Here is a 237,136-nt window from a genome sequence, read left to right as displayed (position 1 = left end):
GGGGTGTATGGATTTCAACTGGGATAGCCAACTATCCCAGTAAATTCAAGGGATGTGTTTTTCTTCATGATTTTATTGCACATAAATTGTAGCATACACATACGTTTGACTTCATTTGTCAAAATTTCAGCATTGCCAGTATATAGTAGACGTGAGTGAATTGATCTGATCATATTTAGTATCAATTATTAATGTAGATTGCAAATTGAGTGTGCTATGTTAGTTGATGGTGTATCATAATGAAATATGCAGGCAATGCTGAAAATGATATTAGTAGGAAACACCATTGGGCTATTCCAGTTACAATCCACACTACCCCTGTGGAAGATTTTGGGAATATCTTTCACAGGGGGAGTATGAATTTCAAATGGAATGAACAAATTAGGCTACTCCATTTGGATTTCATGTACCCTCTGAGAAAGATTCAACCTGAATCTTCCACAGAGGGAGGGTGAGTTTCAAATCGACTTGGTTAATATGCTGATTCCATTTGAAATTCATACTCCTCCTGTAGAAGATAGTTTTAAAATCTTCCACAGGGGTAGTGTGGATTTTGAATGGAATAGGCCATTGTGGTATTGCAATGTCAAATTCCCAATAAACCTTATTCCAGGGATATTCCCATGTTCGCATTTAACCTTGAGTTTTATGCATTGACCATTTAGGTGTATCCCAGGAGTTTTCAGTTTTAAAACTGAATTTTTTTTTGTCAAAATTTCTGCAACTTTATTTAATTTAAGCCTGTTTTTGGTACTTTTTGCCCAATTTCACATGCATTTTCAGGTTTTTTTAGGAAAGTGCAGTCTCATGCCTGGTATTATGAATGCCTAAATACAAATCAAGCTAAAACAATGTCGTCATAGATTAATAATATACAGACTTTCCACGAACAGGCAAAGTCTCTGTGCTTTGCACTGAGAATTCTCGCATATTCATGAGGGCCAATCGCTCGAACACCTGTGTCTAGTAATTTGTGCCTTCACCATTTGTGGCTATCATAGAGCTGTATTAGGGTTTATTATCAGCTCTATATGGTGTCTATAAGTTTAGGCAACAGATGTCAAGAGTGTGCTTTAAAAAAATATGCAGTAACAGATGCAGAACGGGTGTAACTTTGTGTGTGTGCTACTTTGAGGGATTGGCCCTCATTAATAGATGATGCTGGACTTTGCCTGTTGGTGATTGGTCTGTAAATTATTAGTCTATGCTAATATTAGGTAATAATTTTATATCTTGAATAGTAGAAAGAAGAAAGAAATGGACTATTCCAGTTGAAATCCAGACACCCCCTATGGAAGATGTGACCTTATTCTTCCACACAGGGTGTGTAGATTTCAGATGGATTTGCTCATTCAGGTAACCCCTATTTGAAATTCCCACTCTCTGTGGAAGATTAAGGTTATGTCTTCCATAGGGTGTGTGGATTTCAACTGGAATAGCCCGTTAGGCAGCTATAGGACATGAAGTTGTGCAATCAGTGCAGACTTTAAAAAAACTATGCAGTGAAAAAAAATGCTGGAGTCGGGGAAATATTCTGGACATTTTTTCTCTATTGAAATGTCTTTTTGAAACATAATAGAATATGAAAGTTACAGTAATTCAAAAACCTTTTACTCTGGAAGGATTGGGTTTTTTTTTGTTGAAAAGTTTATTTTATCAACCATGAATCCAATGTCGAAACAGAGGAATCAGTGATAAAAATGTATAAACAAATTTAAATAGCTAGTCCTGCCACACATTTTGTCTCTAAAAGGTTATTAAATAATCTATGAAAAAGGTATGTACTTAGAGCTTCCAGAAAAGATGAGAAAAGACATTTTTTTATGCCAGATATTGCTTATTACCGTATTTAAGGCACAACTCTTACTCTGTCAAGCTCTTACACAAGGTTCTGCTCTTGCACTGCCCTCTGTTTTTCAATCGGAGTATCTGCAATATCACTATGGACCACAATGGCCTCATCCCAACAACCTCGATTAAACACTGGTAGTGAAAAATTAGACGTCAAGTTGCCGAGTATGAGTTTTTGTACTCAATTTTTCAAAAGTCATTCAATGAGTGTACAAGTGTATTGGGGTTAAAGAACTGCCCTGATAGATGAGCATGTTGTGGATCCTAGTGTATACTGTGCAAACTCCTGTTAACAGGGTATCTTGCACAGGAGTGGTGCCTCTCATAATTTTAGTTGAGGATTATGCTTTATGTAACAAGAAGTGTCCTTCCTATTCATGAAAATAGTTGTCATGGCTTTTAAAAACAACGTGAACATGTTTAAAGCAAAACCCATTGTGTAACCTCTTGGCAATTTTGTTTTAAACATGTTCAAGGGCCACAAGGAGGTTTTTCCTGCCCAACGACAATATAAAACGAAGAGGATAATTGAACAATGAATTGATAATGAAACAAAGTAATCAATTTTGTATTTATTTTAATCCCAAGCTTTGTAATCTGTGTACATACATGTATGATAATGATAACAAAGTGATTTAATAGGGTTTTTGTGCTATGGTAATTTATTTCATACAAAGCCATGTTTTTGTACCCCATGGCCTACATCTGAAGTGCTTCTTTGCTATGGAATACTAGTGGTTTTGAGAATTTGAGAAAGTTTTGAATTCCGACAATTATTGATATCATTTGAGTGTCAAGATTTGATTGCGACATATCAATATCAGACAAAGACTCGATGACAGCGCTAGTGAGTACCTACAGGGTACCAGAGAATAAAGGAAGAGTACCCATGGAGTAGCTCACTTGTGATACATGAGCATCATGTACATGTAGGATGCTGGTTGTGTACAGTAATCCAGTGACATGAATTAGTAGAATATTTTAATTTGCATGCTTTGCACTGTTTTCTAGTACAAAGTACGACATAGGTTGTTTTATTGTACACATGCCCCTACACAGTTTACAAAACTCTGCTCTGTTCTCTGATAGTGATGATAGCAAGATCATTATGTATAGATGTACAGAAGATGAAATGAAGAATGTATTTGTTCCATTAACCACTCATGGCACTTATGAAAGTCATTTTGGATCCTGCATTGTGTAGTTGGATCCTACACACAATGATGGAGGATCTTGTAAAGTAAAGTCACTGGGTGGTCGCTTATACTATAGGGGCATGGGCGGTTAATGGAACGAATACAACAAACATCTTTGTCAGTGTGCCCAAGACAGTGTTGGTAAAGACTTCTTAAATCTGTCAAATATCACATGTCCCCAAGTCATAGGTTGTTTTGCTGTGCACATGCACCTACCTACACAGTTTACCAAACTCTGTTCTCTAATAGTGAGGATAGCAAGATTAATGTATAGATGTACAGAAGATGAACTGAAGAATGTATAGTTTTATAATAGTTGCAATGTTGTTACTACTTTTCTGTGAGAGTGGACGGCATGCATGTTGTTTGCATTCACATAGAGATCTTATATGTGGATGGCGTAACAGCATAGAATTACACGCTCAAATGTAATGTCCTAAAATATGCTATTTCACCGCATGTCTACATACACTACCAGGTAGTGGCATAGCGTGGGTTATCATATTAGGGGGGGCGCCGACCATGATTGACAGGGGGTACATGGATTTCATCTGGATAGCCTATTTTACATGTGGTCATGTATCATCTGCTTGTCCTCCAACATGGCTGGTGTTAGTAAACAATGTAGGAGTTACGGGCTGTCTATAACACTTAAACTCTCACAATTACTGAACACTGTTGTACTAATTGAAGGGAAATAGCAATACATTTGATTAATAAAATCATTGATTTTGGCAATTAAATTTATTATGTATGTGCAAGAATTCTAACTATGAGTGAGTGATCGAGAGAATAGGAGAATGTGAGTGTGATGTAGTGATAGGGAAAAGAATGTTAACTAAAAGTATGTTATAATGATGTATATTCATGTAGAAGTAAATGTGAATAGAAAGCTTATTAAACTTGTACCTACCAAAATTTAATACACTCACCGGAGCACTTTGACCAACTTAACTGGCGTCTGCAGCGGATGTTATTGCTCTGAATATAAGTTGTTGCTAGTGATGTTGGGACATCTCAGATGACGTCACAGGTGATGATGTCAGACAAGAAAGACATAAGCTTGAAAATAGGCTAACACTGAACATAAATCCAAAGTGTTCAGTTCCTGATCAGCAATTAAGAAGCATATTGACAGGAGCAGAGGATGCCAGATTGATTGGCAAAGTGTACAGGTGTAGGAGAGGGAGTCCAAGGACCTGGAAGCGGTTCATATAAAACTAGTAAAAGACCCCGACTGAATTGTGACAAAGGGTTTGGCCATACCCTATATAACCTCCTGACCCCCCCCACTAATCAAGGAGGTGCCATGTTGTTTGACGTCATCTACATTTGTGACGTCATCTGAGGTATCCCAACATCACTAGCAACAACATATCTTCCAAGCAATACCATCTGCTGAAGACCTGGTTGCACACGTGAATGCGCTCCGGTGAGTGTATCAAATTTTGGTAGCGCAGAAGTTTAATTTGCTTTCTATTTAAAAGAATGTTAACTATCAGAGTTATAAGAAATAGTTAATGACATGCTTTAAGGGTAGATAATATTTTATTTACAAAAAATGTCCTTATAACAATAATTTTTAGTTGATGATTGACACTATGTTCTAACCCAATGCAGAATTGGTAGAAGTAATTGATGACTTTGTCATTGAACAAAGTTGTACCCTTATAATTTGCTGAAAGTCATAGTGACTATGACATACATGATTGTGTAATTATACGAGTGATTAGAAAAGTTATAATTTATTAGACTCATGCACAAGGCATACTGTACTTGTTATGATGGTCAAAATCATACAAAAATGTAGGACTGACTAACCTGTCCAAAATTTTTGAGTTGTCGAATTTTGATTAAAACACCTTAATCTTAAAGACGTCCAAAATCTTAATATGGAAGGCTCAGTGCAACAAAGCCTTATTCTCCAATAGCTCCACTGGGTGATGATGTGTATAAATGCAATCATGCTTATGAAAGATATTACCCAGGGGGCTTCAGGAGATGAGTCTTTGTTGCACTGAGCCTTTGATATATGTGATGTGATCAAGCAAACTCAGTCAAAACTCGGAAATATTGATTTTGAGATATTGGAAACTCTTTAACTGCTCATATCTTTTGAATTGGTTGTCCAAATTCAATGGTTCTACAAAATATAGCTTTGCAAATGTTGTTTACAATCCTATAAGAAACTGAAAATTGAATATGTCTGACTTCAGACTGGTTTTGCTTGATCACACCACATATATGTTTCTGCTTGTCGACATTGCTTTCGCTAGATTTCATTCAAAATCAGTTGATGTAAGTTATGATAATGTTTTTATAACATTACATGACAGATATTTATGATTGGAAGGTATGGCACATAAAGAATACCAGTGGCATTATGATGGGCTATTATAGTCTTGGGGAATCCATCCACAATCCCTGTCAAAGTTGTTGGAACACTTTAACCCCATGAGAACTACCTGTCGATTGGCCAAAAAGAAGTTTTCATTATCAATTGGACCAATCAGCAACATTGTTAGATTAATTTCACCACACAAAAAAGTGGGGTGAATTATTTGCAAAGCTCTATTCTGATTGGTAATTACAGTTACGATATCATGTAATTGACCAATCAGAGGCAATGTTAGATCGGCAGGTAGTGCTCAGGGGGTTAACATGGGTACTTCAAATATGCCACCCCAATCAGTGTTGGCAATTGTTTTTTGGTCATGCACCCCTAGAGACATCGAACATTAATTGGTGGGCAGGGGGAGGGTTTGTAGTAGTAGGAAACGGTTCAGACTTCACAGCAAAGAAAGCAAAATTTGAGTATATCAAGTATAACGGAAATAAGGTTTGAAACAATCCTACGTTGACACAAATGTTCCAACTACTTATGACTGGGATTACAAGTCACAGCAATGGTCTATTCCATTTAAAATTCACACACCCTTTGTGGAAGATTTCACTGCTTTCTCAATTCCAGTTGCTATCTCAATTCCAGTTGCTTCCTATGATCGTATGTGTCATTGGCCCCTGAACATGCTTACAGCAAAACCTCCTATGTAACTGGTTGGCAGTTTTGTTTTAAACATGTTCAGGGGCCACAAACAATTCATGCCCAATGATGGTTTGCAAATTTTATGTTAAATATTTCTGTTAAAATTTGTTGAAATTTGTAAAATCCAGTTGAATTTGGCATAAAATTTTACAATTTTTGGTTGGAATTCCAAAACCTTCCACACCTTTTTACACTTTTTATGGATGAAAATGGTTGGATCTGGAGTAATTTAAACTGTTGAATTTGGTCGGAATTCCAAAATCTTCCTCAAGTGGGTGTGGATTTTAAATTGAAAAGCCCAAGCTATGAAACTTGGTTATTATCTGATGAGAAGGAAAAATATGGAGACAAATAATTGTTCATTGTATTATTATTATGTATTATTTGTATAAAACTTACAAATGAGATGAATTTTAGCTATAACATGTTTCTTTTCAAATGTTATGTTGTCTGATGATTTTGTTTGAATACTGTAGGGCCGCGTAGAAAATTCCTGAAAAATGGCACTCATCTACGCATATCCAAGACAGGGCAGTGTCTCCAGAAAAAGGGGAGGGGCTTCTATTTTTTGGTCACCATGGCACTCTACTTTGATGTACATGCCTGTCATTAGGGAAGAGTCGAATATACCCGATGACCCTTTCTTTAGGTTCGCCTATCCAGTGATCCCCTTTCTTATGTAGAATTTATCATCAAAATGCCATAACTTAATGTGGAAATGTTCAAATTCTCTTATTTAAGCATATTAGTATTGTTAATTTGACAAATTTGAAACAAACAAAATAGAATTTTACTTCATATTGTTCAAGCAATTGTACCTGATGACCCTTTTTTTTAATTTCATAAAAATTGTATACCCAATGACCCCTTAGTTTCATTTGTTATATCCCCAATGACCCCTGTTTTTAAAAACAACATTAGGCCCCTATATTCCTGTCACTTCTATAAAGTAAGTTGAGTTCCCCCCCACATCTCTACAAGGGTGTGGATTACAAATAGAATGGCCCATTTTTAGTTGGGATTTCCTGCACTGCTTAATAGGACATTCATCATTTAGGTAAAATTCTTGCTTGAAACAAAACCTGTGATGTTACAAATAAATATTGTAAGAGTGAGAATTTGATGCCATAACTACATTTGTTAGATTGTATTGCTTTATAGAAGGCCAAAAAAAATGTGTTGCCCTCAAGTGGGAAAATGGAAAATTGGGTGAGTCGGTCGGTTGATTTTTTTTTTTAATCTCCAGTTTTTGAAAAATCCCCACAAATATTAAATAATGCTTCTTGCATTAGGGACATTTTGTCAATTCTGACTACTGGATACTTGTTAGATAATCAATTTAAGACTAGTCTTTCAATAAAATAATAATTTTAAGTGAAAAACAATGATTCTTTTTAACATATAATTTATGTAAAAAATCAGCTTTAAAAAAAGTTGAGATCAGTCGCTGAGGGCAACACAACTAATTTTTTTGTGCCTAATTTAGGGAGTAAGCCAAGAGATGGATGAATCCTGATGATTTGAAATCCACACTCCCCTTGTGGAAGATTTCGATATAGTCTTCCACAGAGGGTGTATGTGTTTCAAGTGGAACAGACAATTGGATAACTTCCATTTGAAATACTCACTCCAGTTGTGGAAGATATAGGTAAAGCCCTATTTAGGAGAATAATGGCTTCAAAATAATTAAGGGATCTAAAATGGCGTTTATTGCGTTTCGACGAGTATTTTTGTGGGACATGAGAGCCCCTCGGACCTATCGAATTGCATTCTGAATACTGAAGCATGTCTTTCTGATATCAAATAATTTTCATTTTTGAAAATCACAATATAATACAAATTTTATGACAAATTATAAAAATTTGATATTTTTCCAATTTTTGATATATAACAGTCCTCGAGTAAATTATATAAATCTAATGATATATTCTTAAAGTGTATGTAGCAGGGAGGAAAAGCCGACGGTCAATTGAAAATTTTGACCTTTCATATTGAAGATATGGATTTTTTTTTTCCCAAAAAGGCCTAATTTTTTTGGTGTTTTGGGAAAAAATCCATATCTTCAATACTGAAAGGTCAACATTTTCAATTGATCGTCGGCTTTTCATCCCACCTACATACACTTTAAGTATAAATCATCAGATTTATAAAGTTTACTTCAAGTACTGTTAAATATCAAAAATATCAATTTTAATGATTTGCCATAAAATGTGTATTAAATTGTGAATTTCAAAAAATAAAAATTATTTGATATCAGAATGACATTCTTCGTATTCATAATGCAATTCGGTATGTCTGATGTGCTCTGATGTCCCAAAATAAATACTGTCCAAACGTTCATACCCCAGCCCTTAACCTTAGCCAATTAATTACTGAACATGTTCAATTCAATTTGAAAAATTTACTCCCTCTGTGGAAGACTTTTTTTAAATCTTCCACAGGGGGATGACAGATTTCAAATGGAATAGTCCAATGTAACTGGTTTTGTTATAAAATTAATACCCTTGCTCCCTATTTTGTAAGGGAACCAAAAGTGGAGCAAAAATAGCATCAATATTATTATAGAAAATATGAGAAACCTTTTCATCCGCTTCATTTATGTGATCACATGAAAGCGTTGATCCATGGCTTATTATCCCCGCCAAACAAAGTTTGGAAAGGGGACTGGCTGTATGTCTGTATGTAGGGGTGGGGCCGGGAGTGTGTGTGTGCACAAAATGTTAACCTTCTGCAAAAAATGTTAACCCTTGGCTTCTTTTGTTGATTTCTCCCAGATGATTTGATGGACTCAGTGGGACTTGGAGATTTGAACAATTACTCACTTTGTGGTCAATTGTGAAATATTAATGACGTCCATTTGCATTTGTGTTTTTACAAATAATAAGATATGATTGGATCGCATGCATCGCATATATTCATGTAGTCCGTGGTTGCTCAGACTTAGGGATTATCGCTTCATACGGAGTGGAGAAGGCTATATGAATTAAGCTAATATTCATGAGGTTGTGAATAGGTTATCATGACCTGATGGAGTTGGAGACACATGTGACAAAGCTCAACCACTAATATAGGGACCAGCTGCACCTTTACTGTTGGTGTACTGTGATAACCAATGGCATACTATTAGAAATACTATAACTTTTATGAATATCCATCCAGAAAGCCTACTTATTTGCAATGTTATTACTCCAATTAAAGGTAAATGAAAATATTTGAAATTATGAAACATTTCTTGTACAGTTTACTGACCATGTTCACTGAACAGTGTTCAGCCTTTGTTTTTTCGTTTTTGTATAAAACAATAGAGATTAATACATACTGAGAATTTGCCAATTGTTTGACAATAGGACGTTATAACACTTATCTACTAGACTGTCATTATAGCTATCTGTGTGGGAGGCCTAGGCTTCCGTTAATTGGCCAATAGCATGCACAAATGCAATTGGGTTGGTCTATACATAGCTAGATAACTCTTGCTTGATGTATCTTAGAGATGAGGTACTCTGTGGTACCCAGACGACGGACGATTTTATTCAATGTGGTAACAGCCAAAAGCGTAAACAAAACAGACAATATGACGGCAACACTGCCTGCACGTTGGACGCAATTATTTTTTCCCGAGCCAAGATGCGTTTTTAGCTCTATTGGCCCCATTACAGAAAAAAAATGCACAAAATATATTTCCCAGTGCAATGTATACATTTTCACATGAAAATAAATAATTTTAGATTCAAAGAAAAAAGAAGAAGAACATTTTTCAACCATTGCCGGAGGTGGGAATCGATCTCAGGACCCTCTGCGTGGGAGGCGAGACTCTTAACCATTACACCACATAGTCGTATTGTTTACACGTGCGGGAATTTTCAGTATTATATCGTAACATATTGTGCGTTATTCATACAAAAAATTCAAATAAACAGTACTTACAATGAGGTTCACTGGCGAACCTCGACGGATTTAGACTGATAAAATAGTGCTTGAAAACATGCATACACTTTTGAAATTATTTGAGACATTTTTGTGTTAACGTGTAAAACCAATGACGACGTCAAAATTCAGTCAATCTTGACCGGCCCCCCCCCTGGTGGTACCCAATCTTTGGTACCTTAAAAATGCCTACCTGTGTCAGTGCTCCTGCGTGTATACTGTATAGCGGGATAGTTAGTCGACTTTTGTTCTAATTTGAGAATAATTGATGGACAATCATAGGCGTCAATTTGGGGGGGGGGGCACATGGGGGACATGTCCCCTCAGCAAAACGACCCACTTTTTATTCTTTTCAGCCACTTTTCGAAAATTTCGGCCGATTGCCACCCCCACATTTCAAGCTGGATTGGCACTTATGCGGATAATAGTGCTCATGGTGGGATAGGGTAGCAATCGAAGCATGTTTACGAATGAAAAGTAGGAGCTCCCAACAAAACACAAGTGCCCCAATGTTAAAATCTATCAACTTGGCTGTTGAAAACCTGGGGGAAATCTATGTAGCTATAGACGAATCCATCCTACATGAAATGATGCAGCCTTGGCGTGGATTTTTAAACTGCATTCCATCACCCATGTTACTAGACTAAAGAATGACAAATATTTGCAACACAATGTAATATAAGATTGATTTTTAAATGGCTTTTATCCACCCAGTTGGGCAGTCATAACACCAGTCCGGATGGGATCTAGTAATGACCAAATGAATTCTGACCATCACTTGGCTCGTCGGATATAGAGATGCCTTTTTTGGTGACAAGCAAGCTAATTTTGCATCCTCAAATGTGGACCTCCACCATTTCTGGTCAATGTTGTAAGGAACTTGGCTGTGTATAATATGACCCACTGTTTTGGAGATAACCAGATTTCAAATATCAAAAATATAGTATAATGTTACAGGATATCCTTTGTCTTAGTTTGCAAACAAAGAAAGTGACACCCTATATACTGGTATAATGCGATGCCAAATCAGTTGGTGTTAACACACTGTACTTTTCATCATTGATATTGATATTATTATTCTTCCTGTCCAAGATATGATCTTGCTGAAAACAAAGACTTAGATAGTCTATGCTGAAAACAATGAAAATACATTTATTAGGACTTTGAGCTCTCACTTTCTCTTTGTCCTCTTTCACTTTCTGTATTTACTCTTCTCTAATTACTTGTCTATCTTTCTCTCGCTCAGACTTTCTGTCTCCTCTCTCGCTCTCTATTTGCTCTTCTCTTTTTTCCTTGAAAAGTTTCATCTGTAGGATTATTTGTTACAATTATTTTATTTTTGCTAGGCAAATCCAGAGAATAAAACCTAACGTTTCTTAGCTTTCGATAGCAGGGTATGCCATCTTGATCACAGGTGCTTTGCAGACTCACTGCATCTCCCGCGGGAACTGGTAGTCTTGTCCTACGATATGATGTGTGCTGAATCAGTGTTTGCACATCCGCCATCGGCGATGTGCATTCTTTTTACCGCGTTCTTAAGTTAGGCGTGCAGCCTAACTTATTTCTTTCTTGTGCTTTCTTTCTTTAAGTTAGGCGTGCAGCCTAACTTATTTCTTTCTTGTGCTTTCTTTCTTTCTTTCTTTCTTTCTTTCTTCTTTCTCACAATTTGCTTCTTCTGCCACATCCTTGATCGGATTTCGACCAAACTCGGTCACAAGCAGTATTGGGTAGCTGGCTACAAAAGTTATGTGTTGTTTAATGTCAGAGGTCATCCAAGGGGTCACAGGGGAACAAAAAAGGTCATTTTAACCGAAAATGCTCCGATTGAGCTGAAATTTAAATGCAATGATCCTTATGACATTCTAAACATGTTTCAAATATTTTAAAATTTATTTAATATCATTAAGGGGCCCATAAAGGGGTCAAAGGTCAAGTTTATCAAAATGCTCCAATTGAGCTGAAATTTAAATGCAATGATCCTTATGACATTTGAAACATTTAAAAAATATTTTAAAATTCATTTAAGGTCATTAAGGGGTCATAAAGGGGTCAAAGGTCAAGTTTTTTAAAATGCTCCAATTGAGCTGAAATTTCAATGCAATGGTCCTTATGACATTCTTAACATTTAAAAACATTTTAAAATGCATTTAAGGTCATTAAGGGGTCATAAAGGGGTCAAAGGTCAAGTGTTCCAAAATGCTCCAATTGAGCTGAAATTTGAATGCAATGATCCTTATGACATTCTAAACATGTTGAAAATATTTTAAAATTCATTTAAGGTCATTAAGGGGCAATAAAGGGGTCAAAGGTCAAGTTTTCAAAATGCTTCAATTGAGCTGAAATTTAAATGCAATGATCCTTATGACATTCTTAAGATGTTTTAAATATTTTAAAATTCATTTAAGGTCATTAAGGGGGCATACAGAGGTCAAAGGTCAAGTTAATACTATCCAGCACAGTGTTGCTGCTTGATCAGATCGTCACAGTCATCCGCCTAACTTACCTTGTGCCCTTGCAAAGGGCACAGTTGCTCTAGTTACCTAGCCGGGACACCGGCTAGGTCTTGTGATGCTATCGGATCTTTCTTTCTTCTTCTGGCAACAAATTCAAAATGCTTCTTCTCCTACATGTTACATCCTACAATGACGTCATTTGCACATATGCATCGGCTATATCCAGTGTCTATAGGATGTTCACAAATTTGGGGTCAAAGGTCATTAAGGGGTCATTTCCGGTATAAAACCAAATATCTTCAAAATGCATCTTCTCCTACATGTTACATCCTACAATGACGTCACTTGCACATATGCATTGGCTATATCCAGTGCCTATAAATTATTCACAGAATTTGGGTCAAAGGTCATTAAGGGGTCATTTCCGGTCTGAAAGCTAAAAATATTCAAAAAATCACTGTTTTACAAATTACATAGCAGAGTGTTGTCTTTAGCACACATGCATTGCTACCAACCAGGGTCTTTGGGGTGTCTACAGTTTTGGGGTCAAAGGTCATTAAGGGGTCGCTTCCGGTCAAAAACCACAAATCATCAAATATGTTAATTTTTTTTTATCTCAAAACATAACCAGACCAGAGTTGCATTAACTTCATATATGCATTAGTGTTACCTGATGTGTGCACGGTATTTTTATTTTTCTGGTCAAAGGTCATTTAGACGTCATTTCCGGTTTTAAGCTAAATAAGTTCAAGAATTTTTATCTCCATAACTAAGCATAGTAGATTTTTTTTATATAAACTGTAACAACACATTTTCGTGGTGTATATGAGGTTTTTTTGTATTGGGGTCAAAGGTCATTAAGGAGGTCAAAACGTCAAATTTGCAAAAAAATGTTTAAAACTACGGAAAAGTAGCTGTATCTCAGCCTATGGAAGACGGATAAAGCCCCTACATGCTACAGTGATGCACCATTAATGGTATGAGATGTCCATAAACTTTAAGACTGGCATTTCCGGCTCCGGCTAGGTCCAGATCTGTAACCAGATCTAGTTCTTTCTTTCTTTCTTTCTTCTTTCTCACAATTTGCTTCTTCTGCCACATCCTTGATCGGATTTCGACCAAACTCGGTCAAAAGCAGTATTGGGTAGCTGGCTACAAAAGTTATGTGTTGTTTAACGTCAGAGGTCATCCAAGGGGTCACAGGGGTCAATAAAGGTCATTTTAACCGAAAATGCTCCGATTGAGCTGAAATTTAAATGCAATGATCCTTATGACATTCTAAACATGTTTCAAATATTTTAAAATTTATTTAATATCATTAAGGGGCCCATAAAGGGGTCAAAGGTCAAGTTTATCAAAATGCTCCAATTTAGCTGAAATTTAAATGCAATGATCCTTATGACATTTGAAACATTTAAAAAATATTTTAAAATTCATTTAAGGTCATTAAGGGGTCATAAAGGGGTCAAAGGTCAAGTTTTTAAAAATGCTCCAATTGAGCTGAAATTTCAATGCAATGGTCCTTATGACATTCTTAACATTTTAAAAACATTTTAAAATTCATTTAAGGTCATTAAGGGGTCATAAAGGGGTCAAAGGTCAAGTGTTCCAAAATGCTCCAATTGAGCTGAAATTTGAATGCAATGATCCTTATGACATTCTAAACATGTTGAAAATATTTTAAAATTCATTTAAGGTCATTAAGGGGCAATAAAGGGGTCAAAGGTCAAGTTTTCAAAATGCTTCAATTGAGCTGAAATTTAAATGCAATGATCCTTATGACATTCTTAACATGTTTTAAATATTTTAAAATTCATTTAAGATATAGAGGTCAAAGGTCAAGTTTTCAAAATGTCAAAGGTCAAGTTTTCAAAATGCCAGCTTTTTAAAATTAATACTATCCAGCACAGTGTTGCTGCTTGATCAGATCGTCACAGTCATCCGCCTAACTTACCTTGTGCCCTTGCAAAGGGCACAGTTGCTCTAGTTAAGTTAGGCGTGCAGCCTAACTTATTTTTTTCTTAAGTTAGGCGTGCAGCCTAACTTATTTTTTTCTTGCTGTTTGTTTCTTTAAGTTAGGCGTGCAGCCTAACTTATTTTTTTCTTGCTGTTTGTTTCTTTCTTTCTTTCTTTCTTTCTTTCTCACAATTGACTACTAGTGCTACATCCGTGATCGGATGTAGACCAAACGCATAGCCAAGCCGTATTGGGTAAGTGGCTACAAAAGTCTTAAAATGTTTTAATATCGGAGGTCATCCAGGTGGTCACAGGGGTCAAAAATGGTCATTTTTGCCTCATATTTTCTTCTTTTTTCATTATAATTAGGGGCAAAACATGGAGACATCTAGTCTAGTGTTTTGATAAACAAGAGATAACCACAGGCAATGGTTCTGCTGTCTGTGCTTCAAAACGTGTAAAATTTCGTCTGGATTCGTCTACTGCCAGGTGGTGAGTGCCGTGCATTCTCTAAATTCAGTACATTTCCATCGTCAACCGTGTGGAAAATGTCATACGGCCGGGCGGTTTCACAAGTTGCCGGCTCTATCATACCAGTCGCTGCCTGGCTATTGCAGCTGCAATCCATACATCAAAACGTGTAAATTTTGGCTATTCCAACTGCAATCCATACACCCTTCATGCAAGACATGACTGGAATCGTCCACACAGGGAGTGAATATTACAAACGGAGTCACCCATTGAGGTAGGCCCATTCGAAATTCACACGCCCTGTGTGGGAGATTAAGATAATGTCTTCCGGAGAGGTTGTATGAATTTCAACTGGAACAGCCCAGTTGGGGTGTATGAAACCCCAAGTGGGCGATTCACACGAAACAAACTGAGGTATGTTCAGATGCCAATTTTGTTACATATCTTGAGTGTAACTTGTGATGTGATGCCTGTATGCTAGATATAAACAGCTACATCATTTCCACTGATGGCTATAGGGGTGTGGGTGTGTGTGTGTGTGTGGGGGGGGTGATATCTTGGCTAAAACTGCATCACGCCTTCCCATGATGCATTTATGAAAATCAATAATCCCACTATATAGTTTCTACAGATGACGCAATAATGGTGAATAAGGGGGTGAGGGGTAGGCCTAAGTAAAATGTTGAAATATGACCGCATTAAACCACAAAGGTCATGTGAGGTCAAAGGTCAGGTCAAATTTAAAGTTGCTCCGATTGGGCTGTAACTCAGGGAAAATGATCCCTGACACTTGGGGAGTATGAAACCGCAAAGGTCATGTAAGATCAAAGGTCAGGTCAAATTACAAGTTGCTCCGATTGGGCTGTAACTCGGGGAAAATGATCCCTGACACTTAGGGAGTATAAAACCGCAAAGGTCAAGTGAGGTCAAAGGTCAGGTCAAATATGAAGTTGCTCCAATTAGGCTGTAAGTCGGGGAAAATGATCCCTGACACTTTGGGAGTATAAAACCACAAAGGTCATGTGAGGTCAAAGGTCAGGTCAAATTTAAAGTTGCTCCAATTGGGCTGTAAGTCGGGGAAATGATCCCTGACACCTGGGGAGTATAAAACCACAAAGGTCAAGTGAGGCCAAAGGTCAGGTCAAATTTGAAGTTGCTCCAATTAGGCTGTAAGTCGGGGAAAATGATCCCTGACACTTTGGGAGTATAAAACCACAAAGGTCATGTGAGGTCAAAGGTCAGGTCAAATTTGAAGTTGCTCCAATGAGGCTGTAAGTCGGGGAAAATGATCCCTGACACTTAGTGAGTATAAAACCGCAAAGGTCAAGTGAGGTCAAAGGTCAGGTCAAATTTGAAGTTGCTCCAATTAGGCTGTAAGTCGGGGAAAATGATCCCTGACACTTTGGGAGTATAAAACCACAAAGGTCATGTGAGGTCAAAGGTCAGGTCAAATTTAAAGTTGCTCCAATTGGGCTGTAAGTCGGGGGAAATGATCCCTGACACCTGGGGAGTATAAAACCACAAAGGTCAAGTGAGGTCAAAGGTCAGGGCAAATTTGAAGTTGCTCCAATTAGGCTGTAAGTCGGGGAAAATGATCCCTGACACTTTGGGAGTATAAAACCACAAAGGTCATGTGAGGTCAAAGGTCAGGTCAAATTTGAAGTTGCTCCAATGAGGCTGTAAGTCGGGGAAAATGATCCCTGACACTTTGGGAGTATAAAACCACAAAGGTCAAGTGAGGTCAAAGGTTAGGTCAATTTTGAAGTTGCTCCAATTAGGCTGTAAGTCGGGGAAAATGATCCCTGACACTTTGGGAGTATAAAACCACAAAGGTCAAGTGAGGTCAAAGGTCAGGTCAAATTTGAAGTTGCTCCAATTAGGCTGTAAGTCGGGGAAAATGATCCCTGACACTTTGGGAGTATAAAACCACAAAGGTCATGTGAGGTCAAAGGTCAGGCCAAATTAGAAGTTGCTCCGATTGGGCTGTAACTCGGGGAAAATGATCCCTGACACTTGGGGAGTATAAAACCACAAAGGTCAAGTGAGGTCAAAGGTCAGGTCAAATTTGAAGTTGCTCCAATTAGGCTGTAAGTCGGGGAAAATGATCCCTGACACTTGGGGAGTATAAAACCACAAAGGTAATGTGAGGTCAAAGGTCAGGTCAAATTTAAAGTTGCTCCAATTGGGCTGTAAGTCGGGGGAAATGATCCCTGACACTTGGGAAGTATTAAACCGCAAAGGTCATCCGAGGTCAAAGGTCAGGTAAAATTTAAAGTTGCTCTGATTGGGCTGCAATTCGGGGAAAATAATCCCTGACACTTGAGAAGTATGAAACTGGAAAGGTCATCCAAGTTCAAAGGTCAGATCAAATTTAAAGTTGCTCCGATCAGGCTGCAACTTGCGGCAAATGATCCCTAACACTTGGGGAGTGTAAAACCGAAAAGGTCATCCGAGGTCAAATTTAACGTTGCTCAGAATATGAAACCGAAAAGGTCAACCGAAGACAAAGGTCGGGTCAAATTTAACGTTGCACAGTATTGCTGCGTGATGATGTCATCACAGTCATACGCCTAACTTACCTCGTGCCCTTGCAAAGGGCACAGTTGCTCTAGTTTCTTTCTTTCTTTCTTTCTCACAATTGACTACTAGTGCTACATCCGTGATCGGATGTGGACCAAACGCATAGCCAAGCCGTATTGGGTAAGTGGCTACAAAAGTCTTAAAATGTTTTAATATCGGAGGTCATCCAGGGGGTCACAGGGGTCAAAAATGGTCATTTTTGCCTCATATGTGCCGCACCCCCATTATAATTAGGGGCAAAACATGGAGACATCTAGTCTAGTGTTTTGATAAACAAGAGATAACCACAGGCAATGGTTCTGCTGTCTGTGCTTCAAAACGTGTAAAATTTCGTCTGGATTCGTCTATTGCCAGGTGGTGAGTGCCGTGCATTCTCTAAATTCAGTAAATTTCCATCGTCAACCGTGTGGAAAATGTCATACGGCCGGGCGGTTTCACAAGTTGCCGACTCTATCATACCAGTCGCTGCCTGGCTATTGCAGCTGCAATCCATACATCAAAACGTGTAAATTTTGGCTATTCCAACTGCAATCCATACACCCTTCATGCAAGACATGACTGGAATCGTCCACACAGGGAGTGAATATTACAAACGGAGTCACCCATTGAGGTAGGCCCATTCGAAATTCACACGCCCTGTGTGGGAGATTAAGATAATGTCTTCCGGAGAGGTTGTATGAATTTCAACTGGAACAGCCCAGTTAGGGTGTATGAAACCCCAAGTGGGCGATTCACACGAAACAAACTGAGGTATGTTCAGATGCCAATTTCGTTACATATCTTGAGTGTAACTTGTGATGTGATGCCTGTATGCTAGATATAAACAGCTACATCATTTCCACCGATGGCTATAGGGTGTGGGTGTGTGTGTGTGTGTGGGGGGGTGATATCTTGGCTAAAACTGCATCACGCCTTCCCATGATGCATTTATGAAAATCAATAATCCCACTATATAGTTTCTACAGATGACGCAATAATGGTGAATAAGGGGGTGAGGGGTAAGTAAAATGTTGAAATATGACCGCATTAAACCACAAAGGTCATGTGAGGTCATAGGTCAGGTCAAATTTAAAGTTGCTCCGATTGGGCTGTAACTCGGGGAAAATGATCCCTGACACTTGGGGAGTATGAAACCGCAAAGGTCATGTGAGGTCAAAGGTCAGGTCAAATTACAAGTTGCTCCGATTGGGCTGTAACTCGGGGGAAAATGATCCCTGACACTTAGGGAGTATGAAACCGCAAAGGTCAAGTGAGGTCAAAGGTCAGGTAAAATTTGAAGTTGCTCCAATTAGGCTGTAAGTCGGGGAAAATGATCCCTGACACTTTGGGAGTATAAAACCACAAAGGTCATGTGAGGTCAAAGGTCAGGTCAAATTTAAAGTTGCTCCAATTGGGCTGTAAGTCGGGGGGAAATGATCCCTGACACCTGGGGAGTATAAAACCACAAAGGTCAAGTGAGGTCAAAGGTCAGGTCAAATTTGAAGTTGCTCCAATTAGGCTGTAAGTCGGGGAAAATGATCCCTGACACTTTGGGAGTATAAAACCACAAAGGTCATGTGAGGTCAAAGGTCAGGTCAAATTTGAAGTTGCTCCAATTAGGCTGTAAGTCGGGAAAATGATCCCTGACACTTTGGGAGTATAAAACCACAAAGGTCATGTGAGGTCAAAGGTCAGGTCAAATTACAAGTTGCTCCGATTGGGCTGTAACTCGGGGAAATGATCCCTGACACTTGGGGAGTATAAAACCACAAAGGTCAAGTGAGGTCAAAGGTCAGGTCAAATTTGAAGTTGCTCCAATTAGGCTGTAAGTCGGGGAAAATGATCCCTGACACTTGGGGAGTATAAAACCACAAAGGTCATGTGAGGTCAAAGGTCAGGTCAAATTTAAAGTTGCTCCAATTGGGCTGTAAGTCGGGGAAATGATCCCTGACACTTGGGGAGTATAAAACCACAACGGTCATGTGAGGTCAAAGGTCAGGGCAAATTTGAAGTTGCTCCAATTGGGCTGTAAGTCGGGAGAAATGATCCCTGGGAAGTATTAAACCGCAAAGGTCATTCGAGGTCAAAGGTCAGGTCAAATTTAAAGTTGCTCTGATTGGGCTGCAATTCGGGGAAAATGATCCCTGACACTTGGGGAGTATGAAACCGCAAAGGTAATGTGAGGTCAAAGGTCAGGTCAAATTTGAAGTTGGTCCAATTGGGCTGTAAGTCGGGGGAAATGATCCCTGACACTTGGGAAGTATTAAACCGCAAAGGTCATCCGAGGTCAAAGGTCAGGTAAAATTTAAAGTTGCTCTGATTGGGCTGCAATTCTGGGAAAATAATCCCTGACACTTGAGAAGTATGAAACTGGAAAGGTCATCCAAGTTCAAAGGTCAGGTCAAATTTAAAGTTGCTCCGATCAGGCTGCAACTTGCGGCAAATGATCCCTAACACTTGGGGAGTGTAAAACCGAAAAGGTCATCCGAGGTCAAATTTAACGTTGCTCAGAATATGAAACCGAAAAGGTCAACAGAAGACAAAGGTCGGGTCAAATTTAACGTTGCACAGTATTGCTGCGTGATGATGTCATCACAGTCATACGCCTAACTTACCTCGTGCCCTTGCAAAGGGCACAGTTGCTCTAGTTCTTTCTTTCTTTCTTTCTTTCTTTCTCACAATTGACTACTAGTGCTACATCCGTGATCGGATGTGGACCAAACGCATAGCCAAGCCGTATTGGGTAAGTGGCTACAAAAGTCTTAAAATGTTTTAATATCGGAGGTCATCCAGGGGGTCACAGGGGTCAAAAATGGTCATTTTGCCTCATATGTGCCGCACCCCCCATTATAATTAGGGGCAAAACATGGAGACATCTAGTCTAGTGTTTTGATAAACAAGAGATACCCACAGTGACAGGCACTGGTTCTGCTGTCTGTGCTTCACAGCGTGTAAAGTGTCGTCTGGATTCGTCTATTGCCAGGTGGTGAGTGCCGTGCATTCTCTAAATTCAGTAAATTTCCATCGTCAACCGTGTGGAAAATGTCATACGGCCGGGCGGTTTCACAAGTTGCCGGCTCATCATACCAGTCGCTGCCTGGCTATTGCAGCTGCAATCCATACATCAAAACGTGTAAATGTTGGCTATTCCAACTGCAATCCATACACCCTTCATGCAAGACATGACTGGAATCGTCCACACAGGGAGTGAATATTACAAACGGAGTCACCCATTGAGGTAGGCCCATTCGAAATTCACACGCCCTGTGTGGGAGATTAAGATAATGTCTTCCGGAGAGGTTGTATGAATTTCAACTGGAACAGCCCAGTTGGGGTGTATGAAACCCCAAGTGGGCGATTCACACGAAACAAACTGAGGTATGTTCAGATGCCAATTTCGTTACATATCTTGAGTGTAACTTGTGATGTGATGCCTGTATGCTAGATATAAACAGCTACATCATTTCCACTGATGGCTATAGGGTGTGGGTGTGGGGGTGTGTGTGTGTGTGTGTGTGGGGGGGGGTGATATCTTGGCTAAAACTGCATCACGCCTTCCCATGATGCATTTATGAAAATCAATAATCCCACTATATAGTTTCTACAGATGACGCAATAATGGTGAATAAGGGGGTGAGGGGCAAGTAAAATGTTGAAATATGAGCGCATTAAACCACAAAGGTCATGTGAGGTCAAAGGTCAGGTCAAATTTAAAGTTGCTCCGATTGGGCTGTAACTCGGGGAAAATGATCCCTGACACTTGGGGAGTATGAAACCGCAAAGGTCATGTGAGGTCAAAGGTCAGGTCAAATTACAAGTTGCTCCGATTGGGCTGTAACTCGGGGAAAATGATCCCTGACACTTAGGGAGTATGAAACCGCAAAGGTCAAGTGAGGTCAAAGGTCAGGTCAAATTTGAAGTTGCTCCAATTAGGCTGTAAGTCGGGGAAAATGATCCCTGACACTTTGGGAGTATAAAACCACAAAGGTCATGTAAGGTCAAAGGTCAGGTCAAATTTAAAGTTGCTCCAATTGGGCTGTAAGTCGGGGAAAATGATCCCTGACACTTTGGGAGTATAAAACCACAAAGGTCATGTGAGGTCAAAGGTCAGGTCAAATTTGAAGTTGCTCCAATGAGGCTGTAAGTCGGGGAAAATGATCCCTGACACTTTGGGAGTATAAAACCACAAAGGTCAAGTGAGGTCAAAGGTCAGGTCAATTTTGAAGTTGCTCCAATTAGGCTGTAAGTCGGGGAAAATGATCCCTGACACTTTGGGAGTATAAAACCACAAAGGTCATGTGAGGTCAAAGGTCAGGTCAAATTTAAAGTTGCTCCAATTGGGCTGTAAGTCGGGAGAAATGATCCCTGACACCTGCGGAGTATAAAACCACAAAGGTCAAGTGAGGTCAAAGGTCAGGTCAAATTTGAAGTTGCTCCCATTAGGCTGTAAGTCGGGAAGAATGATACATGACACTTTGGGAGTATAAAACCACAAAGGTCATGTGAGGTCAAAGGTCAGGTTAAAACTGAAGTTGCTCCAATGAGGCTGTAAGTTGGGGAAAATGATCCCTGCCACTTTGGGAGTATAAAACCACAAAGGTCAAGTGAGGTCAAAGGTCAGGTCAAATTTGAAGTTGCTCCAATTAGGCTGTAAGTCGGGGAAAATGATCCCTGACACTTTGGGAGTATAAAACCACAAAGGTCATATGAGGTCAAAGGTCAGGTCAAATTACAAGTTGCTGCGATTGGGCTGTAACTCGGGGAAAATGATCCCTGACACTTGGGGAGTATAAAACCACAAAGGTCAAGTGAGGTCAAAGGTCAGGTCAAATTTGAAGTTGCTCCAATTAGGCTGTAAGTCGGGGAAAATGATCCCTGACACTTGGGGAGTATAAAACCACAAAGGTCATGTGAGGTCAAAGGTCAGGTCAAATTTAAAGTTGCTCCAATTGGGCTGTAAGTCGGGGGAAATGATCCCTGACACTTGGGGAGTATAAAACCACAAAGGTCATGTGAGGTCAAAGGTCAGGGCAAATTTGAAGTTGCTCCAATTGGGCTGTAAGTCGGGGGAAATGATCCCTGGGAAGTATTAAACCGCAAAGGTCATTCGAGGTCAAAGGTCAGGTCAAATTTAATGTTGCTCTGATTGGGCTGCAATTCGGGGGAAATGATCCCTGACACTTGGGGAGTATGAAACCGCAAAGGTGATGTGAGGTCAAAGGTCAGGTCAAATTTGACGTTGGTCCAATTGGGCTGTAAGTCGGGGGAAATGATCCCTGACACTTGGGAATTATTAAACCGCAAAGGTCATCCGAGGTCAAAGGTCAGGTAAAATTTAAAGTTGCTCTGATTGGGCTGCAATTCGGGGGAAATAATCCCTGACACTTCAGAAGTATGAAACCGGAAAGGTCATCCAAGTTCAAAGGTCAGGTCAAATTTAAAGTTGCTCCGATCAGGCTGCAACTTGCGGCAAATGATCCCTAACACTTGGGGAGTGTAAAACCGAAAAGGTCATCCGAGGTCAAATTTAACGTTGCTCAGAATATGAAACCGAAAAGGTCAACCGAAGACAAAGGTCGGGTCAAATTTAACGTTGCACAGTATTGCTGCGTGATGATGTCATCACAGTCATACGCCTAACTTACCTCGTGCCCTTGCAAAGGGCACAGTTGCTCTAGTTGCTGTTTGTTTCTTTCTTTCTTTCTTTCTTTCTTTCTCACAATTGACTACTAGTGCTACATCCGTGATCGGATGTGGACCAAACGCATAGCCAAGCCGTATTGGGTAAGTGGCTACAAAAGTCTTAAAAAGTTTTAATATCGGAGGTCATCCAGGTGGTCACAGGGGTCAAAAATTGTCATTTTTGCCTCATATGTGCCGCACCCCATTATAATTAGGGGCAAAACATGGAGACATCTAGTCTAGTGTTTTGATAAACAAGAGATAACCACAGGCAATGGTTCTGCTGTCTGTGCTTCAAAACGTGTAAAATTTCGTCTGGATTCGTCTAGTGCCAGGTGGTGAGTGCCGTGCATTCTCTAAATTCAGTAAATTTCCATCGTCAACCGTGTGGAAAATGTCATACGGCCAGGCGGTTTCACAAGTTGCCGGCTCTATCATACCAGTCGCCACCTGGCTATTGCAGCTGCAATCCATACATCAAAACGTGTAAATTTTGGCTATTCCAACTGCAATCCATACACCCTTCATGCAAGACATGACTGGAATCGTCCACACAGGGAGTGAATAATACAAACGGAGTCACCCATTGAGGTAGGCCCATTCGAAATTCACACGCCCTGTGTGGGAGATTAAGATAATGTCTTCCGGAGAGGTTGTATGAATTTCAACTGGAACAGCCCAGTTGGGGTGTATGAAACCCCAAGTGGGCGATTCACACGAAACAAACTGAGGTATGTTCAGATGCCAATTTTGTTACATATCTTGAGTGTAACTTGTGATGTGATGCCTGTATGCTAGATATAAACAGCTACATCATTTCCACTGATGGCTATAGAGTGTGGGGGGTGTGGGGGTGTGTGTGTGGGGTGATATCTTGGCTAAAACTGCATCACGCCTTCCCATGATGCATTTATGAAAATCAATAATCCCACTATATAGTTTCTACAGATGACGCAATAATGGTGAATAAGGGGTGAGGGGTAAGTAAAATGTTGAAATATGACCGCATTAAACCACAAAGGTCATGTGAGGTCAAAGGTCAGGTCAAATTTAAAGTTGCTCCGATTGGGCTGTAACTGGGGGAAAATGATCCCTGGCACTTGGGAGTATAAAACCACAAAGGTCAAGTGAGGTCAAAGGTCAGGTCAAATTACAAGTTGCTCCGATTGGGCTGTAACTCGGGAAAATGATCCCTGACACTTAGGGAGTATAAAACCGCAAAGGTCAAGTGAGGTCAAAGGTCAGGTCAAATTTGAAGTTGCTCCAATTAGGCTGTAAGTCGGGGAAAATGATCCCTGACACTTTGGGAGTATAAAACCACAAAGGTCATGTGAGGTCAAAGGTCAGGTCAAATTTGAAGTTGCTCCAATTGGGCTGTAAGTCGGGGGAAATGATCCCTGACACTTGGGGAGTATAAAACCACAAAGGTCATGTGAGGTCAAAGGTCAGGTCAAATTTGAAGTTGCTCCAATTAGGCTGTAAGTCGGGGCAAATGATCCCTGACACTTTGGGAGTATAAAAGCACAAAGGTCATGTGAGGTCAAAGGTCAGGTCAAATTTGAAGTTGCTCCAATGAGGCTGTAAGTCGGGGAAAATGATCCCTGACACTTTGGGAGTATAAAACCACAAAGGTCAAGTGAGGTCAAAGGTCAGGTCAATTTTGAAGTTGCTCCAATTAGGCTGTAAGTCGGGGAAATGATCCCTGACACTTTGGGAGTATAAAACCACAAAGGTCATGTGAGGTCAAAGGTCAGGTCAAATTTGAAGTTGCTCCAATTAGGCTGTAAGTCGGGGAAAATGATCCCTGACACTTTGGGAGTATAAAACCACAAAGGTCATGTGAGGTCAAAGGTCAGGTCAAATTACAAGTTGCTCCGATTGGGCTGTAACTCGGGGAAAATGATCCCTGACACTTGGGGAGTATAAAACCACAAAGGTCACGTGAGGTCAAAGGTCAGGTCAAATTTGAAGTTGCTCCAAGTTGCTCTGATTGGGCTGCAATTCGGGGGAAATAATCCCTGACACTTGAGAAGTATGAAACTGGAAAGGTCATCCAAGTTCAAAGGTCAGGTCAAATTTAAAGTTGCTCCGATCAGGCTGCAACTTGCGGCAAATGATCCCTAACACTTGGGGAGTGTAAAACCGAAAAGGTCATCCGAGGTCAAATTTAACGTTGCTCAGAATATGAAACCGAAAAGGTCAACCGAAGACAAAGGTCGGGTCAAATTTAACGTTGCACAGTATTGCTGCGTGATGATGTCATCACAGTCATACGCCTAACTTACCTCGTGCCCTTGCAAAGGGCACAGTTGCTCTAGTTACCTAGCCGGGACACCGGCTAGGTCTTGTGATGCTATCGGATCTTTACCTAGCCGGGACACCGGCGAGGTCTTGTGATGCTATCGGATCTTTCTTCTGCTTCTTTCTGCTTCTTCTTCTGGCAACAAATTTCAAAATGCTTCTTCTCTTACATGTTACATCCTACAATGACGTCACTTGCACATATGCATCGGCTATATCCAGTGTCTATAGGATGTTCACAAATTTGGGGTCAAAGGTCATTAAGGGGTCATTTCCGGTATAAAACCAAATATCTTCAAAATGCTTCTCCTGCCACAAATTACATAGTACAATGATGTCACTTACACATATGCATCGACTATTACAGGTACACAAAAGATATTCTCCGATTTTGGGTCAAAGGTCATTAAAGGGTCATTTCCGGTCTGAAAGCTAAAAATATTCAAAAAATCACTGTTTTTACAAATTACATAGCAGAGTGTTGTCATTAGCACACATGCATTGCTACTAACCAGGGTCTTTGGGGTGTCTACAATTTTGGGGTCAAAGGTCATTAAGGGGTCACTTCCGGTCAAAACCAAAATCATCAAATATGTTAATTTTTTTTATCTCAAAACATAACCAGACGAGAGTGACATAAACTTCATATATGCATTAGTGTTACTCGATGTATGCACAGTATTTTTCTTATTTTGGTCGTTTAGACGTCATTTCCGGTTTGAAGCTAAATAATTTCAAGAATTTTTATCTCCATAACTAAGCATAGTAGATTTTTTTAATTTAAACTGTAACAATACATTTTCTCGGTGTATATGAGGGTTTTTTTTATATTGGGGTCAAAGGTCATTAAGGAAGTCAAAACGTCAAATTTGCAAAAGATGTTTAAAATTACGGAAAAGTAGCTGTATCTCAGCCTATGGAAGACGGATAAACCCCTACATGCTACAGTGATGCACCATTAATGGTGTGAGATGTCCATAATAGCCGGTCAAAGGTCAAACTTTAAGTTAAGACCGGCATTTCCGGCCCCGGCTAGGTCCAGATCTGTAACCAGATCTAGTCTTTACCTAGCCGGGACACCGGCTAGGTCTTGTGATGCTATCGGATCTTTCTTCGTCTTCTTTCTTCTGGCAACAAATTTCAAAATTCTTCTTCTCCTACATGTTACATCCTACAATGACGTCACTTGCACATATGCATCGGCTATATCCAGTGTCTATAGGATATTCACAAATTTGGGGTCAAAGGTCATTAAGGGTTCATTTCCGGTATAAAACCAAATATCTTCAAAATGCTTCTTCTGCCACAAATTACTTAGTACGATAATGTCACTTACACATATGCATCGGCTATTACAGGTACACAAAAGTTATTCTCCGATTTTGGGTCAAAGGACATTAAGGGGGTCATTTACGGTCTGAAAGCTAAAAATATTCAAAAATCACTGTTGTTACAAATTACATAGCAGAGTGTTGTCATTAGCACACATGCATTGTTACTAACCAGGGTCTTTGGGGTGTCTACAGTTTTGGGGTCAAAGGTCATTAAGGGGTCGCTTCCGGTCAAAAACCAAAAATCATCAAATATTTTCATTTTTTTATATCTCAAAACGTAACCAGACCAGAGTGACATAAACTTCATATATGCATTAGTGTTACCCGATGTATGTACGGTATTTTTATTTTTTTGTCAAAGGTCATTTATACGTCATTTCCGGTTTTAAGCTAAATAACTTTAAGAATTTTTATCCCCATAACTAAGCATAGTAGATTTTTTTAATTTAAACTGTAACAATGCATTTTCTTGGTGTATATGAAGTTTTTTTTATATTTAATTTGAAAGGTCATTAAGGAGGTCAAAACGTCAAATTTGCAATTTTTTTTTAAATTACGGAAAAGTAGCTGTATCTCAGCCTATATGGAACACATATAAAGCCCCTACATGCTACAGTGATGCACCATTGGTGTGAGATGTCCATAATAGCCGGTCAAAGGTCAAACTTTAAGTTAAGACTGGCAATTCCGGCCCCGGCTAGGTCCAGATCTGTAACCAGATCTAGTTACCTAGCCGGGACACCGGCTAGGTCTTGTGATGCTATCGGATCTTTCTTCTTTCTTCTTCTGCTTCTTTCTTCTGGCAACAAATTTCAAAATGCTTCTTCTCTTACATGTTACATCCTACAATGGTGTCACTTGCACATATGCATCGGCTATATCCAGTGTCTATAGGATATTCACAAATTTGGGGTCAAAGGTCATTAAGGGGTCATTTCCGGTATAAAACCAAATAACTTCAAAATGCTTCTTCTCCTACATGTTACATCATATAATGACGTCACTTGCACATATGCATCGGCTATATCCAGTGCCTATAAATTATTCACAGAATTTGGGTCAAAGGTCATTAAGGGGTCATTTCCGGTCTGAAAGCTAAAAATATTCAAAAAATCACTGTCTTTACAAATTACACAGCAGAGTGTTGTCATTAGCACACATGCATTGCTACCAACCAGGGTCTTTGGGGTGTCTACAGTTTTGGGGTCAAAGGTCATTAAGGGGTCGCTTCTGGTCAAAAACCAAAAATCATCAAATATGTTCATTTTTTTATATCTCAAAACATAACCAGACCAGAGTGACATTAATTTCATATATGTATTAGTGATACCCGATGTATGCACAGTATTTTTATTTTTTTGGTCAAAGGTCATTTAGACGTCATTTCCGGTTTTAAGCTAAATAACTTCAAGAATTTTTATCTCCATAACTAAGCATAGTAGATTTTTAAATTTAAACTGTAACAATGCATTTTCTCGGTGTATATGAGGTTTTTTTTTATATTGGGGTCAAAGGTCATTAAGGAGGTCAAAACGTCAAATTTGCAAAAAATGTTTAAAATTACGGAAAAGTAGCTGTATCTCAGCCTATGGAAGACGGATAAAGCCCCTACATGCTACAGTGATGCACCATTAATGGTGTGAGATGTCCATAATAGCCGGTCAAATGTCAAGCTTTAAGTTAAGACTGGCATTTCCGGCCCTGGCTAGGTCCAGATCTGTAACCAGATCTAGTTCTTCTTCTGCTTCTTTCTTCTGGCAAAAAATTTCAAAATGCTTCTTCTCTTACATGTTACATCCTACAATGACGTCACTTGCACATATGCATCGGCTATATCCAGTGTCTATAGGATATTCACAAATTTGGGGTCAAAGGTCATTAAGGGGTCATTTCCGGTATAAAACCAAATATCTTCAAAATGCTTCTTCTCCTACATTTTACATCATATAATGACGTCACTTGCACATATGCATCGGCTATATCCAGTGCCTATAAATTATTCACAGAATTTGGGTCAAAGGTCATTAAGGGGTCATTTCCGGTCTGAAAGCTAAAAATATTCAAAAAATCACTGTCTTTACAAATTACACAGCAGAGTGTTGTCATTAGCACACATGCATTGCTACCAACCAGGGTCTTTGGGGTGTCTACAGTTTTGGGGTCAAAGGTCATTAAGGGGTCGCTTACGGACAAAAACCAAAAATCATCAAATATGTTCATTTTTTTATATCTCAAAACATAACCAGACCAGAGTGACATTAATTTCATATATGTATTAGTGATACCCGATGTATGCACGGTATTTTTATTTTTTTGGTCAAAGGTCATTTAGACGTCATTTCCGGTTTTAAGCTAAATAACTTCAAGAATTTTTATCTCCATAACTAAGCATAGTAGATTTTTTAATTTAAACTGTAGCAATGCATTTTCTCGGTGTATATGAGGTTTTTTTATATTGGGGTCAAAGTTCATTAAGGAGGTCAAAACGTCAAATTTGCAAAAAATGTTTAAAATTACGGAAAAGTAGCTGTATCTCAGCCTATGGAAGACGGATAAAGCCCCTACATGCTACAGTGATGCACCATTAATGGTGTGAGATGTCCATAATAGCCGGTCAAATGTCAAGCATTAAGTTAAGACTGGCATTTCCGGCCCCGGCTAGGTCCAGATCTGTAACCAGATCTAGTCTTTACCTAGCCGGGACACCGGCTAGGTCTTGTGATGCTATCGGATCTTTCTTCTTTACCTAGCCGGGACACCGGCTAGGTCTTGTGATGCTATCGGATCTTTCTTCGTCTTCTTTCTTCTGGCAACAAATTTCAAAATGCTTCTTCTCCTACATGTTACATCCTACAATGACGTCACTTGCACATATGCATCGGCTATATCCAGTGTCTATAGGATATTCACAAATTTGGGGTCAAAGGTCATTAAGGGTTCATTTCCGGTATAAAACCAAATATCTTCAAAATGCTTCTTCTGCCACAAATTACATAGTACGATAATGTCACTTACACATATGCATCGGCTATTACAGGTACACAAAAGTTATTCTCCGATTTTGGGTCAAAGGTTATTAAGGGGGTCATTTCCGGTCTGAAAGCTAAAAATATTCAAAAAATCACTGTTGTTACAAATTACATAGCAGAGTGTTGTCATTAGCACACATGCATTGTTACTAACCAGGGTCTTTGGGGTGTTTACAGTTTTGGGGTCAAAGGTCATTAAGGGGTCGCTTCCGGTCAAAAACCAAAAATCATCAAATATTTTCATTTTTTTTTATCTCAAAACGTAACCAGACCAGAGTGACATAAACTTCATATATGCATTAGTGTTACCCGATGTATGTACGGTATTTTATTTTTTTGGTCAAAGGTCATTTAGACGTCATTTCCGGTTTTAAGCTAAATAACTTTAAGAATTTTTATCTCCATAACTAAGCATAGTAGATTTTTTTAATTTAAACTGTAACAATGCATTTTCTTGGTGTATATGAGGTTTTTTATATTGGGGTCAAAGGTCATTAAGGAGGTCAAAACGTCAAATTTGCATTTTTTTTTAAATTACGGAAAAGTAGCTGTATCTCAGCCTATATGGAACACAGATAAAGCCCCTACATGCTACAGTGATGCACCATTGGTGTGAGATGTCCATAATAGCCGGTCAAAGGTCAAACTTTAAGTTAAGACTGGCATTTCCGGCCCTGGCTAGGTCCAGATCTGTAACCAGATCTAGTTACCTAGCCGGGACACCGGCTAGGTCTTGTGATGCTATCGGATCTTTCTTCTTTCTGGCAACACGTGCGTGACTTGCCACGTTTCGCCCTAGCTCTGTTATACTTTGACAGTTTTTGACCATACTTGGTCACAAACACCACTGACCATGTCCCCATATATGACATGACATTGAACTCCATTTGACCTTTGACCTGCTCACAATGGCAAAAATGTGATTTTTACTCTAAAATGCTTCTTCTTCCACAAATAACATGTGATGGTGACATGCTTAGGTCATGTGACTTGACTTTGGTCGGTGTCTATAATTTATTCACAGAATTTGGGTCAAAGGTCATTAAGGGGTCATTTCCGGTCTGAGAGCTAAAAATATTCCAAAAATCACTGTTTTTACAAATTACATAGCAAAGTGCTGTCATTAGCACACATGCATTGCTACTAACCAGGGTCTTTGGGGTGTCTACAGTTTTGGGGTCAAAGGTCATTAAGGGGTCGCTTCCGGTCAAAACCCAAAAATCATCAAATATGTTCATTTTTTTAAATCTCAAAACGTAACCAGACCAGAGTGACATAAACTTCATATATGCATTAGTGTTACCCGATGTATGCACAGTATTTTTATTTTTTTGGTCAAAGGTCATTTAGACGTCATTTCCGGTTTTAAGCTAAATAACTTCAAGAATTTTTATCTCCATAACTAAACATAGTAGATTTTTTAAATTTAAACTGTAACAATGCATTTTCTCGGTGTAAATGAGGTTTTTTTTTATATTTGGGTCAAAGGTCATTAAGGAGGTCAAAACGTCAAATTTGCAAAAAATGTTTAAAATTACGGAAAAGTAGCTGTATCTCAGCATATGGAAAACGGATAAAGCCCCTACATGCTACAGTGATGCACCATTAATGGTGTGAGATGTCCATAATAGCCGGTCAAAGGTCAAACTTTAAGTTAAGACTGGCATTTCCGGCCCTGGCTAGGTCCAGATCTGTAACCAGATCTAGTTCTTCTTCTTACCTAGCCGGGACACCGGCTAGGTCTTGGGATGCTATCGGATCTTTCTTCTTCTGGCAACACGTGACATTTTGCGTGACTTGCCACGTTTCACCCCAGCTCTGTTATGCTTTGACTGATTTTGACCATACTTGGTCACAAACACCACTGACCATGTCCCCACATGTGACATGACATTGGACTCCATTTGACCTTTGACCTGCTCACAATGGCAAAATGCAATTTTACTCTAAAATGCTTCTTCTGCCACAAATTACATAGTACGATGATGTCACTTACACATATGCATCGGCTATATCCAGTGCCTATAACTTATTCACAGAATTTGGGTCAAAGGTCATTAAGGGGGTCATTTTCGGTCCGAAAGCTAAAAATATTTAAAAAATCACTGTTTTTTTACAAATTACATAGCAGAGTGTTGTCATTAGCACACATGCATTGCTACCAACCAGGGTCTTTGGGGTGTCTACAGTTTTGGGGTCAAAGGTCATTAAGGGTCGCTTCCGGTCAAAACCAAAATCATCAAATATGTTCATTTTTTTATATCTCAAAACGTAACCAAACCAGAGTGACATAAACTTCATATATGCATTAGTGTTACCCGATGTATGCACGGTATTTTTATTTTTTGGTCAAAGGTCATTTAGACGTCATTTCCGGTTTTAAGCTAAATAACTTCAAGAATTTTTATCTCCATAACTAAGCACAGTTGATTTTTTTAATTTAAACTGTAACAATGCATTTTCTCGGTGTATATAAGGTTTTTTTTATATTGGGGTCAAAGGTCATTAAGGAGGTCAAAACGTCAAATTTGCAAAAAAAGTTTAAAATTACGGAAAAGTAGCTGTATATCAGCCTATGGAAGACGGATAAAGCCCCTACATGCTACAGTGAAGCTCCATTAACGGTGTTAGATGTCCACAATAGCAGGTCAAAGGTCAAACTTTAAGTTAAGACTGGCATTTCCGGCCCTGGCTAGGTCCAGATCTGTAACCAGATCTAGTTACCTAGCCGGGACACCGGCTAGGTCTTGTGATGCTATCGGATCTTTCTTCTTCTTTCTTTCTTTCTTTCTTCTGGCAACACATTTCAAAATGCTTCTTCTCATACATGTTACATCCTACAATGACGTCACTTGCACATATGCATCGGCTATATCCAGTGTCTATAGGATATTCACAAATTTGGGGTCAAAGGTCATTAAGGGGTCATTTCCGGTATAAAACCAAATATCTTCAAAATGCTTCTTCTCCTACATGTTACATCCTACAATGACGTCACTTGCACATATGCATCGGCTATATCCAGTGCCTATAAATTATTCACAGAATTTGGGTCAAAGGTCATTAAGGGGGTCATTTCCGGTCTGAAAGCTAAAAATATTCAAAAAATCACTGTTTTTACAAATTACATAGCAGAGTATTGTCATTAGCACACATGCATTGCTACCAACCAGGGTCTTTGGGGTGTCTACAGTTTTGGGGTCAAAGGTCATTAAGGGGTCGCTTCCGGTCAAAAACCAAAAATCATCAAATTTGTTCATTTTTTTTTATCTCAAAACGTAACCAGACCAGAGTTGCATAAACTTCATATATGCATTAGTGTTACCCGATGTGTGCACGGTATTTTTATTTTGTTGGTCAAAGGTCATTTAGACGTCATTTCCGGTTTTAAGCTAAATAACTTCAAGAATTTTTATCTCCATAACTAAGCATAATAGATCTTTTTTATTTAAACTGTAACAATGCATTTTCGTGGTGTATATGAGGTTTTTTTTGTATTGGGGTCAAAGGTCATTAAGGAGGTAAAAACGTCAAAATTGCAAAAAAATGTTTAAAATTACGGAAAAGTAGCTATATCTCAGCCTATGGAAGACAGATAAAGCCCCTACTTGCAACAGTGATGCACCATTAATGGTATGACATTTCCATAAACTTTAAGACTGGCATTTCCGGCTCCGGCTAGGTCCAGATCTGTAACCAGATCTAGTTCTTCTTTCTTTACCTAGCCGGGACACCGGCTAGGTCTTGTGATGCTATCGGATCTTTTTTCTTACCTAGCCGGGACACCGGCTAGGTCTTGTGATGCTATCGGATCTTTCTTCTTCTGGCAACATGTGCGTGACTTGCCACGTTTCGCCCTAGCTCTCTTATGCTTTGACCGATTTTGACAATACTTGCTCACAAACACCACTGACCATGTCCCCACATGTGACATGACATTGAACTCCATTTGACCTTTGACCTGCTCACAATGGCAAAAATGCGATTTTTACTCTAAAATGCTTCTTCTTCCACAAATAACATGTGATGGTGACATGCTCAAGTCATGTAACTTGACTTTGGTCGGTGCCTATAGGGTGTTCACAGATAAGGGGTCAAAGGTCATTAAAGGGTTATTTCCGGTCTGAAAGCTAAAAATATTCAAAAATCACTGTTTTTACAAATTACATAGCAGAGTGTTGTCACTAGCACACATGCATTGCTACCAACCAGGGTCTTTGGGGTGTCTACAGTTTCGGGGTCAAAGGTCATTAAGGGTCGCTTCCGGTCAAAAAACAAAAATCATTAAATATGTTCATTTTTTTTTATCTCAAAACGTAACCAGACCAGATTGACATAAACTTCATATATGCATTAGTGTTACCCGATGTATGCACGGTATTTTTATTTTTTTGGTCAAAGGTCATGTAGACGTCATTTCCGGTTTTAAGCTAAATAACTTCAAGAATTTTTATCTCCATAACTAAGCACACTAGATTTTTTTAATTTAAACTGTAACAATGCATTTTCGTGGTGTATATGAGGTTTTTTTATATTGGGGTCAAAGGACATTAAGGAGGTCAAAACGTCAAATTTGCCAAAAAATGTTTAAAATTACGGAAAAGTAGCTGTATCTCAGCGTATGGAAGACGGATAAAGCCCCTACATGCTACAGTGATGCACCATTAATGGTGTGAGATGTCCATAATTTTTAAGACTGGCATTTCCGGCCCGGCTAGGTCCAGATCTGTAACCAGATCTAGTTTCTTCTTTCTTCTGGCAACAAATTTCAAAATGCTTCTTCTCCTACATGTTACATCCTACAATGACGTCACTTGCACATATGCATCGGCTATATCCAGTGTCTATAGGATATTCACAAATTTGGGGTCAAAGGTCATTAAGGTGTCATTTCCGGTATAAAACCAAATATCTTCAAAATGCTTCTTCTGCCACAAATTACATAGTACGATGATGTCACTTACACATATGCATCGGCTATATCCAGTGCCTATAAATTATTCACAGAAATTGGGTCAAAGGTCATTAAGGGGTCATTTCCGGTCTGAAAGCTAAAAATATTCAAAAAATCACTGTTTTTACAAATTACATAGCAGAGTGTTGTCATTAGCACACATGCATTGCTACTATCCAGGGTCTTTGGGGTGTCTACAGTTTTGGGGTCAAAGGTCATTAAGGGGTCGCTTCCGGTCAAAAACCAAAAATCATCAAATATGTTCATTTTTTATAATATCAAAACGTAACCAGAACAGAGGGGCATAAACTTCATATATGCATAAGTGTTACCCGATGTATGCACGGTATTTTTATTTTTTGGTCAAAGGTCATTTAGACGTCATTTCCGGTTTTAAGCTAAATAACTTCAAGAATTTTTATCTCCATAACTAAGCATAGTAGATTTTTTAGTTTAAACTGTAACAATGCATTTTTGCGGTGTGTATGAGGTTTTTTTTATATTGGGGTCAAAGGTCATTAAGGCGGTCAAAACGTCAAATTTGAAAAAAAGTTTAACAATACGGAAAAGTAGCTGTATCTCAGCCTATGGAAGACGGATAAAGCCCTACATGCAACAGTGATGCACCATTAATGCTGTGAGATGTCCATAATATCTGGTCAAAGGTCAAACTTTAAGTTAAGACTGGCATTTCCGGCCCCTGGCTAGGTCCAGATCTGTAACCAGATCTAGTTCTTCTTCTGCTTCTTTCTTCTGGCAACAAATTTCAAAATGCTTCTTCTCTTACATGTTACATCCTACAATGACGTCACTTGCACATATGCATCGGCTATATCCAGTGTCTATAGGATATTCACAAATTTGGGGTCAAAGGTCATTAAGGGTCATTTCCGGTATAAAACCAAATATCTTCAAAATGCTTCTTCTCCTACATGTTACATCATATAATGACGTCACTTTCACATATGCATCGGCTATATCCAGTGCCTATAAATTATTCACAGAATTTGGGTCAAAGGTCATTAAGGGGTCATTTCCGGTCTGAGAGCTAAAATATTCAAAAATCACTGTCTTTACAAATTACATAGCAGAGTGTTGTCATTAGCACACATGCATTGCTACCAACCAGGGTCTTTGGGGTGTCTACAGTTTTGGGGTCAAAGGTCATTAAGGGTCGCTTCCGGTCAAAAACCAAAAATCATCAAATATGTTCATTTTTTATATCTCAAAACGTAACCAGACCAGAGTGACATAAATTTCATATATGTATTAGTGATACCTGATGTATGCACGGTATTTTTATTTTTTTGGTCAAAGGTCATTTAGACGTCATTTCCGGTTTAAGCTAAATAACTTCAAGAATTTTTATCTCCATAACTAAGCATAGTAGATTTTTTTAATTTAAACTGTAACAATGCATTTTCTCGGTGTATATGAGTTTTTTTTATATTGGGGTCAAAGGTCATTAAGGAGGTCAAAATGTCAAATTTGCAAAAAATGTTTAAAATTACGGAAAAGTAGCTGTATCTCAGCCTATGGAAAACGGATAAAGCCCCTACATGCTACAGTGATGCACCATTAATGGTGCGAGATGTCCATAATAGCCGGTCAAAGGTCAAACTTTAAGTTAAGGCTGGCATTTCCGGCCCGGCTAGTTCCAGATCTGTAACCAGATCTAGTTACCTAGCCGGGACACCGGCTAGGTCTTGTGATGCTATCGGATCTTTCTTACCTAGCCGGGACACCGGCTAGGTCTTGTGATGCTATCGGATCTTTCTTCTTCTTTCTTCTTCTGGCAACAAATTTCAAAATGCTTCTTCTCTTACATGTTACATCCTACAATGACGTCACTTGCACATATGCATCGGCTATATCCAGTGTCTATGAGATGTTCACAAATTTAGGGTCAAAGGTCATTAAGGGGTCATTTCCGGTATAAAACCAAATATCTTCAAAATGCTTCTTCTGCCACAAATTACATAGTACGATGATGTCACTTACACATATGCATCAGCTATTACAGGTACACAAAAGTTATTCTCCGATTTTGGGTCAAAGGTCATTAAGGGGTCATTTCCGGTCTGAAAGCTAAAAATATTCAAAAAATCACTGTTTTTACAAAATACATAGCAGAGTGTTGTCATTAGCACACATGCATTGCTACTAACCAGGGTCTTTGGGGTGTCTACAGTTTTGGGGTCAAAGGTCATTAAGGGGTCACTTCCGGTCAAAACCCAAAAATCGTCAAATATGTTCATTTTTTTTTATCTCAAAACGTAACCAGACCAGAGTGACATAAACTTCATATATGCATTAGTGTTACTCGATGTATGCACGGTATTTTTATTATTTTGGTCAAAGGTCATTTAGACGTCATTTCCGGTTTGAAGCTAAATAACTTCAAGAATTTTTATCTCCATAACTAAGCATAGTAGATTTTTTTTATTTAAACTGTAACAATGCATTTTCTCGGTGTATATGAGGTTTTTTTTTATATTGGGATCAAAGGTCATTAAGAAGGTCAAAACATCAAATTTGCACAAAAATGTTTAAAATTACGGAAAAGTAGCTGTATCTCAGCCTATGGAAGACGGATAAAGCCCCTACATGCTACAGTGATGCACCATTAATGGTGTGAGATGTCCATAATAGCCGGTCAAAGGTCAAACTTTAAGACGGGCATTTCCGGCCCCGGCTAGGTCCAGATCTGTAGCCAGATCTAGTTCTTTCTTCTTTCTTTCTGGCAACAATTTCAAAATGCTTCTTCTCCTACATGTTACATCCTACAATGACGTCACTTGCACATATGCATCGGCTATATCCAGTGTCTATAGGATATTCACAAATTTGGGGTCAAAGGTCATTAAGGGGTCATTTCCGGTATAAAACCAAATATCTTCAAAATGCTTCTTCTCCTACATGTTACATCCTACAATGACGTCACTTGCACATATATATCGGCTATATCCAGTGCCTATAAATTATTCACAGAATTTGGGTCAAAGGTCATTAAGGGGGTCATTTCCGGTCTGAAAGCTAAAAATATTCAAAAAATCACTGTTTTTACAAATTACATAGCAGAGTGTTTTCATTAGCACACATGCATTGCTACCAACCAGGGTCTTTGGGGTGTCTACAGTTTTGGGGTCAAAGGTCATTAAGGGGTCGCTTCCGGTCAAAAACCAAAAATCATCAAATATGTTCATTTTTTTTATCTCAAAACGTAAACAGACCAGAGTTGCATAAACTTCATATATGCATTAGTGTTACCCGATGTGTACACAGTATTTTTATTTTTTTGGTCAAAGGTCATTTACACGTCATTTCCGGTTTTAAGCTAAATAACTTCAAGAATTTTTATCTCCATAACTAAGCATAGTAGATTTTTTTAATTTAAACTGTAACAATGCATTTTTGCGGTGTGTATGAGGTTTTTGTTATATTGGGGTCAAAGGTCATTAAGGAGGTCAAAACGTCAAATTTGCAAAAAAATGTGTAAAATTACGGAAAAGTAGCTGTATCTCAGCCTATGGAAGACGGATAAAGCCCCTACATGCTACAGTGATGCACCATTAATGGTGTGAGATGTCAATAATAGCCGGTCAAAGGTCAAACTGTGAGGTAAGGCTGGCGTTTCCGGCCGCGGCTAGGTCCAGATCTGTAACCAGATCTAGTTACCTAGCCGGGACACCGGCTAGGTCTTGTGATGCTATCGGATCTTTCTTCTTCTGGCAACATGTGCGTGACTTGCCACGTTTCGCCCTAGCTCTCTTATGCTTTGACCGATTTTGACAATACTTGCTCACAAACACCACTGACCATGTCCCCACATGTGACATGACATTGAACTCCATTTGACCTTTGACCTGCTCACAATGGCAAAAATGCGATTTTACTCTAAAATGCTTCTTCTTCCACAAATAACATGTGATGGTGACATGCTCAAGTCATGTAACTTGACTTTGGTCGGTGCCTATAGGGTGTTCACAGATAAGGGGTCAAAGGTCATTAAAGGGGTTATTTCCGGTCTGAAAGCTAAAAATATTCAAAAAATCACTGTTTTTACAAATTACATAGCAGAGTGTTGTCATTAGCACACATGCATTGCTACCAACCAGGGTCTTTGGGGTGTCTACAGTTTCGGGGTCAAAGGTCATTAAGGGGTCGCTTCCGGTCAAAAAACAAAAATCATTAAATATGTTCATTTTTTTTATCTCAAAACGTAACCAGACCAGAGTGACATAAACTTCATATATGCATTAGTGTTACCCGATGTATGCACGGTATTTTTATTTTTTTGGGCAAAGGTCATGTAGACGTCATTTCCGGTTTTAAGCTAAATAACTTCAAGAATTTTTATCTCCATAACTAAGCACACTAGATTTTTTAATTTAAACTGTAACAATGCATTTTCGTGGTGTATATGAGGTTTTTTTTTATATTGGGGTCAAAGGACATTAAGGAGGTCAAAACGTCAAATTTGCCAAAAAATGTTTAAAATTACGGAAAAGTAGCTGTATCTCAGCGTATGGAAGACGGATAAAGCCCTACATGCTACAGTGATGCACCATTAATGGTGTGAGATGTCCATAATTTTAAGACTGGCATTTCCGGCCCGGGTTAGGTCCAGATCTGTAACCAGATCTAGTTACCTAGCCGGGACACCGGCTAGGTCTTGTGATGCTATCGGATCTTTCTTCTTCTGGCAACACGTGCGTGACTTGCCACGTTTCGCCCTAATTCTGTTATGCTTTGACCGATTTTGACCATACTTAGTCACAAACACCACTGACCATGTCCCCACATGTGATATGACATTGAACTCCATTTGACCTTTGACCTGCTCACAATGGCAAAAATGTGATTTTTACTCTAAAATGCTTCTTCTTCCACAAATAACATGTGATGGTGACATGCTTAGGTCATGTGACTTGACTTTGGTCGGTGTCTATAGGGTGTTCACAGATAAGGGTCAAAGGTCATTAAGGGGTCATTTCCGGTCTGAAAGCTAAAAATCTTCAAAAAATCACTGTTTTTACAAATTACATAGCAGAGTGTTGTCATTAGCACACATGCATTGCTACTAACCAGGGTCTTTGGGGTGTCTACAGTTTCGGGATCAAAGGTCATTAAGGGGTCGCTTCTGGTCAAAAACCAAAAATCATCAAATATGTTCATTTTTTTTATCTCAAAACATAACCAGACCAGAGTAACATAAACTTCACATATGCATTAGTGTTACCCGATGTATGCACGGTATTTTTATTTTTTGGTCAAAGGTCATTTAGACGTCATTTCCGGTTTTAAGCTAAATAACTTCAAGAATTTTTATCTCCATAACTAAGCTTAGTAGATTTTTTTAATTTAAACTGTAACAATGCATTTTCTCGGTGTATATGAGGATTTTTTTATATTGGGGTCAAAGGTCATTAAGGAGGTCAAAACGTCAAATTTGCAAAAAAAATGTTTAAAATTACGGAAAAGTAGCTGTATCTCAGCCTATGGAAGACGGATAAACAGTGATGCACCATTAACGGTGTGAGATGTCCATAATAACCAATCAAAGGTCAAACTTTAAGTTAAGACTGGCATTTCCGGCCTGGCTAGGTCCAGATCTGTAACCAGATCTAGTTACCTAGCCGGGACACCGGCTAGGTCTTGTGATGCTATCGGATCTTTCTTCTTCTTCTTCTTCTTTCTTCTTCTGGCAACAAATTTCAAAATGCTTCTTCTCCTACATGTTACATCCTACAATGACGTCACTTGCACATATGCACCGGCTATATCCAGTGTCTATAGGATATTCACAAATTTGGGGTCAAAGGTCATTAAGGGTCATTTCCGGTATAAAAGCAAATATCTTCAAAATGCTTCTTCTGCCACAAATTACATAGTACGATGATGTCACTTACACATATGCATCGGCTATTACAGGTACACAAAAGTTATTCTCCGATTTTGGGTCAAAGGTCATTAAGGGGGTCATTTCCGGTCTGTAAGCTAAAAATATTTAAAAAATCACTGTTTTTACAAATTACATAGCAGAGTGTTGTCATTAGCACACATGCATTGCTACCAACCAGGGTCTTTGGGGTGTCTACAGTTTTGGGGTCAAAGGTCATTAAGGGTCGCTTCCGGTCAAAAACCAAAAATCATCAAATATGTTCATTTTTTATATCTTAAAAGGAACCAGACCAGAGTAATATAAACTTCATATATGCATTAGTGTTACCCGATGTATGCACGGTATTTTTATTTTTTTGTTCAAAGGTCATTTAGACGTCATTTCCGGTATTAAGCTAAATAACTTCAAGAATTTTTATCTCCATAACTAAGCATAGTAGATTCTTTTAATTTAAACTGTAACAATGCATTTTCTCAGTGTATATGAGGTTTTTTATATTGGGGTCAAAGGTCATTAAGGAGGTCAAAACTACAAATTTGCAACAACAAAAATTAAATTATGGAAAAGTAGCTGTATCTCAGCCTATGGAAGACGGATAAAGCCCCTACATGCTACAGTGATGCACCATTAATGGTGTGAGATGTCCATATTAGCCGGTCAAAGGTCAAACTTTAAGTTAAGACTGACATTTCCGGCCCCGGCTAGGTCCAGATCTGTAACCAGATCTAGTTCTTCTTTCTTTCTGGCAACAAATTTCAAAATGCTTCTTCTCCTACATGTTACATCCTACAATGACGTCACTTGCACATATGCATCGGCTATATCCAGTGTCTATAGGATATTCACAAATTTGGGGTCAAAGGTCATTAAGGGGTCATTTCCGGTATAAAACCAAATATCTTCAAAATGCTTCTTCTCCTACATGTTACATCCTACAATGACGTCACTTGCACATATATATCGGCTATATCCAGTGCCTATAAATTATTCACAGAATTTGGGTCAAAGGTCATTAAGGGGTCATTTCGGTCTGAAAGCTAAAAATATTCAAAAATCACTGTTTTTACAAATTACATAGCAGAGTGTTGTCATTAGCACACATGCATTGCTACCAACCAGGGTCTTTGGGGTGTCTACAGTTGTGGGGTCAAAGGTCATTAAGGGGTCGCTTCCGGTCAAAAACCAAAAATCATCAAATATGTTCATTTTTTATTATCTCAAAACGTAAACAGACCAGAGTTGCATAAACTTCATATATGCATTAGTGTTACCGATGTGTACACAGTATTTTTTTATTTTTTGGTCAAAGGTCATTTACACGTCATTTCCGGTTTTAAGCTAAATAACTTCAAGAATTTTTATCTCCATAACTAAGCATAGTGGATTTTTTTAATTTAAAATGTAACAATGCATTTTTGCGGTGTGTATGAGGTTTTTTTTATATTGGGGTCAAAGGTCATTAAGGAGGTCAAAACGTCAAATTCGCAAAAAAATGTGTAAAATTACGGAAAAGTAGCTGTATCTCAGCCTATGGAAGACGGATAAAGCCCCTACATGCTACAGTGATGCACCATTAATGGTGTGAGATGTCAATAATAGCCGGTCAAAGGTCAAACTTTAAGTTAAGACTGGCATTTCCGGCCCCGGCTAGGTCCAGATCTGTAACCAGATCTAGTTCTTCTTTCTTTCTTCTTCTTCTTCTTCTGTCAACAATATGATCAGCCATCGTAGCCACATGCTTTCAGGCATGTTGACCATACTTGGTCAGTATAACCGTTTGGTGGTGCCACAGATGTCACATGATCAACTTCCGGTCAAATGTCATCCACTTCCGGTCAATGGCCAAAACTTGGATTTTCACTAAAAATGCTACTCCTCCCACATATTACATAGCACCGTGACGTCACTTACACACATGCATCATCTATAGCCAGTGTCTAAAAGTTATACCACAAAATTGGAATCAAAGGTCATTAAGGGTCACTTCCGGTAAAAGTCTGAAAATTTGTAAAAATATTCAAAAAATCACTGTCTTTACAAATTACATAGCAGAGAGTCGCCATTAGCACACATGCATCGCTATTATCTAGGGTCTTTAGGATGCCTACAGTTTTGGGGTCAAAGGTCATTAAGGGGTTACTTCCGGTCAAAAACCAAAATTATCAAAAAAGTTTAAATTTTTTTATCTCAAAATGTAAACAAACCAGAGTAATATACCCATCATACATGAATTAGTGTTACATGGTGTATGCATGGTATTTTTTATTTTGGGGTCAAAGGTCATTAAGGGTAACTTCCTGTTTTAGCTAAATAACTTCAAGAATTTTTATCTCAACAACTAAACATAGTAGAATTTTTTAATTAAAAGTGGAACAATGCATTTTGTCGTTGTATATAAGGTTTTATTTTCATTGAGGTCAAAGGTCATTAAAGGGGTCAAAAGGTCAATCATAAATTTAAAAAAATCATAATCCATGTATAAGTTCCGATAAAGCTGAAAATTCACCAGGAATATTCCTTATGACATCCTAAGCACTATGTAATATTTTTGCGGGGTCAAAGGTAATTAAGGGATCACTTCCGGTTCTCACAGATTCGGAGTCATAACTCATTTGTCACTGCTGGCTGTGCATCCTCGCGGTCGCAGGCGAACGCAATCAGATCTCGTTTACATTATTGATTTTTATTTAGGGTCCACGGTAATGAGGGGGCACTTCCGGTGTTAAACAAAATACCTTCTAAAATACCTGGCGGTTGTGCATGCTCGCGGTCGCAGGCGACCGCAACCAGATCTAGTTCTCTCTCTTTCTCTCTCTCCCTTTGCTCTTCTCTCTTTCTCCTCCTTTCTCTCCCCATCTTATTCCACCTCTTTCTCCTCTCTTTCTCTCTATTTACTTATTTTCTATTTCTTTCTTTTTCCCCTCTCACTCTCTCTCGACCTCTCTCAACCTCTCTCTGCTCTTTTTTCTCTCTACCCCTTACTCCCCTTTCTTTCTCCCTCTCTTCTCACTCTTTCTCCCTTCTATGTCTCCTCTCTGCAAGGCTCCTGCCACGTCCAAATATAATGGGGTCTAGTTGGACCCCATATCTGCACAATTTGAAAACTATGGGGTTCCAAAGGATAGTTAGGGTATGTGGACACAAATTTGTACACGGTTATCAAGTTTTCATACACTCAAAGCAGCCAATCAGAAAAGCGTTTATAAAAGTATGTGGAGTGCATTGATTGTGTATAATGTGCACTCCATGTACTATGTTCGCGTCGCGTAGGATTGATTCATTTTTCGGGCGGTTTGATGCATTTATATTTGGTTCTATTTGGGGCTTGTGCATTTGACCCATCAACATCGGCGCGCATGCATTATTTTGTCTAATTTCTCTCCCAACAAGTAATATGCATTCATTAACCTATAATTAGTCTCAAGCTATCCAGATGAACCCTATAACCTTTCAAATTTTAAAACATGTACAAAACAAAAGAATCAGTTTATTTTCTCAATGGTTTAAAAAAAACACGGGTATTTTATAATTCTTAGGAAAGCTTGTGTTAAGTCTTGCATGCTTCTATGGTGCACTATTAATCATTGGTATAATTAAATATACTGTATACAGCACTAGCCTGTTAAATAAGATACCTGCTGAAGTCAATTTGCATTTCTTGTAACAGATAGCCCTTGTATTTGCATTAAATTGCAAATTAATTCAGCTCAGTGTGGCTGACATTATTGCGAAGGGGTCAATCGCTCAATTTAGAAAATCACTTGGATAAATGCAGCCAGGGATCTCAATTGGAATATAAATTTTGTTGGAAGAAAGTATTGTAGCAAGAGGCGAGCATCTTCACAGGATTTGGGCCATTGCTGTAGAGAGTTGGTCTGAGGGATTGATGAAAATTCTAAGCCCTGTGTTTGTGTGTTGAAAGTGTGTCGCTTGGCCCAGGCCTGGTGCAAAGAACCTTGCCCCCCCGGCCCAATGCAGAGTTTGGCCCCACAAAAATATATTTGGGATTATGTTTCCATATAGGTATATGGCCCAGGGGGGATACTCAGTACAAAATTAATGTCCAAGCAGGAATATATGCCAATTAACTAAAACCTGTAGTGTGTTTCTTAATATTAAAATGGGTAAAAGGTAGAGAAGACAAAAAGACAGAACAATTTAGAGTAATAAATTTGAGTTGATAGGAAGTTAAGCAGTTTTTTGCTGTTTCAGTGTGCATGTTCTCATCATTGTTGGTTTGTTTGACTGTCGTGAAACATGATGGATGTAAGCGTGATCCTAAAAATGCCTTTCACCCAAACGAATTATAAGACCTCTTCTACATTGGCTTTCCCTTTTAAAGGGAATTTTTATTATAGACCAATTTAGGTATATGGATGGGTCATATTTTCACAAGTTCTCAATTTTTTTTCGGGAAAATAGCCAATTTTGCCACCCTGTAGCCAGAATTTGGAGAAAAGTTGTTAAATTTGGCCGAAAATTGACTTATGGTATGATTGGGCCATTTTCTAATTCTCAGTTGCACATAAAACAAAATAATATTAAAGAGTGCCCCTTTAATAAGTAGACAAAACAATTGATATTTAAACAGCTCAATCAATAAAGGGGAGGATGTTAGGGAGGCCCCTAATAGTGAGAAAGGAAATTCATTTGCTTGTCCAAGAATTGAGCAGGATATGGCAGATGACATTCCCACACAGAGTAAGGTTGACCTGACCATTATTGCTTTTGGTACTAGATAGACGACAAAGCTATTCCATTTAAAATCCGCACTACCTCTGTGGAAGATTTTGGAAATATCTTCCATAGAGGGAGAATGTTTTTAAAATATAATTGATCAGGGTTAATCATTTTGAAACCCATACTCCCCCTGTATTATGGCTTTACCTTTAGCGTCCACAATTGGAGTGAGTATTTAAAATGGAAGTTTCCAAATTGTCTATTGTATTCAAAACTCATACTCCCTCTGTAGAAGACTTAAGCTAAATTCCACAGGGGTAGTGTGGATTTTAAATGGAATGGCCCATATTTCTATAGTGTCATGTCTTGGTTGAAAGAGATGGTTTTAGAGATGTCGTAGAAATTATCATCTTTATCTGATACCATGGCAGATGACATTCCGATATATGTGAAAGTTAAGGCATGTCGGAGATGGTGCTTGTGCTAGCAGTATTTTTGCTCCCGAGTTGTGCTCAAATATTGAGAAAAATAAAACCCACACTCATGGAAAGGTGTGGGTTCGTTGCATGAAATCTATATAGGCTATATGTAATGGGTTTTATATTACCCCCTTGTGCATGATTTTCACCGAGAGGATAGGGAGTAGCAAAAACTTTAGTTTTTACCTATTATTTGCAATAATTATGGCAACTGCAATAATTATGGAGATATAAATTTGACCGGTGGCTTCTTTGACTCATTTCCTAGATCAATGTAATATTAATCTGCAAAAATAAACTGCATTATTTAAGCAAAATAACCAAAACTGGAAAAATATGAGCTGTGGGCTTCCCACTCACCTTAAACTGACCATTATTACTTTTTTTACTAGGCTACAAATCTTTTCTATAAGCTTCTAGTCATGGAAAGTAGGAAAGCTGTCTGAAAGAGATGCATGGTTGCAGATGGATATCAAAGAAATGGGATATTCCAGTTAAAATCCATACACCCCTATGGAAAACATGACCGTAATCTTCCACACAGAGAATGCGCATTTCAAATGGGGTTACTTAAAATGGGTGACTCTGTTTAAAATCAACACTCCCTGTGTGGGAGATTAAGGTTATGGCTTGTATAGGGGGTGTAGGGATTTCAAATGGAATGGAAAAAACACCCTCAAATAGAAAAAATAGACTTACAGCTTTCATGATGTCCGAAACACATCAAGTAGACAAAATCTTTTACTTTTATTTATTTCTTTGATTATTATTATGTGCACTTGACAAAATTATTATCCTTTAATTTGCAAGTTCTCAATCTTTCATATCAGCAGTAAGCTTATCCTATATTTCCCGTTATTGCACACATCACTGGTCCGCCCTATCGTTATCTGGAAAAGCGCTTTGTCGTAATTGGCCCGCAAAAGGAAGTAGTAAATGAATGACCAACACACATGTGAATTGTAGTAGCAATTGGGATAGTCTAACACACACGGTCTATTTTCCTCTGCTTACTTTTACCTTTATATAGCTGCTAGGGAAGACCCTGTCGGGTATAAAAAATGTTCACTATATAAACTGAGTAAGCTGGTGGCAGTGGGTGGCAAAGGAGGTGGCAAAAGGGGTCACCAGGCCAGGGGTGGCAAATAGGGCAGATTCCCCCTAGGAAAAACACATGTCACGGTATACATCCATATCAAAATGATGCACTTGTTGGCTGCTACATGTGTCTGTTTTATCAAAGTAGCTTGGAATAACTACCAGACTCCTCGAGCAGTGGCGTAGCCAGCACTTTTTCAGAGGGTAGGCAAGACAACTTTTAAGGGGCCAAACTTTGATGAAAATGGTCAAAAAATATGAAAAGGCCTAAAAATCTTAAATATCAGGGTGGCCAGCATCCCACAAGGGGCAAGACTTCTCACAGGGGGACAGGCCCGTAAGCAGGGGGGCTGGGGTGGATGCCCCCCTCGAAAAAGTCCTTTTGACCCAAAAAGTCCCACTTGCGAAAGAAAAATAGGATTTTTTTATGCCTTTTTGGTCAAAAAAGGTCTAAATTTTGGAAAAAAAGTCCACTTTTTCAAAAACCTCCCCTTAGTCCAAAAAGGTCAAAATTTTGAAAAAAAAGTCCACTTTTCAAAATCACCCCCCCCCCCCCAAATTAATCCTGGTTATGGGCCTGCTGTCAAACATTCGTTTACCCCTAGCTCGGAATGGCCAGTCTATGTTGTGCACTGAGAACAGTAATGGTACAAGAGTGTGAGGATTTCAAATACTAGTATAAGGACATTTTTTAAGAACAAAAAAGGGTTTGCATCTGAAAAGGTGTAGAAACAGACTTTATGGGGCTTTAAGATTGACATTGTTTGATCATAGTGCCTAATTGGCCTAATAATACATGTATTCTCAAGTTTACCATTTTAGATGCATAGCTTTTGTGCTCATAAAACTGGACATCTTTTTGTGACTCTTGAGGATGGTAAAAGAATATGGCCTAATTAAGTTGGACTAAAATATAGCTGTATGCATGGCAATGTTCATTGTTGGTTGATTTGAAGGTACAAATTATGTAGCATGTTCACTTCATGTTATATTGGACTGTCAGTGTCAGATAAAAATAAATCTTATAATATTTGTCAATATTTTCACAAACTAATGTGATTTTCACCACCATGACCACTTTTATTGAAATTTTTAAAAATGCAATGAAATAAGTAACATGCCAATACTGGTTCAGTTATTTATGACTTTAACATTATTCAACCTAATTAGCACCCAGTCCCCTAATAAGTGCCCCTGCAGATTTTCAAGTGACTTCTGTAACCAAATTGTATCTAAACTGTGTCTAAATGAAAGTATTCAACTAAATTCTAAACCTTCTGCTTAGGATTAGTACTATTTTGACTTGAGATACAATTTTGAATGTTTGTGAGTTTTTGCCCCATCCCCCAGAATGACTGGGTTAAAGGCCCATTCAGTGATTTGCTCATCCGTACGATCGTAAAAATCATCAAAATTCAGATTTTGGTACCTTTGTCATTGTCATAGATGTGTTAACATAGCCTGCTAGTGGTTGAGCCGAAAGTCATGTATTTAAGACAAAATAAGGCGATTTGAGGGTGGGGCATCCACCCCCAGACCTCCCGCCCTGGTTATGGGCCTGTTTTCTTCATTTTTTTGCCAAATTTTTCATTTCAAAAATACCAATGACATTTGAATGACTTATCCTTCACTTTTCAGTCCAAGAGAACGCCAAATATGGATCAGGAGTATTACATAATAATACCCTGCTATGACAATAGCTGCACTAGCTTAATCGTATAATCTCCTTATGGGGTTAGCATGGCTGGGCCAGGAAATCCACAAGGTCAGCCAATGTATGTACATGTATTCGGTACATGTTCCATATCTTTTACAATGGGTGATAAATTTCTGGTTTGTTTTATTTCAAAACGCAACATTCGATATTCTAAAGCTTGGTCCAAATCCAAGAGAAGAACCAACTCTAGTAATTTATGTGGTTTCAAATTATATCGGCCGTTGCCTTTTTGATAGAAATGGTGTTTGTTGATGTGCACAGTTTCCCATTAGATCATAACATGCTGTTGTACATCCAAGGTCAAAGGTCTTTTAATCCATATTTGGCGTTGTTCTGGGACTGCTTTTAAGCAATTTATAAACAATTTAAATGTTTTTACACTTTCGCTGGGATCACTGAATGGGTCTTTAATGATGGAAAATGTAAATCAACTGATGTGTGAAGTATTGAATTAGGGACTGTTCACACTAAATAATATTCAGTAACAAGAGGGTAAAATAATTAGGGATGATCTTAATTAAATTTTGAAAATTATTAAAGAAGATATGCAATTGTAAAAGTGATTCTAATTTTCCAATTTTACATGAGCCCTTGGGCAATGTAGGGAAAAGTGGTGCGCTATTAGGCATGTTCAGCTGGTCATAAAAAATCTTGACTGAGGATCAGCGTGCTTGAGAATTGCAATTCCTAAGTCAACTCAGTGTGGGATTTCGTTGAAGAGAGAAATCTTGTAAGTATTGCGATGTCTGATGATTTCGGTTTTGAAATTGAGTATTGCGAAATACCTTGTTCACACAGCAGTAGCACTTGAGGATGGTGGACCACTTGAGGTTAACTCTGGGAAATTGCAAAATTTCCTAAATTTATGCTTGGGAATATTAAAATTTGGAGATAAACTCAGGGATTGAAATTATCAAGACATTTCACACAGCAGATTAGTCGCTCAACTTGGTGTGGACATGCCTATTGTTTCAATTAAAGAAGCATGTAACGGAACTAATAACTTAATAATATAGGCGTGTCTTTGACTTTCCCCATTTCATAAAAATACAGCACTAAATTTTGGGAATTGAAAAATTTTTATCCCGGTTTACCAAATGAAACATAGCTAAACTGTTATGTGTTATCATTTAGTTCTAACTGGCAATAAAAGTCAGATTTTTAATAATATTTGGCCAATTGTTGGAAAAAAGGGCCAAAAACATGGTTTTCAGGTGTTTTTCTTATGCTGTTGACAATCAAGCCCAAGACTTGTACAAACACTAATTTCAATGTATGCATTCTAATTTTTTAAAACACATTTTCTAATCTTTTTCATAACCACTTATCTAAAATAACATAAAATATTAAAATTATGAGCTAACTGTTATTCTGAATGCTTAGACTTGTGCCAAGTCTTTTCCCTCAAATTGCAAAAATATTAAAATTGTACCTTTTCTGCCAGTTAGAACTTAAGGATTACGATTTGCTGTATTTTTCTGGAATAGGGAGTAGTACTCTCTGTGTGCTAGCCATAATAGGCCTATAGGCTTCTAAAAATATCAAGTGCTATCTCAAGAACCACTGAACCAATACTAGGCTTGTTTGTACTCATTTTAATGCATTTTTCATGCTGATTCCAAATATGGTCATGAAAATTTACAATTCCGAAATTTTTGAATTTGGAATTTTTTTTAACTGGTCGTCTGTTGACACCCTCTTGGAGAGAAAAAAATCAGTGAATTTTCATGAACAGATGCAGCTTAGTTAAAAACTATTAGAGGCAAATAATGATTAATTGATTGAATCATTGGATTTTGTGATGGTGTTATGTTAACATGGGATGCGCTAATTAAAACAGATTCTTATTGTTAGGTTATTAATTAAGATTAGACTTTATTGCATATGTTCTCCTTGGACTGTCATTTGGAGTATTATTTGTTATTAGTATTTTTCTCTGGATTTTTCTTTTTTCGTTCTTCCTTCTTTCCTTGTTATTAGTATTTTTCTTTTTCTTTCATTCTTCCTTCTTTCTTTCCTTCCTTCCTTCCTTTTTTCCTTCTTTCCCTTTTCTTTCTTTCTTTCTTTCTTTCTTCTCCCTCTCTCCCCTCCCTCTCTTTCCCTTCCTTTCTTCATTCATTCCTTTCTTTCCTTTCCTTCTTTACATCACTTTCTTCCTTTCTTTCTTTTTTTTTTCTTTCTTTCTTTCTTTCTTTCTTTCCTTTCCTTTCCTACTTTACTTTCTTTCTTTCTTTCTTTTGAATAAATTTGTGAACCATTTTATTACTACACACAATGTGCTTCTTTATCATGCACTCATTTCATCTCTTCAAGTCGCAAGAGTAATACTAATTTTGTTTGTATTTCTCAAAATCCATGGTTACAGAAAATTGTAAAACCTTTCAATCAGAAAAGATGTGATTGACATTCAACAGTTTGCATAAAACAAATCAACCAACTACACAAGATCTCTTGAATTTGAAAATGTAATCTATTTAATACATATCTTGCAATTGAATTAATGTCATCCAGAAGATATTTTACGCTTCCCACAATACATTTCTTCCATTTTAATTTTCTGTACTGCTTTGGTGTCACTATCTGGGGTTGATAGTGACAAAAAGTACCTCGTAAACCGAGCACATCCGGATCTTGCAAAATATGTTCATTTGTTGACTATCGACCCATATTTAACCTGACTAACATAAGGAATGTCATTTGCTGTAATGAGGTCATGCATCATGTTGCTAAGGATTCTGGGAAGTGTAAGACAACTTCTCTGAATGCTATCCAAGTGCTGTATTTCCATTTCATAAATGCATGTATCAAAAGCATTGTCTATCATCCCTGCATCAAAAATAAAAATATTTGAAATTTGGTAGCTATAGCTTTTAAGGATAAGCTCGTAGAATTTTAATGAGATTTTCTTTTTCAAATTATTTTTTCTCTATCCCTCCCCCATTTTTTTGTGTATCACTAATGTGACACTAATAGTCATATCACCTTCAGAGTTTGTTAGCTTATCTATGCTTACAAACATGCCCATTGAAGTGCAGCAGACTCGAAATAGGATGTAAATTTTCATTATTTTTACCGAAAATAAATTAACCTTTTGTGAATTTTTGTTTCAAAAAAAGGGGGGTAGGAGGCAAAAAATTTTTCGATAATTTCTTTAAAATTATTAACTACTATAACATTAAAAATAGCTCTATTACGTAACAACAGCACAATTTCGTAACACATTAATATTTTATATGACTCTTGCAATTTGCCGACAATCACTAATAGCTTTGACTACATTTGCAGACAATCGCATGGTTTTGACGACAACAGTCAATTTTTGCCGACAAAATTGTGCATGGGGGTGTCACACCCCATACCCCCCCTCTAGCGCCGGCCCTGCATACATCATTTAGTAGGTAGATTAGTATTAAAGTGGCTGGCATTAAATTGGCTGGTGCTGGCTAAACCACTTTAATTTAATTTTTTTAATTTTTGTCTTCTATTAAAACTTGACATCTAAATGTACTTAAAACAATAAATCAAACAAATCTATTTTCATAACTGAGATGTTTGGAATCCCATTTGGAAGATTTTCAAAATATGTGAAAAAAAGTGTTAAGAAAATCATTAGTTTTCCAACTGTACAACAATTTATACGCATGGAAAATATCGGCCCATAATTTGTATAAAGTGGTTCATTCAAAATTCACAGCGTTTAAACATGAATTTTACATTAATGTGATGCCCGTCCCTGTTGAATCAAAAATGACATGCACAATAGAGGCTAGTACAGTATGTTTAATGTACTATTTCAAAATACGTGAAAAAATAAAAGTTACTAATTTTCCAACTGTACAAATCTGGGGGTACTTCCTAATTTTTTAACACATGAAACATATCAGCCTATAATTTGTGCAAGTGGTTCATTCAAAATTTGCATCATTAATACAGGAATTGTAGTTTAATGTGATGCCTTTCCTCTTGAATTGAAAATGACATCCACAGTTTGAAGAATGCCTCTAATAGAAGCTAATAGAATTTGATTGTCTATAAAAAAACACCTTAAGTATAGTGAGCTGATGATAGCAGTAATGGAACATGTCATGTTATAATGTTTTGATAAAGTAAGATTTTTATTTAGACTGAATGTATTCTATTCATCGTAGCAGCCTTTTAGCAGATATAGGTATACTGATATTTTGTACAAAAATGTTAGAATGATGTAAAATTGGTAAGGGGGTGGGAAAAAACCCTCAGTGTTGTACAGGCCGGGTGGCACTCAATCAGTGGAGTAGCATCATAGGGACACAGGGGGATGTGCCCTCCCCCAATCAATATGAAATTGTTTCTTGTATAGACGTTCTGTGTTTTTTCCATTTATATAAAAAATCCACATTAGCCCCCAAAGTTTATTTCAGAAAATAAAAGATTAGATTACCATAAAAACAAAACAGTATTTTTTGGTGGGGTCTAATGTAATTTTTACATTGAATTTTTGCCATCTTTTCAGTCTTCATTTTCTCTAAATTCAAAAAAATATTTTGGGGTATATAACATTAAGATTAAGGGCCTCCTCCTAAATCACATAAACTGTACTACGCTTGGGTATCACAAATCGTTACATATGATGTACAGACTACAGTTGATGTTCATATATTGTTTAAACATAGGATGCTTCTGTTTTGACACAAAAAATATTTCATTGAAAATCCTCCCACTCAGCTATTTCAAAAGGTAACCCAGGCTTCCTTTATAGCATGTGCAATAAAGTAGCATTAAAATTAATATTATTCTATAGGGATTCTAGAAACACTTGGCATATGGTGTCAACTGCTGTGGGTTCCATGAAAAGTCAACTTGATAATCCCTGTGTGGTGCTTTAATGAGTTTGACTTTTTTTGCAAGCACACCAAAATTTGTGCCAATGCCAAATTAGTAATGATACATACATACAGATCAAAGAAAAGGATTGTCCCTTTTAGAGCAGGAATAATATCCGCTTCTGCTTGGTTGCTGTACTCAACGCCCTGTTCCATGTAAACTAAACAAAGCTTGATACAATAATATGTTGTGGTGTAACCACTTCCATGATGTTTGTTGTTTCTTTAATCCCAACCAAAAAAGTGTATCAGTGCCAAAGAACTAATTCACAAAGTCATTCCAATATTAAAGACACATTCAGTGATCCCAGCGCATTTTCTAAAAAATTGCTTAAAAGTGAAGGATGGTCATTCAAATTGTCATTTGGTATTTTTGAAATGAAAAATTTGGCAAAAAAAGAAAACGCGGGCAGTACTGACGAAGTTGAAACCCCATTCAAATACATGTAAATGCTTTATTTTGTCTCAAATACACAGCTTTCGGACTGAGCAACTAACAGGCTATGTTAGCACATCTATGGCAATGACAAAGGTACCAAAATCTGAATTTTAATGATGTTTACGATCGATTGCCCGGATGAGCAAATCACTGAATGGGCCTTTAAGGCCAAGGAAACTCAATTTTGAGTTTCCCGTCACCCGCCCTCACTTCATTTTCTGACCCTCACTTGAATTCATTATTGTGATTTTCCAAAAAATACAGATAAAAACTGGTTATATTTGCAAAAAAAATTATGAATATCCCTTTATTTTTTGTGTAAAAATCAAAATCAAAACATACATTTTGCTGTCAACCTTGCAGACTTTTTAAAATATACTTTTGAATCTCATTTGGGCTAATCATCCATCTTCAAGTGAGTGAGCGGTAAATAACACATTTTACATGCGTGTTGGTCATATAATGAAAGGCAGAAAAATAATGAATAATGAAATAGTTACCTCACTTGTTTTCAGAAATTATGTGACGGGAAACTCAAAATTGACTGTTAGTGGCCTAAAAGGGCACTCATTGACTTGCCAGACAAAAACCAATCAAATGTGATTGAAATTCATATTTAAACACATTTGCAGCATACACTTGTCTTGTACATCAATTTCAAAATTTAATCTAATCAAAAAAACAGTCATTCATAACCAGAATTTAGATTCACCTATAGTCAGGTGTGAAATTGATCTGTTTTGTTACTGTTGTTGTTTGTTTGGTTTTATTTTGGACATGTCTAGTGATGCCAGCCAGCCAGGGGCGTAGCAAGAGCATCAGGGGCCCATGGACAAGGAGCAGTATGGGCCCTTTTAACAAGGGCGGGATTTACCTTTTTGGGGGCCCTGGGCCATGCCAAAATTTGAGATCAACATGAATTTTGCTATATGAATGCGCGGAAAATTTTACAATTATTTTGCCCTATTTTGGCCAAAAAACATGCTGTTATTGGCGTTAAAAGAAAAATGCATAGGGCAAGTTTGGGGGCCCTCGACCCAGGCCCATCTGGCCCAATGGCAAATCCGGCCCTGCTTTTAACATCTCCACTATGAGCCCTTATTTAATTTTCACTTTACTGCTCGGGCCCCTAAACCCTCAGGCCCATGAACTTCGTCCACCCTGTTCCCCGCTTGCTACACCCCTGCAGCCAGCTATCACAGGCGCACATCACTAAATGATATCAAAATACATGTATTGGTGTGATAGCTGGCATCACTAAATCATTGATATCAATACATAACCAGGGCTTTTTCAGAGGGGGTGAGGGGGGGGGGGGCAAGGCAACTTTCAAGGGGGGGGGGGGGAAAATTTGATTTAAAAATATTTAAAATGGGCAACACCATTGCAGTTATTGCATAGTTGAGCAAAGGGAAGTTATTAGTGATTTGCAGTATACCTTTAAGTACAATGGTCCCATAGCCAGGATTTAATTGGGGGATACTGGGGCTAAAAAGTAGACCTTCTGTGCACTTTTCCTTCAAAAAAGGGCTGCTTTCAACATTTTTACCAAAAGAAGCATACAGGGAAGTGTACCTTTATTAGTGAGTTTCCTTCAAAAGAAATTCTTGCCCCCTCCCTAATTTTGCCCTCCCTGGGCTTATAATTTTATAGCCCATTTATGATCAAACCAAATATTTGGCCCTTTAAGCACACCTTTTATATACTTCATGCATGATTAGCAATAGATTAACATGATTAAGAAAAGCCAAGACTGGAATCAGGAGTGCAGATGTTTCCTTCCTGTAATCTTGATTCAAGTAATCGTGCGTTAAGTTTACCATGTAATCCGCATTGTGTGCTTAAACATGGAGGTTAGTTCAATGTCGTCCCATCATGCACTGCTTAACTGAGGACTCTACCCTAGACCCCGTGACCCTAGATCTAAAAGGGGGCAGTCTATGGTTTAAGTCACAAAATCAAGAAAAAATGTGTCAGTTTCAGATACAACATGTACAAAGGGGTTCTCTACATCCTCTATGTTTTGTAGTAATGTGGAAGAGCATGTTGACCTATGTATAAAAGTAAAAGACACTGTGAGGTACAACCTGGGGCAGGTCCACACATATGTCAATATAACCACCTTGCCAGTGGCTGCACCAGGAATTTTTTTTTGGGGGGGGGCAAAGTGAATTTCAGGAGGGAATCAAGAAATTTTGTGCAAAATTGCAGCAAAAAGTGGAAAATTGCATAATTTTGGGTTTTTACTGGGGAGAAAATTGGAGAAAATATTTCCAGTTCAGTTTTTTGTACTGATTAATTTGCTATCTAGTGCAACAGCTTGCAACATGGGTCCACAGTGATGCACCTCAATTAACAGAGCACATGCAGACTCGGCAAATTATGTTTATTTCTTCACTATCAACCCATATTTAGCCAGTCTATTCTCACATGAAAACAAATGGAACCTGTACAAAGTAATGGGAGTGTCATTTGATGAAATGAGGTGATTGTGTTGCAAAGGCTGCTGGGAAGGGTAAAATATCTGATTGGTGCAATGCATTCTGGGATTACATTGACTCAACTTCTGTCTCAAACCACTGTGAAATAACTTAAGTACAGGATGTAATTTTAAGGGTAACGGTCAAGTTGTATAGTACATTAATTCATTAGTCTTGTAAATATTATGAGCCCAATTAATTAGAAGACAGAAGACTATATATAATGGTGTGAGATACGACAATGTGCCTGGCCTCAAACTTGATTTCAAAATAACCTTATTTCAAACCTGAAACTTTTCAGCTTTTAAGTGGACTACAATCCCGGTCATAATTGTTCGAACACTTTACATGGGTACTTCAAATATGCCCCCATTCCCCCCGATCAATGTTGTTAGAAACATCCAACATTGATTGGTGGGGCAGGGGGAGGGTTGTAGTAGTAGGAAATGGTTCAGACTTCATGTCAAAGAAAGCAACATTTTAATATGTCAAGTATATCAGAAATACTGTCTCAAACAGTCCTACATTGACACGAGTGTTTGAACTACTTTTGTCCGGGATTGTATAGCAGTGTCACTAGCAGGACACCCGCTCTTAGCGCTAGTCCCCGCACGCTATAGATGAGTAAATGGGAGCATTCACTAAAACTGGAGGAATCAGTGGCATAGCTAGGGTTGTGGCGCCTAGGGCTAAGGATACATAATGAAGCCCCCCCCCCCCTCCCCGATTCCTGAAACAATTGCACAAATTGGGCCTACCACTAATTAATTTTGGTTATATTGAAGTTGAATATTGGTCTTAAATTTATCTTTCAAATTTTGTGCTGAAATGCGCGCGAAGCTCTTGAAAATTTAGACTTTCATTGTTTAGAGGGGCACAGAATCGATGCTGAATTGGCGCCCCCCTAAAGGTGGCACCCAGGGCACGTGCCCCCACCTGCCCCCCCTCCCCAGTCGCTATGCCACTGGGAGGAATTACTGGAAAGGTAGAATCATTGAAAGGTAAATTGTAGTCACATACGACTTTTCCCTAGTATTAGATTTCTGCTTTTTTTTTTTTTTTTGCTAAAATTTTTGTCTTTTATTTTCAGCCCAATAATTTCAGATGTTTTACCCCAATTTCATGCTGTTTTTCAAATTTTTGAGCATTTTCACAAAAGGTCAGTTTCAGATCTGAAATTTGAAAATTTCACTTGCATAAGAAAATGTTAAAGCTATAAAATAGAGTAGATTCAAGTAATCTGGCCCATTACTAGTTATTTGGTTTTGTTTTCTGACTTAATTCAACTATTCATTTTTATATATGTTTTGACAAATTTGACATTTTGAAAGTTGATATTAGAAGTCCTTAGGGATGATACAAAATTACAAGACAAATAATTAGAAGGTAGAGAAAAAAAACAAGTTAATGTCAAATGGTGGGTGTTATTCCGATGATTGGGAATCAAATCTTCAATGGTTTGCATTTGAGCTGAGTGAGTACTAACTGCCGGGGGAGACCCAGCAAAAACAAAACGTTTTAAAACGTTTTATACAGGTTATATTTTGGGATTTTGGTTTTGGTAAAAACGTTTTAATAACATTAAATGTCGGGTTATATAAAGGTCATGCATTTTAAAATGTTCTGTATGAAAACACACAAGAAAAATATGCAACAATATTTTACGAACATTTTTTGCCAAATATTTTGTCAACACTTAAATAAAATTATGTTAGAATATTTGCAGTAAGTTATCATAAAATGTTTTTGAATGTTACGAAAATGTTTTAAACCCTTTATATACCCTTTATATAACCCGACATTTAAACGTTTTCTGGCAACCTTTTCTAACCTTTTGCAAATGATGTCGCAAACCTTTTGCTGGGGAGGGTACGCAGTACAAATGAAATGACCATACAGGGACATGCCACAAACATGCATGGGTAGCAATTTCAGCCTTTTGCTATATCAATGACCCCCATTTAGGCCAATTTTGATATATGGGTCCTTTTTTCAAAATTTTCTTAATTTTTTCGGGAAATATCCCAATTTTGCCTTAATATAGCCAAAATTTTTGAAATTTCCTCAAAATTTGGGGGAAAATTTTCCTAATTGTTGACAAGCATCTTTTCCAGTGTGCCTCATGGCTAAAGCGTCATGCTAGTATTTAGTTTTACGGAGGTCGCCGGTTCGAATCCGGCCAGATGCACTGGGGGTTTTTTCACCGTTTATTTGCGCTGGCTGATTAAAATGTGTTCATCAAACCAGAGAACTAAGTATAATAATTTTTAACAGCCCTACTGAACCATCCTATTTGAAAATCATCCTTTACTGTGAAAAATTCAGGTTGAATCTTTCTCAGAGGGTGTATGAAATTCAACTGGGGTTGCCTAATGTGATCATTCCATTTGAAATTCATACTCCCCCATGGAAGATATTTCCAAAATCATCCACAGGGGTAGTGTGGATTTTAAATGGAACAGCCATAGCCTAGTACCTGTGAAATTAGGTCAACACGTGCGCGCAAAGAGATGTAAAAGGCAATAAATTATATTTAAATGATGTTGAAATGTTTGAATAAATCTTTCAGTTGAAGGTGATGTTTTTTTCTTGTATGTAAAAAAAGGGCCCATGTGACAAAAAGAAAATTGGGCTATAACATTTCAGATCCTATATAGCCCCTATGGAAGATTATACCTTAATCTCCCACACAGGGGGTGTAGATTTCAAATGGATGTCACCTATTCAGGTAACCCCATTTGAAATTTACACTCCCTGTGTGGGAGATTAAGGTCATGTCTTCCACAGGGGGTGTATGTATTTCAATTGGAATCAACTTACTTGTAAAGTAATTCTGGGAGAGGTTCAGTGCAACATTTTTGCACACTTCAAAAATGTATGAGATTACATTACTTTTGTCAAGTTTATGTATTACATTTACTAAATACACTTTCGATTTTAGATATTATTTTCATCCAACAATAACAAAAGTAAATGGGAGTGGTTTAGTGGCGTGTCTTTGCATAAGGAAGCTTACATATGAATATTACATTACTTTTATCAAAAATGTACCGTATCACATTTTGCTCAAAACACTTTCGATTTTAGATATTATTTTCATCCAACAATAACAAAAGTAAATGGGAGTGGTTTAGTGGCGTGTCTTTGATAAAGAAAGCTTACATATGAATATTACATTACTTTTATCAAAAATGTACCGTATCACATTTTGCTCAAAACACTTTCGATTTAGATATTATTTTCATCCAAAAATAACAAAAGTAATTATGGGAGTGGTTAAGTGGCGCGTCTTTGATTAAATAATCTTACATGCGAATATTACATTACTTTTATCAAGTTATTTATGTATCACATAATGCTAAAAAACACTTTCGATTTTATATATTATTTACACCCAAAAATAACAAAAAACAATGACAAATTTAGAACACTATCGGTAAAGTTGCACAAATCAATACTAAACTCAATTGGGCTATTCCAGAAAATAAGTACACACCCCCTACAGATGAATAACTTTTAAATAGAAGAAATGTCTGGATTTCCAAGTTTGCTTTCTGAAAACGACTTGGGAATTCCAGTTGCCAATGTTACCAGATTAAAGCTTGAGTGTGATTAAATGAATTAAAAATCCTGGAATTGTCAAAAATGAGGATTTTTAATTTTGAACTATTTTTCTTCTTTGGATACTTTGAAAGTCTGGATTCCTAACAATCACGACTGGATAAAATGTCCAGAAATCCGAACTCCTCTCATCAGGGGGCGTGCATCTATTTTCTGGAATAGCTCATTGCATGATTTGATATCAATATCAGAAAGTTTGTGATATCCTGGTTGGAACAAAATCTCTTACAAACAACCCTGAATTGTGTTTCAATTTCAAAACAATTCTATTTTGTGTGATTTTTATTATTTCAAGTTTGGTTACCATGCTTACATAACAATAATAATGCTTCATTAGCACCAACTTTTATCAGTTTAAAAAGGAAATTTTGGAAATTATGAACATTGCCAGGAATCGTGCGTGTTGAGCAATATCACAGCCATAGGTGTAGATCCCGGGAGGGGGAGGGGATAAATCCTCCAATATTTTGATAGGGTGGGATGACCCATACAATCATACCCCAATGTTGACACCCACAGGTTGACACCTGTATGTGGGTTTCTGGCCAAATTAACCTCATATTTGGCCATTTTAGCCTAAAAAGTGCCTAATTTTTGCGCACTTTACATATGTTTATTCCACGTTTGCACCATATTTCACCAGTTTAGCTTCAATATGGCAATTTTTTTACCATAAACTGCCACCAAAAGGTGCTGGATTCACTATACTTCAAGAATTTTCCCAATTAGTCAATTCAGAATTGGTATCCACACACCCTGTCTGTTCCAAAGTCAAGTGCCAACCCCTCCCACCCATGCAGTAGCAGCACAGGGACCATGGGGCGAATGCCCTCCAGTCAGAACACTTTCCCTCCAGTGGCCCGTAACTTGAACCAAAAATGACAAAAGATTTTTCCCCCTCCCCCGAAAAAATTTCTGGCCCAGCCACTGGCCTGTGTCAATGAGGAAGGAAAGCAATATCATTCTCCAATCTTCGTACTGCTAATTTTTAACATTTCTAGTTTTGTGTAAACAGTATACAGGTCTCCAGTTCTGGTATATTTACAACTTTTTGCTCAATTGACCATGCAAGTGGAAAGTAAAGAAACAAAAAAAATAAAAAAAAATAAATGGGATTTATTTCTGTTTTTTCAAATTGCATGAATCATAGTCAATTAAAGTTATCAGTGATCCCAGCGAAAGTATCAATAATTGAAATTGTTTATAAATCACTTAGAAGTGAAGGATAAGTCATTAAAATAATTGTCGTTAGATAGGCCTATTTTTTAAATGTCAAATTTGGGCAAAAAACAAGGAAACTGCATTATAGAAAAAGTTGGAGCCCCATTGAAATATGTGTAGCTGATTTCTGTGGAGAAATTACAGATTCATGTAAAATGTCTTTTTTTTTTACACAGCCTTTGGGTTAACCGCTATTCAATAGCTTTCAATACTGTGTTAGCACATGACACTGACAAAGGTGCCGAAATCTGAATTTTGATAATTTTTACGATCCTCCAGATGAGCAAATCACTGAATGGGCACCTTTCAGTTTAATGCACCACTGCATCTGCAGTAGCTACATAAAGAGTAAGTCCTCAAGAAAGGCCCCATTCTTTACATTATTTGTTATAGGGAAATATGAATGTCAAAATCACCACATATGGTGATCCATTTGTTGCTTCTAGTGACAAAAGTGGTTTGATTGGGCTGTCCCAGTTGAAATCCATACACCCCCTATGGAAGACATGACCTTAATCTCCCACACAGGGAGTGTGAATTTCAAACAGGGCTACCTGAATGGGTGACGCCATTTGAAATCTACACTCCCTGTGTGGAAGATTAAGGTCATGTCTTCCATAGGGGGTGTATGGATTTCAACTGGCACAGCCCATTGGTTTTTGAGTTTATCAATCATGTTTCATGAAATTCATTGCTTCCCATTGATTGCTTCCTTTGCAATTTTTTCTACAGTGGTCTAGAAAACACAATTGTGGAATATTGTAGGAATGAAGAATTCAATTATTTATTACTTTTGGTTTATTTGTTTGCTTGTCAGGTGTGTAGCCGTGCTGTCCGGTTGGTTGTACGGGACAAAAAAAATAGTCAAAAAACGTGTTCATTTGTTCATTTACCATAAATTTAACTTTTTCATCATGACTGCCTGAAAATCATTTCTACAGGATCAGTCGTCTGCAATCTTTAATGCCTTTCTGACAGTGTCATAGTTTTGCTGTTTTCTGCTTGAATTTTTTCTTTTTAAACATTTTTATTCATAGTATTTTCATACTTTGATGTTAGCAATTAAAGAAGAAAACTAATAAATTTGATCTTACTTTTTAAGTTTGAAAAATAATGGTGTGCTCAAAAGCAGTGGTGGGGCATGGGGGAGGGAAATTCCCCCTGGTCAGAACTCTTGCTCCACCCCCCATAAAAAACCCAAAATTACAAAAAAAACCTACTTTTTGCTTAAATTTTGTGCAAAAGTTGTTGATTTTGCCACCACCCCACCCACCCCATTAGTGATCCCAGCAAAAATTAAAGATTGTGTAAAAATTGCTTAAAAGTGAAGGATAAGTCATTAAATTTGTCATTAAGGATTTTTGAAATGAACAATTTGGCAAAAATATACGAAGCTATTTTACAATTTCATGTAAAATGTCCTATTTTGTCTTTAATACATAGCCTTAACCTCAAGCAGGCTATGTTAGCACATCTATGCTACTAACAAAGGTTAAAAAAGCTTAATTTTGATAACTTTTACGTTTCTGACTGAGCAAATCGCTGAATAGGCTGCAATAAACCGCTGATATCTTTCATTTTACCTCGTTATTAATTTCCCGGGGTTATTTCAATTCAAAATTATTTCTTATAGTTAAAATTTAAAAAAATTTAAATTTGGCACAAATTTATTGTGTATTGCATTATTGTATAAAAAATGACAACCATAAAAAGAGTTTACAAAATACTCCTTTATAATGAAATTATCCATGTCTGCAGAGATTTTAAATATCTGCACCGCACTAATGCATTTATTGTGTTTGTGAGAAGGCGGGCTGTTCAATAAAGGTAACAAAGAATTCCAGACACAACCATTTCCAATCCACTTAAAAATCTGAAATAAATTGTCTTGTTTTACATAATTTGATCTAACCCTACTGCAGACGACATGTTTCAATTTTTCTTTTTTCAAAAATTTCAGAAGTGTTTATTTTCATGTCTATATTTGGAATCAGCATGAAACATCCAATAAAATGAGTACAAACAAGCCTAGTATTGGTTCAGTGGTTCTTGATATTTTGAAAAAATATGTTAAAACTTGCAACTTTTTAAGTTGAAGCCTATGGCTAGCACATAGAGCATTATCATGTTAATGTCCACAGAGATGTCTTGTTCGATTTATTATGTTTCAAATATTTAACAGTATGATGTCTGCTGTCATGTTTTATTGTGGAGAAGTTGTGGGAAGATGGGAATTGTCAATTGTGTAATCAGGTGGTGAGCGCCACAAATTCTCTAAATTCAGTACATTTCCGTTGTCAACCGTGTAATGGGGTTATTTTGATATTTTAAAACACTTAAAATATCACAAGTAGGCCTTTAATAAATGATATTATTACAAGCTAAAACCGTTGGGGTTCGATAATGAACCCCCACAAAACTAACCGAGTGTATGGAAAATGCCATTCGGCTGAGCGGTTTTGCCCGTTCTCTTCGACCATCATGCCGCTCGCCGCCTGTGTGTAATACAGACTAGACAACAGTGATTTGATTACCTGAGAGCATGGTGATCTACAGAGAGCATTCAGAGCTTGGAGTAACCTATTAAAATGCCATTAAAGGGATATTATTTTGAAAGCAAAATAGATTGCAATATTGACATATCTTTTAAGCCATTATGTGATTTGCTCACTAGTGACACCCTCAATTTTTCTTGAATTTCTATTTTTGCATGATTGTAGTGCCCGATGCTGTACTAAAATAGCTGCTGTGAAAGACTAAGCCTGACATATTTTAATTACAGTAAAATTTAAGAGTAAGACTTCTCGCTTCCCCCTCTACCCCCCCCCCCCCCCTGTAATGGCTATGCCACAGCAACTTACATACAGGGTATAACAAATATTGATATTGGTGTCCAATTGAAATAACTGTTTTTAAAATTCATTTTACATCATTGTTTCAGCTTCAAATTGATAGAAAATGCCTGAGAAAATATTATTACAAGTAATATTTTTGTCAAATAATAGCAAAATTTGACAGAAATCATAATGTTTCTTCCTTAAAAGTGAGAAACACTTTACCTTTTAGTCACAAATTTGTGAAAAAGAGGTTAACCATTTGATTCTTTGCATTCCTCATTTCTTCTTTCATTTTTGGTCATGGGCACTTTTCTCTTTCGTTTTTTTTGTCAGGGGGCACTCTACTGCTCAGCAGCAACAAGCTTTATATGCAGTAAAAGCAGTGTGTCTTCACTGAATAAAAGCAAGTTCACTATAATTTGTAGAATTAGTTAATGATCCCATCTGAATTAGTTAATGATCCTATTTTGAATAGCGGTACCTGATGATACAAAATAATTGCAATACTTGTAATCCATCATTTCAAACTTGCCCTCATAATGATTGGACCGAACGCAAACACTACAAAGAATTTACACAATAATTCACTATTATACTTTGTTGTGGATATCCGATGTATAAAATTTAGTTTTATGGTTCCTGTGACAGCAGTGTACAAATATTTTGAAATTTGTAGGAATAATTTAAAAGTGTGTACAATTCTCATTGATTTTTTTTTTTTCATTTGGAAATGAAGGGGAAAATATTCTCTGTCGGAACCCCCACCCCCAAACCCCTACCACCCCCCACACACACACACACACCCACATACACTCTTTAGATTCTTGAGCATCCTGGTGAAACAAAATTTTGATCAACAATTCAGTGAAATTGAGACACACATCATTTGTTTAAAAAAAGTACCCTTTGTTTTTGAAACCTGTGCCCTCAACAGGGACTTTCTCTCCCCCCACCACCACAAAAACCCTAACAGTACCACTGGGCCCAAAATGACTTTCACAGGCATTTGGCCAAAGAGCTAAGTTGTCGGTCCTATCTGTGGTCGGTCGGTGCCCCAGGTCGGTGCGTCTTTGCAAATCCCTAATTAATAGCCTCAAATTTCGGCAACAAAGTAGATTCATAAAAGGACAGACAACAATACCGATAGTTAGAGTTATGCAAAGGTTATCAATATAAAATGGTTTAGATAAAATAAACTGGCTGAATAGAATAGAAATAAATCTTTGCCAGGTAAAATAGTTTGAGGGATGTATATATAGAAATGGGAAAATCGTGGTGTAGTTCAATGTTCAGATGCAAGCTGTGCCATTGTGGCTGCCTTGTATCAGTATGGTCATGCAATCAGCAATCTTGCAAAAGTGTCAAAATATTTGATATTTTTTGGAAAGCTTAAAAGTGAATTGTTCAAGTCCTGATGAAGTGTTGATAAGTATTTGAACTGAACAGAAGTGAACGGGCATGAACAGTGACCACCCCAGTTCCCCCGAATGACTATTTTCCCAGACTGATAGGTCTAACTGGGGGCCTGTGCCCCCCCCCCCCCCCCTTTGCGCACACCACTGATCAATCTTGAGTTTCATATCACATATAATTTCTGAAAACAAGTGAGATAACTTTTTCATTATTCATTATTTTTCCTTTTTTTTGCAAATATAACCAGTTTTTATCGTTATTTTTGGAAAATCACAATAAGGAGTGAGGGTCAGAAAATGCAGGTGATGGTAAGCTCAAAATTGACATTCACCAGCCTAACACTGCACCACACAATGCAGGGCCATAGCAAGGTTGAAAAATGTGGGGAAGTTATCAAAATGTGTGGCAGTCAAAATACAAAATATGCGCCATAATTAAAACGATGCATAAAGAAAAAAATTTCTCAAAAAGTGGAGCGGCCATGGCCGCCCACTTGCTACGGCCATTACACAAGGCAGCTATGGACTATCACATTTTACCATCGTATTAAAGTCTTCCACTAGACACACTGCCCAGAGCCCAGTACTTTTCTAGTATAAAATGCATTTGATTGAATTTGGTGTCAAACTGGTTGCATTGTGCTGTCCTTCATTTGCTCAATGTGATCATGATTCCACTGTGGTAGCAGCCAGAGAACTCACGTTTTGGACAAAACAAATTGGTATTTCAGCTAAAAGGTAGTATGTAGAAGACGGTAGCACTACAGCATGCTCATCTATCAGGGCACAGTTCTTTAACCCCAATACATTTGCACATTCATTGAATAACCTTTGAAAATGTGAGTACAAAAACTCATACTCTGCAAGATGAGGTCAAAATTTGCACTATGATTGTTGAATTGATTTGATTGAACTATGCCATTGGGATGAGGCTATTGTGGTCCATATAGGCCTAGGACAGTATTGCGTAAATTATTTCTTGGAAAAATGTGTTGTAAGTGTCCAATACATTCAATTTCAATTCAAGTCCAAAATATAGGCAAAATATTTGGGATTGCAGGGTTTGGCCACTTTTGATCAAGAAACAGTTTGCATTTGAAATATTGTAAAAATTTTTGTTTTATTTAGGTCTTGGCGGTCTTAGGCTTTACTACATTGGCTTTCCAATGGTGGCTTCACAGTAAAATTGACATATATTTTGGTATGGGCAAGTACTGATATGGACCCATCAGATGCCATTGCCTTCCCCCACAATATTGAAAATCGTCCAGAGCCTATATGGTATTAAACTTGTAGGAGCTAAGGCTCCCCCAATGACTTCTTGGAAAAAGAGGACTTAGGCAATAGAAACAAATTAGTTTGATCTTTCGATCGACCATCGGTGCTTTAAATTATCGTCAGCACAGAGTGCTCTAGGAGCACTAACTTTGAGTGTCTGAGCACCTCCCATTACTGCAAATCCACCTTCACCCGCATTTTAATCCTCTCACCTTCAGCAGGTTGTTTCTACTGCTTAATGTATAATGATTCATTAACTCACGTGCAGGGAAGGAGGAAGTCCAGAAAATATTTTCAATGACCTTCAAGGTCAGATTTTGAATGCTCATTCTGTATTGTCACTAACTTCCTGTATCACCCACCAAATCTTCACCTGAACTGTTTCTACTAAGAATGTCACTGTGTGTTCACCACTAATACCTCAAAAGGTGGTACATGGTAGGGTTCACTCGCATCGCCCGTATTCACCCAATCTGTTCTACTGGTGCCGTTACCACATATTCCTCACATCACCCCGCAATTAACTCAAATTCATCCACAACCATTGCTCAGTAGAAACACGCTCTTTGTTGCTGGCTAGGGATTAGGGTAGGGGTTAGTGCTCCAAGAGCACTACATGTTGACAATAACTCTAATTTGCAATTTTATTACATTATACCCACAGTGCATTATACCCATTAGCATAGTGCATGATGGGATAGATAGGGAAAAAGCCTGCAGTGTGTTGATAGAGTCATTGATCTCTTTCCATTTGTGATAACGAATTTCCTCTTGATGAAAGCCAATCAGTTTACAATAGTGACAAGGTGCTCAATTTAAAGTGATAAAAATCAATAGATGCAAATAGATAACAGGCCTATAGCCTACATTTGAAAATATATATATTTCATGTTGCTTAATTTTGGTTTTGCATGCAAAGCCTTTTGAAAGACCATTTCATGTGAACAGTGCCGCTGAGATTGAGCCATTACGGGCCCCGGGGTAAAATGAACGTCAGGGCCACCTGTTTTTTACAGGCCCCCTGAGCTCTCTTTTCTTGTTTTTATGGGCCTATTAGGGTATGTTTTCTTCATTTTACGGGCCCCCCAGGACACCGGGCCCGGGGATAACGCACCCTTTATAATCCACACTCCCCCTGTGGAAGATTTTGGAAATATCTTCCACAGGGGGAGTATGAATTTCAAATGGAATGAGCACATTAGGCAGTTCCATTTGAATTTCATACACCCTCTGTATTTCAAATAGAATGAGCACATTAGGCAGTTCCATTTGAATTTCATACACCCTCTGAGAAAGATTCAACCTGAATCTTCCACAGAGGGAGGGCGAGTTTTGGTTAATGTGCTAATTCCATTTGAAATTCATACTCCCCCTGCAGAATATATTTCCAAAATCTTCCATAGGGGGAGTGTGGATTTTAAACGGCACGGCCCAATTTATGTTCTCTCAACTCTTTTATCGCTTCACATCTTCCTCACAGACTAAATTAACAATGACATGTGACACAAGTATCCAAGTATACATGATGGGTGTTAATTCTGATAGTTGGCTAATCACAAACTCTCATCTAGATTTAAATTGGGTTGCATAGCAACCACAAACCTATCAGATGCCATCTTTACACGAGCATTTCCTCCATGCAGCTGATCGTGACAGGAATTAGTCGAGGGAGTTGTCGTTAAGGTGAGTGGGTGGGCAGGAGCCATATTTTTTTCTAGTTTTAGCTATTTAACTAGAAACCCACAGTATATTCTTAATATACCTGTAAAGTGTGCTGAGACTTGTGGATCAATGTCTAGTTGTTGTGCCTGTGCGTAGCGTACTATAAATCATTGCGCTTTTTTTCTATTACTACTTTGAGCTGATATGAAATGAGTCAAGGAAGCCAATAATTACATTTATATTTCCATAGATCTTGTGGATCTTGAGTTAAGGCCAACACTATTTTAAAACAAAAGTCTTGGTAATTTCTCCCTCCCGAGAAAAATCATGCGCATAGCCCCGGGGCACATAGGGTGGCCATGACACCTGTTATAGCAAATCCTTGGGATCTCCTTCATTGAACCCATATCATTCCTCTTGTGTGTCAGCTTTATTTGTCTCAATATTTGAGAGAAACACAGATCATGATCATCTGCGTTAACATAACGTTAAGCCGTTTTGAACTCCATTATTCAAATTGATACAGACATATAAAAAAACAGTTTGTTTCCTGTTGACTGCAATTTTACCATTTGAGAAATCTTGAAAAATTATATTTTCCAAACAAAAAATGAATGACAAAATTGTTCAAAAGGTTTTTTTCTCTTAATTTTGTTTTGAAAAGTAATATGAAATCAATAAATCATATGAATATCATTCTTTAATTCTTTAACATAATTTTCTTATAATTAACTTGTACTTTGCACTGATTTGACATTAACTTGTAAAATATAGTTTAAATATATTTGTGATTTGACTTTGAGGCATAAATGTTAATACCATGTATTTTGACTATACACTGCATTTTCGTTTTCAGTATACTGGAAACAACTTGTTTTTAGCCTAAATAATGTACATGTTTTTTTAAGTTCCAAGATTTTGAATGTTACATTGGTCCACATTTATGTGACACTTTCACTTTGTAGGTTTTTGTGTTTGTGAAGTGACAGCAGATAAAACTTATGCGACTTCCGCATGTCTCTTATTTTCAATATATTACAGATTTTCGCTCTAAATTATTGCTTGGTTAAGGCTCTTCGAGTATTCAATCTACCGTATACAGTGGCGTACCGTGGCCGCTCCTACCCCGGGGGGCTGAAGAAAATTCAATTTTGCCGCCCCTTCTTCAACAGCCCGAAAAGGTTGACCCAATTTTTTTTTCGGTGGTTACAAAAAAAAAAGAAAAAAAAAAAAAAAGGATTATAGGCGCTGGCGCCCTAAAAGCAACACATTGTACCATTTTTTCACAATTTTTTATACTTGTTCAAATTTTTTCCGCCCTTTTTCTTTACTAATTCTTTTTGCCGCCCCTTCGTTTTTGCCGCCCCCCGCTTTAATCCCGGGGGGCTCACGCCACCAAAATACGCGCATGATATAAGGCCATATTTTCTCATTTGATTTTTTAAAATCTCTCCGAGCCCCTTTAAGTATCATCTTCATATCAAATCCAGACCCTAGAATAATTCTAGGGTTACAATCACTTCATATATAATATCATCTCTCCTGGTCAAGGAATTTAATATAATTGCCTTTAATTGGCCATCCATAATCATCGCTGTTCTGGCAAAACCTTGTAACCCTAATAGCTGCTATGTGTTAAATATGTACCATACAATATATCATATTGCACATATTTAACACATAGCAGCTATTGGAGTTAAAAGGTTTTGTCAGAGCAGCCATGATATCCATATTGGTTATGCTAAATTACATCTCTCTAATGAAGTGCAAGTGCTACGATTCCAGGTCATCTGCAGATCACCATGTATTATAATTTGTCATACACGTAGCAGGGAATTACCATGTTAACTTGGGACTAAAATACAGGGTTTATAATCAGTTGTCATCATGATGCATTTCTATGATATCTACAATGTGCATCTCCCAGGACACAGTAAACACACTCCACATGAGTGCCGACTGCAGATGACATTCCGAATTTTCTGTAAAAACTCATAAATTTTAAAATTGAACATTTGCATGACCATATGTGACCCCTCGGCACAACTGAGCCCGGATGTCGCCAGTGCCACTATTGAGATATGCTCCATCGAACTTAACAATAAACACAAGGAAACAAAGGATTTATTGACTGTTTTATTGATTTTTCACTACTTAAATGTCAAGTACTATAGACATGATATACATCATTTTAAAGCTAATTTCAAGCAGAATATTTTGGTTGAATATCTCAAAAATGATGATTGGCGACTTCAGGGCTCAGTTGTGCCGAGGGCCGGGGGGGGCACTTCTGTGACAGATATGCATCATGTGCCTCAGGATAGACCCCTTTTTCAAACCGGCTTGTACCCAATGACCCCCTTTTTTGTGTTATGGTCCTACCTATTACCCAATGACCCCCTTTAAAAAAAAATCACATACTCAATGACCCCCTTTTTCTATTTCCTTCTATACCCAATGACCCCCCTTCTAACTTTCCCAAATTTAGGTGGTATTTGTGTTCTCCTCCCGAAATAATGTGATTTTTCACATTTCCAAGGTGGCCAAGTTGTTTTTACGCAGTTTGGCACTTATTTATGTGTACTTAATGATACTCTTTTGGCAATCCTGTACTCAATGACTCCCATTTTACTTTTGTTACCCCAATGACCATCCTTTTTCAAAGTTTCATACCGAATGACCCCATTTTTATTCAGGTTGTGTACTGAATGACCCCATATTTTTGTAATTGTACATTTGACCTGAATGCCCCTACTTTTAACATGGCCGAGGCACACCCCTGCCATTTCAGATAGGAGTGCCCCCCAGGCCGAGGGGTCACATATTTGGAATCAGCATGAAAAATGCATTAAAATGAGTACAAACAAGCCTAGTATTGGTTCAGTGGTTCTGTGTATATTGTATATTTGTATATTCACTGAATGACCGTTTGAATGTATTGGGTACAAAAAACTCATACACCACAACTTGAGGTCACATTTTGAGCTATGATTGCTGAATGGGATTAATGAACTCTGCCTTGGAATTGAGATTGATTTGGCTCACAATGCATGACATTTGCAGTCAGCAAGCTACTTACTTTAGTTCAATGACTTATTCAAGATCTTGTTTACTAATGGGGGTGAATTCAGCGGTCAGACAACACACCGATACGGACAAAATCGGTCAATATTTATAGCCATCTGAACTGAAGAGTTTGTTTTACTTTGCTCAAATTTTGAAAGACAAGTTATGAAAATCTGATATGAATTTGTGAAAACGAAACATGATCACCCAGGAAATGTTGAATTTCAGGTTTGCGCAGTGGTGGCACCAGAAAAAATATTCTAGGGGGGGGGGGGATATCAAAACATTTTGAACAAATTGCCACAATTTTCTTAATTTTGATTGTTATTAATGAAAATTCAAATTAGGTTACAAAAATCAAACTCAATTCTGACATTTTATCAATAAAATTGTCAATTGTCAAATGATGATCAACCATGTCAACTGCATAATGCTGTAGTTAATAACAAGCCATTTCTCCCTGGTCTTGTCACTTTGTTTGAGAGATTTTGAGCACAAAATTTCCATGGCAAAAATTGTCCTGGTCAAAATACATGTATAGTAATAAATATTTAAGTAATATTTGAGTAACACCAGTTGTGATATTTTTCACACACGTTTGTTTGTTCATATGGTAAAACTGGAAAAAGGCTTGAACTTTTCCCCTAAAATTCCTATTAAATAGCAAAAAAAACAATGTGCATCTTCTTTTTTAGCCCGAAAAACCATGTTTTGGGCCAAAATAAGGTTAAATTGCAAACTTACAACAGCACATAATTTAAATGGAACTTCTCAGGTTTCAACAGTTTTCTTACTTTCGTCAATCATGTTAAAAATACCTGATGAGACTTATAAATATAATCATGCACTTCAAGTTATTCCTAAAATGTTTAAATATAGACTTATGCGGCTTTTACTAGGATCACTCATGATGCCTTTAAACATTGAGAGCTTCAAGCCCTAGATCACCTGCGCACATCCGTCTTTTTCGCATTCGACCTGTGCTAGAAATCTTTCAGGTTTATAAATAGCGCCATGTGCGATATACTTTGGTCACTTCTAGAGGGTTTCAATTCATACTTATAATTCGCTTATGACGACTGGGAGGAGATGAGATTTCAACCTGGGCTAAACCCTTCTGTTACCGTTGGGGAGTGCAATACGTGATTGATTAAAATCAATAACTCGCAGCTTGCCAATTGATTGTAGATCACTATAAATCGGAGGAGCCTTTTGTAAGCTATTTGACCCCGATCTTATTGTTAGAATACAATAGCTACCTTCTAATTACGTTTCCATATCAGGCCAAAAGGATGTATGCTTTGTGTCAGATGTATGTACTGTACTTCTTTTGTCGTGGTACGAAATTCGAGACCTAAAGTCCCGAAGCTTTATTATAAAAAGTACAGATAAAACACATTCTTCTTTTGGATTTTTGAGACAAGAACTATTTGTGTGCAAAATAACACGGATAGATTTTCTTTTGAGACTTGAAATTCCTTGTAAATCGTCAGTTTTACCGAGGTTTCTTGTAAGTTTTTGTTTCCATGAAAGTGGTCAAGAAAAAGTTCAAAAATATCACATTTTTGGCCGGCAAATTTAAATTTTATTCAGGCTATCTTGCAGCTTCGACTTTAAAGTAAAGATATATATGGGACATTTCATATTTCCTTGAGGTGTTCTCTGAATGTTTATGTCAGAAAGATCATGGTTCAATACAAAATATTCACCAAAAATAGTAACTTGCCAACTTGATATAATTTATTTTAAAGACGGTCCCTGCATGCATGCATACATGGCAGGTATGGTACAATATAGGGACGCACCATTTGATATCAAGGTGGGGGGGGGGCTGAGTCGTGACAATTTTTAGTAGGCCTACCTCGGTGAAGCAATTTTTAGCGTCTTGATGAAGCAAACAGTTTACATTTTGTAGCACCTAAATTTCGCGTAGCACGAAAAACGTTCTTCTTATGTTAAAATGAGTTCATATCAGGAGCGTAGTAAGCTTTCGTGATCAGAGGGGAAAAATAAAGGTTTTGGGGGAAAATACAAAAATAATCATCAATTTGAACCGGTATTATTAATGCGATATGTACATACACTGGGTTTTTTTAGCGAGACTGTAGGGCCTACATATAAACTGTTAAGTTTTCGAGCCTCCAAAAACCGGGCCAAAATGTCTTTATTGAGACAATGCCGCGCGCGCGCGCAAAAATTTGGTATTTTACATTCATTTTGGTGCATGATCAGGGGGTAATTTTGGTGGGAAACAGGCTCCTTGCCCATTTCTTTTCCTATGCCTTCCCGATTTCTTTCATTTTTGTTATGCGGGCACTCTTTTCAGGGAGCACTCTGCCCCCGCTGGTTAGTACCGGTACACGCTTCTGGTTCAAATGGTGAGTTTTAGCATGTTTTTTTCATGAATGTTTTCAAAGGAGATCCATGTCTTGTGATTATTTTCTTCAAAATATAGGTTCATGTGAGGATATCTCACCAAAACCATACTCTGATCCATCCACTGACCCCACATATGGCTCCCATCATCACGTGGCATGGACTCTGGGGAAAATCTTTGAAGTGGAGTGAATCAAGTGTATTCACTCACAGAATAACCTTTCACAAACAAATGCGAACAAAATACTTGCCAGTTTGAAGCTAAAATAAAATTAATATAGGCCTACTTGATGAAAACTGGAGCACCCTTGCCACCAAAATTTTTTTCAGGTCCGAGGTGGTGCAATGTTGTTGTTTTGTTTTTGTTTTTTTGTGTTTTTTTTTGGGGGGGGGGCTCTGAGGTGAAGCAAATTTTTTTTATCAGATGGCGTGACAACTTCTTTTCCAAAATACTACCAATCCCCCCACCTTGATATCTAATGGTGCGTCCCTTATATAGGTTTATACATATACAATACAGTGTTGTATTTTGTTTATTCGACATCGAAGTGATTACATAACTTGGGTCACGGCCGGTCGTTGCATCAATCAAAGAAGTTTAGTCAGACTGATTCGGGGGGACACTCCCACTTTGGAGGTGACGCGTACTAGTATGTAGGGCTGTTAAGACCCCCTTTTCAGCGTCGCTGTCACCCACAGACCCTATATTTTTACGAGCACATGCTCTGTCACCCGAAGACACCCTATTGTTCCATTCGATCTGTCACCACAAGAGTGCCGCACCAAGATGAGGTGCAGGGGAGGGGGTGATGTGATTCAATACTTATCCCAGGGTGTTGAATTATAGGGGGAAGCTTTTTTTGGCGGGACAAGGGGGGAGCCAATATTGGCACAGGTATAGGTATTTGCACCGTTTCGATATTGCGAATGTGATGTAGAAACATGTCAGGATAGGCCTAAATTCAAATGGTAGGCCTATAAAGGGGAATATTTTTGGCATGTCAAAATATTTTGATGTATAGGCCTAGCCATGATAATCTTTACCTAGTATTAAAACCAAAAAGAAACTGTCTTTGGGTCACTATGTTTGAAAAAAATCGTTTTGATTAACAAAAGTTGTAGCTTCGGAAATACTAAAAAAATGCCATTTTGCCGAATTTAATAAAAGTAAATGAGATATGTCAATTTTTCTCTTGAAAACATTAGTCAAGTTACATAAAGTAGTGCAAAATATGGGTTCGAATTTGATTGCAAAGATGGTTTCTAGAAAAGGGTAAATTAATATTGTTGCAAAAGCCCTTACATCCACAAAAGGCACGATATAAACGAAATAATAAAATAAATAGGAAGGCTTGAAAATTGTACCAAACCTGTTCTTTTCGTTTCTATTTATCAACACTTTATTCAAAACCAAAATGAATCAAATCGAACTAGTAATAATTGAACAATTTTGACAAAGCTGTTTTTCTCAAAAAGTCAAAAAGTAGATGTATAAAGGGCTTTTGCAACAAAACTCTTTATATATTAATATCATCTGTATTATTAATATTAGAAAGATTGGCTATTATTTTTGTTGATATATTATAAGTACTGAATTTACTAGTATTACTATCACCAAGTCAATAGTAGGCCTATATTGTTATAATTCAATGTTAATTAAAATGTCAGCAGTAGCCTAGGCACATCAACAATATTTGGTGGGTATGTTCCCTTGAAAGTTTAGGTGGTGGTTCTTTGGGAGATGCGGGCGTACCAGTAAAAGGGGTCTTTTGGAGCTGCGAACAAGTAAAATATGGGGACGTCAAAATCAAGGGTCTTTCTTGGCTTGTTGCTTGAAAATCCCAGAAATATGAGGAATGAACAATTTTGGGGTCTTTTAGAGCTAAATATTTATTTATCAAAATCAAGGGTCTTTCGGAGTTCTATTTTGGTCAAATATAGGGGGTCTTTCGGAGCTGCGAAATCCAAAAAGGGGGTCTTTCCGGGGGAGCATACCCGTATGGTCATTTGTGTTAAGTGCCCTTCCCCCGTGAGTATAATGCATTTGCCACTTCCGAAATTTTTTTACTGATAAGCATAGGAACCGCATAGTCAGAGGCAAGGTTCATTATTGATTGGAGATTCAGTAGGCTATAAAGAGACAAGTGCGGTAATAGCATTTCAAGTGTATACGCGCTTAATTTCGTAATCAATAAGAGCTAATGAACAAAATCATTTCTGACAGAACTGCTAGCGCAGTTGTGTAAGCGCTCGACTTTGAAACCGGAGGTTGTGGGTTCGAACCCCGTCAGAATTTTAATTCAGATAATTTTCTTTTTCTTTCGTGAAGAAGAAATAATAATTGAATCCGTCTTATAAAATTTAACATAGTATAGTAGAATCATGTAGGCCTATGTGTTATCAGATAAGATCTTCTGTAGATTACCATATCAAAAGAATTTCGAAGTTTTGTCAAGCAAGTTTCTAAGTGTGCCCCTAATCGTGGTTTGTATAGAATTGAGGTGATAGCTTTGTTTGATAATAACCAATGACAGAGCCGCTACGATTTTAAATTAAAAACAGGTCACCGCTTGAGGCGCTGCATTTAAGACGCAGCCTAAAAAGTTTATTACGGGACAAAATAGACGTGTGCGCGTCTATATTTATTTTAAGCACATGGTGCCGCTTCAAATTCTTATAAAATATGATAAAGTCTGCGGGTCGTTTAGGGTTCATAATGATAATATTTTATCCTAAGGGAGATTATATTGAAAGACTCAATATTATGATTTCATATGTCAAAATATCACATATTGACTTCATTTGATGGACAGTATGTGTGTGCAATATGACATATGTTTGCCTGATGATAAATGTGGTGTGGAAAATTGAAACAAAATTACATTCATTGTAGAGATAAAGGGAATAATATGGTGAGCCTTTGGACTTTTGTTGCCAACCAAAGATATAAGAATTAAGCCTGATCCTGACTCCACATCAATGCTATAAATACTGTAATCTGAGCCAGGTTTTTACGAGCTCAGCGGCAAAAATTCTCATCGCGCGATGAAAATTTCGGTCTGCGATGAAGTTGGAAAATGTTCAACTCTTTCGCATCGCGCTGTGATATCGCATTCATGCACGCTTCTGATTGGCTGCTGGAAAAACAAGGTCGGCAGAATGACCATAAAAGGAGATGCAGACCCCACATGATTTTAAAACATCGCAGCATCACGCAATGAAATTAAAATGTACATTTTAATTTCATCTCGCGATGTTTTAAAAGCATCGCAGCATCACATTGCGCTGCAATGTGGAGTCAGGATCAGGCTTTAGGGTTCATTTTTTCAGTGGTGGTGGAAGCATTAATGCTCTGTGTGCTAGACATACGCTTTCAACATAAAAAGTTGTGAGATATTTTCTCAAAATATCAAGAGCTATCTTAAGAACCACTGAACCAATACTAGGATTGTTTGTACTCATTTTAATGTATTTTTCATGCTGATTCCAAATGAAAATTTATAATTCTGTAATAATTGAATATTTGTTTTGAAGCTTGTCGTCTGCAGTCGACACCACATCGTGAGGAGGGTTCAAAATAAAGGGAGATGAGCATATTTTGTGCTGGTATTACCGGGACATTTGTGCACAAAACATGATAATCTTTTTCAAAAATTCTGTAATTTCTTTGTCCTGACCGGGGCAAAGAAAAAATGGGGGGGGCCTATGGTGCTGAAACTGCTTATCACTTATCGTATGTATTTTAAGGGAAAAAAAAAGGAATTTACGAACTGTAATATATATAGGCCTACTGACAGTATATAAATTAGCTTCATGTATTTGAATGGGACTTCCAACTTCATCAATTTTACTTATCCTTCACTTTTAAGCAATTTGTAAACAATTTTTTGTACACTTTCGCTGGGATCACTTAATGGGTCTTTAAGTGTACCTCAAACTTGCACACACCCCTCCCCAACACACATGAAAATTCTAACAGTTTTGACACCGTAAGTAAATGCTATAATGCAACCTTGGAAAAAAACATTGCACATGCACAAACAAACACATAGTTTGTCACCTAAAACCTTTCCCTAATGCAAAATTATTGTAAACGCAACCATTAATTTGTCAAATGGAATGTGTTACGTTGTCGTTCCCCTCCAGTTATCATTAAATGGCACTCTAAACTCAGATGTTTCAAAAACAAACAGGAATGGTCGACTAATATTACTGTAAGTCAAGCTTGTATTTTGTAACAGTATCAAAGATATCCGGTGCAAACACTAGAGAACACCATGGCTACCCAGAATGCACTGTTACACATGAAATCTTGATATACTTGAAATACTGTATTCATTCCATTAACTGCCCAGAGCGCTTAACAAAGTCATTTTGAGTGGGCGTACATAATACATAGGCCCACTTGAATTACATTTGGACTGGAGTGTGCCGCTGGAACTCTGATTGACTGAAATCCCTACCCATATTTTGGGATTTTTTAACCTAAAAAAATGGCTGATTTGACAGTTTTTGACAATATTTTTAATTGGTACCCATTTTGACCATTTTTAACCCATGTTTAACAATTTTTTGTCTCAAATTGGGACCCATGTTTATTTTCTTGCAAAAAAACAACCCTCTAGAGCGGCACATCCCGTATCCTTATATATGTGAGTACCCCCTGATTGGATGAAGGAAATACTTGAGGTTTTGACAAAAACCAATCACAGATGCCTACTTTCCACTAGATCTCATACAGCTTTTATGATGCTATGCACTCAACTGCGTAGAGGCTAGACTTGCTGTGCTTGGAAATATCTGTGTATCGAGGTGGAAACTGCTGTGCGTAGATGCATTTATAAGAGATTGGTTTTGTAGCCAAACCTTTTCATAATGAAGGCCTGATGGGTGATGGGAAGACATCATCCCTGCTATGGTGCAAACTTACACCTAAAGTAGCGATGCTTGCAGGTATGGTAACTCTTTGTAGGCCTACTCTGTGTACAAGTCTAGATAACTTCCCTGGGTCTTCACAGGGTTGCCAAAAATGTAGCCCAAATGGTGGGTCAAAATGCTGAATATCCACCCAATTTATTGTATTGCTTAGTACAGTATAAGTTACGAACTTACGATACTACTGAAAATCGCTGTAACCATGTCAAAAATTACCAATCCTCAAATTGTTCTGCATCACCACTTTTTATGGAGTAGATTTGGTCAAAAATTATGATGAAAATCATCAAAAATCACCCAATTGAGCAACAAAATTGCAGTTTTGGCAACACTGTGTCTTCTCAATCAGTTGATGTAATGAAGTATACACAATTTACACAGCACAAGTTCCCAAAAATAGAAAATTCTATTTCGCATACCATTGTGTAATGTAGCCAATTGCATGATCCGTATCCATGGGGGGTGCTTTTTTTGGATGGTTGCCTGGGTCCGCAGGCATTACTTTATTCATGAAGAAAGAAATTGGCTTGGGACAGCTGGTCTCCATGTAGCTTCAAGTTGGATCAGCTGTTACAAGTTGCATTATATAGTCTCTTACACAGTCTCTATTGAAATACTGATTCTTTAAAGTGTTTTAAGGGAGGAAAGTGGATTAAATGTGGGGTATGTAGAAGAGAGCAAGGCTTTTCTTGGATACAAGAATATTTTAAGGCCATATCTCAATCTTCTAAAGCATAAGCAAACAGTATATATTATTTATCTGTACAAATGCAGGATATATGGGATACATGCAGGATATATTCCAAAATCAACACACTCATATTTAAACACATGTATTTTGGTTTTTTGAATAGTTACAGCTTTCCCAAAAATTTGACAAAAGTTGACTTGTGTCCGCCCAGACCGACTGGTTAGAGGTTTCCATCATAACAGGGCACAGTGCCATCGCCCCGATATCTTCATGGCAGAAATCGCCATGGTAGGCTGAATCCACAGCCACGCATGGCCATTTTGTTCCGACCTTTGAGACGCATAATGAGCCAAGGGACATCCGACTAAGGCTACTGACAATAGCCTGGTAATTGACCTCTCTGTGTGTGAGTGAGCATGTATACGCCATGATGAGGTCAATGGTCATCTGCTCAGCTAGCCTACGCTGCGCTATAGTTCGGCACATATAAAATCAGAATATTTTTGTCAGTTTTTGAATTCAAGACGCACGCTTCTCTCTCAAGAAGCTAGCTAACGACTATCATATCCGTTGAACACATATATTCAAGTGCAAGGAACAAAATCTGGCTTCTTTAGACTAAATCAATTACAGGAGATATTCATCATTTTCTACCCCGGTATCCAAAGATTTATCGTCTGAATATCAATCGTGCATATAGCACATTTACGTGTATCGATCCCGGGTATTCATTTCAGTGTCTCTGCTGTATAATGTAATTATTAACCGGGCGATGTCGGTGTGCAGGGGGAACAGGGACAGGGTGTCTTTGAAAAAGTTGTGCTATGTACCCATAGCAATTCTATTGGAAAACACTGGAAACTCAGTTACACTTTGTTATTCCAAAGAACCGTTATTCCGAGGGATCGTTATTCCGAGGGATCGTTATTCCGAAGTGTCATATCTCCAAAGGCTCATTTATTTATTTATTTATTTATTTATTTATTACACTTTATCACTGGCACAGAATTACAAGAAATATATAATATTGCACATAAGTTACATCAAAATTACACAATATTATGAAAGGAACATTTGTTTTAAAAGTCCAGTGAATGGCTGGAGCGAACAGGTGCCAGGCACCTCTAAGACCGCCCCACCAAAACCAAAAAAGAAGGGAAGGGAAAAATAAATTAGAGGGGGAAAATGCAGGTAAGTTACATTTGCCTGCAATTTGAGTATACTCCAAATTTACAACAAGGTTTGTTTATCCGAAGGGTCATTATTTTTAGAGTAATGACCCTTCGGAGTAACAAGCCTTCGGAGTATTGACCCTTCGGAAGTAACAAACCTTGTTGTAATTTTGGAGTATGACTCTTTGGAATAATGACCCTTCGGAATATGGTCCTTTGGAAAAATATTCTGTTCCTGTAAACTCATGTACTGGTACATGTACATGTTGTACATCATCATGTCACTCAATACCTTGTGACTCCTGTTCCACTTCATCTTAAGTCACCGTGTTAACTGTAACAATACCCACCAATTCCTTCGCTATTTTTGTTCAAATGAAATCGGCACAGTGACTATTCCGATCAAATGCCAACTATATATATTTCGGACAGCATGACACCCAATTATATTGTTACAATCAAGCCTCTAGCACTAAATTTGATCTTCACAGTTATAACATTTTATATTAGTAGCAGATACTGACAAGAGAAAGTGAACTTTGACCCTTCAAAGCTATCATCCCAAGCTCAAGCTCAAGTATTTTTACACACATCCACCACTAGGTGTGAGATTCATTCAATTTGGGGAGGTTCATTCAATTTCTGAAGATCCATGTAGAAGAAGCCAAGAAAATGAACGACCTTTGACCCTTATCCTTCAAGCAGGTTTTTGATTCAATTTTGACAAAATATAAACAAAACTGAAACTGATGAGGAGAGTCCAAATTGAATTAGAGTTGATCTCAAATTGACCTCTTAACATCTGACATGCATCCCTTAGTCTTGCAGGCATCTTTTTAAACTATGTGTACTATACTATATGATGATCAACTCGTAATAGGTGAGAATTATTCAGTTTTTGTCAATGCGCAAGAATAAAGTCCCAAATTACGCCCGCGTAAATTCACAAAAGCGCACTTCACATAGGTCACATTCGAGGCTAGAGTCAAAAGCCAGAGCATTGAAATCTAGTAGAAGTCGATGAAGCATGACACTGTGAAGCAATGGAAGTTTGGGAAAAAACAACCCATCGCGACGGGTGATTGCATCAAAAATGGGTTTTTTTTATTTTGTTAAATTGCTCTTCAACTCAATTTTAGACTTCAAAATAAGCAACCTTTCTTCAAACAGTTGACTCATCAAAATAACTATCATCCAAATTTAAACATCAACAGATTTAACATGCATTGCAAAAAAAATGTCAACGCTAATCTATCAAAAAAAACGACTCTAACCTCAAATGCGAAACTATCATGTGCAAATTCAAAGCTAGAGTTCTCAAGTAAACTCGTGCTTGACTATATCAAGGAACCCATTGATTTCTTAGCCAGACAAATAAAAAGAGGGATAGGGAAGTCACATTAATTTAAATGTTCAACATGAGTGACTCATTCATTAAAAACATTTAGTAGTTTAGTTCAAGGTTCATTTTTTTTAATACCTCCAAGGGATAAATGCCCAGGGATAATGCAATAACAAAAAAAACAGACGGAATACTGTGTGGTTGACAATAGACTAAAGTCTGATCAGTGGCGTAACTCCTATGGGCTCTGGGGGGGCGTGCCCCCGGGCACCCGGGCTAAGGGGCACCCAAGCCTGGATAGCCTTTGACACGATAGTGCTTGGTTATAGGAAAGAAGTGGAAGCCTTTACCCACCATGCATTGAATTACTCTTCATTTGGGTGCCCTTCAACACAAAATTTTTCGCAGGCCAGACGCATTGCAACATATAAATTGTCATTTTCAAGACCTAAATTCAACTTGATTAAATACCAAATTAGTGGTATTTATGCACATTTTCGCGCGCCCGCACACAATTGCTTTAGGAAGAGGGGGTATTTTGTATTCTTGCCCTGGCGCCATTTGCTACGTCACTGACGAGTCTCCAAAGTAAAGACATTAGAGAATATGAAAACATTTTGTTTTATTAACATGAACTGCATTGAAACATGATATAAATTTAATCTGAAACACTTAAGTAAGTTATTCGGTAGGTCTATGGCTTTCAATACTAAAATTGATTATTGTTGGTCAGGGGCACCGAACTACTTTCGCCCGGGCACCCTGACCCAAAGTTACGCCACTGAGTCTGATTCAGAATCCACCCCCAAAAAAATGCCAAAGGGCCAAAAAGTCCCCTTTTTGAACTAAAAAGTTCCTTTTGTGAGAGTAGCGAATGAAAAAATAGATGTTTTTTATGCCTTTTTGACCCAAAAAGTCCCATTTGCGAGCGTAGGGAGCGAAAAATAGAGGTTTTTTATGCCTTTTTGGTCCAAAATCCGCCCCCAGTCCAAAAAGGTACAAATTTTGAAAAAAAAAGGTCCACTTTTTCAAAATCATCACCCCCCAAAAAAATAAATCCTGGCTATGGGCCTGGCCTTTGCGGTGGAAATTGCGATGAGAGTTGAACTTTGTTCGACTTTGCATCGCGCTGCGATATCGTGGCTGAGCACGCTTGTGATTGGTTGCTGATGGAAATTCAAGGTCGGCAGAATGACCATAAAAGCGAGATGTAGACCCACATGCTGCTTGCGCGAAAAACTACCCTTTTACGCGTTTTCATTATCGCGGATGGTGTACAGGCCACAATGGGAGTGACCCCGAAATAATCATAGTGCAAAATTTGACCTTAAGTTGCAGAGTATGAGTTTTTGTACCCACATTTTTCAAAGGTCAATTCAATGCAGGGCTGTAGCAAGCGGGGTGGCCGGGGATGCCATGGCCGCCCCACTTTTTTTGAGAAATTTGTTATGTTTTTCTTTATATCTTCATTTCAATTTGGGCATATATTTGTATTTTGCCCGCCCCACATTTGAGATGGCCGCCCCACATTTTTCAACCTTGCTACGGCCCTGATTCAATGAATGTACAAATGTTTTGGGGTTAAAGAACTTTGTCCTGATAGATGAGCATGTTGTGGATCCTAGTGAGTCAACTGAATTATAGAACAAAATCTATTGATATTAGGCGACAGAAAAAAACCTATTCCAAGTTGCACTAGGAGCCACAACATGCTCATTTATCAGAGTGCAGTTCTTTTACCCCAATACATTTGTATATTAATTGAATGACCTTTGACAATTTGGGTACAAAAACTCATACTTTGTAACTTGAGGACAAATTTGCCCTGATTGTTTAATTGAGGTTATTGAACTATGCCATTAGGATGAGGCCATTGTGGTCCATAGTGTAGGCTCCGCCTGGATTTAAATTTTTTTTGGAAGAGGCTAAATGACCCTAAAAAAATCGCAGAAAGCTTGAAAACAATTTTGGCACAGCCAAAGGGTGATTTTTGGCAAACCATTTGAGAATTCACTGCCCCCCCCCCCTACACATAATTACTGCACAGCCCCTGGATAGTGCTTTGAGAATTGACCTTGGCTATCAGGGGAGGGGAGGGCTCAGTGAAGCCTTCAACTTCATAGTTTTGAACATTAGTTAGCCGAGTCATTCCAGAAGGACTACTACAAAGGGGTATCTACACCCTGTGTGCAAGTTTGTGAAATAATGTGGTGGAGGATTGAAAACCACATCCTTGCTTTGAAACCACTTGGACATAGGATCTTCTTTGCCATTTATCTCAAAATGCACTCAATATGACTTAACTCCCCTTTAAGTTTAGAACTATAAATAAAAATGTTGGCATTTATACAGCGCCTTTCACATGTATCAAAGCGCTGTATATTTATTCCGCTATCGTTATAATATGTCAGCTGCCATACATTGCTCAAGGCATGTGCATACCTATGGGCAGCGCTCAATGGACAAATTCATAACAGCTCCCCATTTCACCACTGGGTAGAGAGAGGCAAGTAAGGTAAACTGCCTTGCCCAAGTGCACACCACGATGGCACTGCTGAGGCTGGAACTCACAATCCACTGATTGCAAGGCAGAACCTGTAACGCTGCGCCACCGTGCCCCACGGAGCTTCAAATAGTTTCAGGATATTGTGAAATTGAAAGGCCTACAAAAAAGTCCATGTCTTGACTGAGAATTGGCACATTTCATGTAATAAGAGACAGTTACACCACGATTTCTTTCACAACCAAGCATACCTAGGTACCAAAATGGATCATATAGCAAAGTGCGCAACCAACTTTCAGGATATTGTGAAATTTAAACACCTGCAAAAATCCACATGACAATACAAATGTCCGGACTGAAAATTGGGAAATACCTCCAATGCTGGTTGCCGCTTTTTAGTTGCTATGATTGTTAACAGTTCAATTGAGTTCATATCCTGCATTGGGGCAATCAGTATTGCCAATCAAATGATGTACTTTTAAGGCCCAATCCGTGATCCCAGCGAGAATGTAAAAAAAATTAAACCTGAGTGCAAATTGCTTAAAAGTAAAGGATATAAATTAAAGTCATAAAATTTATCATTTACCAAAAATATGGCAAAAAACCTGGAAAACAGCAGTATCAACAAAGGGTTGTTTTCAAAGACACCAAGCTACAATGTACTTATTTAAAATGATTTTTGTTTCAAACCTGACCTTTTGGTATATTTGTAATGTTAACGCATGTCCTAACTTATATTGGAATCGGCAAATTTGTTGTTTAACAGCCGCGGCTAGCCGGGGACAACAGAGCAATTTTTAATTAACATCTTATTAAGTAACACCACATACAGCTCCACAGTTAAGCAGCCAAAATAGTAAATGGATTTTTATTTAATTTACCTCAATTAAAATGACCAAAAACATTACTGGCATTTGATGCTAATTTCATTTCAGATTAGCAAAGAATACTCAAATTAAAATTTAACAAAAATTGTATGCTATGACTTGGTCCAAAGTTGATCGCGACAGAATTGTGAAAAACATAGTGGAATGCAGGCCTAAATAAGCAAATCAGATGATAATATAATCAATTTTTAAAGGTGACACAAAACGGGAAATAATGTGTAGTATTAATTTTCGATAGTCCAAATATATGTTATTCTGATTTCAATAGCCCCTAAACAATTTTTTCCAATGCTACAAATGCAGCACCAAGATTAAAGTTATTGGGTGCCTTGTTATCATTACACCCATAAGATTTGGGTGACTAATCAGGCAACACTGGCACCGATTTATGCAAAGGACTATGACTTATAAGCAGCAACATGGAAATTGCAATTTCCAGATTACTATCTCATACTCAATCTAGTTTATTTTTATAGAGTATATATATACATGCAGGAGTATAACGTGGCTAGCCGGCCGTCAAACTTACATCATAGTCTGTGAAAAGAACAGTCTATACTCCAGGTTACTCCCACATGTAAACTGTTCCAACAGGCCTTAAAAAGACATCATAGACATTAGACCGTATTTATTTTTTGGTTCTTGTCCGGATGATTTTCATGACTTGACGAGGGCAGCTTTTGTTTTTGTTTTTGTTTTCGCAATATGTGACCGTCCACCACAAATGAGCCCAGAAGTCGGCCCTTCACAAAGTTGAGATTTTTATAGATTTGGAAAGATCATACCTGAAGCTTCAAAATCACACTTCAACCAACCTTGTACAATATCCTGAATTAAAGTTATGTTTCTTCACAATTTACCTTACAACAGAGTGCAACACTGAGAAAACTAAACTTCATACAGTTGTCAAAATTCTATTATTTCTGTTGAAACAAGCTCCATAAAATGTAAATTTTTAATTAGTTTTAGTTTTTGTACAGCTGTGTAACTTTGTATCTGTAATAAGAGAAGTATGAAGTATTTCAAATCTGTTCAAATCTAATTTTTCTCAAAATGTGAAAATTTTGAATATTTTGCACTACAGCTCAAAATCACATTTTCTGACTTCTGGGCTCATTTGTGGTGGATGGTCACATATAAAAGTGACATTCTAGCAGTTGTAATCTTGTACTCAACACACTCAAAGTTCATTTTATGCATGTACATGCCTATTGGAGGTCAAGGACTTTGTACTGGGAGATGAGCATGTTTCTGGTGTTTATAGTGATAAATGCTCAGCTGCACAAGACTTGGGTGTTTATACAGGTTGCCATGGATATACTGAGGCAAGACTATATCGTCAGCCTGCTTCAATAATTGCCCAAGTCATTTTTTGTAATTTTGAGAACAAAGTACAAACTATGGTTCAAGCATGCATTTAAACATTTATATACCAATCTTTGCACAAGAACAAATGATAATGAGACAAATTAAAGGGAATAATCCAAAATAATTAGGTTGATTACGTAACTGATGCATGCTTGAACCATTTTTTGTACTTTGTTTTCAAAATTACAAAATATGACTTTGGCAATTATCGTAGCAGGCTGACGATATGTGGAACAAACTTGCCCTACAAAATACCACATTCACTTTCACATGTCATTTAGTGTTTTATGTAATATCCTTTGGCGTATGATCAACTTGAAAGGCATGAAAGCCAAGTACTTCCACTAAAACTGAGAAAAACAAACAATAGTGTCAATTAGCTGTTTAGCAATCTGCCAGCATTCAGAAACAACAGAAAAACTCTTTCTGGTTGATAAGGTGTCGGAGTCAAATATGCTATGGCATCAGGACAATATCAAAGAAATCATTGAAGTTACAGTGTCCATATTCAGGTGATTGCTATTATAAGAAACTTGATTAGAAGCACAGATCCTGGAATAATTTATAAATAGAACACTTACCAGACAGAAGTTGTGTACAATGTCCAAGCAAGTGACCACTGATGTTGACCATTACTGCCCACAATACTGTTGTCCCGGGACTGTTGTAAGTGACATTCAAGACCCCTACAGACTTTTTAGTGGACGTAGAATATTCCATGTAACATGCCTTCATTATTTAATCTATTCCGGTTTATTTCCGGTAATGTGCAACTTCTAACAAATGTTTGATGATGTTAAATCAATAATATATTCCCACAAGACATTCTACATAACATATCATTCTACATAACATTATCAAACATTCGTTAGAACATTACTGGAGATAGAATGGGAACAGATTCAATAATTAAAGCGATAATGTACGATCTTATAATATGAAATTGGTTAATTTTTTTCAAACCTGATTTTTTTGCATATTTGTAATGTTTACACATGTCCCAACTTGCACCTAAATGGAATCGGCCAAATTTGTTGTCTTTGTAGGTCAACAGAGCAAAGTTCGACATATTATCATAATTCAAAAAATAATGATAATATGTCCTCCCATAGAACTGCATGTTAAATGGCCAAAATAACCAGTGGGGTTTCTTTCACTTTACCTTGTTATTTCAACTTAAAATGGACAGCAACCCTTCCCGGCAGTTATTACTAATATTATTTCAACATTTTGAATAAAGAATAACAAAATTAAAATTTGACGGAAATCGTACATTAAGGCTTTAAGACATGTTACATTGAGTATTCTATGTTGAATACCTCATTTATCAACCAGGACACCATGACATTACTGATGCACCCACCATCTGATATGGCCTACTTTCACATTAAATGGACATACAGAAACAAGTTTTCAGTATTTACTGGGTATCCAAGGAATGAAATCAAAACTCGACAGGCGGTTAACCGCCGGTTCCGTCTGGTTGGAACGCGGTTCAACCGCCGGCCAAGTTTTGATTTCATCCCTAAGGGAACAGCCCAATATAAATGAAAGTGTTTTTGTTAGAAGACTGACCCCCTCCATTCCTGTACCGTACAGTGTACGTAAGGCTGCGATCACATAGAAGTATACGGTATACGAAATATGCTCATTCGATCAGGCTGAGTTCACATAGTATACTCCTATGTGACCTCAGCCTGATCGAATGAGCCTATTTCATATAGCGAATACCGTATACTTCTATGTGACCGCAGCCTAACGCAAGTGTGAAATATTGAAAATTCCAACCACAAAAAATTATTTTACAAATGTAATCTGGTTTTCACCACCTCCCCCAAATAAAAGGACTATCGTTTATAAAACATCAAACTTTTGGATTGTTCCCTAATATACTGCTATAATAATCAGTGTAATTGTCACATCACACAATACAATTCCCAGGTTCGTATTTTTATATCTAGTCTCAAAGTCGAAGTGTGATTTGCTTTGTTCATAGCGCCTCCCTCCCACATGATTCAATCCTCTAATACTGCTATGGTAAGTGCATCACAATCACGTCACTTATCTGCATTTTTCTATTTTAGTTTCGCAAATGTGTTTTTGTTTGCCAACACTTTTACAACATTCACTTTTAAAGGATATGATTCCCATGTGATGCCTGCATTTCCATTTGGTTTTCCCAGGCGGCGAGTGGCATGATAGAGCTGGCAACTTGTGAAACCGCCCGGCCGTATGGCATTTTCCATATACTCGGCTAGTTTTGTGGGGTTCATTATCGAACCCCAACGGTTTTAGCTTGTATTTAAATTATTTATTAACATAGGCCTATTTGTTTGTGATATTTCAAGCGTTTTAAAATTTCAAAATAATCCCCTTCAATTACACGGCTGACGATGGAAATTTACTGAATTTAGAGAATGCACGGCGACCACCACCTGGGTTTCCCAATTTGTTCCAAATAACAATGATGAAATTTCAGATGCTGATGTCCAAGTAATGAATAAACCGTTATGTGCTTGTGGCCCTTGAACATGTTTAAAACAAAACTGTCAATAGGTTACAAAGGAGGTTTTGCTTTAAACACGTTCAGGGGCCAATGACACATAAGGAGGTTTTTCCTGCCCAACGACGAAACAATTTCTTGGAAATCCACTTCAGCCCTACTGACTAATCTTACCACATCCAATTGGTTCAATGCATGATATAAACCTCTTTATAGTCACAAAAATCAAAGACTTGGAACAAGTCTAAGCATTCAAAATCTTGAGTAGATGCCATAATTTTGCTCTAATTCTCACCTTGTCTTACTTTAATTAAATGATTGGTTATAAAAATGAAACATGTCTTTTCCCAAAATTAGAAAGCATATATTAAAAATAGTCTTAGTGCAAGTCTTTGGGCTTGATTGTCACAGCATATGAAAAAAAACCCTGAAAATGAATGTTTTTGGCCCTTATTTCCAAAAATTGGTCAAATATTAAAATTTTACTTTTATTATCAGATAGAACTAACTAAAGGATTTTGATTTAGGTATGTTCGTTTGGCAAAACAGGATACTTTTTCAATCCAAAAAAATGAGTGCTGTATTTTTCTGGAATAGGGAGTTAGACTACACTGCACAGGATGAAAATTGTATACTAAAGACCACATAAAGAACAAAACCATAGGCATCATTTTTGTATAAATGCAAACCTTTTATTTCAAAGCACTGTAATTACATGAAGGAGTCAAGGTTATTATATATTACAATTACATGCCCTTATATGGAGTTATAGTCTGCAAATTCCTCACCCTCTATTTGGTTGGCTTTGAAGTACATTGTAACACAAAAAGATAGCCGCAGGGAGTAAGGAATTTGCGGACATTTGCCTAAGTGTGATTTACAATAGCGCTATAGAGTTCATGGAAAAGATTTAGTTTTATACAGTTTACTATTAACTATTGTAGGGAAAAAAATGTCCTAACATGTTTGTTTGTTTAAATGGTCGCTCCATGTGGAGACACGCTTGGGTCCTGATGGGACCAGGCTCAAACCAAATGCTCAAGCCAGGCTGTTATTAGGTTTATGATATGGGTATACTTATTTCTCAATTTGACAAATCGACAGTACTGCCCAGTACAAGTCCATATATTGTGTGTGTTTTGCCATTGGTGCATAAAATATGCATGAATGCATGGTACAGGTCTTCTCTATACAGTCCCACAGAATGTAGTATGTAGTTAACTTGCACAGGCAGCAAAACACATACAAAATCGCATAAGTGTATATACAAGCACTAACAAAACTTGGTGAAAAATTATCAAAATCACTTATGTTGATTACCTGCGCATATTCACCAAGCTACAAACTTAGGCCTATTATACCTCATACAAAGAGTGGTTTTAATTCTGCTATTCGGATGCAATCCCTGCCTTAAGCTAGGTAGGACATATAATGGCACAGTCGCTATGGTTACATAAAACTAGGTCTGGTCGATGAACTCTCCAGCAACGCTAATCATGCGCATCTCGTTTACAAGTCAAATAGGCTGTTCCAATTGAATTCCATACACCCTCTATGGAAGACATGACCTTCATCTCCCACTTGTGGAGTGTGACTTTCAAATGGGGTTACTTGAATGGGTGACTCCATTTGAAATCTACACCCCCTCTGTGGGAGATTAAGGTCATATGTTCCACAGGGGGGTGTATGGATTTCAACTAGAATAGCCAAATGAAGCAAAAGGAAGTACATGTATCTTGAAATGATGCTGTCACAATAACATACCTGCAAGTCACACAGCATATTTTGGATCTGAACTGATCCAGACTTGATCCGACCAAAGTGGGCCAGTATTATCCATCTTGTATCAACATGAGTAAAACTATGGATTAACTGCTGACCCAGATCCACACTGTACCAATTGTTGCGGACCAAATTGTGTTATATAGCCTGTACGAACATACTTCATCCATAATTTGGACAGATAAGAATTTAAACTGTTTCACAGTTAGCCCTGTGAAAGCTGTTTAGCATTTTCAAGGCAAGATGCATGTTATTGTGCCAACATAATCTAATTACTTCCTTTTGCTTAATAATGAGTCAGTCCAACTTGTGCCAGATTTGTCTTTCACTCGTTCTAATTAACACAAGTTCCTCGACTCCTAAGAGTAACGAGATTATCACATGACTCTGGTGTCGTATCAACTTTGATGACATTCTGGTAAGGGATCTTGTATAGAGCATGCCTGCAATGTAGTAAATACTATTTTTGAGTTACAAAAAAGAACTTGAACTTATAATTATAGCGGCTGGGATATCCGGGTACGTTATCCCCCTAGCAGCAACAGAGTTGGCAATAGGGGACACCAGACTGCGCATAGGAAAACTTGTCAGGCCTGCTTAAAATAAGCCTTGGTGCTTGTCCCTTTTCTGTGACGTCAGCCCGACCACGAGACAATTAATATTTAAGGGAATCTGGTCTGCTCAGTAATGAATTGCAAATTAGGTTGATTTAGATGTGACTTAAAAAATGCAATACCAACCTCACGAGCGAATCAAAAGCAGATTGGTCTAGATCAGATCTGGAATAGGTTACATCAACAATGATCCAGAATGAACTAGAACTAGAAGATTGTACCAGGGATATTACACTTTCTGTCAAGAAAAATGTTAATCTTGCTAGATGGGTTAGATATTGTCCCATCCTGAGGATGTTCTTGATTCTCGCAGGGGAATCCACACAAACCATTTTGATTCTTGATCTACTATGCCAACTTTGAAACTTTACGAGATTCCAATTTGGTGCCAAAATTTCTACCCCTGGTTAAGTCAGTCACTGATTTGCAAAATGTTGAAGCATATAAAATGAGCATAACACCGATTTGAAATAATCCAAATTATTTTTTTTCTTTATTTTCATTTTATATAAATGATTTAAGAGACTCACTATGTACTATACAGCTAGGAGGGGCATGTTTTTTATTCACAGCCATGTAGCTGACATCTATATAAACCGACTAACAGGATGAGCTCGTTATACGGGTGATAACATGTGCGTCAAATCATGTGTATGTACACCCCCAATTTACAACAGATGCAAAACTTGTGTTGTGTATTTGAGGAACTCCAATACACTGAGTATCATTATCCCCTGTATTACCTGGCGTGCAATATCACGTGCGTGTTACCACGCTCGTAGTTGCACATCCGTGGCTCAGAACACGCAGGTTTGTCACTTATTTTAACCCTTTACATCCTAAGTCGGTTAATATCAAATCCAATTGTTACTATTTACTTATATACTGTACAGATGTTTTCCATATAAAAAATTTCTGCAATCTACGAAGAGTGCTAGATACTCTAATCGGTAGCAAACAAGCAATTATTGTCCATTTTTGTACGTCTTTTTAAATAGACCAGGAAAATAAGTGTTATACATTCACTTGCCATGATGACTTCAGCATTATCAAGTGACTCCTCTTTGACCTGCATAAACTGGCAATTCCAGTTAAAACCCATACACCCCCTATGGAGGAAATGACTATAATCTCCCACACAGGGAGTGTGAATTTCAAATGGGGTTACCTGAATGGGTGACTCTATTTGAAATCTACACTCCCTGTGTGGGAGATTAAGGTCATGTGTTCCATAGGGGGTGTATGGATTTCAACTGGAACAGCCTGCTAATTGCTTAATTGGTACCAATTAAAGTATGATTAAGTTAAATGTTGTGATACATGAACGAACACACTATTTATAACAGGCAATAACAACTTATTTGGAGTCATGCTATCAAGTTCCATCTTGCTATCAAGTTGAAATCCAATACACCTGTGGATGACATGACCATAATCTCCCACAAAGGGGGTGTAGATTTCAAATGGAGTCGTCCATTCAGGTAAACCCATTTGAAATTCACCCTCCCTGTGTGGAACATTAAAGTCAAGTCTTCCATAGGGGGTGTAAGGATTTCAACTGGAATGTCCCATCTTGTTAAGCAAAAACTTGCAGCCTAACATGATAAGAACTTGAAAACAGTCATGGGTTTAGTTTGTTTAAAATCCATCCGCTGAAAATATGATGGGGGGGGGGGAAGGATGCACCCCAACCACTATAATACAATTAGTTAGTAGTTTTACATTTTTCATGTTAATTAAAACCACAAACAATAATAATAATAATTTTAAAAAAATTCTCTCAATAAAAACCTCCATTTTGGTCAACTTGTGTTTGTCACAACGATTTAAGACTTTCTGTTACTATGGCTACAGCAAAAAATTCATTGTTTTCATGATGCAATACCTATTGTGCTACAGTATATGTACAGCAGTTATCTGGTTCTCGCTCACTCGAGTTCCATGTAATGATCTTACTCCCTCTGTATTGAAATTCCATGTAATGATCTTACTCCCTCTGTATTGAAATTCCATGTAATGATCTTACTCCCTCTGCACTTGAAATGTCACAAAATGATCTTTGTCTCTACTTCATAAAAAAGTATCAACTTTAAAAGCAGGATGCTTTATATGTTAAAATAAATAATGTAATTTAAAGCAAATTAGTAAAAAAAAAATCAACAGCACTTGCGATAAAAAAAGACCACTTTACATGCCGTAAGTACAACGATTACTTTCAATAATAATTTAAATTGTTGTAAGTTCACTCCATGGAACCCGAGCGAGTAAGCGCACAAGACACTCATTAATAATTAATTAATTAACCCTACTTTACATAATATATGCATGTATGCAAGATACTCCTCTCTATAGTGATGTCATAATAATATTTTTTTCTTAGAAAACAAGACCAGGTTGAATCAACTCCCAAAAGTGAGCTGATTACTTAAAGCAAACATAAAATACATAAAACCTACACGCTACACTTGTATTACGGGTGGTCAAATAATAATAATAATAAAAAAGACTAACATGTACCCCTATACACATCCCTCGCCTAAAATTTACTGACTTTTACACACTTTTTACATGTTTACTTTCAATGTTGAATTCTGTTGAAATGAATGTGAAATTTTTACCTCAAAAATGACAAAAAAGTATGGAATGACAGAAGAAAAACAAGAATTATAAAGCAAAAAGTTTTGAGAGAGAAGTGTCCCATTCCTCTACTGTGAGAGATATCTAATTCCTTTCAGTAATACCGTCATTTCTGTACAAGTATAACTTAAAATGTCACATTTTTTGGAACATTTTGAGCATAAACATACCCGTTTTATACTCGAACACAATCTAGACAGTTATCTTATAGTAAGATACACCTTAATTTTGAGGTTTAAGAGTAAGATACACCTTAATTTTTCTGTTTAAGTATAACTTAAAATGTCACATTTTTTGGAACATGTTTGGGCTTGAACAAATCATACTAGAACACAATCTAGAGACAGATCAACTCGCATTCAGAGTACAAAGCTCACTAATGCATACAGCTTGTATATTACAAAATGACATCACGGATACTATGAGACTACTCTTGCATGTATCACAGATTTTAAAGGAAGGAAATCCCGCAAATTTTGAAACAAAATATACCCTGGCTTCAAACGTTAAATTCAAATTTAAAAACCACTTACACACAAGTAATTGGGAGATGTACTATAAGAAGACATTATACAAGTCACAATAATCAATTACAACATTTTGTCTCAAATATCTTTTTGTAGTTATACACCCAGTGAAAACTTACTCACACCGCCACAGTTTTACAGCAATATAATTTGTAAGCAATGCCTTCGCTAAAATTAAAAACAAAATCAAACTCTTTTCGCAAATCAAAACAAAAGTGAAAATCTTTTAAAACCAGCTTAATACTGTATTTTCTTCTATATTATATACATAAAAATACACAAGGCAAAGTTACCTGTTCACATCCACTATGTGGTGAAACAATAAAAGGATCCTCTCCCTGTGTAGAATGCATTTTATGTTCAATTTGCCCAACACAGCCATTTCTCAACTTTTTGGCTGGGTACGATGGTGGATAAATTCCGTTTACAAAAAAGACAAAGACATGATCGATGTTCAAAACTAAACCCAGCTAAGTACGATTATTACGATTCCGTTCGAGATTCATTGGGAAAACTAAATTCGACTGCTCAATACCAGAAATAGCTGCCATGTGTAGCTGCCATATGGCAGGGTAAAATACACTGTGTGTAAATTGCCTAATGTTCGCAGGCAGCTATTGTATTTACCCACTTCTGGCACTGAGTAGTTGAATTGTAAGATAGAGGCACTCTCTCTTGATCAATTGACTTGCTTGTTATTTATCAATCAAGGTAAGAAGTAGTAGTTGAAAATGAAATGAAAAATAAGTTCACAACAATAGATACATAACTGAATTGATAACGAAGGAAATCTTTGAGAATCAAAAACCAAATGGTGTGACTCGACACAGTCCAGCCACCTGGTCTAAACGAAGTGTTGAGCGTTATTATCATTGGAGTAGCTCATTGGACTAGTTCAGTTGAAATCCCTACACCCCTTATGGAAGACATGATTAATCTCCCAAACAGGAGGTGTAGATTTCAAATGGAGCCACCCATTCAGGTAACCCTATTTGAAATTCACACTCCCTGTGGGGGGGATACGGCTATGTCTTCCATAGGGGTGTATGGATTTCAACCGAATAGCCATTATTCATCAGTTCCGGTTGATATCACCATCTCTAAGTTATCCACAGGGCAAAGAATCTGTTTAACACAGGGGAAAGATTCCTTCCTCCCTACCAACTTGGGACTCATTTGCCCTCACTTCGTATGTATCACAATTTCCATAGAGTATTTACAGTATACATCTATAGAAATGCACCACACCTTCTTAGAACTACGGAAATAAGCTTACAAAACATTTCAAGTAGGATTTATGATCGTAAACACTTCTTGCATACATTTTTTGTTACATTTTTAATAGTTTAATAGTTTAAGTTTAAAGCAAATGATATGGCTATGTGTAAAGCCGATAAAACAAAATAAACAAGTTAATTGTTACAAAAAAAGAAATGAAATATATGTATATATGTATGAGTTACTTAAAAACCTAATATACACATGGACTAAAATATATAATGGTTGGTTTATAACTATTAAGTTATTGCCCACTGAATCATGGTTTCATAAAATCTTTTTAAATTAATAAAAACACTATTTAGCCAAAAATTATTATTTTAAAAGAAAACCATGAAAGTCATGATAAAAACATCACATAGCTCCTCTAAGTAACTTTCATCACAAAATGCTACTGTGAATACAATTTTTTTGGACATTATGAACTCAAATAAGTTTTCCTGTACAGACAAACCATGCCATCAATTTCTACCCTAGCTCATTCATGATCTTCTTTAACCCCATGAGAACTACCTGCCTATTGGTCAAAAGGAGGTTTTCATTATTAATTGGACCAATCAACAACATTGTTACAATAATTTCACCAAACAAAAAAATTGGGATGAATTATTTGCAGAACTCTATTCTGATTGGTGATTAAAATGGAGATATCATGTAATTGACGAATCAGAGGCAATGTTAGATCGGCAGGTAGTGCTCAGGGGGTTAACATGGTGGCCCTGAATCTCTACCTTCACATTGTACTACTATTGCTGTTGATGATAACTCGCATTTCTCATACGCCCCTTTTCATCATTAAGTTCTTGACACTATGCGGGCTATGATAATGTTATGGAGTTATTAATATAGCATTGTACTAACCAACATTTGTTTACCTTATATGTATATTTCTGCTCCAAACAGCAGCTTGCACTGCAAGCCACACCTCACTGTTTCCTGATGTCCAAACGTCACTGCAACAGGCTGTCACAAGTTACACTTGCCCATGCCGAGGCCAGCTGACCGTCCCGAGGCCAGCCAGCCAGCCGGGCCGGTATCCGGCGGTGATAAATATATAGAGGATATTCACAAGCTCAGCAAGTGGAAAGCCACACCCGTCCCCCTTCTTTCCATAATAATCCATCCTAACCCCATGATATACACTGTACAAGTAAAATTCAAGTTCCCTTTGGTAATCTTGAGGGTCGACGGTACATGCTTGGTTGACTCCAAATTATATACATCAATTTTGGCTGATAGTAGGGCTCTGATCTTTTCACCCTTTTAATACGGTGTTAAAAATGCATTTTGTAATGTAACTTTTTCTGCTTTTCAGCCTCTAAATATCACCATTTCTTCTTTTTATCCTCCAAAAGATGACAATTTGAACTTTTCTTCTTTTCATCCTCCAAAACATGACAATTTGAACTTTTCCTCTTCATCCTCCAAACGATGACACAAATGTTGATAAAGAGAAAAAGCAACGCTACAAAAACACACTTTCGCACCCTGTTTGTTTTTTTCCGGACCCTCAAGACCACAAAAGGACAATTATCTTAATAAAATAAACAAAGTCTTATATGGCAAATCAGCAGCACTCTATGGCATTGTCCTATGCATAGAATTCTTTTGTGTCTTTCCAGTACGCCATTGGATCTTTGACTTTGTGGGGTTCGTCCAGCGAGTAGCTGCCTTCGTCTTTCTTTTTGAGCCGGTAGACTATGAACATTAGTAGAAGCACTACAGTGAGAAGAGCGATGACCACAGCACCGACCAAACCTGTAATATAATACAAAATTTATATAAGTTTTCTGAAAACAAAGAGCAAGGTATACTGTAATGTTTTGCTGTAAACCTTTGATGATCGCATACTACCGTGATGTTGCAAAATTGGAACTAATGCCTCACGGCTCAACGCTCATTCATAAATTTCCACTCTGCAACTGCAGATCGCGTCAGTAGCCAATCAGAGACAAGTGTTACTTAAAATAAAGTTACAAATTTTAAGTTTTATTTTCAAAGCTGGATAAAGTTTCCATTTTTATTACTTTTGCTTCTATTGAACTGCTTGCAATGCATATGAATTTAATATGTCCCTAGATGTTCTATAGAAGCAACAGTATTAAAACGGACAACTTGTACCAGCTTTGAAAAAAAAAAACACTTAAAATTTTTTTTTAGGAGCAGTGTTTCTCCAGTCCCATCCAACCTTGAATAACAAGTAATTTAGGGTCTATATCTTTTTTTGTTGTTGCTGAAAAAACGCAATTGTACCAAAAAAATGCAAAATTGCTACTGCAAATACCGCAATTGCATTTTCCTCCCGTGCTTAGGCTATGGCTTTATTAATCTGGCACCTACCTGCTAAGATCAACGGATGTGAGAATAATTTATCCCAGAAGTTCTGCGTTTCTGCTTCAGGATCTCCATCTCGATCCAACGTATTGCCAACCTCATTTGTAGGCTCAGGCTCAGCCACTATGCCATCGTCAATCGTGTCATCAATGGTGATAGGATCAACCTCGTTGCCGAGATCAGGGTTCTTGGGTTTCCCGTTCGATTCTGTCTTGTCGTTTATAGCATTGCTTTGTGTCGTGGGTACCATTGGTGGGTCTGTTTTCTGCAATGGAATATGATTTGGATTACGTTAATATAATTTTGGCGATGATGTGGATTGATATAAGTATAACGCAATAGTGGGATATGTTAATTATCAGAGACTGAATTTAAAAATACTAGTACATGTCCGACGATCAACTCCCCACACCCTGTGATTGTTAGTAGGGCGTACAAGGAAGGTTGATTCATTTGGTGTTTAGTATTTTTAATTCAGTGCCTGATTATAAAACGGGTCACACAATTAGGCATTCAAAATATTACAGACACCTTACAGTGATTCGCTAAATCAGAAAATCTAAAAAATCATCGAAAATCGTTTTTTGCAAAGAGAAGACCCAGCAAGCCCTAACAAGGGTAAAAGATTAAATTGGGCTTGTGATGCTGAAATATGTGCTTTGGTCTTGCTCCTCCTCCAAAGGACAAGGTATTCCTATGGTCCATACCTTAATAAGGTAGCATTTATGTGTAGCAGACATGCGTCTCTTTGCCATTTATTAAAGAGCTGACCATAACTTTCAATAATGCTTTCATCTCAAAAATATTGGTATATAGATATGATTAAAAACAGCTGTCACAACTGTCATAATTTAATGGCAATTTGCGGAGAAAAGGCATAATATTAATAAAATCTGATGTGAAACATGTGCAATGTGTACATACAGTGCATGAATATTTTGCTTGCTAAGTTTACATGAATCAAATAATATGATACTGAGCATGTTGCTTGCTATAGCCGAGTTGCTATCAATCAATGAGGGTTCAAACAATTTAAAAATAAATAATTAATAGATGACTTTATGCAAATAATATTTTAGCAATTGTTGATAATAATTATGAAAATGCATAATTTTTTTAAAAGGCAAGATGTTGTGTATTGATTGTTTCCCACTCAACTGACCCAAGCTTGATTAAGTTGCAATGCGGTGAAGTTTGGGGAGGGGAGGGGAGGGGAGGGTGGGGGTGGGGGGGGAAGGGGAGGGAGGGGCGGGGAGGGCTTTATAGACTTCTCAGAAGATTCTAAGCCAACAGGGGAATACAGATGATAAGCATGAAATCATGCAAAATATAATGTTTTTTGTTTGATTCACATACTTAATTGTGATCTCCTAACAAATGTTCAATATTATATTAGGCAAAAAAAAAAAAGGTTTGTCTCCAAGCTCACAAGTGGTTTGAAAACAGATGCAAAATGCAATTTTTATTTTTTTTATTCCAGACTTTTTTTATGGTATTTTGAGAAGAAAAGTCTGATTTTTGCCGAATTTTTCTGGAAAAAACTATAAAAAAAAAAATTTCTGCATTTCTTTTTTTGTAAAATCGCGCGATTTTACAAATGCGCGCGCAAGCTTTGAGACAAACTTTTTTTTGGCCTTACCCAGTTTGAGCCATTTAGCTTAATTAAAGCCCCAATATACAACGTATCATATTAGAATATGAAATTGGTTAATTCTTGTGTCCCATTAGGTCAACACAATTTTTTTTTATTTGACATTAAGTACCAAATAAGAACTCCACATTAAATGGCCAAAATAGTGGGGTTTCTTTCACTTTACCTTGTTATTTTGGCTTAAAATGAACAGAAACATTTCCTGACAGTTATTACTAACATTATTTCAGCATTTTGAGTAAAAAATAACAAAATTACAAACTGATGGAAATCATACATTATGGCTTTAACGTGGGGCTGCACCAACTTGTCCTCCCACTTGTCCCACATCCCTATCATCATTGGCATGAGGTAGTAGCAGGAATTGGGCCATTCCATTTGAAATCCATACTCCCCCTGTGGAAGATTTAGCTCAAGTATTCCACAGTAATTCAGTGTTTTCAAATGGAAGCCCAGGAAGGGAGGGGGGGGGGTACTCAATACAAATGAACCAAATTTGAGTAACCCCCAACTAAATCTTCCACAGGGGGAGTGTGAATTTCAAATGGACTAGCGCATTGAGTGGAATTTTATCTCTCCCCAATCCTGACCCCTCTCCCCGATTCTGTTTTCTTTGGTAATCTAAGTCTACTTAAATGACAAATAGCTGTATTAGGCATCACTCAGTCATACAAGTGTCTATGCCAACACCTGTGTTTTGTTTGCAAGGTCTTTTACTTTTTTAAGGGACAGTGACCGAGGACGTTGGATTGTTTCGTTACTGTAAATGCATTTTGCTCTTCGACAAAGTTATTTTTCTTTCCCACCAACACATGTAAGCAATTTGCAGTAAGTCAATCAAGTCCAGATATCCTTTGTATTACCACTTTCACAATACAACATGGGTATTTTGAAATTGCAAAAAAGGAGAGAAGATGAACAAAGAATTCACTTCGTACCCCCGGGATTCGAACCTTAAACCTCATGTGCCAACCACAGGATCACCGACCGGTAGCCACGGAGGTCTCCCTGGCTTGGCTAGCGATTCTGTGCCCATATATGACTTAAGGTGATTGCGGATTGAGGGATTTTGTGTAGTATACCAAATAGGGGTGAGTGGGGTTTGTTGCTTCCACCAGGTTTGTTGGGACATCGAGATTTTCAAAGGAGCTATTATTTTTGTGGAATGAAGTTATGACACGGTTATGAATTTTATGAAAAGTGGTGCTAATATCGCCTCGTAGGTGACAGTATTTCATAAAAATTACAAAATTAGCTGTACCGTATCAGAAAGTCTCAACGTTCCAACAAACCTGGTGGGCCAACAAACCCCAATCTCCCCTACAAACAAACAGGGAATTATATACTTAAAACATACATGTATAAGGGTAAAAACATTCATGAATATAAAAGAACTTATGCAGACCCATTATGGTTGTTGTTATCGTATCAACTAAGTGATTCTTCAAGTTTCCCCTTCTCCTTAACAAGGGGCGAGCTTTGTTTATGCACGTGCAATACATGCACTAAATTACACAACAACCAAACACAAACTTGTAAATATCGGGGTAAATATGGGCATGGGAACAAAGTCTTTCTTCAATTACATGATCATGATGATGAAGAATCACTTCATAAGCATTCACAAAATTGCAGCCTGTTTTTGCTGATCTACATTAGAAAGGGGGAATCAGACTGGCTTAGGCCAAAAAAAAATAATGGTTTGTCTCAAAGCTCACGAGTGGTTTGAAAACAAATGTGAAATGCGATTTTTTTATTTATTTTTTTATTCCCAACTTTTTTCATGGTATTTGGAGAAAAATATCTGAATTTCGCCGAAAAAAACAATACAAATTTTTTTTTTTTTTGTAATAAAAAAAAACTTCTGTATTTCTTTTTTTCCAAATCTCACGATTTTACAAATGCGCGCGCGAGCTTTGAGACATTCCTTTTTTTTTTTTTTGGCCTTATCAAACCAGGTCACGATGCAAGTAACCACCATCTTAATGGGCTGTTCCATTTAAAATTTACACTACCCCTGTGGAAGATTTTGGAAATATCCTCCACAGAGGGAGTAAGAATTTCAAATGGAATGAGCACATTAGGCAGCTCCGTTTGAATTTCATACACCCTCTGAGAAAGATTCAATCTGAATCTTTTCTGAATCTTTCCCTGAGGGAGGGTGAGTCTCAAATGGAGCTGCGTAATATGTTAATTCCATTTGAAATTCATACTCCCTCTGTGGAAGATATTTTCAAAATCTTCCACAGGGGTAGTGTGGATTTTAAATGGAATAGCCCAATTTTGGTTGATGAAGCGAAGTTGCATCGTGAGCTGCAGATTTTTACTGTGATAACAGCACACTGACAAGTACAAAAGGTGAGCGAAATGTAATTTATAATGACCGTACAAATGCAGGTCAAGATTGGCTGATGTGATCACAATAGTGAGACCTGGTCTTAATGTAGCGTACCTAACCTTTTTTTACATGCATTAGGGGCATATGCACAGTGGCGGCACCAGGAATTTTTCGGGGCATGGGGGGGGCAAAGTGAATTTCAGGGGGGATCAACAAATTGTGCTCAAAATTGATGCAAAAAGTGGAATTTTTCATAATTTGGGGTTTTACTGGGGGAGCACTGGCGCTGCCACTGCATGTGCGTCAACAATACAACTGCTGAAATGTTGTGTCATAGGGGAAATAAAGGGACACATGCAGAGATTTGCCACATTTTTTTTCACTCGTTCCAACTTTTTTAAACAAGTTAATCATGATTTACTCAAATAATTTCCACTCTGGAATGAACACACTGACAACCCCATGCATTTTGTTGGGTAATGTATTTAGGGTGAACAAATCAAGTTTTATTAAAAAAATCATACATTCTGGGGAATAAAACACACATCAATATTGGTTATATACACAAATACAATAAATACACAACTACTAAAAACACAAGACATAGTTTTTAAGTGAATACATTCACTGGTACAACTCGGCTCTATAAATAAAAAAGGTGAATATATCGGGTGTTAAAAAGCGCAGCTATCAAATATCATACAAAATCAAAACCGGGTGACAATTCACCCGTAGAAAACTCCATTTCCGTTCACATAACTGTAAATCTTATGTGATAAAATTGTTGCTTTTGATGTGAATTCCACCTTCATTCCAGTCAGTCGTTCATTCAAGTCATGTACGCATTGTTCAGCACCATTAGCTCCGCATCTCATCACCACCGACCGATGCGAGAAATTTGCAGCACTACAAAGTTTGCCGTCATCACATTCAATTTTCATTTCATTTTTCCCCTATAAATAATTTACCCTCCTTCTTTTCCATCATGCTGCACTTTCCTTACATAAATAGTAGTAGTGATTATTAACAGGGCATGCAATTGCAATTGCAAAACACACATATCACTATGGACCACAATAGCCTCATCCCAATGGCATAGTTCAATAACCTCAATTAAACAATCATAGTGCAAAATTTGACCTCAAGTTGACGAGTATGAGTTTTTGTACCCAAATTTTCATAGGTCATTCAATGAATGTGTAAAATGCATTGGGGTTAAAGAACTGTGCCCTGATAGATGAGCAAGTTGTGGATCCTAGTATTCAACACTAAATTATATCCAAATTATGTGCTACATTTTGTTATTTTTAAAAGAAAATCCGGTCGGTGTAAACTTCAAACGAGTACTGTTATGAATCAACACAAAAAGAAAAACTAATCAAACGTATATATTTTTGCAGCACATTTTCGGTGCGTGAGTTAGCATAATAATAAATCTCACACCAGCAGCTGAGCTACGTTTTTTGGGGGTGAATAACGATTATATTTACATGACTTCTTTCCGTTTGTTCATTGGTAGAGACACTGGTGGTGATCGAAGTCGTCGAAATCACAGTTGTCTTCTGTGCGCAAGGGAAAATGGGGGGAGTACATGTATGTGAGAAGAAATGGAAATGTAAGAAACAAACTGCTTTTAACAGTATACCATGACAAGTTTTATGGGAATATAAACTCAAAAGTTTCCTTCCAACATTTCTCTTCAATTTCTAATGTATTTCTTTATTTTTGAATCTTAAATTTAGACATCTCAATCAAAAAGATCTTGTTAACATTGTAATTTCATAATAAATCCATAAACACGCGTAGTGATACTGCTACACATTATATTATCATAATCAAACATTTTTAAATATTTTGATCAAAGCAATCTCGTCAATACCCGTTAGTTAATAAAGCATTCATAAACTCAAGTACTGATATTGCCACATGTGACGCAGGCATGTCATGCGTGACACAAGTATTCGTGACATGTCTACATGGTTAACCCCATGACAACTACCTGCCGATTGGCCAAAAAGAAGTTTTCATTATCAATTGGCCCAATCAGCACCATAGTTAGAATAATTTTACCACCCAAAAAATTGGGGTGAATTATTTGCAAAGCTCCATTCTGATTGGTGATTAAAGTGAAGATATCATGTAATTGACCAATCAGAGGCAATGTTAGACCGGTAGGAAGTGCATTCATACACTCAAGTACTGATATTGCCACACGTGACGCAGGCATGTCATGCGTGACAAAAGTATTTGTGACATGTCTACGTGCTTAATTCTGTGGTTAAGTGGGTGTCTTTGTCATAGATGTCGCAAGCATTTGCGGTCAACCATGTTAATTTATCGGAATGTGTAAATGTTGCCTTTTTCTTTGTCAAAATTCATACACTGAAAGAAAGTATTTGGTCAGAGTTTAGATTTCCACTTTTTTTTTCCAGGAACAACAGTCAGGCATGAAGTAACATATGGTTGTTTGCCTTAATGGACGTCGAAAAATATGAGGGTTGGTTGCTGGAACTTGCTGCTGAATTTTTTTAAACTGTAGTAGAAGTTAGAAACCGTTGATACACAATTTCTGCTATTGAACATAACTATGAAGAAAACAGCAGAGGCATGGACAGGTTTTAAAAAGTGGGGTGCCACGGATCTTGATTATCCCAGACTGCTCAAAAATTTGGTAGCCCCATAATTTCCCCCACTAGGTGCATTTCACCTAACTGACTGACAATAGTTGGAGGAAGCCATGACTCCCTTTTTCATGTGCCACTGGAAAATAGCCAAATTACACAAATTTCTTTTTTCTGTGTTTGAAAAATCACAGTCGAGGAGAGAGAAAAAGGGTTTTATTCTCTGAAATTTGAAAGGGAAGAATAATGGGTTGGTAGGTTTTCTTAAGGTAGGCCTGTAACAGCAAACAAACATTTATACCTTATCAAGTTATCACAGCACTGACTCAGCAAAGCCATACAACATAATTATGTATGAGTCAAAATCAACACTATGTGATGTGATCAAGCAGAATCAGTCATTTCTTGCTAAGGTCATTTCTTGAAATACGGCCAAAACCAATTTTGAATTTGCTTATTGTCAAAATACATGTGCTGTATCTGAAAATTTCAGTGGGATAATCATGGGATTTTCAATAGCTAAATTGTAGTTTTGGTACTGTAGCATGTTAAATGGTAAACAAATATTTGGCAGAAACAAAACATGGCCGAGTTCAGAGCTCTCCTTGTCTAACCTCCTTGGTGCAAAATACTTTTACAGACCACGGTGCACTACCCATTAGGTTACGGATATGCACTTTGTGTTAACCAACAATTTATACATAAATGGACTCTTTTTATCCAAGTTGGCTTGGACAAAGCACTAGGTATGGATACATTGTATAGTTTCATCAGCTCGTAATGACCGGGCCTTATAACATCGCAGATTAATATCAATTAATATACCGTAAATGTTCGCCTAATGGCCCTTGACATAACTGGAATTTTAGACACAAACTAAAAGTGCCCTCCCATAAAAATCTACCAACAAATAAGGGCAATTCCCGTCAAATTGATTATGAGCTGATCAAACTATAGCCACATTATCTATGGACATAACATGACCAAAACCTCTAGTATTATTTCTATCATCATCCATTCCATGTTCTCTCGATTGCATGGTCATCTCAAAACGAGGTTCGACATGCAAAATGTGTGCATACACCTATCAAACGCATGCTTTAATTACCGCGCAATCTTTGCAAAATCCTTCTGGCGCGTTGCTAGAAAAGCGCTAGAAACATAAATGCACATTTTGTAGGAAGAACCTTGTTTTGTATGGTAGCAACATGGCGGATCTGTGCAAATGGCAATACCCCCTTTGGAAGACATAACCTTAATGTTCCACACAAGGGGTGTAGATTTCTTAGGGGATTACCTGAATGAGTGACTCCATTAAAATCTATACCCCCTGCATAGGAAACTAAGAACATTCATGACTTCCATAGGGGATGTATGGAGTTCAACTGTATTTTAGGGAGTGTTCATTAATACTTTGGTAGGGGGGGCTGGTCTAACTCAAATTTTTTGCTCGAAAACTTTTTTGACCCCCCCTCGATGGACCGCTAAACTTTTTTGACCCCCCTCTTTTGACAGACAAAACTTTTTGACCCCCCCCCCATTATCGTATAACAAACATTATACTTAATAATGTTGTTTCCAGTGGTGCTTGTATCTGGGTCACATGTCATTGAGGGAGGCAATTGTTTGAAACATTCGGTGGGACAATTGCACATGAAATACAAGCACAATGAAATTTTCATTTTATACTTTGTCCCAAATCAGGGTGTTTATCTGATTTTACAGGGATAAATGAAATAGAGGATTTATTTGGAGGTTCATAGGCACATCAGCATATAATTTGGATCTGTGGCTATTATGATAGTACAAATGCGCGCGAACCGTGCAAAAAAATTGGCCATATTGAAGCTTGAATGGTCAAATATTGTAAAAATTGGAACTAATTTATGCAAAAAGTTAAAATGGACAAATATGAGATTAATTTGGTCACGCAAATGTACACAGGTATCAGTTTTGGCCCCCAAAGACCGTGGCACCTGGGCCTGTGCTCACTCTGTCTTATGGTAAATCTACCCATGGGCCTATGTGTACAAAATAATTTTGCAATGAGAAATAGTGAACTATTTATTTGCAATATTTTCTTGATTTATTTGTATTTTGATCAGATTGGTAGTTGGTACATAATCATGTTTGTAGCCTACTTTGAAGAGATATAAAATTCTATGATAAAAAGTGCCAGTATTTCTTAGACAATCCAGATGTTGCATGTTGCTGATCATCTTTAACATGTTTAATGTTATATTAATTAATAGATATGTGTACACTAAGTGCCATCATTTTTTCAAACAAAAGCACTGAAAACCAAAACTTGCCCATGTTAAAAGTGATATAGAGGGTCTCAATGCGGTTTTGGGTTTTTAAAGGGGAAAACTTTTTTGACCCCCCTTTCCTACCACCTAAAACTTTTTGGTCCCCCTTTTTAAGGTCCAAAACTTTTTGGTCCCCCTCCTTTTTACCAGCCCCCCACCAAAGTATTTCTGAACACTCCCTAATAGCTTATAATGTGTACATGTACTACATTGTACATGTAGTGTGCCGGGCTTGAAAGAAGCAAATGCACTGCTGAATTTGAAAGATGTTTTGATCGTATGCGATTTATAATTCAGTCTTTGAGTGAATTCAATTATGTGTACACCACATTAAGCAGCAGGCACTTGCCTCACAAGGACCCATCAAACATACATCACATTAGTGTAAAAGTGGTAATTTTTGTGTGTGCAATTTTTCGTAGTTTGTCGCATTTTTAACTGCTTCGCTTGTTCTTAAAGTCAAGATTTTGAATTTTCCTGCATACAATTTGTAGACCTATGCATAAAACAATATATTCATTTGAAAAGCATGAAAATAATTAAGTGCAAAAATGTCCACTTAATACTAGTACTGTGGTTAAAGTGGATATTTTTGCACTATATCTATTTTCACGCTTTCCCTATTCCATGCTGCTACCTCAAAAATAACAACGGGTGAATATACCGTATTTCGTCAAATAAACGCCCCCGGGGGAGTTACATTTTCCCAAGGGGGGGGGGGGCGTTTATTCAAGTCAATTTTAGAACGATAATTCCCGTTAAAATCATTAGGTAAAGTAAAAACACACGCTAAAATGACGAACTATGAACTAGAAACACTGACTTCTGGCTCACTTCCGGGTTTCTGATCCAGATTTTCGCCAATTACTGACACTATTATCGACCATGTGCGCAACTTGGTAAGCTTACTACACAAGATAGCATGGAAATATCGGCATTTTTGAAACATCTTGGTTGAAAAAGGTGGTGGGGGCGTTTATTTGAGGGGGGGCGACTATTTGACGAAATACGGTATTCTCTTTTGTTACAGGTCAACATTCAAGGAAGCTTGAAAATCTAAAATTTTAAAAACATGTGAAACGGTTCAAAATTGGCAAAGTACACTAAATTCATCACACAAAAAAATGTGCACTCACTTTAACAGTTCTAAAGTCTGCACAAAAAGTAATGCAGCTGTTATAAATATGCCTATAGCTTCAAAACTAATAATTGTTTTCACAATATTGCAACATAGAAAGAAGGATGATTTATTTACGCGCATTTTGATACCCCATTTGTCTAATGTTGTTCAATATTAACAATACAGTAGTGCTTATAAAGAAAAATACCCGAATTTAGAAGTTGCAACTTACAGTGATCAATGGTTAAGCACTACAGCACGTAAAGGCCGCCATTATCTTCGCGCTTACTCCAAATCAATACAAATAGCTGCAACTTTTAAATTCGGGTACTTTTCTGTCAAAACACTGCTGTATTGTTAATATTGAACAAAATTAGACAAATTGGGTATCAAAATGCGCATAAATAAATCATCATTCTTCTTAAATGTTGAAATATTATGAAAACAATTATTAGTTCTGAAGCTATAGGCGTATCTATAACAGCTGCGTTACTTTTTGTGCAGACTTTACATCCCATCCCATATCAGTATTTGTAACATTTTTTTGCCATTTTCTTTATGCCCTACAAAATATTAAAAACATTTTCACTTAGTTTTACATTTGCTTTTTCTACTTGAGGAAACAGTTTCGCACAATCTTAATTTTACGCAAGCTCAAACGAGCAAGAAAAGTATTAAAATTAGTGTCAAAATGTCTGCTTTAACAGTGGGCCTGTGCACAAGACAGTCCATTCGCTTCATCCTTCATATATGATGTACTATATACAATGCATAATAAAGCGCAATAATGTACAAGTTTCATTCCTCCCATCTCTTAACCGATCTTCATAATTTGATGACATGTTGTGAACGCTCTGTACAACATGCGTACTAAAATAAACACAGTTTCCCTAGATCTTAATACAAGTTCACATAAATACCGGGAGTCCGGGACTGTCTTTTCAAGGAGTGTGAGAGTGATTGCTCTCCTCTAGCTTGGGGTGGTGGCCTATGTGTGTTGGCCACTGTCCTATGTGTTGCATACCATGTGCCCCTAAAGGGTAGGCACTCCTAGTGTTGGAATGTTATTGGATCTTGGTGAATTACTTATAATTGAAGACCGAATTAAAAAGAGTAATTTGCGTCTGACGTCAGGGCAAAGGCGCAGCGTGATTGGTTTTTAACACCATTTTTGGTCTGGTTGACAGGACGTCATACGCAAACTGTTTAATTCTGTCTTCAATTATAGTCTTGGTCAGTGGTCTTTCAATTGTTCAAAGAGTAAACATCTCACAGACCTCTCCAAAACACACCCTCATTTTAAGGGAGTTTCTTGTTTATACAGCTCTCTACCCCTTTTTAAAGACAGTCCCTTTCTCCATAGTCCTATGCAATGATTGATGAAGTGAAAATACAGCATGCACATGTATATCCACATTGGATGAATGAGAGGGCTGAAAAGTGTTTGAAATCTTATCTAATTCTACTACTGTACCACATCGTAATGGATGATGTACACGTATGAATGATATAACATGCAAAACGAGGAGGAAAAATTACATGAATATTTACAAACCTAACAAGCCCCACCCTCAACCACCATGGTGTCCATCCGCTGTGATGATGAATATGAAATAGATTTGCTATGTCGAGTTTGAAATAAGGTTTGCTAGCGGGTTAGGGATAGGTTTAGGGTTAGGATAAAGGGTTGGGGCCAGGGTAACGGTCAGGGTTTGGGTTAAGGTTAGGATTAGATCCGTTATAGAGAACCTTATTTCATATTCGACAAACCAAACTTTATTTTTGACATAGCGAATCTTCAATATTTAACAAACCTTCGACACACCCGGCTGTACCAGGACCATGGCACTAGTATTCAACCCCTGTATAAAAAGTGAAGTCTCTACCAAGCAGTTTGATTGACAGTTGCTAGGATATTTTTGGTACGCATATTAACGCTTAGCCTAAAATTTACGTATGTGTACTCAACAACTTTGTGCGTACTACTTCAATAGTGAAATAGACGTATCTCATATTTTGATTGACATTTGCTGGGCAGTTTGGTACACCAAATTTCTCCAAGACTTTATAAAGATAGAAGTTTAATGTGTAATACTAGTCAGAGACATGTTAATAATATTGGGTTATAAATACAGCTTTTTAACAGGGTGTTCTAACATTATGGCCACTTTGAAGAATATCTCATATGTATTATTTATATATAAAAATAATGAAAAGTATACACTTACTGCTCGTTTTGTTGTTGGAATTGGTCCATCTGTGATGATAACACTTGCAGGTCGAATTGCTGCAATTAAACAAACAAGAAAACAAAATGAAGTTAGTATTTGAGTCCAAATATACAACTTGCCTTACACCAACTCGCTTTTCTTGAACTTGCTTATTTTTAACTTGTTCGCCGAAAGAGTATGTACCGGCGGGGGGGGGCACATCAATAATTTTTGGTGTGTATGTTCCCCCGGAATTTTGAGGTGGTGGGTCTTTGGAGCTGATGGCGTACCGGTAAAAGGGGGTCTTTTGGAACTGCGAACCGGGCTGCGAACAAGTAAAATGGTGTCTTTGGAGCTGCGAACAGTCAAAATCAAGAGTCTTTCTTGGCTTTTTGGTTGAAAATCACCTGAAAAAAAAGCCAGAAATATGAGGAATGAAAAATTTTTGGATCTGAAATTATCAAATCAAGGGTCTTTCGGAGCTCTAGTTTGGTCGAATATAGGGGGTCTTTTGGAGCCGCTGAAATCCAAAAAGGGGGTCTTTCCGGGGAACATACCCGTATGGTCATTTGTGTTGAGTGCCCCAGTATGTACAGAGAGCACAGCTGGATATCTTTCCTCCCACCAAACAATGTCCTATAAGCTCACGAGAATCTCATTCCGGATAGATGGCTGGATGGACAGACAGAAAAGTGGTGATTAGGACCCCGTTGAAACAGGAGAAGTCAACTTGAAGTGTGATATTGAATTAAGATTGTGACTAAGGATTAGCATAAATTATTTCTTGACGTGGTGTTTATATGTTAGTCGACTTCAAAACAAATTGTGAATTCAAATTTTATGCCATCACTTGTTCATGCTTCAAATAACCATTATGAAGTCGACTTTTAATTATGTGTTCGTTCACACTGCAAAAGTCGAGTTTGAAGTCAACTTTGAATTCAACAGATGTTGGTCTGGTCATCATTAGAAGTTGACTTCTTATCTGAGTTCATAATGTGGCGATCCTATTTACACACGAAAGAAGAGTGTTCAAAGTCGATTTAAGTCGACTTCAGGCTCTGTGTAAATGGGGTCTAGGTCACATCATGAACATACAGGTAGTTCATGAAAGATAATAAAATAAAGAAAAAGTTAGGATTTGGTGAAAGTTCTAAATAGGAACCCAATAGCATCAGGATGCTTTAGCTACGTACATTGTAAAATTAGAACATGTCAATGTACAGTATGCAACCCCAGGATGCAACCTGAATTCTTGATTGACTGATTACGATTCAAGATGAGTGCCGTCTAAAGACAGTCAGATATCTCTGGTCAGACAACCTTGCTTTTGGTACACATCCTCTACATGTATGCAACCCTGGGATGCAAACTGAATTGTAGATTGACTGATGACCATTCAAGATGAGTAGTGTACACATCTATACACATCCTCTCAAGCACCTTTTCAATTCACTTAAAAAACTTTGCACTTGACCTTTACATCATATGCATCCCCATTCCGTTTGAGCATCAAAGGACAAAAAGGCTATTCCAGTTGAAATCCATTCCCTTATGAAAGAAATGACCTTAAGGGACCGTTCATTATTAACGCGGGAGGGGGGGTCGGAGGAATGTTGAGCTTTATGGGTGAAAAATACCTGACCCCCCCTATTGCGATGAATCAATTTCACGTAACCCCCCTATTGAATCAAACAAAATCACATAACCCCCCCTCCCTCCCCTTTCAAGCAAACTTTATTAATTCAGTCACAGAGATTGGGATTTTGACATTGGGGATGGGGTTTGAAAAAAAATTCTTAAAATCATAGTAATCCAGGTCTTTTTGGCGACAAGTCTATTGTACAAATGCTTGGCATAAGCGCGTGGAAATTGTGGCAATTTTGAAGCTAAACTGATGAAATATGGTGCAAAAGTGGAATAAATTCATGCAAAAAAAAAAAATTTGCAATTTTAGACTAAAATGGCCATATGTAAGGTTAATTTGGTCAGAAACCTACATAGGCATACAGGCCTCAACATTGGGGGGCAGTGGCGTAACTAGGGGTTGGTAGCGCCCGGGGCAAGAAACTGCAAGAAATTGGTGCCCCTACCCCCCGAGAATATCTTAGACGCGGGCAGTGGCGTAGCTAGGGGTTGTGGCGCCTAACCCAAGGATAATCCCCAAATCTTGAAACAATTTGCGCGGAGCGCTCAAATTTTGGACAAAGGCCTACCACTAATTAATTATGGTTAGGGGAGAGCGGGGAGTGTTCGCCCTAGGGGCAGGTTCGCCCACCCTTTGTTTCTCAGCTCTACGGCTATCAGGGAATTTGGTGATGGCAAAATTAGGTGACATAGGTCATTATAAACTTCTCATATTAGCTACGCGACATATAGGGACGTGTTCATCGAACTGCAGCCAAAACAAAAAAATAACACCAAAACGTAAATTTTTCTTGTATTAATAATGTTGTTTTATCATTGATACATAAATACAGCTGGTTTTAATGGAAATCTGTATTGGGAACATATGGGATTTGTCAAAGATTTAATGCAGTTATAAACTCTTTATTCGATTTGTATTTTGCATACCCTGAAGAAAATACAAAAATGTGCACAAGGGGCGCGTTCGCCCTTTTGAGGATGGGGCATGTTCGCCCTATATCTTCCCCGGGCGGACTTACCCCAAACTGGAGGGCGGACCTGCCCCATCAGCGTATTATGCATAATTTTGATAATTATACCATTAAACAAGGTAAAACTACTGAAAAGCGTGTTTTTTAAAGTTATTTGGTATCAGTATTACTCATACCACCGTTTATGTCCTAATCCATAATCTCCCCGAAATTGTAAACATGATACGTTTAAGCTCACTTTGGACCCCTACATTTTACCCTGGGCCCGACCCCTGCAACAAATTTAGTGACTCCCCCGAAGAGAATGAATGCCCTGTATATTCTTACTAAATGTTTGCATTGAATTTGTTATTGTTATGCAATGTTTTAACTTTTTTTTGTGATTAGGGTGAACTTACCCCACCATATGGGCGAACCAAGTTCGCCACTTTACAAAACTTTTTTGTTTGCTCTATCCTGTTGCTATTGTAAGGCCTATAGTTCTGGGATTGTGGTCGTATATAGCTAAGACATAGGGCTTTCACATGGGCTAATCAGGTCATCCCTAACCTTAAAATTGACATCGCTAGGCTGGTCAGAAAAAAATAGGGCGAACACTCCCCGCTCTCCCCTACTAGAAGTTGAATATCGGTCTTGAAATGTTCTTTCAATTGATTTTGTGCTAAAATGCGCGTGAAGCGCGCATAAATTTTGACTTTCATCGCTTGGAGGGGCACAGAATCGATGCTGAATTGGTCAATTTGGCACCCCCCTAAGGCTGGCGCCTGGTAGGGTGCATCAGATGCCCCTCATGTCAATGGATTCATCTGTCCCTAGTCTTAAAATGTTCCTATTGTCACAAAACTAACATGTGCCAAGTTTGAATTAATTCGGAGGTCGTCCTGGGGGCCACCGAGAGCCTAAAGTTACAATGTGTGTTCCTATGTAGTAAAGTTCGATTTGACCCCTGTACAATTCCAATTAGAAGCCGATCGAACAATTTAAAGTAGCTGCCATATCAAAACCGTTTGGATTTAGAAGCTCAAATCTTGGGAGCTAAGCGTCCTGATAATCATCTTTGAATCTGTGATGAAAATCCATCTCCAAAGAAATGACTGTGTGTTTTATTGTCAAAAGCGCCCCCACAGTCCATATTCTTGGGAAAATCTATAATTTCTGTCTTAACCAAGTGCTATAATACTTTATTTCACACTGAAAGTTGTTAATATGTATTATATATTGATCTAAAGTTCAGAAAATCTGCTTTGTAAAAGTGTAATGACAACCAGGACATCAACATTTGTAAAATTTGAGGTAAAAATTACCACAAAATGCCTATTTCACTGAAATTTTGTATCGAGGGCGCTTGTGCCAATTCCACACATGCTCATTTTGTTGGTGATTAATTTTTATCACCGATTAAAGAAGATGATTATCAGTACTATAAGCATAAAAGATTTGAGCTTCTAAGTCCTAACGGTTTTGATATGGCAGCTACTTTAAATTGTTCGATCGGCTTCTAATTGGAATTGTACAGGGTCAACAAACTTTACTACATAGGAACACACATTGTAACTTTAGGCTCTCGGTGGCCCCCAGGACGACCTCGAATTAATTCAAACTTGGCACATGTTAGTTTTATGACAATAGGAACATTTTAAGACTAGGGACAGATGAATCCATTGACATGAGGGGCATCTGATGCACCCTAGCGCCTGGGGCACGTTGCCCCCCTGCCCCCTAGTTACGCCACTGATTGGAGGGGAATAATTGTATGGACCATCCCCCCTGGCAAAATATTGGGGGATTTACTGCCCCCCACCCATCCCTGGGATCTACGCCTATAGATCTAGGGCTAGGCCTACTTTTGGTGAGAAAATTTATAGGTGTGTGCTTGCAGGTGGGGTGGTCATGTGGTGAGGAGTGAGTTGTTTGTGTGTGTAGCATCTGGCAGTGGCGTAGATTTCTTTTTTGACATTGGGGGATGGGGTAGGAAAAAGAAAAAAATTCTTGAAGTATAGTGAATCCAGCACATTTTGACCGTTGACTATGTATATGGAACAAAAAGCGCACAATTTTTTTGCCCTATTGAAGCTAAAATGGTGAAATATGGTGCAAAATTGGAACAATTTTGTGTGAATAACTGAATAAGTCATTAGACAATTATGTATGGTATGATTGACTATTAAATTTCACATGACCCCCTATCAGGAAAAATAAAATTACATAACCCCCTGTTTGTCAAAGTGAAAATCACATAACCCCCTACATTTCCTCCGCCCCCTCCCACATTAATAATGAGCGGTCCCTAATCTCCCACAATGGAAGTGTGAATTATAAGTTTCCACAGCTTTAAGTTTGGAACCTTTTTAGAACTGACCAAGCGTGATCTTAATGCCTTCCTTGAGACAATAATTGAGATGTTATTTGTTATTGTATCTCTAAACATAATGATGATAAGTACATAAAGGTATACATTTTCAGAAAGGAAATGACACAAGGAATCCAACTATCATAACAGATTCCAGCAAAAATAAGCAGTTTTTGAGAAAATCACAAAATTTGATTTTTACTTTACTGTCTCGAGGAAGGAATACCAACTATAGATGTCATTATCAATATCAAGTCGACTGCATCTTATGCTGTGTAATGCTAGATGTACATGTATGTTAACAACATGTGTACTGTACTGACTAGCGCATCTTCAACTTTCAAGAGTACGAGGTCAGGAAGGTACCTGCTACCACCGATTTTAAAATACTGTAAAAGCGAAACATTTTACAACATGTTTATTTTCACGTTTTTTGGGTTATCAAACTACTGCGAAAATAACAACATGTATGCAAGTATTCCTTTTGTGCAAGGTCAATGTCAGGACTTGAGCTCAGAATTACGAATTTTAACACCTTGAGCACTACCTGCCAATCTAACATTGCCTCTGATTGGTCAGTAACATGATATCTTCATTTTAATCACCAATCAGGATGGAGTTTTGCAAATAATTCACCCCAATTTTTTTTACGTGGTGAAATTATTCTAACAATGTTGCTGATTGGTCCAACTGATAATGAAAACTGCTTTTTGACCAATAGGCAGGTAGTTCTCATTGGGTTAATTTGAAAAAGTTCAAAATTGGCAGAGCGTGAACAAAGGAATGTGCGAAAATGTGCACTTTTACAGTAAGGTAAATAAGAGCATCTTGGATCGGTTTCAGGGCAAGTGTTTTCCTTATAATAGTCTTTGTCAAAGACTGACTCGAGATAGTGTCGGACTCGCGATCAAGTGGGGGGTGAGCGAAGCCGCGATGAGCCGCATGGGTTGGTCGGCTTAATTCGAGCCGCCTGGCGGGCAGTCTGAGCCGCCAGCCGTGAAGCGGCGAATTCGAGCATGTGGTGAGCATGATCGCCAGCCAGCTGAGTTGGCTGGCTGGTAGTCAGTCTTTGTCTTTGCAAGGTTCTGAGTCTCTCACTAGTCACTGTTACTTCAGTATTTAATCCCTCCCTAATAATTAATTGACACAGTTACTAGACATTCCTGATGACAGTCGCCAATTAACAGATCGATTAACTGACTTTTAATTCCAGATAACTCGACATGAGTTAATCTCCCCTCTTGGCCTCAAGCCACACCAGACAGAACATGAGTGTCCAGGGTTCAGTATACTAGTAAACACAGATATTGGAACACATTGAAGCATGTGCCCCAGGAAATATAACACCCTGACCATGATAGTTCTCTGTTTATCCACTATTTAGAACATTATTTAATATTCACACGTTTAAGTTCATTATAATAAAGAATAAATAATTATATACTGAATCAATTATCAATTAGGCCTACATAATTATAAAACTAAAGGTAATGATCCAGGGGTAATGATAATAGACCGATGGTACTTGATTTAGGATTAATAGGTTTATGATGAACGGCTGGCGAAAATAAAACCACGAAAATATCTTCACACTTTAATAGACGAAAGTGAACAATTATACTAATACAATTATTTCTGTTACAATTACAGTTTATTTTTGAATTCAAGAATCTGTTTTGCCCGGGTTGCACTCATATCTTAACCTACCCTCCTCAAGGGTCATCAAACCCCAGGGTTTTTAAAATAGTCGGATGCTTTTCTGCTTAAAATTTTGCCATTTTCCTCACAAATATCGCCAAAAATATGACATTCCTGTACAAAGTAAGTCTTAAAAATTGAGATTGATAAAACAGATTGAAACATTATTATTGAGGATAAAAATAGAAACAAATTAATACATTTTATGTTTGAGAAGAAAATCATGACTAACTGCACTGCATGCCTTTTCAGCCATGATGGATATGGTTAATAAATATTAATGAAGAAGTATAATGAAGTCACATGGTCGGAGATGGTCCAGTCACATCATAGTAAACATGGTAAACAAAATACCCATTCAAAAAAAAAGTTTAGCAAAAGAGAGTCATTGTTCTGACTGACTTGAAAATCTTATTCCCCATTTGGACCTAACACTGGTACAGTGGGGGGAGAGGGGGATTGTCCAAATGTTGATTCTGTTAACTTACATTTTTTCACAAAAATCTCATTCATCTTTTCGAATTTCTTTAAGGCTAACTATAAATCCAGATTTCAAAATCAGTGTAGAAACGTAATAATTAACATTTTTTATCAAATTTTATCAAGTATTAGCAAAAGACAAAATACCCATATCTGTATCACCCCCGTAAGTTAAACTGAATATTCCAACAAACTTTTCATTCACATGTTAATTTAGAAGTAAACAAAACAGTAGTAAACAGTAAACAAGAATTGCTATACGGTATATGATTTGGATCGCTACCAGTGATTTTCAGAACATAATGATGAATAAAAACTAAAATGGCCGCTGCTAGTAGGCCTATAGCCATCGGTGTTCGGCGTGTGGATTTTCTGTAAATATTTGAGAAATATTTGTAAAATTAATTGAGATTATCTGTGACTACTGCCTCTGTGACTACCCTTAGATCCGGTGGATTTTTGTCATGCAGAGTCATTGTTTTGGGGGGGATTTGGCTCAAACTTCAGTCAGATTGAATCAGGAAAATCAGTTTGTGTCGTGTGCATGCATTTACTTGCAGCTGGCAATCGTGAAGGGGCTGTGCAATAATTAAGAGCCATTGGGGAGGGGGTAAAATTGGGGCGTAAGAAAATTTTGGCGAGCGAAGGGGGCAACCAATTTTTGGCAGACGTTCTTGGGGCGCCTTTCAAATAAAAAACGCTCTAAAAGGCTTAGAAAAAACGTCGGAAACGCTTAAATATGCAAAATAATGCAACTTGTATACATGGTATATAGACCATTTAAGGTTTGGAAATTGGGATCCCAAAAATTTGGCATGTCCGAGAGGGGGGGGAAAGCGCTTTTTGGCGAGCCATTTGGAAAATTGGGGGCCCATAATTATTTTGCACAGCCCCTAAACGCTAGAAACTTTGCCATGATGATGAAAATTGCACTTGGATTTCGTTCTGAATTTCGACCTTTCCTTTTTCCCAGGATTTATAAATGACGTTGGCTTAAAATTCCTTTTTAAAATTGTTGATTTGCACCTGATTGTCAAGTATCGAAAGTTGGGGCCTAAATGCTTCCCATTTGAATTTTCTCCTCGATAGCTCTCGATCTCGTCTTCTGATCAACGTCCGACTTCAGTTCTGTGCCGAGACGAGTTCCAACTTTTTAAACATGCTGCATGAGGCCCTACATCAATATATATTTTTATTTATAAAAAAATCAAAAATTCAGATCCGATTTTTTAATTAAAATTTAAATCTGATTTTTAACATTTTTTTTAAATTCTCTCCAATCCCATAACATTCGCAAGAGTCAACCAAAGTATTCGTTGGCAATAATAATAAAAATCAAACAATTTGTCACCGTACATTATTATTGATGTAAAATCTTGAATAAATGAAAATTGGAGATAATACTAGGCAATTTTCAAATTCCAAAAAAAAAAAAAAAAATCATAACTGGTTAATTATGTATGGGTTCTTAAAATGTTTTTTTAAATCATAAAGAACATCAAAAATTACTTAACGCAGACGACTATTTAACCAAAAACATTGAATAATCCATGGTTAATAAAAAATGTAGAAATTTTCAGAAAAAAGGGGGTCATTCGGTGTTGGCAATGTCAAAAATGGGGTGATTTTGCGGTATGGGAGCGCCTAATTTTACAGTACAAAATATACAAAACTCATTTATTTTGCTCAAAAATGCGCGGAGCGCCAGAAATTTCAATTTTGAGGACTATGTTCAAGAAAGCAGTGCCGTAGAGTGAGCCATGAGGGAGGGGGAATCGAGCCTGATATGGGGGGGGGGGTGGCACGGCACAAGCCATTTGTTTGTTGTTTGCAGTTTTCCTAAATATGTTTCGGAGCCACCCCCCCCACCTCCGCCCTAATATGCTTCACCACTGGTTCCACATGAATGGTCAAAGAGTCTGTGGGCATAACTTTTTGACAAAATAGCAATATCCGCCGTCATCAATATAAATAATTAATTTTTTTGTATCTACGAAAATAAGTTTTTGATTTCATTTTATTTGATTTGATTTTGCAATCGGATCATTTGTTGAGATGAAACAAATGACCAGTATTCGATGCATGATAGAATACCGGTATTAGCATACCAGCATAGGAATTGGCCTTAAATTGACAGACCTTTAAAGACCAATTCAGTGATCCCAGCACAAGGCTTGATTTCTGCAATTCCATCTTGACAGGTATCACTGCTGATCAACTTAACCGTCTCCAACGTATTCAAAATTGTGCGGCCCGTCTTATTGTCAAAAAAAGAAAGCATGAGCATATTACACCAATCCTCATCGAGCTTCACTGGCTGCCCGTCGAATTTCGTGATCCAATTTAAACTTGCTATTCTGGCTTTCCGTCATTCGATGGCACTTTACCACCATACCTGTCATCTGCGCTTTGCACTTATCAAACTTCCCGCTCCCTTCGATCATCCTCTGAAAAATTACTCAAAACTCCTCGGGTTAACCTTAAATCAGCCGGTGAACGCTCATTTCATTTTGCTGCTCCAACTGCTTGGAACTCGCTTCCAAACAACCTTCGTAACATCCCCACACTTTCTCAATTTAAACGTCAGCTTAAAACCCATCTCTTTCGGTCAAGCATTTCCAGATTCACAGAATTAATTGCTTCTTTGTTTGTTTGTCTTTTTCATGTGTTTGCGCGCTCTGAGTTCCACGGAAGATTTTGCGCCTTAAAAGAACCATTCATTATTATTATTATTATTATTAAGTGTAAAAAAATTAAAATTGTTTATAAATTGCTTAAAAGTGAAGTAAAAGTCATTCAAATTGTCATTTGGTATTTTTGAAATGACAAATTTGGCACAACACGAAGAAAACAGCAGTAGGCCTACAGACGAAGTTGAAGTCCCATTCAAATACATGTAGCCAGGCCCGTACGCAGGATTTTTTTTGGGGGGGTCCTGATTTTGAAAAAGTGGACTCTTGCTAAAAAATTTCCCAGATTTTTTTGCTCCCATTTCATAAAGTCGCAAATTGTCATATTTTGGGACTTTTTCACATTGGGGGGGTGCTGCTGCATGTAGCTAATTTAGATACTGTCAGTATCTAAATTACAGATTCGATGTATACATAATGTCTTATTTTGTCATACACGGCTATCGGCTGAACTACTCGCAGGCTATGTAAGCACATCTATGACAAATCTGAATTTTTGATGATTTTTACGATCGTCCGGATGAGTAAATCACTGAATGGGCCTTTAATAACATGTTTATTTAATATATGCATCATATTTCATTATAAGGCCTATAAAATTATTGAAAATGAAGGGCTTTGAGGTTACCCTCTGCAACCAACCAAGAGACCAACTATAGGGCCTTAGAAATGCTCAAAGGGGATGTCAAAGGCAGGGCCGTAATACTGTATAGCTACATTTATTTATTATTCAGATGGGGTTTGGTGCGGGAGCTGAGAAGGGGACCTAATTCGTTGTTCAAAAAAAGGGCTACTCGTCGACCTTTTGTAAATTTCCCATCAAAAAGGGACCATAGTAGTTTTTAACGGGTTACTACGCATTGTGTTCAGTGATCCCTTTGCATCACATTTCGGCGAAGATTTAGGGTAAAAAACAGCACTTTATTTAGTCATTTCGTAATTTTTTGTCATTAATTTAACAACAAACTTGAAATAGGTCCGAAATATAGATCTATATAATTTACCCCGAATGTTGGTATACTATAATTGATCTATTTTCCCGTCAAGTTTGTTGTGGGCCGAGATTTTGGGGAATATAATTCCCATGACTCCCAGCCGAAAATCCCGCAGTAATCTAATCTTATATATCGTTTGACTTTCTCCATGAGCAATATATCTAACGGAAATGACAACTTGCAGGATTTGTGACATGCTTTTTATTCCGATTTGCTAAAATGACGGGCTCAGAAACCATGAACGTGTGTCATTGGCGGATTGGCCCGGTCATTGGTATTAAATAAATAGGCCTACTGGTCTACAATGTTATTCAATTTTGACGGAAATCGATATTTTAAATGACAAGACCGTTCTGACATGTTCGAGTGTAAAAAGAAATGAAAGCAATATTAAAAACAGACAAGTAATTTCAGGCTGAGTAATTTGTAGAACTGAAATTTATATAAATCTAACTGTAGTCTGAAAACATCAGTTTTCGTTTATTTTTTATTTTTTCTTTGTTCTTATTTCTTACGATCATTAGCAACCTGTTGTACATGAGAAGGTTTATCCATAGGCTTAATTAATTAAATGATATATGAGTTCTGTAAAATTTAAATTCTAGATTTGAAAACATATAGGTTTATAGGCCTACATGACTGGGCCTAATATTAAAACAACGGACTATATCTCAAAACATTGATTCTCAGTGTCTTTCACAATTGTAAATACTATACTTCTTAAAAACATTAATTCTCAGTAGAATTCTTACCAACAAACACACGGGCAAACACAATACGGTTTGACGACTTGTATGGGTTTTTTTTTTATACCTAAAACATCAATTCATGATCAAAACATGAAATACTGTATTTTTATGAATCTTTGGTCAAGTACTTATCATGCTTATGGCAATTTGACAGCCTTTTGACCTATAGGAATCTGTCGTTGTCATGGTAGCATGCCCATTTTAGACCCAGACAAGTGTCTGCATGAGCAGAAAGAAGTTACCAACATCAAGACACCTGTGGTGATTTGGGGTAATACTTTAATTAGGCCATGGTATCAAATGTCGGCATGGGTGTTTCAACAACTCTCTTCTCCATGCCAATCAGCAGTGATGACCTCATCTACCACTAATCCTATTGGATAATAAAATAGCCACTCCTTCTAGGCTCCTTATATGGAAAGCAAATCTTTCCCTGGCTGAGGGAAAGATTTTGTACAGTGGTCTATGGCATCCGGGTATTTTGAGATAAAATACTTTTCCTAAAGTTCACAGACCGTGTGCCCACTATGGTTTCCGAGAGTGTGTGGTTCCCAGTAGTTTCTCTCCCTATGGATAATATAGGTACACGGTCTGTAACACAGACTACCTTATAATAGATTCATCAGTTTGGTCTAGAGTCAAGCATTTCCACCCGCCATAGTTTATTAGGTCAAGCATTTAGGATACTTGGTGAATAGCAATGTTTGAACTATGCTAGAAATAATTATTGGAAATTCTAAGGCATTTGAAGTAAATATTTAACAAAGTAAAAACCTGCTAGAACAGTACCTTAGAATAGCAAATTACAAAACAAGGAAAATGGTTCAAAATTGGTGAAGTTCATATTAAATAAGTAGCCCTTCTCTCTCTATCTCACAGCCACCTCCCTCATCTCCCTCTCCTGACAAAGACACAAACACGCACACTAGTGTAAAGTAACCGGTAACCCCTAAATTCCACATTTTGCTATTTTTTTTTTCGAATAAAAAAGAAAGATTCTTTCTTTGACAAATTTACAAAAGGCCATTTGGGTGACAATGTGTTTAAGAAGTCCACAAAGGTAAGGTCTATTTTTTGAAAAAGGTCCACTTTTTGGAAGTCTACACATCCCCAACCAAAGCAATCCTGCCTAGATGTGATGTTTTACAGCATAGACCCAAAATAATAAACACAACTGAAAATTCCAGGGAGCAGTAATCAGTTTAAGAGCTAAGTGTTCATTTCAATATGAATTGATTCTAAAAACGGAGCGATCCGTCTGCATTCATTCTAATAATGTCATGAGTCTGCGATAAAACCACTCCGTCTCCTGGAACTAAATCTATTTGTGAAGTCAACATTTTCAAACTGCTGTTTTATTTTGCTAGCTGTATAATTTTGTGAATTTTGCTCCGAGCCAAAATTAGCCATTTCAACTACCTGCAATTTCAAGAGGTTGATATTTGACACGGATTTGTGAAATTAAGTTCCTACTAAACTGATTGTCGAGCTTGCATAATTGAAAAATTGGTACCTGCATAAAGAAGTAAAGCAAATCACACTTCAATTTTTCAGTCATATCCATCTGGATATGTCCATCTGGACATAATTAATATTCACTAATTCCTTTTTTTTTCCAGAGCAAAATTCAGACCAAATTACATTTTAACCACAAAATATTTATTTTGTTTTTTATCTCAAAATAAATGATAAGGGGGAAATTATATGAAAATATCAAAAAGTGAAATTTGCTACGAGTAATGATAAGCATAATGTAGTGAAGGGTGAACAAATATTGAAGGCCATGTACACAATGCAAAAACACTGATGATGATGTTGTTGATAAAAATGTTTTCGTAACTAATGACTGCCGTTGTGGCATACCAAGTGCCTACCCTAGATACTCCAGCATGTGTGTGTTTGAGGGGAGGAGTGTGGGGTGTACATGTTGGTGGTGGGGGGGCAGGTATGTGCAAAATATGCAAATGTGTGAGCATGTATGTACATCAGGGTATATGCTTGCAAGATTGAGGGTGTATGGGAGCATGTACTCATCGTCAATACCCCAGTATGCATATTTAGAATTGCACATACTGGTACATGCACAAAAGCAACAGCTTTGCATCGTGGAAAATATTTGCAAAAATGTTCAATAACAACAAAGAATAACAATCCCTAAATTGAATCTACATGACTACCACCATAATAAGAAAATATATCTTAGCCTCTCAATTCTGTAACACCAAGGATTACACTTAAAAACAATAGCAACAACCAATCCCTCACCCCGAGGACATATTCCAATCACACGTAATCATACATTATGACAGTAAACACGCTAGTAATTCCAAACATGCCAGGTAATGACTCATTTCATTCCGTCAAAACTACCGCGATACATCCAATATTGCTTCCCCACTGGGGAATTATAAGAAATGAAATAGGTAAAAAGAATCTACCGTCGAACAAGACTGCACAAGCAGTCCTGGTCGCAGACTTGCGGAAGTCACCAGACGGAGATTAATCAGATTTTTAACAGAATACCTGGATGTTGAAGTAAGGAGTGCCTATGTAGCGAGCAAACAGAGAGGGCATCTGGTAAATCCGTCATGAAAATTACCCTTAATGCGCTAAACAAAATCTCGCCAATTAGAAATTTAGATATATCGCTTGTAGGTGTTTTGAGGGGCTTAAAAGGTATAAGCGTTAAGGTCATGCGCTAAATGTTGCCACACGCTAGACAGAGATGGTGATTAGTGCATTCATCCTATCAAATTTAATGCTAAATTAGTCAACGGTTAAGAACACAGACAGTTGATTTCAATTAAATGTTTCCAACATCATCGCTCATTCATGGGCATATATGTCGCATCTTGATGGCTCAGATAATGTGCTTTAGAACATTGATGGCTGTGCTTTAGGACAGAAAATGGCGAATGAGATTTGGATTTTATTTGAGGATTGATGGTTGAAGATGTAAAATTAGAAGGCCGAAGAGATATAAGGATGGGGTTATTCCAGTTGAAATCCATACACCCCGCTATGGAAGACATGACCTTAATATTCCACACAGGGAGTGTGAATTTCAAATGGGGTTACCTGAATGGGTGACTAAATTTGAAATCTACACCCCATGCATTGTAGATGAAGGTCTTCAATAGGGAATTAGCACGTTATAAAAAAAATATGATAAAAGACAACAAAAACATCAGAAGTTTTCACATCAAAACAAGTGTATACATATGCATGATTGCAAACCTAAGGTCCTGGCTCCTGGGTTTGAGTTTCCTGTTGTTTCCTTACTGGTAATGGTCACACTACATGTATATCAAACTTTTGAATATTTTACAATTGGTCTCACAAGTTACAATAATACATGTTTGTACAGCCGCTTGTATCACTATTAGTTACTCAACTCAAAATAATGTTTTTGTGGAGGGTGTCTGCCTTTAATTAGAGGTTAATGACTGCGCATCAGTTGTTTTGAGGGTATTGTGAAATATCTAAACATTGTGCTTTGGAACCGAGGAATATCACGAGGGGCGCAGCCCCGAGGGATATTCCGAGGTCCAAAGCACAATGTTTAGATATTTCACAATACCCGAAAAAAACTGATGCAAAGTCATTAACCTCATTCATAACCATCACTTTTTACTTTTGTGATTCAATTAACGTCACATTTTCTTCTTTTAATTTGAAAACAGAACACAATTTGAACTTTATCTGTCGTTTTCCCTGTAAATAGTCGAATAGCCCATTAAGTAAATACCGCTAGCGACCAAACACACTAGCACGCAATCATGCGATGTCCAAATACGGCGGCCAGCGTCCGCGTAAATTGTTCGAACGCGTAACACGTCACGTAACGCGGTCATTGTAGAAGCGTACTTTTAGCTACGTCACGAGACGCGGTCATTATACTTTTTCAATGACCTGCATTTGCGTCCGCGTATTTAAAAGTTATTATCTGTGATTGGATCGCACTTGCTGCGTATATTATTAATGAGGTTATGAATCTCTTTTGTCAACCCCCCCCCCTCATTTAGAGGCATATATATAATGCTTGTAGATGGAATTCTATGGTGTCCCTACGGTCACACACCCACCCACACACCCCCACCCACGGTATCCCTACGGTCAAACACCCTCCCACACAAAGTACTCACTAAAACAACCATGCCAAATATTATACAACAACCTGACCTGCAAATCTCACCCACCAATACATTTCATTTTGCCTCACACCATTTCATATCTTCAATGGGGGTTCTTCTCTATTAACAGTATGTCTGATTGAGTCTGGTCTCAGCTCTCTTGGCACAATGGGCTATTCCATTTAAAATCCACATCCCCCCTGTGGAAGATGTCGGAAACATGTTCCACAGAGGGAGTATGAATTTTAAATTGAATTAGCACATTAGGCAGCTCCATTTGAATTTCATACACTCTTTGAGAAAGATTCAACCTGAATCTTACACAAAGGAGGATGAGTTTCAAATGGAGCTGCTAATGTGTTAATTCCATTTGAAATTCACACTCCCCCTGTGGAAAATATTTCCAGAATCTTCTACAGGGGTAGTGTGGATTTTAAATGGAATAGTCCAGTATGGGCAGATAGCCGAGGGACAGACTAAGATGCCTCATCCAGTAATGAATAGCATCTAAAAGAACGCTTTGAAATTAATAGCGCATTTCATCATACATTTCGTCGTCTGCTTCACCTACTGTCGTACCTCAAAAAAGCTGCCTTGAGTGATTTTTTATTATGTCATCAGGGTTGTCACTACGCCGGACGGGGCCGTCCGGCACTGTCCGGGGCCGTCCGGCACTCACAAAAAAACAAAACAAAAATTATAAAAAAAAATTTAAAAAATTTTTTTTAGTGGGGTGGTACCCTCAAAGCCTATTCCCCAATCCCTAGCGTTCACTAAAAAGACAGTGCGAGGCGTGAGAGCTTCGCTCGCTACGCTTCGCCTTCAATATTTTAACCAGTACTTTTTTGGTCCTGGTGACAACCCTGTATGTCATCTAAAATTTGTGATGTAAAATTAACTTTTTATATCAGTTTTAAGGTATTATCACAATATTACAATCACATGTCCATTCATAAAAGAAAAAACCATGCTGTTAGGCACCAGAAACAAATTTGTTCGATCTTTGGATTGACCGTCGATGCTGTTTCGATGCTTGTTATTTTAAACGAACTAACAACTAATTAATCGGAATTTATATTGTTCAATATCAATATCAATACAGGCAAAGATTCATATGATATCACACTTAGCAATAATCAATTAATTTCATAAATAATAAGGATCGACCAAGGATCGAAAGATCAAGCTAATTTGTTTCTATTGCCGTATAAAATAACAATATGAAATACAGCAATGATAATTAATATCACACAAGGCAGCCTATAGAGGTAAGTCAGTATGTGGTAATGCAGATGATGATATTCTAGATATTCTCTGTTTCATCATGATCCTGTTCGGTTTCAAACATATCATTCACAGTGTTCATAATAGACTTTTATTTTAAGAGAGCATTAAATGACATTATTCTCATTCTGAAATATCAATTTACGGAATAAAAATATGCTCAGGATGGGTCATTTGCCGGAAGTAGGCTAAAAATAGTGAACTGATAATATTGCAGGAGAAAATTATTATATGCTCACACAACCGGGCTTATAACTCCACTAGAAATTATTATGCCAAAAAAGTAAGCAATTTCGTTTAAATACTTTACACTTAAGAAACGAAGGATGAAATTTGAAGAATTTTATTGCATAATTCATGCATTATATGCACATAAAATTGACAATTGCTCATAACCATTGCAGCAAATTTTGTAAGCTGGCCTCTGAGCTGGTACAAAATGAATTTGTCCAGGAAAATTCTCATATACACTGTATAGACGCAACAATTGCTAAAATTAGACCATTTGAGTCATTTTGTCAAAATTAGCATCTTATGATGTCAATTCAGTTCACATGTGGCAGAAGATCAGAAGGGGCACATGAAAGTTTAGGATTAGTTAATTTTGTTCTGATTTTTACAGTCATTTTTACCTGCTCTGTAGTAGAATACTGATTGTGTTTTTCAAGCTCAATACAGCAAACTCCCTACATTTTAAATCATGTGTTCTAAGGATGGGCCCCATATATACAACAGCAGCAAGACAACAGGTTTGATGATGTATACAACTGCAGATAACAAAGTGCCCCAATGGACAGATCTGACAACAAAATATTAGGTCTAAAATCATGTCTAGGTTGTGAAGTGCCCTGGTATAAACAACGTCAGCAAGACACTTGTAAATGACTGACAATGTGTCCAATGATCTGGACAGATAGTTGGTTCTTCAGATGACAAAATATTATTACATCATGATTGTGTGGATGTCAGCAAGACCACAGAACCCGGAAATGGCAAGACAAACCAATTTGATGTACGTACAGTGTAACTCCAGATGCCTCAATAATATAATACATTATTTTGCAAACGGACAGACAATAAAATATTATTGATTCTCATTAACTGACACAATTTTAGGAGAACCAATTTTGATTCATGCAAAACTTGTGTTTTAAAGAAGAATCTGTGAGACTTGAGACTTTGCAGCCCTGTATGATGCGTGCGTAGGTCGCAAAGTGCCCCCTTAACCACGTTAACAACGACAGAAATACAAAAATGTATGACGACATGTACAACACCAGACTGTGCCTCAATAATAATTCAATTATTAATATGGACATGTAGACAACAAAATATTACATCACTAAATATTTATGTGTGGATTGTAAAAGTGTACCCAAACAAACCAACGACAGCACTACAACATTACATGTATCAGATTATGCTTGTACTGGCAGAAGTAACACATTAACATGAAATCCCTACAGATGAAATACATAATCCAGCACTTATTCCATTCGGCCAGTCCCATCTGCTTGTGTAATTTACTTTTCTTTCCTCCATATTTTCATGACGTACTACAATGTCACACTTCTTGGAAACATATAAGTACCTTGTTGCCATAAAATTATATCTGAACAAATAATTTGAATGTACATGTAGAGTGTCATTTTATATAATGTTATGAAACCCCTTGTGAAACAGACAAGAACTGGTGGGTGGAAGCCAAATATATTAAACACAAATTCATGACAGATGAAAATATACATGTGTAGCTTTGAGTGCATGAGAAGTCCCCAGTTCTCATGCAAATACTGGCGACTAATGGCTATGGCTTCAAGTAAAATTCAAATTGCATTTTATTATTTAAAATCAGAGAAAAAAGGAAACAAAAAGGATGCCAGACGGGTCAAAGAAATGACCAGGGGAAAGGATGAATTAAGTAAGGTGCCCATTTGTAGGTAGATTATTATATTACTACCAAAACAAAATTAGTTACTTCTACTGATTAATTAATTTGAGAAAATAAATGGCAATTATCCTAATACTAAGGAAATACTACCAAATCAAAAAGGTCACAGCTACAGGGTGAATAGAATATATTGTATCCTTTCACTCAAATTAACAAGACTATGGACCACAATGGCCTCATCCTAATGGCATAGATCAATAACCTCCTTTAAAGGTGAACCTCATTGAAAATAAAGTTATATATCAATGGAAAGCTTATGATGTCAGGATACTAAAAACAATTTTTTCCGAATTTTTTTGATGGCCAATAAAGCTGAAAAATTAAAAAACAAATGAATTTTTGGTCTTTTTAAGGCGCCCAAAAAGCACCCAAATCAATCGTCTATGACCTTGGGAATGCTCGTGGCGTAAGCTCAGGGTTCGTGATCACGTGATCCTGCTCGGAAACATGTAAACAAGACTTGCTTCCTGTACTTTTGCAAGCTGCCCAGCAAGTCTGATTTTTCCTTATATATTAGAAATAATAGAATTATTGTCAACACGTAAATTTTCCGTAAATTTTTGACAAAATCAGTCATAACTAGCTGGGTATAATTGGGAATTGAGTTTGAATTTCGCGCTGGGATCAATTCCATGCGCAAATGCTTGCTGCTGCCGTTCATGTCATGGACTGAATAAACATGATCGAATAACAAATTAAATAATTTCATGAAAGTTCATCTGTGTTGGTATAAATCATGATTTTGATTTAAACTTTTGATCCAAACACAAGGAATTAATTCCTACCTCGGAAATTTCAGATGGTACTCCATCTTTCATCAGCGAGTGATACAGTCACTCACTCGCTGATGAAAGATGGAGTACCATCTGAAAATTCGAGTAGGAATTAATTCCTTGTGTTTGATCAAAAGTTTAAATCAAAATCAAAATTAAATACTTGTTTGTGACATTCCCTATTCTTGATTCATTTTAAAATATCTGATTAAAAAAATATCGTCTTGCAGTAATCAAAAATTAATAAAAAAAAAGCCGCCCGATTTCATCAAATCCAGCCCATATAAACTTGGTTTTCATATTTAGCGCATTGCGGTAATACATTCTTTCCACACAATCACGATTGAAAGAAACAGATATTTTATTATAAAATAAATACAATTTGGGCTTGATAGACCATTATTTGATGGAATTCTGAAATCTGAATAAAATTAAAATATTGTCACTTGTGTCACGATTCTTTAATGATAGTTAGTACAATCAGTATACGGTACTGAAAAGTGAACCATTCATGTTTTATGGATTACCGCACATGATGTGTAAATTGCTGCTCAAGAAATTGAAGGGACCCGACACTGTGGTTCCAGGGTTTATGCACAAACACAGCGACTGGCTTCGTCCTGCTTGCGTGTGTTTCAGCAGATTTGATCAATCGTTATCTTATATTTGGAACATTTACAGGAATAAATTTTGCTGATGAAGTAGCAATAAGTTGGAAATATCAGAATGTGAATATAAAATCGGTCATTTTGTCTGCAAGTACAGTACAGTCGTGGATATTGAACACTCGGCGCCGGACTCGGCGACTGAGTCTCAGTCAGTCACGCACTGTGTTCATCCCGTATGTATCTCACGAGTTCGCCTATCATACATGACCGGTTGTAAAGCTAAGAAATAATCAAAAAATCCTGTACATGTACCTTATTCTATTCCTTCATTTTCTCATTGTGATAAGTTCATCTCAACTTGGTGTGAAGATCTGAACTGGTAGCACTAGCAGTTATTTTTTGCAATCTGTTTTCATTCCGGTTCTTCGGCGAATGTTTGCTCTTCGTGCTTTGACTGTAATATTCCCTATGCATATCAGTGATATCGTGGATGGCCTGGCCTATCCCAAATCACCCCGGCCAGCACTTTTCCCATTTTTAAATCCACACACTAATCAGGAACTTCATTCTTGATTTGATCATGTTTCCTTCATGTTATTCTTATTTTATTGAAGATATTTTTCATGTAAAGTAAGTTGACAATGACTGAATTCGTGCATTGGCCCGATGCATGCCACAGTAATGCATGGACATTGTGTTTACAATGAAACCGGAAGTAACTGTGTGTCCCGAGCTGGCGTCATCAACTAAAGCGCCCAATTTGAACGATTTCGTTTTGTAATTTAGGGGGTGCCAATATCCAATCTTTGCATGGAGATTATGTCTAGCCTGGTACGTTAGGCAAATAAAAATATTCTTTTCTGCTTCCTGACATCATAAGCTTTCCATTGATATATAACTTTATTTTCAATGAGGTTCACCTTTAAACAATCATAGTGCAAAATTTGACCTCAAGTTGCAGAGTATGAGTTTTAGTACCCAATTTGTCAAAGGTCATTCAATGAATGTACAAATGTACTGGGGTTAAAGAACTGTGCCCCTGATAGATGAGCATGTTGTGGATCTTACATCTAGTGAGGACTAGAACTAGCCCCGTTCCACAAACCGCGACGCCTCTCGAATAGCGAGCGGAGCGAGCACCGAGCGTAGGCTACTATCCTACAGTTGGAAAAGCATCATACAGGTAGAGTAGAGCACAGAAACCAGTGCTAGTGAGGACTAAAAGAAAACACAGCCTTTAAAACTAATCTTCCTTTTCCTAAATTCATATCAGTACATAGACACCAGGGTAGACACCCTGACCATAATTATTCATAATTCATGTTCAAAAGACAATCCTCCAGATTATAATCTAATAACATCAAATATTGAGAATAAATTATCAGATTGCGGCTTCTATTACAAAGTTTCCCATGAATCAGCTGGAGAAGCGAAGGTGACCCACAATGCCCTGGGGCAGCTGGCCATCTCCTTGGTAACCTAAACCAACATTCATTTCAGCTGAGGACCGTGCTCTCACAGCTGATGTGTGTGCCTACAGGGTGAGTTAAAACAATTCCATACATGGAGGATAAATATTGTGAGCACTGAAAATATTCCTGCAAAAGTATCCAACTAGCTGCAAATGGCTGCCAATAAATCCAATTCAGAGATTATCACCTGATATTTGTGGCTCTAGTCTTGTAATGAGCTATTCCAGTTGACATCCATACACCCCCTATGGAAGACATGACCTTAATCTCCCCACACAGGGGGTGTAGATTTTAAATGGCATCACCCATTCAGGAAACCCCCATTTGAAATTCACACTCCCTGTGTGTAAGATTTATGTTATAAAAGCGAGCGAAGCCAGCACCCAGCGTATGGGATCATCATACATGTAGGTATCAGAGTACAGCACAGAGAGTATTGGTGAAATATCTTGGATCATCATACATCATACATGTAGGTATCAGAGTACAGAACAGAGTGGTGCCACTCTCTGCCTCATCAATTCATGAAAATCCTCCAGACAAGAACCAAAAAATACATTTGATGTTGCCAGATTCTCTCATTCATACAGTCCATTTATGTCATCCCTTGAACTTGCAACTTCACTCTCTTGATAAAAACAATATTACCAAAATAAAATCCTCACAACAACTCACTGAGAGCCAATAATACAAAAGAGACCAGCACACTGACACTGCTACCCAAAAAAATCTTTTTAAGTGAAGTGATTGATCAAAATATCCTGAGGTGTATGTATTATATGATCTACCTGTATTTTTTTGGTCTCTGGTAAATAATAGGGGGTTAGGGTAATGATATAATAACAAAGTACTTGCTTCACATTTTGTTTGATTCTGCTATAAAGTGTATCGATATCACATTTTTACTTTTCAAACAAATATTGCAAGATTTGCTGGTAAAGACGACAACCTCAATTTTGTTTTTAAACTCTGATTTTTACACTATTGTGACATACTTTTGTGACTAAAATACCCGGGCAAAAAAGAACGAAAGTATAGGAGGCATCAATTATAGAGAATACAGTAGGCCCCATGTGTTTGAGATTCTAATGTATTTTACTGTTTTGCCTAAATTGCCTTGAAGTCATCTCCCAGGGTCTTCTTCTAAATGCAAATCTATAAGGTATGGAAGCAAAAGATTCATGTATAAACTTAATGTACAGTTCTTAAAACCAAAATACACTTCCACACACATCAAAGGACCCTCAGATGTGCTGGGTTCAAAAACTCATATTCCACAACTTGAGGTCAAATTTTTAGCTATGCTCCTAATGGAGGTTCATGAACAATGCACTGAAAGTAAGATAATTTTAGTTTGTAGCCCATATGGATCCATCATTGATGACATATGAATACAAGTATCTCAATAAAATGGCAGTTAGCAATTTATCATCAAAGTCAAACTTCAAAGGAAGTCATCACTCACCTAAAGACTGCAGTACACACAATCTAAATAAAGTGTGAAACTCGTGAGATAAAATAATATGGATTGAACAAACAAATATTCCAACCAGTGAAAAAAAAACTTGATTTAAATTTTTCATAAATATTCTTGAATCCAAGGGCTCAGAACAAAAATTGTTCACAATTTGATGGAAGTGTCCGGTCTTTTCCTTGCTCTCCTCTTTTTTCAATTAAATTTTCCTTGTTTTCTCTCTCGTATGCTATATGCTTATGGCTTGAGAAATTTGCTTGAGTCTGGTCCCATCAGGATCCAAGTGTGTGTCAGACCGGACTGACTAGTCAAAACAAGATCAGAGGATGTACTGCCGTAGGAAGAAGCAGCATCCACTTGCTTGATGAAGACCTTTTTTTAAAGAGCCTTCCACCAAAAGAGTAAAAAGACCCTAAACCTCAAAACCGATTTTCACATCATCAGATTCATTATGATCATACCAAAATTGCACTGGAAAATGTAATACAATATAATTTAAGCCGCTTTCTTTCTAAGTCATGACTAATGCATGTACATTGTATCTTTTTGAGTCCGATAATGGCGTCCAAAGCTGCTTCAGACTTGTATGACAAATTGATAATCCTATTACATCCCTTGACCTGTTTGTAACATGATGTTGTCATCATTTCTGCATCACTTCATTATTGTCATTATCTTGTTAACCCACTTTTCTATCAATCAGGAAAATCACTCACAATAAGGGCAACACAATTATTTCTAACTGATGTCCAGATTTGTAAATTTCACGATTCACATCACAAGTCGTGTCCACAGTACAGGAAGGCTGGATTATTTACGTACAAACATGTATCAGAGAAGTGTCTTGACCAATTTGGAACCTGATGTTGCCACCATTTCTGCATCACTATTCACTACATAATTTGGGCTATTCCATTTAAAATCCACACTACCCCTGTGGAAGCTTTTGGAAATATCTTCCACAGGGGGAGCATGAACTTCAAATGGAATGAACACATTAGGTGGCTCAATTTGAATTTCATACACCCTCTGAGGAAGATTCAACCTGAATTGTTCACTGAGGGAGGGCGAGTTTCAAATGGAGCTGCTAAAGTGTTCATTCTATTTAAATTTCATACTCCCCCTGTGGAAGGTATTTCCAAAATCTTCCACAGGGGTAGTGTGGATTTTAAACGGAATAGCCAAAATTTGTAATTATCTTGCTTAAAACCTACTTCCAGTAAATCACAAATCCCCGCCAAATGCCAACATAAACTTCAACACAATTATTTCTGTTGATATCCCGATTGATAATTTTCACAATTCACAAATCGTGTCCACATGATTACTAAAAATTTAGGCTATCAGAGAAGCATCTCAGGCCCGTATTTAATGGGGGGGTCAGGGGTGGGTAACCCCCAAAATTGCTAAAGGACAAAAAATTCCCCCCTTTTGACCCGAAAAGACTCATTGCAAGCGTAGCGGGCAAAAAAAGAGGGGTTTTTTTATGTCTTTTCAGTCAAAAAGGGTAAAAATTTTCAAAAAAGCTCCAGTTTTTTTACAAAAAGGTCAAATTTTTCAATATCCGCACCCAATTCCACTTTTTAAAAATTAGCCCCCCCCCCAAAAAATCCTGGTTACGGGCCTGAAGTGTCTTGACCTGATCTAGCACTACTTTCGGACTACTTTTGATAGTATCTCGTGTTCAGTCCAGCCTTTTAGGCTGGCTTTGCCATATGCGCTCACTAAGTCCGTGACAACCACAGACTGCACCTAGACCTGGTGATGTCGCCATACTTTCCAGGTGGTGAATGATGTGCATTCTCTAAATTCAGTAAATTTCCATCGTCAACCGTGTAATTTAATGGGATTATTTTGAAACTTTAAAACGCTTGAAATATCACAAACAAATAGGCCTATGTTTTAAAATAGATAATATAAATACAAGCTAAAACCGTTGGGGTTCGATAATGAACCCCACAAAACTAACCGAGTATATGGAAAATGCCACACGGCCGGGCGGTTTCACAAGTTGCCGGCTCTATCATGACACTCGCCGCCTGATACTTTCTTCATCACTAATCTGTCATTATCTTGTGTAAAAGCTACTTAATGTATTTTCTGTTGATGTCCTGATCCTGATTCGTGACTTTTATGATTCACATGGTAAGCCCTGTGTATGGCGAGGCGGAACTGTCAGGGCAGGGGTAGCCAACCTTTTTTAGACCAGACGCTATGATTTCAAACATGGTTAACATGCTAATTTGTGATGCGATCAAGCAAAATCAGTCTGAACTCGGAAATATTGATTTTGAGATATAGCCAAACAAAGGCAATATTTCCTTTGGTTTCCTCTTGTTTTGGAAACTCGTTAATTGCTTATATCTTTGGAACTGGTTTTCAAATTCAATGGAGTTTTCTGCAAATTGCAGCTTTGCAAATGCTTTTTACGATCCTATAAGAAACTGAAAATTTAATATTTCCGAGTTCCGACTGATTTTGCTTGATCGCATCACATTTGTCATCTACTGAAGATAAGAAATGTATACAAGTACAAACCTATTGTAGTTTTGATCAAACAGTTTTCTTCTCCTATGCATTTTGGGGGCTTTAAATAAATTACCGTTTAAATAATTTAATTAAGTCAAAAATAATATATAAATTTCGGAAAATTTACATCTCAACCTTTCCTTCCCTTTTCCCTTGTCCTCTTCTCTTTCCCATTTTCCTCTTTCATTTGTTTTGTTCCCATTTCCCTATGTTATGGCTCCGGGCAGGCAACTTAGCCCTGGCTATGCTTTGCCAATGTAGGAGGACCTGACCCGTATAAAAAGCGTATTGTACATCAATTCATATTCCCCACATGAAAAAATACCATTCAGAAATATGTAAAATTAAAAAAAGTTAACCCATACCAATTTTTATGCACTTTTGTGCATGTACACTGCACTGTTTACGGCATTACGGACCATACCATACTCGATACAAGTACCACTTGGCTGGCTAGCTCCCAACTAAAATTCATACCTCAATTTCAATCACAAACGCACATTTATATGCTTCAGTCTACACAATAGCATTAGAGCACAGTCACTAAGGTTAAATTCACGCATGCACTTGCACGTTCTATAGAGCTGAAATCATTAAGCTCCCATTTCGCCTGACAGATATTCAGCTATTTTTCTGCTTGTATTTTTTTGACGGCGTGATTGGCGGCACTAGGCTTCACAGGTGAAACCGGCTCATCAGAGAATGGTTGCAGTTACAAAAGATGAAATAAGTTCGTGAGGCCCTGGTTTATAACCCACGGGGATGCTTGGGTTGATGAAACTCTAGTTATAGTTCCATGATTGAAAAGTTACTATTATAAGGTGTTAATATGTAGCAATGATCCTTTGTACAGTATGTGGAACACATGAATGACTAGGATCCACAACAAGCTCATCCATCAGTGCGCAGTTCTTTAACCCCAATACATTTGCACATTTATTGAATGACCTTTGAAAATTTAGGTACAAAAACTCATACTTTGCAACTTAAGGTCGAATTTTGCACTATGATTGTTTAATTGAGGTTATTGAACAATGCCATTGGGATGAGGCCATTGTGGTCCATAGTGTACTCATGTATCAATTTGAATCTCAAGGTGCTATCATGAGATTATAACTTGGAGCCAAATAACGATGCGTTTCTACGTTTATAAAACTTGTTTAGAGTATCATATCTTTTCATCGCTTTGTTACTTCTTGAAATTCCACAACAATCTATCAACCAATAGTTCTAGTTTCTTGTTTGTTAACTATTTTGGCATACATGTATGCATTTTAACAATAAAGGACAGGGGCTTTAGGTTCAAGTTTTGGGGAAATGCTAAAATTTGGGTTACGTACAATTGATTGCAGTTCAAAATAAGATTAGGAAAAAGTTCTTCAAATGTAACTGATGTACATGAAGCATGAATACTGCCTAAAAATTGGGTTTCTGATTGTTATAAAATTGCATCATGAAATGCTAAAAGTTTGGCAACAACAATTAATTGCAGTTCTTTTATCGACCTGGCACAAACACCGCCTACATGTACATGCAGAGGTGGGGGCCTGATTGTAATGTATTTCATGAAATGTTCTTCAGTTTTCTGTTCTCGTTGTACACATTTTGTCTTGCTATAGTACCTGAATTCAACTGAATCACTCCATGAAATGCAAACATTTGAGCTACCACTGATTGCAGATCGAATGATATTAACAACGTTCTTTGGATTTGGTCTTACGACATTATCAAAATTCCTTCAAGAATAAATACTGCCTACATAGAACTGAGTCCTGATTGGCTAGTTTACATGTACGAGTATGTGTCACGGCACATGACCCTGACATGAATCGGCTCTCACAAGAAAATCAGGGTGCGCAAGTCAACAAATGTGCAATTACTTTGCCGAAAATTATTTTGTAATCATTTATCCCGATCCAGTTGTCCAGTTTGTTACTTCAATGAGTATATTACTTAAAATTACTTAATTTACTCAAACTACATGTGGACACTAATCAGAGACGCTCCACTGCTCCATTATAATTCAGTTAAAAAATGGTAATTAAATTTCTATACAACCCAGAAATTTGATTAAATTTTGCAGTGCGCATCATTTACCATGGTAACATAGTATACATCAATAATATTACTGGAAATAGCTAACAGAAATAATGCTCCATGTACATGTACACTATGGCCCACAAGAGCCTCATCCCAATGACATAGTCCAATAACCTCAATTACATAATCATAGTGCAAAATTTGACCTCAAGTTGCAGAATATGAGTTTTTGTACCCAAATCTTCAAAGGTCATTCAATGAATGTTCAAATGTATGGGGGGTTTAAGAACTGTTCCCCTGGTAGATGAGCATGCTGTGGATCCTAGTGGTACCTCCAATTTCAATTTTAGTCAAGTGGTTTATTCTAGATGCCAGCATATACTAAAAGAAGAAGGTAACTTTTATAAGGAAAGGAGGAGGAAGTTGGATGAAATTTAATAGGGCCTAAGTACTCCAAGTCACCCCAGCATGTACTTAACTTAAAGGGGCCCATGTCATGTCAGAATTAGTGGGAATATTAGTTGTGTTCACATTTTGAGTTATACCCGGCGTAAACTTACGCTAACATTGATAAAAATTCCACAAATATTTGCGCTACTCCTACCGCGTGTCCACACCTAGCCTACTCCTAGCACTATGCCGACCAGTTCCACCAAGCATTCACTTTTGGTCGGCGTAAACATCGGCAAACGAGGACACAAAATGAGTAGCCTCTGTACAGTGGTTGGATGCACAGGAACCGTGGATGTCCGCTGTTCCTAATCAGTGTTTCTAGATGTAAAATGCCATGCCATAGAAAATGATTGCAGTTGCAGGTGTTGGGCAAGTCTGCACTTGGATAGTGAAAACACACAGCTATAAAAAATAAAGCTAAAACTGCTCTAAGGTAAAAATATGACCATGTCCAAGGTAAGGCAAAAAAACACCAAACATCACAAATGTGCGTGTCCATGGTTGAATAATATCGCTTGTATCGAAACCCAGAAATCTTGATTAAAATCCCGATTTCCAGGTCACATGCAAGACCTGAATCCCCAAATCAAATATCAGTTAATGAAGCTGGCAATCACACTGGCACACTTCATCTCACAAGACACTATGGACCACAATGACCTCATCCCAATGGCATAGTTCAATAACCTCAATTAAACAATCATAGTGTAAAATTTGACCTCAAGTTGCAGAGTATGAGTTTTTGTACCCAAATTGTCAAAGGTCATTCAATAAATGTACAAATGTATTGGGGTTAAAGAAATGTGCCCTGATAGATGAGTGTGTTGTGGATACTAGTGAGAGATTTAAAATATGGAGGGAACCCCACATCAGGGAAAATGACTTGGTACTACATGTAGGAACCCAATCATACTCATCTATCAGGACACAGTTCTTCAACTCCAATAGACGTCTACATGTATAGAATGCCCTTTGAATGTGTTGGGTACAAAAACTCATACTCCGTGACTTAAGGTCAACTTCTGAGCAATGAGAGTTAATGGGGTTAATGAATTGTCCCCTTGGAAATTAAGGCCATTATTGCTCAGTGTAGATTTTTAAAACAAAAATGTTCTTATGCAAGCCCTCGTCTTTCCAAAGAAAAACAGACTCATGCATTCATTTGAATACTGAATCACATTCATGCATTCTTAATTCACAAAGACCTCAACCACGCAAATCTACCAGTTCTTGGTTCTTTAACCCCTAATAGACTTGTGCATTCACTGACTGACCTGTGAACACACTAGGTACAAAAACTCATATTCCACAACTTCAGGTCAACATCATGTTATCTATTTTGCTCTATAGAGGTCATTGAACTATGCCATCGATTATGAGTCCATTTCAGTCCACCAGGATTTCAAAATATCCTCATCCCTCATGACACATGTCCTTAACCCTAATATGTTTGTACATGCATTGAATGACCTTTGAATAAATTGGGTACACAACCTCATGCTACACAACTTGTGGTCAAATTTTGACACACGTTTATTGAATAGAGGTCGATGAAACTGTCACTAAAAGTGAGACTATTTTGGCGCATAGTGACAGTGTTTTTCATTCCTACAGGGTAAACTCGTATCTATGCGAGTATGTGACCACGACGTATGCACCCTAGAGTTCCGTGTCTAAGCCAATTTGCCTACCGACACTCCTGGAGACGTTTTGCAAGCTATCTAATTTCGGTTCAATTGTATTGCATGTGGAAAAGAAAACAACGTTTATCCTAAGCGTGCAGCAACTTGAGGGGATTAATGGCGGCAATGTAATTGCAATGCATTGTTGGATAATAGTCACAGTTGAACATTATAGTTTTATACCCTGATTTGTTATACAATTTCATGGAAAATAGTTCATAAAATACTTGCCACACACTGGGCAACATAAATAAGGCAAACTGAAAAAAAAAGATTGTTTGCCCTTTCCCAGCCAACCCAAAAATTTTGAAATCACCAGTCTGTTTTGTTGGGGTTGAAAAATGTAATTTAAAGTTGAAAAAATGTATTTGCGAGTTAATTTTACGATTTTCACCTTTCAATAAACCAAATAAATGGCAAAACTACTTGATTAGCCTTCATTTCTTTTTTTAAAATGCCTTCATTTATGATGTATCCTCCCAATCGGATGAGTAGTTTACAATTTAAAACATGGATGTGCACATTTAATATTCAGATTATTTTGAAACATAATAAAGAACCATGACCACCATGGTCTGACATGTCTACAAAAATTTAAATAGAATAACAATCGTCCAACCAATCCTCTTTTTTAAACCCTGTCAATAGACCCCCTTTTTCATCAGCTTACACCCAATGACCCTCCTTTTTAAGAAATTTACACCAAATCTGCAAATTCAACATTTTTGTAGCCATTTTAGCTTCACAATTGCAAAGTTTTACACATTTAGGCACAGAGAGTTACTTTTTTCATGGTCAATGACACCCAATTTTTAGCGTGCCATACTGAATGACCCCCATTTCTTGGAGCCCCCACTGAATGACCCCTTTTTTCAACAAAAATCCCTAACCAAAGACCCCTAGTGTCGTACTCCGATAGGCACAGGTACGTTACGTTACCCTAATACAGCATGAGCTTAAATGAACTCATTCCCGATGGCATAGCTCAATGACCTCCCATTTTACCAAGGAAAGTTTAAATTTTGACACATGTGTTTTTGTACCCAGCACATCCAAAGGTTATTCTTAGATTGAAGAAGCATATTGGGGTTAAGGAACGTTGTCCTAGAGATTGTCATGTATGAGAGGATTGTCATGTTTGTGATCCTAGTGTGTGTAAAGGTCATTCTTTATTTTAAAGCATATTGGGGTTAAGGAACTGTGTCCTAGAGATTGTCATGTTTGATATCCTGGTGATATGTTTCTATATATACATTTGTACATGCACAAAATGACCTTAAAATATCTTTGGTACAAAAATTCAACTCCATGATTTGAGGTCAACTTTTGACCTATGATATAATAGCTACTAGAGGTTAATGAACTGTGTCTTTATAGATGAGACTATTACATGTCTATGCCTCATAGTACAGAGCAAAACCCATTAAAGCGTCTCAGCATAATCTATGAATAAACAAGCGCTTGCTGACAAGCGCTTATCGGCTAGGTTACGCGTGCCGTGAGGGCACTACTCCATGCTGTATGAACGTACGGCAGAAAACGAGTCGTCAATATGACTCCGTCATGACTTTTCTATTCACTCAATATTAAGGCTCTAGATCTGTGCAATGTATTGATACAATGTGTGGAGAGACATTCATGAGGTAGTACGAGTGGATTCCTCCCTCGGGATCTGCTTTCGAGTTCTCCGAGATGGGAATCTTTATGCAACATGGAATATGATTTGTACAAATGATTAGGACAAAAATAAAATATTGTAAGGCATGAAATGTTTGTGTGCATCAACATTTTCGTCTATTTCACAGTGATGTGGATTTAATAGAAAAATATTCATGCTCCTCCGTAAAAATTTCTTTTTCCAACAAGCCTTTTATTGTATAAATTTCCAGAAAATTACACGTCTCATCGTGTAAATTTTATGCTGTGAAAATATTGTGCTTAAGAGTATTTTTATTCATCTCTATAAACTTCCTGTTAGTGCGTTTTGCTTTTCACGCATGTGATTTTATTATCTTTTCACTTTTTGTGTATAGAATTTATAGATAAGGAAGATGTGACATAATCACACATGACATTTGGAACATGATTGACGACATGCCTGCTTCTGAGAGATAAAAGACTTTACGGACTATAAAAAAACAATCATACATTTTTGAACCTGTTTTGTGCGTGTTGGTTGGTTGGTTGTGTGTGTGGAGGGGGGTGTGTGCATTAATTTTCACCGTGAATTGTGGACTTGAGGTCAGTGTATGTAAGCCCAGGGGAGGGGGAAGCCACCCCCTGGCTATTCCCTTGGTCCCAGACATCCTCCTTAGGATCTTAGTTTTATTAGCTAAGGGGTGCAAATTTCAAATGGGGTTAATACCTGAACTCCATTTTAAATCTACACCCCCCGCCACCCCCATGTGGGAAATTAAGGTCATGGCTTCCCTATGGGGGTGTTTGGATTTCACCTGAAATAGCCCAAATATCGATTCATCAATAATTACCTGCTACCCTTTGTTAATCCTCAATCACTATATTAAGAACATTTTTGCTATATTTCTCAAAACTGCATGATAACACTAATATTTTAAGCCTTCACGACAATACTCTCTCGATTTTTTTCTTAAATCAACTCTTGTCAATTTCACGCATCCCGTATCATATTCCAGTATTCATGAGTGGATTATAATCTTACCCTGGAGATACCCATATCCAACCCAGTCTAATTTAATATTCTCAATTTCTCATCTAAAAAAAGTCGCAGCATTTAATAGTCGATTTCATGTTTCTTGTAATATTATTTTCCGGAAGCTTTTGGGTAGTTCTAAATACGGATTCTACCTCCAAGCGGTATGGGGTGCATGTACCGGTACATGTACAGGTATGCACTATGTTACTATGTACCTGTTTTAAAACACATTACACTGATTGCTTGCAATTTGAATTGTTAATGTTTGTATGTGTGTTTGCGGTGTTAGAGTTAAGCTTTCTAAAATATCATTTCTATCAGATATCAATACCATCAAATCTCTCAGATATATATAAATTCTATCAAATCTATAGCAGTTTTTATCAAAACTATTGATCATTTAGATCAAAACTAGATTATTTTTATCACTTCTATCACAAATATCATTTTCTTGCCCCTTTATAGTCCGTTCTTGTGATATGGGACAAAACATCTTGGGAAAAAAAAAAAAATGTAACACATACAACATATATATGTAGGCTACACACACCAATTAATAAATCCGAAAAAATCTGTTCATAAATAATTATATCCAACTAATAGTAAATACAAGAACCAGGAATGTCAATGATTGATGATAGATCCACACAAGGAACAGGAAGAACAAAAATGTGGTTAGCATTGTATTTGTTCCCCATTGTTCCTTTTGTGGGCATTGTTGACTTGTAAATCAAATTCGCAAACACAATGGTTGACCTCATATACTTTCCTGCCATTCTTTTCCACTAACTGTTTAAAAATTAACCTTCTACTACACATCTAAACTTAACCTTGGCAAGCTCTCAAAAATAATCTATACTTTTAATTTATGTATTTTGAAATACCTGTGCAATGCACGCATTCATGCTCATGAAAGGCGTAAATTTTTCATGTGTGGAAAAAAAAGGATCTGCATACATTGTACATACTTGTGTAATTTTATATTTGTGTATTGTGTGTGAAGGGTGTGTAGGGGGAGTGCATGTATGTAAGGGAACGTTCACAAACACTTGTAAGGTGGGGCCTGATGCAAAAAGGGGGCCCTGAAAATTGTTGACCCTCCTAAGGGGGGGGGCCCTGAAAAAAATGACCAAATTTTTCTGGGAAAATTGAGTTTATATGCTTTTCTATGGGGTTGACCGATAATTTTCATGTCAAAAAGGGGGGGCCCTGAAATTTTTAGCAATAAAATTTTTTTGCATCAGCCCCCCCCTTACAAGTGTTTGTGAATGGTCCCTAAGTGCAGTGTACATGTGTGAGTGTGTACCATTGTCCAATGCCCACCCCTTTCTCTAAATAAAACCCTCAAAATCTCAAAACAAAAAACAAAAATTCAATGAAACTGACCAAAATTGCCATCCCAGGGTGTGTTTTTAATATTAGACAATATGGCAATGGGTTCCAGGGTTTTATTTCATTTTTTGGATCATTTCAATTGTGAATTTTTCATTTGAAGGGGAATTGCCCAGAGGATATTTGTTATTTTGATATCCCCCCCCCCCCCCCTGCCCTGAATCTCTCACACAGGGGGTGTGAATTTCAAATGGAATCATCCATTCAGCTAACCCCATTTGAAATTCACACTCCCTGAGTGGAAGATTGTGGTCATGTCTTCCATAGGGGGTGTATGGATTTCAACTGAAATAGCCCATATTTTCAAAGTGACAGCGATGGTGAAAAAGGGTCTTAGGGACGCACCATTAGATTCTCAGGGGGGGCATGGGAGTTTGGGTCAGGCATAATTTTTTTTTTTCGCCTCCAAAGGCAGCAAAAAATTATTTTTTCAATTTTAATACAATTTTTATACAAAGTTGGATGGGGGAAATTTTTGGTTTTTTTACTCATCAGTGAGGTAAATTTTTTTTTTTAGTCTCACTGGTGGGTGAAGTCTAAGGCCCGGCAAAAAACGAGATCTCGCTTTTCACGCCGTTATTCTCGCTATTAACCAATTATCTCGCTTTTTAAGAAAGTTCCCAAGCAGTAATACTTACTATAAAAATGTTGCTTTATGCCATAAAAGTTCGTTGAATTCCATGAAATGAACTTCAACATCGGAAAAGATTGCAGAATTCGACAGCATTGCAACCACATTGCTAGGTGCAAAACCCATGGTTTACTTAATAAAAAATGACATTTCATTGCAAATGAGTTCAAGTTTAGGCCAAATATTGTTATATTTATTGAATTATTGGAATATTTTGACTATAAAACATAATTCAAGGTCAAATTTTTGTCACTTTTTTGCCGTCTGACGACAAGGTAGTAAAGGAAGCACATCCTCATTGTTGTCATTGACCGAATCTGAACAACAGAGGGCTTTTTTATGGAATTATTTATTTATTTATTTTTTTCAGATTTTCGTATTTTCGGGGCGTTTTTAAAGCTTCTTGTATCATTTTCCGGGGGAAATCTCGCTTTTCAAGACTTTGGATCTCGTTTTTTACTTTAAAAAATTGCGTTTTTTGCCGGGGCCTAGTGAAGTCTAATGGTGCGCCCCTTAATAGCCTGGTCTTTGGGCGACAGAGCACGTGCTGGTAATGGGGGTCTTTGGTTGACAGCGATGGTGAAAAGGGGGGTCTCCTACATACTGCGCCACCCCAATTTCAGCACATCACGTCAAAGCTCCCATTGGGCGCCCTATTCCTTTTTTAAAGGAATTTTTATTTCAAATTTGAAATTTGGTGGAAAGGAGGTTGGGGTATGTCTGTGTTTGTGTGTTTGCCATTTGCGAGACATAGAGGTCCAAAAATAGTTGGTATGTACATGTAATGATGTCAGCAAGGATATTAACACAGAGAGCAATGACAGAAATAACGCACCACTGGACGCCAACACAGGTGCACATAATCCCTAATACACGCTTCCCATATGCGAGCCAAATCCCCACCGGACGAGCCTTGCCATTCAGCTCTGATCTGACACATGTACACAGAGATAACCCAAATGATAATAGCTATTATTACGTACGTAGGTCTATCTCTACGTACAACAGCAGACATTAAGTTTATATCATAGGATTTACTTTTTGGCTGCAACTGGGATGACTCAACGACATGTCACGCTAATATAAATAAGCTACAATTATGCAAAACATCAATCACTAGATCTGTCAAACAATCTATAAGTAATCCCCTTTTTACTGCCTTTTTTCAATTATATATCCTCAACAAAGTCTCTGATATAATCATCCAAGTGCAACGCTAGACATATACATTTTAACGATTCAATATTAATCATGCATTAGACCCACTCCAAAGCTGGTGCAGTCCTAGCCAGCTATACTGCGTTTGGTAATAGCCAGCTATACCGCGTTTGGTGATTAATCGGACATGACCCCGATACCAATCAATACATGATATTATTACAAATGTACAAGGTCACTGGGAAGTAACCAATTTTATTGGCAGTGCCGTAAGTTTCCAGTGAGTAATACATAAAGTCAATACGAGCATGTGGTCAGGTCTCGTTATTTTCCCTATATATTACAACATTACTTGCAGCGTAACCTGCAAGGGCACACTTTACCACAAGCATGCAAATGCTGTGAAGCGCTAGTAGAAATTTTTCCTTTCAGAAAAACAAGCAACAAGCCACAGAAAAAATGGTGACGAAACCCAAAGGAAAGCGACTTGATACAAAATCAAAGAATTTAAAGGGCTAAATACGGCAAAATATCCCTCAAGTGCTAGCAAATTTTACCCCTAACTGTTTGGGTGGGGGTGCCCAGCCCTGTGTGTTACATGTACCTGTCCTGAACAGAATCAAAATAATCCTTGTGTATACTTTTTGCCAATAACAAACACTTTTCGTAAAAAGCTCTTCTGTAAAAGTTGGCCCTGTAATGATCTATGATACCACTATGGCATTGTGTATACTTTTTGCCAATAACAAACACTTTTCGTAAAAAAGCTCTTCTGTAAAAGTTGGCCCTGTAATGATGATCTATGATACCACTGTGGCATTTTTCAACTTAATGTGGCAGTGACGTCAGTGCGCTTTCATTAGGTGCAGCTTCAAGTAGAGCTCTAGATTTTTCCTTTCCCCAAGTGTCAAAAATGCATCTAGAGCCAAAATATGTGATTTGCGCTGCAAATAATGCTATTGCAAAATGCATATTTATAGCAGCCCTACATTGAGACCATTGTGGTCCTTAGCAGTCAAGCTAGCTCAATCGCTAAGTCGTTCGACTATGGTGCGAGAGTTTGTGGGTTTGAACCCTGGCAGTGCCTAGTGCGCTCTTGTGGAAAAATTGAGTTAGCTTGTATTTCCCCTGGACAAGGAACTAACTGCTAATTTGTCTCGTTGTAACCCGTACGAAACTCGGGGAGCTGATCCTGGTTGCGAATGTTATTTGTGGAATTCTAGGGTATGCGCTCTTGAAACAGCAAGTACCTGATTTGTTTATGGAATGTTGTGGGGCCGTAGTGGTCAGCGACAACCTGTATAAAGTGTGCTGTGCTGAGGCTTGTGGATCAACGTCTAGGCGTTGTGCCTGTGCGTAGCGCACTATAAATCAGTGCGCTTTTTTTTAGTGTACCTACCTGTGACAAGAGAGACTGACTTAGGGTCCACTTCAAGAGTTCCAAAGTTCTTAGTACTAATAGCATCTTTGAGCGACCTTCTAACTTCGTCGGCTGTGATTGTGCTTTCTGGACTATAGCTGGCTTCATATTCTGTGATGATACTACCGTGTCTAAATGCTAGAATTGAGATGTTCTGAAGACCTTTTCTAGTAGCTCTCTTAGATTCTAATGCTTGCCGAATCTGTAATAATAGTAATAATACATAAATATTTAGAATTGCCAACTTTTTTTTTGCTCCAGTTTCATAACCAATATACGAGAAGCTTTTTTGTCCACAATTTTGAAGGTTAGCATTAAGTTTACACACAAGTTTAGTGGAAGTTGATCAGAGTATTCTTATAGGTTGATAGGGGTATACATGTAGATGAGTTGATTTCTGACGTCAATGCCTGGCAGTATGCGCACGCATCACCACAACATCCATTGTTTTTTGCCTGGCAGTATGCGCCCACATCATATTTTGTTCAGGGCTCCCGTATTTAAAACTCCCGCCACATCACAATAAAGCTATTGAACAGTGTAGTGGTTGCATGGGGTTCACTCAAAAATATCGATATACCAGTCACTTGCCTTTGTTGATAAACATTGAGGTCAACTCATCTATAGATTCCAAATGAAGTTTACCATTCTGGCAACCCCATTTGAAATTGACACTCCCTGTGTGGAAGTCTGAATCAGACTTAACTCCATGAGAACTACCTGCCGATTGGTCAAAAAGAGGTTTTCATTATCAATTGGACCAATCAGCAACATTAACAGAATAATTTCACCACGCAAAAAAATTGGGGTGAATTATTTGCAAAGCTCCATTCTGATTGGTAATTAAAGTAAAGATATCATGTAATTGACCAATCAGAGGCAATGTTAGATCGGCAGGTAGTGCTCAGAGTGTTAATACATACCATTGGAAGTATAATATTTGAAAATTCTGTGTAAGTTTCGGACCGTGGGTTACTGAGATCCTCCATCCAGTCCAGAGTTCCGCCACCAATTCCATTGATTGTGAATTCACCACGGAATTTAATAGAGTTATCTGAAAATGGAAGACAAAAATCAAATCATTTTTTACAATGTAATATTTGAATCTCTATGATACCACAGGAGGATCCCAAACATGCTTAACTGTCAAGGCACGTTTCTCAACCCCAATATGCTATTTTTCTTGTACCTTGACAGGATGACCTTTAACATGTCTTGGGTACAAAACTCATTCTGTGACAACCCAGGTCAAATTTTGAGTAAATATTTTATAGGGGGATACTGAACTTTGCCACTGTAATGAGACCATTGTGACTCAAAGTGATAAACCAATACAAGCTTAAATTGAATTTTTTTTAAACAAGGGCTGGAAAATCATTTCCCAGGAAGATCATAGCCAAATTTATAAATGTTATTCCAAGATCTAGCAACATTTCCCGTAATGTATTTCTTACATCTAAGGGAAATAAAATAGCCCGTCAAATTTCAAAATTTCCCTCCAATTTTGTGGCTATGGTTTCCTGGATTCTATGTTTTTCCAAGTCTGATTTTAATTCGGAGCAAATACAACATCCACTGTGCAGTACAAGTTAGTTTTAAAAATTCTTAAGAAACTGTAGGGCCTACTTTTAAAGTCTGGAGAGAGCAAATATTGTACAATGCACAGATCTACAAGCTGTATCAAAATGACAGATACCCATCAATTGTCATTGATAATGGATGAGTCTGACGCGTAAAATTTCAACATACGATCCAAATAATTTGTAGACTAATTATTGTATAAAAAGCCATAAGCTATACATTCGGGACATTTCAAGAGTACCATATCCAATGTTGCATTTGGAAGAGGCAGGCTTTTCAATAAACATCAACAATTTATTGGTACCAATCATTTTTATACAACCTGTACACATATGAATGAGTGTGTTTGTTTTAAAATTAACAACATGCAACTTGCATCATTACAACATATTTAAATTTAATGCTCTGCGTGCAAGCCATAGGCTTCAACATAAAGTCGTAAGTTTTGAAATATTCTCTCAAAATATCAAGAGCTATCTCAAGAACCACTGAACCAACACTAGGCTTGTTTGTACTCATTTTAATGCATTTTTCATGCTGATTCCAAATATGGTCATGGCAATTTACAATTCTGAAATTTGTGAATTAAAATAAATTGAAACTTAGTCTGCAGTCGGCACCCATGTTATGTGGAGAGATTTAAAGAAGAATTGCGCCTCCTTTCATTCAGGCATAGACAAATATTTTGCATTGGGAAAGTTGTCGCTATCTTTTGACATTTTTTGCAAAGCTATCAACTATCAACTCAGTTAAAGGGTTCTCCAACATGACGAATGGGTACCCTAATTGAAAACTCCAGCACCTTGAAGAATGTTGGAATTATTGTAAATGAGCAACTAACCTACAGTGGCGGCGCCAGGGATTTTTTGTAATTTTGGGTTTTTACTGGGGGGCAAGAGTTTTGACTGGGCATTTTCCCCCATGCCCCCCCTGTGGCTCCACCACTGCTAACCTAACCCCCCTCCCCCTACATTCCAATAGATAATAATATCAACCTTTACAAGAGTACAGGATGTTCATTTTATAACATAAAATTATATAGGCACATTTACATGTCATATAGATGCAGGTATAGTAATACACACGCATGGCTCACCACAAATTTAATAACACTGCTCTAATGGCATATGTACATATGATCTATAATTGCATTACAAATTGATAATCATGTAACATTTTCTCCCGATAGAAATCCATTGGTTGATATTAAAATCCTACGCTTATAGAATATCTGTCAACATATTTACAGACAATGAATTATTCAGATTTTTCCATACATCGTTCAATTTTTTCGACATATATGAAGTTCAGTACCGGTATAGATTTTCTCCCCCAAAACACATACATTTTTTCAGGTTTGGGGGGAAAATATCTATATCTTCAGTATGAAAGGTCAAACTTTTCAATTGATCGGGCGGCTTTTCATCCCAGCTACTTTAAAATAGATTTAGATTTATAAAGTTTACTTTGAGGACTGTTAAATATCAAAAATATAAATTTTTAATCATTTGCTATAGAATGTGTTTATATTGTGAATTTCAAAAAATCTAAATTATTTGATATCAGGACCTTCCTGGTTTTAGAAATTATGCAATTTGATATGTCTGAACATGGTCTGAAGTGCTCTCAGGTCCCCAAAAATATGTGATAAAATTCCTTTAAAAGGAAGGCCAGCCTCAATGCAGAAGAGGTCTTGTAAATAGTTTGGGTCACCGTGAAAGGCATTTTAGGATCACGCTTACATCCATGTTACATGACAGTTCACCAAACCATCAATGGTGAGAACATGCACACTGAAACAGCAAAAAGCATTAACTCCTATAACTCCTGTCAACTCTTTAATTCATTACTCCAAATTGTTCTGTATTTTTGTCTTTACTGCTTTTTACCCACGCTTATAATTAAAATCAAGAAATACACGGCAGTTGTTAGTTAATTCGCTATGTAAACTCAACTTACATGCACATTTTATTTTATAATGATTTTATATTATTTCGCAATGTATAGTTTACTATAAAGTAGATAGTGGCAAGCACATGATAAAGGATTGATCATTCACTACAATCTTCACTGTATTTTTTTGAATGTGTTGATTGTTAGTCCGAAACTCCTGCAAAGCTATGGACATGGCATCTTACCTACTCCAGTCTGTAATAGTCTGCATTGTGTGTTTTCTCAGTCTTCAATCATTTTGTTGAATGTAATTTTATGAATCAAATAAAAAAGATAGAAAGTGGCCTCACTTTAGTTATGCGTCTTTTTACAGTATTTATAATTTATAAAGTAAGACAATAATTTATTTATTTTGTGCATGTCAAAATATGGGATATATTGTTCAATATTATAGCTAGCCCCTAAAAACTTTATTTTCCATCGGATTTTTCCCGTTGAAAAGACAAAACTGATGTTAAAGATAGCAATAATATCATCAATAACATTTTGAGTCAATTTGATCCATAACACGATAGGATAGGATAGATAATTAGGCTACTTTGACTCCAATGTGGTCCATATAATGAAGATTTTGATTCTACAACATTATTAGATCTGTTATCAACATATCAATTATGCACTCACAGGCAACCAAACATCATGCTGTGCTCAGTGGTCCACTGATATTACCTTGTTCCAGTGATCATTCTCTGCTAATTACTAATTGTTGACCATGTCATTTTTTTGATATGCTGATTGCTGAACAAGTTTATGTTTATATGTGTAGGCCTAACCTATGATAACTTTTTTAAGTCATAATTATTTCAAACATAACTTTGGCAATACTCAATCGTTTTCGTTCGTTGAAACGGCAAAACATACTTTCTTTTCCTTGCAAATCAAATTAGCAGACATCAAAAACATTTCCACCACAAGAAGTAAAAAAAATAATTCATACCAATAGAAGAAGGCTATAATCTTAGCTAATCTTTAGTGTACACAAATCCCATCTCAGAATTAGATACCAGCCCTATGGGCTGGCGAAAATGTCCCTATCTGAGCCCTTAAAATGTATAAATTCAAGAAAATGTTCATGTCACAGAAACATTGGTTCTCTTCAAGACATGAAATTTTAATGCCACAAAAATACCACCCTTTACAATATCCACCTTTTTGTTGGCAGGTGAATTACAATAAAATTGACAAGGATCTGTGTTCACTGTTCAAGTCTGTTGACCATGGTGACCAGTGGACCTATCCCACAATGCATAGCAGCTTATACATACCAGAGCATCATCGAAATGTCACATACATGTATAATTGAAGACCGAATTAAAAAGACTAGTTTGCGTCTGACGTCAGGGCAAAGGCGCGACATGATTGGCTGCTGACCTGCACAGTACGGCATATTTTGTTCTGGTTAACAGGACGTCACCCGGTTATATACGCAAACTAGTCTTTTTAATTTGGTCTTCAATTACACAATGTATACAGTAGTGTAGGCCTACATGATGCAATGAAGAAAATCATTGCAAGAATGGATTTTGAGAAACTTGTTCCAGTGGGGAGGAGTTCACTTCTTGAGTGAAATCTGAGAATTTTGCATTTTGTGCCCAGAACTTCAGGAAGTGGATTTTTATGGATCTGTGCCGAGAACTGCAAAACTGTTGAATTTTAATATCTCAGATATCTACTAAATTAAAATTTGAAGTAGGATACCAGTGTCTGCCCCCTAGGGTTAGAATTTGCTCATAATGCTAAGGCTAGATCCCGGGGGGGGCACTCAACTTAAATTTTGGTAGGGGTGTGCGGCGCGGAGCGCCGAACTTTGGGAACTGAGAACTGATTTTCGGGCAAAATAGGGGCTTGAAGAACTGAAATTTGGGCCAAATTATAGACTGTTGAGCTAACAATTTCCAATTTTTTTCCAAATTTGAGCTTAAAGAGCTACAATTGTCAGAGTTTGGGGCTCAAAGAACTGGATTAGATTCAAATGTGGGGCTTAAGGAACTGCGGAGAGCCTGAAAGCGGGACCCTTGACCGCCGACATACCCGTACCACCTTAACATGTGAGTGCCCCGGGGCTAGATGGGAAAAAAACACCTGCAGATTTGGCATAAAACATCCATTTTTGGCCATGGATTGACTTGAAACGTTTCAGATTTTTCTAGCTTTCTAAGATAGGGTCATTTAAGGTTTTGCAACCATACTTGGCAAGTCTGTCTGCACATAAAACAAGATTTTTTTCCACTGCCTAAATGCCAATAATTATACAGTGAATGTTATCTGTTTCGCTTCTCTTGACTTCTCTGAATTGCTAATCGCTTCATATGCCCCTTCCAAGCAGTGTGCTCTAAGCTATTCCAGTAGAAATCCATACACCCCCTATGGAAGACATGACCTTAATATCCCACACAGGGGGTGTAGATTTCAAATGGAGTCACCCATTCAGGTAGCCCCATTTGAAATTCACACTCCCTTTGTGGGAGATTAAGGTCGTGTCTTCCATAGGGGGTGTGTGGATTTCAACTAGAATAGCATATTTTAGGACTGGAATTCACATTAGACATGCAGGCCGATATGGGGTAATGCATTCACACTAATCACTATACTTTGAGTATCTGTGCATTAATCATGATTACATGGTACAAGCATCTTCTCTGGTACAAGGTATTCTTTTCCTCAGTCTTATTACCATTGATGCACTATGCGACAAAATGAATTCATTACCAATAGCAAACGATTAACCGTGGACGGTTTTCTACAGCTGATGGATAAAACCATCATTTTCATCAATCCCTCAAAATTTGACCCTCTGCCCAAGACCTAAAGTACACAGATATAATATCCAATTGAATGTGAGGTACATGTATAAAGGAATAGCCATGATGTGCACTCTGTATACGCGACAATATTGAAATTGACAGATAAATGGCCCCTGTCCCAACTTTATTTCCCAGCCTGGGGTCCGTTTCACTAAACTTTTAACCCTCAAGTAACCATTCGTAAAGTTGCGAATACCCAATACTAGACGTGACTTTATGAAAGGTCCATGTAGTAAATCCCTATTGCTTTATACGAAGGGTAATGTAAGTTTAGTTACAAACGATTTTGAGACTTGCAAACAGTGTTCGAATTTAGGAAAAATAAATGGTTGTCCCACGGACAACCAGATTACAATTTCTGGTTGTCCGTCTAAGTTTTTGGTTGTCCGTAGGCCTACAAATGTGACTTTTGGCTAGATTTATGAGTTGTCTGGCGGACAACCGAATCAGTATTTTTGGTTGTCCGGCGACTTTTTTAGTTGTCCCGGGCAGCCGGACAACCAAAATTTCGAACGCTGCTTGCAAAGCTTCGTAAAGTTAAGGAAATGGACCCACGCTATAAATTGTAAACCCGAAACAATTCTGGGGTCCCAATGATTTGAAAGCTGGCAGGAACTCTGATACAGAGACAAACTGTCTACAACACATTTTTTTAAAGGTATCATAAACTGTGAGCAATGCATTGTGGGATTCTGTTCACCATCCTACACAAGGGACCTTGAGTGCTATCCTTTCAATGTGTTACATTTCATCAAGAATTTCTTCCTCTAAATACCATCCCTGGTGCTTTCATGCTCCATTCAAATGCGACGCTGTACACAATTTGCTGAAAAAAGTTTGTGAGTACCACCGTAGGCTGTTATGTATAAATCCTACCAATAAATATAGAGGCTACCTGGATACTAGATGCTTATAAAATCAACTCATTTTTCAACTCAAGTAAAGCACCCAATCAGTCCAGATCTCCCATTGCTGACTAGTGAACATACATTATATAAAACAAGAACTTAGTGCCAAAAGGACAAATGGTTATTGTTTTGATCATGCAGCAGGGATGCCAAACCCTCAATTTGGTAGCCCAGTGGGACAATTTTCCACTCCGGTTTTGACAATTTTCTGTTCCACAGTATAAAGCAATGGTTACAACAAATAATTTGGCAACTTTTCAACATTCGATTCGCTCTTGCAACTTCCGGTTGTTTCCCGTCCCAAACAAACCAATTGATGATTGTCCTGCAATTCAGGCTTAAAATCTTTGGCAACCCTGTCGCGGAGTACCTTTTTCTGCACCTATTGAGGATTTATTCTTTAGTTTTAAAAACAGCCTCATGGTTTTTGATTGAAGTTGATAAGAAATTTTCTAAAAATGTTGGCAAACGATTTTCAGATTTTTAAGCTTTCAGTGATCTGTAGGAAAAAAATTCCATCGACAGAACCTACTTGGCAAATATGTCCACCCACAGACCAGGCCCCCCCCCCCCCCCCCAAATGAACACTTTTTTTCAAGAGATGCTTGCATAGCATGCTGACAATTATAAATATTTCATTGTTTTCACACAAATTTGCTTTTACATGAGTGAATATTAACAGATTTTTATAGGATCAAGAGCCGAGCCCACAAAGTGCCAACCTTGCACTACTCTCCATCTTGCATTTACTGCAGATTAAGTGGCTTTACAAGCTTAGGTAAGACAGCCACATCAAATGGCATGGAAGACAAATAGACAGGGAACAATGAGAGAGAGAAAAGAAAGGGGGAAAGAAAGATGAGAGGGAAAGATGGGGAGCTCGAGAGGGAGAAGAAAAAAAGATGAGAGAAAGAAAGATGAGATGGAGAGATAGAGTAGGGAGAGAGAGAGAGAGAGAGAGAGGGGGGGGGGGGAAATGAGAGTCGGAAGAGAGGGAGCTAAAAAAAACTGATATTTGAATTTAATAGCTCAAATTGAACTGAAATTAAAAGAATACATGGAAATTTGAGCAACAAAACAGATGAAATCTGCTAAAAAGCTGAAATATTTCAGGACTGAGATGAAAGAAAACGACAGAGAGAAAGATGAGAGAGATATAGGATGGGAGATAAAAAGAGAAAGAGTGAGCGCAAGTCAAGAGAAAGAGATAGAGCCTATAGTTTGATCAGCTCGTAATGGGCGGGAAATGTTAGGTTTTTACCAGTACGCCAAAAAGTATACCCACGTTAAGAGTTCTATTAGTTGACCTGTCTGGTCTGTAGGCCTATTTTGTGTGTTAAAGAAAGTAGCCAAAGTGTAGGACTTGAAATAATAATTCATGATGATTCAAGCGAGATGTCACAAGACAACTCTCGAAACAAAAGATCCTGATAGAGAGATCCAATATGTCCGCCCAGAACAGGTCCCCCTCCCCCCGGCGCCTAATGAACACATTGTTTTCAAGAGATGCTTGCATACATGTAGCATGCTGACGATTATAAAGATGTCACAAGACAACTCTCGAAACAAAAGATGAGATGTGATGTTATAAGGCCCGCTGATTACGAACTGATCAAAGTATAGAGGATACATACAAGAGATGGAGAGGGAACAAGACAGATGAGATCAAGACAGATGAAAGTGAGAAAAAGAGCGAGATGAGAAAAGATGCAAGACATAGCAAGACAGATGACAGATAGAGGGTTAACTCCACATGAGTCAGATCCATATTAAAATGCTTCAATGTGATCTCCCAGGCAGAGCTGCCAACATTTGAATCTTGAAAAAAAGGGAGATTTCCAGTTGCAATCAGGGAGATTTGTCAAAATGTGTACATCTTAATGGACAAAACCATTTCCTTTTCAGGGAGATGACCAAAATTAAGGGTTCTGAAGGTTTAAAAGTAGGGAGTCTCCTGCGAAAAGAGGGAGAGTTGGCAGCTCTGCCCAGGATGCACATCCATAATAGAAAGTGTCTACAAGGCACTCAAATCCATATCCGGGAAACAATTGCGTACAGGTTGTGCGCATGTTTCTTGTACATTGGTTTAGGAACATTTTCAACATTTGGGGGGGGGGGGGGAATTGAATACATTTTGGTGAGCCACCCTGGGGAGGGGGTGCCCAAGGGGGCCCCCCCCCCACGGAGTCAGAAAATTGTGCAAAATATAGGTCACAAACACCCATTTTCCCTCTCTTTAATCATAATTTTTTAACTTCACCTAGGATTATTGGGGGGCTCAAAGGTATTCTAGCCCCCCCCCCCACCCGCACCAAAATTATTGAGGGGGCCAATCCCCCGTGTTCCTAAGCCTATGTTGTAAGTGTGTTACAGTATGTGAGCGTAAGGTGCTCATGATGTAATGCCATATGTGTATAGGGTGCACATACATTGTACACAATGCCGTCTGCACGAACAAGAGGAGGTCACATTGAATGAACCACATCCCAGTAATGCGCTTCAATCCAGATTCAGCCTGCTGTGTCGACTTACCCAGTGAGTGCAAGACAGAGAGCAAGAGAGAAATAGAAAGGGGAGAGAGAAAGCTAGAGAGGGGATTAATGCAAGAGATAGAGAGACTGAGCTAGAGAGAGTACAAGACAGATGAGAGAAAGCCACACAAAAAATGTACGCATCTATTTTTCCTCCTTCATGCAGTCTCAATGATGGATATGCTACTGTAGATAATGTACATGTAGGATGCACAGATGTTGCCAGATGTGACATAAAAGAATGCAATTGGGTGACTTTTGAGTTGAAAACTTAGTCACGGCGCATTATAAATTACGATGATCTACTGATTTTCACAAGAAGGGGTAATCAGTCTTAAAGGCGAGTGGAATGGCATGAGCCACATTTTACGGTTTTAGTCATTTTCCTTCATAAATTGCAGCATACTTTTTTAATATTTTAAAATACACTGATCTAACGAGTCAAGGAAGCAATATAATATTTCCATTTCCATCGTAGTTTGCTCAGGGCACATGCATTTTAAATCGCCCACCACATTTCATATAGTACAAGATAGCCATTGAACAGTGCAGCGGTTCGTTCAAGCATATCAACAGACCAGTCCCTCACCTTTGTTGATAAACAATGTCAAGTGGTCTATAGAGCTGTTTGGAGTTGTTCCAACAGCACACAAATATAAAGAGGGTAATTTGAACTCATCTAATTCATTTTGCTTCAAAAAATACGACTTTTGCTAGTTGAAGCTGCCGACTTAACCTTATCCAGATCCAGATCCAGAAAATGTCCAAATCAGTGGCATTTAAAATCCTACACACATGTAGCATGAAAAAGTGGCAACCGTTAAGTGTCATGCAATGATGTACGCACTCGAGTCGGACTAGATTACTGCTCCTCTCACTTTAACCCCATGAGAACTACCTGCCTATTGGTCAAAAAGAAGTTTTCATTAACAATTGGACCAATCAGCAACATTGTTAGAATAATTTCACCACACAAAAAATTGGGGCAAATTATTTGCAAAGCTCCATTGTGATTGGTGATTAAAATGAAGATATCATGTAATTGACCAATCAGAGGCAATGTTAGATCGGCAGGTAGTGCTCAGGAGGTTAAAACTCTCTTCCTCTTCAAAAAGTCGTCCGATGTACACATATTCAGTGCATCAGCATGACTCGCGGTTTCACATTGGATACAATGTCAAAGCAAATTTCGAACGTACAAATCCAAATACTGTACAGGTGGACATTTTCGCGCTACATTTATTTTCACGCATTTCACATTACAAGCAGCAACTGTAAAAATAAAACCACACAAATATATTCCTACTGTGTGCATAGTTCAATGTTTGGAAACTTAGTTGTGAATTTAAAAACAAGTGAAAAAGTTCAAAATTGACAAAGTATGAACATTTCTATGCGTGAAAATTTCCAATTTTACAGTCGCGGGGTTAAGAGTTGTGGTGACTATTTAGCTTCAGGGCAGAGAAATGAAGAAGAGTAACCCACAACAAATGTACAATTTGGCAGTGAATTGGGTCTACATGTGATGCATAGAGCAAAGCAAGTCCCATGTCAGCGACAAATTTGTTTCAAGACAGCACCAAAACATTTTGTTAATCTGTGGGTGGTTATCATTTTTTCAATTCATTTTTAAATTTTATTAAAAATATCATCACCAACATTTTATCAACATATTTCTCATGGAACAGTATGGGGGAAGTCTTTGTCAGACTACTCATGATTTGAGGGGCACGAGCCCCAAACTATGACACCCTTCGAATGGCAACAGATATGGGGATGAGGTCCCATTTTTTTTGTAACATCTAAATGGAACATATTTCAAGCCTAAAATGTCACTGGGGTTCTATCCTGGGGGTTGGTTCTATGAGAAAAAAAATATGAGCTTTTTTCTGATGCCATTATTTCATTTTGGTTTATAAACTGTGAAATTCAATTTCAGCGGAGCCTCCTTTAAACACTGTTAAAGCGTAATTCTGATGATAAGTTTGATTGAAAGGGGCACACAGCTGCCCCCTCCCCTGCCTATGCCACTAGTATTCTGGCATGTTATCACCACTTTCCCCCACTCAACATGTTTATTTGTTTTTAATGTTTAGGCTTGGGATTTCTAAACCCTTGCAACAAAAAATAACCTAAAAATCCTGTATTTATGATGAAACAGCAAATCTTAGAACAATATGCAAACCATTTTGAACAGAATATCCCGGGGGGGGGGGCACTCAACACAAATGACCATACGGGTATGCTCCCCGAAAGACCCTCCTTTTGGATTTCGCAGCTCCAAAAGACCCCTATATTTGACCAAAATAGAGCTCCGAAAGACTTGATTTTGATAATTTCAGCTCTAAAAGACCCAAAAATTTCTCATTCCTCATATTTCTGTTTTTTTCAACCAAAAAGCTAAGAAAAGACCCCAGTTTACTCGCAGCTCCAAAAGACCTCCTTTTACCGGTACGCTGTCAGCTCCCAAAGACCCACCCCTCAAAATTCTGGGGGAACATACCCACCAAAATTTTTTAAATATCTGAATGTCCCTTTAAACCTTCAAAAGATGGTGACTGTCACACCTGCATTAAAAAATCACCAACACTTCATCAAAATATCTACCACAAGCAGCATGAACAATACCTGGAATTAACATGATTTAAATGTTCTTAATTACAAAAATGTATGCATAAAACACAGACAGGATTGTTGTTGACATTTCTGTGACCTTAGATGACCTTTCTCAGGTCTCTGTGAAAGTACATCAGCACATGCACTCACTAGGATCCATAACATGCTCATCTATCAGGGCACAGTTCTTTTATCCCAATACAGTTGCACATTCATTGAATGACCTTTGAAGATTTGAGTACAAAACTCATACTCTGCAACTTGAGGTCAAATTTTGCACTATGATTATGTAATTGAGGTTATTGGACTATGCCATTGGGATGAGGCTATTAAGTCCATAGTGAGTGGCTTTTATTATTGACTACTGATGAGTGATGAGTTCCTGATGGTACTGTACAAATCATGTTCCATACACCACACCTGCAAATGCTTTTAGGGACTGATCAATAATTAAATGTCAGCACAGGAATTCAAGGGGACTTCACAATTTTTCAGATGAACATTTTTTATAAAATCTTCCTTGCGTTAAACAGTTGCACACTGTACACTCAATATAGGCCCTAGCTATGTGTGTTTTGATGCGCTTACTATTGAAATCATGTTCAATCATGTTCACTACATCTGCAAAATGCTTTCAACTTCCATCATCCTTGTGGCCACCCATCTGGCTCACCCTAAAATTATATCCTCATGGTTTCTACATAAATCTATAACTTTGCCCCCCCCCTTCCCCTGAAACAAATTGTGTTCAAAAAGATTGCCCCTCTAATTCAGGACTATGATCTCCTCCCCTACTATAAATATTGAAACTTTATATTTTTTGGGGGGCGTGCAGATTTTGAAAATATTTTTGAACAAAAAAGCATTTTAAATACAGATTTTTTTTTTTGCTCTTTACTCTTGCAAATTGGGATTTTGGGGACTTTAGGGTGGCCACACCCCCTGTGAATATGGGCCTGCGGGGGCCCTGCGTGCCTCCTTTCTTTATTGGGCAGATTGCTGTATAATTAATTCCACATTTTGACAGATAATGAAACTTTGGGAAAATAATGGAAGTTTTGTTGTTGTTCTGAAAATACTAGGGCACCTGCAGCTGTGAGGGCACTGTAGCTGTATGTGATAGCACCACCAGCATGATGATAGGGATGCTGTTTGACCCCCAATGACCCCATGCGACCTCTGACCCTAGATGACCTTGGCTTGATGACCTTTGATGACCTCAGTTTTATTTGATACATCCCTTTGAAATTTAGAAATCATTTTCAGGGGAAATCAAGTACAAAGGGCCTTGCACTTAAACCTTTTACAGCCTGACAGAATGTGTGAGGTGATAAAGTGCAGATGTGCGGACCAATTTCAGACCTCACATTTAATGAGTTTAAATTGATATCAAGTACACTTTTAATTCAATGTCCTAATTAATGAACAGTTTGAAACAAATTCCTGTTGTACATTTTGCATCAAAATTTGGGGTAAAATGTACATGTAGGCCTACAATGTAGCTGTAGGGCCTTCTAAAAGAAAACTTAAAAGGCTATAACATATTTTGTTCTTGAAGGTATCGCATGAGGTATGATAGCGAACATGAAAATAATTATGTTCTTCTTTATTAGGCCCTTTACAATTAATTCTTAGTTTCCTGTTTCCCTCGCGCGTCCAAAGTAGAGAATTGCAAAATATTTAATTATTTTATTTTTATTTTGGATTTCTCTTTTAAAATAACTTTTAATGACTTCCATTTGCTACTTTCTGACTTTGCTTGTATCAACTATAATGATGAATAAACAAAGAACATAACTGTACCATTACTTATATGTATAAAATCAAACATAGTTGTAAAATAATTAAATGCATGGTCCGACCAAAACAGGTTGATATAGGAAGCGACCACATGTTTTAAAATAAAGAAAATAATAGATAATTAATAATTAATAATTAAAAGTCGCCTCGTCCCTTGTTTTCAACCATGAAACAAGAAACTAAGACTTAATTGTGAAGGGCCTTATTATAGTGGAGTAAAATTTCTCAGGTCTTTAGACATTTTCATATCTAGTTCATATGTCACAGACAGGTTGAACAACTTAAAACATTAGACTAGCTGCATACCACCATAATGTTAATTAACTTTTTCTAATGAACACAATTAGCGGTCATAATTGAAATGCCATACATGTATAGCTGTTGGGCAAAATCATGTGGCACCTTTAGCTTTACAATTTCCATAAAGCATGATATTTTCAAGACATGTGACATTTGTCTTGACACTATGGACCACAATGACCTCATCCCAATGATACAGTTCTCTAACCTCAATTAAACAATATTAGTGCAAAATTTGACCTCAAGTTGCAGAGTATGAGTTTTTGTACCCACATTTTCAAAGGTCATTCAATGAATGTACAAATGTATTGGGGTTAAAGAACTGTGCCCCTGGTAGATGAGCATGTTGTGGATCCTAGTGTGAGCCAGCACCATTCACGAGTGGAAGCGTGAAACTGTGCTATGGAAATATGCACAAAATGTCAAGAGCTTGTTTTAAATTTTCTGACATTAGCTGTTGAAAAGTGTGAACATTTTTGTACTTAAAAAGGGGTAAACTAAAGATCAGTGTTTGCATTAAAGCAGGGTTGCCATTGCCAAAATATTACAGCCCAAATCGTGGGTCAAATAAGTGAAAAGTCGCTCAATTTTTCTCATTGGTTTATAATGGACAGGAAACAAAAGGAAACGGAAGGCACAGGAGCCAATGTTGAAAAGTAGCCCAATTTCTTAACCATGGTTTCTATGGGGCAAGAAATTGTCAAAAGTTACAGCGAAAATTTCCAAAAGTCGCCCAATGAATTAGGCTACCAAATAGTGGGTGCTGGGTGTGGCAATCCTGCGTTAAAAGGGGGGGGGGGTGACCAGATCAACAGCCTCATCCCTCCACTTTAAAATAGACTCTGGCATAGGAAGAGAGCTTATATCTTTCTTTTTTTTGGTTTTGTAGTGTCCCTGGACCTCGACCTAAATGCTAGGATCATTCATGGTTAACCTAAAAAAAAAAAAAATTCCATGATGTTTTGTGTTTTTAATATGAAAATTGATACTTTGTTTTCATGTCATACTCTATGATATCAAAATGCATTCAAATTCAATGCATTTTGATATCATTAATAAAGTATGACATGAAAATAAAGTATCAATTTTCATAATAAAAACACAAAACATCTAGGTCTAGGTCCATGGACACTACAAAACCGAAAAAATAAAAAACTTAAAAAACAAAATTACCCGAAAATGCCAGGCCTAATTATCTCCCTGTACAAGTGCATCAGCAGGGCATTGGTGTTTGACAGCTTGATAACAACACTAGAAATGTGGCACTTTAATAATTCACGCATCACCAACACGCATATATTCCTTAGCAATTTGCAAAATTGCTAAGGTCTGTTTCTGTCAAGTTCTTTGTTTCTTTCTTTCTTTCTGTCAATCTTATAATGAGCCACCGTAGCTATATGCTTTGAGCCATGTTGACCATAGTTGGTCATTAGGACCATTGGGTGGGGGACAAATGAAACATGGTCAACTTCAGGTCAAAGGTCATCCACTTCCGGTCAATGGCCAAAAACGTGATTTCACTAAAAATGCTACTTCTTCCACAAATTATACAGCACGATGATGGCACTTGGGTACATGCATCAGCTATACCCAGTGTCTAAAAGTTGTCCTCAGAGGGTCTTAAGCTACATGCACAATGAGAAAAACACAGCACACAGCGAAATTTGTTACTACCCAATTAACTTATTTTTATTTTGGATTTGCGGAATTAGCTGAAGCAGTCAGCACCACACTGATGCACACACATGTAGGAATATCTACACAAATTTCCCATTGATGGGGAACCAAAAGGTGGGAACGGAGTCTGGACATATTATTTGATGATTTTGATGGTGGATCCCACCTGGGGCACCACACCTCCAAATATTTTCCGGACACGACCATTGAAACACACAAAAAAGAAAAGGTCCAGACCCTGATCCCCCTGAAAAACATGCCGTACCCAGCTGAGCACAAGGCTGCAAGATATCTTGCCAGCCCACCCCCACATCCGGAACGGGGACTGCGCAAAAGACCTGGCCAGCTGCCCCAGACACCACCAGTCGGGGAACGACCCACCAAACCCTCCCCAGCTACAATACTGGGTGGGTTGGGAGGGATTTTCAAACGAACTTGACTGCTTCAGCCGAAAAAGTGAGTAGGGAAGGAACAAACGGCGCGAAAAACCGGACGCTCGCTAACACGAGATCCGATTGGCCTGATGAGCCAGGCCAAGTCGTAAGGCAGCCAATCAAAATCGCTGATGGAAAAATTAATAACCCCCGCCGCAGTTACTACCTCACAAGGGTGACATTACTGATATGGCAGAGGCTGGGACAATTAAGCTAGATGCCTTACTCCCCGAAACAGCAAGAAAAATCCCAGCCAAAAACGAACCCAAAAAGGGGAGACCCCATGAAGCCAAAAACGCTTTTGAATAGACAAGCTATTAAAAACCGCACTTGTCCTCAGAGGGTCTTAAGCTACATGCACAATGAGAAAAACACAGCACACAGCGAAATTTGTTACTACCCAATTAACTTATTTTTATTTTGGATTTGCGGAATTAGCTGAAGCAGTCAGCACCACACTGATGCACACACATGTAGGAATATCTACACAAATTTCCCATTGATGGGGAACCAAAAGGTGGGAACGGAGTCTGGACATATTATTTGATGATTTTGATGGTGGATCCCACCTGGGGCACCACACCTCCAAATATTTTCCGGACACACGACCATTGAAACACACAAAAAGAAAAGGTCCAGACCCTGATCCCCTGAAAAACATGCCACCCAAGGGTTCCATACTGAACCCTTGCCCACCCCCACTTTTTTTTTTTTTTTTTTTTTACTATAAGAAACACGCACTTGATTTGCTTGGCTTTTGATTGCCGACTGGTCAGTAACATAACTGGACCATGTCCCCACGACAAAACGATCTTGGTTTTTGCTTAAAGGAAAAAACACACCGCAAGGACAGCTCCCAGAAGAACCCCACCTGCACGGAGCGCAACAACACAAGCAGCGAAGCCCGTCCCACCAGTCCAAAACCACAGAAACTGAACACCATAACCGATCAGCCTACTATGACACCTGCTGATGATCACCCACCACAAATAGGCATTCAGTTCCTGTACACTAGACCAGAGACAGAACCTGCCACCTGCAGGTTAGACCCCTCAGGGAGCCGCCCACAGGATGTGCTCCCAACAACTGGCATGACGTCCAATTGCTGCCCACATGCCTGAGAAGGCATTAAAGGCATCAATCAAACCACATACAGCAACAACCCTTTCTTTTTGGTTGATTTCCACCAAATGGTGTGAGTGAACCACCTACAACCCAATTTTTTGGTTGAATTTTGTGGAACAAACTAGCTAAATTGCTTATAAAATAATGCCACCCGCTTACAAATGTAAGTGAGTAGTAACGCATTACTTGAACCAACCCAAGCGTGTTTTCTTGAATTTTTGTGAAAGGCTACTTCCAACAACCTTTTCCTTTCTTACACGCACTTGGCTTTGGTTGCCAACTGAATAGTAACATTATAATGTGAACCATGTCTGATGACACACAATTATCAATTCATTTTTCAAAACACAACAGTAATGCTAAGTTAAACCATGTCACCGCAATAACGAAAACCATTTTTGGTTGATTGTACAATGTATATGAAATGCAGCTTGGTTTTAAAATGCCATTTGCGCAGGGCAAGTGAAACCTTACATTGCAACAATTATTGGGATTGCTGTTCCCAAAACACCTGCAAAAACCTTTTTGCAACTAGATTTTATTTGCCCATTGCACTGTAGCCGAAGTGAACCCTAAACAATCAACAACGAAATGAAACCTTTGGCTTGATTTCCAGGAAATGCAGTTTTTAACTCGGTGAAACCAACGCAAACCGCTATCTGGTTGACTTTTACTTGCCCTCGCACAGGAGCATAATACGCTGGATGCAACCATTTTCTGATTAATTGCGCATGAAATTTTGATTTACGTGGAATGCCTTTATTCATCCAATACAAAAACCATTCTGTGGTTTGATTTTTCATGCAAGTGCAACGACACAAAAGAACAAATTTTGGCTGAAACCTAGCCATCTGAACAGTAACGCAAGAAAAAAAACCTTCACAACAACGCAACAACTTTTGGTTTTTTCTGTTGTGCAATGCTTTAAATTATGCAAAATCTTTTTTAGATTTAGAACAAGGCATGCTAACAGCCATGCCACTTACCAACTACTTACTACCTGTAACTGCATACATCAGGCATGGGAATGTTCAGGTGCACAGATTTTTGGCCTTAAAGGGGGGGGGGGCCAAGTCAGGCTGAAAAAAGATAAACAAGCACCAAATAGACAACAAAACTGCCTGAAATCCGGCAAAAGCCTGAAACTTCACATGCCTGGTATAAACATTATCAAAAGAGTTGAGCAGCACTATAAACTATTGTTTTGGCAAGAGAGGAAATTTAAATACACGATTTTACACCTGGCTTTGAAGTGACTCAGTGAAAATTTCACATGACTGACACCCTGACTATGGCCACTCCATTACAAACGCTCCCGAGGGGGGAAGCCGACCAAATCCGGACAAGGCGGGTTAGCACAAAAATACCGGACCCCCTCCCTAAGCTGGTCGCGGAAAATGCGATACCCTTTTGGAGAAAGATGGATACCGTCATTCATCCGGAACGTGGAGTGGTCATGACGAGTGATGGCCTTGTGAAATATGACCCTGTTGTCACCACTTAAGCTCTTGCATTTGTTGTAGGCGTGCCTGTTAATTTCTTCCCGCACCCTCTCCCCAGCGTTCTTTGAGCTCTCGCCGTACCAGAATAGACGTGGCAGTATATTGGCGACCAGACGATTCTACACAAGGGTAACATCTGCCGAAGTTCTTTCAACAATGTTCCGACAGCCTCACATATCTCTTTCTTAGGGGTGTGGAAAATGTCATTGCCCCCAATGTGTATTATCAGCGTACGAGGAGCAGGCCTTCCATTTAATTTTTGGCGTACCCTATCATACAATGTATTTATTCTTGTGCCGCCACGTCCCATCCATGAAACCTGTCCAGCACCGGGGAGAGGCGGGATTTGCTCTCCTGCACAAAACACAATACTGTCCCCCACAATCCACGTCCGGTGACCTAAAATGATAAAAAAGAGGGGAGACAGAAACAGAAAAAGAGAAATATCAGCAGTAATGCAGCTTAATTATAATTATGCTGTGATATGTGTGGATAATACTATACTTCTTAAATCTGAGAGCCAGTGAACATGGCCCCGGGACGCACATATACTTTATATATCCCGCTGCGCCATCTTCCCAGGGACTGAATCTCCTCCGATGAGAAACCGCTTACTGCTGCCGATGTTGCGGCTCCTATGCGGAAACTGTGGGAGCTGAACTTGTGTGAGGGGTACCCCCCGAATTCTAGGGCCTTGCGAAGAATGTGATTTACTTGGTACCTGGTCAAAGGAGATTTGTCCAAGTGCACAAATAAGGGGCCCTCCCCTGTGGGGCGTACCCGAAGAAAACGCACCATGGCCGATACCGGGCAAACAGAGGCCTCGCCAGCATTTCTAATTGTTAGCACTGTAGCATTCCCCCGCTGGTCAGTCTTGGAAAACCGCAGCCGCACTTGCAACGCCGAAAAGTCTCCATGCAGGAAATGTCGTTTAATGCTAACACTCTCTGCTGATGCTGACCGAGACATTGCCGCAAATTCCGCTGACGCCAAGAAAAAATCCAAAAACGCTAGAGAAAAAGCCGCTTGAAAGAGCAATTTTTCATAACTTGAGCTACACGTGCTCGATAGCACTGGGAAGATATTTCTAAGTACCGCCAATGTCACAGGCAGCCTGGGATCTGTTCTATTATTTAACCGTTTACATCCTTCCAATAACTTGGCGACGATAAATGCCTTTGTTGGATCTTGCCAACCCCCTAACTTGTGATAATAAGACACCCCTGCCACGTATGAACTTATTGTGGCAGGAGCCTTGCCTGAAAGAGATTCATTAGAAATGAATGTAACAACTTCCCTCACTGAGGCCGGCCAATCACTCCCCAAGCCGAAATCCATCCTGAAACGCTGGAACATGTCCGCCCCCCTCTGGTAAAGTGCATGTGTATTGTTAGCCATTGAAGCATCCAGCAGCCGCTGTACCTCATTATCTAGATTGACCACACCTCTGCCGGTACCGTGGTTGCCTCTCTGTTCGCCTGAGGGGCCAGACGCCAGAACCGGGCCATCTGAAAACGTGACAGGGAATCAGAAATCTCATTATCAACCCCCGGAATGTGGATTGCCCGAAAGCAGAGATTGACCTTCATGCTGTGTAACACCAAGAACCGCACCAGGCGCATAATCATGGGACACATGGACGACTGTTTATTCAAGATTTCCACCACAGACTGATTGTCGGATCTGAATATCACTCTTTTTCCCCGCCAGTTGGGGCCCCCAAACTACCACTGAAACTACAATCGGAAATAGCTCCATCCATGCAATTGACGGGGACTGGATGCTCACCTCTGCCGGCCACCTACCCTGAAACCATTGACCTTGAAAATATGCTCAAACCCAGCTTGCCGCTCAGCATCAGTGAAAAGTTGGATATCTTCATCCAGGGACCAGAATTGGTCCGGAATGATAGATGACCCATTACAAGTAGACAAAAATGTTGTCCACATCTTTAAATCTTCCCGTGCACCTCTTGACACCCTGACCTTATGCCCTGCCTTACGTAACCCACACGTCAAATTGATAAGGCGTCTCAAGAAAGCCCTCCCAGGTGGAATAGCACGGCAGACAAACGACAATGACCCGATGAGGGACTGGAGTTGGCGAAGGGTGAGTTTTCGAGCTGCAGCTGCATTGATAAGCTTTTTCTCCAGCTGCAGCAGTTTTTCATGAGGTATTCTGACCACTCTCTCGGCAGCATCGATTTCAAGCCCTAAAACACAAGCCTCGGGCCGGCCCCACAGTCTTATTTTTGGCTAATGGAACGCCTAACTGATCGCATATTCCCATAAATGATTCGAGAGCGTGTGCACACGACTGCTTACCGTCACCCAAGGAACCGTAGAAAAAGAAATCATCTGCATAATGTAAAATCCTATCACACTTTGCGCGCCTCCTTGCAGCCCATTCGACAAAAGTGGAGAAAGTTTCGAATAAAGCAGGGGCAGATGCGGCCCCCATGGGTAGGCATTTGTCCACATAATAACACTCATCAAACTTCATCCCTAGAAGGGAAAAATCCCCAGGGCATACAGGAAGCAAACGAAAAGCTGATTGGATGTCGGACTTCGCCATCAGCGTACCTGGACCACTTGCCGCTATCCGGTTGACAGCTTCGTCACAAAACTGGTGTAATGAACTTGACGAAAAAGATTGGCCGATGCCATCGTTGACTGAAAGCTCACCAGGCCAAGAGAGATGATGTATCAGTCGAAACGCACCTGGAGTGGATTTTGGAACCACGCCTATGGGGGAGACCCGCAAATTTTCTAGCGGCGCTGACATATATGGACCTGCAACCCTACCAAGTTGAACCTCTTTTACTAGCTTGTCTGCGACCACTGTTGGGTGGCCCTTAACCGAATGCAAATTCTCTGCTTCCATCTTCACCCTTGCACCCGAAAAACCCAGGCTAAAGCCTTTTGTGAAGCCTGCACGCAACACCCGAGCCGCATTCATATTTGGGTACAAGTGTAATAACGGAAGCAAAGCATCCACCTTAATTGGGGTTGGTGCCAGACAGCATAAGCAGGCGTTGTTCTCTGACAGTAAGTGGCAATTTTTTCCTGGGAGATATCCTGCAAGACAAAGAAATACAGTTTAATATAAACCCTAGATCTCGGATTTTTTTTTTTTTTGTTTTTTTTTTTTTTTTAATTAATTACTTTATCTATGTATTTTAATTTATTTATTTATTTATTTATTTTTTATTTTTTTATAAATGATTCATTCTTTATGATTATTATTATTTATTTAATTTTTTTTTTTTTTTAAAGATTTTTATGTAAATTTTCTTGGAGAGCGCAAGAGGAATGTCCCTCCCCTTACTGAATTTGGACTACCACTTAACTTTTTTCTAACCTTAAATTTTTTTTTTTTTTTATTTTTTTTAAATTATTTTATTTTATTTTATTTTATTTTATTTTATTTTATTTTATTTTATTTTATTTTATTTTATTTTATTTTAAAATTTAAATTTAAATTTAACTTTTTTTTTTTTTAAATTATTTTATTTTATTTTATTTTATTTTATTTTATTTTATTTTATTTTATTTTATTTTATTTTAAAATTTAAATTTAAATTTAACTTTTTGTTTTGCTCTATTTGTTTTCTGACCACGTGGGAAAATTCGCGGGGCCATTATTTATGTTTCTATTTATATCTATCTTGATTTCTCAGCTGCCGGGAGGGTGTGTGGAAAATTTTTACCTTGTCAACACAACCCGAGTGCGGTGATCACGTGGCCCGCCACGTGGGGAAAAAATTTTCCAGGGGCCATACACCTATCCTGTACATGCACGTATCGCGTGTTTTTATTTTATTTTATTTTTTTTTTTTTTGCAAATATAAAGCCAGATTTTTGCTTCTCACTGCCCCGAGGAGCAAATGCCTACTGTCCAACGATAAAACAAAGCCTTTTACGCAAAGATAAAACAAATAACAGATAAACGAAACCTTTATAAATATTAAAACCGGAAAAATCAGCGTTATCGGCGCTCAAATTTGCTGCATGTCAACTCAAAATCACAACCAAACGCAAGCAGCGGCGACTTCCGCCCTGATCTTGTTTACCATTTTTTACCGGGTGGCTCTTCCCAGCCCTGCCTGTCCGCCCCCTGGAACCGTCTTTTCATGCCAGCATGTGCGAGCGCCGTGGTTTTTCTTGCCACAGCTGGAGCATTTGTGCTCGAATTTGCACACTTTTCTGACACACCCTTTGGGCCCGTTAAAATCAAAACAGGCACGTAAGTTGGGTGGGGGCTTTTGCATTGATTCTTGAAAAGCCTGGGGCTGAGACTGAGGTGCCCAGTATGCAGTGGACGCCCTCTGCAAGGTCCGATTACCCCACTGACCGTGTTGCAGATTCCGATTCCCCCATTGACTGCGCTGCAAATTCTGAGACCCCCTTTGGCCCCGCTGCCAGTTCTGAGACCCCCATTGGCCCTTTGACCCCGAGTTTGAGACTACAAACATAAACCACAGCTCAGCGTCAATTGTGGCCCATGAATTTTGCGGGTTTCGCTGGTGACGCATGCGGAAGTGCGAGTCGTACGCGCGCCATCCCATGCTACCAAATCGCAGGGCGGCGGACCTCACAATTTGCATGTATTTTAACATTTCTTGGGTGCGCTGGGGATGAAACTCTAAGTAAATAGAAGCGAACGCTAAAAAGGCGCTGGTCCAAGTTGAAATTGTCAAGATTTTCTGTTTGAGAGGAACCTTCTTAAAGACTGGACGCCCTTCATTATCAAAAGTCAAGGACACATTCCTATATGTCTCCAAGTCGTCACCTTCACCGGGGATGTGGCCCCAGTTTTCCAGGAGCAGGTTCAGATCAACATATTCTTCTCGTCCTATTTTTCCCTAACTTTTTGAGATACCCCCTCCCCCAATGGCGAGCATACTGACGCCAAAGGATTGATCGGAAATGGGTTATCGGACTCAGCTTGCAGCTCACTGGCTGCTACCGTCGCCGACATGACAGGGGGTTTTCGGGAGCGATTACAGAACTACGAAACTGGTTAAACTCACCGGGGGGTGCGTCTTGACTTGGTGCAGATTGTGGGTGAAACACTGCCTGTTGAGGGGCCGGCGCAGCAACTGAGGTGGGGGGCAGCGGCATAGCATTGGCTACATTGACCCCGACCCCGACTTCGGGCGTGGGCGCTGCCCCCGCTGCCGCAGGTACCGCGCCGTCACTGGGCATTCTAGCTGATGACGCCGACCTGGAATTTCTCAACACTGCATTTAAGATGGTGTCGTTCTCTGAATTCCTTGTAGGTCTGCCTCTTTTCGCCGAGTCCGGCTGCTTCACCGGTGCAGTAGTTTTTCTCTTTCTACCCATCAGAAAGGCGCTAGTCCCACGATCTTGACTGTTTATAATTCAGCCAAAAACTTTGACTGAATTCAGCTAAAAAAACGAACTTCAAAGCTTCAGCAAAATTATTTTCAAACGAACTTGACTGCTTCAGCCGAAAAAGTGAGTAGGGAAGGAACAAACGGCGCGAAAAACCGGACGCTCGCTAACACGAGATCCGATTGGCCTGATGAGCCAGGCCAAGTCGTAAGGCAGCCAATCAAAATCGCTGATGGAAAAATTAATAAACCCCGCCGCAGTTACTACCTCACAAGGGTGACATTACTGATATGGCAGAGGCTGGGACAATTAAGCTAGATGCCTTACTCCCCCCGAAACAGCAAGAAAAATCCCAGCCAAAAACGAACCCAAGGGGAGACCCCATGAAGCCAAAAACGCTTTTGAATAGACAAGCTATTAAAAACCGCACTTATTGTCCAGAATTGGGGTCAAAGGTCATTAAGGGGATACTTCCGGTATATGACCAAATACCATAAAATGCTGCTGCTGTCGCAAATATATATGGTACAACAATGTTACTTGGTCATCAGGACCAATAGCTGGTGGCACAAATGTCACGTGACCAACTCAAGGTCAAAGGTTATGGAAAGGTCATTATGGCCGAAAATGTTATTTCCTGTTATTTTTACTAAAACTGCTACTCCTTACACGAATTACACAGCAAGATGATGTCACTTGACACATGCATTAGCCTTGAGGTCAAAGGTCATACGAAGGTCATTATGGCTGATGTGATTTTCTGTTTTGTTACTAAAAATGCTAAGTCATTCCACAAATTATAATATAGTATGATAACATTACACATTGTATTCATCCATTGGGGTCAAAGGTCATTGGGGTCAAAGGTCATGCAGATATTACTTCCGGTATGTAGAAAAATATCTTAGAAAGTCACACTCTAATAGCGCATGACCAAAGTTGCACAGAAATATTTACATGAATATTGAATAATTTTGGTTAACAAAATGATTTCACAACTATGGAAAATAATTATGTAATATAATTAATAATTATAAGGCCAAATAAAAAAATAAACATGTTTCATGTACCCTCCCACTTCCTTTTTTGAGGTTTCTTCAATCATATATTTATTCAGTTATAACTTTAAAAAAGATATATCTAGGAAGCAGAAATATTTCTATAGCCTTGCTAATATACAAGAAACACTTTTGGAAGGTTTTATGAAAATTAGAGGAGCCGGCCTATATCCTCAGAACAAAAATAAAAAGAGGCCTCCTCCTTTTTCCAGGCATTATTGTGTACGCTAAAACAGCTCAAATTATGGGTATTCACACCGATTTTGCCATGAAAATATAAAATAAAAAGCCCCTCTTCCTCCTTTTTTACAAAACCTGTTTTTTATTTTACTTGGCCTAATTATATGATACTACAAACTTCTGTTGTAGTTATACATGTATATTCAATGAATTACACCAAACTGCTGGACCTTTTGAACTCACATATGCTATAGGTGAGCTAACAAATTAACCTTGCTCCCATTGTCCCTATGGTCAATTTCAAATTACAGTGCATTTCAAAAAAGACCTCTCAGTAAAATCAGCATATTATACTACTGCTAGCTGGGCTAATTAGCCATAGGCCTAGTTAATTAGCTATTGCTAAGGTCGCGTATATGTGTATGCGCAATTAGCTCTAGTTTAAACTGTGTTTGCTAGCAGGATGCCTAGCCTGTCAAACTGTATCACACTAGCAGGACCCAATTTCTGATATAGGCCAAAATATATATCAATCACACCACATGGTTATGCAGTTATCGGTGTGTCCTGGTACTACTTCATATGGAGCGATTAAAAGTGGAAAATTGTATCTTATTGTGGTTGGACTACATGTAGTCTCATGTACTTTGTATCTGTCATTTCTACATGCATGAGGGCAATTATTTCATCCCTTCTCTCATCCAGCAGGAAATATGTAGGCCCTATGTACATGTACATGTATGTATGTACATGTATGAGTATGGTTATACTGCGCACCTTGCATTACAATGCTTTTTTATTCCCTTGCATATATTTAATCCTCTCACCGTCAACTGGGTCGCTTCTGCTGCACTGCAAATGCAGGGTGTCACCCACTACGAGGTTGACTTGCATGCATCACTCTGCTCCCCGCATCACCCTTCACACAATATGTTTCTACTGGAACTGTTACGGGGTATTCCTCACATCACCCCACATTACCCATCAACAGTTTTGCTCAATAGAAACACTGTTTGTCCAATTCAACAAATTTGCAACCTTTTCTGACATAATCTGAATGAGTCTTCCTGATGATGACCATTAATTAAATTGCGTTTGACAAAAGAACAAAAGCCATGGTTCTAATCAGATCTCAAATCATGTGTTTTACAAATTCGGCTTGTGACTGCGAGATCAAACAGGGAACTGGCCCAACACAGTTGAGTACAAACACAGTATCTACTTTAATTTGTCTTACAGACAATATCAGACAATACATGTATTTCATATTTTGGGTGGTCAAGCTGCTAGTGCTACACTGCATAGAAAATCATATTTTGATTTCATGCTCTGTACGTGCAGCTAGCCAGCACAGTGATGGTGTAAATTCAGCCTTTATATTATAGATCAAGCCTGTTTCTTATTACCTACACAGTTATGATCACAGCAGCGAGGCAATTTCCACCATACTTGCCATGATTGATGGCACATATTGGGTCTCGTTAAAGGCAAAAAATAACACATCAAAATGCTACCTTAATTTTACACGCCTGATTTGCTTAATGATACAAGACACACGTGTGTGTACATATTTGATAGCATGCATTTTACGCATGCACAGGTACACATACGTGTGCTTGTACCAACTGGCAATCGCACAGCTGAGGTATAGTACTGTCAAATTCAAGGTGCACATTTTTATTTTTGCTTCATTTACATGTATTTCATGCTTTTCATGTGGTCCAATCTGATCCACTCAGGCGAAAGTCTAAAATTTTGAAAATTTGAGTTACTACCATTACTTACTTGCTCAGTACATACAATTACTGATCAGGGCCGTAGCAAGCGGGGCAGCTGGGGATGCCATGGCCGCCCCACTTTTTGAGAAATTTATTATGTTTTTCTTTATATCTTTATTTCAATTTGGGCATATATTTGTAATTTGGCCACCCCACATTTGTTATGGCCGCCCCACATTTTCCAACCTTGCTATGGCCCTGTTACTGATCAATGTTGAATCCCTGGATCTCTTCAATACTCGGTTGTAAAGTTATGAACCTTTTATATGTCCATTTTCTGATGTTTTTTTTACTGTTTTTCTCTTCACCTATTTACCTGTATCTCAAGTTTTATTATTGCCGACTTTAGCCTGATTGGAACAGAACTGGATATTCCTTTTGTGTACAATGTATCTAGTCAAAATGAGAAGTGCATCAACTTTCATTTTTATAGGAATATTTTGCTGATCCAGCAGCAGCAACAACAACCAACATTCCTTCAATTGTTCAAGAAACTTGCATTTGAATAGAAAGGACTAGATTTTCCCCTCATAGATGCGGGATGTGACCTTGTGACATCAATTTCATGTGACTCAGGAGTGTCAATTGATTACAGCGACATCAAATTAACATCACATGATCATATACCACGTCCAATCGTCCATATCCGAAAATCTAATCCCGACTATATCTTCATACATCATGCACAAGAAGAAAGAACATTATTTCAAATCAATCGACCTTTTCGGCAAATCCCAAAAGCCTTTACCTGTGATGTCATTGCACCAATGAGCGATGTGCACGCTTCACCGGTTTGAAATGCACTTAACGATGTTCCGCTAAACTATGTTCACATCGTTGCAAAGGCTTATGGCATGTATCGAAAGAGGTCAATTGGATTCGGAATGCTTCAAGACACAAGCAAGGATAATAAATAAAATATGTACATTTAAATACAAGAAATAGGCCATGTATAGATAGAGTACATATTGAATATTTGAAGTTGGTTATAAATATTATCATGTTATAATAAAGGGCTACATCGTACATGAGTACATTATGTACATGGGCTGCAATAAGCACAATATAGTGACAACTGCATGATATACGGCTGACAAGAATGTACACAATACTTTGTTCACAGGATGAACAGAGGGCCCTGATCCAAAAACCCAGGTTAGTGCTAATAAACAGGGGTACTGGACCCAAAAACCCAGTTAGTACCCATAAATCGGGGGTCCTGTACCCCACAACCCAGGTTAGTGCCCAAAAACATGAGGTCCTGGACCCAAAAACCAAGGTTAGTGCCCATAAACAGGGGGTACTGGACATCAAAACCCAGGTTAGTGCCAACCCTATTGAGCACATGTTTATCTGCAAGTGCTACATGTAAGAGGCCTTGACGAGAACTGTAGATGTACATCTTGTACTAGATACCAGCCCATAGACCCTTTCCAGGGTCTATGACCAGCCTGACCTGAGACTCATGAAAAGCATAAACCTTACAACATGCTCAGATGCATTGTCAAGTTATTTCTACATGGTTTGAAAAAGTTCTAACTTGTACAATGTTTAAATGAACAATCTATACCAAGACATACATTATGTTTATAAATGTTGCTCCCCTCCCCAACTCCTGGAACTGAGACTGTAATATTTTCGCTGCTCTATATTCCGCCACTGAATACTAGTACTACCTCCCCCATGATATACTATTGGCTAACAATAGTACATTTCAGCACATCACAAGCTCCCATTGGGCGCCCCATTCCTTTTTTAAAGGAATTTTTATTGCACAGATACTCTCAGTGATCAATTGCCCATTTTCCAGTTTTTGCCCAAAATAAACATGGTCAGTTTCTGGACAGTACACTCACCTATATCTTGACTGTCCTTGGCACATATCAAGATATTCATACCTCATCAAATTTATACAAACACAAAGAGTGCATAGATTGATAGAATATTGATATTCAAATAATTATTTAATACCTCATCATATTTTATACAAATATAAAGAGTGCATAGAATATTGACAGTGCTATAATATTTCCAGAATGTTTTAACTAGTGATGTGGTCGGCACCGTTTTTTATTGTCGACATGTCGATATAATTCGTATACCGACGTAGACAGTGTCGCCATATAAAAAAAAAAAAAAAAAATTCTAAAAAAATTTTTTTAATTTTCAAAAAATATTTTTGGCCAGAAAATCAAGTTATAGGCCCAAACTGACTTGTTATTCAAGGTTGGAAACCAGAGAAATACTGCTACTCAAAAAAAAAAAAAAAAAGCCAATTTTTTTTTACAAAGTTGAAAAAGTTGTACATTTTAATTACTTTTGTTTCTATTGAACAGCTAGCAATGCATACTAATTCAGTGTGTCCCTGACTGTTCAATAGAAGCAAAGGTAATAAAAATGTACAAGTTCATCCAACTTTGTAAAAAAAAATTGGCATTTTTTTTTTTTTTTAGTAGCAGTATTTCTCTGGTTTACAACCTTGAATAACAAGTCAGTTTGGGCCTATAACTTGCTTTTCTGCCCAAAAATATTTTTTGAAAACTAAAAAAAAAAAAAATTTTTTTTTTGTCGACATGATTTTTTGATGTCGACATGTCGGCATACGTGCCGACGTCGACATTATGTCGACATAAGGCATGTCGACCACATCACTAGTTTTAACAGATTATTTTTATCAGTTATACTTGTACAGCTCTTCATGTACATATGTTGTACAATGTACATGTACCACTACAGCTCACCAAGTCTCTTGTATTTCCTAAAATATAGGGCTGATAAGAATACGCAATTGTGTTATTTGTGCCGCAATTCACATATTTTATTTCCATATGCATTTTTTGACACTTGGGAAATAGTAATAATAATTTTGGCACAATTTTATTTTTTTCCAGGGATTTGGAGAGTTCATTGACCTAAAATTTGGCAAAAAAAAAATTACAAATCGCAAAAGGAAGAAAAAAGCTGATGCATATTTTGACCTCCAATAATACATGTATTATTGCGTATTCTTAGCAGGCCTACATTTAATACTAACATAGTTATTATACATAGATTCTGCACAAAAGACACATTAGAAACAATTCCTCTGGCTTGCTGTCTCACAGTCTGAATCAATGGGTTGATATTCAGCAAGTCAATATTTGGATCCTGTAAAAAGTGGAAATTTCTGTGTGGTAAATTGTTCACACTTGCCAAAGTTTATAAAAAGATGGAAATGCAAAATGCAACAAAAGCTAGAGGAACTCTTTCACAAGACTAAACATTCACAGTCATTCAGTCAACATTGTGTTAGTGGAAGAGATTAACCTTTCAGTAATAAATAAATATCGTAAGGAATACATGGCAGGCCTCGGACAGAAAACAATCCCAAATCATGATGCAAAATCATACAAAATTATGCAAAAAGAATATGTATAAGACCCTGTTTACACTCTAGAAAATAATTCAGTCAAGTCAGTGTAACCATACATTCGCTACCGGTACTTGATTACGACTTTCAAAGTCGACATTTCTTTTGAAGTCAAATTGAACAGAATCTGTGTTTTCATGCATGTCTGCTGAATAGAAGTTCAAATTCAAATTGCCTCAACTGGTAGTATACACACACACTGACTTGAATGGATTTATGGGCCATTTCACCGTTTTGGAGCAAAGGCTGGACATGAGCATGAACTTTTGAGGAAAACCCTGAAAATTATAGAAACACCTGAAAAAACATGTGAAATTGAGCAAAAACACCCCAAAACGGACAAAAAATAAATAAAATTTGTAAATTTTTGTAATTCACTGTTTCTCTCTCTGTCAAAGCAAGCAAGGGAGAAAATTGAGGATAAAAATCATGGAACCAGACGATGATTTTTGTTCCAAAGTGACCTGTCATGCTGTACAACAGATAAACAGAAAATACCAACTGTATCTGAGAAAAAGCAAGCTCATTTTCACTCAAAATTTTGACTTAACCCTAACCCAGCAAACTTTTAATATTTTAATTATAATTAAAAGTTGGTTACTCATGTTGGCAACTTTCGTCCCTACACCATGAAATGGTCCCTCTGTCGCAATTGAGTGACTTTTTTCCATGCGTAAACAGGGTCTATGCAACCTTAGGAGTAAAACAAGGGCAGAGGATTGGAGGCACAGAGGACACCCTTGTTCAAACCTACCTGCTTGGACATTGTTGGAGACGGAATAATCTGTAATAAGGGACAATGGATCAAAAAAAGGAGACGTTTGAGTGGGTGGTATTGTGATGTTTATTCCGTTGTGCCTTGTAATAGTACTTGACCCTTTACATGGAGCCATCTCCTACATGTACAAGAGCTGAGCTCCTCTGTGTAAATGTATATGTGGCTTGTGTAATAGTGCATTTCTGTTTTTTACATAAGCACTAACGCAATGGTTTTACAAAGTGTACAGACTTTTTTAGGTACCATCCTTACAGGCTTTTGAGAAAATAAACCATTTACAGTACATGTTTTTGTTTATAATTTTCTAATATATTTGGGTGATGTTCCTGAACACCCTAAAGGAGTCGAGCCAAGGAAACATGCCAGAGAAACGGTTTTGTGAAATAGCAGGATCCTTAAAATAACCCAGAAAACGTAGTACTTAGTTTAAAACCAACCTTTTTTTCTTGAAAACAGGCGATAAGAACCCTTGGCTTAACCCCATGAGAACTACCTGCCAATTGGCCAAAAAGAAGTTTTCATTATCAATTGGCCCAATCAGCAACATTGTTATAATAAAAAAAAAAAAAAAAAAATTGGGGTGAATTATTTGCAAAGCTCCATTCTTATTGGTGATTAAAGTGAAAATATCATGTAATTGACCAATCAGAGGCAATGTTAGCCAGGTAGTGCTCAGGGGGTACAGTACTTCTCAATTCTTTGTGAAAAAAATATCCAAACTGACACTGGATCTCAAGCATGCCCATCTGTCATGGCAAAGTTCAAACAAGAACTGTCTTTAAAAAAGACATGTACAACACCATGGAAGTTCATGTTTCATAATTTTGCATTGACAAGTACTTGGCACCCAGTATATTTGAACATTAGAGCAGAATGACCTCTGAATGTACTTGGGTACAAAAACTCATACTCCATAACTTGAGGTCAACTGTGAAGCAATTGTCATTACATAGGGGTCATTGGACTATGCCAAAGGCAAGAGGTTATGTCACATGGTAGTAAGATCAATACTAACCTTCACTTGGTGTTATTGACGACTCGGACTCGTAACTACTACTACTACCTGAGCTCTCATATTCCGATCCAACAGAATTTGCAGATTCATATGATGAATACGAAGAATAGTCTTCATCGTCTAAATTTAGACCTCCACCGCCACTGAAATTATCACCGCTGCCTTGTATATCCTCTGCTGCTCTCTTTGCCTAAGAAGGGAAAAAATAGAAATATACATTTATAAAGTTGCTAATTTAATTAATATAAGCACGATGAGATGTGAAATTTTATTTCTTAAGTTACGAAATAGGATCATTGCAAACACCAATTTGGTAAGCTTAGAATCACTCATTTTTGGGCTGAATCAACTTGCGTCCGACCGGACGCAACAGGTTGATGAAATTTGTTGAACATTGCGTCCAGCAATACAATTTTGCATCGGGACACAAGAATTTGCGTCCAGCGGGAGCATTGGGCCTACATGTACATTTGTACAACTTAAACCAGCTTTGAAAACAAATCTCAGAATTTCGAATTTTTTTTTCAAATAGCAGTATTTCTCTGGTTCCAACCTTCAATAACAAGTAATTTAGGGTCTATATATAACTTCTTTTTTTGTGTGGTTTTTTTTCAGGGATATCACAATTTTTTTGCGTTTTTTGGAAAATCGTGGTGTGTTTTGGGGCTTCCAAAATCACATTTTTATCCGGTGCTTACCCTAGTATTAAAGACCAACACATATCTGATGGATCATTATCACATCAGATCATTTTCGCAGTATGTACTATTTTGACAAAATAAACCTTCTCACAACTCTCATATATGGTAATTTATGTTAAATTATGCATGTACCATATCATAATTCATAAGTACGGACATCTTCAGTCGATCAACACTCTTTGTTCGCACAAACAACGCTTCATTTCCAGGTTCTGCAGCCCTATGAAGTACAGATCAAGTAGCATTTGTGTTATTGGTATTCTACAAGTCTACAGCTTTCTGGTGTAATTACAGTTCACAACCATTGTTTGGACAAGGGAAATTTGACACTGGAATGGTAACAACATGGCTGTGACACACAAATATTGATGACAGTCTGGCCGCATCCCATGGGAACTCAATGCCTCAATATATACATATGTACAGGGTACTTTCCTTCCCAGATTGTTTCTGTTAAAGCAGAAACAATGACTCCTGTGACTGTCCGCAGCTTTCTGGCTAAAGCTGACCCTGCGTATTGAAGCTCGTCAGTGAACTGTGAAAACTTCCACTTTTGCAACTCATTTTGCCAAGTTTTCAGGATAAAAACACTCTCATTTTTAGCGATTTCAAAATTATTTCGCCCTTCAACATTGCCCCAGACAATATTTCTAATATATAGGCCTACCCCTGATGGAAACGTGTACTACGTGTAGGCTATGTGTAAGGGCACCTGGGTTGTATGCATCATATAACTAATGTGATGTAATGTGATGTGATGTGATGTGATGTGATGTGATGTGATGTGCTGTGATGTGATGTACTATATGTATGTGTAATGTGCGCCAAACAGAATAATGAAACTGAGATGATTTGTGGATGTGATTCGTAAATGAAGAATATTAACACTACCATGATTTTATACATGTGATTCGTAAATCGAAGATACCCTTTTATACACTACATTCAATGTACATGGTGAGGCAATTTGCTGGTGGCGGTCAAACATATAAAATGTCCCCTCTCCACTGACCAGTCCCTTAGTATCATCACAGACCTTTGGATGGTCTGTGGTATCATTCAACAACATTTACTTTTGTATCACCCTACATCAATATCATGCAGTCAATCATCAACAATGGCCATGAGACTGTCAACAGTCCAGGTATGCATCTACAAGAAGTCATTACCAGTAGTATGTTGCCAGGCATAAAAGTTGACCTTCACTTTGGCACAAAAATCCCTTGCCACATTTTATCCCACATCCTATGAGTTCCATCAGAAGTAGTTTGTACTGGTGACTCGCACACAGAGAAAATATCTTACCCTTCCCAGAATCCTTTGCAACATGATGCATCCCCTCATTTCAACAAATGACACTCCCATTACAGCTTTCCTTTGTTTTCATTTTGAGAATAGACTGGCTGAACATGGGTCACCAGTCAAGAAATAAACATACTTTGCAAGATCTGGCTGTGCTCTGTTCACTGAGACGAAAATACTTTAACACCGAGGTAGGCCTATATTTCATCACCAATGTGGCACAACATAGCAAATCAGTACAGAAAATTGAAATGGAAATGCATTATGGGAAGTGTAAAATATCTTCTCTGACTAGCTCCAGTGGATTTAGGTCTATTTTTATTTCATTATGTTTTAAATTTTCAATATTTGATGTCAACTACATTGTACATATAGCAAACTCAAATTCCTATGAAGTTCTAAAATATTTTATTAAAGCCAGACACTTTTTTTATGAATTTCCCTGATCATTATCATATTGTATTGTAAATTGTGAAAATAAAAGTTCACCAATAAATAAACAATTCAAAGGTATTTGTCTTGTTGGATACAGTCAAGGAAGACCTGAGGGGAGTCTTTAAAATGCTCAAAGAAGGTAAGTCATTCCATGACCTCGGCTGACCTTGTTACCAAGAATGCGCAGCATGGAACATGGTCATGTAATTTAAAGGCATTGGGTATTTGGCGATTTCTGAATTGAATTGGACCAGAGACTGTATAAAACAGTTTATGCTTTGACTTGCTCCTTGCAATTTAAAACCAGAAGTTTTGAAAGAGTCCAAACCTGTCCTACAATCAAAAACAGAACACATGCAGGCCCATACGCAGGGGAGGGTGGAGGAGTGTGCAGGGTGTGCGATATCAGCCTCCCCCACCCACCCCCCACAAGGGTCTGCTTTTTGCTCATTCTTTTTTTTTTCAATAAGAAAGTGCAAGTGTGAGAGAAAATTGACAAAAATTGCTATAAATTTTTAGGGGGGTTAGGTCCACTTTTTACAACAAAACCTGCATAAATTAGCGCAGTTTTCATTCACAAAAAAAAATTCACTTTTAGGAAGTCCTACACCCCAGCCCCCACCCCAAAAATAATCCTGCCTTTTGACTTGAACACATGTGACATTGTGAGTTGTGACATCTGTGAAGAATATCTAGATAAAATATAATGCATTTTGCATATAGTTGTAACATGTATGTTTTTGGGTCAAATTCTATGGTAAATTCATTAAAGTATGATATTATTAACAGCCAGATTATCCTCTGGGAAAAAATGTTTATATGGGTTTTAACTTGTGCACAATGTCATACATGTTTGTAAACATGGTATTATAATACACTTGCAAAATTCTGCCTACATTCCAAACTGCATTTTTTCGATTGCCATTACACTACATGCAAGTACATAGAGTATGAAAGATTCAATTTGTGATGCTTGCACAGCAGAGAACCCGGACTCCATTTATACCGCCACATACAGTCGAGCCGTCAGCTGGGGGAAGTTGGGGGGTATTCGGGCTTTGCCAGTGGTGCACGGACAATCCTTTGTCTTATCTGCAGCGTAATAGGTATTGCGTGCAGGTCGCATCATGGTGTTTCTCAAATGCTATGCAATGTCGCTCTTACATGATAACGATTGACTCAAACTCATTCCGAGTGGAACAGAAAACCAACTTTTGCTCCTTGCAGGTATCAAGATGGCGGTTGAGTCTGGGTTTAGAACTACATTGTAGTTCTAGTTCCTCAAGGGGGGTGGGTGCGCGTGAAGCACGCATGGCCGCAAATCGGCCAACGAGGCACTTGCGCCGGATAGGACTGGTGGTTTTTGTAATGTCAGAGACGGGTTGTCATGTGGTCCCATACAGGCACTGAACAAGTGCTATCTGGGTTCTCTGATTCTTCTTGCAGAAGAGTATCATGAAATCCTTTTTGTACATCAGGGATGCAAGTCCACTTTTGACAAAGAGCCTGAAAAACAGCATGAAAATCAGCATGAAAATGACCAGAATGACCTAAAACGGTCTGAAAATTACGGCAAGAAAAGCAATTCAGGCAAAAGCCTGAAAACTTGCATCCCTGTTAATGTAGCCACCAAGGACAGTGACACTTCCCCCATATTTTTCTCATCATTATATTGTTTCAAAACCAATTATCGCATCATGTTAAGCAAAAATATTAATACATGTGTGCAAGTTTGTTAATACTGTCGATTGTCTAGTACTAGGCCAACACAACTTCATCATTGCATGGCAGTCCAAAATGAAATGCATTTGAAAGCCATTAGCTGCAAAAGAGAGACAGTCAAACCGTATCAAATGACTTCATCATTGACAGGCAGTTGAAATCAATTACTAGACTGCTGTTGTTTTGTCCCCGGCTATCTTATTGAATAATTCTTCCATCTGAGCTATGATCACATAGAGGTCTACCAAGATGTAGTACGGTAACATGGAACTGTCACATCACATTTATGAACACACAAGTACTTGTGCATCTGGGGGATTTCCCTCAGCCCAGTTCCTCTACATTTTGGGTCCTAGTAATATATTTGTAAAACTGTACAACCCCCCCCCTTAATACTTGCTACATCCTACAAGCCTGTGTATATGTACGACTCTTGTCCATACAGGCACTTTAGCGTAAATGTACTTTTAGAGGTTTGGTGTTTAGCCCATAAGCCCAACAGTAACAGTAACTCGACCACTGTCTGAAAATAAGACTGAGATTATTCTCTGACTTAGTGCTGCTAACATTACATTAGCGTAGCTTGGTGTTAGACCGGTAACTCGACCACCGTCTGAACAATCCTACAGAGATAATTCTCAGACAAGACGGATAGTCAACTGATCGCTACACACGCCTGCAATTGCTGCAGGTACATCATAGCAAGGTGGAATGTCATCACTTGTGTAGGCATGGTAGAGATGGTACATGTACAATGATTTTCACACAAGTTAAAGCTATAAAGAGCCGATATTTTTTGGCCAAATCAACCCTGGAGTTTTCGATTGTAAAATTGTAAAATCAACCAGTTCTTGGTTGCAGAATTTGTTTTAAGTACTGTCAGAGATAGAACCAGCATTTCAAGTCAAAACATAGACTGTGGTCAAAAGTATGTTCACTACATGTATTCCCGTGCATGTATTGTCCAGATTGAATGTCACATAAAATTGCACCATCTTTTAGATACAGTAGGCCTACAATAGTGTACATTGTACCATGGAAGTAGTAGATTAAAAGGCAGGAGTTCCAACATTCTTTCAAATGATACACATGTATGTACTAATGAAGATACATAGGACTTCAAACGTATACATCTTGCCACTAAATATTTTAAGCATTGACTGTGAGTTCACACATTAACTAAGTCGAATGTGTTGACCCTTTAATCCTTTCCCAAAGTCATTTGTTCAATGCGTGTGCCATGTACATGTACATGTACCTGTGCTTTTTACATACATACAATTACACATACTATCTTTAAATTCATTTTAGAAATTGGGATAATTTTTTCATAGTATTTTAAGTCAGTATGAGATCAATTAAATGTTGGGCCTCTATTAGATAATTGCAAACAAAATTCCATTAATTATGAGACATTTACATATATGCATATTTTAATGTGTTCTTTCATTCAAACTATGTGGAGACAGACATTATGAAGCTCTCTCTCAGTGCACACCCAAGGAAGACTTCACTCTACCACGTACATTAAAGCTACATTCTACTCCCGGCAAAAGTCCGCGCCAGGATATTGATCGATGTACATTCATTACACCACGGTATTTGGAAGTGTGATGTGATGAAACACCGGAGTCAATGAACTACCATCCCATCATATAGCTATAGCAGCTATTTTTATAACACATGACTGAGCTACATAGGAAATGACCTTTAGGAAGCAACTCTATAGCTGGAATCACAGCTTATTATAGGTCAAGGTCATGACCAAGTTCAATTGAAGATGCTATAGTATGCTGGGAGTGGTATTTCAGTCACACATGTGCATGGATTTGAATGTAAATTTGTAAGGACAGCTCTGGAAGAATTACAACTTCAAGGTCATGATTGAATTTACTAATTTATCAATATCAAGGCATGACACCTTTCTTACTCATCACAACAGCAATGGCTGGTGAATCAAATACACAGACTGTACTACTTACAAGTCATAGCCCTAACATTAACATCCAATATTCCATATTGCAATTGACATGTTTTTAAACAATAAGCCTTGGTGAAATACATTTTGTTTCATGTTGCGATGTTTCATGCATCCAATCACCTCAGTGGGTCATGTCTACATGTAACAAATGTCTGGACTATGGTCCCTATACATGTAGACCACTTGCCATGTGACGTCATTGCCTGGCAGTATGCGCAAAAATTATGGCAATTTCCATTGTTCTTTGCCCTGCAGTGTGCGTACGCATCGTAGTTTGCTCAGGGTACATGCATTTTAAATTGCCCATCACATTTCATATAGTACAAGAAAGCCATTGAACAGTGTAGCGGTTCATTTAAGCATATCGATAGACCACTCCCTCGCCTTTGTTGATAAACAATGAACAATAAACAAGTGGTCTATAAACACTAGGCCATGGTAAAATCTGTTATAAAATCTGTAATTGTTTAATATTTATGCGTGGCCTAAAATAAATGCAATATGAAAGAGTTGGATCAAGTTCTAATCATCTAACAGTGGCGTACCGTGGCCGCCCCAACCCCGGGGGGCTGAAGAAAGTTCAATTTTGCCGCCCCTTCCTGAACAGCCCGAAAAGATTGACCCAATTTTTTTCTCGGCCGTTTGAAAAAGTGAAGAGCAAAAAGGGTTTCAGGCGCTAGGCGCCCTAAAAGCAGCACATTTTCATGTATAGTACCATTTTTTCACAAATTTTTATGCTTTATCAAAATTTTCCGCCCTTTTTATACCCGCATGCAGCGCATGCAGGGTATCTTCTTATCCTTGGGTTTCATCTTCTTCTCCTCCTTCTCCTCCATCAAACACATCATTCTGACAAGGCTAGCGCTAAAACTACAAAGGCCCCAGGGCCCATATGTGGTACACTTATGGGCCCTACCCTGAGATGTGCCTTTTGCCCATCTCAGCCCCAGAGGTCAAAGGTAACGGGCCCCAGGGGCCCAAATGTAAAAACACAAACCATGCCGTTTCTCATCAGATGAAGCAGCCTCAGGGCCGTGAGTTGGTACACTGATAGCCCCAGGGGTACTCTATAAAAACAAGTATACTTGAGCCCATATGTTATATATTATGGGCCCCAGAGCCCCAAATGTTAAAAATAAAGGGCAACAGATTGACAAGGCTAGCTGTAAAGCTATAATGGCACTAGGGCTCATATGTGGCACATGTATAAGCCCTAAATTGTAGATGTGATTTTGGCCCTAGATGTTCAAGGCTAGGGGCCCCAGAGGCCCAAATGTTAAAACAAAGGGCCGGCCGTTTCTCAGCAAATAAAGTAGCTACAGGGTTCAGGTTTGGTACACTAATAGGTCTTAAGCATTATATTGTTATATGTATATATGAGTCCCATGTGTCACACAACATGGGCCCCAGGGCCCCAAACGCTAAAAAATAGGGCCGGCCGTTACTCGGTAAATAAAGCAGCTACAATGCCCAGCTTGAGTCTACTGATAGAACTAGAGAATTATACTTAAACATATATACATGAGCCTCATAAGTCAAAAATTATGGGCCCCAAGGCCCCACATGTTAAAACAAAGGGCCGGCCGTTTCTCATCAAATAAAGCAGCTTTAGGGCTCAGAGTTTGTACACAGATTGCACCTGAGAATTACATTGTTATATGTACATATGAGCCCCACATATTACATAATATGGGCCCCAGGGCCCCAAAGCAGCTAAAACATGGGGCCGGCCATTACTCAGTAAATAAAGCAGCTACAGCGCCCAGCTTGAGTCTACTGATAACACTAGAGAATTATACTTTAACATATATACGTGGGCCTCAGAAGTCAAATATTATGGGCCCCAGGGCCCCAAATGTTAAAACAAAGGGCGGCCGTTTCTCATCAAATAAAGCAGCTTCGGGCTCAGAATTTGTACACAGATAGCACCTGAGAATTATATTGTTACTAACATACACCCACCCACCCCAAACACGTAAGACAGATCCGTATTATAATATTATATGATGGTAATGGAAATACCAGCGTGAAGCGTTAAGGCTGTTCCAGTTAAATTACATACCCATTGGCTGTTCCATTTAATTTACATACTCCCTCTGAAATGGCCCCAGAATAAGCTGTTCCTTTTAATTTACATACTCCCTCTGAAATGGCTGTTCCATTTAAATGACATACTCCTTCCGGAACAGTTTCCACCTAATCATATTGCATAGCTTCACTGTGAATAAGACAGACTGACAACAGCCACCTATGGAGAGTAAGAGAGACGACTCCCCTGCGAGGGGACTTTTTACAATTTCTTTATTGTGCGTGCTACGACAGTGCAACCTACATTCAATTAAAGCTTGTGACTTGGGCTTTCACTTTTTACACATTTTCTGCCCAATTGGGCGAGTTTTACAATTTCTTTATTTTAAGTCCTCAGCAAATAAGGACTGTAAGTTTGGGTACACCGATAACATGCGGGTATAGCCGTATTTGTGTACAAATATATAGCCTTCTAGTTTACTTACTAATTCCTTTTTGCCGCCCCATTCGTTTTTGCCGCCCCTGTTTTTGCCGCCCCTTCTTCTTCCGCCGCCCCTTCATTTTGGCCACCCCTGCTTTACCCCGGGGGGCTGGCACCCCCAAAGCCCCCCCCCCCCCAAAATATGCACCTGTCTAACATCATATAATGAGCTGTACCCTTTGAAATCCCCCCAAACTGTGACGTACATGTACATACATGTACATAGTATGTATGTCTGTAAGTTTGAAATGTGTTTGGCCCTTAGCCCCTTCTGGTCCTCAAACAAATAAAGTTGAAAACCCCTGCTAGGGTTCGTGCCCAGGCTCACCATTGATGAGTGAAACTTCCTATTTTCTTGGCATCAAGTTTGTATTAAATTCGAATACTGCCTGTTGGTTACATTTTAAAATGAGTGAGGCAAACTCATCATCATGCTTTGATCATGGGAAAGCAATAATGTGCAACTTGTGCAAGTGGTTTAGGCCCTATAGTTCAACATTTTAGAAATTAGGCACCTTCCACAAAATACTATTGGCCGCAACTGTTTGTGAAATTTGCCAATTTTTTTCTCTTGTGAATGTTTCAGCCCAATCTACTGAAGTAATCACCAATTCTAATACTAGTTCTTTGTACATTTTTGCTTGTATGTGTTTGTAACTGTCCCATGTGGCTTGATCTGGCTAACATTCATGTGAAAACAAACTTCGCCAAGTTTTCCTTGGCCTACAATACAATGTAATCAGAGTAATCGGATATACATATTTTTGTGGCAAGAAATTTGTTATTATCAGGTCCCTGTGATCGTCAGGAAGTGATGTATACAGCTGATGATGCATCAGTGGTGAATAGATAGCCCCCTTATCAAGTAAGGTTTGTACTGTAGACACAATTGCACAATTGGTAGACTCACAAGCCTAATCAAGAGTATTGCTTCCTTCCCATCTATTGCGCTATATGTACTATTATGTAGGCTCTACACACAATAGTATGATGTGGTACTAGTCTAGAACTAGAATGTAGGCCTAATCATGCTAATTGAATAGGAATAACTGAGGACGACTACCACTGTCAGGTAGTATGGTACATGTATGTCTTTCATTTTGCACTTTCTCAGACGAAAACGTTGGCATTTTCAGGGTCTACTTGTACGGTGCACCAGCACCAACTCCAATTTTTATCTGACCATGTTACTACTGATCTTCATCTCAACTCCTGATCAGGTTTTACTTCTTAAAAATACTTATACATACGTGCGTGTGACAGACTGACAAGCCTACAAATGTACAGTACATTTTTAACTTCTCTTGTTATCTTCCCAATCCCACAGATTTATTGAACTTTATAAGGCAAGGATTCCCCATGGCAAAATCAATCTTCCTGGGATGCAAATTACCATGAAAGGGTTTGCATCAACTGAATAACAACAATAGGCTATATAGCAGAGTTTTATCTATGATGACGTGGTCCCCAATCTTGTAGCCGTAGCCAGTATTTGGCACTCGCAGACTTCTCTGGATAGTATAATGCTCTGCGTGCTAGCTATAACCATCAACATAAAAAAGTCTCAAATTTTGAGATATTTTCTCAAAGAGCTATCTTAAGAACCACTGAACCAATACCAGGCTTGTTTGTACCCATTTTAATGCATTTTTCATGCTGATTCCAAATATAGACATGAGAATTTACAATTCTGAAATATTTTAAATTAAAAATAAAATTTAAACTTGTCGTCTGCAGCCGACACACCTGCGTGGAGAGATCAGAGTCCAAACCTACAATCTGGCAATACAGCTGTATGTTGGTTGTGGTCTCCAGTCCCCTCCATCTTTTCACTATACATGTAGATATGAGCTTGTTCCCCCCCCGTTCAAATGTATTCGACCCACTGACCCCACCCCCACCCGCACCCCCCAAAAAAACAGTTTCCTTAAAATCAAAAGCTAGATCCCATGCATTGATGCATAACATCCAAAATTATATCCTGAGGGGTAGGTCTGGCTTCACCATAAACCTTTGTCCCTTGTCCCCTTCCTGACCCTGTCAATCCTCCTTAAAATGTTGACCCAAAATTCCTCCATGAATGATCAAAACTAGGGATAACAATAGACCCTTGAAGATGGATTTAACCTATGATTTAACATCATCAGGATGTAGGCCTGCCTATTAAAGTCAACATAAAGTCTGAAAACAAAGTGTGTCATACCAATATGGGTGAACTTGTACCCAAAATGTTCACATCACAAAAATGATTTCAGATTTCAGTTTCACAGTGGCATTATAAGTGAGAAAGAAAATGAATTTATGTACTCCAAACTTAAAACATGCACCTGTAAAATGATTTCAAGTTCAAACCATATGCTGCATATGCTTGCCAAATGAACAACTGCCATACTTCTCTCCCATGTTGATCATGTTCACACCATTTTCAGAATTAACTAGCTAGGAGTAATTAGGGCAAGTGCTACAATGACAGTTGACAGCGAACTGTAGTACTGTACTGTCATGTACCACACATGGGTTCTTAACACTAGGACTGAGGAGATTTTAAAAGCGATGAGATTTGATGAAAGAGTGGAAATTTTGTGTTGTCAACCAATGGCTCAACGGTACCTACTTCTGATGTCATTGCCTGGCAGTATGTGCGCTTATCATCACAATTTCCATTGATGTTTGCCTGGCAGTATGCTCCCGCATTATATTTTGTTCAGGGCCCGTGCTTTTAAAACTACCGCCACATCATGACAAATTGACAATAAGGCTAATTTGTGTAGTGTTTGTATGCAGTTCGCTCAAGCATATCAATACACCAGTCCCTTGCCCTTTGTTGATAAACATTGAGGTCAACTCATCAATACATGTTTGGGTTTTGCTCATTTGCTGGCCAATGTAATTTTCTGTCAATGGCATCTGATTATAAAAATGTTTCAATGTCAAATAAATAATCCCAATTCGCCTATTGCAGTGAGAGCCTTGAACTGGCAATGCCAATGACAAGTAGTAACTTTACGCAATGTTATATGACTGGTTCAATTCCCATTCATGCATGGCTTGCATGCTGCCAGATCGAGGCTCTCCTCGCATGGGCATGGCATGACGGAACTGTGTAATGAATGAAACTTTACAAGCTTTGAGAAGCTCCCGGGGGGGGCCACTTACATTACGTGATGGACACCATGCTCATGTATGGACTCTCAAAACGCACCCTAAACAAGTATTACTCAGTGCATGCAAAACATACCCTAAACAAGTATTTTGCCATTTTTTTAACACTAAGAAAGTAAAAATTCATGTTCAGGTTCTTGTTTCTTAGCTTTTCTTAATGTTTTACCCTACGATTTGTTCTGATAGAAGCAAACATAGCCTATTTCACCCTTTTTTATTTTGCCATTAACCCTAAAAATGCCTAAGCAAGTATTTTGCTTGGAAAAGTATACCCTTTTTCCTGATTTTTGGCGTTTTTGACACCCTAAACAGGTACAGCGCTGTACTTGCCCAATGCTGAAAAACAACCCTTTTTACTTGTTTTTTACATGAGCATGGTGTCCACCTTGAAATACAAGTGCCCCCGGAGAAGCTGTTTTCCCAAATTTTCAACGATGACACCTCCGCTTTTTCTGGCCCTAGAATAAATAGAACTCTCTAGAGTCAATCTATTGTTTATAAACTAATCATGACAAAGTTATTTAGTTACACATAAGTTATGTCAACATGAAAATCAATATGATGAAATGGTGAACGACTTGTAAAGATGCAAGCCAGGTGTACATAGGGGCTTTATCAGTCTGTACTTTGAAGTTTAAGTATGTGTACAATTACGTACAATGTGGGTCAAAATTATTTGCTTTTGGTCACTTTTCACTTTGCCTTTACTGCTTTGTCTTCCCTGCATGACTTGTAACCACCTCCATGTACACGTAAAATCGGATATAAGTGTATGCTAGAGACCGAAGTTCTCCATAATTTTGTAAAATATGTTCAATTCTATGTTGTTTTCCGTTTTCTAAAAATAACCATAAAAATGTATCCACTTTTGGGAAATCCAATTTTTTCATTATAAATTAAAATACACTGGACACTACAATTTTTCTATCAAGAAACCTGGGATTTGAACCTTAGACATGCCAGGCACTCGATCACCGGCCGGTAGCCATAGGGGTTGCACAGCCCGAAGCCCGAAGCTCAGCCAGCGATTCCCTGAGCGCATAGCACTTGGGGTGATTGCGTAAATCGCATCACAAAATTACCTTAGAATTTATTGGCCTGACACACAACAACAGAATTATGCACCATACCCTCATGCATTGATAATGGTATTCATATATTCATGAACACTTGACTGAATTGGATTTATCCACCATCTTGACACACAATAATAGGATTATTTCTGTCTGCAGTACACTGCAGTGTTATCATTCTGTTTCATGACCAGTCCTTGACAAGTTTACAAATTCCACAAAATCTTACAATTTCAATTCAACTGTAGGTACCACCAGCAATTCCTGGTACCAAGAATAATTCAATACAATTCAACAACTGTCCAGAGAGTTACATCACCAACACAAAAGGGTGCCTATTGATTTGTTTACCACTATCAAATAGTGTTTATTGTGTTCAGGTAAACTGGCATAAATCCATTCATGGGTTGATGCTGTCTACAAATTGATGGCCAATATTGAACACTTCCTTTCAATGGATAAAATGATGAAAGATCATCACACTCAGTGGCATAGCCAGCTTTTCATAAGGGGGGGTGGACTGGAGGCATGTTTCTTCGCTCACATGGTGTATGTTTAGATTACAGATGTGGGCTGCTGGGAGTCAAACTAACAAATTGGTGTCAGAGGTGGGATCTGGTGTTTCCTAGGCTTGAAAAAATGTTTATTTCCCTGTATAAATTTAATTTCCCTCCAGTGTGGGATGTTTCCCATATGTATTTCTTTATTATTCCCCTCCAATATCCTGGCAAGTTCAAGGAGCTTCCTGTTTGCCTGTTTTTTCCAGGCCTGGTGTTTCCAAACACCAGACTGACCCGGATTGGATTAGGAATTTTTAATGGATACGGCAAAGAGAAGGCTGACCTTTGTCACAGGTCTGAGTAAGTGCATTATGCTGCATCGATAATGAAGGTACTGGTATTGTAAGCTTGATCAACTTACACAAACTCTAACCCACCCCAAATATACACCCTCCAAGCCTAACTAATCTTTATTCCAAAACCCTTGCCCTTACCCCCAAAAGGGAATTAGGGGAGAAATTGATTTCACCTGAAAATCGGACCTATATTTCATGTTTTAAAATGCATGAATGTGTTAACGTTTTAATTACTTTATTTTGCCTCAATTCATCGAAATTGTTATTTTTATCGCTAACAAAATAAAAGAGAAACCTTTCACATAATTTTGGAAATTAAAATTTTTTTCTAAAATTTTAAAAATACCAAAAAAATACATTCAAGTGCAAAAGCTTTTTTCTTCTGGGTAAGAATTTTTTTGCTTACATGCAACAGTTTTTTTATTGCAGGTTAGAAATTTGATAAATAGGTCATCATATACAAAATGCATGCATCGGCCTATTTATCAAATTTCTAACCTACAAGAAAAAAGCTGTTGCACTTGCACGTAAGAAAAAAATTCTTACCCAGAAGAAAAAAGCTTTTGCACTGAATGTATTTTTTGGGTATTTTAGAATTTTAGAATTTTTTTTAAAATTCTCCTTCCTAAAATTGCCATTTTGATGAGATGAGGCTAAATAAAGTATAAATTGAAACTATATATTCATGCATTTACCAAGTTTAAAAGCTTTTAGCGATTTTGGGGTGACATCAATTTCACCCCTTTTTTTTTAATAGTAAATAGTAAATAAAAGGAGGCGGCGGCCAAAAAGGAGGCGGGCGGGGACGAGAAACTTGTATTTTATTTTACTTGGCTTCATAGGCATGTAATATTTGTATTCTGTCGGTCGGACATCCGGGCTATCTCTAGTCTCGGGCCCAAACTGCATGTGGCTCACGGTTTGTTGTGAACAACAGAAACCGGCTGTGAAGGAGGCTACATAGCGATGTTGCTGGAGTGGCATTCAATTTCGGAAAAAACGACACTCGACCATGGAATTTAATTTTAAGTTTGTCAGTATATAAACAGTAAATCAAGTAAGATTCTTCTACTCTGAAGACTTAGAAACGGTTGTTTGATTCCACTGACTATTTGCGATCGAAATTTACATAACACCAATGACAGAAATCATCAACAAAAATCGAATCAGGGACTTGTTTTCACTCGAACATCATCAACCGGAAGTGACGTGACACGGACCGACAGAATACTATCAAGTAGTGAAAGCCACATTTCATGAAACATTAGCGCATTTTGTAAAATGGCCCTTCGTGCTCAAAAATTTAGCCATACACATATGTTAAGATATATAGGAAGCCATTTATTTATTTATATTCTTTCTTTATCCAGGGTAACCTCTTCAGTATCAGCATTGATAATGCTGGGACACAAAATTTGGGACATCAGGCGAGCATACTTTTCCTCATAACAATTAACACTGCTATTTTAATTGTAGGCCTACATACATGATTGATTGACCCCTCATTTTTTAAGTTAAATGATTCTCTTTTTAATGAAAGCAATTTTAGATGAATTTATTAAAATGGAACCGGCGTTTTATTATTACAATGAAAATATTAGTCGAACATGTCCCACAGTACGTACACGGTGTGCGGGATACACATACACCCTGAGCCTGAGGATCGTACGGACTACCGTATTACAACCGCAGGAGTAACATGCATGGGCGCTAGTAGTAAATTCCAAATTTCTATGCTTTACCTCACTTGTTCGCGTCAAAATTAAAAGGGGACATATCTGACAGTAAAAGCTAACATTTTATGGAAAATAAATACTTTCTATTTATTTTTACAGAAATGTTAGGCCAAATAAAATAAAATACAAGTTTCTCGTCCCCCCGCCTCCTTTTTGGCCGCCGCCTTTTTTTTTACTATTTGCTATTGAAAAAAAAATTATTCAAAAAAAAAAAAAAAAAAAAAAATTTTTAAATTTTTTTTTAAAAAGATATTCCTACCCTTCCCCAACTCTAACCCACCCCAAACCTTACTACATGTATACAAACCCACCCAACCCCAACTAGCCAAACACCCTTGCACCAACCCCAAAAGGGAATTAGGGGTAAAATTGATTTCACCCCTTTTAAACTTAGTAAATGCATGAATATATTACGGTAATAAAGTTTCAATTACGGTACTTTATTTTAACCTCATCTCATCAAAATGGCAATTTTATGGCTAATTATAGGAAGGAGAAACCTTTCACATAATTTTGGAAATTAAAAAAAAAATTCTAAAATTCTAAAAATACCCAAAAAATACATTCAAGTGCAAAAGCTTTTTTCTTCTGGGTAAGAATTTTTTTCTTACGTGCAACAGCTTTTTTCTTGCAGGTTAGAAATGTGATAAATATGCCCATGCATGCATTTTGTATATGATGACCTATTTATCAAATTTCTAACGTGCAATAAAAAAGCTGTTGCATGTAAGAAAAATTCTTACCAGAAGAAAAAAAAGCTTTTACTAATGTATTTTTTTGCTATTTTTAGAATTTTAGAAAAAATTTAAATTTCCAAAATTATGTGAAAATTCTCTTTATTTGTTAGCGATGAAAATAACAATTTCGATGAAATGAGGCAAAATAAAATAATTAAAAGCGTTAATACATTCATGCATTTTAAAACATTAAATATAGGTCCGATTTTCAGGTGAAAACAATTTCTCCCCTAATTCCCTTTTGGGGGTAAGGGCAAGGGTTTTGGATTAGGTTAAAGGTTAGTTGGGCTTGGGTGGGTGTATATTTGGGGATGGGGGTGAGTTTGTGTAAGGGTAGGAAAACATTTTTTTTTTAAATTTAAAATTTTTTTAAAAACAATGTTCAGTATCGGTATTGATTTCAAACCGAATAACCAGGAAATTGGGTATATCGAATATACCTATTGTCAAGCTGAACAAATGTACATTTTCACTGTTTCTGAATTTTGAAGCATGCTTAGCAAGTGGACTAAAAATGATACAAATCATTTGTTTGGTCATACATTGCATCAGTATACTCAAATAGCACAATATCGGTGATTAAATATACATTGAACAGCCATATTTGGCATAAGCGGACATCTTGGAAAAAATAGCAAAAATTGAAAAATAGTAAATAGTAAAGCCCTGCCTCCTCCTTTTTTGAAAAAGTCCGGACGAGAAACTTGTTTCTTTTTTTACTTGGCCTTATAATATATGGCTTTAATTTAAGTTTATTAGTTTATAATAGTTATCGTCCGCCTGTTTGTTTGTTTGTTTTGACCATCGACAGTCTCATCATCAATGCTCATGACTCTGACTATGTTTAGTATTTCACTATTTATTTGTCAATAAAACTGATTCTGATTCTCACTCTCGACAGTCTGTCATTAGGGAGGACGACACTTTTTAGGTTTTTTCAAGGAACATCTACAAATTTGGTATCACTGTAAAGAGCATTAAAAAACTTAGACAATGATACCAAAAACAACTCTATAGCTCAAAGTATGGGGGAGTTATACCTATTTAAAGTTGTGAAGGGTAGCGGAATTTGTCTGTCATTTTTTGTGTACGGTACCTTGGATTTATTTGTCTAGCACTTGTATATTTTTACAAATAACACTTACAAATCTGGTATCACTGTAAAGGGCATTAATAAAGAAAGACAATGGTACCACAATCAGCTCTATAACTTATAATATGGGGAGGTTTATGCCTATTTAAAGCCATGTGTAGTTTACTGTTTTTTTGTGTGTCAATTTTTTGTGTACAATACAGGAGTATTTTAGAGACGATGATATTGCCTCCACCAAGAAATAAATATTGTTAGTAAATAAACAAGTAAATTTTGGAATGAATAAAGGAATAAAAAAAAATGAAAATTAATAAAAAAATAAACAAATGAATATGTACATGTAATCATAGCCTAATCTGATGTGACCCATGCAACACATGTTCTGCCAATGATGTTACTTGTGAACCTCATCTGACACTGCACTATTCAATTTCAGTATTGAAAAAAAAAATACAAAGGAAGTGAAAAAAAAAATGAAAAAATATTACACAGATTCTTAAAGTATCATAGAGTTGATTAAAATTAGTAACAAAAATAATATCACTTGAATTAAGTGTGTGTTTTGCATTTTACCACATACGACATGACCCGATGTCCGCTACATCTCCCACCCAGCGTCAGCCCGACCAAAACACTGCATGCACCGCCACCTCACCATTTCTCCCGTACTGTCGTATTTTTACGGCCAATTGCCAAACGGGTCATCACAGTAATTTGCTGCGCATTTATGCTTGCGATGGATTCTGCACAAGAATGACCACAAACATCTTCAGAATACTCTAAAATTTCATATTATATAGGTTTAATATAGGTTTAATGACCTCCTTCCGCTCCATTTTGGCAACTTTTTACGCCAAAAATCATGAAAATCTTACCTACAAAATAGACCTCAAAAACCTAGAAAATTAGGGGCTTTCCCCAAAACAAACCCCGTCGTGTTTGGTATGAGTGCAAACGTCACGAAATTTCCTATAAAATGATGACATCATCCAGGACCAGGTAAGTCTCGTGAAGTCTAAGTGGATAAATCCAAATCGAGATTTCGTGAATTTCAAGCAGGCGAAAAAATGGCGTCCCGTCGTCGAGTCGCTTCTACGGTGTAACTCCTGAACTCAGCGACTTCACGGCGTTAAAAAACATGCTTATTGCTTAAGGCTAATGAAAGTTGACTCCCAGTTTCCCGTTACCCGACTCCGGTCAGAAAAAAATGCCGATCAAATATTTCATTATTTTCCATTATTTCATTATTTCACATTTTTTCAAGTTTTTAAGAAAAAAAGGATAGTTTTAATGTCATCTTTCACGTCCGACACGTATTTTAAGCACTTTTACGCCGACCCTGACCGGCCCGAATAGTCTTTACCAAGCGCTGGGTTAAACTACATTGGTAAAATGGCGATATCGTGAGGCGCATTTACTGGAGACTAGGAATTCCCTGCATCTAAGTTTCTCCTACCACTAAATGGATAGACCGAACACAGAGAGGCAGCCAAGTTCGCGGGAACCAGCGTATGAACAAATATGAAAGCATTTCTACCGTGCACTCGTGGCAGCGCTATATATAGACAACATCAAAATAAATAAAATAAACAAAATTTGAAGTCAAATTTATTCTGCTTTTCTTACAAATATTTATGTATTTAATAAAATAAACTTATAAATAAAATGATTTATTTGTCAATTTCTTGCATGGTTGTTTTATTATTAACACGTGCACCCTGTGATGATTTTTACCAGCAACCTCCAGTTTGTGCAAGTAGACAAACTATAAATTTCCGTATAAATATTGCTTCCAAAGATGTGCTAGTGGAGAGTAAGTTTGGTTTGTAAAAAGTAGTGTGCAATAGAACACACAGACACCGTGTATTTATATGGAAAAGTGGTTCTCCAAAGACTATCATGGACTTCTGGTGCTTTCATATGTTGCACAACCTATAGGTTAATTTGAAGATTCCAAAGAAGATGTGCTTAATTAAAATTTGTTTTGAAGTGAAGCATGGTCATTACTAACTATACTTTATTATTTTATTTGGGCCTCAAAACATAGCATTCCGTAATTAACTTTGCACCGATAACGAAAGTTTGAAAATACTGAATAATGAATAATGAAACAGTCACCTACCCAGTCATGAAAAACTATGTAACGGGAAACTGGGGATCAACTTTCATTAGCCTAATGTTCTTTTTTTGTTGAAAACTTTAAATAATTGGAAAATTTCATCTTTAAACTCTTCAAAAATAATTTCCTATTGTATTTTGAGTTTTGAAAGGGTGAGAAATGGTGAGTTGTTTTCACTAAGTTTCACACACAAACAGATACAAATGCGTAAATCATCGTATGCGCTGGACTCGCTACTGTCATGTGTACTGCAGTTCTACGTACTATTTCAAGACAACATTTTTTGGCATAAAAGTCCCGGGATAAAAGTTGTAAAATATGCAATCAAAACACACTCTATTTTATATATATAATATTATATGCTTCAATAAATTCGGTTTGACTTCTTGCAGCGACGTGCTGTACCTGCAACTGTACACTGCATACCTGAATGTTATTGTCTACAATAGCAATGCCCATGAATACACACACACACTATGGAAATGCATTGGGAAATAGGCTATCAACATGGACGGCCGGCAAAACAAAACCTTACCACAACATCGCCACATATTCCTAGGACGAGCGTTTGCCCGATCCATAGATATATTAACATCCTCATATTCAAATAGGCCAATCGGCCGAGTTCCACAGTAAAATATATAAGTTCCGAATCGAGTAAATATTATATCCAAAAGAACAGAAAACTTGTAATTCCTGAGCACTGTGTCTCCACTGTAAAAGTACATGAAATTCAGCTTCCGTCCGGAACTACGTTGACTTCTTATTCATCCGCTAATTGGGTGGTGATTAGGTTAGTCTCGATACTAGTTTTATGGCTTTACGAATTGTTCACGTTGAAAAGTATGGAAAATCCGTCTGGTACCATTTGAGCCGTAAATGAGGCTTTGGGGGTTACCCTTCCGAAGTATTTCAAATAGTTCTACAATGAGTAATCAGTACTAATCACAGATTGAAGATTTACAGAGAAATCAATTATTAGATTTAAGATTAGTAACAAGTTCAAGTTGTCAATGACAATTCGTTTCTTTGGAGAATTTATCATTTATATTCAGTCATAAAAAAGTTTGGCAGAATTCAGAAATTGGCACCTGATTGGCATTGAAGTTTGACTTTGTTTATTTATATATTGAGCTAAAAAAAAAAAACATTTCTGAAAAAATATCTTTAAATATATGGATTAAATATGATAACAAACAAATAAATAAATAAATATATAAATGAATAAATAAATAAATAAATAGATAAATGAATAAATAAATATAAATAGCTAAATATAAATAAGTAAATAAATAAATAAATAAATAAATAAATAAATAAATAAATAAATAAATAAATAAATAAATAAATAAATAAATAAATAAATAAATAAATAAATAAATAAATAAATAAATAAATAAATAAATAAATGAATAAATAGGCCTAAATGAATAAATAATGAATAGTTTGCATTTTTTTACATCTTCTCTGGTAAAATATTTTAGTTTATTAATGCTCTGTGGATCACCGTAGGAGCTAATACTATAGGCCTAGAATGGATGGGTCATATGTTATGACGTCATCACATGTTTGTAGTAGAAATTGCCCAATTAAAGTTTACGTAAACATTCCTGTGAACAATGTAATTCAGGTCAAAGGTCTAAAATGAATCCAACTAAATGACAAACAAACCCATAGATAATAGATAATCAATCATGCAGCAATGAAAAACTCTATTTGGATTCTAGGCCTATTTGGAAAGTTGACAGTCATACTGACGTAGGCCCATGAATTTCCTGGAAACTGTATTTCTTTCTTTTTAAATCAAAAATAACTCTATAACTTTCTTTCACTGTCAGTATAACTAGTCTTTCCCCTCCCTCTCTTTGCCATAATTTCGTTCATGTTAGGACCTATACTATCTTTCTCTTTCTTTGTGTCTTGAACTTACTTTTTTCCGTGTCAGTTCTTTCTTTCTTTCTTTCTAGTTTCTATCTTTCTTTCTATCTTTCTTTCTTTCTTTCTTTCTATCTTTCTTTCTTTCTTTCTTTCTTCCTTCCTTCCTTTCTTTCTTTCTTTCTTTCTTTCTTTCTTTCTTTCTTTCTTTCTTTCTTTCTTTCTTTCTTTTCTTTTTTCTTTCTTTCTTTTCTTTTTTCTTTCTTTCTTTTATTCTTTCTTTGTTTCTTTCTTATTTTTCTTCCTCCTTCCTTCCTTCCTTTCTTTCTTTCTTTCTTTCTTTCTTTCTTTCTTTCTTTCTTTCTTTCTTTCTTTCTTTCTTTCTTTCTTCCTTCCTTCCTTTCTTTCTTTCTTTCTTTCTTTCTTTCTTTCTTTCTTTCTTTCTTTCTTTTTCTTTCTTCTTTCTTTCTTTCTTTCTTTCTTTCTTTCTTTCTTTCTTTCTTTCTTTCTTTCTTTCTTTCTTTCTTTCTTTCTTTCTTAATTTCTTTCTTTCTTTCTTTCTTTCTTTCTTTCTTTCTTTTTCTTTCTTTCTTTCTTTCTTTCTTTCTTTCTTTCTTTCTTGCTTTCTTTCTTGCTTTCTTAATTTCTTTCTTTCTTTCTTTCTTTCTTTCTTTCTTTCTTTCTTTCTTTCTTTCTTTCTTTCTTTCTTTCTTTCTTTCTTTCTTTTCTTTCTTTCTTTCTTTCTTTCTTTCTTTCTTTCTTTCTTTCTTTCTTTCTTTCTTTCTTTCTTTCTTTCTTTCTTTCTTTCTTTCTTTCTTTCTTTCTTTCTTTCTTTCTTTCTTTCTTTCTTTCTTTCTTTCTTTCTTTCTTTCTTTCTTTCTTGCTTTCTTTCTTTCTTTCTTTCTTTCTTTCTTTCTTTCTTTCTTTCTTTCTTTCTTTCTTTCTTTCTTTCTTTCTTTCTTTCTTTCTTTCTTTCTTTCTTTCTTTCTTTCTTTCTTTCTTTCTTTCTTTCTTTCTTAATTTCTTTCTTTCTTTCTTTCTTTCTTTCTTTCTTTCTTTCTTTCTTTCTTTCTTTCTTTCTTTCTTTCTTTCTTTCTTTCTTTCTTTCTTTCTTAATTTCTTTCTTTCTTTCTTTCTTTCTTTCTTTTTCTTTCTTTCTTTCTTTCTTTCTTTCTTTCTTTCTTTCTTTCTTGCTTTCTTTCTTGCTTTCTTAATTTCTTTCTTTCCTTTCTTTCTTTCTTTCTTTCTTTCTTTCTTTCTTTCTTTCTTTCTTTCTTTCTTTCTTTCTTTCTTTCTTTCTTGCTTTCTTTCTTGCTTTCTTAATTTCTTTCTTTCCTTTCTTTCTTTCTTTCTTTCTTTCTTGCTTTCTTAATTTCTTTCTTTCTTTCTTTCTTTTTTTCTTTCTTTCTTTCTTTCTTTCTTTCTTTCTTTCTTGCTTTCTTAATTTCTTTTCTTTCTTTCTTTCTTTCTTTCTTTCTTTCTTTCTTTCTTTCTTTCTTTCTTTCTTTCTTTCTTTCTTTCTTTCTTTCTTTCTTTCTTTCTTTCTTTCTTTCTTTCTTTCTTTCTTTCTTTCTTTCTTTCTTTCTTTCCTTCTTTCTACGGTCCTTTAGGCCTATATCATGCATCATCACCCTAAGCAAAAGTTCTAAAGTGAGAGTAGGCCTAATAAAAAAAAATTCTTGGCTATGGCTATATAAAGAATTTCCCCCCATTTGATCCTTTCTGAATGGTTCTTCAAGCTAATAAGATTCTACAAAGAACCGTTTTCTTGGCTAAAGAACTTGATTTGGTTAAATAGAAAGAACCAAGAAAGTTCAGTGAAGGAAATGACTTTAGCCAAATGATTTTCTCTGCATTACCCTAATTCAGGGCACCCGATCTACTTTCTACCATGACCCAAGTAATGACACAGACCCAGCAACATAACTTTCCACAGGAAATATTTATCAGGTAATTATAAAGGGTATACAACATTTTGATGCATTCAGAAAACATTTCTTGAAAACTTGATACCGTATAACATAACATTGTAACATAAAGACAAAATATTTTCCAAAATGTTACCAAAATTGGTTCACAATAACATTTTGACAACATTTTTAAAATGTTATTGATTTTTTTTTCGTAAAAACTTTTTGAAAGATATTTTCCTGACGTTTATATAACCCGACATTTAAATTAAAAAGTTTTGACCAAACCAAAACGCGTTTATAATTAATAATATATCCGTATATCATGTTAATAAAGTTTTAAAACACTGATTTTGTCTGTTTGTCGAGTACCGGTATTATAATACGACAAATTATTATAAAACAAAAATTAAAATTTGACCAACATCGTGTATGAGAGAGGCCATATTTTTGCTTTTTTTTGAGAAATCTTTTCGGTTGAAATCGGAAAATTTAAGAGAGTGCACAATGTCCAATAATTATGTATAGTGTGTGTGTATAGGGGTGTGTGTGTGAAGTGGGGTGGTGGGGTCGGGCCCGGGGGTCGGGTGAGGTGCACAAGGAGGGGTTGATTTTGGTTGAACCCCCTTACTCAGCACATTACAGCATAGCTAGGGGTTTTAGGGGTTCTAGGAAGTTGCAAGAACCCCGCGGATGCTGGTCTTTAAAGACCTTTTTCATAATAGTTCTTTCTGGCCTTTGCAGAACCTTTTTAGTTCTTTGTAGTAGGCCTACTCGATCTCCATGCAGGCCTTCGTTTTTAAGGAACTTAATTGCTCCAGAGCTCTTACAGCTCTCCTTAACAGCATTATAGGAGTGTGATTTGTAGAGCCCCTTAATATTTGAAATCCTGTGTTTTATGACAGGTTCAAGTTAAAAATATGAGCTCTTTATTAAGCTCCTCACAAAAATCAGGAGAGTAATTAACAAAGCTCCTGCATTTTTCAGAAATAAAGGTCTGACTCTCTAAATGTAAAAGAGTTGATTTCCACTCATTCAAGGAGTAAACGAAGGACAACCGGGCCGTTTTTGAGTGGAATGAAAGTATGAAACACTCTAAAATGAAAGAAAGCACATTTTCTTTAGGCATTATTCACTCTTTTGAGAATAGGCCTATACGTACTACTTTTTTGAGAGTGAAATTGTTCCACTCAAAAAGGGTTGTCCTCCATTTTACTCTCTCACTCTTTTTTTCCCACTCTTTCCACTCGGTGTACATGTACATTTAGAGAGTACATTCTAAGAAATAAAGGTAGGCCTAGTCTAAAGAGGTTCTAAAGTTATCCTCTCAGTGTTCTAAAAAGAACCAAAAATGGTTCCAAAAGCGTGGAAAATTGCCCCAAAATGTGACACAGAACCGTTTTTGGTTCTTTAGAGAACCTTTAAGGGTTCTCTAAAGAACTTTTTTTTCAGAGGTTCAAGAGGGAGGGTTCTCCTATTAACAACCTTTATTTCTTAGAGTGATAAGGTTCTATTAAAAATAAATAAAAAAGTTTTACTGAAATGGAAAATTCAGAAACAAAACCACAGTTTTGTGATGGCGCTATTCACATTACAAAGCTAGTCTCAGACCTCCCTTGCATGGTCAGATCAAAAAGAGAGTGAGTGATTTCTAAGCTGCATGATTAGCGACCGGATGATCAGTCAATTTGTCAATGAACTGGCAACTCATTTACTCACATGACGAAAACATGGCGTCACACAGAAAACAACAAGTCAAAGTAGGCGTGTAGTGGGTGTAAAATAATAAAGTTTCTCAAAGAACACTTGTGATTATTTGTCAGTGAATAAAGTGAACATGATGCTAAAACTACCTAGGTGACGATGAAGACGTTTTATGTGATGATCACGTGGCAGGTTTCTTGCTTATTAACGCTTATGCAAGGTAAGCTTAAACATCACATGTAAATAATTAATAAAATATGATATCACTTTTATCAGGATACAAATCATGTATAAATATGATAAATGTTATGACATAATTCATAAATTTCGATTTCATAATTGATTTCATGGACTTGTTTACATCATTCATTTAATCATTTCATGATTTGTCATTCATGATAAATAGAGCTAAATAGCTAAGCTAAAACCCTGATGACAAAATTTTGACCAGTGAAAAAAAGTAAAAAAGTAAAAATATCATGGGACATGGTCGATTTTGGAACAAAATAAAGCTTGTTCGATGAATAAAAGGTATGTTTGTATAGCTTAAAACATGTTTAACCGTGATGCAATAGTTTCGATCCCCGTATAAAACAAGTCATACATTTGTACCTAAAGTTTTTTCGGTGAAAAAAAAGAAATAAATAAAAATTAATGACACTGTGTATTGATATAGAATGGCAAGCATGCAGCTGGACGCAATACTTACACAAGTTGTACACCCATCGAATGTGTGTCATCAGCCCTCAGATCGGCCCTCAGACACACACATACAGGCATAGAGTTCTGCAGTAGCATGTTTTGTTGACATTTTGTGTAATGTTTACATCCATGACAGTTCTAATACCATCAACAGACAACTCAAAATCAAATACAAAGGATGTCAGTTGGCAATCTTAATGTTATGCAATCAAGTTTACAACACTATCACTCTTACAATGAGCAGAAAGTCACTGAGTCATGCAATTCAAGTACCAATATTGATTACCTGAAGTGGCCTACTGCAAATGACCAGATATAACCTTTCTGATTTTCTTGTTATTTTGCAATAACAAAACCATGTTTTCCTTGATTTTGGTATGAAATTGAGCAAATAGAATTAATTGTCATGTCAATTTGGAGTTATTAGGGGCAACTAAAACTGATATGAGGTAAGTTTTATATGTTTGGAATCTGTATTGCCTATTCTGAAGGAATGATTGCCATGTAAACAAACCATCCCTTGGCCCATATGGACATGGTGTACTGCTTTTCAGTACCCTGTTTTCCATGGGTGACTGTAGGAACCCATGGATTCGTTGCGTAATGTGTGACTGACGCACGCTGCGTGAGTTGGGACTTCCTTCACTATACTCCCAGCAAAGAACGACCCCAATGCCTGCCAATAAAACACTTTTAAATACATAAGCTTTGCGTTGTGTTGGTATTTATTTGCACCGGCCACATCGAATCGTGAGCTCAATGAGAGCAGGCACAATTATTATAAATAATTGTGAATCTTTTTTCTTACTCTACTTGTACAAAATGCAGTGGGATGATTTCTAGACTAATACAATGGGAAGCCTAAAGCCTAAAAAGAAAACAATCGCGGTAGGAGTGGGCTATGAAAACTCTGAAAAACTCCATGAATATTATTTTTTGGAGAAAATTGGAGAACGTATGTTGACCCCTGGCTTACTCGAGAACTCTAGCTTCGAATTTCCACATGATAGTTAGAGATAGTTAGAGCAAAAGATTTGCAGTAAAATTGAGAGTTTTATTACATGTTGTCATCTCTAATATTTTGAAATATATTTCCTCAGGTATTAGCTACATTCCCTTTCAACCTGTTGAAGCAGTAATACACAGCCTTGTTTTAGACGTAACAGACATAAATTGCACAGATTATCACCCAGCATGTAGTAACTGCGAGGCAGGAACCATACCAAATACGGGTGAGTACATTATATGTCCGGACACTTAAAAGTAGAATACAGAATCGGCTTTATTTCAGTGTTTTACTTCGGGAATCCACTGATTCAAAAAGTTTCAAACAAATACTGTACGTGCCTCCCAAATAAAGATACCTTATTTGTTTGTCTGTTTGTTTGTTGGTTTACCCTGGTTAGTCCATGGGACAACACATGCTTGAGTCCAGTGTTCGAAATAAGCACTTATCCTCTTGTCCTCTTGTCCAAAAATCACTGGGGACAACCATATTGAGCTATGTACTTATCCCCTGGACAACCACTATATTTTACCTCAAAAATCATGATTTTTGACATTAAATTTTGACTTTTGACTTCATGTTTGATTGTAATTTGATGCGGCCACCACCGAGATCTACATTGTATTATAGACCACTGCTTACTGCTAGCACATGGTATGTGATGTCCACTTGTTCAGCATGTCCAGTTCTGTTAACCATTTCATTGAGTTACCCAATGGTGGCAGTACTTGAGATCAGAACCCGGGGATCAGAATGGCGACAGATTTTCCAAAACAAAAAAGACATCAAACAAATTTGATTTTTTGCACTCAAAACTATGACACATTTTGGGGACAACCAAAATGTTTTGGGAACAAGAAGAATTTATGCTTTAGTTATCCTCAGGACAACCTCCATATTTTCCTTATTTCGGACACTGCTTGAGTCCATGGAACTTCCATGGCTCAGACCCATGCAAAATGGACAAGCCAGGCTAGCTCAGCCTAAAGCATCAGTCCTAAAAAAGGAAGGTAGCATACATGTACTTGGGTTTGTAACATTTGTAATTATCAGAGGGACACACAAAATACATAAGGATTTCAGAAATAGGATACTTGTTACTTTACAAGCTGATGATAACTATTATTATTTACTGAACATAATTTTAAAATTTCCTGTATTTCAAAATGTATGAGTGAATCTTCTTCTTCTTTGTTTAGACTCTAGAGACTGTGTATGCTGTGCATCCCAGGGGCAGTGTAAAGATGATCCCAGCGGCAGTATTTGTACACCATGTGATGCCGGCCATTATCAGCCAGACCAAGGGCAGATAGTATGCATGGAATGCCCTGAAGGATACGCTGTCAAGTAAGGACACATTGGGCTATTCCATATAAATTTCACACTACCCCTGTGGAAGATTTTGGAAATATCTGCCACAGGGGGAGTATGAATTTCAAATGAAATTAGCACATTGGGCATCTCCATTTGAATTTTATACACCCTCTGAGAAAGATTCAACCTGAATCTTCCACAGATGGAGGGTAAGTTTCAAATGGAGTCGCCTAATGTGTTCATTCCATTTGAAATCCATACTCGCCCCTGTGGAACATATTTCCGAAATCTTCCACAGAGGTAGTGTGGATTTGAAATGGAAGAGCCAATTAATACAAGGTTTCATTCAGTGGTTTGGGTTAGGTAGCTTTTGATCCGTAGTATCGACCCCTTGAACCATAAAAGGTAAAGGAGTCAAACCTGCATTTTTTACAGGACGGAGTGCCCATCTATCTTTCGTTAGCGATTAGGTCGGACCCCACCGTGAAATGTTGCTGTAGGGGGATCGCCACACCTCCTCCACAGCGAGATTGTTACTTTCCTAGCCTTTAAGAATGCCGGTACCCATTTATACACCTGGGTGGAGAAGAATAATCGAGATGAAGGACCTTACTCAAAGGCAAAACATGGTGGGGTTGCCGGGGCTCGAACCTACAACCTTTGGATTATGTGTCAGAGCTGTTCCGCTGTGCCATTGTGATTTCATGATCTCAAAATGAGGTTCTAGTTACAGTTCATTCATTTATTCATTTATTTCAATAAAATATCTCACAACATTAAGAAATATATCAATTACAAAAAAATCCAAAAATATGTATGGTGGAAAAGGCAGGAAGGCCAATAAGTCCTGAGAATTGCCTTTCCCTGATGAAAGATCTTATGAAACCACCAAACATAAACATACGGTAGTGACAATATTTCACTAGCCGGCAGGGAAGCATAATATCGGCTGACCCTCAGTGATTTTCACACTTGTTTGGAGCGAGAGCCTGCCTTATTTTAAAACCCTGCATATTATATTGAATCATGAAATATTCAATGTGATCAGTAATAAGTATTGAATAACCATTGAAATTCTGTTGATGTTACAGTGCCACAGGGAGTAAAGAGTGTGACCCCTGCTCTGAAGGTCAATATGCAAATGAGAAAGGTTCATCGGTCTGCAAGGATTGTCAACCTGGAACTTTTGCTAATCTAACAAACAGTACTGTATGTCAGCCATGTGCCAAAGGACACAACCAGACAAACTCAGGGAGTTCAGTATGTGAGCCCTGTGATGCTGGTTACTATGCCAATGTGACACAGGCTACAGTGTGTCGAAAATGTCCGGTGGGGACAATGAGCAATACAAGTGGAACTGTTGACTGTATGAATTGTACAGCGGGATATTATCAAAAGGATGAAGGACAGACGCAATGTGACCCTTGTGATCCTGGTTACGCTAATCCGTAAGTATGGTTAGGAGCAGGAGTTGATGATAAAGTGTCAACTCAACATGTAGACCCTCCCTCGGGTCCATGGAGAACGACTGGTAATGTAGATTACATAGCATTAAAAATCAACCCAACACATGGACCCTCCCAGTCTGTAAGCAATTTGCCTTCAAGTTCCCACAAAATGCTGGGAGTTCACTTTTACGGATTTGGAGTCACACAATCTTTCTATATACCACATCCATGTTTTCACTACATTAACGTTTGTGTAAGCGACTGAAACAACGATATTGTATCCGACCAATCAACGCAGCTTGGCAGTGCGGGGATATTTGAAAAGGCTTCCTAGCTAAATAATGTGCAAACATTTGCAAACCGCACGCGATAATATACGCAATATGGACAATAGGCCTAAGTCCGAGTCGAGTGGTTGCCTTTTATTATTGCGCGTACCATGGGTCTATCAGACGCGTGCCACTTGAGCTCAATACCTCTCAGTTGTTGACAAGTGTCCCATCCGATCTTGCGTCACATCCCGCGGCATAGCTTTGTGCTACCATATTTGAATTGAAACTGGGCGGGGCTTTCGTAAGTGACATCGAAACAACGTGCTTCGTTGAACGAAAATTTGGAAGGGAGATCTCTAACAGATTGGACCAGTCTTGGAATCAGCGCTCAATGGACTTTCGCGTTCACTTATAATACGAGTATATTTCTATATTGCTGCATGGTTGACTGTGGTGGGTGTAATTAGTGGCGTCGATTTGTGGATGAAGAGGAATGGGTTTTTGGCATTGAAGAAAATAAGGGGGGGGGGGGGTTACAGGACTTTTCATATTTTTTTCATAGGGCATTATGTAATTATTTATTGTTACATTATCCAGAGATGGAACCGAACCGAGACTGGGGGCCAAATGTAATTTAAGAAAATAAAAAACAAATCAAGTTTAAAACACCCGTACATGTTTTAACTGTCATTAAGGTGGTACTACACCCCTTGATAAATTTGTGACTATTTTTGCATTTTTCTCAAAAAATAATAACACACTGGTAACAAAAGTTCTGTATATTATAGGGGCAAGGAATCCAGTTATTTCACTGAAATTGAATTCAATTACTTCACTGAATTTCGGCAACTCAAGACAAGCGGTACATTATTTATGATAAGAAAAGAGGTACCGCAAGAGTGTATTTCTTAAAAACATACGTGTAATGAACCACTTGTCTTGAATCACTGAGATTTCAGTGAAGTAATTGGATTCCTTGCCCCTATAATATATGCATAACTTTTGTTACCAGCGTGTAGTTATTTTTTGAGAAAAATGCAAAATTAGTCACTAAATTTATCAGGGGGTGTAGTACCAACTTAAGTTGCATGAAAGTGGCTATAACCATCAATGCCTTCACAGATGAAATATCACTTCCAACCTGCACAATATTTTGTTACATTTTCTGCATATATAATGTATTAGTGAAACTCATACAAATGACCTTAGCTTGTATATGATGAGACTCAGTACACGGTCGATCTTACCGTTTCGATGTTGATTAAGATACTTCTTGCATCGATCCCGAGATGCGGAAAAACCAATAGTCATTTTGTCCCACATAAATGAATAAATAACAAAAACCCCGATCCCCGGTGGACTCACCCAAAAGGTGACGTCACACCATATGATCGCCTTATCCTCCTTGGTCTCCGACTGACACAGACGTGCCTATCGATTGTTCATAGCACTGTGTATCAATTTCTAATTAAGGCGAGATATACGGTTGTAGTTTCACACCTTAGGTAAAACCAAACCGGTATTGTTCGGCTGAGGATAGTTTTGACGGCATTTTCTGGCGAAAAAGTGAAAAAAAACGATCCAAAACTTAGCTACATATCGTGCCTCCGTTTGTATACGGGACACACGAGCAATTCAAAATGGCCGCTTCGTTGACGCCATTCATTTTGTTTCCCACGTAAAACAACCATTGCAGCCTGTAAGTTACAATAGATGTTTGTACATACACATTGTATTTCATGTACGGTAGGTTATTGTTGCTATGTTAGGGTGATTACTCTATCGTTATGTCTTCATTACCGTCCAATAAAGACGAGTTAATCAGATATTCATACGGTGGGGATTGGTAGGGACCCGTCTGACATTTTAGTAATAAAGTTAGCCAGTCCTTACTTTTACCACTAACGTTAGCGACCAGCCTCCGTGCTCAGGTTTGCTTACTGGGCTTGAGTCGCGTGTTGGGGGGTAGTGCCCCCTCCCTTTCTCTCCTCGCTTCGCCTCGGCCCTGTCGGGCTTGCCCTTCCCTGGTGACGGAGTGGGCCCCACACCCGCTCTGTTTCACCCACAGGGAGTGCTCACGATCTTCTAGATGTCTTTCTTTTGCTTAGGACTCTCCGAGTTCCAGCTTGACGATTGGGATAGGCTCCGCCATCGCCATAAGACGAAGAAGAAATCTACCAAGGGCACTGGTAAGGTCGACACGGTGGATTCTGCTGTGACAGCCCCTATGGGTCATGGCAGGTCTGCTTAAGGGGCTCCGGTCCCCGGACAAGCAGGCGGTTCTTCGGGACTGCTAAAGCGTCCAAAGGCTCAGCAGCCAGCGAAAGCACTGACTATACGTCGGAGCAAAGTAGCAGGCAGCAGAGCGGTAACCACCAGCGAAAACCCTAGCGGGTTTTGCAGCAGGAGGATACCAGTCGACACGGTAGATTCTGCTGTGACAGCCCCTATGGGTCATGGCAGGTCTGCTTAAGGGGCTCCGGTCCCCGGACAAGCAGGTGGTTCCTTCGGGACTGCTAAGCGCGTCCAAAGGCTCAGCAGCCAGCGTAAAGCACTGACTATACGTCGGAGCAAAGTAGCAGGCAGCAGAGCGGTAACCACCAGCGAAAACCCTAGCGGGTTTTGTAGCAGGAGGATACCAGTCCTCTAGCGAAAATCCTCACGGGTTTTTAGCAGGAGGACACCCGTCTGTTGCAGGCATATCTACGGGCTCAAGCAGCCACAGTAGTAGCCAGCGACGGGCAGCATGCAAGGGTACCCCGGGCTTGCCTGGGTTGAACCCTAGCATGCATGGGTTCAGCAGAGACGCTACCGCGGCCAACGCTGTGGGTGTAGTCTTAGCAGAACCAACTGGGGTTGTCACGGCAGCGTTCCATGGCGGGACCGCCGAGTGATACCCTGGGCCCTAGAATAGCTGCTGGCTGTCCACAGGGACTGGCTGGCGATTATTCAGGGGTTGGGCTCGCAGTCTCTCACGGGACAGCGACCCAGGTGCATTCGGTGGCAGCTACAAAGGCGAGCTACGGCTTGACTTCAGTGGTAGCCGCTATGCACCCGCCCATAGCTGCCGTGAGTGGTCCGCCACACACAGCGACCTTGGGCGAAGCTCTAGAGGGTACAGTAAGTAGCTTGAACAGCCTAGCTGATCAACAACCCACTTATGTCCTCGAGAGCCAGCGGAGCGTGGGTGATCCATTACCGTCAATGGGTCAATTACCTCTCTTGATCGATCACTGTCAAATCAACAGGGCATAGCTCCATTGATTGGCGCTGCCTATTCAGGTGGCGAGGTGATTGATCGGGGGTATGCACGCTCAGCTACCCGTGGTACTAGGCAAGCTCCCTCTAGCCAAGGGACAGCCGGTAGAAGGGTACCCATACACACGGCTTGATCCTTGCGGGAACGCAGTGAGGCATGGGTACAGTGGTACACAGCCGGAGCCCTCACGGGCACCTACGCTGGAACCACGCATACAGCGGCACAAAGCCGGGAACCCTCACGGGTACCCATGCTAGTACCGCGCCGGTACCACGCCAGCACACAGCTTGATCCCCCAAACAGGGAACGCAGTGTGGCGAGGGTACAGCGGTCCACAGTTGGGAACCCTCACGGTACCCACGCTGATACCGCGACCGGTACCGCAGCACCGCCTTAGTCGCCACAGTCTCTGTGGCAACAAGGGGAGGCGGTGCTGGTACTGCAGTACCATGGGGTTACCCTGGTGGCGGATCCTTTCAGGGTCAGCTGCCGGCTGGGTATGCCCGTGGTACCCGCCGCAGGGTGTTTCTTCCACGGCCTAGCACCGTGGCAAGTGTCAGGCCAGCCGGCATGGGGCTAACCCAGATCTTGATCAGGGTAGGCCCCGGGCTGCTAGCGCTAGGACGACGGCTGCGAGAGCATGCGGACCCAGTGGTGCCATGGCGGATACCTCAGGGTCTTCGGGAGTACTCCCTCTTCTGCTGGCAGGTAGTCGGCGAGCCACACAGTGGTTATGCCTTCTTACCCGCTTTCAGATGCCCGTCCTCAGTTACCGTCATCATCGGAGCATGATACGGATACTGTGGGCGAGGGAAAGGAGTCGGAAGCTGAGTCCGGTGGTGACATCACTACAATCTCCATCCCCCGCTGGCCCGCGAGGGGAGCAACAGCACTGATCTTCCTCCGGACACCCCCTAAGGGGAGTCCATGGAGGAGGACCAGGGATCCTTTCAGTAGGATGCTCAGCTGCTGCTTCCTCACAGGGGACGCCTGCACTCGCAGCCCGGCAAACCTCACGGGTAGAAAGCGGAGGGCGGTCGAGCTCAGCAGAGCTATGACGCCGCGTGCTTGCACGCCTTCCTCTGCGATGTAACGCAGGAGGACCACGGGACCTACCTGAGGGGATCCGAGAGGGACCCAGATGTCGCGTCAAGCGTATCACGCCAGACAACATCTGAGCTCTTCCGCGGGGTGAGCCTATTAGCGGTGCTAACAGCTAGCCTCAACGAGAGCTCCATGGGCCTAGCCCATAGGGTGTCCACTCAGCGCCGGGGGGAGGGGCCTGCCACTCCAATCGCTCAACGCGATGGAAAGGCAGGGTCCTTTTTCTCTTTGGATGCTTCTGCGCTACGGTGGAGGACCGTGCAAAGAAGCTACCAACGGGAGCACTCTGAAGAGGTCGGAAACTGCCCTTACCATGGGTAGGAGCTCCGACTTCAGCAGGCCGTGCACCACCAACAGTACCGAGCCCACTACCTCTGCAGCACCCATTTCTGGGAGGCGCAAGGGTAGCACAGGAACAGCTGGCAAGCCCCGAAGCAGAGCAAGCGCTCTTCCAAGGGAAGCTAGGCAGAGCATTCCTGGGGGCTCAGCGGTTTTTCCACAGGGGATCTCCCAGTGGGCGACCGCTATGGCTTTCACCCAGAGGTGGGAAACCATCTCTTTGAGCGCCTGGGTATGGTCAGTGGTGAGTGGGGGTTACAGACTGGCAACCCAGTCTCCCCACATTCGTCTGCACATTTCAGAGGTCCACAGTAGTGCCGTCAGACGGCCCCCAGCGTCGGGCACTACTGACAGGGATCACACAGCTTCCCACGAAGCGGGCGATTGTCCCGGTCTACCCCCGTTCTCTGGGTGATCTTGGAGCCATTGGCTCCAAGGAAGACCGGCGACGGGAGCCCCATCCGGAACCGCAGGCTGTTGAACACGTTCTTCAGGCCCAAGAGGTTCAGAATGGGGACTCTCGCCTCGGTGCTAGCCTGCCCCATCAGGGGCATGGGAACAGCATCGCTAGATCTCTCGGACGCCTATCTGCATATGCCAATCGCCTCTCAAGATCGGAGGCATCTGCGCTTCTAGGTACAGGATCAAAATTACCAGTTTTGATACCGCCATCCGCCTGTCCATCTCTCCCAGGGTGTTTTACACTCTTGGTCAGAGCGGTGGCAGCGCACCTGAAGCACAGGGTGTCAACATCAGTTGCTACCTGGACGTTTGGCTCATATACGGACGCACTCCACTGAAGACTACGGGTCTCATGGGGTTGATAGTCCGAGGGTGCGGGACCCTGGATTTTTGATCAGCTCAAAAAAGTCCAGAGTGGTCCCGACGCAGACACCACTATTTGTAGGGGCCCAGATCACCCTCACGGAGGGGTTCGCGGTGCTCTCACCCGAGCGGGTGACGAACATGGTGCGGTGTGCCTGACTCTTGGCCGAGTCTCGGGCAAACCCGCTGTGGCATGGATGAAGGTGGTAGGCCTAATGGCCAGTATGGTAGACCTCGTACTGTACTGCCGTTTCTACGTTAGGCTTACCCAACTACACCTTCTAGCCTGCTTGCAGGCCCAGTCGTCACCCAATATCCTCGCGGTTCCGTTGTCGGAGATCGCGCGAGAGGAACTCTGGTGGTGGACCCATCAGCCCAATTTGACCCAGGGTGTCAGGTTTCCTGCACCCCGGTATGTCACGTAGTGACGCACCATAGCCAAAACGGGGCTGGGGGGTCCACATCCACGGAGACTCCGTCTCGGGCCTATGGGGGCCATAGAGACAGAGTTTCACATCAACCTCCCTCGCTTACGAGGAGGTGATCGTGGAATCACATACCGTTGTCCTGACGGATAACACAACCGTGGTAGCCTACCCCAACAGACAAGGGGACTCCGGGCCACCACGATTGAGCCTGCATGCACGACACCTGATAGGGTGGTGCAAGTTCAGGTAGATTACGATGAGAGCGATACACATCGCGGGCGTCACCAGCATCCTCGCGCACAATCTGTCACGAGGAAGGGTGTCGGGACCAGCAGAATGGTCCCTTGCTCGAGGTCGCTCAGACGATCTTCAAGGGGATGTACCACCCCTCGAAAGATCTGTTCGCATCTCATCGCAATCATCCACTGCCGGTGTACTGCTCAAGGGTCGCGGACCCCCAAGCATTCACCGTGGACGCTCTGTCCATAGACTGGGGAGGGATGACAGCTTATGCAGTCCCTCCGATCTCACTACTCATGAGGGTGGTGGCCAAGATCGGGTGGGAAGACTGCATTGTCATTCTGCTAGCGGCAGGCCGCTGGCACTCCCCGAGGTACCAGATCTACTCCGGATGCCCGGAGCGGAGGTACCCAGTCTATCACTAGAGCACCTGCAGTTAGCTGCATGGCCCTTACCAGGGAACACGCAGCGGAGGGATACTTTTCATCAGAAGCTGTTTTTCTCATCGCCGGGCTAGGCGGAAGTCTACCCTCCGTGACGTATAGCCAGAGTCTGGCTCCATACTACGCTTGGTGCAATGAGACAAATAGCTCTCCGCTAGAGCCTCTGTGCTGCTAGTTCCGGAGTTTCTGACAGAAAAGTTCCAAGCAAGACTTCAGCGGGCCACTGGGGCCAGCTATAAGTCAGCTGTCCTCTCCATTCACCGAGGTTTCGAGACGGGTCGACTATCATAGCCGATGGTTACCTTATTAGTCTACGCCGACGGTATGTTCAACAGTGTCTACCAAAAGGAAAGTGATCCTCCTAAGGGATCCCAACACAGTCTTAGATTACTTTAAGGGTCACCTTTTGACCTTCCGTCAAAAGCGACGCTTAAATACGTAACTCTCAAGATGGCTTTCCGGTTTGGCGTTGGCTTCGGACGGCGGTGCTGAGTTGCACACGGTCTCGAGGTTAGCTTCCGTGTTCACAAACACTGGAGCGACACTGTTTCGGCGCTCTGTTCTCGTGACTACGAACGGGCGCGGTGCATACCGACATTCGTCCCTCTCCAATCCCCAGGGTTGGGCAAGGTTCGACTGAAGCCAAAGATAGGCTGGGGTGTCCGATAAGGCGCTGCAGCACTATTTCTTCCGAACACAAGCCTTGCGAGGGACTCACGACCGCATTCATCACCCTTACAGAGTTTTCGGTCCAGCCGCTGTCGCAATGGCTGGTCCAGGTGTTGGTGGGGTCCGGGGGATCGCGAAGGTTTCGCGTCTCACGACCCACTCGACACGAGCTATCTCATCATCTTGGGTATACCGTTCGGTTGTCCCTTGAGGAGATCTAGCAGGCGGTGTCCCGGAAGCCACCTTCGCCCTTCTCTACGATACTTCCGTTTACGTTAGTAATCAGAGACGGGGCGGGAGGTTTACCGGGACATTGTTCGGGCGATCATAATACGGTGGTGTACGGGTACCAGGTTTTCAGACTATACAGAATACTCAGCATGGTAAGAACCAGTGTCGCTATTCTTAACCACCAAACTTATTAAGTAAGGAGGTTTATGTCTGTGATCGCGTGGTCTTTTTGTTTCCCGACCGTTGGGGAAAATATTTTCTGACCTCGCGAAAACCATCGTTACCGCTCCCGATCCCTGATCAGATGCTGACCAATCTTGTACCTCCATCCGTCGGTTACTTGCTAGATCGATCTTTCAGATGTTGATGCAAGAAGTATCTTAATCAACATCGGAAACAGTAAGATCGACCGGTGTACTGAGTCTAGTCCCAAACAGAAATGTTTGGTAGACTCATAACCGGTGCGATCTTACCTTTCCGATGTTGATTATCCCGACCCCGCCACCCCTACAAGTTTGGTCCGAGTAGGGGATCCCAAGTCGGATAAGGGGCGATCATATGGTGTGACGTCACCTTTTGGGTGAGTCCACCGGGGATCGGGGTTTTGTTATTTATTCATTTATGTGGGACAAAATGACTATTGGTTTTTTCCGCATCTCGGGATCGATGCAAGAAGTATCTTAATCAACATCGGAAAGGTAAGATCGCACCGGTTATGAGTCTACCAAACATTTCTGTTTGGGACTAATCTCAATTTATTTCACCTCTCACATCTGAAGAACTGTGATCGGAATAGATCTCTGATACAGGCACATAAATGTGTATGAAGTATTCAGGTGGAAATTGGGATTGCGCCAAAAAAATGTTTGATTGGCGTAACCTGACCGACCCTAAAGTAGGCCCGACCCTGACTTTGTTGTATTAAATTTTAAAAAAGAAGAAAAAAGTTCGAAGGCCTTTATGAAATGCAATTTACAGCTTTAGAAGTAAAAAACAAAACAAAAATCCCTACCTACCTACCCTAATTTTTTTTATGTTATGCCAATCAAACAGTTTTTTTCGGCCTTACTGTTTAATATGCCATGTACTATATTTTGACCTTTACCATGTATTATGTTTTCTGGCTGTCTGAAGAATTTTTTTGTTTCATTTCCCCCCAGATATTGGGTTAATTTATTTGCCCAAAATTGGGTTAATTTATTTTATTTTTCATTGAGAAATTGGAGGGGCGTTTATTTTTAGGGGGGAGCATTTATTACAGACAATACAGTATGTATACTTTTATAAACTTTAGACCAATAACAGAACAGAAAAGTTTGTATACTTCCAGGGTTAAGGCCAACCTGAAATGGACTTTCATACTTTTGAGTTTTGAATATATCTTAACATAAAATTAATATCATTCAAAAATGAATAAGACAGGCTTTGGATACATAGAGTTTTTCACCTGAACTCCTAAATGTGAGCTGATCAAAATCAGCCGGAAGTTGGATATATTGATTTTCAGGTATAGCCAAACAAAGACAATATAATTTTTTTTTGTTACATATTGTTTTAGAAACACTTTATCTGTTCATATCTTTGGAACTAAATGATCAATTTCAATGGGGTTTTCTGCAAAATAGAGCTTTGCAAATGTTTTATACAATCATGTAAAAAGCTGAAAATTGACAACTTCAGACTGATTTTACTTGATCAGAACCCCACTTCTGTATACGCCGTAAACTGCGCCAAATTGGCAGATCGCTGAAGAACCTTGCTGTAAACTATAATTGAATGCACAATTTTTGAGAACAAATTTTGCGCACCAGTTTTAGAAAATTTGATTTGCGTGATTTTTTCCCCAAAAAGTTCAAATTTGCAGTTTTTTAAATTGAATAATGCGGCACAGAGTTGAATTCATTATAAAGGCCTATGGTCTTTTTTCTGTACTTTTTTCTGCATGGATTGTAATTTGTATTGCAGATCACCGTGGATTCTTTCAATTTTGTGAAAACTTTTTTGGAAAATGAATACTTGGATATCTTGGAAAAATCTTAAAATTCGCGGCAGAACCTAAAATTCGTGATTATACACAAAATTCGTGAAATTTAGGATTTTTGCCCGTCACAAATTCCCTCGGTGCTAACTATAATCATACATGCTATCATTTTTATTTACAGAAAACGTGGTATGTCAGGATGTCAAGTGTGTAATAATGGCAGACATGCCAATGTGTCTGGATCAAAAGACTGTGGCATATGTATGCCTGGTAAGTTAACATAATAAATAATAAATAAATAAATTTCGGTATTTATATAGCGCTTTTTCCAGAGGATTCAAAGCGCTGTAATTTCGCTAATTCGTGGTGAATCATCACAATCAGATCGCATCAACTAGGCTAGTTGCAGCCAACCCGGCGCAAACCTATCCGCACTTAGATTGTAACATCCACCCATTTTCTGCAGCTCCCCAAATTCCATTGGGTGAAGGAAGTTTTTGATAACGAAACAACTAATCACCGATTTTAACATGACATAGTGCATTGGGCTATTCCATTTAAAATCCACATACCCCCTGTGGAAGATTTAGCTAAAGTCTTCCACAGAGGGAGTATGAATTTTGAACAGAATAGACAATTGGGTAACTTTCATTTGAAATACTCACTCCAGTTGTGGAAGATAGGTGAAAGCCACAATACAGAGGGAGTATGGGTTTCAAAATGATTAACACTAACCAATTACATTTGAAAAACCTCCCCCCCCTGGGGAAGATCTTGCCAAAATCTTCCACAGAGGTAGTGTGGAAAACTGTGGATTTGAACCGAATAGCCCATTAAAAAAAAATTAACAAATCAGGGGCAGTGCAGTAATTATGAGCCCTCCCCTAGGATAAATTAGGGGGGATTTTTGGCCAGCCAAAAGGGGGGGCAAGCAATTTTTGGGCAGGTCGAAAGCAATTTTTGCTGAGAAGGGGACAAACGATTTTTGGCGCATAAATATGGGTACCTTTTAAACAACACGCTCTAAAAAGTCGCAGGAAAACAGGATAGAAATATTCAAATTCCTGCTTGCTACGCTGGCATTTATATATATTTTTTTTCGCCTAACAGGAACAATGAGTTTTGATTAACATTTGCAATTTCCTGAAATGGGATTGTGAAGGACATAATATCAATGTATCTTGTTGTCACATGATAAGCACATGATAATAAGAGTTGGTTTGGAATAGAATTGTTTCCTGGTATATAGTTAGGGGAAAAAGTTCACTTTGGTGACCACTCTCTGGCTAGTAAGGTTTGACGATTGATTCGTCTTCTATGGACCATTTAGAAAAAAATTAGCCACCATGTCCCTCGCAAAAATCCCGGCATTTTTTGCTAGAGGCCAAAATCCAAAATGGCGCCGCCACCATTTTGAAAATTTAAGTTTTGAACCAGACCACCTATAATCATGCACAAAGACACTTTTTCGGATATGTCGGTACAAGGTTCGATTCTGACATTAGTTTGACATTCTGGCATAATTTTCACCCAGAAATCCAAGATGGTGGCGGCACCATCTTGAAAAATTTAGTTTTGAACAAGAGGACCTAAAATCGTGTACAAAGACACTTTTTTGGACAAATCGACCACAAGGATTTCAAATTTGACATTACTTTGACATTACGAACTCATATTTACCCAGAAATCCAAGATGGTGGCGCTTGGTATCATCTTGAAAAAAAATAAGTTTTGAACCAGATTACCTAAAATCATGTACAAAGACACTTTTTCGGTAAGTTGACCCCAAGAAATCCGAATCTGACATTAATTTGACGTTACAACATAATTTTTGCCCAGAAATCCAAGATGGCCCCCATTTTGTAGAGCGTAAATGTGATTTTTGAATGAGAGCAGAAGCACAAGTGTGTCATTTCGCCTTATCTGGGGTTCATGTCTCTTATATGGGGGTTAAACTGCCTTATCTTGGGTTTACATCCCTTATCTAGGGATAAGGCGCCTTATCTGTGGTTTAGACGGCCTTATCCTGGGTTTACGTTCCTTACCTGTGGCTAAGATGCCTTAACCTTAGCATATCGCAGTCTAAACCCAGATAATGCATATAAACCCAGATAATGCGCCTAACCCCGGATAAGCGACGTAGACCCCAGATAAAGCAGTCTAAACCCCAAATAAGGTGCCTTAGCCCTTAATAAGGAACATAAACCACAGAAAAGGCATCCAAACCCCACATAAGGTGCCTTAACTGAACCCCAGATAAGGCGGAAATGACACACTTGTGCTTCTGCTCTCATTCAAAAATCACATTTACGCTTCTACCAAATGGGGCCATCTTGGATTTCTGGACAAAAATTAAGTTATTACGCCAAATTAATGTCAGATTCGGATTTCTTGGGGTCGACTTACCGGAAAAGTGTCTTTGTACACCATTTTAGGTAGTCGGGTTAAACACTTATTTTTTTCAAGATGGCGCCGGCGGCCACCATCTTGGATTTCTGGGTAAATATGAGTTCGTAATGTCAAAGTAATGTCAAATTTGAAATCCTTGTGGTCGACTTATCCAAAAAGTGTCTTTGTACATACCATTTTAGGTCCTCTTGTTCAAAACTAAATTTTTCAAGATGGTGCCGCCACCATCTTGGATTTCTGGGTGAAAATGATGCCGTAATGTCAAACTAATGTCAGAATCGGAATCCTTGTACTCGACATATCCGAAAAAGTGTCTTTGTGCATGATTATAGGTGCTCTGGTTCAAAATGGTGGCGGCGGCCATTTTGGATTTTGGGCTCTAGCGAAAAATGACGGGATTTTCGCGAGGGACATGGTGGCTAATTTTTTTCTAAATGGTCCATAGAAGACGAATCAATCGTCAAACCTTACTAGCCAGAGAGTGGTCACCAAAGTGAATTTTTTCACCTAACTAATATAAGGCCAAATAAAGAAATTGTTATGTTGTCCTTGGCAACCTACCCTGAAAGTTGGAAAATGCTGTGTAGCGTTTGTAAAAAAATCACACTGTTTGTTTAGAAAATGAACAGATTTTATTGGAGGAATTGTCTTAAAACTCCTCTGTATACAATGTAGACAGCAGTAAATTTGCTAATTGTTGAACGATACAATATTATTTTTCAGGGATACCTTTGATCGCCAGACAAACCCTATGTGAAAAATATGTTTACACATACATACATACAAAATGCTTATATATAGTGCCTCTACATAAAGAACGCAGCGCTGAACCATAATAAAAACTACACATAGAGTTTTTCGTTGCCTAAAGTTTAATATTTGTTAAATAAGAACCACGAACTGTTTATAGGTGGTACTACACCCCCCCTGATCAATTTTTGACACATTTTGCATTTTTTTCTCAAAAATAATACACACTGGTAACAAAGTTATGTATATTATAGGGCATGGAATCAAATTACTTCACTGAAATATTAGTGATTCAAGACAAATGGTTCATTATATATGTTAAGAAATGAGGTACATTCTAGCGGTACCTCTTTTCTTTTGTCATAAATAACGTTATGCTTGTCTTGAGTCACCAAATTCCAGTGTAGTAACTGGATTCCTTGCCGCTATAATATATATAACTTTTGTTACCAGTGTGTTATTATTTTTTGAGAAAAATGCAAAAACAGTAACAAATTTATCAAGGGGTGTACATGTAGTACCACCTTAACTAATCATTTTCTTCTTGTGTGTATATCAATAGGTTCCTTTTCTGGAGAAGAACCAGCAGTCAATTGCACAAAATGTACAGAAGGGACATACCAGCCACAATTAGGGCAGCCCAGGTGTTTTGAGTGTTCAACAGGATCATACTGTGATAAAATAGGCTGCACAAGGTGAGTAGCGTACAGCCTCTAAGAACTACTGTGATTGGTTACAAAAAGGCTTGTATCATGTATTGAGCCAATCAGATACTTGGTAAGAATTAGTCGGGACTGAATGGTATTAAGGGGGTACTACACCCCTGGCAAATTTTGTGCCTATTTTTGCATTTTTCTCAAAAATTATAGCGCATTGGTGAAAATTAAGATATGTATATTATAGGGGCAAGGACTACAACTACTGCACTGAAAATTCAGCAACTCAAGGCAAGTAGTTATTGATTTATTGATCAAATATTGGTTTCCCCTCATTTTTGACTGTAACTCCACAACTGTTGTCTATGCTGAAATAAAATTTCCAGTGCTGTAGTTGTAGTCCTTGCCCCTATAATATACATATCTTACTTGTCACCAATACCCTATAATTTTTGAGAAAAATGCAAAAATAGGCACAAAATCGGGCAGGGGTGTAGTACCCCCTTAAGCTAAAGATTGTTAAGATATCTATAAGCTCTATTTTGATTGGTTACTCAGATGATTATATCATGCAATTAACCAATCAGGAGCAGTGGTGGCGCCAGGAATTTTTTTTCCGGGGGCAAAATCAACACATTTTGTGCAAAATTGGAAAAGTGGAAATTTTTGTAATTTTAGATTTTAACTAGGGGAGGGGGACAACAGGAGGGGGCAAGAGTTCTGACTGGGGGGCATAGGGGTGTTTGGATTTCAACTGTAAGTTTTGAAAAGTACGGATGGACCTTGCCAGAGAAGATATCTTACACTTCCCACAATTCATTGCGTCCACTTCAATTTTCTGTACTGATTTGCTATCTAGTGCAATATCGGTCGATAGTGACGAAATGTACCTCAATGAACAGAGCACATACAGATCTTGCAAAATATGTTTATTTCTTGACTATCAACCCATGTTTATGAAGATACTGAGTTACATCAGGTTTGGTAATCAACAAATAAAGAGAGTTTTTCTTTTGTCAAAACCAATTTGAAGAAAACTTACTAGTTTTTCTTGCTTTAACACCGGAAGTGACATAACTTCCCGCCAGTCATCAGCTGTTGGATCATCACAACAACACCAAGCTTTGATAAAGTCAGTGGCTCACTGACGAAACTGTCAGCAAGAAAAACTAGTAAGTTTTCTTCAAATTGGTTTTGACAAAAGAAAAACTCTCTTTATATACTGAGTTACAGTTGCTGAGCTCTCCCATTGCATCTGGCCCAAAATTCAAATTGAATATGTCACATGATCAAGGGGAACGAGTCACATGTCGACCCTGGTCGAAAATGATTTTTACATATATTTCTAACGAGGACATTTAGAGCTTTGAGAAACTTAAAACCCCATGTTGAACAAAAAAAACAAAAGAATTTTGACACTTTCTCTGACAATATCTCAAAATCAATATTAGCAATATCCGACTCATTTCCCTTGATTATGTCACATATATAATTTCCCCCAGCCAGGGAATGTACTAGGGCACTGCCTGCACCAAAGACCTTAACCACTGGGGCAGGCTTCTCTAATTTTGTCTTTCCGTCTGTGAATTTGCCTCGTCCACTTCATAAAAGGCGCTTTGTTTATGATAATAACCATACAATTTGTTTGTTTGCTTCAGTTGTTACCCATGCCAAGCAGGCCAAGAAGCTAAGACCTTCGGTGCCACCAATTGTACAGACTGCGCAAAAGGTTATGCCAAAAACACACAGAGCATGAACTTATGTACACCGTGTAGCCAGGGATGGTACCAGGACGAAGAAGGACAACTCACGTGTATTGTATGCCCAGAAAATTTTTATTGCCCAGTAAGTACCACCATCACCCCTTTATCCCACCCGGGTAGGGGGCAGGAACTTATGTACATTGTGTAGCCTGGGATAGTACCAGGACCAGGAAGGACAACTCGCATGTATTGTATGCCCGGAAAATTTCTTTTGCCCAGTAAGTATTAAATCCACCACTCCCACCCCACCCCTGTATCCCACCCGGGGAGGGAACAGGAACATATGTACACCGTGTGGCCAGGGATGGTACCAGGACCAAGAAGGACAACTCACATGTATGCCCGGAAAACTTATATTGCCCAGTAAGCTTCTAATCTACCACCCCACCCGTTTATCCCACCCGGGGAGGGAACAGGAACATATGTACACCGTGTAGCCAGGGATGGTACCAGGACCAATAAGGACAACTCACATGTATGCCCGGAAAACTTATATTGCCCAGTAAGCTTCTAATCCACCACCCCACCCGTTTATCCCACCCGGGGATGGGCAGGAACTTATGTACACCGTGTAGCCAGGGATGGTACCAGGACCAATAAGGACAACTCACATGTATGCCCGGAAAACTTATATTGCCCAGTAAGCTTCTAATCTACCACCCCACCCGTTTATCCCACCCGGGGATGGGCAGGAACTTATGTACACCGTGTGGCCAGGGATGGTACCAGGACGAAGAAGGACAACTCACATGTATGCCCGGAAAACTTATATTGCCCAGTAAGCTTCTAATCTACCACCCCACCCGTTTATCCCACCCGGGGAGGGAACAGGAACATATGTACACCGTGTGGCCAGGGATGGTACCAGGACCAAGAAGGATAACTCACATGTATGCCCGGAAAACTTATATTGCCCAGTAAGCTTCTAATCTACCACCCCACCCGTTTATCCCACCCGGGGAGGGAACAGGAACATATGTACACCGTGTGGCCAGGGATGGTACCAGGACCAAGAAGGATAACTCATATGTATTGTATGCCCGGGAAAATTTCTATTCCCCAGTAAGTATCAAATCTACCACCCCCACCCCTTTATCCCACCCGGGGAGGTGGCAGGAACTTATGTACACCGTGTAGCCAGGGATGGTACCAGGACCAAGAAAGACAATTCACATGTATTGTATGCCCGAAAAATTTCAATTGCCCAGTAAGTATCAAATCCACCACCCCTACCCCTTTATCCCACCCGGGGAGGGGACAGGAACTTATGTGCACCATGTAACCAGGGATGGTACCAGGATCAAGGACAACTCACATGTATTGTATTTGGAGGCACGGTGGCGCAGCGTTATGGGCATCCGAAAATATCTATTCCCCAGTAAATATCAAATCCACCACCCCCACCCCTTGATCCTACCCAGGGAGGGGACAGAAACTTATGTACACCGTGTAGCCAGGGATGGTACCAGGACCAAGAACAATAACTCGCATGTATTGTATGCCCGGAAAATTCTATTGCACAGTAAGTATCAAATCCACCACCCCCACTCCTTTATCCCACCCGGGGACAGGCAGGGCCTAGATTTCGACGACAATCACAGAATTGATTCTCGTAATGCTTCTCATAAGATTCGGTTGTGAGAATCAACTTCTCTCATTGTATCATACAGTAAGTGCAGTGATGATGGACTTTGATTCTCGCAAACCAAGGCGAAATCAAGGCCCTGACAGGAACTTATGTGCATTTATGTGTAGCCAGGGATGGTACCAGGACCAAGACGGACAACTCGCATATATTGTATGCCCGGAAAATTTCTATTGCCCAGCAAGTATCATATCCATACTAAAGACCAGTTTTAAACTACTTTTGATAACCTTTTTTATTGTTGTTTCAGTGTATATACTGTTCTCCTATGCCATGTCCGCCAGAAGCATCATGTCCTAAAAGGCAGTCATACGCCACACTACATCAAATGTGCACCGTTATTCATGAAAAATGACAAAAAAGTAAGTATTTATTTTCAGTTATTACCTTTAGTGACGGTGTACAGATGATGCACCGTGCAGATAATGGCACCGAATACAGGGTGCAAAACTTAAGTTCCCCCCAAAATACTTGTTAAAATAAATCAAAAAATATTTTACGAAATGCAAACCTGTAAAAAGACATATGTAGCCTTATTTGTTTTACACCTATGGAACAAATTATAGCGCCACACGTCACTGCGCTCAGTCACAATGGTTCATCATGTAAAAAAAGACCGTTTTAAACTGTGTTAAAAGTTGCATCTGAGTCTACAGGAGTCAACTCTCAAACAAATTACAGCAGGCCAGATCTATTCATCTGTTTGTTAAAGAAAACCTGACTGCTATGGGCCCAGGTACAACTTTTAAAACAACCTCTTTTCTTACATAATTAGCCATTGTGACTGAACGCAATGATGTATGACACTATAAATTGGTACACATAGGTAAAACAAATAGGGTTATACATATCTATTTACATTTTTACATTTCGTAAAATATTTTTCTACTTATTTTAAAAAGTACAAGGGGGAACTTATAAGTTTTGTACCCTGTATATTGTACAGCTTTGTGCAAATTAAACATGTGGTCCAAGCTTCACATCCATATGTTCACAGACTCGACTGTTGCGCTGAAGATCGGCAGTTTAAATTTCTATGGTAAAGCAGACTTCGGGTTGTTCCTTGTTCTCTAAGCTGCCATCTTTTGAGTTTTAACATCATGCTCTGTGCTCACCATCCATGCTCCAATTAAAAAAAAAAATTTTAATTAATTTTGTATTAATCATACAATATTTGTTTTTTGTTCATTTTTACCAACAGGTCTGCGTAGCAACCAAAGAATTTTACATTGTGCTGGCAGGCGTCAGCGCTGCCGTCTTGCTAATATCATTTGGGCTTTTTGTGCAGTACAAAAAACGTCAACGAGAACTACGTTTCACAGGGACCGAAGAAGAATCGCTTCTGAGTACTAGCATGTCCAACGGTAGCAGTAAGAAGAGAGAACCAGTGTATATGGGATTGTAAACAAAGAACAGATGATGTTGTACTTCTTTTTTAGCAATAAGTCTATTGTGTTTTGATGATTATAATTGTTGGGCAATTTTTTTAAAAATTTGGGCTGCCACCCCAAAATAAGTTGTGGTGGTGTTTCCAACTTTCGGTACAGCAAAAATTATATTTTTTCAGCGTCGAGATGTGTACTTTGTAATTTTCTTGTCTTTATTTGTCAAAGTCATTTAGAGTTTGGTGTGTACAAGATTAGGCCAAAAAAAAAAAATTGTTGTGTTGCCCTCAACCGTCCTACCCTAAATCCGGAAAAATCAGGGCTTATTTTTTTTTTTTTTTTTTTTTGAATGATGATTTTGACAGATTTGTTCAAAAACTCAATGTTTTTCACTTAAAATTAATATTTTATTGTAAGACTAGTCTTTAATTGTTGTCTAACAGATATCCAGAAGTCAAAATTGACAAATGTCCCCTAATTGAACAAGCATTATTTAATATTTGAGGGGATTTTTAAAAACTAAAGGTTTAAAAAAAAAAAAAAGAAAAAAAAATAATAATCCGACCGTCCTACCCAAATTTCTCATTTTTCCACTTGAGGGCAACACAACAATATTTTTTTTTTTGCCTTAATATGTGCACACTTATTGGGCTATTCCAGTTAAGATCCATACACCCCCCTATGGAAGACATGACCTTAATCTCCTACACAGGGAGTGTGACTTTCAAATGGGCTTACCTTAATGTGTGACTCCATTTGAAATTTACCCTCCCTGTCTGGGAGATAAAGGTCTTGTCTTCCGTAGGGGGTGTATGGATTTCAACTGTAAACACCCACCAACTTACCTCCGGTCGCAGTCAAATTTAAGGTCAAGATCAAATTGTGACTTTATTTAAAGGTGTTCTAGGATTAGGGTTAACCCCATGGGTTAACCCCATGTTAACCCCATGGGTTAACCCCATGCCCCATGGGATCGATCTCTAAGAACGACTTTATTAAATTGGTTACAAAGAGACCTATATCATATATTGAGCCAATCATAGATATGGTAAGAGTAGTCAGTAGGGTTGAAGGATATTAAGCTTAAAATTGCTGAGATCTAAGAGCTCAATTTTGATTGGTTACTCAGATAATTATATGATATTATTAACCAATCAGGGGTACTGTAAGAAAGATGGTAGTGCAGATATGGATTTGAGGTGGCAGCCCAAACCTTGTTCTTAATATTGTTGTGCAATTCTAGGTGAAACAAATCTAATTAATGATATATTGTTAATATGTACTAGCAGGGCCTTCTTGAAAATCTGTGCTTTGACAATGATGGGGCTACCCTGCCTAAAGAAAGTTTAAATAAATGTACATAGAGAGTTTAAGTGATGAACAGTACAACAAAAACAAATGTTGTACACCACCCAAATGTGCTACGATTATGGGCACACCCTGTCAGCCCAAAACACAGTCAGTCCAAATTTTTTATTAGGGTTAGGGTTCCTAACCTTAACCCTAAACCTAACCCCTAACCCTTAAAATTCGGACTGACGGTGGTTCGGACTGACGGTGTTTCGGACTGACAGGGAGACCCCACAATTATGACAGGAGACAAAAGAAATCACCATATGGGAGCACCAATCCCAGATCAGATGTGATTTTCGAGACCTTCTGGTCGCTGATGTTCGTTGTTGGATCCGCACCTGTACAAGCCAGTAGTATGTCCTTTGGGAATGTGCCCTATTCACAAAGGACTTACTACTAGTTTGCAGAATGCCCCATTCACAGAGACGTACTACTGGCTTATACAGGTGTGCATCAAACAAAGTAGGGCCTCAATTTCGACGAGAATCACATAATCTATTCTCGTAAGATTCGGTTGCAAGAATCAACTTTTCTCATTGTATCATACAGTAAGTGCAGCGACTATGATGGATTTTGATTCTCGCAAAGCAAGATGAAATCTAGGCCCTGCAAAGAACATGAACTCGCCAGCCAGGGTCTCAAAACTATAAATTTGCGACTTAACGCTCATTCCTTGGTCACAAATAATAAGTTCGGATGCAAATTCCAGATTAAAATGTCAGAGAATAGGCCAACGCAGGAATCAAAGTGTCTTGGTCTTGAGTCTTTCAAATGTGACACTTTTTTTAAAAATTTGCGTGGGTTTAACTGTTGTATTTTTCTTGTTATAATTATATTTTCAGCTTCTACTTGTGCCATTCAATTGATGTATTTGTTCACATTTAGGTTGTGGGTTAAAATTCTGTAGGTTTGTCATATATATGGGTTATTCCAGTTGAAACCCATACACCCCCTAGGCCAAAGGGGCGACCCTGATTTTGGCCAATTTTGGGTCGGTTGGTGGAGGGCAAGCAAATGATTATTTTGGCCTAATAGAGGCTTCTCTGAATAATCTGAATGATGCTAAATCTATTATAAAGTATGTAATTGCGCCATATAAATCCATGTTTTTTCGGATAGGTTTGTAGTAAAAAAGGAGCCGGGAAAAATCATGTTTGACCCGTAGGAAAAATCAGCGAGGTTTTCAAGGAAATTTTTGTGTGAACAACTCATAAATGTCAATGCTTATTTCAATAATACTAATTTATACTATCGATGCTCGTGTGTGTGAACTAAGAAATTTCAAGGCTGACATGTATAAAACAAATATGATAATATTTTCTAAATCTGTTAATATTGTAAAATTCATATATACTATGTACATAACTTTTTTCAAATTTAGTGTAAATACGCCTTGATTATTTTTTATATATTTGTTCTTTACAAAAAATACATAACATGTGTAATTTCAATGTTCTTAAGATAAGGGAAACAATGCAAAATATTGAAGAAGTTGTATAAACAAAATTAGTTCAGTTTCTTGGTCGACCCTGACCCCCTCCATCCCAGATACGTAATCCTGAAATGTTGAAAAAAATGCCTTCTTCGGACTGTTTTTCTTTCCCTAAATGTAATCTTGATTTTTTAATCCTCCCAAAAACTGCTTTTGTTTATAGTACACAGGGATGCAAGTAGCTGTTGAAAAACCCCAGCTAAAAAGGTGCGAGCGAAGCGAGTAAGCCGCACAGATTTTTTTTGCTCTTTTTATGATGAAATATCATAATCCTCTTCCGGATTCCGGGAAAAAGTGGAAAACTTACATCCCTAAGTGCATCATCAATATTATTTTGTGTTGTTCCATTATTTGGTTAATACTAGACAGAAAAATCCCACCTGCATTATCAAAATTTTTCACAAAATATGTGATATGCCAAAACCAGCTATTATAGACTAGACACAAAATATTATTTTGTAATTAAAGGCCTATTCAGTGAATTGCTCCATCGGAAAATTAGAAAAATAATCAAAAAAAAAATGTTGTACCTTTGTGTCATAGATGTGCTAACATAGCCTGCTAGTGGTTAAGCAGAAAGCTACATGTAATTACCTTCATGTAGTTGAATGGTGGATTTTGGTGGCTCCAACTTTGTCAATACTGCTGTTTGTTTTGTTTTTTGCCAAATTTTTCATTTCAAAAATACCAAATGACAATTTTAATCACTTATCCTTCACTTTTAGGCAATTTATATACAATTCAAATTTTGTACTTTCACTGCGATCACTGAATAGGCCTTTAAATAAATCTGAATCTGATTTTAATAAAAGATTTGAACTCTGAATGTTTCTTCATTTTTGTTCGATCTGTTTAAAAGGTGGTTTTGACTTGTGTATGAAAAAAAGAGCTCATAACCACTGATCTTCAATTTTAGTAATTTAGTTTGTAGCATTGTTATAATTACGATGTAGCTGCCACTTTTTCCTTCATTTTATAAGCAGCTCAATATATAGTTATGTATTCTATTTAACAAGATTATTTATTAATTTTTTATTATTTTCATCATCGACAAACAAAACTTGAGCAGAATTGTTGCTTATCAATATCATTGTATACTGTTCACAGTAATCAGGTTCAAATAAAACAAAAGAATGTTAACCACACGAAAGATAAATTTTGTGCAATTGTTATATACACTGTCGTCTTTAGCTTTGACTGTATTTGCAGTACTGAAACTAAATTAAATTAAGTGTCTGAGGGGGCCAAAGTCTGATTTTTGTATCACACTGGCTTTAGCCATAAAGGGGGCCGTTGCAATACTGTACTCCTCTGTACGATCCTATTATATGAAATTGGTTAATTTTTTTCAAACCCAATTTTTTGGCATATTTGTAATGTTTACTGATATCCCAACTTAAGGGATCTGGAATGAGCATTTTGACAGTATTTTTTGTGGGACATGAGAGCACATCAGACATATCGAATTGCATTCTGAATACGAAGAATGTCTTTCTGATATCAAATCATTTTCATTTTTTTAAATTCACGATATAATACAAATTTTATGACAAATTACTAAAATTTGATATTTTTCACATTTTTGATATACAACAGTCCTCAAAGTAAATTTTATAAATCTAATGATATATTCTTAAAGTGTATGTAGCTGGGAGGAAAAGCCGACGATCAATTGAAAATTTTTGGTGTTTTTGGGGAAAAAATCCATATCTTCAATACAAAAGGTCAAAATTTTCAATTGGTCATCGCGGTTTTCATCCCACCTACATACATATAAATTATCAGATTTATAAAGTTTACTTCGAGTACTGTTAAATATCAAAAATATCAATTTTTAATCATTTGTATTACATTGCGAATTTCAAAAAATCAAAATTATTTGATATCAGAAGGACATTCTTCGTATTGTCTGATGTGCTCTAATGTCCCACAATAAATACTGTCCAAACGTTCATACCCCCTCCCAATAAACTAAATGGCATCAGCCAAATTTGTTGTTTGTAGAAAACACCATTTGAAAAAAAATCAGACAGCCACCTTTAGACAACGGAGAAATATCACAAAACAGTCAATAGTTTAATATCAGTCATTTCTTTATTCTAGAAACATTTCAATTTCACATTATTTTATGAAAAAATGATTTTAAATTCATTTTGTCATGTTATCAATTAAAAACTATCTGATGTTTACGATATAGATGGTATCTAAAATATCTCGCCATTTTCACTTATTTCTTTCCCTCATATTTCCCATGTTATGCTTTTGGATTCCCAGATTACCAAACACTGCACAAAAAGAAAGTGCCCACTTGTTACAGCTTGAAATCTCATTTGTGTGAAAAGAATTTAAATAGTCCAGATGTTAACAATTTTGTGACAATTGGGGTGAAGTTCCAATATCTATTATTACTAGGCTTGTTATCGACAGACCTACTGTCGCCAAAATTGCCGACAATGAGATTTTTTGAGATTTTTCCGAAAGTTGATAAAAGACTATCACTGTCAACAAAATAGTTATCAATAATAAATCATGCACGACTAGTAGCTACTTGTAAAAAGTAGTAAAAAACACCAACCAAGAGCTTCACAGTCTCGTCAAAATGACTCTACATAGGGAAGCAAATCATGGATGCATGAATAAACGCATTGATGATTGAGTGATAAATTTGGAAACTAAATTTAAAGAAGACTTTTTTCACTTGTTTGTCGACAAAGATTCAATGTCAGATTCCAAGTTTTGGCGACATGTCGCCAAAGAAAAATGAAACGATTACAAGCCTAATTATTACAGGCATGAAAACTGGTCTTGGGGGGAAAAAAGACACACTGAAAACCATGTTTTTTACTTATACTATTTCTGTGAATTTGATTCACAAATAGGCTGAAAAACACTGAAAACAATAAAGCTAAAATCAGTTAAATCGCTGAAAATTTTCATGCCTGCTTTGACCATCGACTTGGTATAAAGAGTTATGAGATTACTGTGTTGAGAGATAAATGAATGATGATTAGTACCCACCGTGCACAATGCTTTCCAAATTGAAAAGACAGCGGTCAATGTGGTTTCTAACCCATTGATGACACATACTGATGATCACACACTTCAGGCAATAAAACATCTCTCTAGCAATGCAATCTTACTCAGTATGATCTGATTGAATTTGCAACTTTGCAAATCGCACCAATCTTCACAAAATAGTTCAAATCTGGATAATTCTTTTTCAGGGATGAAAGTGGCTTGAAGTGACTTGGCAGGAATAGCCTGAAAAAGCGCGTAAATTTGGGCTATAAAGCCTCAAAACGGGCTGAAAAGAAATAAAAGTGTGGAAATTTGGAGTAGCAAAAGGCCTGAAATCAGGCAATTGCCTGAAAACTGACATCCCTGCTTTTTACACCAGTGAGGAATCCAACTGAAGCTAACAACATTTCCAGCTTAGTCATATCAATTTTATACAAACAATCACCACATTCTTTGACATGAAACAACATCAAATACAGTAATTTCCTTATATTTTGATCAGCTCGTAATATGCGGGAAATGTTTGGCTTTTACCACTACACCGAAAAATAGATCCACATTAAGAGTGGTATAGTTGACCTGTCAGATCTATATTGTGTGTTAAAGAAAATAGGCAAAGTATAGGACTTTATAATTTGTGATACTTCTGACGAGTTGTCACATGATAATTCTTGAAAGAAAATATATTGATATTAATCCGCGATGTTATAAGGCCTGCCGATTAAGAGCTGATCAAACTATAATATTTTTTAGTTGAATGCAAGAAAACTCCAGTACATAGGCATGAGAATGCACATTCATGAGAAAGTCTGGAAATGCTCAAAAACACCTGAAAATTGGCTGAAAATAATTTGTGGTAATTTTGACAGAAAAGTCTGGTTCCAGACTTTCTACTGGAAATTCTTATGCCTGAATACAGGTCAAGAAAGTCCATAAACCCATTTCATATAATTATATTTGACCCCAATATGTGCTGTTATTTGTATAATACACACTCCAAGTGAACTTAGAAATGATTATGTTCTATGAACATTTGATTGAAAATATTTACATAAAAACATTCAAAATATATAACAAAACTTTTGCAGCATTCAATCACTTGCGTCAATGATAAATTGTGTTGTCTTTTTGCTCAATCAGCACAATGGTTGGCATGAGTCGGCTATATCGGTTGTAATCCATACACCCTATGGAAGGCATGACCTTAATCTCCACTTCATGTAACCCATTTTTATTAAGATTAAGGTCATGTCTTCAGTAGGGGGATGTGGATTTCAACTGGAAGAGCCAAATGATTGGTATGAAATTAGAAATTAAAGCCACAGAGGTCATACTAGGCAAGTCCACACTCTGTATTAAAACCCCAGTGTGTAATGCTGGTTTCATACTTTCCTGCCGCTTGCCGCTTTGAAGATGATTTTACTTCACTGCGCAATCTCACTAAAAACGCTAGCGGTGACCAGCGGCAAGCCGATATATGGATCACTCCACCGCTTTGCAGCGGCGGCAGCACCGCTGGGAGTTGAATTCAAGTCAACTCGAGCGGTGCCGCTCTGACGATGAGAACAAAATACGATTTTGGAGCGGTGCTGAGCGGCAAGAGTAGCTTTCAGAGTCATGCCGCTGCCGCTCAGCGGTGTGCCGCTCCGCTTGCAGAAAAGTACAAGCGGCATGATGAAGCGTCATGCCGCTCAGCGGCAAGCGGCAGAAAGTATGAAACCAGCTTAATGCTAATCGCCGTAGCAGTGATGATGTAACAGGATTAAATACCATAGCAATAGGTTAAAACAATTTTTGAATATATCGCCCTGCACTACAAGCAGGTAGCACTCATCATGTGTGTATGTCTGCAATCATAAATTGAATAGAATACCGCTCTTTTCAAAGATACTAATCTTACAGGTGCGAGTGATCAGCACATGGTTCAATGCAAAGGTACCAAGTGAACATACTAGTGTAGCGTGATATATTCAAAAATTGTTTTAACCTATTGCTAATGCTATGGTAGTTAATCCGGTTATTACATCACTTCTACGGCGAATAGGGGAAATGGCCAAACTGGATTGTCATAGATGGGACCAGAATGGTGTACTGTAGGCATTTTTCAGTAGGCCTGAAAATTATTGGCATCTTCAAGCATGAGCGCTCATAAAGATTTGTGCATTTAGCGCTTTAGCACCAATGATCAGCTATTCCCGTTGAAACCATACACTCCCTATGGATGACATGACCTTCCACATACAGAGTGTGAATTTCAAACTGGACTACACCTCCTATGTGGGAGATTACGATCATGTCTTTCATAAGGGGTATGTGGATTTCAACTGGGATATAGCCGAATTTGCATGCAAATAGCAAAACAAGCAGCTCAGGTACTCTGAATGGAATATTTGCATGGCAAAATAATCCAGAACACTCCTAAACCTTTCCATGAATTGTACACAAACATGGCCGTGTCTTCATTTTGGTCAAATTATTACATGTATAAACTTCAATGGACTCAAAAATACCACATACCTTGACAAATACCACATACCTTGACAAAGTCATGCTTTTCAAGCAAACTATTTTTATGTTAAAAGGTACATAATAAATCAAAGCCTTATATAAATAAAAGTTCAATACCTAGCATACATATACATTTGTACAACAAAATATCCTTTGAAAACTACAGCGCAGTACTCACTCTTCTTTAAAGAATAACACTTTCAAATT

General features: G+C 38.2%; 3 protein-coding genes across 5 annotated transcripts; 1 reads left to right on the top strand and 2 right to left on the bottom strand.

The window, feature by feature from the left end:
* Positions 1 to 96,262: 96,262 nt before the first annotated feature.
* Positions 96,263 to 200,965, bottom strand: LOC140162573 (uncharacterized). 3 transcript variants are annotated; one of them, XM_072185831.1, is made up of 9 exons: positions 200,736 to 200,965; positions 180,775 to 180,964; positions 179,736 to 179,765; positions 148,892 to 149,022; positions 147,948 to 148,170; positions 110,733 to 110,791; positions 103,945 to 104,016; positions 98,472 to 98,730; positions 96,263 to 97,889 (listed from the first exon to the last, which is right to left on the bottom strand). In XM_072185831.1, exons 1-9 carry the CDS (start codon positions 200,799 to 200,801, stop codon positions 97,723 to 97,725), a joined length of 1,197 nt encoding a protein of 398 aa, XP_072041932.1. In that variant the 5' UTR covers positions 200,802 to 200,965; the 3' UTR covers positions 96,263 to 97,722. The 3 variants fall into 3 exon arrangements, with proteins under 3 accessions (XP_072041932.1, XP_072041933.1, XP_072041934.1); XM_072185832.1 differs by lacking the exon at positions 179,736 to 179,765 and having other exon boundaries at positions 200,736 to 200,964; XM_072185833.1 differs by lacking the exon at positions 103,945 to 104,016 and having other exon boundaries at positions 200,736 to 200,963.
* On the bottom strand, positions 165,904 to 170,322 carry LOC140162572 (integrase/recombinase xerD homolog). The gene has a single exon (XM_072185830.1). The coding sequence runs from the start codon at positions 168,553 to 168,555 to the stop codon at positions 167,707 to 167,709; it is 849 nt and encodes a 282-aa protein (XP_072041931.1). The 5' UTR covers positions 168,556 to 170,322; the 3' UTR covers positions 165,904 to 167,706.
* A 4,750-nt stretch (positions 200,966 to 205,715) lies between the features above and the next one.
* LOC140162571 (uncharacterized) lies at positions 205,716 to 228,809 on the top strand. Its single transcript, XM_072185829.1, has 9 exons — positions 205,716 to 205,909; positions 207,492 to 207,623; positions 208,597 to 208,744; positions 209,803 to 210,159; positions 220,132 to 220,220; positions 223,672 to 223,804; positions 225,424 to 225,610; positions 227,424 to 227,535; positions 228,375 to 228,809. The coding sequence occupies exons 1-8, from the start codon at positions 205,849 to 205,851 to the stop codon at positions 227,526 to 227,528; spliced, it is 1,212 nt and encodes a 403-aa protein (XP_072041930.1). The 5' UTR covers positions 205,716 to 205,848; the 3' UTR covers positions 227,529 to 227,535; positions 228,375 to 228,809.
* Positions 228,810 to 237,136: the final 8,327 nt, after the last annotated feature.

This window comes from Amphiura filiformis, chromosome 10, assembly GCF_039555335.1.
Source record: "Amphiura filiformis chromosome 10, Afil_fr2py, whole genome shotgun sequence".
NCBI classification, from domain to species: Eukaryota; Metazoa; Echinodermata; class Ophiuroidea; order Amphilepidida; family Amphiuridae; genus Amphiura; species Amphiura filiformis.
This window is presented reverse-complemented; position numbering and strand designations above follow the sequence as displayed.

What these genes read in the sequence shown, in the direction of transcription:
- LOC140162572 (XM_072185830.1), bottom strand. Translation starts at nt 168,555, where the DNA reads ATGTTCCAGCGTTTCAGGATGGATTTCGGCTTGGGGAGTGATTGGCCG.
- LOC140162573 (XM_072185831.1), bottom strand. Translation starts at nt 200,801, where the DNA reads ATGAGGATGTTAATATATCTATGGATCGGGCAAACGCTCGTCCTAGGA. An exon ending in GAATATGTGGCGATGTTGTG is followed by an intron (nt 180,965 to 200,735) that starts GTAAGGTTTTGT and finishes TTCCCTTCTTAG; the next exon opens with GCAAAGAGAGCAGCAGAGGA. An exon ending in ACATCCGTTGATCTTAGCAG is followed by an intron (nt 97,890 to 98,471) that starts GTAGGTGCCAGA and finishes ATTATATTACAG; the next exon opens with GTTTGGTCGGTGCTGTGGTC.
- LOC140162571 (XM_072185829.1), top strand. Translation starts at nt 205,849, where the DNA reads ATGAAGACGTTTTATGTGATGATCACGTGGCAGGTTTCTTGCTTATTA. An exon ending in CCTGAAGGATACGCTGTCAA is followed by an intron (nt 208,745 to 209,802) that starts GTAAGGACACAT and finishes TTGATGTTACAG; the next exon opens with TGCCACAGGGAGTAAAGAGT. An exon ending in GATCCTGGTTACGCTAATCC is followed by an intron (nt 210,160 to 220,131) that starts GTAAGTATGGTT and finishes TTTTATTTACAG; the next exon opens with AAAACGTGGTATGTCAGGAT.